This window comes from Acanthochromis polyacanthus, chromosome 11 (genome assembly GCF_021347895.1).
Source record: "Acanthochromis polyacanthus isolate Apoly-LR-REF ecotype Palm Island chromosome 11, KAUST_Apoly_ChrSc, whole genome shotgun sequence".
In the NCBI taxonomy this organism is placed as follows: Eukaryota; Metazoa; Chordata; class Actinopteri; family Pomacentridae; genus Acanthochromis; species Acanthochromis polyacanthus.
In genome coordinates this window covers 36,233,847-36,445,598 of record NC_067123.1, presented here as the reverse complement: position 1 = coordinate 36,445,598, position 211,752 = coordinate 36,233,847, and the positions used below count along the sequence as shown (strand labels likewise).

General features: G+C 39.2%; 11 protein-coding genes across 12 annotated transcripts; 4 read left to right on the top strand and 7 right to left on the bottom strand.

The window, feature by feature from the left end:
- Positions 1 to 20,095: 20,095 nt before the first annotated feature.
- LOC110960105 (brevican core protein-like) lies at positions 20,096 to 44,394 on the bottom strand. Its single transcript, XM_022207190.2, has 14 exons — positions 44,192 to 44,394; positions 35,096 to 35,166; positions 34,568 to 34,945; positions 33,465 to 33,639; positions 33,255 to 33,382; positions 32,015 to 32,308; positions 30,377 to 31,147; positions 28,110 to 29,594; positions 24,529 to 24,636; positions 24,038 to 24,196; positions 23,873 to 23,955; positions 22,220 to 22,364; positions 21,041 to 21,223; positions 20,096 to 20,853 (listed from the first exon to the last, which is right to left on the bottom strand). Exons 1-14 carry the CDS (start codon positions 44,209 to 44,211, stop codon positions 20,732 to 20,734), a joined length of 4,122 nt encoding a protein of 1,373 aa, XP_022062882.1. The 5' UTR covers positions 44,212 to 44,394; the 3' UTR covers positions 20,096 to 20,731.
- Positions 44,395 to 54,366: 9,972 nt separating this feature from the next.
- mrpl24 (mitochondrial ribosomal protein L24) lies at positions 54,367 to 60,515 on the bottom strand. The gene is made up of 6 exons (XM_022207189.2): positions 60,393 to 60,515; positions 59,984 to 60,170; positions 57,595 to 57,690; positions 56,573 to 56,676; positions 55,234 to 55,364; positions 54,367 to 54,782 (listed from the first exon to the last, which is right to left on the bottom strand). The coding sequence occupies exons 2-6, from the start codon at positions 60,164 to 60,166 to the stop codon at positions 54,646 to 54,648; spliced, it is 651 nt and encodes a 216-aa protein (XP_022062881.1). The 5' UTR covers positions 60,167 to 60,170; positions 60,393 to 60,515; the 3' UTR covers positions 54,367 to 54,645.
- A 2,621-nt stretch (positions 60,516 to 63,136) lies between these two features.
- On the bottom strand, positions 63,137 to 79,278 carry LOC110960103 (hepatoma-derived growth factor). The gene is made up of 6 exons (XM_022207188.2): positions 78,771 to 79,278; positions 76,610 to 76,686; positions 76,346 to 76,484; positions 75,176 to 75,334; positions 74,890 to 75,078; positions 63,137 to 65,700 (listed from the first exon to the last, which is right to left on the bottom strand). Exons 1-6 carry the CDS (start codon positions 78,855 to 78,857, stop codon positions 65,680 to 65,682), a joined length of 672 nt encoding a protein of 223 aa, XP_022062880.1. The 5' UTR covers positions 78,858 to 79,278; the 3' UTR covers positions 63,137 to 65,679.
- A 2,976-nt stretch (positions 79,279 to 82,254) lies between these two features.
- On the top strand, positions 82,255 to 88,966 carry prcc (proline rich mitotic checkpoint control factor). Its single transcript, XM_022207187.2, has 7 exons — positions 82,255 to 83,053; positions 83,144 to 83,188; positions 83,662 to 84,147; positions 84,855 to 84,947; positions 85,097 to 85,243; positions 85,743 to 85,808; positions 87,425 to 88,966. The coding sequence occupies exons 1-7, from the start codon at positions 82,769 to 82,771 to the stop codon at positions 87,509 to 87,511; spliced, it is 1,209 nt and encodes a 402-aa protein (XP_022062879.2). The 5' UTR covers positions 82,255 to 82,768; the 3' UTR covers positions 87,512 to 88,966.
- Positions 88,967 to 90,338: 1,372 nt separating this feature from the next.
- Positions 90,339 to 94,548, bottom strand: mrpl9 (mitochondrial ribosomal protein L9). The gene is made up of 7 exons (XM_022207185.2): positions 94,262 to 94,548; positions 92,226 to 92,385; positions 92,024 to 92,148; positions 91,878 to 91,931; positions 91,625 to 91,726; positions 91,416 to 91,499; positions 90,339 to 90,760 (listed from the first exon to the last, which is right to left on the bottom strand). Exons 1-7 carry the CDS (start codon positions 94,340 to 94,342, stop codon positions 90,503 to 90,505), a joined length of 864 nt encoding a protein of 287 aa, XP_022062877.2. The 5' UTR covers positions 94,343 to 94,548; the 3' UTR covers positions 90,339 to 90,502.
- Positions 94,549 to 94,952: 404 nt separating this feature from the next.
- On the bottom strand, positions 94,953 to 99,947 carry LOC127536131 (transmembrane protein 272-like). The gene is made up of 5 exons (XM_051955652.1): positions 98,564 to 99,947; positions 98,438 to 98,480; positions 98,289 to 98,339; positions 97,987 to 98,178; positions 94,953 to 96,447 (listed from the first exon to the last, which is right to left on the bottom strand). Exons 2-5 carry the CDS (start codon positions 98,478 to 98,480, stop codon positions 96,191 to 96,193), a joined length of 543 nt encoding a protein of 180 aa, XP_051811612.1. The 5' UTR covers positions 98,564 to 99,947; the 3' UTR covers positions 94,953 to 96,190.
- A 117-nt stretch (positions 99,948 to 100,064) lies between these two features.
- Positions 100,065 to 106,088, bottom strand: si:dkey-266f7.9 (uncharacterized protein LOC100006223 homolog). Of its 2 annotated transcripts, XM_022207184.2 has the most exons (5): positions 105,948 to 106,088; positions 103,108 to 103,148; positions 102,737 to 102,817; positions 101,480 to 102,050; positions 100,065 to 100,601 (listed from the first exon to the last, which is right to left on the bottom strand). In XM_022207184.2, exons 3-5 carry the CDS (start codon positions 102,799 to 102,801, stop codon positions 100,224 to 100,226), a joined length of 1,014 nt encoding a protein of 337 aa, XP_022062876.1. In that variant the 5' UTR covers positions 102,802 to 102,817; positions 103,108 to 103,148; positions 105,948 to 106,088; the 3' UTR covers positions 100,065 to 100,223. The 2 variants fall into 2 exon arrangements, with proteins under 2 accessions (XP_022062876.1, XP_022062875.1); XM_022207183.2 differs by lacking the exon at positions 105,948 to 106,088 and having other exon boundaries at positions 103,108 to 103,261.
- A 1,388-nt stretch (positions 106,089 to 107,476) lies between these two features.
- On the top strand, positions 107,477 to 109,794 carry rpz2 (rapunzel 2). The gene is made up of 2 exons (XM_022207182.2): positions 107,477 to 107,618; positions 108,772 to 109,794. Exon 2 carries the CDS (start codon positions 108,818 to 108,820, stop codon positions 109,502 to 109,504), a length of 687 nt encoding a protein of 228 aa, XP_022062874.1. The 5' UTR covers positions 107,477 to 107,618; positions 108,772 to 108,817; the 3' UTR covers positions 109,505 to 109,794.
- A 2,500-nt stretch (positions 109,795 to 112,294) lies between these two features.
- Positions 112,295 to 120,694, top strand: krit1 (KRIT1 ankyrin repeat containing). The gene is made up of 17 exons (XM_022207180.2): positions 112,295 to 112,535; positions 113,968 to 114,137; positions 114,473 to 114,629; positions 114,761 to 114,853; positions 114,947 to 115,076; positions 115,178 to 115,421; positions 116,058 to 116,173; positions 116,315 to 116,458; positions 116,582 to 116,738; positions 117,389 to 117,496; positions 118,501 to 118,657; positions 118,879 to 119,030; positions 119,161 to 119,327; positions 119,514 to 119,601; positions 119,703 to 119,909; positions 120,069 to 120,185; positions 120,366 to 120,694. Exons 2-17 carry the CDS (start codon positions 114,036 to 114,038, stop codon positions 120,453 to 120,455), a joined length of 2,229 nt encoding a protein of 742 aa, XP_022062872.1. The 5' UTR covers positions 112,295 to 112,535; positions 113,968 to 114,035; the 3' UTR covers positions 120,456 to 120,694.
- Positions 120,695 to 121,650: 956 nt separating this feature from the next.
- LOC110960096 (lanosterol 14-alpha demethylase) lies at positions 121,651 to 127,649 on the top strand. Its single transcript, XM_022207179.2, has 10 exons — positions 121,651 to 121,931; positions 122,011 to 122,109; positions 122,901 to 123,077; positions 123,177 to 123,303; positions 124,168 to 124,342; positions 124,748 to 124,867; positions 125,053 to 125,248; positions 126,218 to 126,313; positions 126,569 to 126,737; positions 126,815 to 127,649. The coding sequence occupies exons 1-10, from the start codon at positions 121,776 to 121,778 to the stop codon at positions 127,003 to 127,005; spliced, it is 1,506 nt and encodes a 501-aa protein (XP_022062871.1). The 5' UTR covers positions 121,651 to 121,775; the 3' UTR covers positions 127,006 to 127,649.
- A 1,564-nt stretch (positions 127,650 to 129,213) lies between these two features.
- On the bottom strand, positions 129,214 to 210,425 carry akap9 (A kinase (PRKA) anchor protein 9). Its single transcript, XM_051956080.1, has 53 exons — positions 210,353 to 210,425; positions 204,110 to 204,154; positions 200,833 to 200,982; positions 199,444 to 199,599; positions 199,039 to 199,236; positions 196,028 to 198,913; positions 194,595 to 194,666; positions 191,615 to 191,762; positions 191,367 to 191,437; positions 191,176 to 191,275; positions 190,967 to 191,064; positions 190,386 to 190,491; positions 189,044 to 189,275; positions 185,316 to 185,379; positions 184,169 to 184,477; positions 183,460 to 183,738; positions 179,723 to 179,859; positions 178,760 to 178,929; positions 175,423 to 175,655; positions 167,463 to 167,625; positions 164,277 to 164,371; positions 163,048 to 163,165; positions 161,614 to 161,652; positions 160,435 to 160,667; positions 158,629 to 158,748; positions 154,264 to 154,440; positions 153,670 to 153,774; positions 152,329 to 152,481; positions 151,769 to 151,855; positions 150,297 to 151,322; positions 148,657 to 148,791; positions 148,529 to 148,573; positions 148,289 to 148,429; positions 147,126 to 147,170; positions 146,186 to 147,022; positions 145,821 to 145,878; positions 145,227 to 145,348; positions 144,573 to 144,761; positions 144,257 to 144,424; positions 143,738 to 143,843; positions 143,371 to 143,566; positions 141,436 to 141,586; positions 140,981 to 141,325; positions 139,143 to 139,430; positions 138,800 to 139,032; positions 135,463 to 135,568; positions 135,018 to 135,212; positions 134,519 to 134,719; positions 134,116 to 134,348; positions 132,460 to 132,554; positions 132,224 to 132,380; positions 131,153 to 131,283; positions 129,214 to 129,745 (listed from the first exon to the last, which is right to left on the bottom strand). The coding sequence occupies exons 3-53, from the start codon at positions 200,938 to 200,940 to the stop codon at positions 129,702 to 129,704; spliced, it is 11,904 nt and encodes a 3,967-aa protein (XP_051812040.1). The 5' UTR covers positions 200,941 to 200,982; positions 204,110 to 204,154; positions 210,353 to 210,425; the 3' UTR covers positions 129,214 to 129,701.
- Between the last annotated feature and the right edge of the window lie 1,327 nt (positions 210,426 to 211,752).

The following is a 211,752-nucleotide window of genomic DNA, read 5'->3' as shown; positions in this document are numbered from 1 at the left end:
TCTGAGTTTATAACTAAAGCATCATGGAATAATCTATGACGTCGTAGAAAAATGTAAAGTCTGAAACATAAAGAAAGAGGGGGATGGTTAATCATCTCACAAACTGAAGCTAAAATAACTTGGACTGAATGGGCTGGTTGATAATACAGTTCATTTATGGTCTTTAAAGTTTAGATAGTTAGTCATCTTACAGTATCCTGTTGCTTAGATTAATAAATATGAGCAAAGTTTCACTAAACTAAAGGACAAAAACACTTCAGTGTAAAACATTAGGCAGAATTTCTAATGTGAAAAACACAAGCTTAAGAATGAGCTGCAAGACCAATTGTAAAGAGTGCCGTCTCTTATAGGAGCCTAATCACAGAGACATCAAGATCAAGGCCAATTCTAGTTTGATTTCAGGTAATTTTCAACAAGACAAACATATAATAGCATCTACCATCTCACTGTGTTTGCAGAGAATTCACGCAGATTAAGATTTAAGCATAAATAGGAACATTTAGGTGTCAAAATCTTTTCAGAGGGCAAAAATCTCACTACTGTTGCAAGCACAAGTGATAAACATTAGAGTTTGCACATTTCTGGCTTCATGAAACAACATTTAACGCAGCTTTTAAGACGCTGCTGGTTGGTCATCTGACTGTATTCTGCTGCCTGAACTAATAAATATGAGCGATGCTGCACCAAACCACAGGGCAAAAGCACCTTAAAACAACCTTAAAAATCATCTGCAAGACCTATTAAGTTGTCTCTTACAAGAGCCAAATTACAGAGAGGCCAAGATCAAAGGCAACTCTAGTTTGATTTGACATCATTTTCAACACGATAAACATCTAACGCCTCACTGTGCTTGCAGAGAATTCACACAGATGAAGATTAAAATCAAAAGTGTAACATTTAAGGCAACCAAATCCTTTATAAGAGTGCAGAAGTCTCACTCCTGGTGGAAGCATAAGTGGTAAACATGAGAACAAACAGTGCAGACGCCGCCTTTGAACGCACCATAAGGTAGGCCCCGAGCCGCACATCGGCCTCCAGACGGCAGGAAAGTTACGGGAACCGTCTGATTACGGCGGAATCAATAACAAAACAAAAGCTCCTGTCTGGGAGGAAAATCGTGGGAAGTGCCGCCGTGGGCCTGATTAGCATTCTGTATTGCGAGTCTCCCCCCCTATAGGCCGTCTCCCGGAGCCCCCCGACCCAGAAGTGAAGAATGGCTGAGCGGGAGGGTGAAGGAGGGGGGAGGCAGGCATGGAAGAGAAGGCTGAGGAGGGCCAGACGGGGGATGTGGAAAGTCAAGGAAGACAGCTTCACAAAGACGGGCATGGTGCTGAGGGGGAGGCGGAGGGGGGAGGCAGGGCGAGGGGCTCGAGGCTGCAGCCGTGAAATCAGGCAGCGTGAGGCGACTGGGTTCAAGTTCAACGGCAGAAAAGCTCGTCTGAGCGTTCACGGTGATGAAACGTCTGCAGAGGAATCCTGTCTGTCTGAACACAAACTAACCTGAGAGGAAACAAGTTAAAATCAGAGGTTTTTTTCCCCAAACATACAGTCATCTTTAACCGTTTAAACACTAAGAACAAGTACAATTTATACGGTTTTATAGGGGAAAAAATCACTTGAGAGAAGAAACACAAAGAATTCTGTCCACTAATGGATGATCAGAAGCAGAGCTGCAACTGTTTGTTTTTATTGCCGATTAATATGTTGATTGTTTTCTCAATTATTGGACTGATTGTTTGTTAATAAAATGTCCGAAAATGGTGAAAAACATCAGTCAGTGTTTTCCAAAAGCCCAAGATGACACTCTCAAATGTCTTCTTTTATCCTCAACCCAAAACAAAAACAGTTTACTGTATAAGTGGAAAGGACCTGGAAAATATTGAAATTTCAAAAGCTGGAATCTGATATTTTTGGGGTTTTGTATTTGTAAAAAATTACACTAAAAGACTTTTTCTTTTTAATCATTGAACCACTGGAGCTTTGATCAGAAGTAGTGATGCTGATTTTGACCCTAAAATACATGTAGGAGTAAAAAGTACAACAATAAAACGGAAATACTCAAGTGTCTAAGAGATTGCAGTCAAATAAAATGTCTAATTAACAGCTCCGAGTTACTTTCCATCACTGAATATTGGAACATGTCGACGCAAGAGGAACAAAACGGTGTAGATTTACAGCTTGAACATCCTAAACTTGAACTTTTACCGCTGCAGCTCCAATCGGAAGTGGCAGAGAAAAGGCATTTGGATTCTTCAGACGTCCAGTAGCTGAAAGGTTGAAGCCACATGACAGCAACAGCTTGATTCAGGACTAATGTCTCTCTTTGCATCCCGTTTCTCTCTTTGTTTTTTTTGTGTCTGTGCCAAAGTCACTGGCGCTCGTATCCAAAAAAATGAGCGGCCCTGATGAGAAAATCCCGTCCTGGTTATGAAGCAAAGAAACGTGTTTCTCAGTAGAGAAAATTATGTTTAAACAAAAACAGTTTAATTGCAGAAAATTTGTTAAAACTGGCGTTCGCTGGTATTTTTAATTTTTTTGTTAAGCGTCAAATATGACTATAGATAGACAGCATATTAAATTGCAGTTACATTTGTTACTAAAATACATATGTTGTTAGATATAAAGACATATTTGTTGGCTTTTTAATCTTACTGGAAACAGACTGAATCATCGTCATCATCGGCATAGGTTCCAGATTTCTTTATATTTATCCTACGATTATAAATGCTCATCTACAGCAGGGGTGTCAAACATGCGGCCCGCGGACCAAAACCAGTCCTCCAGAGGGTCCAGTCCGGCCCTCAGAATGTAACATTAACTGCAATTTGTAAACTTGCACAACTTTAAATTTAAAATAATTTCTAGACCTTGATAAGTTGCTTTGATCACAAAGTAAAATACTAGATTGCTTAGTATTCTTTTGTCATTTTGTGTCTCATTTTTGGAACATTTTGACTTGTTTTTGCTGTTTTGCTGTCTGATTTTTACCGTTTGTCTGGGGGTTTTGTCGTTTTGTTTCTCGTTTTTGTCGTTTTGTGTTTCCTTTTTGTCTTGTGTCTTTTTAAATCTCATTCTTGTCATTTTGTGTCTTGCTTTATTCATTGTTTTGTGCTTAGTTTTTGTCATATTGTTTTATGTTTTTAGTCATTTTTTTGTCTCATTTATCCATCTTTGTAACTTTTTGGTCAAATTTTTTGTCATCCTGTTTCTTGCTTTTCTCGTTTGTGTCTCATTTTTGTAATATTTTGTCTTGTTTTTAATGTTTTGTCTGACGTTTACTATTTGTCTCATGTTTTTAGTGTTTTGTTTCTAATTTTTGTCATATTGTTTCACATTTCTGTCATATTTTGTCTCATTTGTCCATTTTTTTTGTCGCTTTGTTACTTTTTTGTCAGTTTTTTTGCCACTTTTTTGTTTTTTTCGTGTCATTTGTCTAAATCGTTTGTCATTTTGTTTCTCACTTTTGTCATTTGTGTATCATTTTTGTAATATTTTGTCTTGTTTTTGTTGTTGTTTTGTCTTTTTTAAAAGTAAAATACTTCATCATTCAGTTCCGGATACCTGTTACTAAATGTTGTGTTCCTTTCTAATGTGTAAATGATTAACTGATGCATTTACTGGTCACTAGAGATCGAACTGGGCTGAACGTGGCCCCTGATGAGTTTGTCACCGCTGATCTGCATAAATAGAGCAGCGTACCGGATGCTATTTATCAAGATAACACAATGAAAAGCACCCACAAGGAATAAATCAAGGTTCTCGGCCTGTTTGAGGTCAGAAATTAAGTGTGACATCGAGAGACGTGACCTCGGGGCAGACGGACAATATTCACTTCCTCTCTGATGAGTGTTTGCATTTGTGTGTGTGTGTGTGTGTGTGTGTGGGAGGAGGTCGCTCTGTGTGACCCTCGTTGATGGCCTTTTAAACCCACAAGTTGTTTGACCTCTGACCCTCTGATTGTTGCTCTGCTTCCTCGCAGGCCGCTGGGATTTCTCATAAAGACACCTGTGAAACCCCGCTGCTTGTTTTTTTTCACGCCGACACACCCCGATGCTTTAATACCATTATTTCTTGCCCGAGATGGACGTCGAGTGGCGGAAGAAGTGCTCGGATCCTTCAGCTAAAGCAGCACGACGACTGAATGCTCGCCTCCAATTAAAATTCCTGCATTCAGAATCATATTTAAGGTAAAGTTCAGGCGCATAATCAGCTTAAGGTATTAAAAATGATTTAAATCGGCAAGTGAAAGCATTCAGGAAGGTCTTGTGAAACTGGAAAAGCATGACTTTTCATAGTTTGTCAATTTTCCATGTACTATTTGAAGATTTTTTGTTAGAACTGGCCATACACAGAAACAATCACAACCTCCAGTTCTTCACATGCATTCATTGTGCAATTATTATACATTTTGAAATGGTTAGTAGGCAAACATTACCTACTTGATGGCAAACTTTCTTGCACTTTGGCTGACTGATAGGCAACAGGGGGGCATCTTTACCCATTTTAACTCATTTTCTAACATGTTTCAAGCCTGTGGATCACTAAAATTACACATCATAGCCATTTGGGCCACGAGTGTGAGCAACAGTCATGAGACAAAAACTCAGGGACTTCTCAGCTGATCTGTGTTTACACAGAGCAGGCATGAGATGTGAGATTTTTCTTGATATCTATGGCATTCTAACTGTCCTATACTGCAAAAGAAGACACTTTTAAGTCCTCTTTACTTCTAGTCATGGTTGTGCTCTTTCCATAGAGGTACAGATATCATGATATAGACGATTATTGTGTGTTTTCGAAAGCAATTTTAATCTTAAAACTGCCAGCAACTACTATATTGACTCTCCCAAATGTTTAAGAGTAAGAAGTACAATATTTCAGCGGAAATATTCAAGTTAAGTGCGACTACATCAAGATAATGCTGTAGGAAGAGCTTTTAATTGGTTTCTATCACTAAATATGAAAACATGTGGATGCAAAATGAGCAAAAGATTGCAAATTTATTGTTTTCACGTCAAAGTCTTCACAACTTTTTGCATTTTTTAACGCATCTGAGACAATAAAGCGTCTTGGACTGAAGAGTTTCTCAAAAAGTTATGAAATGTAAGTGTGAAACGAGCTGGCCCGTTCATTGCTAAACTCGGTGGTGGAGGGTCAGAGCTGGATAAAAGGTTGTTGACCTGCTGGTTTGCTGAGTTTAACCTCTTGGCCTCCCTTTTTGATGAGAGCTCAGAGGTCGGGACTCAGTCAGGAGGGGTCGAGGGGAAAACGGCCAGACAGGAGGGCGAAGTGTGTCGTCCTTTCCCGGCGGACCGTGGAAATCCACTAAAAACACACGTGTGCAGCGAGTTTCTAAACATATGCACAGACTGGTGCAAAAAATAGCGCAGAAGCTTGAAAAGGAATCTCTTGACTTTCCCTTTTTGTCACAGATCTTGCCTGGGAATGCTCAGTCCAACATCTCCCCACAAATGAACATTGTCTGAAAATTTCTTCCCCGCCTAAAAGTCATTCACTCGCCGGCTTCCCACAAAAACCGTCTAGTGGGTGCTGTTGAATGTTTCTGTGAATTATCCCTCGACTCTCACGCGCCATTGACGGAGGGGCGACGGGCTCGATGGGGAAACAATATCTCATAGATTGCGATAAAAAAGCGATCCATCCGGACGAAGACACAGGCACAAAACACGGCTAGAAATCAGCCATGAGTATGTCATGGCACGCTGGAGGGTCTGACTGCTTAATTAGACGTATAAAAAGGCTGGGTCAGACAGAGCAGACAGCCAAAGAAAGCCAGGCGAGATGAGGCCCTTCAGATCGTCTGCGTCACACTGTGGGTGTGTGCGTGTCTGGGTGGCACTGTGAGAAAGTGTGCAGCGTGTCGTTTACACGTCTGACTCTTTTGCGGTGCAGGTCTGATGCAGGAATGCGTCCGTCTGGCACATCTGTGCGAGCGACGGCGTGTTTTCACTGAATCACACTGACGAAGGCGCACTGCAGCTAAACGGTAATTCCTTAAGAGGAGCCTGTAATGTACTTGAAGACAGACATCTGTTTACGTGCAGCATTTAGAGGCACAAATGATGACAAAGTGCACACATGCATGCCGAGTTCTGTGCTAAACAACATGAATCACACAGCAGAGGGGTTGGAAAGACGAAGAGGCATGACGGAGCAACAGAACGGGAAAGAAAGTGCATACTTGTGCTGCATCAGGTTGTGTTTTTCTTACACACATTCCTCCATTCTGTTACATTTGCCCATTTTTGAGGTACAATTGTGAGTATTGCACAAGTGTAAAGGGTGGCTTCTCTCTGCGTTGTGAATTCAGTCGACACATACAGCAAGGCCGAAAATATTGGCACTCCTGGAATTTTTCCAGAAAATAGACCATTTCTCCCAGAAATTGTTGCAGTTACAAATGTTTTTGGTATACACGTGTTTATTTCCTTCATGTGCATTAGAAAAAACACAAAAAAGCAGAAGAAAAAAGCCAAAATTGACATAATTTTACACAAAACCCCAAAAATGGGCTGGTTGGCACTCTTTTAAAACTGTGGGTAAATCATTTTTTTTCTTCAAGAATGTGATGTCTGTTTAAACTCACTTGTGGAAATCTAGAAATCACACCTGAAGGCAGGTAGAATGTATAAAAGTTGACTCAGCCTTTGTGTTTTGTGTCACACCAAGCAAGACAAAGAAGAGCGGAGAAGTGTCTGAGGACTTCAGGAGCAAAAATGTGGAAAAACATGAACAACCTCAAATGTATAACACCATCTCCAGAGATCTTGAAGTTCCTTTGTTCACTGTGTGTAGTTTAATCACGTAACAAAAGGGGAGCACAAGGCGGGAAACATTCAGTGGACAGTGTAAGATCTAGCACATACCTTTACAGTAGACAAAAAAAACACACAAAATCGTCCGCCTTACAAACTTGGGCTCCTACAGAAATCAAACAATGCACATATCAGAATCAGAAATGTGAGCACTCAAGTCCAATTTCCCATTTACTTTCTAAGGTGTAAACTTCAAAAACCCTCTGATCCTTGAAAACTGCAGCTCTTTCGAAATAAATACAATAACCTTCCAAGCCCCCCCAAGGCCATCCAGCAGTTTTAAACGGCATTTTGTCACCAATATTACACAATTTATTAGAGCTATAATCTGTAAAACAGAAAAATGAAGTGATAGTTGATTCCTAAACTTATTTCTGTCAGAAAACTTCACTAACAGTGAGCTTAAAATTGACACATTTGATCAAAATCTCTTTGTTCTACGTCAGTCATTGAAAATATTCTATCCAGTTTTTCTCAAAAACAAACTTTGTCCAAACCTCAGTGCAACTGTGAAGACATTACTGGGCTGAACTGCAGGATGCGTTTACACAGAGCAGAGAGGAAAGATATGAGGACGCAAACTAAAATCTACGGAGTAAAATATCCACAGCTTTTAGAGTCTCTATTCTGTAAAATGAAGAATAAAAGACATTCAACTTTGGTTGTTTTGTTTTCTATGACTTATGCCATTTTAACTGCATCATGCTTTAACTTCCCTCTACTTCTAGCCATGATTCTACTTCCCATAGAGGTGCAGGACTTTATATTGGGGTGAAAAACGGGCTGACGGTGGGTAAAATCGTGACCGGATGCCCTGAAACAGCTCTGGGGTGCAGAGGGTGCCAACAGAGGAAACATGAAGCCATTCAGTCTCTCTGAAAGCAGCACCAACAGCACCAGCATTTGGAAACAAAGTGGGAGAAGCTGAAAAGTTTTCTTTTGCCATTTCAAATGAGAAGCTGAATATATCTGAGATTGACTTTGGTCATTCATAAACACATGAACATCACAGCTTCCATCCAGAGTAAAACATGAAGTGATATAAGAGCCAGACAGCTGGTTTGTTATCAGCTTGTAGCATGGGAACGCGTACAGATTCTGGCCACCATAGGGTGAAAAATGAAGCACCTTGAAAAATTTAATGTTATATACCATTTTAAAGGGTGCTGTCTGGGGTATTATCCAGTGAAGTTTCAGAGCTTATATGGCATGTTTCTAAATCAGGTCCAATATGCAAAACAAAAAAATGTGACGTACACAAAAATGTGACGTACACAAAAATGTGACGTATTGGGACTGAGACATAAGAGGCATTTGTTGAAACTAAAGTTACTACTTGTAGTGCTGAAGACAATACCTTTTCGTGAGTACCAATCAATAGAACACACTAACTCATGACATGATTCCAAGCTGGTTCTGTGACATCTGGAAAGCTACAGAGCGTGACGTACTATGTCTGTGTATCATTAATGGACCTGGTATCAGATATATTAGAAGAAATAGTTGACTATTTATTGACTAAATCTAACTAGCTACCCCTACTAGTAAAATACCATAAACAGCTGGCCTGTATCATTGGTAAGCCATCCCTTGGCTTCATTTTAAACCCTATAGTGGCCAGAATCTGTACGCGATCCCGTGCTACAAGCCTATCCTCATTTTATATTTCAAACTTTGTCATATCTATACTTCTGTGGATCAGTGTAAATTGTCAAAAGGGACTTTTTACTGCTTATCAAATCTCTGCTCTCTTTCCCCACATTTCCAGTCTCTCTGTACTGCTCCTACAGGCAAAATGCCAACAAAATAATACGTAAAAAAAACCTGAATATGAGCTGTTGAATGAAACATCTAGAAGAGTTTCCCAAGATCACCGTCATCCCCAACAAGCTGATATGACATGTTCTGCTCAGATGGATCTCCTACACGCTTCAGTTTCATTTTTTATTTATAGTAAAATATAATCTATAGAAGCTCTTAGCATCCACATGTCATCATAACTGTATACAAGTTTGCTATATTTGGAAGGAAAGTAAAAGAAAATAAGGAGGAGTGAAAAGGAAGAACGAGAATAGAAAGAGATACTGAAGAAATAAAACAGTGTGTCTGCTGTAAAAATGAATTAGCTTACTCAAAAAAAAACTTTTTTAGACACCCTCTGAGGACATTTCAGTTACTTGTTTCTGTCATTCTGTCAGTATACACCCCCCTGTCAAAAGTTTTGAGACACTTTCTCATTCAAATAAATTAGAACCCGTCTCAAAACTTTTGACAGGGGGTGTATGCTAGTTTATCACGGGTTGGATATCTTGTCTGAACAGGATTCCATTGAACTATGAGGGTACACAATTTCAACAACAAAAAAAGCAATATTTTTTTTGTGTTTAGTATTGCTCTTTAATTAAACAGATGTATTACCAGTGAGATTACCTCCTTAATCTGTGGAATAATCACTACAATTATTGATGACTTCAGCTCTACCTGCTGCTTGACATCAAACCTCACATCGACTGATATTAAATCCAGTAAATATTCGTCCTCCAGTGTTTAAATCTCCCTCTCCACTGTGTCTGTGTGCGTCTCTTCAGCCCAGTGTGGCCTCCAATACATTTAAACTATGTTAAGTGTATAGACGGCACAAAGAATGCGCCTCAATAAGTCATTAATGGCCAAAACAAGTCAGAACCACTTATAATAATCACTTATTCTTACTCACTCAGGGTTCCTTGTGAGCAGACATGTCCCAGTCAGTCTGGACAGGAGTCTGTGGGTGAGAACCGAGCGGGAGTCCTCCATCCCAGCTGCAGCTATTTGTTGTCTGCAACGCATAGAGGAGAGGTCAGAGGTCAAATAAGTTCACAGGAACTGAGGCCTTTCACATGTTAATGCCCCCGGAGCAGCACAAGAAAAACACCGTGGTGATTAGAACGTTGTCAGGACACTGTTTATTTAAACGCGTCACAATCGCACGTTTGACGGACACGTCTGCTCCAACCGGTGGATGTTTAAAATCAGAGACGTCCTTCAAAATGACAAGAAAATATGGACGAGAGCAAACACGAATGAGGCAGGAAACAAAAGCATGATGGAGCAGCTGCTTTCAAAATGTCATAAGAAGCCACGGAGGGAAACTTTGGGTCATGATTTCTGAGTGTTTTTGTAATAAATCATTTTTACTGCAGTGGGGGAAAGTAAATCAACAACTATTATAGCTTTTTCTCAGAATATATAGTTGTCAGAGAAGAATACTGCATTTTTACTCCATTCATCTGAATTTTACGATAAGACAAAACTTTTTTTCTACTCTAGAAGAAAATTCTTGTGTGATAGCGCTCAGAAAAGAAACAAATGACATAACATGAAAAAACACAGTGTCTAAAAGTAGAAAGCAATAAGATGTGAGCAGGATACATTACTGAAATAAAATAAGTAAGCGAAAATTAGGCTGGAAAAAAAAAATGTCAACATATGTTTAAACCCCTTTTTAAAATATTGTTATACATTAAACCTACCAACAGCAGGTGAAATTGTTAAATTTGGCTCCACTTCAACCTGATAAAACTTAAAAATGAACACATCAGCTCAAAAAATACACTAAAACACCACTGATGAGGATTTAATTCTGTTAAACAGTCAAAATACAGATGACTCATTCTATATTCTACGACGTGAAGCATGACTTTTCATATTTTGCTTTCAATTTTGCACATAATATTTCAAGATTTTTTCATACACCAGTACTTTAACCTGACGAAACAGTAAAATGCAGCTTAAAAATTAACATATCAGCATGAAAAAGACACTAAAAATATCATTGATGATGATTTAATTGTGTTAAACAGTCAAAAGATCAGATGGCTCATTCTGTAGTCTGTGACATGCGGCGTGACTTTTGAGATTTTCTTTCAATTTTGCACGTAATTCGGAGGCTTATTATCAATATAACTTTATAAAATCTTAGAAAATACTGCTATACATGAAACCACCCAACAGTAGATAAAATAATTACATTTTGCTTCACATTAAAATGATAACAATCATAAAATGTAGCTCAAAAATGAACAGATTAGTGGAAAAATACACTAAAGATATCACTGATGATGATTTAATTGTGTGAAACAGTCAAAATACAGATCACTCATTCTATATTCTATGACATGACGCATGACTTTTGAGATTTTCTTTCAATTTTGAACACAATAAAGAGCTTTAATATCAACATAACTTAAAATACTACCCTGCAGTTAATAAAATAGTTACATTTGGCTTCATTTCAACCTGACAAAACAATAAAATGCAACTTAATAACAATAATAAACATTAAAGATATCAGTCACCATCATTTAATTCTGCTAAAGAGTAAAAACACAGATGACTGGTTCTACATTCTGTGGTATGAAGCATGAGTTCTGATATTTTGCATCAATTTTGCACATAATATTTCAAGATTTTTTTCCATATACCAGCACTTCAACCTGAAAAAAATAGTAAAATGCAGCCGAAAAATGAACGTATCATTATGAAAAATACACTAAAATATCACTGACGATCATTTAATTGTGTTAAACAGTCAAAATACAGTTGACTCAGTCTATGTGCTATGACATGAAGCATGATTTTGGATATTTTGATTCAATTTTGCACAGAATATTTCAAGATTATTTCATAAACCAGTATTTTTATATTGCACAAACACCTTCCAGCACTTGCAAAACACCAGCAATCGAGTCCTCATATGCATATTACGTATTTTTTAGAATATTTATGACACAAACCCAGAATTTTCTTGTAGTTTGATCTGAAAAGCAACAAAATCAACTGAAATTTGCAACTTGTGAGCTTTTTAAAAGCTGTTTTAATGTGTTTCCCTGATTTTTTTTGAAGACTCAAGTTATAAAACATAAGACCAGAGTCTTGCAAGGTGTCGTCGGGTCTCTGGGGATTTAAGATGTGATCAGAACAGCCCAAGTTTGATGAATCTTTGCTGCACATCTCATTCTATTATCCCTTTCCTCTACATAGTAAATGCAAAATTATCCTCAAAATACTACAATCAAAACATTCATGTTTCACTATAACATCACATAAATGAACATTTTGTTTTTGCAAGAAGACTAAAGGTTGAGTTTAACACACTTATTTAAAAAAACACCTTATAGAGGAACGAGTGTTCAGTGTGAGAAAACACAGAAACATGCATCATCATTAACTATCCCCTCTCCCCAACAACATTTTCCCACATTGCTCAATCACATGAACGGACACAGGCTGAATAATGAGAACAAGTGATTCCCATGCAGTCATTGCGGAGGTGCAGCCTCAGCTCAGAGCGCCCCCAGCTGGAGCCCTGCAGCACTGCAACAAGTCAAAGGCACAAAACACGACCCAAATGACTGCACGTTCCTCAACACAAGGCTGATTTTACTCTAATTATTTACAGATTTTAACATGGAAATGGTTGAAGGTATTATGTGTGTATTTGCAGACTTAAAAGAAATTAAAACTGTGAGTTTATTTTTACACTCTAATCCAAAAATACAGAAAGTGTGGGTTTGGACTTCATGGCAAACTGGTATCCAAGTAATCAAAATCTGTCTGCAAGCATTTAAGAGTTTGCCTAATGATAGCTACACAAGTAAAGATAAGAAACTCTCGGTAAAAAAAAAAAAATCCTGAGAGCTCGTGAAATAAAAATAAAGAGACTTTAGTGTCATTGTGCAGAAGTACAATGAAATGTGTCTGGAAGAACACAACAATTAGCAGCAGTGCAAATAAGAATAAAAACAGATAAAAAAATACTATAAAAAAATAAAAAGATTAAAAATACTATACACAAAATAAAGTGGTCAAGTGTTGAGGGAGAGAAATAATCAAAATCTATCTTTATCTTTAATTATCACACCATTTATCAAACATGTTAATACGACGTGATCCAAAAACAGCTCATCCAAACCACGATGAGGGTTTAGTTTTTGAGGAGATACAAGCTCAAAAGACACTAGAAAGGACAGAATTTTAATAAATGAACAGTATCACACAAGCAGTTCAAGTTTATACCAAGAAACCATCAATGCAGCAGCTAATCTCCCAACAAACCAAGTGTACATCCACGTCACTTCCATCACATGAGACTGAATGATCCCAGAGAACCTCCAAAGAACGTTACACCCACATAGATTGCCTCCCATGCAGCCTCCATATTGCACCTCGGCGGGTTCTAACCGATTTGTCGGAGTGTTTTCACACGGCTGCCTGTCAATCAGTCCTCCCACCCCCAGCGCAAATTGGTGCAGTGTGAAAACAGTCACTCCCCGTGCCCTGTGGCTCTAATTGGCTCGGATTTAAGAAGCCATTATATCAGTGGAGCTGATGTGAAAGCTGCCCGACTGCGGGCGGATCTCACTTTGCATCGTGCTGAGAAGGCAATACAGCTGCTTCCAGCTGCTGCAGCTTCACCACACGCTCACTTTCACAGAAGATGCTCAGCTCGCATCACTACTGACTGTATGAAGCTGCTTCTGAGAAAGGAACTGGAGTGTCATCACAAGTAAATAACTACAGATTTAATGCTTGTACTGTCTGACTGGAATGAAATTTAATCTTTGCAAATTAACTATGAATATTGTTGAGAACTGGGCTGGGTTGTGCTAGTTCATTCTGACAGAACAAGACAATAAATATTAGATTTACAGTAAAGATTGTATTAAAAAAAATGTCTGTTTTACTAACATTTCATTAGAACAAAAGAAAATGCAGCAAAGACTTTCCTCCTTTTCTGTTCTAAATGTTACTTTTTATGGAGAAACACATGAACTTAGTCTTAATCTTGTTTCAGGTGATATAATGCTGAATTTCTGGAGATAATTTCATCCTGAATGGTGCATTTAAAGTAGTGTTGCAGCCACTGATTGTTTTAAGTAATTAATCTGAATAATCTGTTGATTGTTTTTGCAAATTTTAGTTTTTTGGCCTTCAATGGTGAAAAATGAGCAAAACCCAAAGATATTCAGTTTAATGTCATAACGGAGGAAAGAAAGCAGAAATATTCACACTTAAGAAGCTGGAATTTCTTTTTTTAGACAAACTAATTATTCAACTATTGAAACAGTTGCATCTTACTATTATATTTAAAGTTAATCATTGCAGCTCTGATTTAAAACAGAACTGAGTGTTTTCTCAAAGTATGCTGGTTACTGTCTAATGAGCAGATCCTGATTAAACATGAAATTAATCAGGATTCGTAGAAAAAAAAATCACATTCACTATTTCATCAGAACTCACATAAAAACTTGCAAAACCAAAGTCATGTTCTGAACAAAAGCAGGATTTTGCCATTTTGCTGTTTTATGAGAGACATTTTGAAATATATAACATCCAGATTGGATCTCTGGAAAACATGAAAAGAATAAAGTCTGTAAGAAAACTGTGGAGATGATTTCTAACAGTCAAATTACATTCAGGAAGACCGACAGAAAACGCATCCTCCTCTGTGTTTCTGCTACTTCCTCTCCTACATCTTGCATTATTAAGAAAAGAGGACGAAAGGAGACCAAAATCATTTGTCCAAATTGGAATTCAGGAGTGAGCGAAGCCACAAAGGTTGTTTGTATCCCAGCAGCGGTGACGGTGGGGTGAAGGGTTGTGGGTAAAGCTCGCTGCCGAGGTTCCCAGCCAGCTTGGCACGCCTTTTCAACTTCTCCTCACCCCTTTGGCTTTTCATTACGCGGACGAACACAATTTGAAGTATTGAACTGATCGTCTAATTATTACCGATATGTTTCAGCGTGAATCATCTTCCGGCAGCAACGTTATCGCACCTCGATTCTAAACTGCACAATCTGAAAAAAATGCTCCCAAAGAGTAAATCTGGAGAATAAAGTGGACTATTTTGCTAATGTGTATTTGTGTAAGTACATCAGAGCAAAAAGATTAGCTGAATTAATGTTTATTTGGTATTGATTAGGGCGAAACAGAGGAGAATTCTGATTAGTCAATGGCCAGAAATCATTCTATGAAGAAAAAAAGACACGGTTTGCTGAGTTTAGCTTCTCAAATGTGCAGATTTTCAAAGCTTTAAATCATTGTAAGATCATTTATACGCTGCAGAAGCTCAAAAAAAAGCAAAGTAAGAAACAAGACAAGACAAAAGTAGAATGAAATGTGATATTAAGATAAAAATACAGATATCATAGACTACCTTGTACGTGTAGAGCTAACTTCATAACCAAAATGCACGACAGAAATGAAATGGTTGATCAAGAAGTGCAGCTTGAAGACATAATTCTGTGTTTTATTTGACTTTTTTGTTGCTGTTTGTTTTAGTTTTTACACTAAATGGATTCAATCATTCTTTTAAATGAATAGTAGAGAGATAATGATAATCTCCAGCTCTTCTTTTAGACAAAACTTAGATTTTACAGACTTGCACAGAACTCTACAAATCCTAAAAATAGCCCATAAAGTTTTCCTGTGTAAAAACAGCTGAACAACAGAGCTCCAGTAATTACTCCTCACCCCTTTTCACTCCCTACAAGTCGCTCTTCTCCCTGCAGTTTTCCCCCAGCAGGCATTCCTGGGTGTCAAGCACCCCACACTTGGTGTTTGAGGAGGTGGGCCCTCAATTAGCGAGCCACGCGTCCAGCGGAAGAAAGAGGAACTCACCGAGGAGTCCCTAAAGCCTGGCCTCTGCTCGCTCTGCTCCGACCCCCCGACCCCGAGGTCATAGGTCACAATACGCTCCTATCTGGGGCTGTGTTATCGGCTCCTTGACAAAGAGGACGGACATTGACCTCCTGCATTCAGGCCGAGCCGGTTGAGCCCATTTAAGGCCTGAGAACCGCGGAGCAAACCCGCCTGAACATCCACCCAGCGATATGAATTCATCCTTCTAATAATATGGATCTGCTATAACATAAGGAGGGAGGGTGGTGCTGGTATGTGGCACAGCAGGGAGCTGCCTGGAGCAGCTATAAACCTGTATGTTTAGCCAGTGAGCAGCACTAATGTGGAGCTGCTCTGAGGTGAATGCCTTGCTCAGGGGCAGCAGCAACTCACCTTCATAGGAAACTGTACAAACTCCAGTCAAATACTAAATATTAACAATGAAAATGCTCAAATCTGAAGCTTTTTGCTTGTTTAATGCTGATCCTAGACTTACTATTTGGATCAATATATAATTGTGGGACTTTTTGTATCATAGTTGACATTTTTGCTGTTTTCAGGCCTAAAACCAACATGGCCGCCTATAACCAAACACCACATGGCATTTTTACACAAAGATTCTTCTAAATATTATATAAACAATTGAGTAAAATTGAAAGTTATTTCTAAAGATATTGTAGTAAACCTGCTGACATGCCATAAATCCACACTACTTTATATTAAATAACTCAGAAAGCCTTGGAGTCTGGCCAGTCTCTTCTTCAGGAGGAAATGACATCATGTGGAGCAGGTCATGTGATCTGGAATTAACACACTTCCTTGAGAGGTGTTTTTGTGATGGGAAACTTCTTGGACACAGATACATTTTGTTATTTTTAATCTAAAATTTGATATATTGCCAAAATAGAAATATCTGTCATGAGTATCTCAACTGAATGAAAAGAACACAATCAGAACTATTTCTGAATAAGCTCATTTTATTATTGTTTAGCTAATTAGAAGGTGGTTGTAATTAAATTGGGACAGTTATTTAGTTGGCATTTTCAAGATTTCCAGTCATTTTTTATTAATAAGTGACTCTTTTCATAATAAATAATGATGGAATTTGTAAAGACGTGATCAGATTGAACAAAAGCTTTTTATATTTTTTTACTTTTAATAAAAATGCTAGATATATCTCATTAACTGATTCCAGCGCTGAACTAAACCAGTGCGACACTTCAAACTTCCATCTCACTACAGTTCAGAAGTAATTATTGCACTTTTTACTCACTTTGGTCCTATTCTGTATTATTAGATTGAATTTGCAAATAAATTATTATTGTTAATGTTATTGATCCCTGGGGGAAACGTAAAGGCTCCCAGCAGCCTCATCCTTCCCAGCTGGAACATTAACAGAACTTGTATTAACAGCTGTAAACCCATCACATTCTCAAACAGGCAGTTCTGCACAATGATTACTTTTGTGACATTTTTAAGTAGATTTTGTTGTGAATACTTTTGTTTTTTTAAAGCAGGACTTTTAATTGTAACAAATAATTTCTACTAAGTGCTGTTGCTGCTTTTGCTTTTAAATAAAAATCACCTTTCTTCCTCTGCTGCTCTAAATATACAGAAGTAGTCCAGTGTTAATATGTTGACTCGTTAAACACGTCTTAATTTTGCTTGTTTGCAACCTCAAAACCCCCCCACAGGAACAGATTAAACAGGTGGCTTTTGCTTTCTTTTAAATAATCTAATAACGAAAGATTAAATAATTTTAGAAATGGTTGATTATTTTTTCTCCTGATCATCTAAAATGATGGATTCATTTGCTGAAGCATCATTATAGCCAAATTTAGACTTGAACTTGTATTGACTGACAGTTTCCAGCTTTTTTTAAAGATTGATTTTACAGCTATGAATTAAAAACAGCTGATTAAGACTGATAACAAGCTTTATATTCTACCTATTATAATGCATAGCCATCTGACATGGAGACTGTGGGAATAGATCTTCTTGTTAATACACCTTCACGTGCAGCCAGCAGTAAGAAATATAAGTCAAAGAAGGATCCAAACTACAGATATTCATCCTAAAAACATTTTCCCCAGAAACTGAATGTCTGCAGCATCTCACTGAGGGCGAATTCTTGTGGCAGCTGTGTTTTCTTTCAGCCTTTCTGCTATTAATATGTCAGCGATCACACGCTGACATGGTGTGAAATCAAACACTTTAGGGTTCCCATTCTGCCATCAGTTTAATAGAGACTCAACCAATCGCAGCACACTGATGCCATCTGGTGGCTGAACAAGTGGGAGTGTGCTGCTATCATGAGAAAAAACTGAATGTAAACTTGACAAGACAAGACAAGATGCACTTTACTGTGTCCAAATGCAAGCTTGCATTGGGCAGTAACGTAAATATTAGCATCTCCATATAATAATATTACTTACAGCATCTTAATAGAATATGAAGTCCACTGCATCACACAAAATCAGACATATGCACAGAGTCAGTAATTTCTTTAAATCACTTCTGAAAACCCACTTTTACAGACTTGCTTTGATATGAAGTTTACTTTTAGTTTTAGTGTTCTTTTCGTATTGTGTCCTGTTTATTTTAGATGTTCTCTCTTGCTTTATTTCACTTTTAGCTGCCTGGTTCTTTGGTGTGATGTCATCTCTCTAATTTTTTAATTCTCAGATTTTTTTATTTTTAATTTCCAACTTTACCCCTCAATCTTATTCATTCATTTTCAAAATTGCCTAGTTCCTTTGTTTGTTATGATTGCTAATCCAGCTAATTATTCATTTAATTTATTATCATTTTTCTTGATTATTTTTAATTGACTGCTCTGACTTGTCTACTATATCCTATGAACTGCTTCTCTTTCAAAAATAAGGACATTTCTAATGGACCCTAAACTTTTGTACAATAGCGTGCATGAATTGAAGCTGCTCTTTATTATTTAAAGCTGCTCTATATTAAAGTTGCTCTTTATTATTTAAAGTTGCTCTACATTAGCTAAAGTTGATATTATTAGCTAAAGTTGCTCTACATTAGTAAAGTTGCGTTATACTAAAGTTACTCAACAATAGTTAAAGTTGCTCTAAATGCTTTACGGTTGGCGTACACTACCGTTCAAAAGTTTGAGGTCATCCAGACAATTTCATGTTTTCCATGAAAACTCCCACTTTTATCCATGTGCTAACATACCCATTAGCTAACACAATGTAGCATTAGAACACAGAAGTGATGGTTGCTGGAAATGTTCCTCTGTACCCCTATGGAGATATTCCATTAAACATTTCCAACTAGAATAGTCATTTACCACATGAACAATGTCTACACTGGATTTCTGATTTAGTAGGATGATGGTTTGTTTTTGGAAAATAACTTCTAAATTCAGCTGGAAACTAAAACAAGTCGTTTCCTTTGATGGCCCATGCTGTACCAGCCAGGAATATGATAAATATAACTGATTGAATAGTGAAACAGTTTATTTGTACTGCGCACCCAGCTGTCCACGACAACAGCACCCACTGTCAACATTTTAGCACTTTTAAAAGCAGCCAGTGAACTTTTACGCACACAACACGCAGACATTTTCACGGTTGTTTTATATCTACAAACATGAATCTACTTACTTTCTGTGTCTCTAATCTTTTCCCTCGAGTTTTCTCCATAGATCTTGTATTATTAGGCTGTAGTTTCCAAACGAGTGACGAAACCGTGACGCAGCATTTGCGGGTCTTTTAAATGGATCCGGGCGCAAACGAGGGTTGGTCAGCTGATCTGAAAGGTGTTCTGGCCAATGACGTATAGATAGAGCTCTATATATACGTCATTGGTTCTGGCTGCTGTTTAAGATCAACTTCCGGTTTCTGTGACTGTCACACTCTGTGTCAATAATTATCGTTCAACGCAGCAAGAAATAAAGAAATAAAAGCCTTTAAACAACAAAGCTGAATAATTAGTTCACTGTATGTCTGACTACTGCTACAGACACAAGGTTGTAGATTGTGTGGTGTTTTTTTCAAAATAAGAGCTTTACTAATTCATTTTGAGATAATCATGACAGATATTTATTTTTTGGCAATATATCCAATTTTATATGGAAAAAAAACAAATTGTATCTGTGTCAGAGAAATCACTTTCAACTAAGTCTCCCATTACAAAAACGCCTCTCAAGGAAGTGTGTTAATTCCAGATCACATGACCATTTTGTTTCTTTTTTGGTTATTTTCAAACCATTTTGGCCAGACTCCAAGGCTTTCTGAGTTATTTAATATAAAGTAGTGTGTGAGTCGAGTGTAGATTTATGGCATGTCAACACGTTTACTACAATATCTTTATAAATAATTTTCAATTTCAATTTTACTCAGTTGTGTATATAATATTTAGAAGAATCTTTGTTTAAAAATGCCATGTGGTGTTTGGTTTTAGGTGGCTATGTTGATTTTAGGCCTGAAAACAGCAAAAATGTCAACTGGTACATGAAAAAGCAACCAACCAGTATTTTTCTGGTGACACACAGACAGTAAAAATGCTTCCAGAGTGCTGTGGATTATATTTTTTCCCACTAACTCTCAAGAAATAAAGGCCACACACAGTGCTAAGGGTAAAACAAGAGAATGATTTATTCTTTGCTCTGTTCTACAAAACTTTATTACAACATAAAGCTGACGAACAAAACTGTGTCTGCCAGAAAACAAAGGTTCCTCTCAGAAAAATGCGGACAGCAATCACAGGAGTGAAAACTAACACATGTACAGTACCGACTGACGGTTTAAGGTTGACTTTGGAGTTGTGGGATTCTTTGACAAAACATGTCACAATAAAAACAGACATTTCTACTGGATACTTTGAGAGTGTCTTGAAGACTTTAGCACCATTTTGTTAAAAGGTTCTTGATGTAACAAAAACCACAAAGAGAACTGTTATTAATGTAGATTTAGAGTTCACACATTTCTTTTTGTAATCAGCTACATTTTATCACTCACTGCATTAAAACCAAAAAACAGTAGAAAATATTAAAAAACGACAAGAAGTAGGAATGTTTGACTCCCCGTGTGTGCACTCAGTCTCATTCTGGTTGACTGATAGGAAGCTTCAGTTTGTGTCTTTATGCTTCTGTGGTTGATTTTGTCCTGTTTGAGCGTTCATTGGTAAAAGCACTGGATTTATTTTTACACCGTGTTTTGTTACAGTAAGAGTTGAAGAAAACAAGACAAGACAAGCATGGCCGGCTTTTAAAACTTGATGTCCCAGTACTGTGGCGTTTCTTTAGTGGCCTCAAAGTCGTCTTCAGCTGCTGCAAAGTTGTCATCGGTCGGCGACGTCACTTCGGGGTGCTGCGTTGGGCCTCCAGCCTCTGAATGGAGGAAAATAAATTGGATTTTGATCAGGTAAAATGCTTTCTACAGCAGAATTTGTGTCTTTATATACATCTTCTCCCAATCTAATAATCAGCTCATATCAGAGACAAAGTGCAATAAGGTTATTGACATTTAAAAGTACATTTGATGAAGGTTTTTATGGAATACAGATTTTTTTCTTACCAGGGAAGCACAGGATCTGGGGCCTCTCCCAAATGCCTCCAGAGAGACACCTGATCAGAGGGTTTAGTCTTTGCTGGAAACCATCTGCACAGTGATAACGCACGATGGCATTGGTCTCATATCTCTGTCGAGCTTTTCCGAATATGGAGGCGTTTCGGATCTTTGGTGGTGGACCACAAGAGGCTGTAGGAAGAGTTAAGATAAGATAAGATAAGATAACTTAAGGCAAGATTAGACAAGACAACACAAGACAAGATGACACAAGATGAGACAAGATGACACAAGACAAGACAAGATGACGCAAGACAAGACAAGATAACACAAGACAACACAAGACAAGACAAGACAACACAAGACAACACAAGACGACAAGATGACACAAGACAAGATAAGATAAGATAAGATAACACAAGACAAGACAACACAAGACAAGATAAGATAAGATAAGATAACACAAGACAAGACAAGACAAGACAAGACGACAAGATGACACAAGACAAGACAAGACAAGACGACACAAGACAAGACAAGACAAGACAAGACAAGACAAGACAAGACAAGACAAGACAAGACAAGACAAGACAAGACAAGATAAGATAACACAAGACAAGACAAGACAACACAAGACAAGATAAGATAAGATAACACAAGACAAGATAACTTAAGGCAAGAAAAGATAAATGCCTTTAATTTTCCCACAATGGGAATTTTTTAGTGTAAGACCATCAAAGTTGATACTGCAAAATAATATAGAAGCATTGGTAGAAAAAATCAATAAACAAGAAATAAACATTAGTACTGTTGATATTGCACAGATTCCTTTGAATGAGGATTATTCTATATGTAGAAAAACACTAACATTACATAAAATCTTCTATGAGTAGAAAATATTAAAATCAAAATTCTGATGTGTTGCATAGATTCCATGAATATTGCACAGATTCTTCTATATCTATCTATGAGTATGTTAAATGTAAAAAGTAAAGTATTCATGACACACAGGTTGAAATGCATTAATTTTAAGGGAGTAGTACAGTTAAAGTCTGAAGTAAGACACTTGAGCATAAATAATTAAACTTTTGATATGTGATGATTAAAACAGCCACATGACACAGGTAAACCCAGACTGTAATAAAGAACTCTCCATAATGTGCGTTCACTCTCATTGCTGTTACTCACTGGTGCCCTTCTTGCAGGTGTATGCAAGGTGATAGTTGCAGGGAACGTCGCTCCAGCGGCCGTCATCGTGCCAAACCATCACCACACAGTCTTCTCCAGAGAGGAAGTAGCTGTCTGGCTGCCCTCTGTACCAGTTCTCATATAGCTGCAAACATGGAGGCAAAATATATGTTCTGTGTAGATTAAAGTGCAATCAAGGAAATGATAATGAAAACGGACTCTCGGGGATTCTTTTTAGGTTGGCTACAACTCTGTAATGTTTGTTGTTGCTGCTGTCTTTGATTAAATATCATTTGAAATAGCACAAAAAGTACCAAAACATGATATTGTATGTAACCTGGTGTAGGTTCTCTGAAGGTTAACAAACTGCTATCAAACACTATCAGAACCATTACCAAAATCTAGTGAATTAAGTAAAAGTGCAAGAATAAAATGTCAAATTCACTCTCCGTCCAAAAAAATGTTGCACACTCTGTTTTGTTTGACCACCTTTAGCTTTGAGAATGGCACTCATTCATTGTGGCATCATTAGAGAAGCTTCTGCAAAGTCACAGCATTTATTTCTGTCAAGAGTTGCATTAATTTTCTATCAAGATCTTGCATTGATGATTGGAGAGTCAGACCAAAGTCTTCTCCAGAACATCCCAAAGATTCTCAGTGGGGCTGAGTTCTGGACTCTGTGGAGGACAATCCATCTCATGCTCCCTGATCCACTCATTCTCAATCTGAGCCCCATGAATCCTGGCATTGTGGTCTTGGCACATGCCCATGGCCATTCAGTATCTTCAGGTAGTCAGCTGACCTCATTCTTTGGGAACATAATGTTGATGAACCTGACCAACCCCAGAACATAACCTTAACCCCCACAGGCTGGTAGACACTAGACATGATGAGTTCATCACTTCATCTGTCTCTCTTCTTACCCTGATGCCTCCATCACTTTGGAACAGGGTAAATCTGGACTCATCAGACCACATGACCTTCTTCCATTGCTCCAGAATCTAATCTTTATGCCACATAGCAAACTGAAGCCTTTTTTTCTGATTAGCCTCACCGATCAGTGGTTTTCTTAGAGCTACAGATGTTTAGTCCCAATCCTTTGAGTTCCCTTTGAATTGTGAGAATGTTCTTAGCCATACATACACATAGCCGTGAGTTCTACTGGTGATTTCCTACGATCATCTAGGAGTTTGTTCCTCTAAGATGATAGTTCTACACTATCCTTCAGGTTTAAATCATACATTGGACGGTTCTTAACCTGATTTTAGTAGCTTCAGAAATCTCCTTAGTTGTTTTCTTTGCTTGATGCAGACCAATAATTTGACTCTTTTGAGACACATTAACATCCTTTCCATGACCAGAGGATATGTCTTCCAACATTTAAGAAATGAGAAGCTCCTCACTGCATCAGCTGGAGTTAAAGAAGTTGTTGCAGCTGAAACGTATTCATCATTACAGTAATTATCCAATGGAAGGCTCTTAACTATTTACTTAGTTAAACCCAGATGGCGACTCCTTTTTTAGACAGGCAGTGTATTTCACTATGTTCCTGCAATGTTCCATGATAAACCAGGTTTGACATGATTCTTTTACAGTAAGCAGGGTTTGTTTTCTGTCCATCTGTGCACTAGTTGTGCTTTAAACATTCCCCACCAGTGGATTGCCATCAGACCACCGGAAATCATCCTCAATGGTTTTATCATTCAGACCCGTCCACTGGTATTCTTTGTAGTTGCCTGGAAGAGAGGATCATAAAATTCAGACCCCAGGAAAGAACAATTGGAAAACAAAAAATCTTGCATTCAAGTGTAAACCTACTGTTGATGTAACTCTGTTCTTCGGGGGTCATGATGGACACCAGATGAGCTCCCATCATGCGACAGTGCTGCTCTGCAACCTCCCAGCTCAGACGCTGGCCGAAGTGTCGATAGCAGAAACCGTGAAACTTGTCCCAGCCTGGTTCACATCGCTCCAGGTCTGGAAACACCACAGAGGATGAGGTAGAACAAACAAACAGTCTTCAGATGTTTCTGCAAGTTTTTATGCTGCATAAACTCACTGTTAGTTCATTTGTTTTCTGGGAGTTGATTAAAGCAAAACACACAGTCTTTAAAATGTCAGAATTTCATATCTAAACAAGTTGCATTTACCAGCTCATTTGAAACATTAGAGTGAGGGAAGAAGGAATTTTCCGTCCACAGACTGCAACCTTAAAGGAACCGCTGTCGTGTTTTATGAATCATCTATCTGCTTCCTGTCTTGTTTCACAGACATAAAAGAAGCACAATAAAAAAAAGCAGCGAGCTCACCCCTCTGACAGAAATCTCCTCCATATGTTGGCAAACAAAGACATTTAATCTGCCCTCCTCGGTCGGTACATGTGCCTCCATTCAGACAGGGGTCGTCCTCACAGGCGTCTAAAACACAACAGAAAGTCGCTTCACATTATTCTGCAGCTGAAACCTCACATGAATAAAATTAGTGCATGAAAGGATTTTTAAAATAATGATAAATGTTAAAATCATCTGTGTGAACCACACAGTGAAACCTCTATTTAAAAAAAAACAAAACAAAACAGAACAGTAGGATCCATTTCAACCACCAGAGGGCAGCAGAGGAGAATCTTCACTGTGTCAAATGAGAACAAACTCCTCAGATTCTCTTCTGTCCTCCACTTCTTCTTCTTCCTCTTCTTCTTTGTAGTCACAACATGAGGTTCTGACTGTTTGAAAAAGGCCCACAAGTCTGTCTAGATCATGTTTGTCGGATTTCCAAAGGTGTTCCAGCATTATAATGAATTTGTTTTGCTACTTAGAAATGTAATAACAATGATGATCAATGATCTGCCGTTCTTTGTCAAAGAAATTGTTCACTTTGGAGATCACTTACTATCTTAGACTGTATAAAAACAAAATGAGAGCAACCACTGCAAAGCTTGAAGCTGAGAATCTGACATTTAACCACCTTAATTTTGTTTTATTGAAACAATCGAAGGGATCTGACTGAGGACAAAATGCATGCTGATAACGCAGTGGTTGTCAATCACAATGAAGCCTTTTCCTAAACCGCCCCCTGCTTTATTTTACTCTAAAAGGAACCATGATTTACAAAATTAACATCATGCTTTATTGAAGAAGACATGCTACAAATTTTGATCATATTTTACTGAGGTAAAAAAAAAATCAAGTGAGAAAATAGGTTCATTTTCTCCTAGACTTCTATGCAATTTGACCTCTTTATACAACTAGAGGAGTCGCCCCCTGCTGACTGTTAGTAAAAATACAGTTTTAAGCCACTTTTTAGACATGTAGGCTGCTTTTTATATACAGTGTATGGCTATTACACTATGTCAGGCATGTTGATAAAGTCTGCAGATGTTGATTTGTTCCTAAAATCATCTGTAAGTAACAAACAGATACCCGTGTCTATTTATTTCTTCCTTCAAAAGCTTTTAAAAAGCTCAAACATGACCATATTTTACTGACTGACTGTGGTTGCTGCTGGTTATCATCAAATCAGTATATTCTTAATGTATATTCTTAATGTAATTTCCCATAAAATGTTTACTGAAATGTGTGAGATTGCTCTATCTGTACGTTTCTCTGAATGATTCACTGCACAAGCAAAACATCTCTTTGCTTCACTGTAACACGATAGTTTCGTTGTTTAAAGTCCTGTGGGAGAAACAGTGGTTTGAGTTTCATTTTAATTTTCTAAATTTGTAAAAAAGAAGGTAAAATGAAGGCATGTGCGCCTGAGCTGAAATTAAACATTTTACGAGTGGATTTGGTTTATTTGCTTCCTTTGACACCCTATAAACAAGAACTATGTGTTGTCTGTCATTAAACCATCATCGACACGCTGGAAAACCTCAGTGTGTGTGTACGAAAGGTAACAACTGTTTAACATGAGTCAAATGAGAATCAGATGCACTCAGAGTAAAACCATCATTCAGTTTTGCTGAAGAATACACAATTGACATATGGAAACCCACTAAAAAAGTAAACCTTGTGCTGTGATCCATGTTGGCGTCTCTACAGTAATCAAAGATTCGTTTCATTTGCAGTTCAGCAGAAATCCTGTTTTGATTCTGATCCCTGACTGTGAGGACGTTTCCCTTCCCTTGATAAGTATACAGTAATAAATAGGTTATAATGTGAGGTTAAAATTGTGTTCTTCTGCCTTCTGTTCTATAAACTGCTATGGGCAAATCACCATTATTCAGAAATAGGTCCATAAATATAGATCATTGCCAAATTAAGGCTTAGTGAAGGAGCTGAAATGAGGAAATTAAAAACAAGAATGGGTTCCGCATGCTCTGACCTGTCCTTTTACTTATATTTTGAGGCAAACTTTTTGTATGTTTGAGGAATGTTTTTGTATGTTTGAGGAAGTGCAGATTAAAAATGCATATTGCAGTTTTCATCATCATCATATATGCCACACTCCATAACAATTAAAAAACACATTTGAAAGTGTTTGGATTATTTTTAGGTTGTTAGTAGGTTTAAGTTTCATGATATCCAGGATGCTTTTTGGGAAAATATTTTTTTTCCTACATCAAATAAAATCAGTATCCTAAGATTCAAAATGTTCAGCTGATCATTCAATGATGTTCAGTAATTGTGTAGAATATATGTGAAATTCTCTTGCATTTTTTTCATACTTAGGTCAAAAAAAGCAGCAGTGTGTTTTCTTTCCTTTTTTCACACAACAATGCCAAATTATGGAAGCCAATTTCTACAAATAAATAACATAAATAAAATGAAAAGTTGTTTGCATAAAAGGTAATTAAGAATCTAAATAAAGTACTAAGACATAATTAACTGTGAGGATTTTGTAAATGTTTTTTGTTTTTGTTTTCTTTTTTGGCAGAAATGGGCTTCCATACAATGCATCTGTGTCCTCAGCTGAACTATGAAAATGCAGAAACTAAAGCGCAGGTTCACAAAAAAAAATGCAAAAAACACATTCATCAACTAATGGTGAGACCAGAAACAAATATAGATTAGTTGCTTTTATCGGTATTAGACCTAAAAACACAATACAAATCTTAAACAATCATGGTTGTGATCCATGAACAACAGACCGTGAGTATGAAACATTAATGGACATTTCAAAACATGTTGCTAAATGCTACCAACCACAACAAATTAATGCGGAACATAATTTGTGCTTGTACACACAATAATAATAATCTGTGCTTCTGGTGCTACGCTAACTAAAATAGCAAGAAAAGTCCAAAGAAGAACCGAGTGAAGAAAACAATTAACATTTAAAGGTAAAGCATTACTGCAGTTGCATTGGCCAGTGCTGTTACATTCAACATAATCGCTGTTACATTCCAGAGAAAGATCAGGTCCCTTATCGAGTTACTTCCAGATTCTGTGAGCTTTGACAGTTAGCAGGAAGAAAGCTATTTAGAGAGACTAATTTGTGCTTGTTTTTACTGCAGGGATGAATTATTTAAAAATCAAATCTAATGATCAACATACTGAGATAAGCTTCACCGAGGCTGCAACTCTCACGGGAAATCGTTCATTCATTCATTCATTCAAACATACCAGTATATTACAGTACTTCACAGAAGTCAATCTTTGGATGAGGAAGGAAAAAACGTCATGCACAACAAGCCCGAACTGTGGACAAATGTCGAATGGGAGCTGTCCCAGTGTGAGTATCTCGGAGGGTAGAGTGAGGAGTGTTTAAAGGTGAAGCGGGAGAAGTCAGACAACAGGTGGGAAGTCATTTGGAAAAGCAGGAGGGGTGTTTTACAGAAAAAAATGGAGCAAAGGCAGGTTTGGGCAGAGGACAGACCAGGGATTTTAGTGCGTCATTGCGTCGAGTAGGAAGAGGACGGTTAGGCTGATGAGAGAGGCTTTAACATTACCTGAAGCTTTCCCCGCACCGCCCACAGCTGCCCTCTCATTGGGCAAGATAAGCAGAGTGGGCGGCTGGGTGAGACTCATCTCAACATCCAGCAGACCGTGATCCACCGGTGGGATCTCGTGGCGGACTCTGGGTGTGGTGGTGGCCGGGCTCCAGGTACGTCTGGACCAGTGCGTGGTGGTGGATGTGGTGGTGGTGGTCATCTTTACGGTGGCGGCAGTTGATCTGGTTCTCGGGGACGGATCTGAAGCTGCTGTGGAGGACGTTTCACGGCTGTACTCGAGCTCATTCAGAGATTCTTGGGGTCCAGTTGTGGTGGACAGCAGAGCCCACAGAGATGTTTGAGAGTTTAGAGGTGAGAGGGTGAAGGCCTCAAGAGCTGGAGGAACATTTGCTTCTTCCTCAAGAGTTGCGGAAACGTTGGCTTCTTCCTCAAGGCTTGGGACAATGTTGTCTTCTTCCTTAAGAGTTGGAGGAACATTATTTTCTTCCTCAAGGGTTGGAGGAATATTTTCTTCTTCCTCAAGTGTTGGGACAACATTATCTTCTTCCTCAAGGGTTGGAGGAACATCATCTTCTTCCTCAAGGGTTGGAGGAACATTTTCTTCTTCCTCAAGTGTTGGGACAACATTATCTTCTTCCTGAAGAGTTGGAGGAACATTATCTTCTTCCCCAAGTGTTGGGGCCACATTATTTTCCTTTTCGAGGTTTGGCTGAACACTACCTTCTTCCTCCTCCAGTTTTGGTGCAACATTGGTTTTGTCTTCAGTGGTTGGGGCAACATGAACTTCTTCCTCAACTGTTTCAACAACATCAAGTTCTCCTTCAAGGGAAACTGATGGGGCAGCAGCTTCCTCTTCAAGCGTTGAGGACACATTTGCCTCTTCTTCAAGGACAAGAAACGAACCATTCAAGGAACCATTGGCTTCCCATTCGATAGTTGGGGAAACTTTAATCTCTTCTTCCACATTTGGGGCAAATTTAATATCTTCTCGAAGGGTGCTAGTAACTGTACCAGGTTCATGTCCACTTGCCTCTTCGTAAACGCTGGTCACAGTATCCAAATACACTCTGTAATCTGCCGTATGATATCCTGACGTGGTGGAAGGAGAACGAGAGGCGTTCAAGACCTCTGGAGACTCAGTTGTAGCTAAACTCACGCCAGAAACCAGCTGGTCTGTGGATGTTGTTGTGTCCAGCTGTTTTTCCTCGCTTTCCAAGGTGAACGTGTCTTCAGCTTCTAAGCTTGTGCTTCCCTCCTGTCTAGAAATGGACTCCCACAGCTGGGATGCCGTGGAAAAGACATCAATGCCCAAGTTGTCAGAATGGTGAGGCCCAGTTGAGAGGGTTGGATCTGGAGATGTGGTCCGAGGTTCAGAAGAAACGCTGCTAGCTGAGGCAGAAGGAGACGGGTGAGTGGTGAAGCTGGAGGTGGAAGAATCTGTTGTGGACATGACGCTGACTGCTGCCACATCAAGGTCGCTCTCTGGAAAAGAGCATATAGCTTTTTAAAGTGTAAAGTTATTTAATGGCGGTAGAGGATGGTATTTAACTCTAATCTCCTTTTAACCTTGTAACCCCAAAACATGACTTTTAACCCTCCTGTTGTCCTCATTTACTGGCACCAAAAAATATTGTTTCCTTGTCTGAAAAAAAATCGAAAAATTCAGCAAAAAAAAAAATCCCCAAATTTCTGAAAATTTGCAAAACCCTCAGGAAGAAAATTCCAACAATTCCTTAAAAGTTTCTCTTAAAAATTATATTGTAAAAAATCCCCCAAATTTGGCAAGGAAATTCTTGTAAATATTTTCAAAAATTAGTAAAAATTTTACCAAAAAAAATCCTAAAAATATCTGAATTGATTACATACATATCAGTAAAACTTCTAATATTTTCTTTAATAACATTCACATAAAAATCAACCAAAATCCAGCGAATTTCGCTGGATTTTGGTAGCTTTTTTGTGAATGTTATTAAGAAACGTTTTTAACATTTCTTTTTTTCCACCAAAAAATGTTCAAAGATTTCCCAAAAAAGTTGAAAATGTGGACATCAGAAGTTTCACTGTGAAAATATATATATTTCCCACATTTTCAAACTTTAAAATGGGTCAATTTTGAGCTGCAAGACAAAACAAGGGTTAACTGCTCTGACTTGTCTCCTATATCATGTTTGATTGTCTATAATTGTCAAAGCACTTTGTGAACGCTGTTCTTGAGGCTGCTATATGAATAAAGTTATTATTATTATTATGAGGGCTTGACATACCTTGAAGCATATCTCCAGATCCATCCATGTGGGCCCACAGTGAGGTGACTGCCTCGATGGTAGATTTGATAGTTTGGGTTGGTTCTTCCTCTTCTTTTGACGCCTGAGTTGTGAGCGTTATCTGCACATCTTCTTCTTCTGCTGCCTCCTCCAGCTTCACCTGCACCACGGGGTCAGAGGTCACCTCCCAGAAACTCTCCTCCTGAGTGTGGTTGCTCTCCGTCTCACTGTAATTGGCTCGCGATGCATTAAAATTAAACTCGGCTTCTTGTATTTCTTCCAGCTCCTCTGCTTGCAGCGTTTTCTCATCTTCGCTGGCGTCTTGGACCGTCTGGTTCTGCGTCTGAGGTTCTGCTGTGGTTCCTTCAAGCTCTAACTGGTGGAAGGTGAAGCTGGAGTTCTGGTGGGAATCCATCACGTCTGTGCTGCTGACTGTGCTGTTCATCAGAGTTGAGTCGTGGCTCGGTTCTGTAGGAGATAAAGTTCCACCGAATGGCTGAAGGACGTCCAGCATTGACGTGGTGTTGATGGGAGACTCTGTCGTGTCTGATGTGACCGTTGGATGAGTGTCGACGAGGTTTTCTTCAGTAGGCGATGGAACAGAGAAAAAGGGCAAAGATTCGAGCACACTCTGGGCCTCTCGCTCCACGTGTTCTGTTTGTTGGTTCATTTGAAGCTCTTGATCTTTCTCCAGCAGAATAACAACATTTTGTCCGACATCTTCTGTGGCCATGTAGTCCATCGGAGAGTCGGTGGAAGCATTTCTGTTTTCTGTAGACGGCAGGCAAGTCGTTAAAAATACAATTTAAGAAAAGGTAAAGTAGTTATATAAAGTAATATGTGGAAGTTAATTTTACATTGTAGAAATCTGACAAGAAAAAGTGATTTTTTAGGGATAAATTCATGTCAAAAAAGCCATTATAAAGCTCTGATTTAATGCTGAAAAGCAATAAAAACTGAAAACTTTCAAGGGAGGTAAAAACTTCTTATAGGCGCTGAATGAAAGCAATATTTTCTTTTTCACTTCAAATATCTCTTCCCTCTGTACCATTGTTAGAATTTTTCTTTTAACACTGCCAGTACCTGATGTGTGCAGCATCAGATGTCTTGTATGCATAATATGTTGTGTTTTTCTTTTTCCTCTTTAGAATTTTTCCCTTCTCTTTTTAAATAATGTTTTTATAGTTAGTTTAGAAGCATTTTTGTATTGTTGTATTTATTTATTTTTTATACACCTACACTACCAGTCGAAAGTTTGGACACACCTTCTCATTTAATAGTTTTTTTTTCTTTATTTTCACGAGTATTTATGTTGTAGATTCGCACTGAAGGCATCAAAACTATGAACTATGAACACATGTGGAATTATGTAGGAAACAAAAAAGTGTAATCAGAACAAAGAGCAGCAATTTTGCAGAATCTAAAATATAAAACACGCTTTGACTTATTTCACACTTTCTATGACTTGATGCACTTTTTTGCACTTGAATAGGTTTGCATCCAATTTTCTCGTAAATGTACAATGACAAATAAAAATATTCTGTTCTGTTCTGTTCTTGCTTTCACAACCATTGCATTTTTGACATTTAACTGCAGTCTTGTGTTATATGAACACATTTTTTAGAACTAAATTCTCACCTTTGAAACAGTAAACGTCATGCAGGCTGGTCGGTTCTGGGAAACCCGTCTGGTTGCTGAAGCGGTAGATGGTTTTCACGCCTGCCTGGACCCCTCCACAGCGCTCTCTAGGGGTTATTATGGGGTAGCGCACGCTGCCGTCAGACAGCCATCCGGGGCTGCATCGGTCCAGTCCTTCACTCCAGGCCAAGTACAGCTGAGCTGTCGTAGCCAGTTCTGCTCCTGCTGCTCTGCAGTACGACTGAGCTTCACTGAACGAGATCTGCTGAGGGATGAAGTCGTGGAACACCTCCCCTGCAAATAAAACACATCATTATCAACAGGGCCGGCCCTAGGACTTTGGTGGCCCTAAGCAAGATTTTTTTTGTGGCCCCAAAACATGCACAGGGCAACTACCAAATCACATGCACAGCTTGTAATTGGGTTAAAACACACATGCACATGATTAACAGCATTAACAGATTTATGTTTTATTGGAATAAAGACAGGGACAAAGTGCGAATCACACACTTATTGTGGTGTGGCCCCCTCTAGTGGATGTGGCTATAAACAACGGCATAGAGTGTTTATGCCAGCGGCCGGCCCTGATTATCAAACCTTTCTGTGTGTACAATATACTGGATATGTCTGAGCTGCATGATTAGGTTTATCATGATTATAAGTAGCTTTAGTGGAGTGATTCATACAGTCAGTCATCTGTTACATGAAATTGTGGTACATAGGACAATGATACCGCAACATGCTGAGGTAAATAGAAAAACTATCAAGGGTTACTCCATCTCAAATCATCAGAGGCATTCTGCTTAGCATCTCTGATTTGCTAGAAACCTTTTTTTTTATCATAAATTAATGTATATCAATGTAAAAGTTGTAGCACCATTTTTTTGTCAGTGCGTATCAATGATGGGACTTTTCATGACTGCTTCAATTTTTAAAAAAATATTTCAACTCACTCCTAATAATAAATAAGAATATTTAAACTATTTGTCCTGTTTTGCAGATTCTGAATAAATGAAGTGAGAAATAGCTAAAAAGAAAAAGGAAATTTCAGGCAAATCGACCCGTTTTAAAGTTTTAAAATGTAGGAAAAATATCATAACACAGTGAAACTTCTGATGTCCACATTTTCAGAATTTTTGGGACATTTTTGAACATTTTTGGTGGAAAAAAGGAAATGTTTCTTTCAGAACATTCACAAAAAAAATCAACCCAAATTCAGCGAAATTCGCCGGATCCATACCATCAATTTGTTCCACATAACAGTAAACGTCAAACAGATCATCCGGATCCATCGTCCCGTAGTTTCTCACTCCTGGCTGCCCGTCCATGTCTCCATAGCAACCTTCACGGGGCACCTGGATTGGATACCTGCAAAGACAAAAAGCAATCAGCATTCAGCAATCAGTGACCTTTTTAACTATTTGTGCAGTTTGAGCAGGTGATGAGATACCTGACGGACTGATCTGCCAGCCAGCCGGCGTCACACTGTTCGTATCCGTCGTAATAAGACGCCAGCAGCTGGTCAGGAGTCGCGATTTGAGCCCCGATGGCTACACAAGCTCTCCGGGCCTGATGGAAGGAGAAGGCGTACCGACCCAGAGCGTCTCTGTAGTGGAACACGACACCTAAAAACACATATACGCATGTTCACATACCCACAAATAATAATAGCATGAGAATAGCAATACCTTTATTGCAATGTAAAGTCCAAACACAGTGAAAGAGTGCAACAAAACCAGATTAAGTAAAGAAAAAGACAAGCAGAATAAAAGAAAAATCGAGGGAAAACCATAAACACAATGCTAAAAATAATAATAATAGTAGTAATAGTAAATTAGTAAAATAAATGCATGAATAAGTAAGTAAATAACAGAGAAGAGAATAAAATAAACAATGAAATAATTTTTTAAAAACTATTAAATGACAAAAATAAAAAATAAAAAATGAAAATAGTGACTGCAGAGAATTAACAAGAATTAACAGTTAACACTCTGAATAGACAGTAAAAATATATGAATTTCTGTTCTTTCAAAGCTTTGATTTATAACATTCTTAAAGAAAATGCTAAAGAAAATGTAAGAAGTTTTACCGATATATATGTAATCACTTTTGATATTTTAAGGATTTTTTTTGAAGATTTTTACTCTTTTTAAAAAAATATTTACAAGAATTTCTTGCCAAATTTGGGGGATTTAAAAAAACTTTTCAGGGAAGCTTTTAAGGAATTATTGGAAATTTCTTCCTGAAGGTTTTTGCAAATTTTCAGAAATTTGGGGAATTTTTTGGCTGAATTTTGGGATTTTTTTTCAGACAAGGAAACAACATTTTTTGGTGCCCGTAAATGAGGACAACAGGAGGGTTAAATGCAACCAGATACAAGGAAAATAATTGTATGTTTTCAGTGTGTTTCAGACACTTTTTCTTGCTGCTTACTGCAAAAAAAGAGAATATTTACAACCTAAACAAATGTCCTCTACCACCCAAAAATCCCCTAAGTGTTGCATTTAATCTTCACCAGGCTTTAATGATGATTCATGTCTTTCACTTCGCTACCTTTGACTTTGAGCTGTGCGAGGTCGCTGGCGTCCTCCAGGCCCTGCTGCACCTCGCAGCGATAGTGACCCGAGTCGCTGGAGCGCAGATCTCCCAGCCACAGCGACAGGTCGTCGGGGATCGACGTGTAGTTGAGCAGCGCCGCTCGGTCTCGGTACAGCTCGTTGACCTTCACCCTCTGACCTCGAGCCACCAGGATCTGCGTCTCCACCCCACCGGACACCACCGTCCACTTAACCCGAGGGACCACGGGAGGGGACGAGGAGGACGAGGCGCTGGAGGACAGAGACACCAGGCAGGGGATGGAGATGGAGCTGCCCAGTGGGGCGGAAACCACACCTGAGTGGGGGATGTTCACCTGGAGCTGCCGCACCTCATCTGCAAAAAAACAAAACAAAAAGGCACAGACTGTGAAGAACGGAGCAGAAATATGCTGAGAAAGTGAGTCCTGCCCTTAGTTTTAAAAGCACCTTTGCTTGTATTTAATGGCATAAAAGAGGAAGAGATAAGAGGGAAAACAAAACCTACCATATGAAGATGGAGTTTGGGTGGGAAAAGCCAGAGTGAGACTGAAAAGAAGTGGAAGAATGTGGACATGTCTGTGGAGATAAAAAGCAAACACAGTCAAAAATAACTCTCGTGTCCTTGTTATTTGTCATTCTGTGCAAAAAATTATATTAAAAGTCTGCAATGCCAATACTTGTAGTGCATGTACTGGGATAGGATAACCACTGGCATTAATATGCTCCAATGTTTAAAAGTTTGGGGTCATCCAGATAATTCCATATTTTCCACAAAAATTCACACTTTTATCCATGTGCTAACATAACTGCACAAGGGTTTTCTAATCATCAGTTAGCCTTTCAACACCATTAGCTAACACAATGTAGCATTAGAACACAGGAGTGATGGTTGCTGGAAATGTTCCTCTGTACCCCTATGGAGATATTCCATTAAAACTTACCAGCTAGAATAGTCTTTTACCACATTAACAATGTCTACACTGGATTTCTGATTCATTTAATGTTATCTTCATAGGAAAAAAACTATTTTATTTCAAAAATAAAGACATTTCTAAGTGACCCCAAACTTCTGAATGTTAGTGTGCATGAATTAAAGTTGCTCTATATCATTTAAAGTAGCTCAGAAATTAGCTAAAGTTGCTCTAAAAGAGTTAAAGTTGATCTATATTCGTTAAAGTTGCTCTGCTAAGTTCATTTAATGTTATCTTCACTGAAAAAAATGCTTTTCTTTCAAAAATAAGAACATTTCTAAGTGACTCCAAACTTCTGAACGGTACTGTGGATGTTCTTAAGGTTTACACTCACTGATAAATTGGGTGTAAAAAGTTTTATTAGTGCATTTCACAAGAATAATCCTCAGTGATGAATCGAAAAATAAACTGTAAATCAGTCAAATTTGCAACAAGTCTAATTTCCTACTTGAAAAGTGAAGAAAAACAACTTAGTATGCTGCTAAAGCCTCCAAAACAACCACAGAGTTGAATCAACACCTTGCTAAAATGGAACATTACACCCAACATGAAGCTGCAATTTACTTCAGGGATGTTGCCATTGGACTACATTAGTCTGTAGCTACGTGTAGTACCTAATAAACTGGCAGCAGAGTGCAACCATTACATTTAGAAATAACCCGTTGTAGGCTGCCAGCTCTGCCAGAAACATTCTTTGGTTTTAGACATAACTTTGGAGCAAAGAATCTCGGTGTAAAACACACACGTCCCACAAGATCACCAAAAAAAAGGCAACTCAGAGCTCAACCACGCAGCATAAAAGACCAACTTCTCTGGTTTTCAAAGGGAAGCTGAGAGCACAGGCTGCCGACCACAAGCCATTCATCACCTCCGGGAGCTAATGACACGGCGTCTCAGCCCGGCGGCCTCCTGCCAGCTCCCCGTCACCAGCCTGGGCCTGTTATTAACCCAGCAGCCATGGCAGAACGTCCACGCTGACCTCACACAACCTCCGACCAAGCGGCAAATGTTCAGTCATCATTAAAACGCTGCTTTCTGGTTTCCAATGACTGTTCAGGGTTGATACAGTTTTGAAAAGACTTTAAGTTTCAGAAATGAGGCACGATTTTTACCCTCGTGTCGTCCTGCGGGTCAAATTGACCCGTTTTAAAATTTGAAAATGTGAAAAAAAATGTAATTTCCACATTTTCAACATTTTTAGAAGATATTTGAACTTTTTTTGTTAAAAAAAAATCTTTAAAAAAAGTTTTTTAAAATATATATTTTCACCGTGACTTTTGATGTCCACATTTTCAACGTTTTTGGAAATTTTTCGAACATTTTTTGGTGGAAAAAAGAACTGTTAAAAATGTTTCTTTAAGAACATTCACCAAAAAATTAAATCAACCAAAATCCAGCAAAATTCACTGGATTTTGGTTGATTTTTTTGTGAATGTTCTTTAATAAAATATTAGAAGTTTTATTCATATATATGTAATTATTTTAGATATTTTTAGGATTTTTTGGAAGATTTTTACTCATTTTTTGAAAATATTTACAATTTTTTATCATTTTTTAAAAATTATTTCTTGCCAAATTTGGGGATTTTTTTTAAAAAAATAAAACTTTTAAGGGAAACTTTGAAGGAATTTTCGTCCTGAAGATTTTGCAAATTTTAAAAAATTTGGGGAATTTTTTTGCTGAATTTTTGTATTTTTTTTCAGATAAGAGAACAATGCTTTTGGTGCAGTAAATGTGGACAACAGGAGGGTTAAAGGGTTTCTGTCTTTTTTCATGAAATTTAATCAACATCCTTCCAAGTGCAACACTATTTAGAGTACTACTTTCACTTTTCATGAAGTTAAATATTCAGATTTTATATGCAATCTTTATCCATGAAGTTGGCAGAACAAGCTGAAACTGATTCTAAATACATTTCCTTTTAAGAAAAAATCGATTTTTTTCACTTTCCAGTTGCCATCTGCAAAGTTTTCGTGTCTCAAAATCCAACATATGTGCACGATCAGGCATCAACCAAACTGCACTTACAGCAGTTTTTAATTACACTTCGCACAGAGAAACAACAAAAGCGCTTTTCCCAGAAATACAATACTCATTTTAGTTGTTTTCTGAAGTGTCCTGTTATAATTTCTACCAGCTGTGAGAAGCTCCAGTTTCTTTTTCTGTCTGTTGTGAGAATAGCTGTGTTATTTTTAAATTCTTCCCAGATAACATGAAGTATGGATGTGGGACACTGAGAATGAAAATGAGAGAGCAGCTGAATGTGACCGAGGAGCATCTGATGGGCTTCACTTTAACCCTCCTGTTGTCCTCATTTATGGGCACCAAAAAATACTGTTTCATTGTCTGAAAAAATTCCAAAAAATCAAAAAAAAATCCCCAAATTTCTGAAAATTTGCAAAATCTTCAGGACGAAAATTCCAATAATTCCTTGAAATTTCCCTTAAAAGTTTTATGTAAAAAAAAATCCCCCAAATTTGGCAAGAAAATTCCTAGAAATATTTTCAAAAAAATAGTAAAAATATTCCCAAAAAAATCCTAAAAATATCTAAAGTGATTACATATATATCAGTAAAACTTTTAATATTTTCTTTAAGAAGATTCACATAAAAAATCAATCAAAATCTACCAAAATTCGCTGGATTTTGGTAGATTTTTTTTGTGAATGTTCTTAAGAAACATTCTTAACATTTCTTTTTTTCCACAAAAAAATGTTCAAAGATTTCCCAAAAATGTTGACAATGTGGACGTCAGAAGTTTCACTGTGAAAATATTTGTTTTTTCCCCACATTTTAAACTTTAAACCGAGTCAATTTGACCAACAGGACGACATGAAGGTTAAACTAAATCCAGACAAAGAAGTCTCAGATTGTTTGACTGATGCTGAAGCCACCAAACACAACAAAGCTCTTGATGGGCAAAAAAGTTGAAAAGAGCCTCTGAAGAAATCCACAGCAAAGAACAGAAGAGGGAGTCTGTCTGTGTGTCGTTTATATCAGGACAAGTTTGCTTAGTTTTAGTCCCATTTTGAACCTCAGAGCCAAACACTTCCCAGCAAATGATAACAGGAGCTGAAAAAACGGAGCAAGACGAGAGCCAGAAGTTTACCAAGAGCTAATAAAGTCGACCTTCTCTGCATCTGTATATCAAACAGGCCATTCGTACGGAGTCGGCACAAACACAGCTCACTAACTTGTGTCAAATCAAATGGCCCTTCTTTGATAGCAGAATAACTGCTGTCTGTTTCCTCGCCAGCTGGGCGGACTCCACAGAACTGGTATCACTATTAGTATTCTTGACAAGAAAACCTTCTCACAAAAAGCGAGCAGTGGGCCAAGAGGACAGCTGCACACTGTGCTTTCACTTCAGACCGACTCCCTCACAAAAGGCTTCAGGGAAAATTAAAGGACGCGGCGCTGGCACGCTTGCTCGCTTGCTCGCTTTTTTCTCCTTTCTTTCTGTCTTTTCAAGGATGGAAAAGGAAGTTTTAAACCACTAAGAATCGCACTGGAGCAGGCTTTTGTACAAAAGGAACGGCCACATTAGGACCCGGAGCACTGATTCAGACGCTACACTGGAAAAAAATGCCCCTCTCAAAACAAGAAAAAAAAACATATTTTAAGGAGCTTTTACTTCGAAATAAATGAAAATATCTGCCAATAGAACAGGTTAAAATGGCTTGGTAAGATTTCTTAAAATAACATATGATATTTAGAATCTTGAGGTCTTTATAATTAGCTGGGAAAACTTATTTAAGCTATATTTTACCAGGATTGTCAAGCTTTGGTGTCTAAACCCTCCTGTTGTCCTCATTTAGAGCGTCAAAAATATTGTTTCCTTGCCTGAAAAAAATGCAAAAAAATCAGCAACAAATTCCCCAGATTTATAAAAGTTTGCAAAAGCTTTAGGAAGAAAATTAATTTAAATTTTCCCTTCAAAGTTTTATTTACAAAAAAATCACAAATTTGGCAAGAAATGAAAATTTAAAAAATGGAAAAAATCTAAAAAATTGTAAATATTTTCAAAAAATGAATATAAATCTTCCAGAAAAAAAATCCTAAAAATATCTAAAGTGATTACATATATATCAGAAAAAGTTGTAATATTTTCTTTAAGAACATTCGGGAAAAAAATCAACCAAAATTAAGCAAAATTCACTGGATTTTGGTTGTTTTTTTTGTGAATGTTCTTAAAAAAACACTTTTAACATTTCTTTTTTTTTCCACTAAAAAATGTTCAAAAATGTTCAAAGATTTCCCAAAAATGTTGAAAATTTGGAAAATATATATTTCTTTCTCACATTTTCAAACTTTAAAACGGGTCAATTTGACCCGCAGGACGACACAAGGGTTAAATTTATTTCGCTTTTTCTTGTAAAATGCAACTCAAAACAAGATATTTAAGATGCACTGTCTTAAAACAAGTCCCTCCATCTTGCTGAAATGTCACTTATTAAGTGAATTTATCTTAAATCGAGTGTGATGAGACATTTTAATTAAAAACGAGACAAATAGACTTGGTAAGATTTTGAGTTTTTGCAGTGTAACTGCTGCGACAGTGTGCCTAAATATCGTTCTGTGCATTCACACTGATGACAGAGCTGGTCGTTTTGTCCTGTCTTTAGATCGCATTTCCAACTGACGCCTTTGGATCTTCGCCGTCACCAGGCGCTCTGCAGTTCTGTTCATTTTAATGAGAGCAACAATGAAGACAAGTCAAGCTGAAATCAATGCCACCCACTGCATTTAGAGGTCTGCAGCCAATGCATTATCCACAAGCAGGACTAATCCAGTCCCTTCCTCCTGCTGCACCCAAGTACAGAGAGCAGATGAATTAACCCTCCTGCTGTCTTCACTTACAGGCACCAAAAAAATATTGTTCCTTGTCTGAAAAAAAAAAGCAAAAATTCAGCAAAAAAAATTTCCCCAAATTTCTAAAAATTTACAAAAACTTTCAGGAAGAAAATTCCAATAATTCCTTTAAAAAATCCCTTTTTAAAAAAAAATCCCTCCAATTTGGCAAGAAAATTCTTGTAAATATTTTCAAAAAAATGAGTAAAAATCTTCCCAAAAAATCCTAAAAATATCTAAAGTGATTCCATATATTTCAGTAAAACTTCTAATATTTTCTTTAAGAACATTCACCAATAAATCGACCAAAATCCGGTGAATTCCGCTGGATTTTGGTTGATTTTTTGGTGAATGTTCTCAAGATATATTTTTAACATTTCTTCTTTTCCACCAAAAAATGTTCAGAAATTTCCCAAAAATGTTGAAAATGTGGACATCACAAGTTTCATAGGGAAAAAGTAATTTTTTTTCACATTTTCAAACTTTAAAACGGGTCAATTTGAGCCACAGGACAACAGGAGGGTTAAGAAAACTTGAAAAATCAGCTCTGTCGATGAAAAAATATTTAAAATAAATGTTAGAAAAGGATGCTGGCTGTCTGAGCTGCTGCTGCTTCTCCTGGGTGTCCTCTGCAGCGCTCTGCACTAAGGTCAATAAAGGCAAACCAACAAACCAGAAAATGACTCCTGGTCCCAGTTCAGCCGGGTCAGACCTGCTGGTGTGACTGATGCGCTGTAAGCTATGAAGAGCGCTGAGCTGGAAACAGCTTTAGGAAGGGGTGAGTCACAGATAAAATACAACAGAGATGTCCTAAAATGCACAATAATTCAGTTTTTACAGGGCATGAATCAGCTCCAGTGGAAGGAATGTTTCTGTCCTTTCATCTCCATTTTTTTTTAACCTTTCAGGTTTATACTGATGTAGTTGCAAACAAGCTATGCAACAGGAATTAGGTGAAATTCAAAGTGCCAAATGAAAGAGATTGCTGAAGAAGGCACATGATAGATTTGCTTATTTTGCACTCCTGTTCAAGTGTGTCTGTGAGGGTAAAGGTCAGATCTCAGGTCAGCGACTGGATGTTCATTTTGGACTGATTAAAGGTGTGTAAAGAGGACAGAAGCTCATTGGCTCCAACAAGAATCAGTTCCTCCTTGTAGTCACCTCCAAAACAAATCCTCCAAATCCATCTACGCTGATGACATTCGCCTGATAACCAAGCACCAGAAACAGAAGAAAGCAGGAAAAAGAATCACAAATCGACCCGAGTTCAGTCTTTGTATAATTTAGAGAGCGTGAGAGGATGGTTTCCTCAGAGGGAGGTGACTGAACCTGGCCTTGTCTGACCCAAGTCTGGCACCTCTGCCTCCCTGCAGCATCAACTGTAACACCTCCACACATCTGAGGAGCTGCACTTACTCAGCACCATCCACAGACATCTCCAACAAACCAACTGTCGGTCTCCTTCTTTGGAGGAGTCACCCACCAGATGATCCACCACCCAGCGAGTCTGGGAAAGTTTAAAACAAACAGCTGATCTCAGAGCTGACTCAGCAAATCCAGGGTCAAACCAAAGCCTTTCATACACAAGAGGAGCTTTTTTAACTGTCCTCATTAGATCATGAGACCTCAGGTTCAGGTGGGTTCACATTGTTGACTATGTGCTTCATATAAAGGGAAATAAATGGTCTGATCAGAGCTCATTTTCTAGGATTTTAAACTTTATATCTACAGTGTAAGATTAGTTTCAGCACCAAAGTTTAGGACAGAGAAAGAAAATGACTGACCACTTTCTATGAGGTTAAAGAGGGTAAAATAAAATGATCAACAGCACAAATCATCTTCAGCTACAATGACTTCTTATTATGCAGTAATATCACCGAAGTGCAGCATCTTTCTGCATACACCCTCAGAGACAGAAGCGTCTTTGTGCTGCCCTGCTTCATATCTAATCATCGGGCTGAATTGTGGCATCGTGGGTTTGATTCATTATTCATCGGAATATTTGAATGTGGGCAAAGATTCAGAGGTTTGGAGCTGAGCTAGATATTTATCCACTCATTCAGCTTAATGTTCCTGATCGTTATATAACAACAGCTAGTCACTGCAGGTTTAGTTAAAACTATCTGTTGGCAGTGTCTACCATGTCAGATATTTAATATTAACATCACAACCTGAACGATGCTGGACTTTTGCAAATGCCAGTATCCATTTTTAAAGACAAAAGACATATACCGATTCCAGTTTTCTTCATATATACACGGGTTGGAGTAAAAATAATATGGTGAAATGATGCTGTTATTGCGTATTAATTTTCCAACAAAATGTTTGACAAACTTGTTAGTAGCTAACAATGAGAGCACCATTTGACCCCGCACCACCAGCTGCTCTATTACATGTGCTGCAGACAGTGCTGGGAATGTTGTAAACAATGGAAAAACTGCTGGACAAACTATGTAAAGGTGCCACTTTAACTCTCCTGTTGTCCTCATTTACGGACACTAAAAAAATTTGTTTCTTTGTCTAAATTTTTTTTTTTAAATTCAGCAAAAAAATTCCCCAAATTTCTGAAAATGCGCAAAAACTTCAGGAAGAAAATTCCAATAATTGCTTAAAAGTTTCCTTTCAAAGTTTTATTTTTAAAAAACCTTCCAAATTTGGGAAGAAAATTTTTGCAAATATTTTCAAAAAATGAGCACAAATCTTCCAAAAAAATTTTTTTTAAATTTAAGTGATTACATATATATCAGTAAAACTTCTAATTTACTATTTAGGAACATTCACAAAAAAATCCAGCCAAAATTCACCCACAAATTTTCAAAGATTTCCAAAAAAATGTTGAAAATATGAAAATATAATTTTTTCAATCAATCAGTCAATTTTGACTTGGAGGACAACACGAGAGTTAAACACTCCAAACATCTTCTTCTGAATAAAGGTTTTCTATCTGGCGAGCAGATACTGATATATCTGTAACAGGCCAATTTTGGCTCAAAATATCGGCCAACTGATATATCAGTCATATTCTAAGTGCTGCTACTACTAGGGCTGCCTGTATGACCTTAATTTCTCTGAATTTGTCACATTTTGTTAACCATTTTCTGTCAGGAATTACAAGACACCCACACCAGTGCTTTTACTTCTTTGCTTCACTGGTTTGTATCAGACCAAAGAGCCTCCAAAGCATCAAACACAGGAAAGGATTCTTTAAAAGTCTCCTTTACGCTGCAGTTGCCCTTTGTCCATCTACCTGTCCATTACAGAAGTCCACCTAAACCCTGAGGTGAACCACAGAAAGTGAAAATAAAATATGCACTTAAGACAAAAAAAAAGCAGCCTCTGTGTCTGCAGGGCAAATGAAAGCCTAAAAATAACTTCACTAAAATACTTTTGCATTGGTCTGGATCACACAAGAGTCTCAGAAATCTATTTTAAATAGCTGTCCTCTTGAACTTCACCTCATATTCTTAGAAATATCCATGCATGCCTGAGTGCGAAATCATTACAGGACTCTAGAACCATTCCAGAAACACATCAGCTGCTTTAACACAGAGGAGGTTACGCAGTACAAGAAAAGAAATGAAAAAAGTTCAACTCCCGCGATGACATTTTATGGGAGGCAATAATAACCAGTGCCCTCTGTAGAGCTGCAGCTAGTACACGCAATTAGCAGTTAAAGATTGTAATTTTCGGAAATGGCACCGCAATTTAACGTGACATTCAAAAGAACTCTGAAAGCAGCATCAACTGCGTATCTTAAACGCAGCACCAGCAGCAGCTTACCGGGACCTTCTGAGCAGCATTTCCAGCTGATGCAGGATGGACACACTTCTTGGCTGGAACTCTGTTTTCCGTCAGCTTCCTCTCGGCTTCTTGCTGCAGTGCGTCTCTCCTGTCCTATCCTGTCCGGCTCTGGATGCTCTGCGCGGCCAGGTGAAAAGGGAGGAAGCTGCCGACCGGAGACTCGGAGGAGAAAGGAGGGAGTTGGGAGAAAGTGACGCCAGATATGAAACCCTGAACTGCCCACTTTTTCACCCAACAATCGGGGATGGAGATGACGCATGCCTGTCAAAGAGGAGGGAGAGGAGGCTGGGAGGGATGACAGCTAAAGTAACCGATGTAATAGGCTGTGAAGTGCAGCTTGTGTGTTTTTTTTCTTCTTCTTTTACTGCAGGGACAAATAGACTGAGGATGAACCAGGCTGAGTTGAGTCAGCAGCAGGAGTCCAGAGCTGCTGCTGCAGGTTCTGATATTGCAGCACTCACTTAAGCTTGAAGAACGATAAGAAAGCTGCTTCTTGTGCCACTTTCTATCCTTTTAAATCATCCTGAGCAAGTTTGCATGTATCATCCTGCAGAGAAACAGGCCACAGCAGCTGCTCTGGCGTTTAAAACTTCAATCTGCTGGGTGTGTTTGATACCAACATTTGATTAGAGAGCATTAAAGTAAACGCAGGATGTCACAGTTTATGAATCCATTAACTGCAGCTTGTCCACGAGAAACCCACAAAAGGACTTTTACTGGCATGAAGCACCCTTCAAAGCAGCACAGAAATAGAAATATAAGTGATTCATTTTAAATCTATTGTTAGTTACAGGTTTGGGCTCTTGGTGAGTAACCTCAAGATGTTAATAAAACTGCTGGTGAAAAGCAATAAAGCCTGTATTAGTGGTTCTGCCCAAAGTCGGATTAATCTGCATTGAAATGGAAATAAACAGTTTTTCCCTTATATCAGACCTCCTAATGCATCATCCTGGCATCTTCAGGGAAACAAATTAAAGTCTCACCAACAACTCACAACTGTGAATGTTTATTTTTTCCATGGAGAGAATCCCTTCCTGTCTTAAAATGCTGTGGGTCAATATATACATACATTTTTATTAAAAGTAAAAAATTGAATGTTTTTACATTCATTAAGATCATATCTTTATAAATTCCATAACTATTTATTATGGAAACAATCATTTATTAATAAAAAATGACTGGATACCACTAAAATGCCAACTAAATAACCATCACAATTTAATAACAACCACCTTCTAATTAGCTAAACAATAATAACATGAGCTTATTCAAAAATAGTTTTGATTGTGTTCTTTTAATTCAGTTCAGATAATCATGACAGGTATTTCTTTTTTGCCAGTATATCAAATTTTATATGGGAAATACCAAATTGTATCTGAGACTAAGTTCCCCATCACAAAAACACCTCTCAATGAAGTGTGTTAATTCCAGATCACATGACCTGCTCCACATGATGTCATTTCCTCCTGAAGAAAAGACTGGAAAACTCCAAGGCTTTCTGAGTTATTTAACATAAAGTAGTGTGTGAGTCAAGTGTGGATTTATGGCATGTCAACAGATTTACTACAATATCTTTAGAAATAACTGTCAATTTGAATTTTACTCAATTGTATATATAACATTTTAGAGAAATCTTTCTGTAAAAATACCATGTGGTGTTTGGTTTATGGCGGCCATGTTGATTTTAGGCCTGAAAACAGCAAAAATGTCAACTATGTTACAAAAAGTTATATATATATATATATATATACATATAAAATTACATATTGACCCTTGTAGACCTAACTTTAACTGCCTTCTTGAAAAGGTGCAGATTTATGAAATACCTTCGTCTGTTTCCAGCCACTCCTCCACACTCACTGCAGCTCAGCACACCAGCTCACCTAAGACTCAAACACTCTAAAACTACTCTAAGTTACACAATGACAAGTTATCCTAAGCAACAGTCTTTTTTTTTAAAATTCCCATTAACTGGCAGAAACACTGTAAATCTGGCTGCTCTGAACAGCGTTAATGGACTCAGCACTGACTCATCTCTTCTCATGGCCAAGCTGAACCTGCAGACTTTATGAGCTACATACATTATTGTGCATTTCCAGGGATCATCCTGAATGTCCACCACATACTTCCCATGTGTTCATCCTGTATGTAACAGACACCCACCAGATGATCGGATCCGAGTCGGTGTGCAGCTCTGCAGACAGTCAATGGTGCTTTGTAGCGGTCCTGCTCCAGTCGCTGCTGAACACCTGAGGAATCTCACACCCACATGACAGCAGAACTGTCTGGGAAGGAAATGTCAAAGCTCCGAGATCAGAGGTGGGCTTCTAGCCACGACTGACTGTCACAGCGACCCGGTTTGACTCGAGTCCAGGCAGAAACAGGCATCATTATTCTGCTGCAGGTTTGTAGAGCAAAGTGAAGAAGAAAGTCGGTCCTCAAGCAGAAACCTCCCGCTTCTCAAGAGTCTACTCCTGGACAGCTTTATTCACAGATTGAGATGAGTTTACAGAGACCATGACCTCTGACCTCCGTCTGTGGAGTCGGACTAAGAAGAGAAGAATCACGCCAATGAGGATAACAAGACAAGGAAAGCTCTAAATGAAGGTTCCAGTGAGTGTGAGTTGATGTTCCCAGCTGCTGTCTTTAAGGCCAAAAAAGCAAAACGCTGTAAAATTTTCAAAAGGATGTAACACAATGTTCCCTTTATTAAAACACAGTCTGGCTCATTTCAACAGACACAGAAACAATTTCCTGCTTCAACCAGTAGCTGATGCTGGCAAATTAAATGTTAACTTGCCAGGATAAACTACTGCAGAACAGTATACAGTTAGCTGTGTGTCAGCTGGCTGACTTTGTGGCTCTGCTTTCTGTTTCACAACATTTTAGCTCTGTCAAGTCACCTATTATGTCTTAAAACAGAATGTTGGGAAACGGACAGTGCTGATTCAGCATCTTGTGTGTGCAGCGTGTTTGTTAGGACATTGATGGATTATGACAGGGGACACAGACCACTGGACACAGACATGCAAAAGACCTCCATAGTCTTACAGGAGCAAGAGAATCAGATTTGTGCATTTATTTGTGTTCATTTTGCATCTCTTGTTAAATGACTCAAACGTCTTTGACGTCATTTTGACACCCCTGCGATTGCAAACCACTTTTTCTGTCTCTTCTGAGTCATTGTCCACCTCATTCTTGTTTGTTTGCTTCTTTTTCCAGTCACTTTGATCACCTCACAGTTTTTAATTTCTAATTTTGGTTCATTTTTGGGGCTGCACAGTGGGGGAGTGGTTAGCACTTTCGCCTTGCAGCAAGAAGATCCCCGGTTCGAATCCCGGGGTGGGCCTGGGATCTTTCTGCATGGAGTTTGCATGTTCTCCCTGTGCATGCGTGGGTTTTCTCCGGGTACTCCGGCTTCCTCCCACAGTCCAAAAATATGCTGAGGTGAATTGGTTACTACAAATTGTCCGTAGGTGTGAATGTGAGTATGATTGTTTGTCTGTATATGTAGCCCTGTGACAGACTGGCGACCTGTCCAGGGTGTCCCCTGCCTTCGCCCGAGTCAGCTGGGATAGGCTCCCGCGACCCTAGTGAGGATAAAGCGTGTATAGAGAATGGATGGATGGTTCATTTGTGGCTCTTCGAAGAAAGTTCTGTATCTCTTGTTCTGTCATTTGATTAACTTTTCTATGTGCCTCCATCACATTTCAGAGGGAAATGTACTCGTTACACCACTAAAAGATACGTTTCACATAAAGATATTAAACACAAATATATTACTTTAAAAAAAAATTACATTCAGGTGAAAATTATCTTTCCCTATTGCATGTGAAATATTTACAATTTTCTCCAGCTAGACTCCTGTCAACATTTAAATTCTCCAATGCATCATTACTCACAGTACACTATTGCAGTACTGGGAGGAGTCATAATTGTTGTTTTACGTAGGTAGGGGATGTAATTATTTCTTCCACCACTGATGTCATGGATGCATCCTTTCCAAAGTACTTATTAATAATAATGTTACTAACTGTGTTGGATTCAATCCACTCCAAGTGATGCAAAAAGGGGTTTGGTACAACTTTCCTGATTATAGAGGATTCATAAAGAGCTGATGAGGTAATGAAGGATTTAGTGAAGCTCTAATATAGCACTTTTATGCATATTGTTATTTCCAAAAAAAACAGAATAATCTTCTTAAAAACACTTAGACTGACTCTCTGGGCAGAAGTGAGATGCTCACCTGCACAATAATATTCAGTAACATGTCAAAAAGTTCTGTTGTAATGACTTTTTAGCCTTTTACTGTAAGCAAAACATAAACAAAAAACCTGCAAATCACGTGCGAATGAAAGCATTCATGTAAAAAAATGAAAGGTGAGCTGTGTTTTACTGCACTTTCTAGCTCCTCATCGTAACACACAGAAGTCATACCCAAGAATCTTCTGGGATCTGACAAAATTAGACCAAACATAGTTAGACATGCATGCAAGCCATGCCTCAGACCTGCATACAAGCTAACGTTACATTTTCCAGCAGCCTTCAAACAACCAGCCTATAATTAGACACTATCATTACATTGTAGCTGAGCTCAGATCAGCCAGTGAGTCAAGAGCAGCACTCACATTTAGTCTTAAAGTGTCCTCAGATGTTCTGGACATGTTTGGAAAATCATGTTTTATGTGCAAAAATCTGCACAGCAAATTTGCAAGCACTTCATCGTGAATGGGAAAAGATGCTAGCATGTATTTACAACAAATTATGGCACTTTTAACCTGCTAGATTAGCAAACTTTAACGGTTCTGCTGGTGGATTTGGCTCCGACGCATGCAGTCTGCACAACCAGGTGGGAATCATTAGTTTACGTGGCCGGGCAGCAAATGTGACTCAGCTAAAATGCAGAGCGCAGCCTGCAGTTTATTTTTATGTATCCTTAATTCGACCAGTCATGTCGGTGGTTTCATTTAACTGGGTTTCCAGAATCGCTGTCAAATTACCACAAAGTAGAAATTACAAGATCTTAAAGCTCATTCACCCCCCAGCACAAGCAGAGACTCCCATAAATTAGTGCTTTAGTGTGTGTTAATGGAAAAAAAAAAAGAGAAATAAAGCAACACAAAGGTTCCACTTCACCAACATTACACTTCACCTTGCTGCAATCCCAGGCTGGACTCTGTACAACACTCATGCAGTGACAGGAAAGACGACCAGCCTTTGAATCATTTTTCCTCCCATAAAGGCAAAAACCTCAAAAACCCTGTTTCCGCTGACTGGCTGTTTTTATTCCCTCTTGGACGGAGAGCTTCAGCGGCAATCTGGTTCAGGAGGGACGAGTCTGGGAAAAGAGCTGCACTCACCAGCCAAACCAACGAGTTGCCATGCTTTCTGCATGATGTTACTGCGCTGACCAGAAATTAGGGTGTGGAGAGCCACTGCGAAATTTGATGCAATTATACTATCTGTGACACATCGTTGTTTTCGTGTCAGTCCTTGGCAGCGAGGCTAGTTGCTTCACCAGCTGGAGATCTGGCAACAAGCTAACTCAGTCTTTCAGTAAATCAATAAGTGTGGTTAACCGTCGAGGAAAAAGAGACTTCATACGCTTCATGGGCCGCCTCCTTTGTATAGGAGGGATAAATGTACAGCTGAGGATGGACTTTTTATTTGACTGCATTTCTCTTATGTTGGAAAATGTGGATATTTGGGTCAGTATATAATTGTGGGACTTTTTGTATCATAGTTGACATTTTTGCAGTTTTCAGGCCTAAAATCAACATGGCCGCCTATAACCAAACACCACATGGCATTTTTACAGAAAGATTGTTCTAAATATTATATATACACAAGTGAGTAAAATTGAAATTGAAAGTTATTTATAAATATATTGCAGGAAACCTGTTGACACAAATCCACACTTGACTCACACACTACTTTACATTAAATAACTCAGAAAGCCTTGGAGTCTTCCAGTCTTTTCTTCAGGAGGAAATGACATCATGTGGAGCAGGTCATGTGATCTGGAATTAACACACTTCCTTGAGAGGTGTTTTTGTAATGGGGAACTTCTTGGACACAGATACAATTTGCTATTTTGTGTTATTAAATAACACAAATGACCACAGAAAAACCCAAAATGACTCAGTGAGACACAAAATTATCATATAAACCACAAAACACCCAAAATTACCACCAACAGGTTGAAAACGGCCACAAAGGGCTGCAAAATGACCACAAAAAGACCTGAAATACCCACAGAACTGTCTGAAAATGACAAAAAAACTGAACAAAATGAGCACAAAACAACCAAAAAAAGATACAACATGACCACAAAAACAACCAAAATGACACAAAATGACTCAGTGAGACAGATAATTATCATATAAAGGCACAAAACGGCAAGAGACAGGCAAAAAGAACTTTTTTAAAAAAAAAACCCACAAAAACACCTAAAATGACCACAAAACGGACTGAAAATAAACAAAAAGAACCAAAATGAGCAGGTCATGTGATCTGGAATTAACACACTTCCTTGAGAGGTGTTTTTGTAACGGGGAACTTAGTGGAAAGTGATTTCTCTGACACAGATGGAATTTGTTATTTTCCATATAAAATTTGATATATTGGCAAAAAACAAATATCTGTCTTGATTATCTCAACTTAATAAAAAGAACATAATCAAAACTATTTTTAAATAAGCTCATTTTATTATTGTTTATCTAATTAGAAGGTGGTTGTTGTTAAAATCAGTTATTTAGTTGACATTTTAGTGATATCCAGTCATTTCCAAGATATGCTTTTTTTTAAAAATCATTGATATTCCACTTTAAATTCCATCAGGGTCAGGATTTAACTTGAGTGAAAGCTGAGGGTTTAACTGAGGCTTCACTTTTGGTTGTGTGGGGAGGCCTGACTTTAATTTAATAGGCGGGTTGGGGGTAAAGCTACCATGGTGGGGTGTGTTTAGTCTGCAGCGATGTTTAGGTGGGTGGTAAAGTGACGCCTACATGAATCCTCGGACTCAAGTTTTACAAGCAGAGCATTGCATTGCAGCATTATCAGTGTTATTTACTGGTTTTAATGCAGCAACTTTCTGTTTTTATCTCCTTATGTGATAGTCTAAATGCTTTATCACACTCTGAGGATACAATTCTAGTTGAAAAATGTGTGCATCAAACAGTCCAGTTTTAATAGATCTATTCTAAAAGACTTCTGTGTATTTACAGTATATAACTATTTAATTTTTCAAAGTACTAGAAAATATACAGAACAGAGTGTGAAAACATCCCTTTCTGTCCTGAATTTAAATTGATTGTGTATGTTAGTCACTTTTTAACTCAAACAGCCATGCAGTGTTTCTGATTTCTACCACACTTCAGACATTACAGGCTAATGAAACACGTTTAAACTTACCGTCCTCTCAGCTGAACACCACTGCAGGTAGCAGAGTGTCGGGTTGCTTTGTGAGCTGTAAGGGAGGAAAATGTTGGTAAAAACCGACGTGCTATCCCACTTCAACAGCTGCTACAAAAACGTCCTGTATTATTTCACTGGACTGTTTTAAAGGAGGACATTTGATTAATTTCAGCAGGAAAAACCGATAATATTTATGCTGGCTTTGGAGCATTAAGGCGTCTCGGTAACTGAGGACAGTGAGCCAATGCACGTTACCTATCATCTTTTTTGCATCATACGGCTCAAATTTCATCAGATTAAGATCAGTTTTTTGTTGATTTCTCCTTTCAAAATGCTTTTTTATATCTTGAAATTAATTTCCAGCTTAATATTTACATATACAAGTGTATATGGAAGAAGAAAATGGGTTCAAAAGTAAATATTAGGCTAACTTTGGGAGCAGTAATAAGCTTTGTAGGGTAGCTATATGGAAGTTGTACATTAAGGTACTTGTGAGTCTAACATCTGACACATTTCCCCGATTAGATTTACTGCAAAAAGATGATTAAAAAAAATTCTACTGTAAGTGAAAAAAACTTCTTCATTTACAGTGATTTTTCCTGCAGCCTGTAAAAGATCCGTCATTTCCTCTAGTGGGTCATAAATTCTCAAATGAGGTCATATTCCAAACCTGAAAACTGTCACATAACCCAGGTGAGACATGCAGTGCCAGTGTACAGAGAGTCAAATGAGGTGAGTCAGGACTTTGTTGAAACTAACCAGTCTCTGTGTAGTCTCCTCCCCGGCCATTTCTTTCCCCACATGGTTTCCCAGATGCGTTGGAAAGACGGGCTCATTTGTCTGAAGGCTTTCAGTTTTGGAGCGCTGCATGTCTGGGATCCTGTAAAATAATACCACTATTTTCAGCCCTGTGAACCATCCAAACAGGCCGCCACCGTTGCCATTAATAATCCGCCCAGTACCAAGAATAATGCTGCTTTTCCAATCATGCAGACTGAACCAGCAGTTACTACTGTTCTCCTCATGCTGGCACCAACACGAGCTTACTCAACGTTGTCATCTCAGCCGAAATGCCGCCCAAGTCTCTGATACTTATGTGCTTAAGGTTTTAATTCTTGTTCAGGGAATATTTCTCAAATACGAGTGTGGCAACAAAATTAGACTTTTTTTTCTTTCCAGATTATATAAGTTGAAGCTTTTGTTAATGTAAAATTGTCTCAATTGATTTTGTGGCCATTTGAGGGCAACAAGCTCTAAGCAACACAACCATGAGAACATCTTATAAGTTGCTGTGATGAAAAAGTTAGAAAACTGTTCACTTTCACATCCAGTAGGCTCAGAGAAACATTAGCATTCATTCTGAGCCATGTTTTAATTTATTTACCTTTACTTAACCAGGAAATCCCATTGAGATTAGAGATATTTTTTACAAGAGAGACCCGGCCAAGGCAGCAGCCATACAAAATTTAAAAATTAAGATAAAGAAAGATAAACAATAAAACAAAGAAACAGACTGACAGCTATGCAGGGACAGTGACCTCTTAACCCTTTGATGCACAACATGGGTCAAAAGTGACCTGTATTCAATGGAAAACGGGTATCTCTTGACCCATGTTGTGCATTAAACAGTTTAGAGAAACACTGATATTTCTCCTTTACTGTATTCTTTATATATATATATATATATATATATTTGGCTGTTTTTTTTGACAGGTTAAGTTGAGAGGCAGACAGGAAAGTAGGGAGAAGGGCTGTGAGCTGGAATCGAACCCGGGCCGCTGTGTCGGGGTCTATAGCCCTGTTTATGGGTCGCCCGCTCAACCAGCTGAACTGTCTGGGCGCCCTTTATGATATTCTTGAACTCACTGATGGATATGAATTTCTCTGGTTTAAGAGTTTTTTGAACATTATTTCATGACCGTGATGCATGATGGGAGAACGCTGTTTTGCCAAAGTCTGTTAGAGTTCGGGGAACATTTAAAAGCGACCACTTGGAGGTGCACAGATGGTAACGAGCAGGACTGAAAGTGAGAAGGGTGCAGAGGTATTCTGGGAGCTTGCACAGCAGAGATTTAAAGATGAACATACTCCAGTTTTGTTGTCTGCAAATGCTTAGTGATGTCCAGCCAAGCAATTCATAAAGAATATGAGCGGTGTGAGAGAGATTTTGCACTGGAAATGAAACGCAGTGAAGCATGAGACACTGAATTATGTCTCTTTAAGGTGGAGGAGGCTGCATGGCTGAAAGGCCTGAAAACAGCAAAAATGTCAACTATGTTACAAAAAGTCCTCCAATTATATATCGACCCACATAATAGTCTGGCTGACCCTCACGATCATTCTGCTATTCAGGAAAAAAAACAAACACTCTCTTGCTTCTCGTATAAGGAGGTGCTAAACCCAGGATAAAGCAATAGAGCCCCCTCAAAACAGTGATGATGATGGAACATTTGCACACGAGACGACAAGTACAGTCGTTTCACCAGATAATCCACCAAAAATAAAATGAAAAAATAGCAGCGCTGCCTCACTGCATGATCTAAATCCTCTGCAAAACTTTACATTTTCAGAGTGGTAGGTTACCAGTCTGTCGTTTCATGGAGTGGATTTTGAAAACGTAGATAGCGGAAGGAGAAAAGATAGTCGTCTGAAATGAGCAGCAACAGGGAGATTTATACCTGAATCCTACATGTGGAGAGTCAGATCAGTTCTTAACCAACTGAAACAGAGACTAAAAACCCAGTTCAACATTTATTCATAATATTACAAAGAAACAAACTGATAACTTTATAAACACAGAATGATTCAGGAAACTGTTACATTGAAGGTCTGATTTCACATCCTCATAGTGTTTACAGATACTTTCCTTGTTGCTAAAGTCCATATGCCTTCCTCTTGTCATCCTCACAGTTCTTCGACCTTCAGCTCGACTCCCACCAGAACAGGCCATGTTCAGAGTCCATGTGAGAGCTGGACAGCAGCTCAACAGGGAGCCTGAATGTCTCTGGGTTCTCCTTTCAGTACCAGTAGGACCTCTGGTGCCTCCTGTTCTCCTGGATGCCTAGTTTCTCCATGACCTCCTCCTCCAGGGTTTTCAGAGATGGTACATAGGTCTTTTCTAGAGCGTCTTCAGGACTGGTATCTTTAGGGCCATCTGTAAAGGAAAACAGCGTTCAGGACAAGTTTTGGTCAAAATGTCAGCATTTGCATCAAAAATATTGATAGATTTGAAACAAATGTTGAATAAGCAGAAGATTTTAGAAGTAAAAATGACTAAAAACTTTGTTGGACATGTTCTGTAGTTTTTAGTGAAAAGAACTTGAGTCGATACAGAATGTAAGGGACAGGAATCACGTCACTGGAGGGTTGTTCATTTTGGCAAAAGTTTGCACTCCTCGCGTGTCTCCTACTTTGGAAAGAAATATTTCATCCACTGTGAAACAATCAAACTGCATCACAGAGACCTATTTTTGGTATCCAAGTCTGCAAAGGCAGGAAAAATATACAACAGCTGCTTTTAATGTGCTGACTGTTAGCGACACCTGGAATAAAGCGGTTACTGAAAACAATCTCCCTCCAGTCAAAACACACACACTTACTCTTACCTTTCCACTGCTGAGGCACGATGCCGTCTCGTCGCTCTACAACAGGTTTAGGGATGATTCGACCCGTCCTCGTCGACACACGAACCCTCTCACCCTCCTCTGTGAACTTCCACTCTATGTCAGTGGGTTTCCTGAGAGGCAGGTCAGTATTATTTAATTGGTCTGTTTAAGAGATCTGCTTCATTTGTCACAAAATCCTTCAGCATTAGATTGCAGGGATGCCACTTACTACAGCACACAAGCATTACAGATAAAAATGGACAAAATATTACTACGAAAAATACTATTTAGCTGAATCATTGAAGATCAAATCAAAACTGAAACTGAAAAACACGACCGTTCCAAAGTTTGGTGTCACTTAGAAATGTCTTTATTTTTGAAAGAAAATCATTTTTTTTCCAATGAAGATGACATTAAAAATAACCAGAAATCTAGTGCAGACATTGTTAAAGTGGTAAATGACTGTTCTAACTGGACATTTTTAATGGAATATGTCCACAGGGGTACAGAGGAACATTTCCAGCAACCATCACTCCTGTGTTCTAATGCTACATTGTGTTAGCTAATGGTGCTGAAATGCTCATTGATGATTAGAAAACACTTGTGCAGCTATGTTAGCACATGGATAAAAGTGTGAGTTTTCATGGAAAACATGAAATTGTCTGGGTGACCCCAAATTTTTGAACAACAGTGTATATATTTATTAGGCCCTCTTAGCATAAGAACACTTGGAGTTACAACTTTTGCACAAAACCCCAACATTTAACCCTCCTGTCGTCCTGCGGGTCAAAATTGACCCGTTTTAAAGTTTGATGTGGGGGAAAAAAACATCTTGTGATGTCCACATTTTCAACATTTTTTGAAAATTTTTGAAAATTTTTTGGTGGAAAAAAGAAATGTTAAAAATGTTTAAAAACATTCACAAAAAAAATCATTTGTGAATGTTCTTAAAGAAAATATTAGAAGTTTTACTGATATATGTGTAAACACTTTAGATATTTTTACGATTTTTTGGAAGTTTTTTACTACTTTTTGAAAATATTTACAAAAATCTTCTTGCCAAATTTGGGGGATTTAAGAAATTATTGGAATTTTCTTCCTGAAGGTTTTGCAAATCTTCCGAAAGTTGTGGAATTATTTTTAGCTGATTTTTGGAATTTTTTCAGACGAGGAAACAATATTTTTTGGTGCTCGTAAACTAAGACAACAGGAGGGTTAACACAAATACAGGACTATCTAATTAAAAGCACAACTCATTTGATGATTTTAATGTCCTGACATGGTTGTGCAAGGGCAAAGTCACAGTTTAAATCCAATATTGTGCATTAGCTTACTGTACCTGTCTGAGGGGTCAATGAGGGCGATATCCTGGAGAAGAATTGGAGCCTCACTGGCAATGTAGGTCCCACGGTAACCTGGAGTTTTTCCAACATACCTGTGGTGCTAAGACAAAAACAAGAGCTCACAGTTTACCAACTTAAAAGGCACAACAACCGAGGCGACTTGATGGTAAAGTAGTTAGGACGCAGAGCACATGGACGCTGTCGAGCAGTATCTCCATTACATTACTGCATGTCGGTCTCCTGCTCCCTCTTCAATATTTACTGTGTCTTTACTGCTACTCTTCAAATAATGACGCTAAACAGGACCAGAAACCAAACTGATTATGGCTAAAAGCTTTATTTGGTGCACTTTGTTGGCAGTTGGACCTTCAACACCCTGATCCCAGACATCTGGCTCCATCTGGTGGAGCTAAAGAGCAAAGACAGGGCATTTTACACAGCTACAAAATCATCAAAATGGATCTGCTGACTTGAAATGAAAAAGGTCAATATATGATTGCAGGACTTTTTGTAACATAGTAGACAGGTATCATAGTTGACATTTTTGCTGTTTTCAGGCCTTAAATCAACATGACAGTCTATAAACAAACACCACATGGCATTTTGATATGGCTGTTGACATCCCATAAATCCACACACTACTTTAAATTAAATAACTCAGAAAGCCTTTAGTTGACATTTCAGTGATATCCAGTCATTTTTTTATATTAATACATGATTGTTTCCATAATAAATAATTAGGGAATTTGTAGACATGATCATAATGAACACAAAAAGATTAGTTATTGTACTTTTAATGAAAATGTTTGCGATATATCCCATTGAATTCAAAGTTCCTCAGTTATATATTGACCCAGAAGACAGGCAATGTCATCTATCTGAAGAGTTTAGGTGAAATGGTTTATAATCCTCTTTTATTAGATAATGTGATAAAAAATAATAGGAGATGTACAGAACTAACTATTCAATTAGGAAACACTTCTATTCAGTTGTCTCTGAGCAACAAATGACTTCTTACTGTGTTCAGTCCCTCCAGGATAACCCAGTTTCTGTGTCTGAAGACTTGCATCACTTTTCCCTGCTTCCCTTTGTCCTTCCCAGCAAGAATCTCAACCTGAAAAACAGATTCAACACAGACAGTTAACTCTAAATTTATTAAACCAGGTTTGGGCAAAATTCCACAGATACAGTCACTGAATTGTCTTGTAGCAGCCCTTGAACAAAAACAAATGTATATGAACTTCCACCATAGAATAGTTGTGGAAACACCAGAATGTTACAAACATCCGCTGTATCACCTGTTACAGTTGAATAAGCATTTAAAACATACTTATACAAGAATAATTCAGTGTTAGCTGGATCAGTTACTCCCAGTGCTGATGTATTTAACCCTCGTCTTGTCCTGTGGGTCAAAATTGAACCGTTTTAACCCTTTAAGCTTCAGTCAATTCCAGCCGTTTTCAGTACAAAAAAATCGTTAATATTCTATTTTTAAATAAAAAAAATTACGAAAAATACAGGGAATATTGGACGGGCATCGCGAGGTGCATTTCCTTGAAAATGACCGATTCGGGGATTTTATACCGACTTCAGGACATGTTTTGGATAAAATAGTTTACTGGCTTGTGTCATCTGGATGTAAAAGGTTGGATTATGGCCGTTTTTTGTGGAATCTTTTTTTTTGTGTGTAATAATAAACCTGGAAATGTGAGTCGCGCTGTGTGCGTTGAAGCCGTGTATAGAGAACGGATGGACGAATATTCGTTTTTGTCAGACAAATGTGTTTATATTACCCGCTGTGGTAATCGCATCTGAAAGTGGTTTATACCGGCGGATTCATGAGAATCTAAGCTTTCCATCGGCGTATAGTGTTTGTATAATCGTGTTTGCAGCCGTGGGACATTCTTGAAATTCCTATGCAAATTAGTAGGTGTACCGCCGGCGGTACACTGAAGCTTAAGGGGTTAAAGTTTGAAAATGTGGAACAAAAATAAATTTCACATTGAAACTTGTGATGTCCACATTTTCAACATGTTTGGGAAATCTTTGAACATTTTTTTGAGGAAAAAAAAAGAAATGTTAAAAATGTTTCTTATGAACATTCACAAAAAAAATTCAACCAAAATCTAGAGAAATTTTTGGTTGATTTTTTGTGAATGTTCTTTCAGTTGCTCTGATGGTATGTGAATGTGTCAGTGTCGTGTCTGAATGCACTTCTTGGCTACTTTCTTATAAAAGCCATGCTGCTAATTTCCACTAAGTGAGACGTCGCATCACTTTTGACATAGCAGAAATCTTATATTAACATTGTATTCTGACTTGTGTAAAACGATTTGAGGAAGAGCTTTTCCACATTTCAACACAAATATTACTTCATAAACATCACACAGAAGGCAGAAAACATATTTCGCTAAATCATAAAGCACATTTTTCCTTCACTTTGCTCAACAATTTCACATCTTTCACGAACTGAAATATCCACACACAAAAACACCCTGTGATGAAAACAGACTGCAACAGGCCAGATTGACGAGACTCACCAATACTGAATGCAGTTTGGGTTTTTAATAATGTTAAAAGGAGCAGTTCAGTTAGTTACTGCTTGTGGGAGTCTTTAAAATATATTTTGACATACTTGCAGCATCAGACAGCAGCAGGATCCAGATAAGCTTCTCCAAAGCAGGAGAGCTGCTGGCATTTACGCACATGGAAAAACAGCATTGGTAATTTAAATTAATCACTAACAATCACAAATGATCCCTGACATCAGGATCTAACAGTAAGTTTTCTTCACTTCAGACAGGTGAACTGTCATAGAGTCACAATTTATGAGAAGCAGTTAAATCATTTGTAACATAGCGGAGTGAAGTTCAGTCTTCTGTTTATTAGTGCATCATTATGCTTGGTGTCATTTGATCTACTGTCAAATCTCACATCAATAACAATTATCAATCTGCTGTGGGTATGTTTGAATGAAGCTGTGACAAACAGTAATGTAAAAGTAACCAACGTCTGAATCACCATCACTTTAACAGATGAAGCCAGCAATGTTATGCATCCCATGTGTGAAATCATCCTATTAAACTATTACAGAACGGCAGGCTATCTCAAAATGACACTAAAATATTCTGTTGGCTTCTACATTAATATATGGTATTCCAATAAGTTTGACTTGATTTGACTTTCTAAGGCAATATAATATGAAGAAAAGAAAATTAAAAGTCAGAACATTACTGCGGTGAATCTTACAAGAGACTTACTGTTTGACCCATGAGCAAAACCTTTTACTTGATAAAATCCCTCAATCTCTCTGTAAAAATGTCTGCATGCTGTGTTATTTAAATGACCAGCATGAAAACAGGTGAACTATTTAGAGGCTGCTTGTGGAGAGTTGAAAACTGTCTCACCAGGTCTCCTCTGAGCACAGACCAGTCCTCCGCCTCTAACGGCTCCACAAACACCTTTCTCCTCTTCTTCCCCGGAGGATTCAGCCTCTTAGCAGCCGCCGTCCACGGCCTGTTTGTGCCGTAACGGTAGTCTTTGGGCACAATGACCCTGGCTGCCATGGACAGGAGGGCGGTCAGCCTCATCGTGCTGCGGGGAACAGAAGAACCAAAGCTAGTCAGTTTCTGGTACAGCAGAAACACAAGCTAGGCTAACGCTAGCTTACGGAGACCGTTAGCTTAGCGCCGTTAAACAGCTCTATATAAATACACAGAAACCTCACATTAAACTGCTACTTATGTTTTCAATAAAACTTTTAAAGGCGTGAGTATTAAATAAAACTGAGTCAGAGACGTGCAGAAAAGCGCTTACCCTCTGTTGATGTCAATGTCACATGTAGCAGCGGCGCTTACATCAACACTAACACACAGGCAGCGCCACCTGCCGGACAGGAGGGCCACACCCGGGTCCACGCATGCGCAGTGGCCAAATCCAGTCCAGATCGGAGATTGATTTATGAGCGGAATGCAGACTGCTGAGGGCAAGACGTCCTTCGCTCCACTGCGGATTTATATTTCTCTGTATTCGTACTGCTATATGCTTGATAGGGACTCTACATTATCACTGATATCACTTGTTTTATTTGACATACACTGCACAGACAAAATAAGATCCCTTCAAGGAGAAATTTTGAATATTTATTTGAGTATGTGAGGGTCTCAACCTTGACATTTAATGTGTATTTTCTGTAATATTGGAGGATCCAGCCTACAATATTTAACTTATTCGGGCAAATTTACATAACATATAACACTGAAGTAGATTTTTTATTGCTAGTATTTTTATTTTACTGTTTAATTTTACTAATTTGTGCTGTCTTGATGTTTTGTACATCATTTTCCTGCTGTCTGTCTGACACCATGTACAGCACTTATTTTAAGCGTGCTATATAACATTTATTTAATTTGATTTGCAATGAAATACTGCCTCTTGTTAGGTGAATTAGCAACATTAATTTGTTGGTAAATGCTGTGGGTCGGAGGCTATAATAATGGTGACTAGACTAATACGGACATTTAGCATTTTTTTGTCTGTTTTCATCTTGTTTTAACTTTATCCTAATAGCTATATTGCCTTCAAAGCACTTTGTAAACCCTTGTTTTATTGTCATTCTTATTATTATTATAAACTGTCAGTCAGAAGACATTTATTATGCAAAACTCTTAATTCAAACAGCTGCCTTGCTAAATTAAATTTGATTTTTAAACACAAAATGCAGTTATTATAGTCCATATTGAGGGCAAAACACTGAAGCACTTGCTCAGTACTCAAATTACAACCACCTCTTATTGAGGTGACCTCAATAAGAAACAAATTCTATTTACCTCACCACAAAATTTGAAGAGGGAGAAAAGAAATGATGCAAATTGGATTTTAATGTTATTTATTATACAGATGTGAAAATAATATTTTAAACATAAGTAATTTATTGCAACCTTTGCATTTATTACCATTTATTTGTTATTTTTATTTTCACAGTTTAACTATTTGTGACGATAAATATAATAAATCTCTTGTTACTTTGGAAGAAGAAAATGGAAGGCTACTATTTTAATGTTAAGTTGCAGTTATGTTGTGATGCCTCAGCTGCGTTTCCCAGCCATACTGCTGTATCTCTGTAATTACTAAACTCATTTGCACCGACCACAACAGTTCATCTGTAAAATCTAGAATAGCTCAATGCTGAAACAGGCCCTCGGTTCATTTGGACACCACCCATGTAGGCAGATAAAGTCCATTATTACAAGTCTTACTGTAACGCTACTGTGACGAGGCTCAGGGATATTTATAGAACTCATAAACCACAAGACAAGAGACTACAGTTTCTGGAAACCTGCAGTCGAACATGTAAGCACAAAGAAGCAGACAATCTTTTAAATCACAATTAGAAAACCCAGATTAGAGTTTCAACTCAGTGCCTCATGGATACTAAGAAAGGAGAAGCGAGGATGGATTTAAAACATCGTCTTTACCCCCAAACATTATAGTTAAAAACTCAACCAAACCTCATTACAAATGCAAATCTGTCAGGACACGTTACATAACACCAAAACTAGTTCAGCTATCACAGCCTCTGGGGCCAAGATGTGCTGCAGGGCTCTCTAGAGAGCAAATTATTTATGACAACTGCACACAGACACACAAAAAGGTTCTATTGTTGCTTTATAGGTTTGTATCCCAGAGAAAATGAATGGAAACAGTAAATCAGGTTTGGATGGTTTGAGAAGTTACAGCTGATGGAAACAAAAGATGATCATTTTAAAATGCTTTTAACCTTGAAACCAGAAAAAAGTTGGTTTTAAATTAAGTAAAATAGGAAAGAACAAAGACCACAACAGGGAATTATTTTGTATTTACTAGTTTCTACCACTTGAATTCACTAACAAACTCTCAGACGTCTGATCAGCTGAACTGGTTGGATTTAGTTCAGACACAAACACCAACATTATTCTGGACTGCTTCTGGTTTTCAGGTTTGTTTTCCTCCTTCAGCTTTACACATGAATAAAGTTACAGACATCTGGAACAAGAGTTCAACATGTAGGGAGGAGTTTTACTGCTTTTACCTCCTTTTCTTCTGCATTTTGACTTTACTACACTTGGCATGAACATATGTCATGTTCTCTGTAGCCCTGCTTCAGTCCAACGCTCAGCTCACTGTTTGCTCTGTAGAAGAGAGACATTTACATCCACTGAGGAGAAACTTCATCAGCACCTCTGGGAAGTCACATCTTCAACACACTCTCCTTATAGCTCCTGTTATGCTGACATCTGCTGCACAAACACAACAACTACACTGGACATAAAGAGAAGCAGTTGGCTGAGGATTTTAAATGAGTTACTGAGTCATCCTGCTGCACATTCACTACAAAGACGTGTTTGTTACTAGATTTGTTTCACTGTTGAAACTTAAATTATCACAATAGCTCAGCTGTCTGCCGGTAGAAAAGCATTTAGGTTCATATTAAGGCTCCGTAATGAAACTGACTGAAGGAAACACAGAAACTAGCCACTTGGAACAACATTTAGCTAAAAGGCAGCACATATGTGGAGTCATTACACAAGTATTGATGTATTTTTAATTAGTAAATACAGTCGTAATGATAGCGGCACCTGGTGGATGGACAGGAAGTGACATATGACTAGTCTGTACATACTCCAATCTGCTTCAAACTTTACATGTGTGATCAGACTCTGGCCCTGATGACTTCCACAGACCAATATACAGTCATAATGATAGCGCCACCTGGTGGATGGACAGGACGTGCTGCATAAATGGCCTGTAAAGGCTCCCATTTGCGTGAAACTTTACAAATGTGAGTCTGGCCCTCAACACATCCATTGGTCGAAATACACTCTGTTGCAGCGCCACCTGGTGGACATGCTTCGATTTGCTGACCATAACGGACGCATTCAACGCTGTTTGCAACTTTTTCCTGTTTTTGGTGACTTTTATCATTTTGATCAGAAAGTAAAATACTGTATCTTTCATCTCCAGATACCCGTTTCAAAAAAGTGACTAAATGTTTAGTGCCTTTGTAGGTAGTCTGTGATCTGTAAGTTGTAATGTGTAAATGACAAACTGAAGCATAATATTGTTGAAATGACTTATTTTTTGAACAAATTTAAGTTTGCTCATAATGTTTTGTAAAAAGACAGTTCATTAAATCTGAACATTTTCAGAAAGTACTTTTCTGCACTAAAATAAAAGGGAAAATTTTGAGTTATTATATATTATAGGGTATCATGCTCTGATTTTGCTGGTCTGGCCCACTGGAGATCAAATTCGGCTGAATGTGTCCCCTGAACTAAGATGAGTTTGACATCGCTGGTTTAAAGAAAATAAGCAGGAATTATTGGATGTAAACAGGACACACACATTTTTTTGTAATCAACATGTTTATTAAATGGACTGGCAACTACAATAGTAAACTAAGCAGCAGATTAAGATGAATGACAGCTTCTGAAAATAACAGAGAAAGCTAAACCAAAAATTACACTAATGCCAAATTAAACCCTTGGAACTAACTGCAGATCTGAAGTGGCGTTGGGAGCTTTGACCATTTTATACTTTGAAATCGGCGGCGCGGTGAAGGGAAGGTGGCCGTCTCAGACACAACATTCAGAATTATTTTTTTGTACATAACGTGATGAACTGCAGGCTAAACGTCGCAAAAATACCTGAAAGAACACCAAAGCGATGACAATGACATTCAAGTAACATGGTGAAAAGGCTTGAACACTTGGATCGAGTTTCGCACCAAAATTATCCATAGTGGAAAATGACAACATCATAATTTTTTTTTGAATATGTCCGAACAGATGGTTGAATAAAACACGTCTTTAAAACATCACAAATTTGTTTCACATTCAAAATAATAAGACCACTGAAGTAAAAACAGACTCATATTCCAGTTAAGAGGGTGGGAAACCATAAAGTCAGAAACAAGAGTTAAACACATCTGTCTGTTCTTTGAGTCGATCACGTTGGCATGAACAATTTACTGAGTGCAATCAAATGCACTTGGCCGTTACATCTCCAGCATCAAGCAATAGGAGCTAAATATGACGTAACTGAGAATTAATGGTTTCAAAAGTCTTCCAAATAATTTCCTCAGAAAAAGGTGGCCACAAATAACTTTTCCCCTGCAGCGATCACCACTGCTCCACTTCGACTTTTAACGTTTCAAGATCGAGCTCAGACACAGCAACATTCAGGAATGTCTTTCAACAATGCACATCATGAGATAAACAAGCTACAGAGGGGTTTACTTTAAGAGGAAGTAACAGCTTAAATCCTACAATAGTTCTTCTCAGATGGGGTTTACATATTCGGTACGTTCAAAAGCTAAGTCGTCCACGTATGGGATCGTGTGAAATGAATCACATGATTTGGTCACCTGCAATGAAGCTTATACACACCTAAACCTGCGTTGCATAAAACTGTCAGAGTGAACTAGACGATGATTAATGGGGCAGAAAAAGAGAACTCTGAAAGTGCAACTCATCATGTATCCAACAGCTGAATAAATGATTTAAATGAGGCTGAGAAGCTAGGTGATACAAATGGAAGTGAAACAGTTATTTTATGAACTAAAGCTGAGCGCGTGGGTGAAAATCGGTTCTTTTTCCTGTACAATATCTACGTCTTAAAATCATCCAATGGGAGTATTTGTCTAATAAATTTATCTTTTATCGTGATTTAAATCTTCTTCTTTCGTATTTATGATATATTCAGTGTTTATTCCCTCTGAACTGAAAAATGTTTTGACACCGAGCATTCAGTCTTTGTAATTATGTAATTGCACTTAGAAATAAAAAATATATACACACCAAAATCCCATTTATAAATGAGCCTTAAAGTGCTCAGTTCAATTGTTTGAAATCAGATTAGCAAACTTTTTTGTCTCTGGGATATATGATATTCCAGAAATGGCAAATGAGGATTTGTTTGTCTCTCGATACAAACACTTAGGTTTCTTTTAAAATTCTCCTATTAATTAAACAGCTGAAATCTGGCATCCAGCAGGTAATCATGTCAATGCTTGAATTCCAGAGAGAAGCGTCAAAGGTTCTTGGTTTTCTTCTGTGAGTTGATGTTAAGCGCTGTCTGTTGCAGGCTGCAGGGAGAACACAGAAGAGCAGTGACAGGAATTACATCACCCAGTAGCTCTGACATTCTACAGCGAACATGCACATTCAGTATGGTTTTCATTTGGTGTCATTTGAATACATGTATTTAACATTACTGCTAACCACAGCTTTTTTTCTAGTTGTTACTTCTGTGCAGCCACTGGTTCGTTTGGTGGCAAGTTTCAACGCTTATCTGTGAAACATCAGCTATCAAACATGGATGTTAAATGCATGAAATGATGGAAAGTAAATCATGTTTGAGACATCTATCTATCTAATCAGGGTACCATATTTATTTTTTACTTATACTGTGTATCTTGATAGCTAAGAGCATTTCCTCTTTCAGTGGCAGAAGTATCGCACAAATATTAAGCAAACTGTCAAAAATGAACACTGTTTAAGAACGTCATCCTTCACATTGTGATTTTATTGGCACCCCAGATTCCTCCTCCTTTGACCCACAGAAAACCTACCCAGGAATTGGTCTGATCCTTAGACCCTGTGAGTGTTTACAACCCCACCTTCATTTCAAATCTGGACCAGATGCAGCACCTAACCTTTGATCTAAAACTGCACCGTTTAAAGCCTACGGATTAACTTACTATGCACAATGCAAGAACACAAAAATATAGAAAGGCACATTCAAAAACATTCAATTTCAAAACAATGTTCTTGTTTTTTTGTTTGAAGCCACAGCATGGTTATGGCTAAATTCCATCAGTTCGCAGCTCAAAACGCAGCACAACCAGACCGGCATGCAACACGATGAGTTTGACGTAGACAATGAATGGGATGTGGATCTAGTGGTCATGTATCTTTAGACAGCAAATGTTTTAAATGCATTCTTTGCAGCAACAGAACCCCAGCAGGCCTGCCTTACTGCACAGCCCACATCTCTGTCAAAATTTGCCGTTTTCAACATGCAGGTTGCTGTTCAGAGGCTGTTTGAAAACACTAACATGCTAACAGCTTCAGGGGAGGAAAATGGAGCCTGAAAGACAGAAGCACATTCTACATCCTGTGAGTCACACTTCATGTTTACTCTGTTAACATTATTATACTAGCAGCAGCTTTATTCATGTTTAATTATTAAATGTGTCTCTTCTTCATCCAAGTGTAATCCCACTGTATTATACAGAAGTTTCTGGTGGCCATATAGTGAAAATAATCATAATATTCTCTTGATGTCTGTCCTGAAAGCTTTCAAAAGCCAGACAGGACAATGTGTGAGTGTGTAAATAAGAGACAAGCTGCACAGATGTGGGATTTAAGGTCTGCTTTGATCGAAGGATGAGGATTCTCTGTTAGTATCTCGGGGGACTTTCCCAGCAGGACTAGTTTAAAAGTGTTTCATGTCCTCAGAAAGTATTATAGTAAAAGCAGAACTTTGTAATTGCGTTCACAAAGTTTTTCTATTGTCTGTGTTCACACAAGCACATGAAGACAACTAAAGCAAACTAACTGTTCACTTTGAAAATAAAGTTTCTGCTATTTGGTTTTTCCTAGTTTACTGGAATGAACAGTGGATGGTGGCTGCATGGAAGGAAATGGTAAGATACAACGTAAAGTCTGTGCAATGTGGAGCTGTTGAACCATTAGAGTGTTTCAAGCCCAAAATGTATGGGTCAGCATATTATTGTGGAACTTTTTGTATCATAGTCGACATTTTTGCAGTTTTCAGGCCTAAAATCAACATGGCCGCCTAGAACCAAACACCACATGGCATTTTTACACTAAGATTCTTCTAAATATTATATATACAACTGAGTAAAATTAAAAGTTATTTATAAAGATATTGTAGTAAACCTGCTGACATGCCATAAATCCACAATTGACTCACACACTACTTTATATTAAATAACTCAGAAAGCCTTGGAGTCTTCCAGTCTTTTCTTCAGGAGGAAATGACATCATGTGGAGCAGGTCATGTGATCTGGAATTTTTTTTTTTTTTTTTTCTTTTCTCCGTTTATTTGTAATCATTTACAAACATTAAGGCATAACATTACATTCATAACCAATCAAAATATGCTACTTTGAGTAGAAGCCAACATCAATCAATGATACAATGAAAAATAATACAAAAAAAAAAAAAAAAAAAATTCTTAAGGGTCAGTTTAGAGGTCAGTTAAATTGTAATGCTCTATTTGATTTAATAGCTCTATTGCAGTTTTCAATTTCATGTATTTCAAGGATTTATAATATTCTTTAAACTCATTTATAAAACATTTAAATACGGGAGGGGATTTGAAATATTTAGACTTATGTATATGATGTTTTGCCAATATGAGGATTACATTTATCAACAAGTTATCTAATTTACTTTCCAGAATCATTCCATATAAAATATCAGCCTGAGAGGATAGTTTAACAGTTACCTTCTTATTCTCCAACCATTCTTGGATCTGAGACCAAAAAACCTTAACCAAGACACACTCATAAAAAATGTGACTTGTAGTTTCCATTTCTGTTTTACAAAAGACACATTCATTACTATCAAATTGAAATCTAAGTCTTAAAAATTCACTTGATGGATATATGTTATTGATCAGTTTAAAATGAATTTCTTTAGATTTTGGTAACAAGGGGTATTTTAAATAATCTGTTCTTAATTTCTTGACTTTAATCAATTCAAATTCTCTAAAATCTTGGATTCTACAATATTGTTTGGGATATAAATCATTAGTAAGTATTTTTCTAATAAAACTATTGTTACAATTTCTATCCAAAAAGTTTATCTCTTCTATAAAAAATTAGGCAATCTAGGTACTGAATTGGAATGAATAACTACTTCTTTGGCTTGTGATAGGAATGGTTTAGGAATAGCATTTACAAGATTGAAAAATTGTTTTGGATGACAGCAAAAGTTCCATTTCACCCCAAAGTCATTGTATGAGAGAATATTTCCATTTGAGTCCAGCAAGTCCATAATACACCAAATATTTCTGTCCATCCACTCTTTGTAAAATAGAGATTTGTTCCTTCGAAGAATGTATCTGTTGTTCCAAAGCGGTGTAGTATGGGGGGTAAAGTTATGTTTGTATAACATCTTCCAGTATAGGAGAACCTGCTGATGAAATCTTGACAACTTGATGTTTAGTTTTTTAACATCATAATCGCATTTTAACAAAAACTGTAACCCTCCACAATAAGCAAAAATATTATTTGGAAATGTATTCCAAAAACATCTGGATTCTTTAAAAAGGACTTCAACCAGTTATTTTTAATTGTACCATTCATACACTCATAATCAATAGCTTTTAGGCCACCATGTTCATATTCCTGGAGCAGAACAGCTTTTTTCAAGTAATGGGTTTTGTTGTTCCAAATAAAGTTGAAATTTAGTTGATTTACAGCTTTAATAAAAGATGGTTCTAATGCTAGTGAGTATGTGGGGTGCAGAATTCTAGACATTCCATCAACCTTTGAGAGCAAAATACGTCCAAAAATGGTAAGATCTCTTTGCATCCAAAGGTTATAAATACTTTTACATTTGTTCAATTTATTCTCCAAATTTTCTAAATGTCTTTCTTTTGAATCTTTAGTTATATGTATGCCTAAATATTCGACATGTCGTTTTATATTGAAATTATGTATGGAGGTATCGGGAATACTTTTCACTGGTAAAAGTTCACACTTATCTAAATTAAGAAATAAACCTGAAGCTTTGGAAAATTGCTCCACTGCATTTAAAGCTGTGAGAATTTGACTATGGTCTTTAAGAAAAAGAGTTGTATCGTCAGCATACTGACTAATAAGCAGTTCTCGATCAAAAACTTTGATCCCTTTCAGAGTTTGTATATTTTTTAGGTGAATAGCTAGCATTTCTGCAGCTAAAATGAATAACCCAGGACTACAAGGACAGCCCTGAATTATACCCTTATTTACACACGTGGACAAAATTGTTGGTACCCCTCAGTTAAAGAAGGAAAAACCCACAATTCTCACTGAAATCACTTGAAACTCACAAAAGTAACAATAAATAAAAATTTATTGAAAATTAAATAATCAAAATCAGCCATCACTTTTGAATTGTTGATTAACATAATTATTTAAAAAAACAAACTAATGAAATAGGGCTGGACAAAAATGATGGTACCCATAACTTAATATTTTGTTGCACAACCTTTTGAGGCAATCACTGCAATTAAACGATTTCTGTATTTGTCAATGAGCGTTCTGCAGCTGTCAACAGGTATTTTGGCCCACTCCTCATGAGCAAACAGCTCCAGCTGTCTCAGGTTTGATGGGGGTCTTCTCCAAATGGCATGTTTCAGCTCCTTCCACATATGTTCAATGGGATTCAGATCTGGGCTCATAGAAGGCCACTTTAGAATAGTTCAACGCTTTTCTCTCAGCCATTCTTGGGTGTTTTTGGCTGTGTGTTTTGGATCGTTGTCCTGTTGGAAGACCCATGACCTGTGACTGAGACCAAGCTTTCTGACACGAGGCAGCACATTTCTCTCCAGAATGCCTTGATAGTCTTCAGATTTCATCGTACCTTGCACACTTTCAAGACACCCTGTGCCAGATGCAGCAAAGCAGCCCCAAAACATTACTGAGCCTCCTCCATGTTTCACCGTAGGGACAGTGTTCTTTTATTCGTATGCTTGGTTTTTGAGTCTATGAACATAGAGTTGATGTGCCTTACCAAAAAGCTCCAGTTTGGTCTCATCTGTCCAAAGGACATTCTCCCAGAAGCTTTGTGGCTTGTCAACATGCATTTTTGCAAATTCCAGTCTGGCTTTTTTATGAGTTTTTTTCAGCAGTGGTGTCCTCCTTGGTCATCTCCCATGAAGTCCACTTTGGCTCAAACAACGACGAATGGTGCGATCTGACACTGATGTACCTTGGCCTTGGAGTTCACCTTTAATTTCTTTGGAGGTTGCTCTGGGCTCTTTGGATACAATTCCAACGATCCGTCTCTTCAATTTGTCATCAATTTTCCTCTTGCGGCCACGTCCAGGGAGGTTGGCTACTGTCCCGTGGGTCTTGAACTTCTGAATAATATGAGCCACTGTTGTCACAGGAACTTCAAGCTGTTTAGAGATGGTCTTATAGCCTTTACCTTTAAGATGTTTGTCTATCATTTTTTTTCGGATGTCCTGGGACAATTCTCTCCTTCGCTTTCTGTTGTCCATGTTCAGTGTGGTACACACCTTTTCACCAAACAGCAGGGTGACTACTTGTCTCCCTTTAAATAGGCAGACTGACTGATTATGAGTTTGGAAACACCTGTGATGTCAATTAAATGACACACCTGAGTTAATCATGTCACTCTGGTCAAATAGTTTTCAATCTTTTATAGAGGTACCATCATTTTTGTCCAGGCCTGTTTCATTAGTTTGTTTTTTTAAATAATTATGTTAATCAACAATTCAAAAGTAATGGCTGTTTTTGATTATTCAATTTTCAATAAATTTTTATTTATTGTTACTTTTGTGAGTTTCAAGTGATTTCAGTGAGAATTGTGGGTTTTTCCTTCTTTAACTGAGGGGTACCAACAATTTTGTCCACGTGTGTAAGTTAAAACGATTTGTAGTACCAAGGGTCAATGCCACTGAACTATTCCTTTCTTTGTAAAATATTTGCATTGTTTTAATAAACTTTATTCCATAACCAAAAAGCTTTAAAGATTGTGTTAAGAAGGGATGCTCTAAATTATCGAATGCTTTTTTAAAGTCCAAAAAAACATTAAACTATTGTCTGTAATTAACTCATCATAGTCTAGTAGATCAAGTACTAGGCGAATATTATCATGTATAGAACGGTTTTTCATAAAACCTGTTTGAGTTGTGTCAATAATCTCAGGAAGAGTACGCTTTAATCTTGCTGCATATATATGAGATAAAATTTTATAGTCATTATTTAGGAGTGTAATAGGTCTGAGATTATCGACACGTCTCCTGTCTTTTCCGGGTTTTGGAATAAGAACAATAACTCCTTGCTTCATTGTTGGTGGGAGGTTTCTTTTTCAATTGCTTCTCTAAACACATCAAGCAGAAACTCCCGTAGTTCAGACCAAAAATGTTTATAAAAATTTGAAGTCAGGCCATCACAACCTGGTGATTTATTGAGTTTTAAACTACTAACTGCTTTGTCTAATTCATCTAAAGATATGTTTGAGTCACAAAGTTCAATTGAATCATTTTTGAGTTTGGGAACATTATGGTTTTTATTACATTCAAGAAATCTTCGCAATCTGTTGGTGAGAAGCAAGAATTATATAAGTTAGAATAAAACGAGTATATTTCTTTTGCTATTAACTTAGAATCAAAGCATTCATTACCATTTATTATTAAGGAGTTTATTACATTTTTTTCTTGTCTACTTTTTTCTAATTTAAAGAAATATGAGGAGTTCTTTTCTGCTTCTTCCATCCATTTAGATTTAGATCTTATAAAAGCACCTTTAGCTTTCACTTGGTACAGATTGTCTAGTTGATTTTGTAATTCCAAAATGCTTTGTTTTTGTTCATTTGATGAATTTAAATTGTTACACAAATCATTTATTTGAGTTGCAAGTTCTTTTTCTTTGATATTACTTTTTTGAGCGATATCTTTACTATATCTAATTGAGTATTGTCTTATTTTGTATTTTAAAAATTCCCATTTTCCACAGAATGTTTCAAGGTTTTTATCATTTATAGTTTCCCTAATCAATGCACATACTGTTTTACAAAAATCCTCCTTTAACAGTAGAAACGAGTTAAATTTCCAATAACCCTTATTTCTTTTTAGAGATGTTGGAGGTTTGATTTCCATTGTGATAATAGAGTGATCTGTCAAGGGAGCTGTATCCATTGAGACATTTGCTATGATATGGCACAAGTTATTGTTGACCAACCATAAATCAATTCTTGATTTGGAACCACCATTAGGTTTAAACCATGAAAACTGTTGTGTGTCTCCATATTTTTCCCTCCATATATCAGTTAGATTTAATTCATTGCAAAAAGTTTGAATTAATGCATTATAATAATTTTGGTTGTATTTACTTGGCCATCGATCTAACCATTCATCTGGCACACAATTAAAATCACCCCCTGTAATTATAGCTTCAGTGGGGTAAAGTCTTTTTTGCTCTAATATAACATCAGTTACTTTAGTAAACAGATCTTTGTTTTGAGAAGGAGTATTATATCCATAAATATTTGCAATAATTACAAATGTGCTGTCAATCTCCATAACTATTATAATAAAATGTCCGTGTTCATCTTTTTTAATAGACTTTACTGAGCCTATGTAATTATTTAACAATATTGCAACTCCAGCTGACTTTGAAGTACCATGAGAATAGTAAATTTTATCCCCCCATTGGTTATTCCAAAATTTCTCATCTGCAGATGTCGAGTGTGTTTCTTGAAAAAAGATTATTTGAGCTTTCTGACCTTTAGAAAATAGGAAAATAGCTTTTCTCTTGACCCTATCTTGTAAACCTCTTGTATTCAAAGAAGAAAATAAAAGACTGCTTTTCAAAAGCACCATGTACAAATAAAATAAATAAAATAAGTTAAAAAAAAAAAAAAATTATTATTATTATTTTTTTTTCCTTTTCTTTTCCTTCCCCTTTTTCCCTTTTCCTTTCTTTCTCTTTCCTTCTTTCCTTTTTCTCCTGTAAACGTGTATTAGCTCAATACCACACTAATACGAATAACAAAGGCTTTTAACAGCCAGCAGAACAACAAACTTTCAGAACAATAAGTCAATCTTCAAGTTTTACCCGAGTGTAACATAGTTCAGTATCGTCGTTTTCATGGAGGAGCGGTGATCCTTCTTCCTTCCACATATGCGTAGGGACCCTTGAATCCTGCTTTCTTCCCTTCACCTCGTGCTTTGGCGACGATTGGCCATAACGCATCTCGAGCCAGCTTGTCTTCTTTGGTTAGATCTTCCACGAAGTGTATCTTCAAGTCCTCACACACCTTGTGCTTGTTTGAAGCCCTCCATATTTCATCCCGGTAGACACGCTTGGTAAACTGCATGATGACTTGACGTGGCTTATGGTCAAGTCTTCTCCCAAGCCTATGGACCGTATCCACAGCCTCATCCATCTTCGGCGCCAGTTGTGGTGAAATGCGGCTCAACAGGTTGATAACATCCTGCCTGGTGTTTTCACCCTCTTTTTCTTTGAGCCCGTTCACTCGCAAATTCCATCTTCTTTTATATCTTTCAGATTCTCTGACTCTTTCACGCAGCTCGTCATTTTCTCGGGTTAACTCCGCCACATTACTTTTCATCTCCTTCACCGTCTTTTTGCACTCTTCTAACTCCGCCATAATGAAAGTAATGCTCTCACTGTGGTCATCAACAACATTCTTTATTTCACCAAGCCTATTGTCTTGCTTATCAAACCGTTCAATGAGAGAATTGAGAGAGGCTTGGATGGCAATCAGAATGGTAGTATTAGAAGGTTCTGGAGCAAAGTCCATCTCACCGGTTTTCATTTTCTTCATGTCGTTCTTGTTTGGAGTTGTTGGCAGGCGTTTGGCGCTGGTCTCTTTTGATGCTTTTTTAGGTGATTTAGAAGTCATCACGTCACCAAAAATAACATCCACACAACCGTGTTAAAAGTCCAAGGTTGTTTTGATGGGTAAATCCTTACAACTCAGAGAAAAAGTGAAAGTTTGTGTCTGCCGACCACAGGGCTTCTGCACTACGGCGCCATCTTGCCTCTCCCCCCCGAAACCGAACAATCATGTGATCTGGAATTAACACACTTCCTGAAGAGGTGTTTTTGTAATGGGGAACTTAGTGGAAAGAGATTTCTCAGATACAGATACAATTAGTTATTTTTTCCATATGAAATTTGATATATTGGCAAAAAAGAAATATCTGTCATGATTATATAAACTTAATAAAAAGAACACAATCAAAACTATTTTTAATCAGCTCATTTTATTACTTTATTATTGTTTAGCTAATTAGAAGGTGGTTGTTATAAATTGGGACGGTTATTCAGATGACATTTTAGTGATATTCAGCCATTTTTTATTAATAAGGGATTGTTTCCATCATAAATAATTCTGGAATTTGTAAATACACGATCAATATGAACATGAAAACACAGTTTATATATATATCCCATGGACTTCAAAAGTTCCGCAATTATATATCGACCCGTATCCTCATAATTTAATATTTCCCACTTAACCAAACAAGACAGTGAGCATCTCACCTTGTCTGCTGTTAGCTGGCTGCCTTCTGGAGCCTTTTCCTGGGCCTCTGGTTTGGACTCGCTCAGTGAAGAGGGAGCAGTCGCCTTGGGTCCAGCCACATCGTTGAGCTTGGCCTCTGCATTGGACTTGTTGCTTTCTACTTTAGAGTCGCCTTCCGCCTCTGCATCCTTTGGCCGCTTGGGAGATTCCTATCAAACGTTTGATGAAGTGACGGAGAGACAAACAGCTGAAGAGAATGCACTACGAGGCTCTCTACTTGGACAAACTGGGCGGTTGACAGCTCACCTCCGTGGACTCCTCTGCTTTTCGTTTAGTTCCTCCCCTCTCATTCTTCTCATCGATGACCAGAGCCCCTTCATCCTCGTCGCTGCTGCCCTCAGCGTCTGCTTTCTCTGAACTGCCTGTATCCCCTGCTCCTTCTGATGCGTTGTCCTTCTTTGATGACTAAAGGCAGACATTTACATATAACTGTCAATATCTCAAGATTTCTCAATCAGTGAAACAGTCTAAAAGCATCATCAGAACTGGAAACAATGCATTTTTTAATCCCCATCAAGCAGAAATTCACTCATAAAATCAGCTCCATAGTGCTACCACAAATCAAAAACGTCTTTAAGTGTTGCACTGGCGTCAAGTTTACAGGTAATGTCAGCTTCTTTCAACAAAAAAAACTAATTGAGGTAATCTCCCCGTTAAAGCAGACTCTTGAGTCTTCCCTGTTTACTTTCGCCAAGAGCTCGCTGATGGGAAAATTGTTGTGTTTCTCTGATATATTGTGAGGCTTTCATCATATTCAGGGTTTCTGCAGAAATCAGTCAGTCAAATTTAACGCTATTTAATCTTGCACTGTAAAAATTTTAATGCCACGGCCGTGAAGTTACACGGGTTTGGTTTTTTGTAAAAGATGATTTTGATATGAAAACTGTCTCTACATTTCACTATTTCTGAATCCAGAAACCACCCCTGACCACCAACAGGCTGTGGTCATTCTCTGAATTCAACATTTTCTAGTTATTTTTGCTGGAATTTGCATTTCTCAGCTCTCCTCCACCTGGTCCAGCCTGCCGGTACCCAACAGGCCGGAACAATTATCACAATGCTTCGGCATGTCTAGCAGATGCACGCATCTGAAGAATCGTAGTCTATAATTAATTATATATTATTATTGTCAAATATTTGTCTTGAAAATTGCAGAAGGAAGTTTTAATGCCACTGAGAATTAAATTTAATGATTTTCAATGCCATTTAAGGCCTTAATTTTCACAAAATCAATTTATTGCCTTGCAGAAAGCCTGTTACTGTGTAAAGAGCCCTGAGGTGATTTTTAATTTCCTACTAAATAATAACATTGAATTAAATCTAACTAAATGTCTTTTCACACAAGGGACCTCTAACAACATGATCAGGAGAAAAACTCATGCTTACATCTAACCTGTACCCTAAAAACCGACTTACCTCGTAGGCTTCATGCGTAACAGTGGGGTTGTTCTCGATCTCCCAGAGTCCCTCAGCAAAGCCTTTCCTCTTGTTTGCTTTTCCAAACTTCTCCTTGCATTCATCGTACGGGAACAAATCCTTGGGCCCCAAGAATGCCCTGCAGTGGGCAAACACTACTCAGTTATTTGTCTAAATGCCTTTTGGTCGGTTTTGACAAGGGACACAAGTATTATTTAGACTTCATGTAAAATAAGACTTACATCTTTAACACAAAATACTCACGTCTCATGTGTCCCAAAAAAGAACACTTGATACTTGTTAGAGGGCGACTTCACGGCTCCTTCAGGCAACTCGTCAATCTGTGAATTCAGAAAACAGCTGGTTTTTTAATTAAAAAAGGCACTGAAACTCTTTAGATAGTAAAGTGATAATATAAAATAGGCAAAAGTAGATTAACACTGCAATAAAGTGCAATTCATTTGTGCATATGTTCTTAAATTGTGTGTTATTAGTATCCTTGTGTGTGTCTTTTCTTATTTATATATTGCATATAGTGCATATGTCTGATGTCTTTCATTTATAGATGTGTTCTGATTTTTCTTACTGTCATTTTGCTGCTGTAACGTTGCAAATTTCCTCTTGTGGGACTAATAAAGAATATTCTATAAACACAGGGATGCATACGTTACTTTTCTGCATTACGATGAGTAAAAACAAAGATAGATCTAAAATAAATTAAAGCTAATTGTTTGCTTATTCATCAGCAATGCCGCTTGACATTTCTGAGCTACAGTCCTCATGGATTCGTTTAGTTATCAGTTACCTTTTCCAATAGTCAATAATAGCCTATAAATAAAAAAATAAAAAAAGAAAACAGTGAGGTAAGGACTCACAGGAATATTATAAATTTGCTTGTTCTGTTTGAACAGTTGGAAAAAAAACATTTATATAATAACAAAAGAGAGAAAAGCAGCAAATCCTTGACTGCCAGATGATTTTCTGTAAATTAATGATTTCATGGTTTCAACAGTAAAGGTTTTAATGTGAATTTAGGTTTATAGGACTGCAACACAATAGAGCATTCTTCATTGCTAATTGAGAGGTTTTTCAAATGAATGGCTCCGCTGGATGAAGCGCTACCAGCTACTGTAAATTCCCCTCTAATTTAATCTCCTAATGAGCCCAATGTAAGCAGAGGTCACCGTTTCTCATCCTTGCTGTGCACCGTTTGGCCTCAGGGCTCTGCCAATATTTGCGAGTTTTAAATAAAGACCGTAGCGCAGGAAAGCCCTGGTATGATGGGCGATCAAGGCGTCCGTTTTTGCCTCAGCCAGATGGGCCTTTTGGCATTCCCAGATAGGACCACTGTGTCAGGATAGGTGGGGCTGGGCCTGCAGCCTGTTGACATGAGGCACGGCTGATAAGACTGACCACAGAAAAAAAGGGAGGGAAAAAGAACCGATCAATAGTGACACTAACTTGTCTATTTTGGGTCAAAGTGCAGAGCCAGTGGTATTTTCATTGAGATGCACAAACTGTGAATGGAAGTTTGAATGGACATCAAAGGACAAGCTGTGCAATCCAGTGTTTCCTTTGCAACTGTGCAGGCCAGATGTGCACATTTTTGAGCTATTTTTGCTGCTCTTTTCTCTAGTTTTACATGTAGTTATAGCACATAAAAAGTGCCAGGCGTTTAAAGGAGAGCATGGAGTGACTTTGAAGTTAATTCACATGTTCTCCTGCTGAATTATTTGGAAACATTGACGACCAAAAGTGAGACTACTGACAGACATTACGTTATAGTCTTATATCACTGCTGGTCATGAGCTGGAAGCAGAAAACAGAGTCACCTCTTCGCAACAAGTGTGTTTACAAAGTACCACAGCATATGGCTACACAAGCAGCCATTAGTCTGCAATGCAACAGTTTAAAATACAAAAAAGGGACAGAAACTTATTAAGCTAATTGCTGTTTTTAACGTTATTTCTCGTCTGTGAGCTCTGACAGCTGAAGCGGACCGCCGAGTAGTATTTAAGCTACGACATGACCGTTAATTTATAGCCATCTTTTTTTAACGGTTACGAAAAGTGTAAAGTTGACATTAGCCCAACAAGGCCCCTAGAGAGACACGAAAGCGACACGTTAAAAGGCAAAACGGGCAGCTAGCGACTGTATTTTTGATTCATTTTAGCCCAAAACGGCGAAGTGGATTCATCTTCCTACATGATGAATCACCTGAAAGAAATTTGCAACCGTCTACAGTTGGCTAGCCGTGTGTGTGCGCGCGCGCGCGTGTGTGTGTGTGTGGATGCTGGGCAACGCTAGCTAACAGCTAGGCTAGGCTAACTAGTGTTAGGCCTCGCAGGTAAACAAGTGACAGGAGCGGGCAGCCGAAACCACAAACCTGAAGGTGGAAACCACACATGAATCGGCGGGTTCTTACCCTGGCAGGCCAGTGCGGATACCCCTTCATCTTAGCGAACACCAGATCCCCGGGTTTGTATTCCTTTTGCCTGTTGGACCTCGGCATGTCTCCCGGTAGAAACGGCTCCTTGCGTGCGTTAATTAAAACACGGTGGTTTTATTTAAAATCCGTCACCTCCTGCGAGCGAACGAGCCAAGTGTCCGTTTGTCATCCAAATCAAGCCAGGCGCGGAAAAAAACTGGAGCAGAAAGACGCGGCAGAGGCGACTTTTCTTTTTTTTTGGATTCAGTGGCAGCGCGCTTCAACCACGACAGGGTATAAATATGCGGCTCTGCTTAGCGGTGTAGTTTCTGCGGCTAAACGCGGCAGATAGACTGTTTGGTATCAAGGCTGTCCCACAATCCACTGGCTCGTCCCTCCGACTATTTGGGTTTGAAATTGAAACCCGCTTTCCTCTTCGCAGACGCGCCCCCAGCCAGCACCTGGAGCAGCACGGTGAGCGCCCCTGCCGACCGAAACAACACAACCCTCACATGGAAGACACGTTCAAAGACATGTCTGGATTTCAATTGATTTTATGTAAAATAAATAAATAAAAATATTCTATATTATTACTAAATTACAGATTTTATTTATTTATTTGCCTATTTATTTATATATGTCTTTATATATTCATTTTATTAGTAATTTTCACTTACTTTTTTGATTTAGATTATTTTGTCTATTTTATCTATTATCACTACTCATTTGCTATAATAAATTTATTCTTACTTTTAAGTCTGTTTTAAATGCTTTTTTACTCGAGTTTTTATTATTGTTCATGTAAGAAACATTAAAAGACATGCTCTTCAGTCTGGATTTTAATTGATTTTATGCAAAAAATAAACCGTATATGTAAAAATTATATACATATGTGTGTGTATATATTTTTTGTCTATTTATTTTATTATTCCTTCTTTTTTAAGTTCCATTTGCTTTTATAAATTTACGCTTACTTTTTAGACTGTTTTATTTTTTTTACTTCACTTTTTAATATTGTCTTTTTTGCTTTAATGAATTTTACCTTGTTTATTTAGTATTTTCTATATATATTTTATCACTTCATTTTTCAATATTATTTGATTCATTTATATGGATTTTCACTTACTTTTTATATATTTTTTGTCTATTTTATCTGTTGTCACTTCTTTTTTAGTTTCACTTGCACTTATAAATTTAGATTCACTTTTTTGGTCTGTTTTAATTGTTTTAAATAAATCTGTTAAAAGTTTTTAATTTTTCACTTCAGTTTTTTAATATTGTCCTGTTTTGCTTTAATAAATTTTCGTTTACCTTTAGGTCTATGTTATCTATATTTTATCACTTCATTTTAAAATATTGTTTTATACAGCTTTTTATTTAATTGATTTTAAATTATAAAAATATGTTATTAAAAAAAGACAGATTTTATTAATAGAAGTATTAATATTGCACATATTATTGTCTTTACTGCACATATATGATCTGTAATCTTTCACGGCTCACGTTTATGTCACACATCTGTAATTTTGGGCTTAGTGGACAAACTGGTCATACTGTGAATAAGTGATTTCAACACACCAGCGGCTCATACGACAGCACAGTTTAAGGAAACAGCCCAGATTTACTGACAATATGCATACAGTATTCAAAATCTATAGGCATTTCCCAATAAACAAACCACAACCTCAAAGCTTTTGCAATCTAGGTGGCAAAGAGAAAGTGATGTACAGACTAGAGCAGATCATTCGACAAAGGTGAAGCAACTAAAAAGCTCTGTAATCTCGAGCTCAAAGCCACAAATTAGTTGCAAAAAGAGTAAATAGAATATTATTATGTGACAATGAGCTACTTCCACATGTAGACAGGCCCATGAAGAAGTATTTCGGTTTTACTGGACATATTATTACTGCTCAAACAGTCTAAATCCCATTTTTAGTCATTCCACATTGGTCAGAAATATGTAGAAAACTAGACTTTAAACCAACTCATGACTGTTCATTGGTTGTTAATTGTTCCAGTTTATCCCGAACCAGTCAAGTTCTTCCACACCAGCACAACACTGTTTCTTAATGGACCTCAAGAAAGGATCCTCATCAATCTATTCCCACACATATAGTCCAAAATACTGCTGTATCCTTAAACAAAAGAAGATTTTTTCCTTAACTGAACAGGCTTGCTATTGGTATTCTAATTCACTGAGGTGCTGCAGGGCATCAATGAAATGTGGGCTCTGATTCAGCCAAAATTCAAGTACAAATGCAGCTGTCACTTCATGGCCCAGTTGACAATCTAACAGACAGTGGAGGCAACTAAGAGAAATCAATCTGTTATGGGCACTTTTGCTTTTTCCTGCAAGCTAATCAAGGTAGTGAATTGAATTATATGGTCACTGTGTTGTTTCTATTGAGCTGATCTTCTGCAGAAATTGATTTTAAGTGAGACATACCACACAAAGCTACACATTTCTCTCTAAAAGCCTGATTTTCTGATTTTTTTAATACATTCCTTAAATGACAGCCGTTAGAACACACACACTAGTTTATTTTTACTACAGAGGCATTGATTTAAACCCTGAACAGATGGGATGTTAATTTCTCTCTACGAACACAGCAATAACAAACCGCCAGATGCTGAAATCATACCAGAGAAATGATAAGTTCTGTTTTAAGAAAAAGACATTAACTGAGTCATGATGTTGTTTTTTTTTTTTTAAAACTGAATTTTAAATTTGAAACAGATCACATGTAAATTTTAATCCTTTGCTACTTTTGGGTGGAGTACCAACATGGTCGTAGCCAGAATTTCTAAAAATACTGAGGCCAGGAGTTCCCCTAACACTCTCTTCAACACACACACACACACACACACACACACACACACACACACACACACACACACACACACTAACAAAAACAAAGGAAAAAATATGAAATCACTTCAAATTTTCACATTTCAGATTTTCTGTTTGTGGATCAATTATCGTTTTTTGGAATTCCATTTTTAAACTTTTTCCACACTGGCAGTAAAATAGAAATATATTAGATGAATGCATTAAAGATTATTTTGTCAAAAAGTAGATTAATTTAAACACAATGATGTAGAAAATACTGCAATGATTCCGCTTATAAATAGACTCACAATGTGTAAAATGTTATTTATAGAATAATCATTAGAATTTCCCATAATATGGCTTAAACATTCCTTAACAAATCAGAAAACATCACCACTAAGTTCTTGAATAGCAGCTACAGTCGGTGCTGCCGGTGCTTAACTCCAGTAATAAACATCTTATAACTGGAGTTACACAGCTATTATTGTACAGTAGAGTTTATACTAAGGTTTAATGCACCAAGAAGCTGGATGCCAACCGCCGTAAAACAAGAAGATACTAAGGTTTATTCCCACTCTGTCCAGTAGAGGCGGTGCTGCACTGCAGCGTTTCAACTACTGATAAAGTACACAAGAAGAAGAAATTGCTGCGCAGAAAGGTGCGCAGTGGTCGTTTCTTCCAACACCAATGATGGAGGCGAATGTTTTGATGGAGTCTTGGGACTAATGAGCTCAGCTTGCTGGCGTAGCTACACACTCTACTACTGCATTGTGGTTTAAAACAACAGCAGCTGCACCTACCGACGCCGTTTTATGCGCAGTAATAGTTTAATTGAACTCGTTTAAGGAGGAAATGCTCAGTTAGCTAACACCGTTTGCTGCGGTGGCCTAGCTAACAGTAGCTAGCTCTGTGAAGTTGGACTCTTTTCAGTCACTCAGCGAACTGTGAGGCCTACTTGTGACCCGCCGTATTTTTATTTTATTTTTTAAAATCACTTTACAGCTTCGCCTGGAATTACTTTGTTTTCACTGTGTCTGTGGTGATCAAAGATTACCTTAAGTCAGCTCGTCGGATAGCTAGTGGGAGTGAGATCTCATCAGGGTGAAGTGGGTCTCCATGTCCACGAGTCTCTACAGCTTGCTAATCATTAATAACATCAGCAAACATGTCTTTGGTCGCCTATGGCAGCAGTGATGACAGTGACTCGGAGGAAACTAAACCGTCGGCAGGACTCTTCTCTGTCCTGCCAGCTCCCAAAAAATCAGGATCAGCTGGTGGGAACGATGGACCAAGTAGGGAGAGAAAATCAAACTATTCAGCAGGAGAAAGCACATCAGTGGATGACTTAGATCCTCCTCCAGCTAAGGGAGGCTTATTCTCCAGTTTGCCTAAACCGAGGAAACGAACAGAGCCGGTCAGAATCACTGTACCACAGATCCAGAGACAGGATGTGAGTACTGAGTCCCTTCAGCCTCATACACGGTGTAACAACTGTGTTACTAAATGATATGTTAATAATCTATGAATTTCTTGTCCACAGTCAGACTCGGATGATGATGAACCAGCAAAGAAGAGACAACCCCAGGTAAGGAAGTGTCTCACTGGGTTGTGATTGCTTTCATGGCACCAATAATGTTGTTCTAATCCCAGTTTCAGTCCATATTGTTAATACAACTGTCTTTTTTTTGAAGAATTTCCTCCCCAGTGAGACTTACAAATGGCAGAAAAATATGCCTCATCTGTCCATCTAAGATAATTCAACTGTCATGATCACATTATGGAAGTATTTGTGATGTATATTTATGACAAAACACTGGAGTAACTAAATTCCACAGTGTTCCACATGTAAACATTGCCGTGTTTGGTATGCATGCCAGCCTCAATGTAGCTTTTCCACCTCCCCCTTTAGAGTTTCTCAGCGTGTCCAGTCCTTTAAAAGAACATAAAAATAAAGAACCCATGACAGAAAAGATATCATTTCATTTCATTTGCAAAAGTAGCTGCCTTTCCTTGATGTCAGACTTTTCCCTCTATACCCACATCTCCTTTCTACATCAGGGTGCGGGTTCAGGCCTGTCCTCCCTACTGCCACAACCCAAGAACCTGACGGTGAAGGAGAAAGACAGACCTCTGATTCCTCATGCACTCACCAAACGACAAGAACCTAAAGGGCCTAAACCTGGAACTCCTGCTCAGGGTCTGCTTGGTTCTAGTGCGTCTCCCTCTGCCATCAAAGCTGCAGCAAAGTCAGCAGCCCTACAGCTGGCTCGGCAAATAGCTACAGACGACCAGGACAACGAGGACGACATAACCCCACAGAACTACTTTTCCCTGGGCGAGAGCTCCCAGCCTCTCCCTGCTGTTGTCCCCAGCTTGGACACGGAGCCTGGAGCCCCCTCAGAGCCTCTTCCTGTCACAGCTGCAGACGAGCCGGGACAGTCAGACGCCCCTCTCGACTTTGGGGGGAACCATGAGGCAGCAGGATGGGGAGGTCAATATCGGCAATATCAACAACCCATAGCAGACCCAGAGGCTTTCCCTCAGGTAGTAATGACTTTATATTTCATATGCATGTCAGATTAAACGGAATGTGTTCAAATTTGCTGAAGTCAATTTATTAAATTGAGTATAATTTCATGGCTGCTACTCAATGTCACCCTGACACCCTGTATGTTAATCATTAGCCTCATGTGTGAATTCAACAGTTAACCCTCCTGTTGTCTTCATTTACAGGCACCAAAAAATATTGTTTCCTTGTCTGAATAAATTCCAAAAATTCTGCAAAAAAAATTCCTCAGATTTCTGAAAATTTGCAAAAACCTTCAGGAACAAAATTCCAATAATTCCTTAAATGTTTCCCTTAAAAGCTTTGTTTTTAAAGAAATGACAAGAAAATTCTTATACATATTTTCAAAAAATGAGTAAAAAATCTTGATTTTTTTTTTTTTTTTTGTGAATGTTCTTAAAGAAACATTTTTGGAACATTTCTTTTTTTCCCCACCAGAAAATCTTCAAAAATTTCCCCAAAAATGTTGAAAATTAAGTTTTCACTGTGAAAATATATATTTTTTCCACATTTCCAAACTTTAAAACCGGTCAGTTTGACCCGCAGGACAACACAAGTGTTACAGAAAAACCAGAGCTGTCACTGCACATGTCAGAAATGTGATAATTTTGACAAAATGGATGTAAACCAACATTAATGAACTCAAACATAGAATGACATCCCAGCCATTGTTTTCTGTGAACAGGGATACTATAATGAGCCATACTACCAAGATCCCAACCCTGGATCCACGGAAGCTGAGGAGCCCGGTCACTCCGCCATGTTTGATGATGAAGCGGTAAGATGCTTCATTTTGCTCTTTCCTTGACACTTTTTAAGTGGGTTAAATATCGCTAGTTTTGCACCTTGTCTTTGTCTGGTCATCATTCTTTTGTTTCTCTACTTAATAAAGTAAGTCTGTTCTTTAACTGCCCTCCTGTCTTGTAGTTCATGCGGCTGCAGGGGAAGAGAAACCGAGGCAAAGAGGAGGTGAAGTTTCTGGAGATCAAAGGGGACGATCAGCTGAGTGGGAACCAGCAGTGGATGACCAAGAGCATGTCGGAGGAAAAACAGAACCGCCAGTCCTTTAGCAAGGTGACCTGAGCAGCTTTCTGTCACCGTGATGGCTGCATGTTTTACATAAAAGGCCCTAAATAGACAGGGTTGGGTGTGAGAGTATTTGCAGCTTGGTTTTCTGAGCTTAAGAGGGGTTTATGTGTTAGATTTCACAACAGGAAGATCATGTATTTTTTCTGTGGTATGGATTTACACTCAGTTCAGACTGGGAACACCTAAAGCCCTCCAGCTGTAAAATATTATATGACCTATAATTGGAACATTTAAGAGGGAAGCTCTGACTATTGAGGTGTCTGTTAAAGAAAAAATAAATGTACTCGATACTTGCTGTGTTGTTACAGAAATGATGTAAGGAGAGTCAGACAACAAGTAAAACCAGGGTGTGCTGTGACTTTGTAGAAATGAATCATGCAGTACTCTTTCAGAGGAAATGACTTATTTCTGTTTCCTAATTATAAGCAGGAAAACTTTGTAATGTAGCTCAACATGACCTCTGCTTTTCTTGACCTGTGTGCAGAAAAAAGGAGAGCAACCTACAGGACAACAGCGACGCAAACACCAGATAACGTATCTCATTCATCAGGTGAGTGAAGCTAAAGCTCAGACTACACTTTCAGCATTTGTATGATGTAAATTTCATCATGCTGTGATCGCCTCACGGATGTTTATCCAGACCTTTAAAGGATCATGTCTTATATTTGATATTGGGTTTCTGGTGTGGCAATATTCACCTATAAATGAGATGATTTAGTCATTTCCAGGTGTTTTCTTCTGCTGGGGGAAGTTTAAGGAGTAGGAATTCAGAGTTCAATCAAATGTTGTGGCTGTAACTGAACACAAACATAATAACTTGGAAAAAAAGAGCGTGCGATTGAAGACTGACCCGAAGCTCCCCTGACATGAAAGTACACTTTCTGTGTGTTTAGTGGTTGATATAAATGTATAGAACTTGGGGGTGTACAGTAAAAACATATGAAGACATTCACGTCTGCCCCTCTTCAAGCCCCTCCACATCTTAATAGCCTCCAAACTTTACAAGCTTTTACTGAGCTGCTACATTCCAGCTAAGGAACCAATCGTGGTCTAGCTTAAACTTGGTATAATCCTGCCCTTCTGACTGCCTGTCTATTCAGAATGAGCAGCTGCCTTATAGTCCACCAGTTTATTTACGGTCTAAAGTTGCGTCTGCTAGCTCTAAAATGCAACCAAATGCTCTGCTGGTGGCTGCACGAGTGAACAGAAGTGTCTTCCTGCACTCCCAGCATCTGAGGAACTGAAGACTCAGTGTTTTTTTTTTTAATGCAATCCAAATGACCCGCAACAACTGGAAAATCCTCAGTGTTAATGCATTGTGTGGTGAATCTGGCTCATGTTACAATTAGCTTTGAGTTTCAGAATTTGCAGAATTTCTCGAGCTCATTGACATTCACAAATGGTGGAAACTTAAGGACTGTGCAGGCTACTTTGTTTTGTTCAGTGCAAACTAAACTTGCTCAGTGTTTACATTTGTTTGCTTCTCTCCTGCTATCTGTGCTCACATGTACGAGATTTTAATACGATTGAATTACCAATAAAAGTGTTATCAGCTACGTATTTTCTGTTTCTGTTGTCAGACAATGAAACTAATTTGAAATAGAGACTGAAAAGCAGCCCATTACGACCACATATGAGACATTATTAATTTGCTGATAAGGGGCACAACTCTGGACCTGTGAGGTTCATAAATGATTTGTACTCTTACTGTAATGTACTCTTACTACGGCAAGTTTATACATTCCTTGTTTGCACAGAGCTAACCTCAAGCTTTGTGTCGACTACAAAGTACAAAAGATTTAGCAAAAAAGCTCCTGTAAACTTTGCCGGTACTTTCCTGTTTGGATTTCGGTGCAATCGGCTAATCAGTGAATCATTTGGAGTGTTTTTCTTGGATCACACCGCAAGTTTTATTTATACAACCCGCTGATGGTCTGATCAGCTCGCTGGGAGGGGATTTAGTCACATTGTTCGTACACTTGACTGCATATTCAGGCCTTTGGCTTCTCTATAAATAGAGATTTTCCCCTGAAATCTCTCCTAGTCTAAAGCCCCCATAGTTAGACCTGCATAGCATTCACTGATCCGGTGTGGTGAGCAGATTGGATCTATTGTTTTTCTTTAAAAAACTGGTTCAATTTACCAAGAATTTTGCTCTGTTTCCAGGCGAAGGAACGTGAGCTAGAGCTGAAGAACAGCTGGGCAGACAACAAGCTAACCCGCCGGCAGACCCAGGCCAAATACGGTTTCTAGATGTCACAACTGTGGACTTACTGGTGGCAAACGGAAACAACACGTCAGAAGTTAGAGTAGAACATCCCAGATTTACCTACACAAAGGGAAAATTCGGAACAAAAAGTATCCAAATCTAAATCCAGATTCTTCTTCCTGTATTTGTGTTGAATATTCAGTAGTTCCTTTTGCTCCTTTGTTAAAACGTCACTCTGAAATCTTAAATCCAGTCAGCCCTGATTCTCTCCTGTCATTTACAGCGAACATAGGCACAGTACCTTCATTGCAATGTACCAGTATTTTTAAGGATAATCAGTGGCAGAAAAGATGTACCGTGACCCTGAAGTGGCCATTATAAATGTTCTTCCTTTGAATGTGTATGCTTCCTTTTCATGGTGTACTCTGAGGTTTGTTTTGTGGTTAAAAACATGAATCTACAAAAAGGTCTGGTTCTCTGGGAATTATTCAGTGAGAAATGAGCCGAAGCATAAGAAAGCCGTTACATATTTATATGTTGATAGAATAAGAATGTTGCAGTAGCTCCATAGAGAGAAAAAGGTTTTTCCATGTCTTGGTTTGTCTATTTTCACTTCTTCCAGCTGGAAACTGAATTGCCAGAGAACCAAACATGAACTTTATTTTCAGCTGGTTCTTTAGCTGCATTAAAGATCAGAAATGTGTCTGATTTTTCACATTAAATAGGAACTTTACCTTAGTTTTACCTCATAAATAACCGAATGATTACCTGTTAGACAGAAAGCTCATTTCAAGTTGATATTTTATGCTCTGAGAGTGCTAGAGTTTTACTGTTTTCTCTTGAATGCTCCACTTTGATTTCAGTATGTCTGATTTATTCTCGACTGTTTTGGCTGCACAAGGCGTTATTAGGAGAAAAAAGCAATGAAGTGTGTCTAAAGGTCAGACAAGATGCTGCCGTTTTCTCCAGCTTTGAAGAATAGAACTTTTCTATAGGTACCGAGGCACTGACGTTTATTTTACCTCCATCTTTTCTCTCTTTTAAGTAGACCACACTCTATCAATGTTCTACTAGTTCTCAACATGTAGCAACATGAACTCATGAGCCAGTTTGAACCGTAACTCCTCCAAATGTGAACTGCTGCAGGTGGTGGTGGGTCGCTGCACCTGCCTCAAAGATTTATCTGTTTGGTAGAAACAGCGTTTAGACTTTAGTTAACCTGCAGAGCTTCTGAGAAGGTGTGTTTACCAGAAGTAACTCGCTCCACTTTGTGTTTGAGAATAAAGCTTAAACTCATTAAAATCTTCAGCAGGCGTCATGTCAAAACTAGCAAAACACACACCTGTGTTTGCAGGTTTTTATTGGCTCTCACATTCCAAATTCGGCCACTAGCGGTATTTATTGGCCTTGCTCAAAGCGCCCCTCTTTGTTTACCTTCTGTTTTGTGTGTTGTGCAGTTGAAACTGATGAATAAATTTGTTGCCTCTCCTCACTCCAAACCTTTGAATGTCTACTGACAGTTATTATGACCCAAAAAACATGGTGTTATGCGACAATCACCGTACGTTTGTCTGTCTGTCTGTTAGCAACATTACTCAAAAATGAACAAACAGATTTGGATGAAAATTTCAGGGAAGGTCAGAAAAGACACAAGGACCAAGATTTTGGCAGTAATGCGGTTTATAGTCTGGACCACGGATTTGCTAAAGATTTCGGTATCATTGAGAGATGGCGACACTGTAACTATGACAACAAGTGAACAGTAAGTCAGCTGCTTGCCAACGATCACATGATTGTGATCCTACTACAAATCCACCTCTGAGGACTTATCCGTCAGAAATGATACGACTGAGCAGCCTTGGCGGAGTACTGCGCTCTGAGTGCTTTTCTTGTTATTGCTAGTTTTACTCTTGTAGAGGTTTATGTCTTGTGAAGATTTGCATTAACTTACACCGAGTCCCGTTAGCAAAAAACTACTTTCACATGCAATGTTCCCGGTTAGCCCAGCTACACAATCCACCAAATCCACTCCGGACATGTCGTGATAAAAGGAAAAAATATAAACTCTCCGGTTTATTTTGTTCCCAAAAATATAATTCGACAGGCAGGAAAAGTGTGGCTGGCTAATACACTTACTGTACCTTTTTGTGAACGCAGGTAAGAAAACTATGCTTCTCTCACTATCGAGCACAGACTGACACTGCCGTAAAACGAAGGGTAAACAAAACATCTGCGTCTGCGCTTGAGACGTTAAAGGGCAGCTACACCTTTTTATCAATATGTATGCACATCTTAGGTCATCATATTAAAATGAAACTCAAATTATATTTAATTATATGTTCAATAAGCTTCTCCCTTTTAGCCACTACAACTCTGATTAAGAAAACAACACACTCACGTGTCACCCCTTCATTCCATTTCCCACAATTCTTTTATTTGTTACTGTCTGTCAGACCTCTAGATTCAACCACCTTTTGTTCTTTGTTGTCTACTTACCCTCTGTTACTGATTAGCAACCATATGCAAATTAACCACTATTCACCCTCTGACATCCCTATAAATTGTGTCCTCTTGCAAATGTTCTGGGTCAGTTTACCATCACAGACTCATGCTCCGTGTTGGGAAGCCCACTGTATGCCGGAATACCAGTAAACACCCCACTACAGCAAACTTCGAAGGACTAAGAGTAAAATTTCTGCAACAACTCTAATGCAGGTATTTCATACAGTAAACTAATCAGGTTTTGTATTGTAAGCTACATGGAAGCCGACCATAGTTCCCTTCAACACAACACTGTTTCTTCCCATCACCATAAAACCGTAGATAACCTTTGATTTTCCACATCATTGAGCCGAAATTGAATAAAAAATGTATTCTTGCGTATTACATTTTAATGATGCACTCACAACCAACATTACAGGGATTCAGTTGTTACATTTGTCCTCCATAAAACTCACAATCTTTGTGATGTTTGTACGTGTATTACAGGCAACAATATCCTCTGTGGTTCTACAAATACGCTCATTTAAAGTCCTTTACTTGGTTTTCGGGTCTTCACTCGGTGTTGCTGGTGGTTCTTGTGTCGTTCCTACAGTTTCCTCAGCAGCAGTCTCTTTAGCAGCTTCACTCTCTGCTGCTGCTTCAGCCTTTAAAATAACGCCCTCCTCATCAGCAGCTTCTGTAACATCTGTCTGCCGCTGCCTTTGTTCTTTCAACATTTTCTGATGGCTCGCAGAGAAGTCTTCATACGGCACCAGCGATATGGGGACACGAACTGTGTCCATTCCATTAACCTGGAAGAAAAGAGTGAGCGAGAGTCACGACGTTCTGTAGAACATCAGTTCAGCTGCACCTCGTTATCATTCTGCTGGAGGCGGAAAAAACACACTGAAATCACACAAAGACAAGCAAACGAGCTCTACTTGATGCAAAAGTTTGATCAGAAATTGAAGTATGTGATGCACCCACTTATACCTTCCTGTTGTCCTCATTGACAGGCGACAAAAAATATTGTTTCCTTGTCTGAAAAAAATAATAATTCTACAAAAAAATTCCCCAAATTTCTGAAAATTTGCAAAACCTTCAGGAGGAAAATTCCAATAATTACTTAGAATTTTTATTAAAAAAAATACTAATTTGGCAAGACAATTCTTGTAAATATTTTTCAAAAAAAGAGTAAACATCTTCCAAAAAAATCCTAAAATATTTAGTGATTACATATATATCAGTAAAACTTCTATTTTCTTTAAGAACATTCACAAAAAAATGTTCTTAAAGAAACATTTTTAACATTTCTTTTTTTCCATCAAATGTTTAAAGATTTCCCAAAAATGTTGAAAATGTGGACATCAGAAGTTTCACTGTGAAAATATTTTTTTTTCTCCACATTTTCAAACTAAACGGGTCAATTTTGACCCGCAGGACGACACGAGGAAAAGAACTTCTTACCGTAATTTCACACCAGTATTCACCCACTTCCTTCACCGACTCAAATGGAAGCTTCAGTGCATGAGGCGGCACGACCACGCCCAGCTAAGGAAGGTTTAATTAAAAACAACAAACAATTTATGTTCAGCAGAATCACTTCATGACAGTATGATTCTAATCAATTAGAAACAGAAAAGTGAGGTTGAAAACAGACGTAAAACCAGCCGTACCTTCTTGACCAACTGTCTGCAGACGATTTCTTTGTTAACCTGGAATTCTTCAGAGGGCATTTGATGAATCTTCAGCTTGGAGCGTTTGAGGAAATCCACCGTCTGCAGAAACAGCAGGAAAGCTTTGCTCAAAATCTGACGGCTCTTCTGTTGCTGCTTCCCAACTTTTTAATTCTGACTCAAGCGAATGATCTAAACAGGGAGGAGAATCCCGAAAACTTTTTTTTTATATCTTCTGCAGATTAAAACTCACCATTTGCCCGGTGCGGGTTTGGACTCTGTCCTCTAGTTTGCCATCATGGAAAAGCTGCACATTAAAACAAAAAGTTGACAATGATGAATACACGATGCTGTCTGATATGTGGAGAATAAATGATGGATTTTACATTCAGTACACACCCTCAACTCCTCAGCAAACAACGCTTTGTTCTCCGGTGATGGATAGACTGCGAGGCCTTCAGGCAGCAGCTTGTTTCTGCCGACAGACTTCCTCACGAACACGGTGTCTCCTCGCCCGCCGAGCTCTGTCATAAGAAACATTTTAGTACATTTTCCTTCCTGGGACAACTGTGAAATCATCCAGGGCTCTGGAGATACTCACTGGGAACATTCTGAGTCAGGATGAGCTCCATCCTCTCCTTTGGAGCGTTTTTGGTGTCTTCGACCAGCTTGTAGATTTTGTGCCTTCGAGCGTAAAGCCTCGGAGGGCTGCCGACTTTGGACAAAGGCACCTGCCACCATCGCTCCACCACAACTGTGTTCTGTGGAAACAATCAAGCGACCGGAGATGATTTCACAAAGTCTTAAGTCTGCTGTCAAACAAAGATGCATACAGTCATCCAAAAAATGATTAGACCACCCTTGTTTTCTTCAATTTCTTGTTCATTTCAGTGCCTGGTACAACTAAAGGTATATTACCTGAAGAAAACGATGAACACGACAAAAAATTCAGCTGATTCCATCATACTTTATGTCCTATCTGACATGCTTCAGCTTCATTGTATTCACAGAGTATATAACAAGCCATTTCATGTCATCAGCAGCACAGCACATGTAAAGGTCTAGAGTGGTTTCCTGCTAATATTCAAGCCGTAGCACAACTCACAAGTTGTCAGCTCTCACATAATGCCAAAAACTAAAGAATTGTGTGAAGCCACAAAAGCAGCCATCTTGGTACTGCTGGAAATTGGTTTGAGTGAGAGACAGGTAGCCAAAAAAACTGAAGATCTCCAAGACAGCCGTTCATCACACCAAGAAAAAACAAGCCCAACATGGTTCTACCAAACTGCTAGCTGGTGGCAACAGGAAACGTCTTTCTACCACCAGATGACCGTCACTCATCCGTTCCTGTGTCAGGAATCATCCTCGGACCTCCAGAGATCTGAAAAATGAGTGAACACTCCGGAGAAATGTGATTTGTTGGACAAGGACAGTTGGAAAGCGACTTGTTGAAGCTGGTTTGAAGTCACACAGGGCAGGAAGAAGCCCTTCATCAAGGAAAGGCAGAGGAAAGCCCGGTTACTGTTTGCTGGGATCACAAGGATTGGACTGTTGATGATTGTTCTAAGGTTCTCTTCAGTGATGAATCCAATGTTCAGTTGATGTCCACTCCAGCCAACTTACTGCTTAGGAGGAAGCCTGGAGAAGCTACAAACCAGACTGTCTGCTCCTACAGTACAACATGGGGGTGGATCAGTGACCATCTGGGGTTGTTTCAGTTTGGGTGGAACAGGGCAAATGAACCAGGTCATGTACAGGACTACTCTTGAAAACGGTCTTCTTCCATCAGTTGGAAAACTCTTTCCTGCCTCCAATGACTGGATTTTCCAACAAGATAATGCCCCTTGCCACACGGAAAGGTCAGTTAAAGCCTGGATGGAGAACCAGAACACTGGAACCATGCCTTGGCTGCTCAATCACCAGATCTAAATCCAGTTGAAAACCTGTGGAAAATCATCAGACGCAAAATGGAGAACCACAAGCCCCAAAACAAAGCAAATTTGTTTGAATTTGTGCAACAGGAATGGGCTGCTGTGACGGCAGAACAATGTCAGAAGCTGGTGGAGAGCATGCCAACACACATGGCTGCAGTCATGAACAATGGTTCTGAATCAGTACTAACTCCTGTGTGGATCATGAGACTGAAACAGACAGAAAAGAAATCATGGGATCCTAAAAGCTGTTTGTGGTTTTGGTTATCAAGAAAACCATAGAAAATGTCTGATATCAGCTGTTAAATGAAACTCTTATGAGCAATTTTTGTTGTTATATTTGTCGAAACAAATGTACCTTTAGTTGTACCAGGCATTAAAATGAACAAGAAACTGAAGAAAACAAGGCTGATCTAATCATTTTATCCATGACTGTATTTACACTTGTCAAATCAGAAGCTAACTTTAGCCACGTGTAAAAAACAAACACATTTAAATCAACACGTCTATAAATCACTTTAAACAGGACTGATGTATTTTCCTGCATCACTTTAATATCGGTTTTAAGTCACAGCATTAACTCCGAGTACTTTTTAATGACATTTGTTGGAGAGGACTGTAACACTGCGGTGTGTGAAGCCGAAAGCTTCAAACTGAGACACACAGATCATCGGTGTTTAGTTGAGATTGTTGCAGAGACACTGACCTGAGCAGGACTCAGAGAGAAGCTCCTGACAGAAGACAGGCTGAGCAGGTCCTGAAGGACACGGCGGCCGGAGCTCCACATGTTCCTCCAAAAAATATCAGCTTCGACTCTTAAACTCACTGAAAAACTCTCCAGAGGACCGAAGCTACGTTTGTTTCAGCGCCGACAACATCAATTCATCCTCCAAATCTCCTGTCAATTCGCCGTAACCGCTAGAAGAGACAGCATGGATGCTAGCTAAAGGCTAACCTGCTGTGGTCGCTTGTTGTGTGACGTAGAAGGACCCCGTCGGTCGCATAGTAGACCCGAAAAAAGCCCGAATTAAAACATTCATATTCGAAATTTTCTAACGTCATCTTCATCATCAGAAATATTTATGGTTCTAAAGTGGTGAACAATCAAAAGAAATCAGACATTTTTAACGCATAAACATGAATATAAATTACACAACCTATATTTGTCTTTTTGTTATTTTAGTTGTTGTATGCAAGCTGCTGTTAAAGTATCTATCTATACTGAATTAGTTTTAAAAAAGTGACCAGCACAGAAATACTTTACATATATAGCGTGTATGAACATAAATTGTAACTTGTAACAGATTGAACAAATATCTAATTTCACCACTGATTTTTAAATCAAAGGTTTCCCCAGGGGTTAGATGTAAATGTCCACTCCATAAAAAGCACAATACTAATGATAATACTCATCTTTATTTATAGAGCATTTCTAAATGTAAGTTACCAGGTGCTTCACGGAACAGCAAATTAAACAGATGTGTCATAAAAAAAAATTAAATGTAAAAGTTAAAAACACAACTTGGTATATATATAAAATGCAATACAGTGTTAGAAAAGGCAAACATATTGTTCAAAAAAAGTCCTTTCAAAGACTCCCAGAAAAAGGTATCGTATAAGAAATTACTTAAAAAAAATCTAACATTTACAAATGCAAAATTTTGCAAGGCATGTAAGATTTACGTGATGAAATTTAGTCTCTCCCTCACTACCTGGGTCAAGAAGGTATGTAGAAGAGTTCAATACTAGGTCGCCACTGGAACATCATTTTATTTGGCTAAAAATGGTGAAAGTTTTATTATTGTGTCAGCTCAAAGCATGTGATCTGAGGGATGTGATGGTTTTAGCAGCTCATAGATGTGGCTATTTTGACCTGTGAAGAACAACTGAGGTTGGATTCAGGTGTTGCTTTTACATAAAATAAACTTATTTAACTGCTTTAAAACACACTTGACAAGTTTTAAGAGAAGTAAGTTACCAAGTATTAAACATTTACAGGAGGACTGCATAAAAAAAGCCAAAAATTCTGTAAAAAAAATCCCAAATTTCTAAAAATGGGCAAAACCTTCAGGAAGAAAATGTCAATAATTCCTTAAAAGTTTTATTTAAAAAAATCTCTCCCATTTTTGGCAAGAAAATTCTTGTAAATGTCTTCAAAAATGAGTAAAATTTTTTCCAAAAAAATCCTTAAAAAAATCTACAATGAAAATATGTATATCAGTAAAACTTCTAATATTTTCTTTAAGAAGATTCACAAAAAAATCCAGTGAAATTTGCTGGATTTTGGTTGATTTTTTTGTGAATGTTCTTATGAAACATTTTTAACATTTCTTTTTTTTCCACCAAAAAATGTTCAAAAATTTCCCAAAAATGTTGAAAATGTGGCCATCAGAAGTTTCACTGTGAAAATATTCTTTTTCCCCCACATTTTCAATCTTTCAACTTGACCCGCAGGACAACACAAGTGTTAAATAATGTACTTCTACACTTTGTGTATGACTTTAATATACTGTACATGAGAAGCAACATAAAGCAACCTTAGGTGCAGAATCTGCATCATATTCCTCTGAAAATTTAAATCCAGCTTCCATATAAAATCCTTAAACATTTCAAAAACCATGAAGCAGGACTGAAATCACACATCACCAGCAGTGGTTTCGTTGACATCACTTGTGGCACCGTAGAAACTACTGCGGGCAAAGTAGCGTCTTGCACCCATCGTCTTACAGCAGATCACCAGAGCGAAGCAACAACCGCAGACGAACATGAGAGTCGTAGCGACCCACAGGATCGTAGTGACGATGAAGGCAAACTGGTAGGTGATCTGGTGGCAGTAGCGATCTGTTCCAGGAGAGTAGTCTGGAGGATACACAGAATAAACCCAGGTGGTACCTGCAGGGTGAACACACACACACACACACACCAGGCTTAGAAAATAATGTTTCTATTCAGTTCAGAGGTGAAGCTACACAGTGAACCTGAGAGCTTTTCACTATGACTGGGTCAATATATGATTGAGGGACTTTTGAAGTCCATGGGAAACATCTTGGGAAAAAAAAAAAAAGTTTTTTAAGTTGATTGTGATCATGTCTTTACAAATTCCAGAATTTTTTTTATTATAAAAAATAATAAAACAAGCTTATTCTAAAATTCAATTATATATTGACCTTACTAAAGTGGGTCAAACTTTACATTTTCTACCAATGTTAGAACAGCTATTTGATTTCAGTCTATGATGTTTGACTGCATGTGACTTGATCAGACTTGATTAATGCTGATAAATCAGCCCATCTGCTGAATTCTGATTGGTTGTGTGGGATTAAGTGATCAAATTTTTTCTTAAATGAGCCCCATTCACTTCAAACCAATGAGACAAGCACAAAGAGTATAAAAGAAAACAAAAACGTTCTCATGGTAAATAAATAAAATCAACAGTGTCAGAGTCTAATCAGTGACTGCAGCACAACAAAGTTATGAGGACATCTATATTCAGGTGCTTAACCCTCTAAACCTCTTATAAAATCTGCTAGTTGTTGAGCTTCTGTCACATTTGTACTCACTGTGGGTGAATTCTTAAACCACAAAATTGAAAGTTCATTATTTATGTTACAAAAATTGAGAAACCTGTTAACATGTCCAACATTTTGCCCACAGCTGTTAACACTGTAAAAAATAGTGGCTCAACATACAACAGATAATTTAATCTTTACATTAGTAAATTTATTTGTTTGTATGTTGTCTTCTAGTTCAGTTAAGTTCAATATTGTGTTTTTAAACAGGATCCAGTTGATTTTTTAAAAAGAGGCATGTAGAATGAAGTGATTTTGATGAAAAATAATGATTTTAGGCTTAAATTTAGTTAATTTTCCAAAGGAACAGCCCATCACACATAAAAAAGTTCAAAATCGACAATTCTTTGTTTTTTACAGTTTCTGGCTCGAATAAATGATTGAATTTCTTTGCTTTTTATTAAGGTTAACATGACTTTTAAACCTTCTGCAAGGTTTTGAGGTTCAGAGGGTAATTTAAAAACTGTTTTCAGATGCTGTTAATTGTTATATATATTTAAAAAAAAAACACGGCTAGGGGAAAAGACACTAAAATCAAGAAAAAAAAAAAACTGGCCTAAACACAAACAAAAACACCACCAGATGATATTAAAAGCAACTCTGATTCAACTGGGGGAGAAAATATTTTAATCTAAGTAAAAACAGCAATATTTTAATTTTAAAATACTTAACTGCAGGATGTAACTTAAGCAAAAGCATGCAAATATTTGTATAAAATCAACTTAAACTAAAAATTTAAAAACTGACTATTTATTTTTACAGTCTGAGCAAGATGCTGAGAGTATTTGAATAAATATACTTTCCGTCACTGCTTGATTTTATTAAAAAATACAGAGCGTAGTGGCATGTTTTCTTCTCCTACCTGCTATGAACCAGACAAAAGTGAAGAGGTGCAGGAAGGTCATGCAGGCCGAGGTGAGGATGCAGCCGGCTCCGTCCTGGTAGCTTCCTCTGCTGTAGGTCACAGACAGAGACAGGATGCTGGTTGCTCCCAGAACTATCAGGTAAATGGGGATGTTGGGCTGCACATGACAGCGGCCCAGATGAGTGGCGCCTGTGATGCAGCAGAACAGCCATAAAAGACAGCATCCAAAACATACCCAATGCTGTATTCACAATACATTAAGACAGAAAAGTGATGTCGTGGTAGAAGAGTGAACCCACCCAGTACAATGGCTGCTATCATCACCATCCACCACATAATGTTCACCACGACTACGAGAAACAAAGAGGCACAGGGTGAAGCATTGGTTTGATGCTAAAATAAGCAGAATAACGTGAAAGCAAGTCGAGAAAGTGACGGAGAGTCTAACCAACTGTTGAAATCAGCACAGGACCTCGAGGCTTGGATTCCATCTGTAGAGACGAGTTAATATCTACAGTAAGAATTAAAGTCATACAACAAGAGGAGAAGCTGCAGCAAAAGGGATCCACTGTACCTTTCCAGCTGTGAAATCTTTTCTTCTTCGAGTTGGTGTTAAAGTGACGGCTTCGTTAACATCCTCTGCTGTTGTAGCAGGATGTTGTGACACTCTGTTACAAACATTTCAGCAACTATTTTGCAACACTGTGTTTAACTAAGAGGAAATAATGATACAATCAGTCAGTGTTATCTGATATAAGAAAATTGCATGCCAACAATGTCATAAGCCACAAACTAGTTGCATGGCGTCCTTCAATTTCGCTACAATGTGGGATTTTGCAACTCATCAGATGTGATCGATGCGTCTTAATACGGAGCAGAACTTAAACAATGTAATCCAGCGCATGACAAACGAAGCGATGCACTTGTGATTACATACAGGAAATAACTGCATTATCAGCTCTGTGCACTCTACTCACACTTTCTGTCCGCTAATATTATGACAGATTATTAACAGACTGTTGCAACACAGCACATAAAGATCTTCACTAGAGGAAAACCAAATCCAGAAATCAAGTGTGACTGGTGAAAGCTGAAGGAAGAATCACAATTGCTGGTTGAATACAAGTGAGTTTAAACAGATGTAAGAGTTTTAAGGGTTGAGTTTGGATTCCTGTGAAGATTTGAAGTCGTCTTTGCTTGGAAACCTCTAAACCTTAAGTAGTTTGTGTGGATTTGTCCCAAAAGATGTAATGTAAAGTTCTGCACCTTTAGGGAACAGAATAATTTTGGCTAAAAGTGAACTCAAAATTGTCATCTATGTAATATGACATCATTATAATGCCGTCCATCCATCCATCCATCCATCCATGCATCTAGATATCAATCCATCCATTAATCCATTAATCCGTCAATGCATATATCCATCCATCCATATAGCCATCCAAATCCTACATATCCATCAACAAATACATGACATTACATGTATACACATTTATATGTATTGTATATGTATTTTTCCAACAATTTGCTCACATCTTGCTACTCTGTAACACTCCTTTTGAGCCATGCTGCTTTTATTTTTTATTCTATTGATCAGAAGGTATATTTTTTTCCCTCTCACTCTCTTGTCATCTCTGTTCTACACACCTACATTCCAGCTGAAAACCTTCTGAACTTTTAAGTCGCTCATTTCCTCTCGGTTGCTGAGGACCAACCTGCGCTCAAACGATAGTTGCAGTGGGTTTGTGATGCAAAGAGTGAAGCTACTTGTTCCCTAGCAGACAGCTGGCCACCACCTCACACACCAACAAGCCACAGCAGGATGTTAACACAACTCGATGCCATGCCTCTCTGCAGCAGCACTGCCACCCTGTGACAACGAAATACGACTGCTTACATCAAGTCCTGAGTTAAATGTGTTCAAAGAGACAAAAAAAAACCCTGACAGTGACGCCTGCAAACCTCAGTATCAGCTCAGGTGTTGGTGGTGTTTGTTAGCCCAAATGGAGCGGTGCTTTGCTGTTACTCACTGCTGATTTACATTCACGTGTCAAAACAGAAATCATAACACTTCACAAGTTTCCACAGTAGTTTATTACTGCACAAAACCTCATATGCTGTTGTTTGATTTATTTTCATGTGACCGTTTTGTTTCCGTATCTTGTAAATGACACATTGAGAAGTGTCATGTTCTTTTTAGCGAAGTTAAATCTGAGCTAAAACCCCATTCTAACTCAGACATTAGCAGTGAAATGTTTGATCATTTTCTTTTTAAGTGAAGTATATTTAAAACCTGCCTTGCTAGGAATGTGAATAGGTGCCTCTCTTCTCTTTCTGACCTGCGTTAGTTGGAAGTCAATGATCATTTGAATGAGTGGAGCAGCAGGGAAGTCCATGCAGATGATTCCAAAGCGCAGGTTCTGGCCCGTCTTGGCCTTCAGGTAGTTGTACAGCTGTGGCATGATGCACTGAGCGACGGCTCTGGGATGTGCAAACACACCAGCTCCACTGCTGAAGGTGAGAAAAATCTGCGCTTTGTTTCCTGTAGGTGCAGCCTCCAAGTGATTATAGACACTCTGCCATTTACTTTCCACGTACATAAGTGTCGGTACCTGCAAGAAACAGCAAAGGCTTTGCTATCACAAGGTGTCCTACGGATTACATGAGAGGGTAAATCCACTGTTAAATAGTTTCTACCTGTATTTTTTAAAAGAGTTCATTGTTATTTTACAGATTTTCCCTGTTTTGTTTTGACTTTATTAATCCACAGAGGGAAATTCTGTCACAACAACTGGATATTCAACAAGGGGGTAAACAGCAAGACAACAAATATTAGGGTCAGGTATAAAGTGAAGGTTACATAAAATAAAATAAGAATATAGAAAAAAACTACATATACAAGAAAATCCAAGAGTGATATGAATTTACAGATAACAGCTAGAAAAATCACAGAAAATCTGTTATTTTACTTGTTAACCCTAAAAACAGGCCAAAACTATAAATAGCATCCACATTAAAAGTGTGTTCTGTAAAATTACACTATTCTGCTGTATTTAAATCAGCTAAAAACTTAATTACTTTAAAAATGTGCTTTTATTTTCATGGTTGTTTCCAGTTTTTGAATGCTATAATATTCAACCCCTTTTTAACGTTGGTCTTGGCACCTTTGCAGCCAGATTTTCACTTTGTTTTTACAGTGTAGGACAACCCATTTAAAATACATCATCAGTTATAGTGAAAACACAGTCACTATTCTTGGATATAATATAGTGAGGAGAATTTTAAATTCTACACAGGTTATATTACACATATGTTTCTAAGAGGCAGGCTTGACTTAAACTCAAATTAATGCACTGTATATTTGGTGACTGGTTCTTGTGTACTTGGACATTTAAGGAGAACAGAACGATGGAACCGACAACGTCTACCTTTAGTGATTTGACTGTAATACCGTTTGCCTGCTGGTGTGCTTGTGTTTGACTTTCCGTACCTGCCAGTCGTCAGCTATGTCCATTGAACCATAGCGCATCCCCAGGTCTGGCCCAGAAAACTCTTGCATGATGATGAGTTTTCCTCGGGCCTCCCCCATGGTCGGCACGAGTCGACTGTGCCACAGCAGGTCCCAGTGAGCGTAGCGGTGGATGTAGTCGACCACGGCACCGTAGATGTCACCCGTCTCGCTGAACTCCTCCCTCAAACGCATCAGCACCGTCTCACTCGGGTACTCTTGAAGGAAATCGACCACACCCTCCAGGACATGCCCAAAGTGCGCCCGCTGGTAGGACACCCCGTGGTGGATGGTGAGGTTCCCCCTGACGTGACGCACACGGATGTCTAGGAAGCGAACCCCGGCACGGAGCTGGGAGGCCAGGCTCCAGGTCTGGCACTCGGCATACACGCCTCCAAACACAGCCATGGTGTTGTGGGTCCCCGGCATGGTGACCTCAGACAGCGGCTGGTCATCAGGGATGCTGGCCATCCAGGACGGGTTGAGGAACTCTGGGTTTGGTGTGTCGTCATAATCAGGTCTCTGAACGGCACCGTAAGTCAAACCTACGACTCTTAAAACCAGACAGATTTACGATGTGGTTTAAAAACATGCCAGGTTTTCATTTTGTCTTTTCTCAGACGGTTGCATATTTTGGTACAGCCCTTTAAGAATAGAACTGTTGTCAGTGGTGATAGAAATACATTCATTTTTCTAGGTTTAACCAAATGAAGAAGAAACAGTCCGTGAAAAATCCTTGCACAAGAGTAAAAATACTAAAACACTACTGCAAGTAATATTAAATAAAATGTAGATTCCAGAGGTGATTTGTGTGATGGCTGTGAGAGCTCAATGCACTGCCATGTAAGAAAATGTGAGCAAATAGAAACTGGGAAAACATTTTCACTAACATGACCACACATGAAGTGCACATAGAAAAAAAAAAAGTAAAATGAGACAACACAAACAAACGTAGAAATGCACCGTAAGTACAAAGAACTTTAGTTTTTGTATAACTTTGTACATCTGTACTGTCTTTGTGCTGACATGTTTGTAGAAATTTCTAGATATTTGCATTAATTACCTTTAAAATGCATTTTACAGATAGTTGTTCAAACTTATGGTGGCTGACAGACTTTGTTTATTCTCTGATTCATTGTGTGTACATATTGATCTCAACTCTCCGTACAGTATATCGATGCACTGACAGTGTGCTAAATTAAGTGTTGTCAATATGCGGCATGTTTTCAACACACTCACCCCAGCAGGACCGTCAGCTCTGCCAACAATCTGTACATTTTTACTGGACCTTGTCTGATCCTCATGTCTGATTTTCCAGCCCTGAAAACAGAGAATGATTTAGAGACAACAAAAATAAATTAAATATTTAAAACAGTTTGCCTGCATGTTGCTAAAGAGGAAAAACACACTCCCTTCATGAAAGTACAAAAAATATAAAAACTAAAGCAACAGTGAAAACTATTTGATTGGCCTGAGGTTGACCTCAGTTCACCCCTACGGACCAATTCAATGGCCGGCTTAAACCCTTCTAATCCCAAAACTGAACCAAACCGTTCACTGCTGCTGTGTCAAACCTGCTGATGTGCCTCTCTGTTCGCTCCACTTCATACCTGAAACCAGAGGGTGCTTGTCCTCAGTCCTGTCCGGGTGCCTGGGGACGACCGACAGAAAGAGACGAGTGGAGGTGTCAGAGACAAAATGACACCGGCCAGCGTGTAGACCTGCGATGCTATTGTGGGAAATACTATAGAGCAGAAGCTGGGCTCTACGCTGCAGGGAGGGAGGGAGGGAGGGAGGGAAAGTAGGGGTGTGAATGATGAGGATGGGGGGGTTAGCGGGGTTTTTGCCTCCGATCACGATACGGAAATTCATCAAAAAATCCAAAACAGACCAAAAATAATGAATGAAAGGTTCTTTTTAAGTCCACATTCATGATTTCCTCTTTAATATCCATTTCAAAACAATTTTTAGACAGTGATTAGAATGTAAAAGTCACATAAGATCTGCAGAATGACTATCCGTACTCACATAAGCAATCGCAGCATTAATTTCTGGCACACAACAAGTGCAGCTGAGGATTTTCACACAGCAATTCTTATCGTTCCAACAAAGTTACATGTACAGTGCCTTTCAAAAGCATTCACCACCCTTGATAGTTCTCTCTTTTTGTTGCTTTTAAACATTGAATAACTGTTTAATTTAGTCTTTTTTTGACCAGAATATACGAGCCAGTACTCCTGCCTAGAACTGCACCATAAAGACAAAGAGCTCTTCAATTTTGAATTTGTATTACTTTGTTGTATCAAACTATGAAGTCATGGTCTGTTAACCTTTTGCAGTACCTTGTAGCAGAAAATCTGAAGGATTTATTAGATCAAACAAAGTTCATTTGTGGGTGTTGGATGGACAAACTGAAGGATGATATAAAACCAACCGTACCTGTTTGAACAGCATCTGCTATGTTTTAAATTTTTCTGTTCAATTATTGGTAGAACTGAAATTACCGACACACTTTCAGGTCAGCCACCATTGACCAAAGACAAAATAAAATTTTTTTACACAAACATCCCACAGAATATTTCTCAGCACAGCTTCCTCCTCTCAGAGGACGCAGGGTGAGGCAGCGCTCAATCCTGAGCTGGAAGCGTTTAGCCAAAGTGTGCGTGTGCGTATAACACTTGGAAAAATCTGCAGATGTTTTCCCGCTTTGTCTCCTATCACTACACGGGGAGTCAAATATTACACAACAGCCTTGTCCTTGACTTGCTGAATAATATTTGGTTAGCTGTTAACACAGACTGTACACCCAGAGTGTGTAAAATAGAAATTCCTGCAATTTTTAGTAAATATTCAGGCCAGGTGAAACCCAGGTAATGATACTGCTTTTCTTATGAACACAGACCAGTGACACCATTCACTATATTCATAAATGTAACAAACCAATGAAAGAATCCGTTTCTCCAAAAAACACTGCGTGGTGTCAGTGAAGGCATCGACGGTACAACAAGTCGCATTCAAACATTTTAGCTGCTGTTTGAACATAATTACTGTTGTGAAAATACATTATTACATAAAATAACTCTGTAGGCATATCATTCACAAAAGGTAAAGGCAAACAAGATCCAAAACTACCAGGGACATTACAATAGTAGCTGTTAGAGAGGGTCCAAACAGTCCAGTTGGTAAAACTACAGGAACTTGTAGCATCTCAAATGACTGAGACATGCTTATTATAATCCGGCTCTAACTAATTACACAGCTAAGAAGAGCCATTTACAGCTATTGCAGTTTAATTGTGATGGAAACTGGTAGAAAGGACAAATCAGATTTGAAAACATCGATGCAAAACTGCCCAATAGCAAGTCAAATGTATTTAAGATATCTATTACTCTACTAAAGAATTATCTTCATAAGCGCCATACTACATTATTACTCAGGATGAATTCATGTGGATGCAGCATTTTAATGATGTGTTTTGGTGGAGAAAAAGCTAGTTTGCAGTACTCCTCTGCAATGTAGTCTTCAAAAGTGCATACCATTTTATATGCTGGTTTAAAATCCCTGTGGAATTGCATAAAACTCTGTATGTTTTGGTGCAAAGTTTTCCATTTTTATTCACAAGTTTATGGACATGACCTCCCTCCAGACCCAGAGACAGGCATTCTGGGCTGGTCCAAACAACTTGAGGCTTTCAGTCACTGGAAGGTTCTGTCAATTCAGTATGGAATGGTCATAGCTTAGAGGATTCTCAAAGCATGGAACAAGGAGATGTCTCCTAGTTTTGAAGCTTGGCTCACAGAGTTTTCGAGTACACTGCATTTAGAGAAGATTCGATTTGAGATTGCTGGGAAACCAGATAGATTCCATCAGATATGGCAACCTTTTCTTGATCACATTACACAATGCGGAGGACCCTCATGACACTTCAGTTATTTTGATTATCTTTGTCTATTTATCTCCATATTATTTTAAAATGTGATTATAGTTATAGATGTCCACAAAAATGTGTCTGAGTACTGATGTGTTTTTTTTTTTGTTATTGCTGTTGTTTTTCCTTTCTACCTTTTTGTTTGTCTGTTTTTTTCTTTTCCTAACCTGCTTTGTGGGAGAGGGGTGGAAGAAATGGGTATCTGATCGGGTTTGTTCTGTATATTTGACAATAAACAAAGTATTTAATAAAATCCCTGTGGAAATGCTTGTTTTTATTCTTAAGATGAATATCAGACGCTACCAAGTTGAAGAAGACATCCCAGTATCAGCATCAACAACCAAGACTGATGTCATAATGACATATTGGAAAGAACGTCCAATTCTGGGTTTTCCATGTACTTAAGAAAAAGAGGGTAAGGGGAATTTTTATCCAGCTCATCTGTGCAACTAAATACTTAAGTGAAGCTGTTAAAATGGTATGATGTATAAAAAAAATACTCTATTGTGTGATTTACCTTACCTTGCCTTTCTACAGCCATGGTCAACAGAGCTGGTACCGAGGCTGAGAGGAGAGATTAACCAGGACTGTGGAAGGCATTCGGATGTAGTTCCAGGAAGAAGTGGACCCACAGGGAGAAAGTCCTGCAGTTTAATAGAAAATAAAATAAATATCAATGCTGTCAACTGTTAAATGAATCATCCAACAAATCATACAATATATAGCTTGTCACAAAAATTATGCTTGCACTCATTTGGGCTCTTAAATGATCGCTTCATCATTATTTTAGTGGTCTGATTTTGGGCATTTCAGCATTTTTATGCCAAAAGACTTGCAACTCAATCAAGCATTGAATATTATTCATGGTATTAGAATCATGAAAACAAAATCTCGCTCAATTAAAGAACCTCTCCTTATGTCTTCTATTAAGCGAAGATCTCAAGTGACAAGGTGGAAAGGATTGTGTCTTTAACACATCACACATAACTGCAAACAGAATCACTCTCTCCAGAAAAACTTGTTCTTCATTCTTCAGAAATTCCCCCCATCAAAGATTATCTCATTGACTGATTTTTTGTATACCTTAAGCACTTCCTTCCTTCCCACCTGTACAGACAGGCATTTCAATAGCACTATTTCTTTCCCAGTGCTATGTTATTGTTCTTTACCCATGTCTTACTGCCTTCCTTCAACGTTGTATTGTCATTTTCAAATGCTTTATATATTTTAACACTCTACAAAACACCTTGTACCTCCAGTTTTGAAAGGCGGTATGGAAAGAAAGTGTATCATTGTCATTGTTTATCGTTAATTCTGTGTCATTATTCGCTTAATTCTTCATATACTGTTGCTACTATTAACAGCAAACATCCTGACTGTCACAGCAAGCGAATCACACATTACTGACAGCATTAGGGTTTCTGTTATACTCAGTCTCAACAAGATGTGACAGTTTCACAGTGAACCAGCAAACAAACTGTGAACCCTAGGAATTGAAGCAGCTAAAAGAAATTCAGCCATCATGAATTTTAATATTTACGTGGAAAAGCCTTCTGATGTCCTCTGTATTCTGATCTAACACACTGATGGTAGCTTTTTCCATACATTAACTCAATTTTTCAGGAAATCTAAAGAGAATTGTGCTGCTAAAGTATCTCTTGGCAGACAAAACCATCTTCTTGGTGACAATAAGAACAAAAAGAGCTAAATAATCATGTCTGTTATGATTTGAGTGAACTGGCACTTTCTGTGCTAATGTTTTGTAGCTGTATCTTAAAGAACACTTCTTTTGAATGATGGCACATTACCGACTTTCACTGAAAATAAAAGTACATTCTTTCCAGCATTATCACCGATACTGAACAGATGTTATTTGCTTCCTTGTCATAAAGTGTATTATTGTTGTTGTTGTAGTATCTGGACACCCAAACTGGTTAGGAAGGTGTGCAAACCTAACATTAATGAAGAGATGCCCACTGTTGGTATTGCAGCCTGTGGTTGGAGCGTCAGCCGCAGTGCATCTGAGAGAACTCCCCTCATCCAATCAGAACGGAGCAGGCATGAGTCACTTCCTCATGTTTACTCCCTTATTTGGGAGGAAGGGGCTGTCCTTGTTTGACTAGGGTGGAAAATGGTGGAAAGGAGAGTCAGACGGCTGCAGTAGACAGAGGGATACCGACAGTTTTATCTCTGGTGAGTAAACATCTGTTTCATCTGTGCTCTAATCTGTGCTCTACAGGATGTTTTAAGTCTGTGTGGAAGTCTGGTCAGCTGGGGCGAGGAAATTATACCAGCGTGAGCAGCTGATTCATGTTTGAGTGACTGGGAATAAGGAAATGAAAGAGACGAGCATGAAAACAAACAGCAGCACATCCCGAGTTTAGGTTAAAGACGGCAGATAAAATAGCCTGCGGAGGTTATTTTGGCTGCTAAACTGCTGTGATACACTACAGGTCATGACTTGTAGCCATTTCTTTGTTTCCAGTCTTTCTTGCGTTACTACAAATCAGGACACACCTACTGTTGTCCCAGAGTTATTTTTCCAGAAGGACAACATTATGAAGGATGATTAATGCCACAAGTATGAGAAAGATGCACGACAATGGGATTTACGTCTGTGGTATCACAAATTACGAGCTGATTGCTGCATATGTAATCTGTGATACTGCACTTAAATGCTTTGTTATAATTAATATATACTAATAATACTTCATAAAACAAAACACATAAAATAAAGATTTAAGTCATTTTTCTAGATTCTTTAAGCCTAATCACAATAATTCAGTTTGTTTCATTTTAAATTAATCTTTTCTTTACAGGAAGTAGTTGATAAGTTATCAGCTGATTGACAAAAAACTTGATTAGGCGACTTTTTGGATGGTGGTATTTGCTGGTCTTTGTGTTCTGTCATATTAAATGAAATGTTTTTAGACTACTGGTCAAACAAAAACAATTTTACAATGTCAACATGAGCTTTTCTTAATATATACTCTTAAGCTATGGTGCTATCAAACTAATTGAATAAGACTGAAAGTGGAAAGTCTGTGCCTTCATCCCAGCATGTTGCTAGTAACATTACAGTAAGACGACACCTGTTGGTATCACCTTACACAGTGTGGAGCAGCAGCTGGTAACACGTGGTGCGTATGCGCAGCACTTCGTCTTCAGTTTGATCTTCAGGGTAACGCTAGCTGAGGCAACATCGTGCACTCTCTGTGAGCAAGCTCTGACCTAAAGCTCACGTTTACTGTATTCAGAAATGTTGTGGTCAAACGCTGAAAGTACCGAGTTGAATATGAATTCAGTTTACAGCATGTTAATGTGCTTTTTTCCTCCATTTCTCCAGCCTACATACTCACCTTGTGTGGACCTTTAGTAGAAAAGTAGCAGTGATGGCTGATGCAGCACAGATCAAGAAAACTGCAGCCAAAGTGTTGTGCTGCGTGGAGAAAGTGTCATCTTTCGCTTCCTCCATCGACCCCATCTTTGGCATTGTCTCATCCCTGGTTGGGGTGGCTCGCAAGGGCCTGGTGGACGAGGAGGGTCACGCTCTGGACAAAGACTTCCAAGCGATCCGCACTCAACTGGAGGACATCTCTCAAAAGAACCAGCACTGCCTGAGGAAGATCCGCATTGATGAGGTGAATGAAACTTACGGCAAGTACGAGGAGTACATCAAGCACCAGTACAATGCCTTCAACAGCATGGTGGCGCAGATGAAGAAGGATCCAGACAACACCCAGCAGCACATGGAGACCTTTGAGAAGATTTATGAGAGGGACAAGTCTGACTTGAGCCTGGACGTGTACTACCGTGGTGTGATGGGGACAAACACGATGTTTGCGAGATCTCTGCTGAAGGTGTACCTGGACCACTGCGACGGCGACCGGGAAATCATGGAGCGGCGCTGTTCACACATCACCCACCTCTTCCACATGGGCCTCATCGCCCTCATGGCCTACACAGCTGTTACAGAGGATGACGAAGACGAAGTGCGTGACAAGTGGGCCGGGAGGGTGGAGGACATCCAGACGAAGATGCAAGAGGTGCTCAGTCAGTGCAAAGACAAATCGTCCTGAACATGGACAGAGAGAGAATGTCCTCTGGGTTCGCTGGAAAAAAAAAACAGAGAACTATCGATCAATCTCAAAAGACAAATTATGTTATAATATAAAAATATGTATAAGACCAAAGCCATGTTTTGATTTATGTAATTGAGCTGTGTCTGATGTTCATATGGCAGCATTTTAGTCACTGTTTTGACAGCGTACATTATTTTCAAAGAGACCACTATAACTTCCAGCTGCTTTGTGTCACATGCCAATAAATGCTGAAGTTTTGTACAATCTGCAGTAAAATATATAAGTTATCATTTTGTCAAGTTCATTTAATTTGTACGAAAACCAACAATTGACATATGAAGTCATACACTTTGCAGATATTTGCTCTTCTAAGATAGAAGTTGACAGCAAATGTTAAACATCAGTGAAGTAAAACAAAAAGAAAATATTAGTGAGCTGAAAAAACATTCCTGTGGTGCATACATGGCAATATAATAATCCTTAGTTCAAAAATCTATTTTTTGAGTTTTTGAAGCCCTGCTTCAGTAACCAGCTTCTCTGTAATTAAAGAATGGAAAGAACCAACAATGAATCCATAAAAGTTATATATTTAGTAACACATCTCTTCAAATTGAATTCATACTTAAAATCCATACAAAACATAAAAAGTTCCTTGAATGGAGTATGGAGTTAAATCTAAAATAAAACTTAAAGTTCATTCATATTACTAGATAAACAATGAGCTTGAGTTCATAAAACACGGTTGCCTCGATAGAAATATGTCTGTCAACTAATAATATTCTTTGGTTTCTCTGTGGTGTATAATGATTCTTTATAAGCATATTCAGACGATTCTCTTATGCAAGTGGTTCAACGAGGGGGAAAAAAAACCTAAATTAAAAAAGGTTTGGCAGACTAATACCTCTAACCTTCAAATGTAAAGTAAAAAAAAAAAAAAAAGTGAAGCATTTCTGTTGCAGGAAGTCTGAGGGTAAACAGACAAAACATCAGACTACCAGTTAGAGGTCATACAAGACAATGAATTACTGAACTGAAAGAATAATGTCACCAAAAAAGACAAACAATTTCATTTGGAACCACTTGAAGATTGACGTTAACGCCAAAACCAAACACTGTTCAAAGCCACATAACGCATAGTGCTAATAAAGACATTATTAAGTAGGCGATTAGTGCTGAATTAACCAGTCTATTGAACAGTTTTTCAGTCAAAAATATACTGAACAAAAATAGAAATGCAGGATATATTATGTCATTAAATTCTTTTTGGTCATCAACCAAGAATCACTCTTCCTTAATGAATCACAAATCTACAGCAGAGTTAATGAGGTTGACGATGCTGCTCGTCTAATGTTGTCCCACTCTTCCTGAAGGGTGTGGCAGCATTTGGGGGACAGAATCATGTTGTTGAAGTTGTCCATCCAGAGCATCATGTGGTGTATTGTTTGTTGTACCATGGAATGATTTCTTAGCCAACAAACAGTGGCGTTGTGGCCATTCCAGTGTCTGGCTGTAGCTCTAACTGACGTTCCAGCAATCAGAATGCAAACAGCCCATTCCCGTTTATTCCTGTGATTCATGTCATCTGAATAAAGCTACATTTTAAGGTAGCCTTTTCTATTCACTAGTCAAAGGAGTGTCTGTGTATTGGTCACACTTTCTGATCATTGTCCTTTACAGCCACACCTGAGTAAGGTGTGAATGAACTCAATGATTGAGAATTGTCACAGCTGAATTTTTTGGGCATAACTGGTAGAATTTAACCTTTTCAAACCATAAAAAATAGTGTTTTTATGTTTTCTCTCAGCCAGAAAACAAGACCATGTGCATGTTACATTTATATTTTTGTTCAGTGTAACTGTCAGATTGATAACACAAATAATGATTAATTCAAGCACTAAAGTTGATAGCCCTGGCGACCTGTCCGGGGTTTCCCATGCCTTCGCCCTAAATCAACTGAAATGGATTACAGGTCCCCTGCTACCCTGATGAAGGTAAAGCGGTGTATAGACAATGGTTGGATGGACCAAAGCTGATATATAATATAGTATTTAAGACTGAAATGCAACGCTTTGAACAGTGACACGTGTAAAGAAGTATGCTTATTTGCTTTGTGGCAAAGAATTACATAAAAGATTAATCAAGTCTAGCATTTATCCATTAATGATAAGTAAAGCTACAGCCAGCAGCTAGTTAGCTTAGCATAGCATGGGGAACCAGGAAAAACAGCTGGCCTGGCTCTATCCAAAGGTAGCAAAAACCGTTGAACAGAACGTTTGAAACTCAACAGTTAACACATTCTAGATTTTTTGTTTAATTCGCATAAAACGAAGGGCGAAGTTGACAAATAGAAAGCTTTGTGCTTCTTTCTTGGCTTTGAGCAGTGCTAGATTTCTTTGGTTGCCTGGCAACTTCGTTAGGCTAACTAGCTGTAACTTTGTGTTTAACTCTTTTAAAAATATAAACAATTCTCGCGAGAATACATTAAAAAAATTCCAAAAGAGAATTATTTACTCCTATCGATGTAAATGTCCCAATAATTGTTGTTATAGATACGGTTTTTAAAATATTCCCCAAATACTCTGATTTTGAGCAATGCTGCAGAACAAAATGGCTTCTAATTTTATGGTAAAACTTGCTAAATTTCAATTTAGCAAGCAAAGTGGTTGTTAATATCGTGTTTAAACGTGCTAAATTATAATTCAGAAAACAGTTAAAGCCACATAAATGAGCTGCTTCAACCTGTGAGTGAGTGGGACGATACTTCATCCCGCCGCACCGAGTCCTCTCCACCACCAGAGTCCTCTGTTGTCCAACAGGAGCTGCTGCAATGAAACGTGATTCCTCTGTTTGTCTTTGCAGCCCTGCCCCGAGTTAAAGGCCTACTACTACTTTAACACAAATATCTGCCGTGGGAGCTAACCCGGAGCATCCTCTTGACTCCGGATCGTCATTTTAACCCCGTACAGACCATCGGAAAGCCGAGAGAAGCTGCGTATGGTGGGTTTGAGTCGTTGCCACGTCGCTTTCGGTAAGTTTCAGCTGCCCAACGAGCGGAAAAGCGCCGCTGATGAGTGTAGCATCCGAGCTACTACTGCTTATTCAGGGCAAAAAAGTTGACCATGTTTGTTGTGGACGAAAAAATACATTAACAAGGGACAGTTCCGGAAGCGCAATGTGGTGTGTAAAATACGGCATATATGACAGTTTGTTTAGTTACTGTTTTAAAACAGTGGAGTCTGGTTTCCGGGGCGTGACCTTCCTTTGAACTCAACAAGTTGATTTCTGAACTGTATTATTAATATCTATCACTGTGTGCTGTTTTAACCCTATTTTATTTAATGTGCTTGCAACAAAACAGTGGATAAAAGTTGAAGTTTGTGCCATGTAGCAGAAAAGCGCTGCAAAATGCTTCATTATGATGCGTTCACAAGCCTCAGTAATGTGTCATTACTAGGTGTGAATATAAAATTTCACAACACTGAAGATCACAGTTGCTTGCATTTGCTTAGAGCATTTTACTTGAGAAAATATAACTATGATGCATTTAATTTGTTTCTTTGCTGGTTCTTAACAGTGGCATGAAAGTTAAGTGACTAAAAACTACTTTTGTGTGCATCAGATCCACATCTTCTGTCAGACAGCAGGAACACTGAGTTCTAGTTTCGATGAGCCAAAATGTTGTGTAAAGGTTTGGAAGATACTGCAAGTATTTTGTAAATAGATAAAGGTAAATTAGCTGGGTCAAAATATAATTTAGGGACTTTTGAAGTCCATGGGATATCTCTCGCATACCTTTTTATTAAAAGTAAAAAAGCTAATGTTTTATGTTCGTTATGATCATGTCATAATTGTTTATTATGGAAGCAATCACTTAATAAAAAATTACTGAATATCTAAAATGTCTACTAAACCATCAGAAGTTAATAACAACCACCTTCTAATTAGTTAAATAATAAAATGAGCTTATTCCAAAAAGATTTGGATTATGTTCTTTCTATTAAGAGATAGTCATGACATTTCTTTTCTGGCTAATCTGTGTCCGAGAAATCACTTTCAACTACGTTACCCATTACAAAAACACCTCTCAAGGAAGTGTGTTAATTATAAATCTCATGTCATTTCCTCCTGAAGAAAAGACTGGCAAGACTCCAAGGCTTTCTGAGTTATTTAATATAAAGTGGTTTGTGAGTCAAGTGTGGATTTATGGCATGTCAACAGGTTTACTACAATATCTAACTTATAACTTTCAATTTTATTCAATACATTACATTTTAGAAGAATCTTTCTGTAAAAATACCATGTGGCGTTTGGTTATAGGCGGCCATGTTGATTTTAGGCCTGAAAACAGCAAAATGTCAACTATGATGCAAAAAGACCCAGCTACAAGTCAGTCTTTCAACATAAAACCACTTTTACCATCAGTAGTGTTCATGTTTCATTCACCGACTCTTCTGTTTCAGGCATGCCTCTCCACAGCATCTGGCCCCCGTGTAGGATACTTTCTCAGGTCTGAGAAAAAGGCGACGCCATGGGTAACGAGGACAGCCTTGAAGATGTGTTTGTCGCTGTCATTCGTCCAAAGAGTCAAGTCAGCCTGAGCTCAAAGGAATACAGAGCCAAAGCCTATGAGGTAAAACAAGAAACAAAAACTAACTGCAACAAAGCAATATGGAACTACAAGTCATAAAAACTGAGGAAATACAAACGCCCAAAACATACAAATGTCACTGCAAAAACAGTATATGTGTTAGTGTTAACAGTATCTTTGTTAATTTGGGGTTTTCGTGGCTGTATGCCAGAACTGATTCTTGAGCAGCCACTAAGGTCAACTGCCAGCTGAGATGAACTGAATTGCAATTTTATGGTTTCATGATCTTTATTAAAATGAGAAAAGATACTTCTAACCAGATCAACCAACCACCTTACACACTGTCTGTTTCCATGTTTCCTTGGGTGCCTGTAAAGATCCTGCTGAAAGAAGTGCCTTTGGAAGGGAAGGAGAAGAAAAGAAAGAAAGTCCTTCTGGCAACAAAGATCAAGACAGGAGGAGACAAATCCAAATCCATATTGGATTATGTTGACGAAACGATCAGACCGATCTCCAATAACCAAGGCTTCATAGGTGAGGCTTTTGTGCACAAGTAGCATGTGACTATGAGTTGTAAGCTGTGTGACTGATATACGAGATTGCTTTGTTTGAATCGTTGTTCGAGGCTCAGCAGCTGCTGATCTAAACACAGTTTTGGTTTGTAGGAAAGCGTGTGGTGCATATGAAGAAATTCACTATTGAAGGAGACAATGAAGGAAAAGAAGCTTCACTTTTTGTTGTGCCAGTCAGTGTTAAAGGTGAGCAAAAAAAAAATCTTTTCTGGGACTGACTCCACAGATTTTACAAGTTTAAGCAGCACATGCTATAAATTAATGAGTCTCTCTGAACAGACAACAGCAAGCCCGTCCACAGTCCTGGGTGCCCCAACTTTTACTGCTTCCAGGACATCATGAGAGTCTGCAGTGAGACCAGCACTCACTTCTGCTCCATCACCTCCAAAATGCTCCTGGCCTTAGACAAGTGAGGTCTCATCTGTAATCAACACAGTCTTCTCTTTCCCCAACAGTGGGACGACGTTTTGGGTAAAATGGGCTTCATCTTTGCCTCTTTCACCTCCACAGATGGTTAGCAGAGCAGCACACTGTGCCTCACGCCATCCCCGCTCTGTTCAGGCCGGCACCTGTGGAGCGGGTGAAGACCAACGTCAGCAATCCGGCCTACGGCAGCGAAGGAAAACTGAGTGATGAGGGGTTGCACATGGGCTACACCGCTCTGGAGATCAAGAGCAAGATGATGTCTCTGGAGAAAGCTGACATGTGCATCCTGAATCCACTCTACGGCTCTGATCTGCAGTACACCAACCGGGTAGAGACCTCATCTTAAGACCTTCTATATGAAGAAGCATTTGTGTAAAAACCTCCTCAGCTGGATTTTTTTTTTGCACCAGAAGAGACTTGAAAGACTAGAAGATGAATAGACATATTTAACAAATGCAAAAATTCATATTAATAACTACAGAAACTTCTGTTATTCTCAGTAATACAGTCTTTCTGCCATGTTTCCGTGTAAAACATGAGGCTGCTTCCCGGTACAGTCTTTGGCTCCTGACGTGTGGCTTAAGCTCCTTCATATTATTACCCATAGAATGACGAAACAGCCGGTCTATAAGCCTCTCTCCAAACTGTTCTTTTTAACTCCAGCTTATCTCCCTCTAAATCGCTTCTGTAGAAATTCCTCTAGAATGTCTCACCCCAACAGTTTTGTTGAGAGCTCAGCGACATTGAGGGGAAACAATAGTTTAATAGCCGGCTCCATTGCTCCGCAGGTAGAACTCCACTGAGCAATGATCTTTTCCCACTTCATTTCATCTTCTCACTCCTCCAAGAGAACCAAAAAAAGTAGAATGAAAAACACTTAAATCACCAGAGATTGTAGGGAAAAAAACAAAACAAAAAACAAACATTTGGCCTCAAAATTACTTTCCTTCTGTTTTATTTGCAGGTTGACAAAGTTATCATCAACCCATACTTTGGGCTTGGAGCACCGGACTACTCCAAGATCCAGATCCCCAAGAGAGAGAAATGGCAACACGGTCCCAACTGTGTGGCAGAAGACAAGTGAGGGTTTATTCTTCTGTGAACCACACTCTGACTGTCCATTTCTTTTACCCTTTGTGCCTTGCTTCTTCCCATCGTCTTTCCCTTTACACCCCATAAAACTGCCTTGAAAGTGCTCAACACAAACTCCTGTCTCCATAGAGAGCACCAGTGGGTGGACGACTTCCCTCTCCATCGCAGTGCCTGTGAAGGAGACACCGAGCTGCTCTCCAAGCTCCTGGACAATGGTTTCTCAGTGAAGCAGCTGGACAGCGATCACTGGGCTCCCATCCACTACGCCTGCTGGTGAGTCTTACACTCCCATCACAGCCGCAGAAACTCTGAAGTGTCCAGAAGTTCTCATTCTCTTGGACTTTGGTTTGTCTTGTTTGCGAGGGTTAAGTTTGACACGTGTGTGGTTTCATCCAGGCACGGTAAAGTCGAGGCGACGAAGCTGTTGCTGGAGAAAGGCAACTGTAATCCAAACCTGCTGAACGGCCAGCTCAGTTCCCCTCTGCACTTTGCAGCCAGAGGAGGCCACGCAGAGATCGTGCAACTCCTGCTGCAGCATCCAGAAATTGACCGGGTACGAAATAATCACTCTCTCAACACTCAGGTTTTTTCCTGTTTTTCTACAGGTACATTGTGACAATTAAGCTGACATTAATTGAAATTTAACACAATAAATTGTTGCTGAAGCCACACTAGTTTCCACTGGGAATAATGCATTTCCTTATAAATTCATGAAACCAAACAGCATATTTTTTACTTTGTAAAGAGTGTCTTGAAAAGCACTATATAATTATTGTATTTATTGTAGAAAAGTAGAAAAGCTGGCAAACACAGCAACGTGGTTTCCTATTAATGTTTTATTTAATTTTGCTGAAGGTTTTAGTTAATCCTCCTGCTGTCCTCATTTACAGGCACCGAAAGATATAGTTTCCTTGTCTGGAAAAAAAGACAAAAATTCAGCAAAAAAGTTCCCACAGCTTTTGAAAATTTGCAAAACTTTTAGCCTGACAATCATTTGCGTTTTTGATTTGAAGTCTTTGTCGTCTGATGTTACAGGACAGATATTGCGGATCCCTGCATATTACTGTAAAATTGGCTTATTTGTTAGTGGTTTTACACTGCTAATTTAGACAGCAAAACTGCATATCATGATTCACATTAAAAAAAGTCGTGATGCTGTTAAAGTGGTAGATAATAATCAGTATTTTTCTCTTTCAATGACAGCACATAGAAGACCAGCAGAAGAGATCACCACTGCAAGTATGTGAGGAGAACAAACAGAATGAGTGGGAGGAGACGGTGAAACTTCTGCAGCAAGCCAACAGCAAACCAGTGAGTCACATAGTTACTGTGTTTGTTGTCACCGACTGTAATAGAAACCAACTTGTGGTTGAAGTGAACTGACTTAGAGAACAGACCGACTTCACAGCGACATTTATCATCACGGGCCACACCAAGGAGGGGAATCATGCTCGCCACTGAGCAGAGCTTTGTTTTTACACGCTGACAGCCCTTTCAGGAAGCTGTTTACTACCAAGACAAAGCTTGACTCTATATTTCAACACACTTCATGTCTATATGTGCATTTATTTGCTGATTCAGCAGGAGATTAAGCTGCTGTTGTATCCCAGCTGTGCATGTCTATTTCTAAAGAATATAATCTTAGAATGTAATGCTGTCATTACATCCATTCAGTAACGCTGGTTTTTAACCCTTGTGTCGTCTTGCAGGTCAAAATTGACCTGTTTTAAAGTTGAAAAATGTGGGGGGGGAAATAGATTTTCATAGTGAAACTTCTGATGTTCACATTTTCAACGTTTTAAGGAAATCTTTGAACATTTTTTGGTGGAAAAAAAAGAAATGTTAAAAATGTTTCTTTAGAACATTCACATAAAAATCTTTTTTAATGTGAATGTTCTTAAAGAAAATATTGGAAGTCTTATTGATAAATCTGTAATCATTTTAGATTTTTTGGAAGATTTTTACTCATTTTCTGAAAATATTTACAAGAATTTTCTTGCCAAATTTGGGGTATTTTTTTTTAAATAAAACTTTTAAGGAATTATTACAATTTTCTTCCTGAAGGTTTTGCAAATTTTCATAAATCTGGATTTATGAAATTTTTGGATTTTTTCAGACAAGGAATCAATATTTTTTGGTGCCTGTAAATGAAAAAATAGGAGGGTTAAACCGAATAGATATTGCTGTTACAGATACAGCTGCTGGTCACTAGATGGTGCTGTTTCCTCAAGTATAGTCAGAGGATAATAGTAAGGTACAAAGAGTCTTTTCTCTGTTTAGTGTATGATATATATTTGTGCTGATGTGTTCCACAGTATGAGAAGGTGCGTATCTACCGCATGGATGGCTCCTATCGCTCTGTAGAGCTAAAACACGGCAACAACACGACTGTGCAGCAGATCATGGAGGGCATGCGTCTTTCTCAGGACACCCAGCAGTATTTTACCATCTGGATCTGCTCAGAGAACCTCCGTGAGTTCACGTTAAACTCTCAAAAACGTCCGACCAAAGACCTGCTGTTACAGAACAGTGTTGTTTTTGATTCAGTGATTTTAATGCAGAAAGACAAGCACAGCACAGATGCATCCTTTAACCTCAAAAATTCTCAATGCCAAGTGTCCAATTTACTTTGTACTCGGTGTGTTTTCGTTGCAAGATTGCAGTAAGATTTGTGCATGTGTTTTGTGTGTCAGACCTGCAGCTGAAGCCGTACCACAAGCCCCTGCAGCATCTCCGCATTTGGACGGAGATAGTGACGGACCTGACGGTGCTGGATCCTCAAAGGGAGACGCCTCAGCTCTTCCTCCGCAGGGACGTCCGACTGCCTCTGGAAATTGAGAAAAAGGTAGCTCACTTTTACAAGAAGCTTTCTGTTCACAACCTGCATGTCAGAAAACAGTTTGACTAGAAATGTCGGAGGCTGTGACTGACTTTGATGAGGCATCCTCACTCTGCTGTTCGCTGATCTGTCCCAGGTGGAGGATCCACTTGCAATCCTGATCCTGTTCGACGAAGCCCGTCACTCCCTCCTGAAGGGCTTCTTTCCTGCTCCAGACAGCAAGCTGATCACACTGGCCAGCCTCCTCCTGCAAATCATCTATGGCAACTATGAGAGCAAGAAGCATAAGCAAGGGTTCCTCAAGTAAAGACTGCTTTCATATCATATCCATGCTTAAATATTACTGATTCTATACAGTCTGGTATGCCAGGCTTGCTTGAAATTAGGGAATTGCGCAAATGACGTTGAAAAGCCATTCCTGCTAGATGTTATTGCACTACAGAAATGTTTGAATCCTGCTTCTGTTAAATGAAAATGTTTTATTCACAGTGAGGAAAACCTAAAATCAATAGTGCCGATCTCTAAGGTGAAAAGCAAAGCGTACCACTGGACCAACAGGATTCTTCATGAATATAAAGTAAACTTGTGTTTATTACACCTTTTTTTTATTTTTATATACAATCCCGTTGCTTCCTGAGGTGGCTCAGGTCCGTCTGTCCCTCCTTTTCTCCCCTACAGGCCCTGAGCACTAGTGAAGGGGTGAGTAAAGAGATGCATCACCTTCAGCGACTCTTCCTGCAAAACTGCTGGGACATCCCGACCTACGGAGCAGCTTTCTTCACCGGCCAGGTCTACACCAAGGCCAGCGCTAGTAACCACAAAGTCATCCGTGTCTACGTCGGGGTCAACACAAAGGGGCTGCACCTCATGAACATGGAGACCAAAGTATGCTGCCATCCTGCTCTTCATTTAAACTTGTGCCAAATGTTTCCCATTTGATGTGTAATTATGAAGCTACAGGTCTAACTTTGTGTGTTAATTGAGCACCTGGTTCCTTTTTTGTGGATGCTTCTTATGATAACGTATCAAATGTGTCTCTTGCAGGTCCTTCTCATCAGTTTAGAGTATGGCACATTCATGTGGCAGCTTGGACATGCTGATCAGTACTTCCAAATACACAGCGGTGACAACAAAATGAACTTCATTGTGCACACAAAACAGGTAATTTCTCCAGGATGTGGTAGAATTTAAGAGGTTTAAGTTTATATGTAAAGTGAAATTATCAAATCAAGTCACAAATGAACCAGGAATTGATTTACAAACACTGAATTTTGAAATGCTGCCATGTTAAACCGAATATTGGAGCATTCATAGTCTCTTGTATTTATTATTTCTTCACAGGCTGGCCTTATTGTGAAACTTCTAATGAAACTGAGTGGACAGATGACTCCAAATGACAAAGGCACAACAGACAAATATGCATACGGCTAAAAAGTGTCGAAGAAACCACAGCTGCCAAAGATCCCAGACTCTTCGGACTGACCATCACCCGACTGCAATAACTCTGGATGGAGAGTTGGCCTCTCCACAAACGCCTCATTTTTGTTTAACAGCCTTAGTGATATCTGTCACGACTTTACATTGTGCATTTTGATGAGTCACACATTTTGGCTGCATGTAAATATGTTTATTATTTAATGTTTGTTTTAATAAAAGGACTGATGTATGAAGGAGGATGTGCCGTAAATATGTTTGAACCACTTGGTCTTTTAAAAACACACGGATTCAAAGTGTTATTTTAGAGTGATTCATTTAACAGAGGGAAAATTCTAACATGACCTGTTGAGGCAAATAGTGGAACACAGGGATGATGGGGATAAATGCTATGTGTATATAGTAATTACCTAATAAACTGCTTTAAGACTAAATTTTAAGTGACATACAGGATGCAAGCAATATGCCAAAAAAAAAAACAATAGTGCAATTATTTTTACTGATATTGTGATTGCAAGGTGTGTGACAACTTCAGAAGAAGAATATTTTATGAATTGTCAAAATAACAGTGTGATTTTTGCTGCAGTTTGTATGAAACATGCATGTTCCCTCATGTTTGAGAATATGGTGGATGTTGATTGGATAATGGACATGCTAATATGGCCATTTTTATATTTCAATTAATGATTAATCTTTACAACCATACAGCAAACTGGCCAATGCTAGAAACAGAAAATGGAGTCTGTTAGTGGAATTAAATAGTTCAAAAAACAAAAAAAGGATGCTTTAGAAATAGTGGCTTTGCAGTGGCGTTATAAAGAAAATATTGTGCATATACTTTGTGTACAGTGTATAATATGGAACATACTCTGAGGTTTAAAAGCTTATTGATGAGTTAAAGATAAATTTCCAGCCCAACTAATGTAGCCTTCTTTATATTTAGAACTTCACTTAGTCCATACAACACTTTTTAATAAATGGGTTCAAATAAAACAATTTGAGAGAGTAAAAATCTTATCGAAAGTTGTCAAATCGATGTTTCACCGGTGGCCATGTTCGTCCCGCTGCGGTGACATCATATAGCAAGACATCGGTTCAGGTACCGATAGCCAATCACAGCGGCCATTCTTTGACTGACACGCGGCCGGCAACCAATCAGAAGCCAGCGTTGGTCAGGCGGGGGCAGGACCAGAGTTGGCAGATAGAGGTGTTGGGGAAATATTACCACCGGACAGCGAGCATGCGCTTCATAGCTACTGGACGCGGAGCGGCTGCACTTTACTTTCACATCTGAGGGGTTATTTTTAGGTGGCTAAAATGCAATTTTATCAGATCGGCAGTAAGCTGCTGGGGGACACGGTGGGGAGGATGAACGACAACCTGACCTCAGTGGTGCTGGCAGCTTCAGTCATCACACTAACTCTGGCTTATATCTCTAAACTGCTGCTCAAACAGACACCTGACAAGGACAAGGTGGGTTTAATCAAGACGAATATGCACTTTCTGTTTAAATGCATCATTATTCATGTCTTCGTGCTTCTCTTCCCTCCAGAAATATCCTCCTTGCATTCCCTCCAGCATCCCCTTCCTTGGACATGCTGTTGCATTTGGAAAAAGCCCCATTGAATTTCTTGAAAATGCCTATGATAAAGTAAGTATTAGAAAAGCATATTGCGTTTGTTTGAACATAAAAGTCTTTTTTGTCTCTTCATAGCAGAAATTGCAAAAATGCTACTAGATCCTGCCTCTCAAATATGAATATTTGCTGTTTTGTGATTAAAAATATGAATATTGCAACATAAATGAGCAGCAGCGAAAAAGGAATAATGCAACAAATGTAGGGATGTCCGTAGGAAAGTAAAAAATACACAATTATTCTAAAGTACTGATCAAATTATACAGATTCCCACATATGCACATCAAATTTGATATTGAAGTTGTTTAATGATGTGCAGAATATTACCAGATCCTCATTGTCAAATATAATTTGCTATTTTTCCCCTCAGTCTTGTTTGATATTAAACATCTTAAAATTCTAACTTAAGTATGCAGACCAGGGGTGTCAAACATGTGGGTTTTTTTTTTGTCTCACTTGTGTAGTTTGACTATTTGTCGTTTTCTTTTGCTATTTTTGCCTCATTTCTGTCATGTGTGTCATTTTCTTGTTTTGTTCACTTTTTTGTCACTTGGTAAGTTTAATGAGATTTTGTCTAACTTTATTTCTCGATTTTGTCGTTTTGTGCCTTATTTTGTCATTTTGTCTTTTTAGTTCGTCTCATGTTTTTGTCATTTTGTTTCTTTTGTCTCGTTTGTGCAATTTTCGTCTTTTTTTCCCCACATTTTCTGTCTCTATTATGCTCTGATTTTACTGCTCTGGCCCACATGAGATCAAACTGGGCTGAATATGGCCCCCATTGAACGGACTCTCTGCTGCTCCTTCAGTACGGCCCGGTGTTCAGCTTCACCATGGTGGGTAAAACCTTCACCTACCTGCTGGGCAGCGAAGCAGCGACCCTGATGTTCAACAGCAAGAACGAAGACCTGAACGCAGAGGACGTCTACTCCAGACTGACCACTCCGGTGTTTGGAAAAGGAGTCGCCTACGATGTGCCCAACCCTGTGAGCGCCACATTTATCAATAAACGAGGTGCATTTGAAGGAAAGTGTCTACAGAAAGCAGCTGTAATACATTTTAAATTGAATTTTAATCTGCTGCAGATCTTCCTGGAACAAAAGAAGATGTTGAAGACTGGACTGAACATCGCCCGTTTTAAGGAGCATGTGAAGATCATCGAGGCGGAGACGGTCGAGTATTTTCAGAGATGGGGAGACAGCGGAGAGAGAAGTAAGAGGCTTCACTGATCACATGATTAAAACGTGAATATTAGAAAATGAGTCAGCTTCAGTTTTTAAAGTTTTGTAGAGTTGCAATCTTAATTTACAATCCATTGTGCAGCCTCACATTTAATGTACGGAGGCCCATTTCTGCCATTAAATGAATAAACAGATTAGTTAAGAGTGACTTTAAAAACCTAAACCACTCATTCACCACCCAAATTATGTCATACTTTTACATAAATTGATGAAATGAGAGCTTCTGTAGTGTGGATTTTTTTTGTTAAAAAGTGACACACTAAGCCAGCATTTGTGTCTTTTTAAATTAATCTCAAGTTATCAATTCAGACAAAAAGATCAAATGTACTTTTTTTTTTTTTTTTTTTTTGCTTCATTGTTTTTGATAAACTAAAACTGAGTACTCACAACAGGAAACAGCTAGATGGAAGGGGCAGGAAAGCAGGCAACACAAGAACAAGGCAGGGGGGAAATGAGTCCAGGTGGGGAACCAAACAGGGGCCGAGTTAAGTCCACAAAGCTGTGGTGGTCAGGAAATGATGCAGAATACAGAGGTCTATGGTCCAGCGGTCAGTGAGACTGAGCTGGGTTTGTACTGTGGACAGGTGAGCTGAATGAGCTGATCACTCTCATAGCTGCAATCAGAGGAGTGAAGGCAGGTGAGTGAGAGACAGAAAGACACAGAGACCAACAGATGAAGACAGGGAGAGAGAGAGAGAGAGTGAGAAAATGAGAGACGGAAACAGGAAGGAAGGAGAAGAACGGGGATCATAACATGTTTTATACAAAGTTTTCAACGTATAGAACAAATGTGTGTCTGTTTGGTTCTTACTAAATGCTCTGTTTCCTCCGTCAGACCTGTTTGAGGCTCTGTCTGAGCTGATCATCCTGACAGCCAGCAGCTGCCTCCACGGGAAGGAGATCCGCAGCATGCTGGATGAACGAGTGGCGCAGCTCTACGCCGACCTGGACGGAGGATTCAGCCACGCTGCCTGGCTGCTGCCCGGCTGGCTGCCTCTGCCCAGCTTCAGGTGGGTCCAATGCACTGATATCTGGCTCAATGTATGATTGTGGGACTTTTTTTTTAATCATAGTTGACATTTTTGCTGTTTTCAGGCATAAAATCAACATGGCTGCCTATAACCAAAGACCACATGGCATTTTTACACAAATATTCTTCTAAACATTATACAGAGTCGGCCATAAGTTCCCATATATGCACATATTTAGTGCTGCATTTGCCACAATATGAAGATGACACTACATTTAATTTGGCAAAACCCTTATGAAGAAGCATAAGAGAACAAGAAAATGATACTTCCAGACAAAGTACAAAAAATGTGCTGGTATCTGACTCAACTTCTCCATAGGACCATATAAAAGCTGCTTAATATTGGGTGAAAACATTGTACTCTTTTTTTTTTTTTTGTCCTTAGGAAACGGGACAAAGCTCACATGGAGATCAAGAACATTTTCTACAAGGTGATTGAGAAACGCAGGAGGTCTGGAGAGAAAGTGGACGACATCCTGCAGACGCTCATCGACGCCACCTACAAGTAAGAAGCTTCGGAAATCTCCATAAATATGAACCGACACGACGTCCAGGAACAGCAACTGTGTTTAGCTTTAGGAAACTTTAACTGAGCTGAGTGATGCCGCGCCATGTTTTTAGCTGACGGTGTAATTGGAGTTTAGATCAGAGAAAATATTTAAAAAAAGCGTGTTTTCTGCTGCTCCTCAGAGACGGACGCCCACTGAACGACGATGAGATCGCTGGGATGCTGATCGGCCTCCTCCTGGCCGGTCAGCACACCTCCTCCACCACCAGCGCCTGGATGGGCTTCTTCCTGGCCAAAGACAAAGCTCTGCAGGAACGCTGCTTCTCCGAACAGAAGGCCGTGTGTGGAGAAGATCTGCCTCCACTTGACTTTGATCAGGTAGGAATCGGTCATTTTGTAGCACAATTGACTTATTGCTATGATTTTAATGATTTTTAACACTGTCAGGAGGATCAGCTATTCAGTAAATTAGTATTAAATGGTGCGATGAGCTTGTACGGAACTTTAACCCTCATGTCGTTTTGCCAATTTTCAGAAATTTGGGGATTTTTTTTTTTTCAGACAAGAAAACAATATTTTTTGGTGCCCATAAATGAGGACAACAGGAGGGTTAAGATCTTAGGCTGTCCTACCAGAGATGTTAGAGGACAAAACGAGGCGACAGTAGATCTCCCCACTCGCAGTTTTTCTTTTAAAGCAGCGTCATATGGTGTTTATTATGATCTCTGCCAGACAAATAATGGTACATATTCATTTATAATTCAACTCATAAATAACATAATGTGACCAAACTGTATGGAAGTCACACATTTTACCCTGAATTCAGGTCAGGTGAAAGTCTAAATCCATCCATCCTCACTAGGGTCGCTGGAGTCTATCCCAGCTGACTCGGGCGAGGCCAGGGGACACCCCGGACAGGTCACCAGTCTGTCACAGGGCTACATATACAGACAAACAATCACACTCACATTCACACCTACGGGCAATTTAGAGTCATCAATTCACCTCAGCATATTTTTGGACTGTGGGAGGAAGCCGGAGTACCCGGAGAAAACCCACGCATGCACAGGGAGAACATGCAAACTCCATGCAGAAAGATCCCAGGCCCACCCCAGGATTTGAACCGGGGATCTTCTTGCTGCAAGGCGAAAGTGCTAACCACTCCTCCACTGTGCAGCCTGAAAGTCTAAATGAAGACACCATATTGATGTTGATCTTATCACAATATACAGGCAGGATAAACGATATGCAAGATGCTCTAAATTTGGCGTGAAGTGACACTTTCGGGCTATTTTGATGTGATTGCAAAGACTTAATTAGTTTCTATCACTGTCCTGCCATCTTCAGCTGAAGGATCTCAGCTTGTTGGAGCGCTGCTTGAAGGAAACCCTGCGGCTCCGTCCTCCAATCATGACCATGATGAGGATGGCTCGCTCTCCTCAGGTAGGAACACCCGAACAGATGCGACATTCTCTTCAATCTTATTGTGGAAGTTGCTCGCCTTTACAGTGGTCCGTCGACGAAAATCCGCAAGAAAATTATTGATATTTGGATCGATCCACCCACCTCTAGTGATAAAAGTGAACTGCGGTATAACGAGGGTCGACTGTTTTCTTACAGTTTTTTCTCTGTAATTGTTTTCCGTATATTCAGAACACTTTTGTGCCAGCGTCTGTGTTTTCTGGTTTGGTTTCTCAGACCGCTGCTGGGTACACCATCCCTGTGGGCCACCAGGTCTGCGTCTCCCCGACCGTCAACCACCGTCTGCACGACACCTGGGTGGAGAGGACGGAGTTCAACCCCGACCGCTACCTCAGCGACAACCCTGCTGCCGGGGAGAAGTTTGCCTATGTGCCGTTTGGAGCCGGTAAGAACGTTGATTTGTCTCCCTGCTAACCAGTCAGTCATAAATCAGACTGCATTAAAGCGTCGTCTCTCTTCCAGGTCGTCATCGCTGCATCGGGGAAAACTTCGCCTACGTCCAGATCAAAACCATCTGGTCCACTTTGCTGCGTTTGTACGACTTCGACCTGGCGGACGGATATTTCCCCACGATCAACTACACCACGATGATCCACACCCCTCACAGCCCCGTCATCAGATACAAGAGGAGGAAGCAGCAAGTGGAGAAATAACACTTCATGGGACTTGTGCTGAGGAATGTTTAGATGAATGCACTTTTTAAACGTCAAACCTGTGCTTTTACGTCTCCTTTATTTAGTGTGGAGTCCAGCTGTCACTCTGAATGTCAGTAGAATAACTCACTTTTAGATATTTGTGCTTCCAGAGTGAACAAACACGATGTGTGACTCCGACTTGATGCTCATATTCACAATGTGAATTTTTAGAAAAATGAAAGTGGAGACATAATCGAGTGCCTTTGACTGAATTAAGCGTCTGGTTTCAGGACAATTTTACATCCACAGTTAGTTTCTTTTTTTTAATGCTGAAGGTGACAGACAGTTCCACAAACCGTTCATCTCACCATCAGATCTGTTTGGAGCTTTCCATTCAGTCACATGGTCTTCCTTCTTTGGCCAGCTGTAATTAAATGTAAATGTTGAAATTGTCTTTTTTTCTGAGCTTTGTTAAGACTACCTGAGTATAAAGGCTTTAAAGTTGAGCTAAGTGTTCAGGAAACAGTTCTGTGTTAACTGGAAGATCATGCAGTTCAGTCAAAAGCTCCAGAACAGCGACCAAATAGACCTGCAAAGGGAAAACGAACACTCACGAATAAAGGTGCTTTAAAAACAATGAATAAATAGAATCACCAACATGAGCTGTATGCTGTAGAAAAACAATGAGCCTTTTTTGTTCCACCTATAAGATCCCACTGGGTGACAGGATCTCGGCTTTTTCCTCGTCTGTATTGTCAGCTGATGCTCCGATAAATCTTTTTCAGCTTTGTCACTGTTGCATCGTTTCGATAAGCTTCTGCAATGTCACAGTATTTAGGTCTTATTAGGATTAGTATTTCTGTCCAGAGATGTATTCATTTTTCACCCAGAGCTTATATTGATGATGAAAGCGTCAGACCGCTGCACCAAGTCTTCTCCAGAACATCCCAAAGATTCTCAGTAGGGCTGAGGTCTAGACTCTGGAGGACAATCCGTCTCATGCTCTCTGATCCACTCATTCTCAATGTGAGCCCCATGAGTCCTGGCATCTTAGAACACGTCCATGAAGTCAGGAAAGAAAAACTCCATTAATGGAAAGACCTGGCCATTCAGTATCTTCAGGGGATGACCTCCTTAACCCTCCTGTTGTCTTCGTTTACGGCACCAAAAAATATTGTTTCCTTGTCTGAAAAAAATCAAACAATTCTGCAAAAAAAAAAAAAAAATTTCTGAAAATTTGCAAAACCTTCAGGAAGAAAATTCCAATAATTCCTTAAAAGTTTGAATTTAAAACAATCCTCCAAATTTGGGAAGAAAATTCTTGCAAATATTTTTTAAAATGAGTAAAACCCTTCCAAAAAAATCCTAAATAGACGTAAAGTGATTACAGGTACATCAGTAAAACTTTTAGTATTTTCTTACACAGAACATTTATTTTTTCCACCAAAAAATGTTGAAAAATTTCCCAAAAATGTTGAACATGTGGACATCAGAAGTTCCAATGTGAAAATACTTCTTTCCCCCACTTTTTCAAACTTTAAAACGGGTCAATTTGACCCGCAGGACGACACGAGGGTTAAACAGTTTTCATTTTGATGGTTTGGTCAATATTTGTGCAATAATTCTGTCACTGAAATAGGAAATGCTCTTTTACATGGATTTCTATTCTAGGTTAATTTTTTAAAACTGAATACAATCATTTGCATTTTTCCCCTTATGGTTGTTGCTAGACAATAACCACAAGTAAAGAAAAGTCACTTGAAAAACATCCCATCATTAACATTTTCTTTTGTCATTAACCACGCCCGACGGGTACGTCGGTGGGGTTATTGCATTCGGTGCGGTATCCGACTGGGTGAGTATGCATGTATGTATGTATGTGGCTATGGCCAGTCCGATATCTCTGCAACCGCTGAAGTCAGGATAATCAAACTTGGCACTGAAGATCAGTCTAAGGTCCCCTGCTCAGTTGTGGAGTTACAGGTCAGCAGATCAAGTAGGGAGGGAGATACGTACGATGATCAAAATTGATGCATATTGCATCAGTTGTATAGGGAGGACAGGGTTTTCGCCAGCAGAGGGCGTGGTTCTGCCCTCTACTGAGGGCTCCTCTAGTTTAGTTTGCCTTCAGGTATTTTTTCCTGTTTTCTGTTAATGGTGATGTTTCAAAGAAAATGAACTGTAAAACAACAAAAAAAAAACTACAGCCAATGAAAAATACACGTCTTTCATATAATGTAGTCCTCTTTATTTCAGTTTTTGACAAAATACCCAGAAAATTCAAAGCTCCTACGCTTTACAAAAATACGTTCTCTACAAATGTCCTCTGTAGTCTGTCCGGCCTAAACAAAACACAGTGTAGTGTAGGATATCCAGTAGCAGCCTCCTTAACAGTAAACCCAAACATTCTCTACAGAACGCTCCACCCATACAACACAAACATATAAATTAATCACAAAGTCTTAAATTAGCATTAGACAAATATACACGATTGTAGATCATCCACAACAAAGAGGCAGATTAAATTACAAACATAGCTGTTTTTCAAGTGCTGGCGACAAAAAGCCTGATACAATGTCGTACACTAATAAAAAAATGTGTTTTGGTCCACATGGAAAGATACAGTCCACACCAGTATGATAGAAAACAGCAGAGCGCTCAGCACGAGAAAAGGCAACTGAGTTTCTTCAAGCCAAAGTTTAACTTGTCAGCATCTATCTTCTCAAGCCAAAGTGCAATTGAGCATATGAAGAAGCACCTGCAGGGAGGAGGAAAAACAGTTTGGTCAGTCTGACAGAACACTGCCCAGTTAAAGCTACAACAAACACTGTACACATGCTGCTACTAAACAACAGATCTGTGTGGTTGTGTGTAGAAGAGATGATGCGTTCAGGTGCAGATGTGTTTATGTGCCGCTACACAGCTTCGAGATGAAACACGTCTGATGCACTGACATGTTCCACAAAACCACAAAATAAGCTTAAAGCAGAATCTCCAGCAGCCATCATTAAGGTGAAACTCTGCAGGTAAAACCTTTGTTAACCCTCCCGGTGTCCCCATTTATGGGCACCAAAAAATATTGTTTTCTCATCTGAAAAAAAAAAAAAAAATCTTTTGAAAATTTGCAAAACCTTCAGGAAGAAAATTCCAGTAATTCCTTAAAAGTTTCCCTTAAAAATTTTATTTAAAAAAAATCCCCCAACTTTAGCAAGAAAATTCTTGTGAATATTTTAGAAAAAATGAGTAAAAATATCTAAAGTGATTCCATATATATCAGAAAAACTTCTAATATTTTCTTGAGGAACATTCACAAAAAAATCATCCAAAATCCAGCAAGTTTCGCTGGATTTTGGTTGATTTTTTTGTGAATGTTCTTAAGAAACATTTTTAACATTTCTTTTTTTTCCAACAAAAAATTTTCAAAATTTTCCCAAAAAAGGTTTATTTAAGAAACAAAATCCCCCAAATTTGGAAAGAAAATTCTTGTTAATATTTTCAAAAAATGAGTAAAACTCTTTAAAAAAAATCCGAAAAATATCTAAAGTGATTCCATATAGTAAAACTTTTAATATTTTCTTTTAGAACGTTCACAAAAAATCAACTAAAATCAACCGAAATTCCCTGGATTTTCGTTGATTTTTTGTGAATGTTCTTAAGAAACATTTTCTTTTTTTTCCCCACCAAAAAATGTTGAAAATGTGGACATCAGAAGTTTCACTGTGAAAATATACTTTTTCTCCACATTTTCAAACTAAAACAGGTCAATTTGAAATGCAGGACAACACGAGGGTTAATTCAAGCTCTGGCTGATTTTGAGATCTTGGGATATTTTGCCTCCATATCACGCCTTCTTTCGCACCAAAATCGCATTCAGGTGTTAATTGCACCACATTTTGACTCACTGTGTCTGTAGATCTCAATAATAAAACAAGTCTTTGGAACTGCTTTGTCAAAGTGAGTCTGAGTCAGAAATCTCTACTTCAGCAGCAGTTACATGTGAAAAACTTTCCAGTGTTTGTTTCATTTTTTGTTGTTTTGTATCTCATTTAGGTAATGTTTTGTCTTGTTTTTTTGGTCTTTTTGTCTTACACATCCACACATATATGTCCAGCTAGCTGTAACCTTGTCTCTGCTCTCTGTGAATCATCTGAAGCGTGTGTGCTACCTGATGTGACGCTGCCCAGCCTCCTCTGCAGGGCCTCCAGTCTGGAGATGTAGTCGGTGAGCGCTCGGTCGGGGTCGTAGCTCTGCAGGTGGGAACAGGTGAGAGGTCCGTGGTCTCCGGCCAGATGATACCTGCTCAACAAACGCACACAGGAACCACTTCAAAATGACAGCATGATGGAGCATTAAAGAAACTGATTTACAAAAGTAACATTTACACTGATTGGTTTTATTTCAATACATTAAAGGCAACATAAGCAACGAATTATAGAAATGTAAAACGAGATATGATCAGGATGATTTAAATATGTTTTGTTAACATGTCAATGAGTTTGTGTGTTAAAAAAAATCTGCACATAATAAAGAGCTTATGACAGAGGTGACTGTCAAAGTCACATTTAAATTTGCTTATAAGAAAATAGTAATAAAACGTGCATATTAGTGCTCCTAGGTGATGAAATGGCAGAATAACTGACTAAAAGAAAGGCGTTTCAATGAATCGACAACTTGTGAACCCATATTCAACACGGCTTGCTTCTCAAATAAAAAGATTTCCAGTTTCATTTGATTATTACCACCACACTCTGACTTTTAATCGATCAGAAATTTTATTCCTATTATTTTATTCCTATTATTTTATTCCTATTATTTCTGCTAGATAGAAAGTACAGAAACAAGCAACGTGGGAAAAGAAAAGATGCCTTCCTAGGGAACAATTTTTAAAATAATTTACTTTATTGAAACTCTAGAATGAAATGTTACTAGCATCCTAGTCTTGCTCTGCCAGCATATTCTGGAGAACAAAACGGTCTGCTGTAGGGGAAAAACACTGTGGCTCATTTAATTTAATCATAGTTGTTGTGAGCAGATGAGGCTTCAGTGTTCCCTTAAACCAGTGACGGTGGAACAGCTGCATGTCAGGAGGCGAACACTGTGATTTAAATGTGATCTAAATGTCCGTGTGGCATTTTGAAAGCAGTAACATGTAGAAAGAGGACGGACAGGAGAGGTCCGGCTGACATGAGGTTTAGAGCCGCTTCCTGCATCCAGTGAGTCGGACAGAAGGCCGTACCTGTGATGTGTGGAGGAGGCGGCCGATCGGGGGGATTCACGTCCACTTCTGCCTCTGCTGCTGGAGATTCCTCCTCCTCCTCCTCCTGCACCTCCTCTTTCTCTGTACATCTCCACACTGCCTGGATGAAGATACGGCGAGTCCCTCACCTCTGAACCTGAGAGAGATTAAGAGAATGAGAACTGTTTCAAGCTGGAAACAGGATAAAGCCAAAAGGCGAGAAGTGCTTTGTTTACCTAAAGTCTGTCCTGTTCCGTTCTTGTTGATGCTGCAGGAGGTTGTGGAGCTCATCCCTGTCGCCCTGTGCCATCGCTTCACGAGGAAACGCATTCTGGATGAACAAAAACAACCAGCTTTATAATCAAATCAAATCAACTTTATTTATATGGCACTTTTCATACAGTACAGTAACACAAAGTGGCTCACAGAGGATAAAAACATAACACAATACAAAACACTATGAAAAACCCGAAACCTCCCACCCCCCACAAATATACACACAGATACACAATCACATATACATTCACACACATACGTAGACATGCGAATAGACACACACACACACACACACACACACACACACACACACACACACACACACACACACACACACACACACACACACACACACACACACACACACACACACACACACACACACACACACACACACACACACACACACACACACACACACACACACACACACACACACACACACACACACACACACACACACACACACACACACACACACACACACACACACACACACACACACACACACACACACACACACACACACACACACCATCTGTTGGTAAGGAGACATGGCTGGGCACCGAAATCCGAAGTGAGGAAGAAATAAACTAAATTGTGCTAATTTTAGTGTTGTCAAACAATTAAAACTGTAAATCAGATTAATCACAGGGGCTGCTGTGGATTAATCATCATTAAATATCATTCATTTTTAATCTATATTAATCACATTTCACTTTTGGTATTAAGTGAGTCCTCAAAGCACATGTGCTGTAAAACTAATCAAAATATTTCTATTTTTTTCACTACATGCATCTCATCGGTGTGTTTTCTTTGTCACAGCACGGTGTTGTGTTACATTTCATCACAACACAAAGAACACGCTCAACCAAACCAGACTGAAGTTCACTTCTGATTCATAGTTAAGGGAAAAGTTACGGGAAACTTGAACTTTTAAGCATTTTTCTGATTTAAAGATGAGAGAGATGCTTTAGATTAGCCCTCAATAAACCCACCTTCAAATGTGCAAAACTTAGATTCTATTTGTGAAAATGCAAAATAAGTATTTACATTTAGCATCCAGCTCTAACGTGTTCGGTCCACGTGGAAAAAAAGCACTGCAATCTTCCTTCTTCTTTTGTTTTTACTGGTAAATTTTTTAAAAATCACAGGGTACAAACTGTGCTTTAAAGAATTTTAATTCTCTGTAGGACATTCCAGTCTAGATTTGAGCAGTTCGTATTAGCCCCGTCAAAAGCTTCAAATGTTTAATCAGATTAATCACAGGGTTGCTGTGGATTCATTTAGATGAATCACAATTTAACAGCATTCATTTTTAATCTAAATTAATTGCGTTTCATTTTGCATCTATATATATAGCACTGACAGTTCCCATTGAGACGGTTTAGCGTTTTCCATTCTGAGTTGCTTGGTTCTGTCAGATTAACGGCCCATTTGCACAACGGGAAGTCTACTTGGACAATCTGCCCAAAATGTGTTGCCAGAGATGTTTCAGGGATTTTTATTCACTCTGCACTGCAGATGCGTTAATTGCATTAAAAGTTTTAATCAGATCAGTCATTATGATGGATTAATCCACGCTAATACGTTAATTTTGACGTCCAGCTGCCTACCTGGAGAGGGCGATAGAGACTCGCACAGCAGAGCGGAAGCGCATCAAACCCCGGCGGCGCTGGCTGAGGGACTCCAGGCTAGAGAGCGATGGCCGGCTGCCCATCCTGGACAACAGCGTCAGCGTGGCTTCTTCACACTCCTGGAAACCGCCCAGCAGTAACAGCAAATACTTCTTCTGGTAGATCAAAGCTTTGCGGAAGCTTTCTGACCTCAGGTATTTCCCATACATCCTCTGGAGGCGAAGACAGAAAGGAAGGAAAAGAAAGAAATGAGCTTTTCAACTTTATACTCAAGCATTTGTTCATGTTTTAATAGTTTTCAGTGCTGATTTAACACACGAGTGCCTCAAAGAAACTCATCACAAACAGGTTTAAAGGTTCTCATCAGCTGTTATCTGCTGACCTTCAGTGCAGCATTGTCGGCCTCAGGCCCGGTGATCTCTCTCAGAGTGTCGGACCGGATCTCTGTCCTGAGTCGGGCCACCTGGGACTGAGCCAGATGTAAAGCTTTCTCCAGACGGAACTTCTCCCGAGTCCAAGCTTCCCGCTCCTGAGAGAACATCATACCTGCCGAGTCCATCTTTGATGTTCCTCTCCTGCTGGACTGCAAGAAGAAACCAAACACTCTTTAGTCAAAGTCTGCTACATGAAATGACAAAAATAATTCATGCTCAAGCCTGTTTGATCATAAACATTTATTTCAAATAGAATGTAAAGGCAGAAAAATGCAGGAGTCACTTTCTGTTTCGTATTCAAGTCTATTATATGGAATTAATAATGTGGGAGACAAATATTCTGGCCCCAGTAAAAGAAGATTTTTACACCAGAAGCACAGCAGCATTACTGTAACCTCCAGATCTAAGAACACAGTTTCTATCCATGTTTTTCTGCGATGTACTCACGCTGTCACCAGATCCAAGTCCAGCCTGCCGGTAGCGTCGCAGTTCCTCCTCCAAGCGGAGCGTGTGGTTCCTCAGATCGTTCTTCTCTTCGGTCAGACGGCTGACGAAACCTGTCAGCTCGGCGTTCTGCCTCAGCAGCCGCTCCGTCAGGGTGTTGGAGGAGCTGGAGGAGCCTCCTGCCAGCAGGGACACGCTCTGAAGGAGGAAAACACATGGATGAGCAGTCACAAGCATGTGCAGAGCTCAACAGATGTTGTTTACAAAACACCGACATGAGCGGCAGATTCTGGTTCACTGAGGTTTCTTTCTTTTCGCTGAAATTTGTGTCTCACATATAGTTTGCCAGGAATTTGATTGGACATTTTTCTTCCCTACGTCCTCGATTAAACACAAACACAACAAAATCAGATATAGATGATGTGGTAGTGTGAGAACATCTGCTGACCTCAGGGACAGAGGGTAGACCTGGGGATTGCTGCAGCATAGTGATGACCTCATCAACACCAGACTGGATCCAGGACAGCTCCTCACTGTCGACCTCTGCAGTCGGCCTGCACAGAACAAATGTACAAATTCATGATGAGGACATTCTAATCAGGCTCTTGTAGACTGTTTTACATTTCATGTGCTCTGCTGTAAACACAAGTAAAAATTTCAGCAATCTGGTGCTATAGAATTTGAATTTACTTCAACTATCTGAATCCCAAAACGTTTATGGGTGTTTTTTGCTCCTGTCACATGTTTACACCTTGTGAGCTCATTTATTTTTACATTTTTGGAAACAGCTCACACATGGCCACCATAAAAAAGAATCTAAATTATTTCTTTGATGAATTATTTTACAAAAACCTGGAAATAACACATATTCTTTTCCAAGTGTGCATGCATGTTACCTGTTCCAGTGACTCTACATATAATAATATTTCTCCAATTAGGTTGTACATTTTTTTCCATACATTTTCCATACACTGTGTAAACACAATCTGTACTTCAGCCAAAAAGACTAAAACATCTTCATCACGTGTCAGTTTGTCACAGCTACACACGTGGACAAAATTGTTGGTACCCCTCAGTTAAAGAAGGAAAAACCCACAATTCTCACTGAAATCACTTGAAACTCACAAAACTAACAATAAATAAAAATTTATTGAAAATTAAATAATCAAAATCAGCCATTACTTTTGAATTGTTGATTAACATAATTATTTAAAAAAACAAACTAATGAAATAGGGCTGGACAAAAATGATGGTACCCATAACTTAATATTTTGTTGCACAACCTTTTGAGGCAATCACTGCAATTAAACGATTTCTGTATTTGTCAATGAGCGTTCTGCAGCTGTCAACAGGTATTTTGGCCCACTCCTCATGAGCAAACAGCTCCAGTTGTCTCAGGTTTGATGGGTGTCTTCTCCAAATGGCATGTTTCAGCTCCTTCCACATATGTTCAATGGGATTCAGATCTGGGCTCATAGAAGGCCACTTTAGAATAGTCCAACGCTTTTCTCTCAGCCATTCTTGGGTGTTTTTGGCTGTGTGTTTTGGATGGTTGTCCTGTTGGAAGACCCATGACCTGCGACTGAGACCAAGCTTTCTGACACTAGGCAGCACATTTCTCTCCAGAATGCCTTGATAGTCTTCAGATTTCATCGTACCTTGCACACTTTCAAGACACCCTGTGCCAGATGCAGCAAAGCAGCCCCAAAACATTACTGAGCCTCCTCCATGTTTCACCGTAGGGACAGTGTTCTTTTCTTCGTATGCTTGGTTTTTGAGTCTATGAACATAGAGTTGATGTGCCTTACCAAAAAGCTCCAGTTTGGTCTCATCTGTCCAAAGGACATTCTCCCAGAAGCTTTGTGGCTTGTCAACATGCATTTTTGCAAATTCCAGTCTGGCTTTTTTATGAGTTTTTTTCAGCAGTGGTGTCCTCCTTGGTCGTCTCCCATGAAGTCCACTTTGGCTCAAACAACGACGAATGGTGCGATCTGACACTGATGTACCTTGGCCTTGGAGTTCACCTTTAATTTCTTTGGAGGTTGCTCTGGGCTCTTTGGATACAATTCCAACGATCCGTCTCTTCAATTTGTCATCAATTTTCCTCTTGCGGCCACGTCCAGGGAGGTTGGCTACTGTCCCGTGGGTCTTGAACTTCTGAATAATATGAGCCACTGTTGTCACAGGAACTTCAAGCTGTTTAGAGATGGCCTTATAGCCTTTACCTTTAAGATGTTTGTCTATCATTTTTTTTCGGATGTCCTGGGACAATTCTCTCCTTCGCTTTCTGTTGTCCATGTTCAGTGTGGTACACACCTTTTCACCAAACAGCAGGGTGACTACTTGTCTCCCTTTAAATAGGCAGACTGACTGATTATGAGTTTGGAAACACCTGTGATGTCAATTAAATGACACACCTGAGTTAATCATGTCACTCTGGTCAAATAGTTTTCAATCTTTTATAGAGGTACCATCATTTTTGTCCAGGCCTGTTTCATTAGTTTGTTTTTTTTAAATAATTATGTTAATCAACAATTCAAAAGTAATGGCTGTTTTTGATTATTTAATTTTCAATAAATTTGTATTTATTGTTAGTTTTGTGAGTTTCAAGTGATTTCAGTGAGAATTGTGAGTTTTTCCTTCTTTAACTGAGGGGTACCAACAATTTTGTCCACGTGTGTAATTCATCCGTGTTTTCTCAGTTTGTTGAGGAGCGCAGGCTTTTTTGTTTTTTAAAGAATCTGGTGAGCACAAACAGCATATTTTAGGTGAAGTTTTAAATGAGACACGTGGAATAAAATCATCACTTAAAGTGTAGATTTAGGGTTAATATTTCCAACTGAACAGCACGTCACAGATTAGTAGTTAGGGAAGCTTCTGGATGTGATGAATGGTGGAATCCTGTGGTTTTTTTTTAAAGATAACACAGGTCGTTTCTGGTTCAGAGGGTTAAAACAGACACTGACATCTTATCACCTTTAAAACTGACACTGTAAACCTGTTTACACATCCATCAGACACGTTGAGCATTATCATTCATTTACAAAAGTAAGTCCAAAATTCAGAAAATAACTTTTTTATTGACTTCTGCGAGTTTATTTCCATGCGTCATGGTGTAAAAAAAACCTTCAGAAAGTGGGTCGACATGCAATTTACACAGAAACACCTCAGAAAATGTTGGCTATACAAATAGGTATCGACATTTTATGCTATAAAAATTCCAGGTAAATGAGAGGAAGGTGGAGCAGAAAGAAGCTGATGATTTCTGACAGAAGGAGGACTTAAGATGAATGTTTTCTGCTGACATTTGGTCTATAAAACGTCACTCAAGACGTCAACCACATAAAAGCAGCAATATTCCCTCTTCAGAAGCCACAAGTTAAACATTTCCTTGACCTGATTGATGAATATATCATTTCTGGACGTTTTCAGGAAACAGTTCAACAGCATTAATCTGATAAAAGACCGGCAGTCCAGAAGAGAGACTCCAGAATTAGCATATTTCTGAATAAAAACTCTTCCTGTTTCTTCTTAATCAACTTGAAATAGGAAATATCGGGCTCTACAGAGCACTAGTAACACCAACATGGTTTTTAGGACTGAGTTTTTCTTTTAAGAGCAGCTCGTTTAAAAAATGCACGAAGAGTAAACTTGAACACTGTAGCTGCACCAAAACAACAAGCTGAAAGACAGTAAATAACTCTGAAAAATGCATGAAAACATCTGAGTCCAGTCTGTTTATGAGCAAATAACGTAAAAATAATGAGGACAGCTGCTTTGATTACCTGCCAGTGGTGTTGCTGGACATGCTGCGGATCTTTGAGGAAATTAGGTGAAGTTTGCCCACAATCTTGTCGACTGTGCGCCAGGGGCCGTGGTGTAGGCCGCTGGAGAGGCCTGCTGGAGAGACTTCCACCTGAGGAGAAGCGCTGGAGCTCCCTGGGTGAACATTTCCACTCTGCTGCTGGAAAACCCAGTCTTTGGTGAGATCAGTGGACTCACTCTGCCAGATGGCGTCCTGTTGAGATGACAGAACAACAGTTTTAATGCTCTAACATGAAAAAGAAACATTAAAAAGCTACTAAAAAGGCACTCAAAAGTAAATATCGTGTCACTGGTTTCACTCACACTCTGGCCACCAGCCTGCAGAGCTCCACTCACCTCCCTCGGTCCAAACTGGTTCAGCCTCTCCTCCAGTCTCTCCTTCTCTTCCTCCAGGCTCCTCCTCCTGTCCAGCTCGTTCTCCAGCTGCTCCTGGACCTCTGACATTTGCACCTCCAGCCTCTCCAGCTGAGCTCGAGCCTCCAGCAGCGCCTCCTGGTCTCGTCCAGACTTCTGACTCGCCAGAGTTAGCTCCTCCTCCTTTCGTACCACCTCGAGTCTCTGGACCTCCACCTGACTGAGGAGATCCACCACCTGGAGGAGGAAAAATCAGGTCGAGTTAAGACAGAAATAAAGATGCAACATTTAAACACACAGCTGCAACATCACGTATCTGTAAATATCTCATTAACCCTGTAAAACCCACTGTTGAAAAAATACATCAGCTGAATATAAAATTTTTGCTCATTTATTTCTATATTTGGTTTTATACAACTTATATTATTATTATTTTATTTATTATTGTTTTCTAATATATATTTAAATATACATAATTTTTGCACATATATTTATATATTGGGGTTTTATTTACATGCATATCTAAATTTAGTTTTAGCTGTATTATTTATTTTTGCTCATTTGCTTTTTTAAAGATTTGTGTACATATAAATAAATCTTTTTTTTTTGTATATATTTATTTTTGCTTATTTTTTCCTTTATTTGGGTTTGTATATATGCACATCTAAATTTAGTTTTAATTTTATTTATTTATTTTTCTAATTTTCTTTTTTTTAGATTTGTGTACATATAAATAAATAATCTTATTTATTTTTTGTTTTTTTAAATATATTTATTTTTGCTAATTTTTTTCCCTTTATTTGGGTTCATATATATGCACATCTAAATTTAGCTTTAATTTAATTTAATTTATTTTAGCTAATTTTTCTTCTAGAATTGGGTCTTACAGGGTTAAAATAATTCTATGCTGCAAGTACATTTTACTTTTTTTGTGTCATCAATTGAAAGATGACAGACAAACCGGACTTCAAACCATACATCCATCCATCCTCTATACACCGCTTTATCCTCATTAGGGTCGCGGGGGGTGCTGGAGCCTATCCCAGCTGACTCGGGCGAAGGCAGGGGACACCCAGGACAGGTCGCCAGTCTGTCACAGGGCTACATACACAGACGAACAATCACACTCGCATTCACACCTACGGACAATTTAGAGTACTCAATTAACCTCAGCATGTTTTTGGACTGTGGACTTCAAACCAGATTTCTGTAATTAGATTTCATCATTAATGTGAAGCAAACAAATAAGAAAAGACCCTTGACTTTAAAGCAACACATGCATACTCTTGAGCTCTCATCACAGGCTGTATGTCCATATTTTGTTAACATTTCAAGTGTACACAAAAGTTTGGACACACCTTCTCATTCAATGCTTTTTATTTATTTGGATTATTTTATACAGTGTAGATTAATACCGAAGATTAACACTTTTTGTTGACAACATAATATCACATGTATTCTTTTATACTTCGATGTTTATAGTATAAATCTACAATGCACAAACTAATTAAATAAAATATATCGAACAAGAAGGTGTGTCCAAACTTCAACTGGGAGAGTACATTTGTTTGTCCTTCTCATAGTGTCTGCATAGGTTTTAGAATTGGAAAAAAAAAAAGAAAAAGAAAGAAATCAGGGCAACAAATTTAGTACTTCCAAGTTGTGAATCACTGTTTTAGCTCATGAACGTTCCTTTTTGTGAATCATGATTCAGAAGCAGGGAATTAAAATGTGGAATTTGTGTCACAGTTTGGAGTTAGTTCAGTAAAGCTCCACCAACATCCCACCTGTGCATGTTTATCATCCAGCTCCCTCTGCAGTCTTTCCAGGAGACTCCCTTCCTCTCCGGGGCTCCTCCCGTCCTCCTGAACCCGCTCCTCGTTGGACGGACCGCTGTCAGAGGAGACGCTGGTCCTCAGCTCCCTTTCCCTCCCCAGCGCGGTGCTCATCTCCTGGGCTTTGGCTCGCTCTGTCTCCAGCTGGACCTGGAGCTCCTGCAGCCGTCTGTGGAGGCCGAGCCGCTCCTGTTCAGCCTGCTGGGAGAGCTGAGAGGAGGCCTGCCGCTCCTGCACCAGGGTCTGGTTCAGATGGGCTACGTGGTTCTTCTGCTCCTCTATAACCATGTGCAGGTCCTGGTGGGGAAAGGAAAACACGACTTGATCTGAAAATGTCAGGGTCATTGCAAGGAAGAGCGGGAATGTTTTAGCAAGACAACCCAAGCTACGAAGCAAAGCTGTCGTACCTCCAGTTCCTCTCGTTTGCTCTCCTCCGATCTCCCGGTTCGACATTTCTCCTTCTCCATGGTCCACTGCAGATCTCTGATTTTCTTCCTCTCCTCTGTCAGGTGGTCATTTAGTGCATCCACCTCTGCAGCTTTTTGAGATACCTCTGCCCTGTTGACATGTGGAGATCATTTTAATGAGCTGAATTTCAATCATACACTCATTTTAGTGCTGTTGATTGAGATTTATTCAAACTGAGCATTTTTATAAAATGTGTTTCTTCAAACACAAATAAAGTTTCGATCAAGCAACTTAAGGCAACCTGAACTTTACAATGTTTCTGGGCATTTCTGCTCCCGTCACATTTTTACTCACTGTGGATTCATTTTTCACTGCGATATGAAGTCCTAAACCTCTATGGAAACAATAAAACCTTGGATAGAAGTAGGTGGAACTAAAAAGTGTCTATTTATGCACTGTGACAAACTTAGAATAAGCAGTCCCTCCAAGAATTTATTCGACCAATCTCTGTGAATTCTTGCAATTTTGTCCAATCATTGCAACTTTTCCACAATTCTGGCCAGCGTCGAGTGACTTCCACCGATCACAGTAGCCCCCAGCTTAAACGTAACGCACGTACATCACCGAATTCATGTCCTTGTTTATGATCTGAAGGTGCAGACAAGTCCAATTCTAATGTCTGTCATTTACCAACAAAAATGACTGCTGAAGATCGTGAAAAACAATTCCTTGATGTTCTTTATGAAAGCGGAGGTTGCAGTGGGAGGGCCAGTTGTCCCACTACGTAGGATTTATGTCTAACCTGATCACTCAATGTAATAACACTTGTAATTTAAATCTAAGTTCTAGGTCTGAAAATATCTAAGTCTCACCATAGAATCATCAAAGGAATTCCAGGAGCCAAGTCTTCAGATGCCACGAAGAAAAGTGTTTATTCTTGTACAGACACAAGTCAAACACATGAGAGCGATCCCGGGACCCTTCTGACCTCTGGTCAAAACGCTCAATCTTTTATACAGTATGGGCCAGGTTTGGTCACTCCCCTGGCCCTTCCTTCCTTTACCTGTGCCAACTTTCATTTTACACTATTAATACATAGGGTTAATTTTTTTAATGATGTCTGGAACATCCCTAACTCTCCAAAAATAATAAGACTGAGCTGGCAATCCCTCAAAGGGAGAGACCCTCCCTTTAGCACAGTCCCCATGCCGTCTCTGTTTTTTACCTTCGTTATTTTCAGGTACAACCAGGTATAGCCAGGTTCACAAGTGCAATACAGGTCATACTGACAGTACATCAAATTCAAACATCAGGTTCATAAGTGTAGCACAGGTCACTCTGACATCACACAGCTCTAAATTGGTAACAGCGTCAGCACAATTTATTACACAACAAGGTAAACTGTTCTGCATCCGAGCAACATTGTGGTGGAATACAAACGAAGATCATCCATTGACGAACACTTTTCTGCCACGAAAAATACCAGGAGAACGGTTGAAATGAGCGGACCACAGACCAGACAAATCATCGTGACGGAAGCTGCTGCATCTAAGATCTATTATGAGCACTGAAAGAATGAAGGCCAGTTAGATTAATTAATTGACGTGACGAGCCGTGAGCGTCCCCCATCTCCCGCAATTTCATCATAACAAATATGCTGAAAAAAATCGCAACTTACGTGGCAATTTTTTAGAAAAGATACCACAAACTCAGGCATTTTAGGCCACAGCAATCCCGAAAAAAGCCCCCCAAAATCCTAGAGGGACTGAATGGGATAAATCGAATAACAACATTTTCTTTACTTAGTTTGAAATGAATCACTCACACCTAAATTGTCGGAAAAAGATAATATCTGATGCTAGCTTCATATCAGTGTTAAGCGGTGAACTTGCACTGTTGTCTTGCAGGTGTGTTGCATCAGAGTCGTGTCTAACCTGAGAGTGTCCAGCTCTTTGAGGTGCTTGTGCTGGGCTTTGAGCGTCGTCTCCAGCTCTAGTTTAGTCTGGGAGAGTTCACTCTTCAGCTCCTCTACGAGAAATCTGTCCACCTCCACTGCTCCGCCGGCTCCTCCTCCCTCCCTCTGCTCCTTCATGCTACATTCACCGGCGAGCGAGAGGCCGGGCTGGACGCCTAGACGACAAAGAAATGACACATTAATATCATGTTGGATTTAAAGCATCCAGCTGAGCCAGCTGGTATAGAAAATGTGAATTATGCCTCTTATATTTACGGCAACGGGTAAATCTGCAGGTAAAAAACACAATATATGCGTAACAAAGAGTTTTTTTGGAGCTGGTTTACCTTGATGAAGTTGCTCCAGTTGACCACGGAGCTGATGAATCTCAGAGATGAGACTTGACCTTTCTGAAAAGTGGAGTAAACCCATGGCGTCTCTGTGCTGGGCGTCCTGCACCAAAACCACATAAACAACGTCTGTTTGGTTACTGAATGGTTCAAATAATAACAAGAAAACACAAAAGAAACACCTGAAGAGTGTCTTTCTGTCCAGTAAATTAGAGCTTTCTCATCCTTTGGTTGTAAACTAGCATTTGTGCCTCACAAAAAAATACGATATGTCCAAAAATACATGCTCGAGCATTCATGTAGAATTGAAATAATATTAAATAAATCAACACTTTCTATCTTTGCGCTACAGTGCATTTAAAACACTTTCAACTCATTCGGGTAAATACCTTCATTAGGGAGACTCCATTAGGGAGTTGTTCAAATCAAATCAAATCAAATTAAACTTTATTTATATAGCACTTTTTATACAAGAAATCGCAATACAAAGTGCTTTACAGAGTTGTTGATACTGACCTGTTCAGCCAGTCTTTGCTCCAGCTGATTGAGATGAATGATGGCGTCACTGGTGTCGAGCAGGTCCAGCTGGCTGTAGAGGGCGCGTTTCAGAACACTCCGCTCCTTTGCAAACACCTGACGGACTGCATCCAGGAGCTCCCCACGCCAGTCAACACCGCCCGGCGTCTGCAGCGAGTGAGAAAACACATACAGACTTCATCCAGTTGCTTCTGATAAATCATTCCAGGAGATATTCGACATTTTGGTGCTTTCAAATCACAACATTCTGACTGGTTCAGGCCTGACAAACTCTTTGTGACGAGGTTTTCTCTACCTGCGTCTCCCTGTGCGTCTGCATCTGGCTGATGAGGCTTTTCAGAGACTCCACAGTCGCCAGCAGGGCGTCTCTCTCCTTCATCCAGCCCTGGACGTTGAACTGGCCGCTGGGTTCGCCTTCAGAGAGAGGAAGCTCCGACAGAGAGAGGACCTGCATGCCTTCCTGGTGCACCTCACGGAGCAACGTCTGGTTACACAAACACCACACAGAAACACAGTTACTTTGTATTTTTCTAAATGATTAAAGCCATATCCGTACGGGATTAGTATTACCTTGGGACCAATGGTGATTTGTAAGAATTGTGGAGGATGTCTATGATCTTAAACCCATGTGAATGTGTCATATCGGTTATTTGTAAAGTAAAAATTCCACCGCAAATGACCTCCTATATTTCACCGAACACAGACGTCCTGTGATAATACTAATCCCATGTGAATCTGGATCTCAGTGATTGGGGGTATTTTAGTTGTTTTGTTTTTTTAATTCCATGCCTTTTTCTACCTCTTTCCCGGTTGAATTACATATCAATATCCTCCCAAACTTCTCTCTTCTTGCTGGTCTGATTTTGCCGTTTCTACTAATGGTCCATCATACAGTTTGACATAAAACTAACTTTTCTCACATCATTGTATGGTTCGTGAATCGGCGTACCTTGATCCGGTCAGGCAGAGCGTCGTCTGTTTCTCTCCTGGCGCCCTCTGGAGTCGTCCTGAACTCCTGCTGCAAGCTCGGTAGGTCATATCCAGTCCTCTGGCTGTAGTCTGAGCTGCTGTCTGCATGACGACAAAAACTCTCATGAAGCAAAACACCGGCAATGGGGAGCAGAGAGAAAACACAGGTGCTGAACAAGATAAACTAAAGGGTACAAAGGAAAACAGTGTGGGTGAAATCAGAGCAGCTACCATATCAGAACTGCTGTTTACAGCAAGTTATTCCAGTTATTGTTTATTCAAGCAGAACCCTAAAGCACATGATGAAGGTGTGGACAAAGCAAAGTACAGAGTTTGGACAGAGTCAGGCATTAGGTTTCTTTGTTTTGTTTTCAATCTTTCTACTAAGTAAAACCCCTCCTTTACTTTAAATAGATGAGCTGGTAACAATCATCTCATTAAAGGGAATGACGTGAAACCTTTCCTAAAGAAGAAATGAAAGATAATACAGTCTAGATGGACATAGTTAAAGCAGTTAAAGTTAAATATAAGCAGAGGAGCTGTTCACAGCAGTAATGAATGTACTGTATCTTACCGCTGGTGTAGCCATCTTTGAATTGTGACGTAGGACGGTCTTGTCTTGATGCAGGAGCCTAGAAAGAATGAGATGAGATAAAAGTCAAGATTTCTCTGGATTTTGGATTAAAAACAAAGTATTTCATCATGAAAGAGATTTCTGTTCAAGTCTTTTGGATCTACAACCTTCAAGACAAGTTTCATAAACACATGGAGCCAGAAAAATGGTCCCTAAAAAAGCCTTTCAAACATAATTTAACACACAATGAATTCTGAAAACAGTCCATGAAAATAGAACCTCTTGTACATAAGGAGGCTACGAAGCATTTTTGGCAGACATTATTAATACAGTCCAACATGTTTCTTCTTGCTTTCTGGCCTCACCTCAGCTGATCGCAGTTTGTCGATGATGGCCTTCAGGGCTTTACACTCGTCCTCCAGCGCCTGAGTGTCTCTGCGAAGGTTCTCGCTCTCTGAAATGTGCCGAGCCTCCATGTCAAGGATTTCTGCTGCATGCAGCTCCTGCATCTGCACAATCTTCTCCTCGAACTCCCCGATCACTTCCTCCACCTCCTCTTTGGTGGCAGACTTGCTGTCCGCACTGAGATCAGACATTTGCAGAGGTTCGGTCTGTGTGAACGAGTTTGTAACGGCCACTTGCTGCTGCTCTGAGCTGCTGTTTAGCCGCGAGCTGTGAGATTTGGTGGAGGACTGGCTGGAAGGTGCAGAGTTTTTCCTGGAGACAGCTGGTTTATCTTTGGCACTGCTGCCCTTACTGGCCGGCTGTTTGCTTCCTTTCCTTTTGGGCTGTGTAGTTGAGGAGGAAGAAGTGGAGGAAGGAGGCTGAGGAGAAGGAGATGGAGAAGGAGTTGGAGGGCTGGAGTCTGCCGTTTTCATCAAGGCTGTTTGTACCTCCTGCAGCTCCTCTTTAAGCTTAGAAATGGAGAGTTCACGGCTGTGCAGCTCCTCGTGGAGTTTCTCATTGTGCTGCTTGTAGCTGCTGAGCTCTTCTTTGGTGGTGTCCACGCTCTTTCTCACCTCCTCCAGCTCCTCTTTGACTTTAGAACTGGAGACTTTACTGACTCGGAGGTCCTCTTGAAGTTTCTCATTTCGCTCCCGGTAGCTGCTGAGTTCTTCTTTGGTGGAAGCCGCATCGTTTCTGACCTCCTCGAGCTGTTGGATGAGCCCCGTCGTGTCGGCTCTGTCTTCTTCAGCTTTTACCTGCAGGACGATTGGGCACGTGGTCAAATACGATAAAAACAACCAGGTATCACGAAGAATATTGTCATCAACACAAGTATAAGTTAAAATACTTCCGACTTACTTGGAATAGTTCTCCTTTAAGGTGAGCAATGGTCATTTCCCGCTCCTAAAAATAATTCCATACACTTAAACTTACTCGGAAACAAACTTATTAAGCACATGTTGAGTTTTCTTTAGTACAGGTCAAACAAGATTTTTGGGAAATACATTAACCCTTTAAGCTTCAGTCAATTCCAGCCGTTTTCAGTACAAAAAATCGCTAATATTCTATTTTTAAATAAAAAAATTACGAAAAATACGGGGAATATTGGACGCACATCGCGAGGTGCATTTCCTTGAAAACGACCGATTCGTGGATTTTATACCGACTTCAGGACATGTTTTGGACAAAATAGTTTACTGGCTTGTGTTGTCTGGATGTAAAAGGTTGGATTATGGCCGTTTTTTGTGGAATCTTTTTTTCTGTGTGTAATAATGAACCCGGAAATGTGAGTCGCGCTGTGTGCGTTGAAGCCGTGTATAGAGAACGGATGGATGAATATTCGTTGTTTGTCGGACAAATGTGTTTATATTACCCGCTGTGGTAATCGCATCTGAAAGTGGTTTATACCGGCGGATTCATGAGAATCTAAGCTTTCCATCGGCGTATAGTGTTTGTATAATCGTGTTTGCAGCCGTCGGACATTCTTGAAATTCCTATGCAAATTAGTAGGTGTACCGCCGGCTGTACACCTACGACGCACTGAAGCGCAAAGGGTTAATCAATGACAAAGACCGATATCACAAGCAGCCAGTTTGCTGAAAACAGTAGAGAACAGCTCTGTCTGAAGACAAAATCGACCTACTAGCGCCCCTAAAGATTACTAAGTAAAGCTTGTTTGATTAATCCATACAAAATAGAGTAACAATACTTGCTAGGTTGTGATTTAGACATTGTTTGTAAATTTCTGAGCTTCTAAGGTGCTGCAAAGTTGCTTTTGTTACTTTAAAACAGAGCCGGGAAAGCTGTTTTCCTGTTACCGAATCAGCTACTGCAATAAAATAATATCAAATAATCGTTTATCTAGAAATATTAACTTATTCTTTTAAATATCACTTTCATGAGCACAAATCTCCCTGAAACAAAATGATAAATTTAAGGAAACATGTGAAACAAAAGAAACAAAAATGTAAAAAGTACCACACTCGGCACACAAAGTCAGATTTGATTTCCAGCGTCTGTACCTGCAGCAGCTCCTGTAGTTTCTCCAAACTCTCCTTGCAGCTGTTCAGCTCTTCTTTGGTGGCAGCTGCCTCTCTTTGAGCCTCCATCAGTGCTTGTTCCAGCTCAGACACCTTCGTCTCTTCACTGCCGCTAGCTGACACCTAAAGTGAAAAGGTTCAAATGTTGAATCTGATTTGTCTGTAGGCCTGTTTGTTTCACAGGAAATGACTGTTTTATAAGGATCACATTCTTCTTCCTACCTTTTGAAGCTGGTCCTGGAGTCTCACTGTTGTTGCGTTTTTTTCCTGGAGAGAAAATAACGGGTTTGTTAAGTCTCAGCAAACACCAGAAATACCTTCATAAGTAGCTGGAATTCACTTCTACATACCCGGAGGTCCTCCTGAAGTTTGCTGCAGCTCTCCTTGTAGCTGCCGAGCTGCTCTTTGGTGGTCGAGGCCTCTTTTCTGACCTCCTGTAACTCCCGAAGAAGCTCCGCTGCTGTAGGTTGGTCATCAGAGGAGGTCTGATAAGAAGGTGACAAAGATTCAAACTTATCAGAGAAGTACGGAACAACAATTCACAGTCTGAGGGTTTATCACAGTGAATGCATTTAGATTTTTGCAGGTTACCCATTAATCTGAGTGCAAAGAAAATATACAGCACAGAATCCGTCCAGTTAATTATTGTGCTTAACCTTTTTTCCTCATTATCCCAGGGCAACACCGCAGCCACAGGATTCATATTTAATGTCAGTGTTTTGTCTTCCAGTGCACTCAGTGAGTTTTATTATTTCTGTCCAGAGGTCAGTTGTCTTTTCTGTGACAATATTTTTTCCTTCAAGAGCACTGCAAGTTTGCCTGAGCTTCGTACATGTGAAACCAATCAGCCATTCTTGTTTTTTTGTGCATACAAGCTGAAATTAGTTGTTCTTTTGAATGGATAAAATATTCTTACCTCTTCTGTAATCTCAGGAATTTTATCGTTTACTCAAAGCTATCTTTAAATCAATGACTGGGCTTCAAATTGGTATGGTTGTATACCACTGGTTGGTAACATTTCCACATTAATGGCACATGATTTATGCATTCATAAACACAACAAAATATTTTTTGCAGCTGGCTTTCAAAAGGGATTTTATGTTTTAGAGAAATCACCAAAATTACACCATTTATCTGACCGAGAAACTGTAAAAAGAGAGAAACATTGGACTTTCAACTTTGCAATGGTCCTTCAACTAATCTGTGACATACAGTGGCATTAGTAAAATAACAGGTATCCCTTTATTGTAGATGTCTCATTTAAAAAAAAAAAAAAAAAAAAAAAAAAGCATTTCTGGGCACAACCAAGAAGCGACGAGGGAGTCTGCTGTGTCCAACAGCCATGTGACAATCCAGGAACTTTTTCAATGAACTGGGATGAACTGCAGGCCGTGTTCACACAAAGCAGTAAAACTTTAAGTAGTAAAACTCTAAGTAGTAAGTCATCTATGGTATGTAGAGCCACTGTTTGTTCATCCAGGATTAGCTACACTTGTGAGCACTTGGGGGAATGTTACTCAAGTTCATTGTAGGTTTAAAAAAAGAACTTTAAACCGGGAAATTAAATTTTTTTTGTGTGTGATTTATGGCATTATAATGGTGTCATAGTGCACAACAAACATTTCTGAGGTCTCTACTTCTAGTCATGTTTGTGCTGTTTCCATAGAGGTGCTGGACTTTACAGTGCAGAGAAAATTTGTCTACAGCAAGTAAAAATGCGACAGGATCAGAAAATGCCGGGAACTGCTTGGTGTTCAGGAGGGTTAAAGGAACGTTATACACTCCACAAATATGCTTATTTGCTTTTGTAACTGAGGGTTCGAGGAGAAAATCAATACCAATCGCATGTCTGTACAGTAAACATGAAGTTACAGCCACAAGAGACAGTTAGCTTATCTCAACATAAACACAGGAAACAAAGACATCAACATCTATCTACAGGACTATTCATTGGCTGGTACACCAAATATAATATTCTTTTAACTCTCACCTCCAGGGACGACGACGTCTTCTTGTGCGTCTTTGCCTTCATCTGACTGAGCAGATCCATGAGCACAGCCAGCCTCTTCTCGTACTCCACCACCTCCTCCTCAGAGCTGGAGAGCAGCTGCTTCTGGAGCTCCTGGTCTTTCTGAATCCCACTCAGTCCGACCTCCAGCTCCCGAAGCTTCTGCGTCAGACAAACCACCTTCCCCGTGGGGACGTGTTTCGCTTGACCCATGGCACTGAAATCCAGTTTGGGAATACCAAAGTCACCAAAGTTGTAAATGAGGGGCTCAGCACGTCTCTGCAGATCCTGACCCTGCTCCTGTTTTGATTCCACTGACTGCTGCTGGTGCTGGAAGGCCTCCAGCGTTGCCTGGCTGACCAGCGCTGCAGCCACTTTTTCCCTCAGATTTTCCTCCAGCTTAGAGACCTTCTGCTGGAGACCATCTGCAGAGCTTTTAGCTTGCTCCAAAAGCAGGCGACAGCGGCTGATCTCAGAGTCTTTCTCACCAACCAAGTCCTCGAGCTGCTGGATTCGGAGGCCTAACTCTTCCACTCTGGATGTTGCGCTCTGCTCCAGAGCTTGAACTTGGGCCTGCATGACTACAAGTCCTGCAGTTTTCTCTCTCAGAACTTCTTCAAGCTCGCCCTCTGAGCTCTCGAGTTTTTCTGTTTCAGCTAAGGCTTCTGCGCTCTCTTTCAAGCGCAGATACGTCTCCAGCAGCTTACTGTGCTCTGTTTTCAGTGTCTCCAGCTCCTTGGTGGCCTGGTCCATCCTCTGCTTCATTTCATCGTATTCCTCTTTACTCGGCCCCAAGGAGTCGCCCTCTGGCTCATCCTTGGTGTCCTCGTCTTCCTCCGGAGGCTGTTTTTGCTCGATATTGGCCAGTTCCTGTTGAAGTTTGTCAATGACTGCATTCAGTTGGTCGAGCTCTTCTTCGTTGTTCCTCTTCAAGCGCTCCTGTTCGCTCCGCAGGCACTCAACCTGGGACTCCAGGTCTTTTATCAGCTCATCCCTCTCATCCATTTCCTAAAGAGTAAGACGCAGACATTATTACACCATAAAAATATCAGCTTTGATGAGTTCATGGCTCTCCCAAACCTTTTGATTAAACATCTGAGTCCCTGTTGTGCCCGTTTTTATTGCCATTTTCTTCTACAGTTCTCAGAACTTGATCAGATTGTAAGCACCTCGCAGAGACTCAGAGGTTTAATAAGCCACCTCAGATGAGCAAATGATCACCTCACGACAACAAAATGGTGCTGTGGATCTACTTACCGAGACAAAGCAAGCAAACACAACCCAACAACAACAACAAAAAAAAAAGAATCACACAAAAAAATGGAAGCTAAATGGAGTCAGCAAAATAAAAAGCAAACAGGGAACCAGAGACCACACACAATGATGCACTTCCACGGAGCTATGCGTATCCGAAATAGACTGTGGTGCTATTTCGCATACGCATGTAGCGTTACCTTGTTATCAGAGGCTGTTTCCATGTGTTGAAGCTTAGTGATCTGTTCATTAAGAAGTGCTATTTCCCTGTCCTTCTCCTCCATCACCTTCAAAAGTCAGAGATTATAATGCGACGGCTATTAATAAACACGCCTTAATCCACTCGCAGTCAGCCTTGCAGCGGACGACTGAAAATTCACTCATTGAGAAAAGAATAAAAGTGTCGGCAGCAGCAGTGAGTCTCGCTAAAAACGTGCAAAATAATATTGGCAGCATGGAGCAAAAACCTTATTTTAAAAAAAAAGATTGTAAGCAGAAATATGACAATGTTGAATATCTACTCATGAAAACATTTGTCCTGTTTCAAAATCCTGAGAGACATTTTTAGTCACGTTATTAACCTTCAGTTTACATCAAACTTATCTGGTGATGTCACATTTATCAGGTTTATACTTTAAATTTCACAAGTGGAAGCAGAAGTTAAAGCAGGAAAGTGACACATTAAATTAATCAATCAGTAGAACACAAGTGCAAATACAATTTTTAGATACCGTAGATATGTAACTAGTTGTCTATTTACCTGCAGGATACTCTCTCGTGTTTCCAGGTATTGCTGCTGGCTGCTTATCTCCTTCCTCTGGATCTCCAGCTGCATGTGAAGCTGCTGCACCTCCTCGCTCTTGTTCTCCAGCTCCTCCCTGAACTGCTCCAGCTGCTCCTCCAGATTACAGATCTGAGGCAACAAACAAAAGTCACTGTAGAGGAGACAACATGAGACTGAGCAGAATGTAAACAGCGTTGCCTGAGACAAACTCAACTAAAGTTTATTTTTTTCCTGTGACTGAGCAAAAAAAAAAAAAAAAATCAAACCTTGATATAATAAGATACTACAACACGTATGGGTTTTCCTTGCAGCGCTGTTTTGTAGTGTGAATGCTCCTCCTTTGCATGGTGGAGGAATCAATGTGTGATTTGTAAATATGTTGACAAAAATTCTTTCCAGCAGCCGTGTTCTATTTTCACATTGCATTTTTTTCCTGTGCATATAGTGTTACTTTAGGCAAATGAATAAAGTTCTTCAGATTTAACACTTTAAACCTAAAAACCCACCACTATGTTTTAAAGGCATGTTGTCTTTTAAAAAACTGCCAAAATTTGACAATTTATCAGAGCCAGAAACGGTAAAAGCAGTCAGATTTTGAACGTCATAATGGTCCTTGAACGTGTCATCTGTAACCAAACCTAAGCCGAAAATGGTGGCATTTAATCACTTTATCCTATGGGTCTCATTTTAAAAAATTCCAAATATTAACCAACTGCAATAAGTAAAAGCTCTGTAACACCAAAAATTCTGTGCTCTTGGTTGCAACTGAAAAATCATGAATGAATCAGATGTGACCAACAGTTCAGTGACAAAAAAAAAAAAAAAAAAAAAAATCGGGGACTTTTCAGCTGAACTGGTTTGAACGGCAGGCTGTGTTTATTTAGAGCAGAGACAGTCACAGAAGCAATTTTTAAAAATATAAATAGTAAAACAAATACATTATGTATAGTCACCATTTTTCTAATAGTAGAAACATTTTATTTTTATTTTTGGAAAATAAATAACTACGGTAATTAAATTTTCTATTTTTTCCTGCTTAAAGATTTATGGCATTTTTATACTGCAAAAAATATACTTTTGAGTTCTCTTTTCTTCTAGTTTCTTGTACTGTTACCATAGAGGTGCAGGACTTTATACAGCAGTAAAAAATAAATGCCCAGAAACTGCTTGGGGTTTAAAGTAGGTGTATAAAAAAAGAGCAATTTGATTTTCAGTATGTGTTTAATAACATCCATTCAAAGGAAACTGTTACCAATCAGACCTCTAGTAATGCATTTTGATATAAAGTAACAACGCTGCATCTGAGCATCCCTCTACCTCTTTCTCTTTCCGCTCCAGAGCTTCTCTCTCCGTTTGGAGCTGAGCCTCCAGTGTGGAGTGTCTCGCCTCGGTGACGGATGCATGCTGCTTTTTCTGTTCGACCTGCGACACGTGAAAGAAACTATTCAGCTCAGCAGTTATTTACGACGTGCGCAGAAGAGCGTGGAAAAGAAACACCCTCCTCAGATCAAACTGAACCTACACATGCATGCTGTGAACACTGTAACGCAACCTGAACTCAGTTTTCCACCTGAGCAGCAGGACAACTAACAGGAGCTTCTCCCACTCTGCTTTTGTTTGCTCACCACAGCCTTCCATGAACACTGGGGGGCAATCTTGATACCTGCTAGCTGTAGCTCAGTGTCATCACCGAGAGGAGAGTGCCTGGGCGACAGAAGTAGACCCACCCACACATTGTTCTCCCTCTCAGTGAATCCCAACCCTCCTCCCATTCCTCTCCTCATCTCCATGCTCTCTCACACACACACCCACTGCCATGCTCTACAGCTATTGTTCAGGCTGCTTTTTCTCTGCTTCGGTCTCCATCCTCCCGTCTCCCCTCTTCACCCCTCTCCTCCCCCTCTTCCTCACCTTCTCCAGGGACTCAGCGCTGGCCAGCAGGGCCTGCTCCAGCTCGCGGATGCGGCTCTCCAGCTTGTCAATCTCTTCGTCGCGCTCTCCCAACTCACGACGCAGCTGCTCGGAGCTGAGCAGCAGCTCACTGCACCAATCCGCCTTCTCCTTCAGCTGGGAGGTCAGCTGGTCCACCTGGTAGTGAGCAACGAGGGAGAGAGAAAGAGAGAGGGGGGGGGGGGATCGTTTAATGAGATTCGCTCTCAGACATCACTCGCTACAGCAGCATAGCCGGTACATGTACAGCTAGCTGGGAGGTCAGCTGATCCACCTGAGAAAGGAGGGGAGCCGGGAGGGAGATGAGGTGCAGGGACAGAGGGGGAGAGAGAGATTCACTCAGGGGGGGACACAAAACACAAAGCATGATTCAGGAGGACGGCTGGCAGGTAACTGATCCACCTGTGAGATGGGAGAACATCAGCAGATCAACGGGGAGGAGGAAGAGGGGTCCACAGGAGGGAGGCTTGTTTAGGAAGATATTCACAGTCATTATTTAATGTTAGCTAAATGTAGACGGTAAACAGTCCCCTTGCCTGGTGAAATATTAACTGAAAGAAAAACAATCTCCTTCAAAATTCATTTTTCAGAATTACTGCATAAACTGAAGTGAAATCCAGATGAGAGCGTCTTTTCATAGCCTCCCTTCATCAAATATTAGTATAACTACAGTGCAGGATGGACTCTTCAGCACAGAATAATCTCGTCCCCTTTTTTACAAAAATGTCCCATGTGGTACATTTGTGGTTGGATTTTTTCAAGTCCAATATTTTCATTCAGTAAAAACAAGAAAGCTGCTTGTTTTTCTGCACAAATAGATTAAAGAAATATTTAAGCTGCTTTGTGAATTGCAAAAACTGCAAGCAAGCTGGGCGATGAATGTCAAAATTATATCTTCTTATCATTTAAATGTTGTACTTTTTACTTGGCATGTTGAAATAAGGGAGTAATGTTCAGTGGAAACAAAAAAAGTCTTAATTCAACCATCTGAACCCCAAAAGAGTGTCAGCGATTTGTCATTATTTTTAGCTAAAATTTGGGATGTTTGAATTGAAATTTTATCAGGGAAAACAACCTAAATTGAAGCTTAATGTTGTAATATTTCATTACAAATGTCTTATTTTACATGTCTCATGTAAATAAAAAAAAAAACACCAAAAAAAAATATTTACACTTACAACACTGTGCAAAAAAATAATAATTCTGAGTTATTCAATATACCTGAGAAGTCATGACTGACTCAGCTGTGACCGACAGTCGCGTGATAACAATTCAGGAACTGCGGCTGTATTTCCACACAGCAGGAAAGCAAGTTAAAACTGTACATAAGTAGTGAAATATCTATAGTATGTACAGCTTCCAATTCAGGTAACATCTGAGAGCACTTAGAAAAATGCTCTAAATGTTGATTACAGAATTTTAACATTTTTTAAAAAGATAATCAAACAAATTAAAGGTTTACTTTTACTTTTTTAAGAATATGGCGCTATGACTTAATTTTACTGCAGAAAAGACATTTATGAGTTCTCTACTTTTTACAGTTGTTGTGCCGTTTCCGCAAAGACTTTAAGTTACTTCACAGCGATCCATTACAAACTCAACTGTTTTGAATTTAGGCCGACATTTTGGCCTGAAAAACAAGAGGAAGGAGCAGAGGGAGGTTTCGGACACAGACGAGTGAAAAGTGGAAAAAGAGGGGCATAAGAGAGATGGGCAGGCCATTAATAGCTACAGGGATGGGCAGGCTCGCTAAAATGCACTAATTTCTGTCTGGGGGAGACTTAGTTCTACACGTAGCTAGAAGCAATACCTTAAAGGTTACTCCATCCACCTGCAATAGCCATGGGAGAGAGAAGGCAGAGCCATAACGGATCACAGGGTGGAGAGTTCAAGGGCAAGAGGGAAGCAGAGGCAGAAAAAGCACTTAGTGATAAGAAAGCTGCAGGAGTCTGTGGAAATTATAGAAACGGTAGAGGTTATCTTTGGGGTGATTTTTCTGTCGGGTCAAAGCAGAAGGGCAGCTGAGGTATTAAACTACATGGAATAAAGCACAGAACTAATAGCACAAATCCAGCTGCAGTCACCAATTTATCACATTTAATCAAACAAAGTAATTATTAAGGAGCAGAAGCCAAACAAGGAGGTATCATTTGATGATATAGGAAAAGAGAGAGAACATTGTGAGCAAAGTCAGACTCATCGTCCCCTGAATGAATAACTGACTCGTCTTGTCAAATTATTTTCCACCAAGCAGCTGAAACACACTGAGGGCTCAAATCTCAGAGCTGATTCTTTTCTGAGGCTGATTGTGTTGCTGTGTATCATCTAAAGGAGTTTTGTAAATATTTGACTGCTCAATTCCTTCACTAGAAGCAAGTTGCTCTCACAAAGAACAGGATGCAATGTTTTCCCAGCAAATTAGTCTGAAGCGCGTGATAGCTGGGCTAATTGGTTTGAGGACATTATTAACACTTCAAATGCTCTGCAAATTCCCCCGATGATTACAATTAAAGTTCTCCTTGCCCGGAGTAAAGCGGATGACTGGATGACAGTTGACAATAAATGACAAAATTCTGAAGGGACCAAACAGCAGCCAGTGACACCACAGGCAATGAGAGCATGTAGCGATGAATCTAAGTTGTGATAAATGAAAATGAGGCACAAAAATGAACATTTTTCTACTATTTTGTGCTTTTACAAAGGCAGGTTAAGTTTTATATCCATTCTTATCAAATACTTGTCATTATGAAATGAAATCAGTAATTCAGGACAGGTACAAATGTCCAAAAGTTTTTCCAGAAAACTGGCACTGTATCTGTGGAAAATAATCAGGATCATACAAACAACAACCACTGAGGATTACATTATGTCATACTGCAGGTGTAATGTGAGTTTATCTGTGCTCACACAACTATCAAAGCAAGCTGAGGGATTTGTTTTTGGCCACTAACTTGAAAAAGTTCAGCAGATAGTTGTCAACTTTGTCTGTCTACAGTTTCGTGCTGAGAGAAGAAGAAAGACGCGAGCGATGTGACTATCAGTAAAGCCAAAGCACTAAAACAGCCTGTAGAAGTGAGGGGAAATACAGAGTTGGGCGACAGCTTTCTGAGGAATTCATCTCTATGTATGATTAGTTTCACATTTGGTCCACTGCTAATAAACAAACAAAAAGTCCGTGACTGCTACTAATATAAAAAACATAATAATTTTACATTTCTGGATATAAACTATTAGAATTTAGCCTAGAAACTAAATGGTGCAGAGCAAATCAGTCATGAGATGAATATTTATGTCAAGAATCAATTTCACGTCATGTAACTAACCCATGATGTCAAAACTAAGGGTCAGTTCCACAAAATAACATTTATCATCAACCCCATAGAACTGTCCACTTGTTGTTTATTTTATTTTTTTATGATTCCTGTAAAGTTTAATGGTATGCAGCAGAACATTATGTCAAATCATAGACTGTATATAAAGATGGACGTAGCATCTGGCTCCAGAATTGAAGCCCACCCGGAAGTGTCAAAAACGTGCAATATCACGCCGTCCGCGAGGGCTGGCTCCAAAAAGCTTTTTCTCCATAGACCCCAATTCATTTTTGGAAAAAATAAAATTTGATAGACTGATTTTCTACAGCTCAGGATTTTTTTCCCGTTAGTTTTCATGGTCAAAATGAGAGATCAGGTGGCCGATCTTAAAATTAATCAATACTGAATTTTAAATAAATCGTTCAAGTTGGTGGAGCCAGGGGGCGTGGCTATACTTGATAGACAGCAACAGAAGCCTCTGCGGTAAAATGTGGGCGGGATAAGAGAGTCCTCAGCCAATCCTGCCCCTAGTTGCTCTCCGGTCCAGCCTGTTTGATGACGCTTTTTACGTCACTGGCTCCAAAAAATCCAAAACGGCGACCAGGAAGTAGCAAAATCCGGGCTTCATTTTCTCGGCGTTGAAACCAACGGGTGACATTACGGTTAGTTTACGCCTGTGTCAAATTCCTCACATGGGTAAATCTTCTTTTAATTAATACAAGAAAGTGTTAGAATAAACTGACTGAAGTTTTACAGAGACATCTACTTGACAATCCAGGAAGTGAAACCTCTTATTACACAACTTACAGAGAACTAAAGAACTCCTTTCACCTGCGCATCACTCCCTCTGTTTGGTGTCATTTTCAGGGCAGCACATGTAATTCTACCGCCTCTATTGTTCTGCTGTGTGACTCGGAGGCCCAGACTTGTAGCCACAACAGTGTTATGTTCAGAAAATAAGCATCTCTCTTACAGCCTGCTCCTCTGGCAGAGGAACGAGCGTTTCTCCTGTTACCTCTTGGTTTCTCTGCTCAGAGCCGCTCTGGAGCTTCTGTGGACTCTTCAGCTGCTGCTCCAGTTTCTGGATCTCCTGCTGGAAGAAATCCCTCTCGTGTTCTCGATCCACCGCTTGTTCCTGAAGCAAAGACACATAAATAATGAAGAATATTTGTTGCGTCAGTGCGGGTTTACAATTTGGTGGATCGATTCAAGTGTTCATGTTCCTTTACAGTTTATTATCTTGTCAATAATGCACTTGCAGAAGAAAAAAAGAAAGGTGAAGGTCCAAGTTTAACTGACAGTAAACAATATGTCTGGAGATTATAAAGTAACTTGTTAAAAATGCACCATAAAGTCCCTCAGAATCTAGCAGGAGATTTAGTGTGAAGTCACATGGATTTTACTTGACTAGGTATGAGGCGAACAGTTAAATGCTGTGCTGTTCTTTCTGCTTACTTCTATAAAAAATATTTCACGTTAATGTGAATAAATGCCAACAGTGACACACTGAAGTTCCGGCAGCTTTTCTCCTGATTGTTATTAAACTGCAGAACGACTGAGCTGCTGAATAAACCCAGTTTCCAATAAAACCCCAGATTTAGATGACCTCAAAATGAAACAACCTGAGGATGTTTATGGGAGCTTGTTCACCTAGTAAAAATGTTTTCTGTTAAACAGATAGAAAAACATGCTGCAGCGCTGGCTGTCAAATGAGAAACACAAAGGAAATCAGGACTTTTACAACATCCTGCAGAACAATGTGTTTTTGTCAGTGGTCCAAAATCGGCCAAACAAGGTAATCAGAAAATGACATGCTTACAAAAATGCCATTTTTATATCTGTATAACCAACATTAGCAGCACAGAACAAAAACAAAAATGCTTTCAGTCAACATTTAGACAATTACAGGTCAACTCCTGGCCAAGTGGCCCAATTATGGTGACGGGAACACAACTCATTAGACCAGGAGCCAAAGAAAAGGAGGGCAAATAAACAGAGGCTCTGCAAAAATATCATAGCATGAGTCTGACTGTCAGACTGTCCAGCTCAAACTAGAACATCTTAGTAGCATTTCAGCAGCCTTTAGATTTACCCTGCTTCAAGCAACTCACATGAAATTAGCCGAGTCTTTATCTGCCAGCATTAAAATTAATCCCACTGTCAGGTGTCAAAAAATGTACACTACATCTGCAAAAATGCAAATCATCAGTTTTCTTGTCTTTGGAATAAAAATGTGCTGGTAAATGACAAGACGTGCCATCTGTGAGCAGTTACTCATGAAGAAATTACGGTGCGGACTGAACAGATTTGATTTATATCTGCTGCTGTAACTTTTAATCAGATGTTGGCGACGTGTTTCAGCAGGAAACAGGAAGATCTACAAAAAGAATGAAATTGAGAGCTATCGAGTTATTTTCACTCTCAGCTGGCTGGCAGATCACTTTTTTGATTCATTTTTTGGTCTAAAAACATCCAATAATAGTAAATGTGGCAATTTTCAAGAGCCCAAAGTGACATCTTAGAAATGCTTGTTTTGTTTCAAAAAAAAAAAAGTCTAAAACCTATATATATTCAGTGTAATATCACAGACAAAGAAAAACAGCAAATATTCTTCTTTAAGAAACAAATTATTTGGGGCATTTTGTCATTTGGATTAACTGGTAAACAAAACTGTTGCACCCTGACTGACTTCAGGCAACTCATAATGAAAGGAAATCAGGATTTTGTAGAGGAACTCGCAGTATACTGAATTCTAACTATTTCAGCAAGCTGAATCAGACAAAACTATGCAGCTACACGATGCCAGAGGTGTTGTTCTTACATCGAGGAACCTCCTGTTCTTCTCCAGCTGTTTCTCCAGGGCTTGGATCTGCTGCCGGAGGTCTCCGCTCTCTGTGGTGTGAACCTGCTCCAGCTCGATCACCCTGTTGACCTGCTCCTCCAGCTCCACCTCCAGCAGCTTCAACTGCTTCAGGAGGTCGGCGTTCTCCTTCTCCGCCTGCCGCTGGACCTCCACCTTCTCCTTCATCAGCTTCTCCGTCTCCTCCAGCAGGTCTACGGGACACGACGCAGGGAGGAGGGGAGGTTAGAGGTTCATGCTCGCTGAGTAAAGGTGGATAACTTTAGTTATTTAGTCATTCTGATTTGATTTTGCCAATAAACGGGATGCTGAGATGGAAGTGAAGAGTCTGAAGTCTGTGAGTCTTGTGATGAAAGCAAATTTTGCTTTTGCTGTAATGATCATCAATCTTTTGCAACGATATGGATTTACTGTAACAACTAAATGTTATAATTTTGGATTTTATGGTCACTTTTACAAATATCCATCACAGCTGAGTAAATGACCAAAATCAGACTCTTCCAGCATCTCAGCCAACTTCCCAACATAAACCCCAACACGATTCCAAATCACGTCGTCTCTTTGCCCTTCTGCTGCCACCAGTCAACAACCCATACCGCTTCACCCAGGATCAAACCTCGCAGGATCAGTGCAAAAGTAACAGGCTGAGAAAGTGCAAATGACAGATCAAACACATGGACAGTCCAGACGGTGCAATATTCATGCCCAAAAAGCATTAACAGGCAGGGGAGAGGAGTTCCCAAACAGTCAATCATCTCACTCAAAGAAACAGACACCTTTAAAAAGAAAAGCATATAGCAGTCAAAAATATGCGTGAATTAAGAGCGTAGATGATTGGCAATTAGGAAACAATGGCTACATATAAATGTCTGAAGATTACTTTCATTTCATCATGCTAAAATGAGCGCTAACATTGACTCCAAGACATTAAAAATGATAAACCAGGACGAAATCAATCAAAATAAAAAGCCGAAGCGAAGGTTAGTGATTGGACTGAGTGAGTTTGTGAGGCCATAGCAAGCAAGCTCCAAGCTTTGTCGGTGAGTCGCTGGATTAGGGTTAAAGAGATACACTGAGGACTCAGCTACACAGTTAGAGGAACATATAGAGATGACTGAGCCATGCTCAAAGTGGACACACCTGCTTCAGGTGCTGCAACCATTGCAGCTTCAACTAGGCCTACGGGAGAACGAGAAAGCACAGGAATTTAACATGCTCTTGTTTTTGTCATGAACAGGAAAATTCTCAGATATAGAATAGAAATAGGCGTAGACAGGATGGCAGTGCTCTTCTGTCTGTTTCACAGTAGCAGGTTAAAGCTGTAGAAAGGATGCTGTGAAAGGAAAGATTCCTGAGAGAGTCCCCGATTACCTTCCTACATACAGCACACTCACCTTTTTTGTGAGAGAATGAATTCATAGGATAGCTTTCTGACAATACAATGCAAAATTAGCTGATACAGTTATCAAGTTTCATGTTTCTGGAGTCTTCTTGGCAAATGTATGACTGAAAACAGTTGTTTAACCCTTTGAACGCTAAAAGGCATATTATCTTCAGGAAAGCACCAAAATACATAATCTATCAGTGCCAAAAATTAAAAAAAACAAACAGCATCATGAGATTATCAGCTTTCCTACAGTCCTTGAAGCACTCATTTGTAAGATGTAATTGTGTGGGAAAACCTATCCACATCAAAATCATTTTATTCCATAGGTCTCATTTAAAGTATGACAAAAAATAAAAGCGTTCACTTGTATCAGATTTCGTTAAAAAAAAATGCATTCCTCGACACAACTATGAAGCTGTTAATGACTCTTTTGTTACCGCCAGTTGCATGACAAAAAATAATACATAGGTGACAATAACAGAAACAAATTAAAAATTTCAATAGTTCTTTTATGATTTCTGATATTACAACTTTGCTAGACAGGTACAGGGTTTTATATTGCAGTGGAAAAATTAGCTCACAATGTATAAAAATGTGACGGCAACAACAAAAATTAAAAATTGCTTATAAACTGCTCTGAGTTCAGAGGGTTAAGGAAAGGCCTATGGAGCAGTCTCAGTTTTGTTACACTGAAAAAACATTCTACAAATAAACAATTTATGGATTTTTTTCCTTCACTGACACTGATGTCAAACTGTGGCTATAAAAAAATTTCAGCATTTTCACTGAACTTCAGCAGCACAGTGAGTCTGTCAGCTGAAGAGGTTTCTGAAAACCAGATGCAAATCTTGGCATTGCATGTGGTCAGTATAATGGAAAAAGAACACTGAAACCGACTCTGGGTTAATGGTTTACAATACCTCAAGCTTTCCCCTGCAGTTCAAGGAACAATAACCGTCTCAGTGTAGGAAACTTCTGACCTTGTCTTCATACATTCATACAAAACAAACTGAAAAGTGAAAGTAGCAGAAAACTGCTGGACTCATACAAAAGCGGTAGTTTGAATTCGTCACTCCACTTAAAATTCAAGCCTTGTTGAGTAAATAGATATCTTAATTTCTTCTCCACCTCTGGGTAGCTCATTTTAAAAACCATATTTCTTCCTTCTTCATTTAGGGAATACGTACGAAGCTCACGGGGCCCGGCGTTCTCCCTCATGGCGTCTTGTTGCCGTGACAGCAGCTCGCGCTCTTCCTGCATCTGAAGCCTTTCCTGCTCCAACTCGTGCAGCCGACTACTTGTTACCTGCAAGGAAAAACAAACAATCCATAGTCTCCAATTCGCAGCGAATCTGAGGAAAATATCTCAATATTTTTTTGAGCCCTAAGCACAATCGGTCCTCAATAGTTCCTAAAACGGCTCAGTGTTGTTTCTATTATTTGAGGATTATTTCCAGCTGTAGAATTGAGTGCTTCCATCAGCACTCAATACCAGCGTGTGTGTTGGATGAACTCAGAACGAACTACAGAGCCATTGTTCATGGTAATGAAGGAACATGTCATTCATTTAAGAGTTTTTTTTATGATGTTTGGACAACAATTGAGCCCTGTGGAGCAAAAAAACAAGCATGCAAACTTAATCCCTTTACCAGGATTTGTTGACAATAAGAAAATAAGTGCAGCTTATCAGTCGCTGGAGATGACTTTAAGAAGGTGACTATCAGTCCTGTGGTTGATATGTGAGATCTGGGTCTTTTTCTCATTTAACCCTCCTGTTGTCCTCATTTAGGGCACTAAAAATTTTTTTCCCTTGTCTGAAAAATCTCCCAAATTTCTGAAAATGTGCAAAACCTTCAGGAAGAAAATTCCAATAATTCCTTAAAAGTTTGCCTTAAAGGTTTTATTTAAAAAAAAATACCCCAAATTTGGCAAGAACATTCTTGTAAATATCAGCAAAACTTCTAATAATTTCTTTAAGAACATTCACATAAAAATCAACCAAAATCCAGCGAAATTCGCTGGATTTTGGTTGATTTTTATGTGAATGTTCTTAAACATTTTTAACATTTCTTTTTTTTCCCCACCAAGAAATGTTCAAAAATTTCCCAAAAATGTTGAAAATGTGGACATCAGAAGTTTCACTATGAAAATATATTTTTTTTCCCCACATTTTCAAACTTCAAACTTTTGACCTGCAGGACAACGAGGGTTAAAGCAAATTGGGAAAGGTCGGGAAAGTGGGTACGAGAGACCTATTACCTGCATAAATATTACATGAATGTGTCACCGGAGCAGATCAATACTACTTGGCCTTATATTGATTTCAGTGTCATGTGTACACTTGAAACTCTACCTTTTACGTTGCCGAGTCATTTGCAGTCTCACAAAATAAAATCTCTGCAGCTGGAAGGCCTCACCTGCAGCTCTTGCTCGAGGCTCAGCAGGAGCTCTTCCTTCTGACGCAACTGCTCCTCCAGCGCAGCCCGTTCACCCGTGTATCCATCGATCAGACCTGAATGAGAAGAAATAAAGGTAAGTTAGACACTGCACCGAAATACAACTCGCTCATGTTCACGTTTGGATTTCGTTCCCATTCCTGGAATACCTCCAAAGAGATGCATTTCCTTGTCGTTTTATTTCAGCCACACACGCACACATAAGGCAGCTGTCCAGATGACTGAACGCTCACCAGCAGGATAAGAAATCCAAGGTTACCATCAACACATTGTACGTGCACGCCGAGGCACACGAACACGCATAGAAATGTCGAGATGAACACCAGTGAGAACGTCTGACCCGTTTTGCTTGACATGTGGTACGAGACCGAGCTGTAAACGCAATGAAACGCTCCATCATTACTCTCCTGCTCCGTCAGGTCAGTAAGCATTACGCACCAGGATGGCACCAAATTCACAGATACAGGAGAGGAGATATGCACACACGAAGACTGGTGAGGAAATGTTCATTCATTTTCTGTGACTGCAACTTTGGTCTCGTGAGAGCAGATCCAAGGTGAAGATCTTTTCTGACTTGACTGAGCTCTGTGTTATCTAAAAGTGACACTGAAGCAGAAGGTAAATGTCAGCTGTGTTGTCAGAAGATTGTTTTATTTCAGGCGTCTCAACAGGAACCAATGATCTGTGCAAAGTTTGCCTAAGGAGGGATGTCTCCATGTCAGTCAGCTATCAGATGGATATGATTACCGGATGAAAAACACACAACTGCAGAAGCTTCTTGAAATTAATTCCAATTCATCTTCACAATATTACAACCATCTAACTTAGCTTTTTCCCCTCCTGATTCACACATAATAAAAGCGTACCCTGTTTGTGTTTTCAATGACATATAATCGGATCTTTTTTAAAAGGCTGAGCCAGTCCAGTGTACTAATTCAAAACCAGTTTGAAAAAGGCCACACCCTGAGCTTTTAGCTACGCGTTTCATCCACACAATAGCTGGAGAATTATCTCTTTCAGCTCACTGGTATTTGCACAAGTTCTACGTCTGAGAGACACAGGCTTGACATTTTAAACACTCCTTTCACTACATTTAATGAAGAACATTAGACCAGAGAGCAACAGTTGCGCTCTCGTACATGAAACAACAAGTTCAGTTGGAGGCAGCATTTATTTTCTATTATAGCTGCAGTCATTCGTGTCAAAACTAGAATTATTTGGCAGGTATTTTGGTACAGGATTATTTTTAGTAACCAACTGTTATGTGTGTGTGGAATGTGAGGATTAGTTGCTTTTCTTTCTGTTTCTGAGGAGTCTAATGTTTTTTTTCCTGTTAACCACAAAGAGACCAGTTGGTATGAAAGGCATGTTATTGACAAAATTGCATGATTCATTAGAGCTGAAGAGCGATAAAAATACAGTGAATAATGGGATTTCAACTTTTTAACCTCCATTAAACTGCTCATTTGTGTTAAGTTTCATCTGAAAACTTAAACAAATTTAGGTTTAAACTGTGATATTTTATCAAAATCGCTTTATTCTACATATTTCATTTAAAAATTTGCCAAAAATAAATTCTTTGCCCTGTTTGCTGTGGCCAACAGTCCACTGACAAAAATTCAGGGATGTTTCAGTCAAACTGCAGGGCAGATCGGACACAAGAATGGAAGGAAATTACAATTGTAAGTAGTAAAATATCTAGTATGGAGAGCCACCTTTTTTGCAGTATTGGTAATACTTGTGCACTTGGGAAAAAATGTACATGTTCATTTACTTTTTTCCCATTTTTGCAAAATAAATAATCAAAGAACTTCTACTTTCATTTGTCTTTTTCTGTTTTTTGACATCATAACTTTGGTACACGACACAAATTACATTTTAAGTTTTCTGTATTTTCCGTCATGCTTGTGCTGTTTCCAGAGACGCAGGACTTTATATTGCAGCGAAAAATGAGCCCACAGTGAGCTAAAATGTTACAGGAAGGAAAAAATGCCCAAGAAAGTGCCTGAGATTCAGAGGGTTTTTGCATAAATAATCAAATTGATCATCTCAGGACTGAAAGTGGAGAATGCTATATAACCCCTAAAGGGAAATTTATGATTTGTAACACTAGACTAATAAACACTCTGCAGCATAACATTTCTGCTCCAAATTCTACTTTTACAAAGCTTCAATATGTTACGATTTTATTTTTTCTTTATTATCGAGGTCAGAATTAGTGGTGCAGGTGGTATACTGGACTGCATTATGTTTAAACATGTTCCTAATATTTTGTATATTTGATAACCTATAAAAGCACAAACCTATTTTACAATGGCAAATATTTGCTACTCTGTAGGATTACTGGAAACAAATGCTGCAAGAGGATCCCGTCGAGTAAAACAAAACGTAAGATTAGAAATGGCAACAAACTCACCGCTGTTCTGTGTGTCCACAAAGCCAATAAGAAGGGAACGATTCTTGTACTGTACAAATGCCTAACAGTGTGTGAGGAATCTAAAAGACAGAGCGGCGGACTGGGTTTGGTGTCTGTGAGAGGCTGCAGCAGCTGATCCTCATGGACCAGCTGTCTCTGACATGGATGCGACACCAAGAGTCGTCACGGCACTTAAACCGTCCTGAAGAGGCTACATTTCCTCTTGATATCCTGTAGCTAGGTTCACAACTTACAGATTTCATTTCCTGCTCTCACATTTACCCTCAGCTCCATTCACACACCCTCATAATTCAGTTTCCAAGCAGGCACAATGTTCAGACTAAAACCAGTGATAGACTCGTTGGCATTTGTCGACTTCTCACCACAGATGGTCTTCTTTACTCTCCATTTCAAACAGCTGATCCCCTCTCTCCCTGTAACACCCCCTCCCTCAAACACATGCATTTTCACTTCACACAACTTCCCCCCTTCACTTTCCGTAATTAATTTAATCAGATCATCAATTAAAGCCCATAAAGAAATTGTGAGTGCTGCAATTTCTCCTATAAAGAAGCTGCTATGAAGGAAAAATCAGCCTGCTTGGCCCACATAAAAATTGATCAACATTTAAATCAAACTAAGATTGGCTCATTTCCTTCTCTTCCTGTCTCGTAATAGTAAATACAAACTAGTGTCTAGATTGGTTTTCCCGCACCGAAACCAAACCTCACCCTCAGCGCGGTGAAGCTCCAGAGCCAGCTGCTCCCGAGTCCGAGCCTCCTCCGACAGCCTCTCCTGCAGCTCCTCCTGCTTCTGCAGCAGCTCATTTATCTCCTGGTTGTGTCGGAAGGACTCCCGCATCAGCTCGGTCTGGGTCATCCGGGCATGTTCCAGCTGCGAAGGCGAGAGGAAAGAAACGGTGTCACCCATGAAGGAGAGTTCGGAGGGAATGCATCCCTGCATGAAATAATCTTGGAGGTGTCGTTGCTAAAAATGAACCGTTGGCCCTAAGGGATTTCACACATGAATTATGAGTTTGCTCGTCAGTTCAATCTGTGGAAACAGTTGTGTAATGTCACTGAGGATGGTGATGTCATTGAGGTTATCTCTGCTTGGGGAGGACACTGGAGATTTGCAACAGAAAGAGTCACAAGATAGTTTTGGAGGTGTGGGATTTGAATAAAGCTTGCATTCTGGTTGCAGGAAGGATCAAAAAAAAAAAAAAGACACAATGAATTTGATTGGAAAAGAGTAGGATGTGACACTTTTGGAGAGTCATACTTGTCACCTAAAGGCAACATATCCTGTCTTGTGTTGCATACATTTTGACTGTTCCTTTTTTATTACACCTGCATCTATCAAGTTTCTCAGTTGAATAGAGCTGACACACTAACTGACCGGATTCCAACTAGACAAAGACGATCTCTGTGTGTCCTGTAAAAGACTGCAGGTATGACACTTATCATCAGGTGTAAGGCATCGCAGCTTTATTTGTGTGTCACACTTCATTCACTGGGCAATTCAAAGTGCTTTACAACATAATAAAACATAGTTAGGAGGAGTACAGCTCCACCCCTTGTTCAAATATATGACAGAAAGAAGTGGAATTTATCAAACATTTTTTCTGAACTTTGGAAATTGAACTTGGTGATAAATCCTGCACTGACTGTACTTCTAGCCAAATTATACTGGAACTACACGGTCCTATTACATTGTTGCTTCTATCTGTATGTGTTTTCTTTTACAAGTTGTGTTATTGGGTTCTTGAAGGTTCTATTTAATATGTAGAAGTATAGAAAAGACAAAAACTTTGAGACAGACATGCAGCAAATAATTCAGTGTGTCCATATCCTACGTATTTTAATAACTCAGCTATCGCAATGATTTGGTTGTTTAATGCATACACAACAGTTTTTTAAATATCCATTTGATCATTTAAATGTGATATTGTATGCAGTTTTCATATTGCGATACATAGTGAAAGCATATAAGATTTACACACACATATATATATATCTTTGTGCGTTTTTTCATATTCAACTTGGCACTGTAAAGTTACGTACCTTATTTGAAATCTTTTTTATTACAATACATTACAAAAGGTGTTGGGATACAATATCCCAAAGGAATTCAAGGTTCTGTACTTGGGGAACATCACAGAAAGTGTACAGAAGGAGGACCATTATTTGTCCAAGATTCTACTGACTGCAGCTCGAAAGGCCATTACTAGACTTTGGCTCAAACCTAATACCCCAGATCAACATCAATGGACAAAGTTAATTCAGAATATCTTTTACATGGAAAAATTAACCTACACAATAAGGTTAAAGGAATCGGCATTTCAGAAAAAATGGGAAAAATTGAATATATTTCTATCTTTAGATAAAGCTTAACCTCTTGTGTTGTTTTTTTTTTTTTGTCTGTTTTTTTTTTTTCATACAGCTGTAAACTGTTTGGTTAGTTTGACAAACTGTATTATCGCTGAAATGTAATGCAATTTTAATTTTAAGCTGACATTGCATTCTTAAAGAGTCTGTACAATCATTGACTTTGATATACAAGATTTAAAGAACTGCAACCGGGATTTTTTTTATTGACTTTTTTGTTTTTATAAAGGCTAGTACCCTCCTCCAATGCCTCCATGTTTATTGTTCATTGTTCAGTATTTGTTTTATATACTCGTCTTAAAATATCAATAAAAAAAAGTAAATTTTTTTTTTTATTATTATTATATTTTATTTTAAATTTTGTATGTATTGTTAAAATGCTGTTTTTAGTGTGTGTTTTGTTGCAACACTGTAATTTCTCTTCAACTACTAGTAAAGCTGTCCATCGAGCATCCGTCTATGTATCTATATAACTAAACTGCAATAGCCATCCCATTTGGAAAATAATTCATGTCTGCTTAATAAATGAGGTCAGTTTTAGCTAAATATTCATTTATTTGGTTTGAAAGATTTGCAGGAGAAAAATAAATGGCTGTATGAAGCATTTTTTTAACAAATTACTTGACAGCAGTGTTCATGATCTCTGAGGGTAATGTTTTTTATTATAAGGCACTGGAACTGCCCAGAAAAGGGCTATTAGAATTAAAGTCCCTAACAAATTGCAGTTATGTCCAAAAGTAAGAGAAATGCAGTAAGATAACATCGTGGTTGTATCATGGCCTCCTGATCAGGTGACAGACGACATCATTTCCTTGTGTGGAACTGCTACGAAACCATCATAACGCGATAAAACCGTTCACACTCACTTCAGTTACCTTCCATAGATTACCCTATCTACCTGAGCAAAGGTCCTACTGGAACATTAAGGGAACATGGGAAATGGTAACCCTGTCACAAAGAAGTCATACGATCTTTCACCTACTGATTCAAACGCGCTGTGTGTCTACGTGGAATGACATTTAGCTTACATCACATACGCATGTGTAGACCTGAACAGAGCTGTCAAATGAACCTATTAAACATTCATGTTTCCACAACGAAGCAAGAGGCTGTTTAAAATTGCACAAACTCTCAACGTATGTGTAATTTGAACAAGCTGTGGGTTACCAGCCGTGAACTTACTGTATAAGGAGGAGTGGGCAGGGAGATTTTGGAGATGACCTTAAGAAGGTGGCCATCACTCCTGTGGTTGATATGTGAGATCTGTGTCTGCACCACCACCGCGTTTTTCTCACTTAAAGTGCTGCAAATTGGGAAAGGTCGGGGCAGGGGTACGCGAGATTCCACCTCGTACACGTCCTGGTCCTCCCCCACACAGTGTTCTGCATGGTCGAGTTCCAGTAAGAGCGGTAGGAATCCATGGCAGACGACGGACGGACCTCGTTTTGTTACTCCTTATCTGAAGTCATCTGAAGGGATTTCCATTTGCTGCGATCTGTCAAGTTAAGCTGCACCAACGTAAGCGAGAATAAAGTCCAGGGGGGAATGAAGCAGTGAGCGACGTTGTGGAGAGCTCCAAGCAACAGTTTCTATGTGCTTGCCACGCACACAAGAAGAGTAAACAGGATTCGGAGAGGGTGACATTCATGTCATCTCAATCACATGCTGCTCGGTTTGAGGTAGAACAAGTTCCAGGTAGATACTGAGAGAGAAAAATCATCCAGCCGGCAAGAATTTTTGTAGTCCTGCTGTGAAGTGTCATCCTTGGCAGCAGGTGGACGACATATCAGGGACCGGAAGCTTAAAGGACATTCCTGAACATGACCACAGGAGGTGTGTAAACATTTCTTCCCTCTGTGTCCTCTTTGAAGATCTCCAAGCTTCCCTCTGTGTTCTGGCTGACCTTGTTTCCTCAGAGTGAAACCATATCATGCCGCTTAGTAAAGCTCACTCCCCCACGTCTGCTCCCGCTTGGTCTCCTCTCTCTCTCTCGCTGCTGTCCTCTCTCTCTGGAGATTCATTAACAATACTACGCTGCTGTAGCAACCCCAACCTGCAGGGAAGCCTCCCAGGGGCCCCTTTTAATTGTTTGGTCCGAGCGGCAGTCAGCCGAGGGTGAGCTGACAGCTCTCCGATCTGAAGTCACTCACTCTTTCCTTCTTACTTCCTTCTTGGACTGCTGTCATTCCCTCTCCACGCATGCTCCAGAGCTCGTACCATAATATTACTCACTCTAGATGGATATCTCTGCTGTCAGGCCAGCTCCTGTCACCCTGTTAACCTCGCTACCCACATGCTCTGAAAAAAAAAACGATTAAATCCCAGACTTCCCAAGCAGCTTTCCACATCCAGATCAGGGTATATGCTCCACTTCCTACACAGCAGGACACGGTTTGGCAAAAAGTGGGAGGGACGAAGGCGTGGCTTCGATCCTTTGAGCCGGTGAGCCAGGTAGATTTGCAAAAACATCACACACACTCCCACACACACACAGACAGCACACACCTATTCCACACAAAGTTGTCAAACCAGATTCTCTCCCCATGAAGCCGCAAAAACAAGCAATTAGGGCATTCTGACGTGCTGCCTCCTGGTCCCACCTACAGTTCAACTTCTGTTTGGCATGTCAACCGTCACATTTAAATATTTGCCATGTCTCGGTTACTGAGACGTCTCACCGGTAGATAATGAAGGGAGGGATCAATGAGTGAGCAAACAACTTCCTCGGGCAAATAATTTACAGCAGGACTCCAACAAAGACACTTAACATTCCTGATTGGGCTTGTTGCATCAATCACCGGTCGCTTCACAGGCGAGACATGATGATCCAGCAGCCGTTACAGACAGGACTAATGTACTCTGGATCAATAGTAGCAGGGAAATCATTGAAGAAACCATTAGAGGCTTTGTTGATTACATGTTTATTACGCTATTAATTGTCCGCACTTGGACAAAATGTAAAGTTTGTTGCATGTAATCAGCTCTTCTATGGTTTCAAATAAGAATTATATATTTCTTTGAGTACTTCCTTCAATAATTAATCAATTGTAAAGTTTATATAATATTAGAAAATGTTAAATAAAAAAATGCTATGAAATATTTTTTCCCCCCGAGCAACAATCCAAAATTTGAAGGTATATAAATTAGTATCACATATGCAAAATTTTGCAGTTTAAAATCTGAAACCAGTTTATTTTCTGGCATTAATGCTTCACAGAATACACATATGGTTGTGTAGCTATCAAAATTGTTGCTGGTTTGTCTGTAAATCATTTCATCTCTATTCTTAAGGGCGGTCTATTTGTAAAGCTCATCAGAATTTCTTGAGTTTGTTGAACTGTTGCATACAAGAAAACAAAAATATAAGAAAATGGCAAAAACATGCACATTACAATTTCCCAGAGTCCATGCTGAGTTACTATAATAGCTTGTCCACTCGGAGCAACAGTCCAGAATTCAAAGTTATATAATTTACAATCATAGTAGCAAAAAATAGTGCTGTTTGGAAGAAGGCATTAGGACTTAAAAGCATTATCAAAATGTTTGCTGATTTATCATTACATCACTTGATCTCTACTCTGTTTTTACAGAATTTCCTGGCTTTGTCAAAAGTAATACAACTTAAAAAGCCATTTAAATCCACAACGCTCATAACAAACGACATGCATCTGATTCAGCAGACAACATTAAAGCCCTGTGTGCTCTGCTGGGTGTAGATGGATGCTGAAACAACAGCGATGCTCAGCCTGAAATTTCTTCACAGCTATTTTTAGATTACAAGATAGAAACCATTTCAGCGTAAATAACGCATGAATTTCAGCCAGCGGGAGGATGTGTTGTGCAGTCAGTTACAGTAACACATTCAGTGGCCTACTTACACTGCCCTGTCTCTGTGGCCCGACGCTGGACACAGCAGGCGCTACACGGACGGCCCGAGGGGAGGTGGAGCTGCTCGGCGCAACTGGACCACGATAGGCTGGTCGGCCAGACAAAAGCTCTGTGTAAATAGTACTGCTCGTATCTATAGGCAACCACTGGGAATGAGGCAGCTCTTTTGTGTGTGAATTCTAGACAGGCCAACTTTGTTGCCGGCCACATTCTGCCATCTCATTCCCTTTATGGCTCCATGAACGGGCCTAGAAACCCACAGAGGGGGTTAACAGTGTTGAGTGCGGGCTGTTTAATGTCGTGACAAAGCGTAAATGTGTCAGTGGAGCTTTCTGTTAACCGACAACTTTTAGGAACAAACATGGAAAACTGTTCACAGAGGAGTCTTGTTACGCCTCAGTCTGTGAAGAACCAAATTCACTGACAAACAACTGTAAACTATAAAAACAAATGCTCGTGTTGAAAGGCTTCAAATACTGGAAGCTGACATTGGGGTTGCTTGTAGGAGGATTTTGTTACCTTTGAAAGAACCTTGTGAGTCATTTCTCCTTGTTTCCATCTTGTACATAAAACTAACAGAGTCCAGAGTTTTCATACAAATATGATAACTGACATTGGCATCAATATTCTCATGCAACAAGAACATAATTACCAGAAAATACGAAAATGTTTAAACGTTCTTTGACACTGATATTTTAAGCAGTTTGGCATCATTGTATGATAAAAATGGTTTAAAAACAGAATGTGCCTCACAGTAACTCATGCTTGTCTACTAATCAGACTGAACTGCCATTTCGTTTATAGCGTATTCACATTTTTAATTCAAACTTTGATTACTTTATTGTTGAATATCTTAATAGTTCATCATATATTTTTGGGTCTTAATGTCTGTTTAAATCACTGAATGATCTGAGATGTGATATTGTATGATATGGCAACATGTCAGCAAAAAAAAATAATGAAGTTAAGCATAAAAGGTTACTTTTATAAAGTGCCATATGCATTATATAAATGCATAAAAATTAGGCGAGTTAGCCAATCAGTGGTGTAAAATGGGGATAAAAGTTAACTTCACCAACAACACGACTATGGTAATGTCAGTCTTTTTAAAACATTTAACCACTTGTTGAGTTTTCAAACACTTTCTACTGAGTGAGTTGACGTGTTCAAAGAAAGGATTCGGCATGTTGAGCTATGAGTCAAGATAAGCAAATATTTAACTATAATCAAGATCCATGAATGTGATCATATTTGGTAACTTCCGCATACATGAAAAATGGTGTTGATCCCGCCTCCCAGTGAGGTAGAGAAGCATGTGGTTTCCACCCAGCCAATCAGAGAAGATCACTCTATGTTACAGCCAGGCGTGAACTAAACGTGATGTCACCCGTTGGTTTCAACGCCGAGAAAATGAAGCCCGGATTTTGCTACTTCCTGGTCGCCATTTTGGATTTTTTGGAACCAGTGACGTAAAAAGCGTCATCAAACAGGCTGGACCGGAGAACAACTAGGGGCAGGACCAGTCTATGGGTGGGCCAGACTGAGAGCTGATGACTCGCTTATCCCGCCCACATTTTACCACAGAGGCTTCTGTTGCTATCAATCATTCCAGACAAGACTGTCTATCAAGTATAGCCACGCCCCCTGGCTCCGCCAACTTTAACGATTTATTTAAAATTCAGTATTGATTTATTTTAAGATTGGCCACCTGATCTCTCATTTTGACCATGAAAACTAACGGGAAAAAAATCCTGAGCTGTAGAAAATCAGTCTATCAAATATAATTTTTTCCGGTGATGAATCGGGGTCTATGGAGCAAAAGCTTTTTGAAGCCAACCCTCGCGGACGGCGTGATATTGCAAGTTTTTGACACTTCCGGGTGGGCTTCATTTTTGGAGCCAGATGCTACGTCCATCTTTATATACAGTCTATGGTTACAGCACACTACGTCGTGGCATTTGGCCAATCAGCGGATCACTCTTTCTCTTTTCTCTGAAGTTGGAAAAAGGCAGACTTACGGCTCGGTCCTCTTCCATATTTGTGGTCAAAACTAGTCATTATTAGTTGACGATATTCACACATTTCACAGTTGAATAATTGTGCTAAGTGATGATATCTACATTTCTTGGAATGTTTTCAATGGGTGGTAAAGTGTGGAAAAAAGACTAATGGGCAAGGAACCATACACGGTAACTTCAACGACCTTGAATTTCAACATGAAAATTAAACATTTTGAAAAATGTCACAAAAGCAAAAAGGTTTTATGTCCTCCAATAACACTCTAGGGTTGAAATTTTGAACTTCAAAGTATTCCGATGAGTGCCCTTTAAAAGGTTAAACACATGCAAAAGAAATAGGCAAGCTAGCCAGTCAGTGGGTGGTAAAGTGTGGACAAAAGACAATAATTGGTTTGTACCTGGTTCGTGGTGTCCGTGATCGCCACCAACATCTTCTCCAGAGCCGTCTGAAGTCGGCTGCTGATGCCCATTAAATATTCCTCATTCTCCAGCTGTGGTCCTGCTCCAAGCAGCAGACTGTCTATCATCTGCTGAGAAATCTCCAGACCCTCGTCAGTCTCCAGCTCCCCAGACCAAACACTTGCATCGTCTGCACCGGTCTCACTGCCCTGGAAGCTTTCTGCTGAGCAATCTAGAAAGACACGAGCGACAGAAGGCCGAAATGTTTCACAATTAGTTCAGTGTCAACAAATTTTTTGTTATTTGTTTCGAAAAGGTCTGTAACAGCTTTCTTGTGGTGCTCAACCATCATGTCCTGTGGGTCAAATGGACCAGTTTTAAAGTTTGAAAATGTGGAGAAAAAAAAAACTATTTTCACAGTGAAACTTCTGATGTCCACATTTTAAACATTTTTGGGAAGTTTTTGAACATTTTTTGGTTGGGGGAAAAAAAAAAAACCTTAAAAAAAGTGCTTTTTGTGTGAATCTTCTAAAAGAAAATATAACTTTTACTGATATATCTGTAAAATTATTTTTTGGAAGATTTTTACTAATTTTTTGAAAATATTTACAAGAATTCTCTTGCCAAATTTGGGGGATTTTTTAAAAATAAAATTTTTTAAGGTGAACTTGAAAGGAATTTCCTTCCTGAAGGTTTCGCAAATTTTCAGAAATTTAGGGAATTTTTTTGCTAAATTTTTAATTTTTTTCAGACAAGGAAACTATATTTTTTGGTGCCTGTAAATGAAGACAACAGAAGGGTTAAACCAAGACATGTACGATGTAAAATGCTTCTTGAATACTAAATATTTAGGCTCACATGTTGAGGGACACTGAAGTCAGGCTCAGTAAGGTCGTTAAGATGCTAGATGTGTGTGATTTATATTCCTGACTAAACAGGATGTTAGGAGTGCTGGATATACGGCCAAAATAATAAGGGCGAGGGTGCACACGTCATCTGGTTCAAATGGGAACACTGCACTCACACAAATGCCTTTAAGTTAGTTAAAAAATTATGTAATTCACATTCAGTTGTTTGACTCACTTGCTTATTTTTGTAGTAATATTATGACAGCAGGTGGAGGCAGGGTGGGTCAAAACTGGTGATGCATTCAGGTATTTCAGACAATGCAGAAATCATGACACAGCAGAACTGAGCTGTGGATCTTCTGAAGGATGTGAGGAGGCAAAATGATTCATCAAAGGGACTTGTAATCACAACAAACATAACAAATGTAGAGTGCCACCGGCTCCATGATTAAATAAGAGTAGTGTTATGCAACCCAGTGCAGAAAGGTGGCGTAGTGAGGGAGATATTTTTAAAGAATTCTAGGTTAAGAACCACAGCATTCCTACAGTGTTGTACTTTCTATATGGGCAGTACTGTGATATGACATCAAAGTGACACTGGCTACAGGGGCACCTTTGTATGTGGCGTTTTGTGTGTTTTACTGGAATATTGCTGCTGAACTTCATTTCAAATGTATTTACATAAAAGCACATGATTAGATAAAGGTGCTGTGACCGCTGCACACACAAATTACCACGCAGGCACGTAATTAAACAAACCATGAGCATGTGATAAGACCAGCCATGTGAGTTACCACAGTTTATGACTGAAATCTACATTCTGTAGACTGTGCTGCGCTGTAGGAAGTAGTAAAAAAATAGGTGTTATGATAAATGACTGTCGGTTCACAGCACCTGTCACAAGTTCAGAGTGACGCTACACTTGTGAAGAAAAAATTACTCTCTCTCTCCTCATTGAGTTATTTCCTCACAGTTGTTTGCTGAAGACATCCTAGGATATCATGCAGGTTGCATTTGTCAACTACAGTCACCTTAAATCAAGTTGTAGAACCTAAAGATCGCCTCAAATGATCCTACAGGTTTGACCCCTGTTCCTGTTTGCTTCTCCCAAACTGAGGCTGGAAGCTCATTCAAGCCCTCTCTGTCCCTAATGTGACCCTGAGAAAGGCAAATTCTACAAGACGAAGACACATGAGAGAGACAACTGCTGTAGGAAAAACACAACTTGGTTAAGATTAGATATTGTGCAGTGTGACGTCACAGAGCAGACAAGTTGTCTCCATATTAGGCCGCAGTCTAAATATCCTCCCAACTCAATATATACCCAAGGTTGGAGAGAATCCTCAGAATTAAAGCTGCCGGTGCTCACATCACTGTGTTGCTCGTTGTATCACTTCTCCTGACATCAGTAAACCTTATTCTCAGCATAAACCAGGGGTGTCAAGATCCGTTCCTGGAGGGCCACTATCCTGCATGTTTTAGATGTTTCCCTCTTCCAACACAGCTGATTCAAATGATCAGGCTTGTTATCAGGCTTCTGCTGAGCTTGATGATAAGCTGACCATTTGAATCAGGTGTGTTGGAAGAGGGAAACATCTAAAACATGCAGGATAGTGGCCATCCAGGAACTGAGTTTGACGCCCCTGGCATAAACCATCTGAGTCTCCAGAGTGTCTCTGAATCTGTCTCCTCATTGGTCTCTCGACATCACAGAATTCCCTAACAACACCTAAAAATTCAGCAGAAAAACCTCAACACTTTGGAACATTTATTGCATTTCTTTTTCACTTTGTACTATTGTATCTATAAACTGATCGGCTTGGTGGCCTTCAGATTCCATGGAGTCACCACCTTGACTCATAATCGCTCAGGCTGAAAGCAAATTTGCTATTTTTCTGAGACCTTTTTGTTTTCCACTAGAGAAACTGAGCAACAATCTCCAGGCTACATGCACAACAGAGAGGAGAATAGTCTGTTTATTCGTGCATTCACATTATGTAGCCATGGTTCACTATTGCTACGCTACACTGAACTATGAGCAACAGAGGAGATTTGTTTAAAATGCAGCCACAACTGCTGTGTTACAAGTGACATGAATCCCATGTTAAAGTCAATTTCAAAACCTTAATGCATATTTTTGCTTGTTTCCAAATGTTCTGTTATCCAGATTTAATACTGATTCCAAGCTCCAGGCTACAAAATGTAATAAATTGGATTTGTAATGGTGGTGTGATGATAGCTCTGAACATGCAGGTGCAGCTGCTGTCGTGCAAAACTGCACATAACAGCAATACTTAGCTCTAAAGTGAGGCACTGTCTAATAAATGTATGCATAATTGCATTTCATAGGCTTTGTAGTTCCTTTTCTTGCTTCCTTGCAAAAGATTTCAACCCAAAGTTAAACAGGAAGATGTTTGAACTGAGTGTTATCCACACTATCCTGATGTTACCTGCCTGCAGAATAAGACCTGATGTGGCTCTGTATTACCTTTCTGCTTTGCTGCTCTCTGTGAGGAGGGGTGAGGAGGCTGTACTCCACTGGAAGCGTCACGCAAACTCTGCATGTGGAGACCCATAGTTTCCTCTGCTGCCGCCGTGGTCTTCAAGACGTCAACCAGCACCTGACTCAGCTTCTTGTTGGCTTTACGCAGCAAGTTTCTGAAATCAATAGGAGATGTAGCACTAGCAGGGGCACTTCATTAAAGTATCTGAAGCGTTGTTCACATGCAAATATCAGAAAAGCTTCAAGACAGATATGACAGTTAAGAAACTGAGTCTATTGCACTGCAGAAACTCAACATCCTACCAAGTCTATTTGTCTTAGTTTTGGTCTAAATGTCTCGTCCCACTTGATTTAAGATAAATTCAGTTAATAAATGACATTCCAGCAAGATGGAGGGACTTGTTTTAAGACAAAGCATCTTAAATATCTTGTTGAGTCAAACGATCCTGAAATTATCTTCTAAGTTGTATTTTACAAGAAAACTCAAAACAAGTTGAATACATCTCAAATTAGGAGGTTACATGAAAGCAAAAATCTCTTTTTGAGCGAAAAATTACTTCTTTTTTTTTAGCATGTCTGGCTTATTTTAAGACACGTAAGCTTGACGATCCTGGTAAAATGTAGCTTAAAATAAGTTTTCCCAGTAAATTTTAAGATCTCAATATTTTAAATATTATATCTTATTTCTAGAAATCTTACCAAGCCGTTTTTCGCTTGTTCTTTTGGCAGATTTTCTCACTTATTTCAAAGTAAAAGTTCCTTGAAATAAGTTATTTTTTTCTGGCTTTGAGAGTGGCATTTTTCCAGTGTGTGGCTTCAAATGGAAATCGGTACTAATATATGTCTAATATAAACTGTTTCTCATGAAAGACTAACTGAAAACACACTATAAAGTTTACCTGTAGTTGCTCTGATTAATAAAAAAAGCAGTGTGCATGCAGCGTTTACCTTTCAGTATCTTTGTCAGACAACTCTCCATCATCCTGCAGTGACAATTTGCTTCCACCAGCCTGCGTTGTTCTCGTCCCGCCCAGATCTTCCTCTTCCTCAACTTCTCCTTCGCCATCATCTCCTGTCTTTAAGGCCTGGACGGGCAGCAGAGAGAACACAGACAGCAGCCCCGTCATCTCCGAGTTTCGGCTGAATAAACAAACTCTTGAAAATTCTGTGCAGCGGCGTGGCCGAATGTGCGACCATTAGTAAAAGTGAATTCAAATCAGGCACGGCGAGGCACACGCAGACACACTGCCCTTTTGTGAGCACGCAAACAAACACAGACACACACTTTAGGTCCCTTGGTGCTGCGAGAAACACTACTATCTTTGTGCTGCTATGGCAACAGGTGCACCTGAGGCACACACACACACTGCTTGGGGCGATAGCTCCATCTTCTGGAAGAACAACAGTAATGCAGCTAATGCAGCTTTTCATCCTTTAATCCACAAAATAATCATAAATTTGCAACCTCCACTATAGCAAGAGATGCACACAGACATGCAGACAAACTAGTGGGCCTATGGAAACACAAGCAAGATGACAAAAGAGAAGAACACAGCAGCCCAACAACTGTAACATTATTAAATCGTAATTTAATTTAGACAAGAAGCAGCAGACATCAGTCAAAGCAATCTCCTCATATAAACTGTAGAGCAAAATAGAACATGTAGAAGGAGCCAACTTGCAGCCTTCTTATGTTTTGCAAAAATTATGACTAAAATATAGTATTTTAAACTGGCTTTAAATTTGATTGGATCTGTGGAAATCATTCTGTGGCGCCCACTTTGGGAACCACTGCTCTAACAGACAGTACACCCTGCACAGACTGTACATGAGAGAGGCATTGGTCTGTAAAACAAACACTTTTCAGCACATATTTGGATGAGATCACTTTACAATGTTGCTGGAGTAAGACCAAGTAAGTGCTGTACAGTGTAACGCCAGAAAAATGGGGATGTCTGAAGTTTAAATAAGATTTTGAGACACAAAGTCTGAGAGATTAAATTCCCATGTGATTTGTTGCGGTGTTGATATAAGTTGTATTATACTTCAGACATTATTCTAAACACATCGTTGGCAAAAGAGTTAAAATCATTCAAGTTACTGTCATTTTTTCTAGAAGATCGTATCTACACCTGCATGTGTTTAAATGTGCAATACAAAATGTTTATCTGTAAGTGTATTTATTGTTTATTAATGTGTAAACTTTGGTACAAGGTTCAGATTGTTAAGCGACTCCAGCTGTAAGAACAAACCAAGCCCTTTGCCTTGTCTATAATTTCTGTTCTTATTCAATTAATATTCATAATATGCTTATTCTTCTTCCCTTTTTTCATTTGCTTAATTTTCAGGTGTCCAAGGAGGGTGAGACATGTGAGGTTTCATTTTTGTGAATGTACTTACTGAAAAAAAGACTTAAATTCATGACTCAAACAACGCTCTATAATATTAAATTCAAAAGAACCTTCAAAATAATTTCTGGTAATAGGCTGAAATCTATCACACCTTCTCCAAATTTTTGACCAAGAAACAATCTGTCAAAACAAACTTTTCCTGCTGCAGATCCCACTGCCTTTCTCCTTTTACCCTTCATTGTGTATTTTCAATGGATCACTTTCACAACATACTTCTTGCTGTCATTTCTGCTCTAAACAGAAATCAAGATAATTTCGTGAATTCAGGAGTGAACAACACCATTCATATAAACATTTCAGCTGAGTGTTGTCAAGGAAAGTACAGAGGCATTTTCTCATCATTAAACCTAATCTAAACCAATTACAGAGGCTTAAGAAGCTTTTTTTTTCTTCTAAATTAAACCCACCAAGCGTGTGTTGGAGGAACTCATCTCACAAAGAACACTGAACCTGACAGCCGCTGCTATCACACAGTTAAAGCCTAATCATGCAATAAATGGTTAGTGAAAAGCAAGCGGGCTCTGGGATTAGCTTTTGAAGGCAGCAGGAGCGCTTTGAAAAAAGTAATCCTGAATCAGCAGGAGGAAATCAGGACGACCAAATTAAGCAAATGATGAAACTATGCCTAATCTAGAATCAAAAAGATTATTAGCTGATATAAACCGATAAACAAATACTCTTCCTGCCAAATAAATGAACTGTTGTGACACTAAAAACAATTTTTTTTCTCCAGTAGTGGTTGTGGCTGTGTGTGGTTATTGTAAGAATTCTTCAAAACGTGTTACTGATAAAAGCTATGCTCACAATGTCACGGCATAAAATGTAAAACCGAGGAGCAACAGCACCACTGTGTTTTTATTTCTGCAGTAAAATAATGCTGCTCCATGTTTAATTTCACATTTTTTTACAGAAAGCCCTAAAATGTAACATCTGCCAGATAATATATGTTTATAATAAGATTATAAAATGTATTAGAAATAGAGAATAAAGCTTGTTGATGCTAAAAATGCTGGAAAAAGTAACCCATGAACTCACTGTATGTTCTGTTTTTCAAAGAAATACACAATACATTAAAAATGGAGCGGTTTTAAATGTAAGAAATGTGAATTTATATGAGTTTTGAGACATTTAGGACATGGCTAATCTTATTTGGGACAGTTTTTTAGTGTTTTAAATCATTCTGGACATCTTTTGACACATTTTCTTTTTCTTTTTTTACACTTCTTAGTCATTTAAGACACGGTTGAAGTTATTTGGGATATTTTTTTAGTAATTTTAGACACGTTTTCAAAGAATTTTGGACAAATTTCAAGTAATTTGGGAGATTTTTTGAGTCATGTTGACAAATTTTAGGTAATGTAGGACACGTTTCTTGTTATTTTGGAACATCTTTTTTTAATGTCATTTTGGACAAATTACAATTAATTTTGGATGACAATTTTTGAGTCATTTTGGACAAGTTTCTAATTATTTGGGGCAAACTTCAGTAATTTAGGAGGTCTGACTGACTGTGTATTGTGTCATTATGTGTGTAGTGTAGTTTATAATGTTGTCTGTGCTGTTTTTATCAGTGTTGTTGGATCCTCTGTCTACTTTTACTGAAAAACCCAAACAGGGACGGGAGTTCAAAATTAGCATAATGATATACACGCTATATGCAAGACATCAGATGTTTTTATGTTAATTGCATGGCCCTTGATCAAATAAATAAATAAATAACATAAACAAACACTGGGATGTTGCACTTGTCTGAATTAGTATCACGAGCGTGTGAATGTTTGTATCTTGTGTTTTTTAGCTTCTCAGCTACTTGCAGGTGGAAGAAATGTAAGTATTTAACATGTCCAATTACTGCTTAGTCTTTTGGTTAAATAATATTACAGTTAGTTGAAACAGCTGTGTGTCCATTCACAAATGAGGATCAACGCTAACAAATTTTTAAAAGGTCAACAGATAAGGACACAGATGATCGAAAATACATCATATTATTATTCCTCACTATCTGTAGTCTTTAAGATTAGTTATAGCTCTGCTTGTAGACAAATACCTATTTTAAGTAACAAAAATATTTAATCAGAATAAAGTCACAGTTAGCAAGTCAACCCAGTGACAAACATTCAGAATCTATGATATATATATTCAATTTGACTGATGCAACACCTGCATTGCGACACTGTACATCTAAAAATTAATGACACAGCAGCAATGAACCAGCGGCTGAAAGTCGGGAGGGAAGCAGCGCATTCGGTGTGACGTTCGGTAAGAGACACTGACCTGCTTAGGTGCCGATTCGGTTTTCTGCAGTTCCTCCTTTAACTTTCTGATCTCGGCGTTCCTGTCCTCCAGCTCCCGTTCCAGCCTCTCCCTCTCCACCTCCTCCAGCCAGGCGCCTGAGGTGGGGGAAGCTCTGGGAGTGTGCTCCTCTGCCTCCCTGTCATCCACATCCTCTTCATCGGACTGGGTCTGCATGGAGGTGCTCGTCTGGCTGGCGCGTTTGTTGATTCGAGCCAGCTCGGTCTGCTGTGCAAACTCCACAGACATCTGAACTATGGCCTGTTAAGAAACACGGATCCAAAGATGTTTACTTTTGATTTAAGAGTGCGGATAAAATGTTTGCTTGGACATCTATTTTTATTTGTTTGCCCCCTTTCATTCCTTTCATGCAGTTTTTGTCTAAAGATGAATAATGCACTGCATCTTTATTTGCAAGTATAACTATTTATATTCATTATTTTGATGAATATTTGAATATAAAGGTGACACACATTAACGTTACTAAATTCATCACACAACTCTTAAAGAAACAGAAAATACTCAGTGCTTAGTAAAATTTAAAATTATTTTATCATGTCATTTACTATTGTAAAATAATTGATGAATTATTGATTCACTGACCACTCATTGCAGCTAAACTGCATCTTTTCACATCAGCCCATCAACTGTTGCTGACTAGCCACAACATTTGTGTAAAAATGCCACATACCTTTGCCACTTCCTCCTCCACTCTCCCCTCGAGGCTCTCTGTGGAGCCTCCAGCGCCGTTGATCCCGCTGAGATCCTGTTCTCTCTCTCCTCCGTCTCCCTGACACTCCTCTCTTTTCCCCTCCTGTTCCTTTTCTTCTCTCAGCCTCCTCAGCTCACTGCTGTGCTGCTCCTTGAGAGCGGTGACTTCTTGGACGTACTTGTGGTAGAGAGCTTTCCTCAGCGCCTGCAGCTGTGCTGTCAGACCAGGAGACCCGCCAGACCAGCGCTGCTCTTCACCTCCCGCTGATAATTCCTCCTCACTCGTGTCCTAAGGAGAGTAAAAAAAGCAGAAAAGTTACAAATTTATTCTACTAGTTAGCAGTTGCTGCTGATGTTAAAAGCTGAAAAATATGAACAAAAAAGTTCCTCAAGACTGTTCCTGAAATAAACCGGTCCCACCCACTCCTTGACCACAGCATTTTGTTCACTCTGCCTCAGAGGGACGATAAAGGGATAAAGAGGTGTCTTGCATTAAATAACAGCGACATTTTAACCGGCACACTACTGCTCTGTCTTGTAATGAATTCCTGTCTGTTGCACAGTCTTTCAGGTTCCTTGGTACCACTTGCCAAAAGCTAAACACTTCAGATCAAAACATACATCTCAAATGCAAGATTTTGTCACAGACTCTCTTTGTCAGTCTTCTACTCTCATATCTTCTCTGATCTCTGCACGCGAATCCAAGAGCCTCAGAACATGAACTGTGTGAGTTCTGAGGCTGGTGGGAGTGAGAATGACAAACTAAGAAAGGCTGCAAGTCAGAAAAACGAGTGTGAGAGAATACTTAAATGGAACGCAGTTCATTCACGCAAGACAGAATCCTCCTTTCATGCAGCCACCAAGACTAGAGGACGTCCGCTTGGCTAAAAAACGGTCTTATGTAACGTCCAATCCTTTTAATCGTTAGATATAAGTCCACTCATGATGCTGCTTCTGGAGCTGGGCTGGGGATTTAGGGCACGCTTTAGCCTAAAGGCTGCAACTGCTCTCTCCCATCCGCCTTTACTGTCATAGCATCTTAATGCACGTGCACATTTCTGCTCGCAGTAGGATGTGATGCGTGTGACACAGAAGACTTAGAGGAGAGCAAAATGAAGCAGCCAAACCTTTACTTCCTCTGTGTGCTCCTCCTCCATCCACTCAGAGCTGGACGCTGGAACGCTGGACCGGCTGAAAGATAAAACGTCACTATTAATTGTCGGCAGCCTAGTTTTAAAGATTAAGAATTTAATGAGGATTTAATTTAAAGTTTAAAAGTTAAAGAATGACCATTTCAAAAGGCTAACATATCAGAATGCAAAATGAGGATAATGAAGCAGTTTAATGGGATTACCACAGATATTATTAGCATGCTAGATTACCATAAACAACATTCCCGCCTGCTTTAAGGTAAACTAGTTGGATTTGCACGATTTTTGGTTGCAAGCAAACAAGAGTAAATAATTCTCTGTGATATTCATTTGAGCAGAAATTCCCCTGCATTATTTCCCTGATGATTATTCAGTCTTGATTAAACATGTAATAAGTAAATGACAAAATTACGTATATAAAAGCAAAAGTGCTAAGAAAACACAAAACAAAAATTAAAGAACTAATGAGTATTTCCATAGTTGAATAAAGTTAAGGTTATTTTCCCAATTAAAGGTGGAGTTTAAGATATTGGGGAAAGATTTTACTAATTAGCATTTTTATATATATTTACACACGTGGACAAAATTGTTGGTCCCCCTCAGTTAAAGAAGGAAAAACCCACAATTCTCACTGAAATCACTTGAAACTCACAAAAGTAACAATAAATAAAAATTTATTGAAAATTAAATAATCAAAATCAGCCATCACTTTTGAATTGTTGATTAACATAATTATTTAAAAAAACAAACTAATGAAATAGGCCTGGACAAAAATGATGGTACCCATAACTTAATATTTTGTTGCACAACCTTTTGAGGCAATCACTGCAATTAAACGATTTCTGTATTTGTCAATGAGCATTCTGCAGCTGTCAACAGGTATTTTGGCCCACTCCTCATGAGCAAACAGCTCCAGTTGTCTCAGGTTTGATGGGTGTCTTCTCCAAATGGCATGTTTCAGCTCCTTCCACATATGTTCAATGGGATTCAGATCTGGGCTCATAGAAGGCCACTTTAGAATAGTCCAACGCTTTTCTCTCAGCCATTCTTGGGTGTTTTTGGCTGTGTGTTTTGGATCGTTGTCCTGTTGGAAGACCCATGACCTGCGACTGAGACCAAGCTTTCTGACACTAGGCAGCACATTTCTCTCCAGAATGCCTTGATAGTCTTCAGATTTCATCGTACCTTGCACACTTTCAAGACACCCTGTGCCAGATGCAGCAAAGCAGCCCCAAAACATTACTGAGCCTCCTCCATGTTTCACCGTAGGGACAGTGTTCTTTTCTTCGTATGCTTGGTTTTTGAGTCTATGAACATAGAGTTGATGTGCCTTACCAAAAAGCTCCAGTTTGGTCTCATCTGTCCAAAGGACATTCTCCCAGAAGCTTTGTGGCTTGTCAACATGCATTTTTGCAAATTCCAGTCTTGCTTTTTTTATGAGTTTTTTTCAGCAGTGGTGTCCTCCTTGGTCGTCTCCCATGAAGTCCACTTTGGCTCAAACAACGACGAATGGTGCGATCTGACACTGATGTACCTTGGCCTTGGAGTTCACCTTTAATTTCTTTGGAGGTTGCTCTGGGCTCTTTGGATACAATTCGAACGATCCGTCTCTTCAATTTGTCATCAATTTTCCTCTTGCGGCCACGTCCAGGGAGGTTGGCTACTGTCCCGTGGGTCTTGAACTTCTGAATAATATGAGCCACTGTTGTCACAGGAACTTCAAGCTGTTTAGAGATGGTCTTATAGCCTTTACCTTTAAGATGTTTGTCTATAATTTTTTTTCGGATGTCCTGGGACAATTCTCTCCTTCGCTTTCTGTTGTCCATGTTCAGTGTGGTACACACCTTTTCACCAAACAGCAGGGTGACTACTTGTCTCCCTTTAAATAGGCAGACTGACTGATTATGAGTTTGGAAACACCTGTGATGTCAATTAAATGACACACCTGAGTTAATCATGTCACTCTGGTCAAATAGTTTTCAATCTTTTATAGAGGTACCATCATTTTTGTCCAGGCCTGTTTCATTAGTTTTTTTTTTTAATAATTATGTTAATCAACAATTCAAAAGTAATGGCTGTTTTTGATTATTTAATTTTCAATAAATTTTTATTTATTGTTACTTTTGTGAGTTTCAAGTGATTTCAGTGAGAATTGTGGGTTTTTCCTTCTTTAACTGAGGGGTACCAACAATTTTGTCCACGTGTGTATAGTCCCTCCCCCCCTCTTTTCTACTCCCTCTCATCCTCATTGTTTACTGCATGAGCATGAATGTGCACGAGTTCAAACATGCACGGGACACGCTGGTACAGTTTGTGTAAATTGGTCAAAGCTACTTTGTTTTTCATTTACCACATTTTTTTAAGCGCACATAGAATGAGGAGCTAGCAGAAAATCACCAAATGTCACGAAAGTGTACCGGATTATAATTACATACTCATCTTTAATTGATCATTAATTTGTCTCTAAATAAGAACAATTTCCTATTTTAAGTTCCCACAGAAAAAGGTACTAACCTCAAATTCCAATACTCAAAAACCAAAAATATTCAATTTATTGTCAAATACGACAAAGAAAAGCAGAGAAACATAAAATGATTGGTAAAAAAATTCTGTCAACTGAATATGCAATGAATTGTTTCAGCTTTAGATACAAGAAGGTGAAAGCATTTATCTAATAAAAATAATATTAATATGAGTAAGTCATCAATAAATAAAATATGTGACTGTATTTCACATCTCTGCAAATAATTTCCTTTAACATGGACATAAAAGAAGGTTTTAGGGAATTAATATTAACAAAACCAAACAGTGGAGGGCAGCAGCATCTCAGTCTTAAAGAAAGAGCAGGATTCTCTTCTGTAACCTTGAGAAAAAGCTCACCCATGATAAAAAAAAAAGTTTCCTACTTGTTGTATAAACAGCCGGTATGTCCCAGAAATGAGTGAATTTTCAATATAGCAACAGCTAAAAATAACTTGATTCTGCTCTTTTCTTTTTTTTGACATCAGACAGGATGAATGTGGTCATTTTTGCCATTTTAGTTTGTGAGCCTTAAGTTCATTGCAATGAAAAAAGATCGGTGCATTCATTGCGTTTCTACAATTCAGTGCCTCATCTCCCCCAGGAAGCCATCTATAAAGGCTTAAAAAGCTACTTTTACAGGTTAGTGGGCTAATAAAAGGCATGAACAGCACACAGTGAAACAACCTTGTGAATATTTCATTAGTTGGGGCTTTGTTGTCAACTGAACTGGGTCAGGTAACTTCCACGTGCTGCACAGGATGCGCAGACCGGCTGTCATTACAAGTTATCTTTAGAACGGTCAATCATGTAGCTTGGTCGGCTCAGAGTGCTTTCTAAATATACAAACACTGTGTTAATCAATCATCTGTAAGCATTAAAATGAGTTCCTCTGATTACAAGTAAACTGTATACGTGAGAGAATTATGCAAGCTGAACAACTGAAGGTGAACAAATGAAGTGATGTTGCTCCTTAAAAGAGACAAAACTTGAGATTCGATGATAGATATCGGCCAGATTATTATTTCAGAGATTACTGGGTCTACTGGAGCAATTTTAAAGTCGTATTCTCGTATCTTGTTTAGTCTCAACAGACAGATAAGAGCTGACAATGATCTTAACACGAGTCAAGTCTGGCAATTTGGGTCATTGCCAGAACAAAACAGGTGTTTTTGTTGCGTCACCTGTGGTAGGTCTGAGCGCCCGTGACCTCCTGCAGGCGCTGCTGCAGCATAAATAGCTCGGTGGCGTAGCGTTCCTCTGACTCCGTGGCCTGCTGCTGGTAATGGGCTCGGAGATGCTCCATCTCTTGTTTGTGACTCTCCTCCAGCTGGAGCTGCTTCTCCTGAGCCTCGGCCTTCAGCCTCTGTAAATCTATCGAAGGCACGCTCGATGCACAGGCCAGCTCCTTCAGATCTAACCGATACAGAGGTGAAACGTGAAATTTGATATGCTGAACTGGGCAGCATTTGAGATTAAAATCAATGAGATGAAACTTTAATGTTTGTTCTGGGAAAACAGGCTGCTACGGTGCCAAAAGACTACTTCAAATATGAAATAAATGAGCAGGGAGTAGTTAAAAAACAGACATAAATGCAAATATTTCATAAAAAGACTACTTCAAATATGGAATAAATGAGCAGGGAGTAGTTAAACAGACATAAATGCAAATATTTCATAAAATGTTTCAACAGATTACGAGTTAACAACTATTTGCCCTTTATAAGTGTAGATTTTACAGCATACAGATATCAAGAATCTGCTAAATATTCACTCAAAATGTGTAAAGTTTTGTTAAGAAATGGTGTTTGAATACAAAGCACTGTTACAGTTTGACTTCAAAGTGTGTGGCACATCCAGACAGGTGGTGAATGAAAGGGGAAAAAACAACAATAATGTGTGTTTAGTGAGGTTTTAAGCCAGAACAGCTTCAGTGCTCCTGGGCATTGATTCTCTGAGACTCTCAAACAAATCTTCCAAAAGATACTCGTGTTTGAATGATGGCGCTGGGGAGTGACGTCTAACACATCAGCCCCAAATCTAACGAAGCTGTTTAAGAGGGTTGAGATCTGATGACTGTGTTGGTCAAAGCATATGGATGCAACAGCGTCATTCCAGAAGAGACTAATGACATGAAGGTGATCATTCAGAACTACCCTGTCAAGTGTTCAGGTTTTTCCTTTTCGTTATTCGATCTCAAATGATCAGAGACGCTCTGCCCAACCATCTCTGATTTGTTTGAAACGTTTTATTATAAACACTGGATATTAAAAACAGGACCTGTCTGTAAGCAGCATAAGAATGTTTTTACCAATTTAACAGCAGACTAAATAGGGGGAAAAATAAAATTTCTTAAATCCTTCTTAAAGCCTTCAACTGCATATAATTTCCCTTGGGATTAATAAAGTATCTATCTATCTATCTATCTATCTATCAGAATACACAAAAAAATGAAGACCCTTAAACTTCAGACAAATACATGACATGCATCACACACCATATATTAACCCAGAGATCCAGATTTACCTTTGCTTGGTGAAGGGCTGAAGGTGGCAACTTGCACACGCAGGTCAGAAATTTCCTTCTCACTGCTGCTCTTCAGCTCATCGTATGCCATCTGCAGCTCACTTATCTACAAGACAAGCGTTCTAATGTTAACAGCAATATTGTCTCAGTACAATACATGCTCAACAAACTGCTAGTTTTGAATTTAAACACCAGCTGAACTTCATAAACAGACAGTAAAATGTGTTCCAAGGATTTCATAATATTTTTTGGGTTGTTTTGGTATTAACATAGTTTTAATCAAAAAATGTATCTGAACTTATTCCAGCTCCTCATAGTGTTTAGCACAGCAAGGTGAAGACTTTACAAATTTTGAACAGGAAAAAACAAAAATCCTATGCGCAATTCATTGTGGAAAACAGTGTCTACCTAATAAAGTATTATTACTGTTTGTATCTTGTAATTGTTTTTGAACTATACTCTGTTTTGTCACATTTCCAGTGGGAACATGCATGTGTGCATTCATACTCCAAACCTGTTTGGAATTAGCTCGCAGTGTGAAACTGGAGCTCAGCTTAGGTGTACAGATTTGCAGGTTTTACCTTGTTCCCATCGGCTCTCAGCAGAGCCTGGAGCTGTGAGAGTCGATGATGTTCCTGCTCAATCTTCTCCCTCAGCTGCTGCAGAGCTCCGTACAGCTCTACAATAAGAGAAGCGAGTTACACAGACAGTTAAAGGGTAAGGTAGAGCGCATGTTTTATTTCCAGTGGTGCTCGTTTTATTCTGTACTGTAATTCTTTAAAAAGTGTACCTCTGGCCTCCAGGACAACGGGGGTGGATTCACTAGTTGCTGGTCTTTCCTCTGCATCGACGCTCTCCAAAAACCTTTCACCAAATATGTTCTGAAAAGACTGAAAAAGCAGAACAGAGAAAGTCCAGATTGAATGCTATGGTAATGATAGGCAGTCTAATTCAGAAAACAGCATTTTTTTCAATAATTACCAGAAGGATCTCACTGCATTCTTCTGACACTGCTTGTATCATGTTCTGATACTTGAAGATTTTACGTCCATCTGAGAAAACAAAAGTACAAAATGAATACAGTTAATAGAATATTATGCAAGTGTTCATAACCAAGACAGCACAAAAATCCTGCAGGATACTTTTATTCATGTTCTATCCATCTGCTATGGGATCACTGCTGTGCCACAAATACAGATGGACACAGTGTCATCAAACTATTTCCTCACCGTGGTCGCTGTGGTCTTTCAGGCCCTGCAGCTCCAGCTCCAGAGACTGTGAGCGAGCGTCCGTCTCCTCCTGCAGGAGCTCCAGCTGGGCGGCATGGATCTGAGACAGGCTGAGGCGTTGGGCCTCCATGTGCAGCCTGCAATCACCCTGAACACAGGAAGAAGATATCATGTCCTCAGCATGCAATTATGCACAGGGAAACATGTCTTTCTGTCCAGACATATGAAAAGCATTTTGAAAGTTTTCCACATTTTGTTTTGTTTCGGCTTCTTAAAATACAATTAATTTACTTGTTCATCAATTTACACATAATTCTTGACAATGACAGAGTAAAAACAGGTTTTGGAGCATTCTGTAAATTAAATAAAAATAAGGGACTGAAGTATCTCATTTACGGCATTCAGACCCTCAATCAATGTGAGCCTAATTAAATTCACTGGACATCATTGCAAAAGGGGAACACCTGTCTATACAGCATCTGTCAGACACATAATAGGCAAGTGAAAGCAAAGCCATGAGGTCTAGAGAACAGACTACACATCTGCCCAATAGGGTTGTGTCACGGCACAGATATGTGGAGGGTTGCAAGAAAATTTCTGCAGCACTTTAAGCTCCCAAGATGACAGTAGACATCATCATTCTTCAATGGATGAAGTTTGGAACCACTTAAAGTCTTCTGAGATCTGTCTGTCGAGTTCAAATGGAGTAATCAGGGACAAAGGAGCAAAGAACCCAATAGTCATTATTAATGACATCCAGAGTTCATTGGGGAAGAACTTTACAGAAGGTCAACTGATCAGGAGTTTGTTAAGTAAATGGTCAGACGAAAGCTAAAAGGTAGATTACAGTTCATTATAAGTTTGCAAACAGGCACCTGAATGACTCCATTTGACCAAACAGATCAGTGGGTTTTCGTTTATTCAGACTATGAAAAGGAAATTCCACTGATCCATTTGGTCAAAACTCCCAACAAAATGTGGTGGAAACTAGGCATTGAGCATCTGATTATTACCATTCCTACAGTCACGCATGGTGGTGGCAGCATCATCGTGTTTTTCATTAACACAGACTGGTCAGGATAGAGGAAGGATGGATGTGGAAAATTATAACGCAAAAACCCTTTCAGAGTGCTCATGATCTCAGACTGTGGCAAAGTTTACATTTTAATAGAAAGAAAACACAGGAACAGTCGTGGGAAACAATGAAAGCCCTGGAGTGGTCCAGTCAGAGTCTGGGCCTGAAACTCTAGACAGACCTGAAAGTTGCTGCACAACAACACTCCCCATCCAACCCGGTCGAATGATACTGCCAAGAGGAATGAGAGAAACTTCTAGGAGAAAGGTGTGCCAAACTTATAAATCATTCCCAAGAAAATTTGCCAAAGATACTTCATCCAAGTACTGAGTAAAGGGTGAGAATATTTATGTAAATTAGATATTTCAGTCTTTCACTTTTGTACGTAGAGTTATAAGGAAAAATACGTTTTCTCAGTTTTTATGATGAGCAAAATGTGGGAAACTTGAAATGATCTGCATGCACAGTATACGCTAATGTGATTTTCTACTGGAGTTTTTGTCTTAATATTAGTAAAAGTGCATCCCATATCACTTCTAATTAATCACAAATGAAATTAAGCAGCACGGTACATCCATTTGCTAATTAGAGGAGATGGATGACTCAATAAGATAATTCCAACAATCCTGTTTCCACAACAGATCCGTGGTGCAAGCCATCTGTGTTCAGGACGAGAGGTCTGTTATTATCGCCTCTGTGACGGAGAACAAAAGGCACACAGGGAGGCTTCTTTTTGTAAAAACGCATTATGCATTGACACACATTTGTTAGGGTTACGCAATTATGAAATTCTGTTACCTTTGATGTGAGATGTTTTAAAGTGCACTCTACATTTTAATTAGGCGCTTTGTTATGATACAATCATCCCACTGGCACTACATCTGACAGAGCGGTGGAGAGGCTCCTTTCAAACCTGTGACTACTCAGATGTTGCTGCTTAAAGCATGCAGATGAGAGACGGTCAGCGCCTAACAAGCAGGCGGCAGCTGTGCTATGTTGTGCCACAGCCACACCAAAAAACAGGGTTACTTCTATGATTTAAAAAAAATCAGACAAATTTACAAGAAACATCACCCCTGCTACAGAGGAAAATACCAAAATTCACGCTAAATTTATGGGTAGGAGCAACTCTCACTTGCAGATTTCTTATATAAATGAATGCACAAGCAATTTAAGACAATTAGTGGCAATAGATCTTTTTTCTTAGAAACAAAATTCAACAACAATGCCACACTTGAACCAAAAATAAATCTTTCAATAAATATATTCCATTCAAAATTAATGCTTTGTTTTCAGTGTTGAGTAACCAAGAGGCTTTAGGGGTTTACTAAGGCATATTTTGGCACAACAAGTTTCTCACACTTAACAGCTACCTCAGGGTGTTGTCAAAGATACTCCCCAGCTTGTTTTTTTTTAGCAATTCCCCTCTTTATTTCTCTCACAGTAAAGTGCTCCTCTGAAAATACCCATTTTCTGACTGTTTTAAGCGCTCTGACACAGCTGCTGATGCTGCTAAATTTTGTATGTTCTTTGCTGATTTTCACTGCAGGACTTGAAGCTCTGCAGTGAAAATTCTCCTTTTTGCTCTCAGGTAAAAAAAAAAAGCAAACAAACTGTGGGTGAAACCTGCCTAAGGTGTGTTGACTCGCAAAATGCTAAACTCTCATTTGCTACGCTTGAATATGTAGAGCTATGTATTTTAAAACAAGTCTGAGAATTTGGTGAGCCCTATTTGGGCGAAACCCTAACAAAAAGGTTTAGGAAAAGAATTGGAAAATATTCCCCCACAAAGTTTAATGTATTTCAGCAGTAAGAGCACCTATTTATTGACTTTTACATCACATCGTATGACGTATCAAAGCAACTGAAAAACAAAGGCAGGATGTGAGCTTCAGTGACATTTACATGCTCAGTAGTCTGTCCCTCCTTTCCTTCTCTCTGATACACGACTGGGCCGCCTGTCCCATGTCTGCTCACCTGAATAAGCAAGCAGAAGAAAAACATTGGAGGTTTTTAACACCGTCTCAAACAGTTACTGAGTACAACTGCAGACAGTTAAGACACTGATGGACATAAGATGCACCAATATGGATCACTTCCTGAGAGGGAGCAGAGATAAACTCTAGTAACTACAGATATCAAGTTGTGCAGAAAATTGGTGATCAAAATTTGCAATGAGGTGATAATAGACAATTGCCGATTTTGCTTTATTGCAGCCGTTTCACCTAAAAGGATTCCTTGAAAGTGTTGCTTATTAAGCTGTTGTTGCTCATAGCTTTGTAAAAAGTTGGTTCTCATGTGAAACCATACACAGAACCTCAGTAAAAACGTTCTGTATGTAAAAATGTGAGCATGACAGAACATTAAACGCTTATTTAATAAAATGCAACTTTGCAATGCCACCAGCTATCCAAAGCAAATAACCTTGCATTTTCTGTGCTTGTCGATTCTGTAGCATGCACAGTTTTCCAACCCAGGAGGTGACGATAACAACATGAAACACAGATGTGAAATGGCAGACAAACACTGCACACGATCTTTAGCCTTGTGCATTTGTGACACGGCTTGAAGTGACACCGACACAGAAGTGACTGGGTTAAAATGGCTTCTCACCTCAAACCCTTCACTCCCTGCAGGATGGAAAGAAACTAGAATGTACACATTTCTACATGACAGCAACGATTCAAAGCTATCAGAAGATTACATGATTGTGTGTTTTTTTTTCTATTCTCAGCTGCTTTAAAACCAGCGCTACATTCAGTTTGAACAAGAGCAAAGGAAAGCAGACTATGAATATTGTATAGTGCTGCTTTAGAAACAGAAATGAGCAGAATATTGATGGAACCTTGACACTTCAGCGTTACATGCAGACTGTACTGTGGCGTGTCTCTTTTGCAATATTATTCCCACAGTAACAGCGCTGCACTCAATGGCTTGTGTAAACTTAAAAATGTATGGTGATCTTGTAGCACAACAGTCCGACTCTGCTGCTCACAGCGCTACCTTTGACAGCGAGCCTGCAGACACTGAGGCAATTTGCAATCATGACTGTTACTCACTAGAGAGAAAACATGTCAGTGCTGAATTGCCTCAGTCACATTCTCTTCAGTGTTACAGCCTGATATGGCAACGAGCGCACACGTTCTCGCGTCTTCGATAAAGCTAATTACAATATGAAACATCCCAGCAGTAAGTGTGAATGTGATGCATGCAATCTCAGCTACGCTTTCTTTTCACATGCACAGTTTCTGAAAAGCCCTTTAATCACTCAATCAAACATGCAATTTAATCAGACTTGAAAAGGCAGTGCGGTGCAGCAGAAACATGTGAATTCCTACCTCTTTGTTGATGCAGCCTCTGCCTCCGTCTCCCTGGTACCCGTCAGTGGAGTCCTCCTTACCGGCCCTCTCCTGTGAACATGACATAACCTGGCTCTCCATCTGAGGCTGCATCTCCTCCTCTGCAGCACTTCTAGCTCTCTCTTCTTCCACCAGTGCCTCCTCTACCTCCTCCCCTTGCCTTTCTTCCTTGCTGTCAGAAAGAGCGGTGCCCACTTTGCGCTCCTGCCTCGACCTCTGCCGTCTCTTGCGCCTGCTTGACCCTGAGGCTGTGGACTTGAGCGGGGAGGATCGTCCTTCAACAGGTCCCTCCCCCGAGGACAGCACTGCTGCCGGGGATGGAGTCTGCGAAAGCCTGTGAAGCTCCAGAGTCTGCCGGATGTTGTCTCTCTCTTCTTCAGCCGCTCTTAAGAAGGACTGAAGAGCCTTTACCTCCTCTCGCAAAGACTGAATCTGAAGGTGATGATCCTCCACAGAACAAACTGCCTCAACAGTCTTCTCTTCATGCTGGAGCTTAGCTTTTCTCTGGGCACCCTTCCCTCTCATCTGCTCCTGCATAATCTCTTGCCTCTTTTCCAGTTCCTTCCCCAGGCTTTCATTCTGGGCGATGACCTTCGTGTTTTCTTGTCTTACTTTCATCAGCTCTTCTTCCAGCTGTCCCGCTTTGCTCTCAGTAAACATCAGTTGCTCTGTAACTTCAGAAAGCCTTCCAGCCAGGCTTTCCTTCTCACTCAAAGTAACATTGAGCTTCTCCATAAGCTCAGTAGAATCCTTTTCTATCAAAGCTTCACCGTCTGTACTTGTGTCCTCCACTTCGATATGTCTGCCGCCCTCCTCCAGGTCTCGGATCTGTGACTGCAAACTGGCAATTTTCACCTCAAACTCAAGCGTCTCCTTCAGCGTCCTCTCTTCTAACTGCGTCTTCGCCTCAATGAGACACGTGTACTCTTCCTTCAGCTCATGATAATTCACCTCAAAATTCTTTTCAGCAAAAGAGAAAGTATTCCTCTGCTTTTCAATTTCCTCACGAAGCTCAGCTACTTGTTGCTGTATTTTATTTCTCTCTGCTGTGAGTGTTTCAATCTTTATATTTTTCGAGTCCAACTCTTCTTTCAAAATGTTATTAGACTCGATTAGTGTCTCCTTTGCCAGTTCATGCTCTGTCAGTGTGCTCTCCCAACATTGTTCTTTGTCTTTTGTCTGGTTTTCAAGTACCTCTATTTTTTTCAGTAATGTCTGATTTTCGTTCTCCATTCTAACTCGCTCATCTCCTCCCTTTCTAAGTTCTTCAAGCTCTATTTGAAGCTCTTGGAGCTGCTGGACAAGCTCATCTGCTTTGGAGGTGTGCAAAGCCAGCTTCAGATCCTCTTTAAGCCCAAGAATTTGGTGCAAAAGTTCATCTCGCTCACTGGCAAAACTTGCCTTCTCTTTTTTCAACAAATGAAGTTCCTCTTCGTAACCAATGCGCAGTTCATCCAGCACTTTCTCGTGTTTGATAGCAGCCTCATTGAGAAGGTTTTCTGCGTTCATGAAGCTCTCTCTTTGCAGTTCTTCCCTAAGCAGCGTGAGTTCTTCCTCGTGGCTGAACAGAAGCTGAGTCCTCAGTCGCTCCAGCTCTGCTTCCTGTGACTCTGCCATACGATCCAGCACAGCATCCTTCTCCCTCTCCAGCATCTCCAGCTTGATCTTATAATTGGTTATTTCTGATTCGTGTTTTGCTTCCACTTCTTGCGCAGCTTCCTGAGCAGCAGAAAGCTCACTCTTCAGATTGTCAATGGTCTCCTGGAGGCGTTGCAGTTCACCTTGTTGGCTTTCCTGAGAGATAAGACTGTGGGAGACCTGCTCCACTTTAGCTTTAGCTGAACGGAGATCTTGAAGAAGACCTTCAACCTTGGCCTGCAGGTTGACCTTTTCTTGGGCTACTTGGCTCAGCTCATGTCTGGCTTTATCATGCATTGCTTGAGATTGATCTAATGTCTCTTGAAGTTCCCTAATCTTGGCAATGAGAGTTTCCACTTCAGCAGCCTTGCCAGTGGAACTTTGAGAGAGTTGCGTTTTTAGAAGCTCAAGCTCAGCGTGATGCTGCTCATTCATTTGCTGCACTCTTGCTGCATGCTGCAAGTTAAGCTCCTGCTTCATTTGGACTATTTGCTGACCGTACATCTCATCCAGCTCTGCCCTGAGAAGCTCGAGCTTCCTCACAGTCTCTTCCTGCATTTTTTGGATGGTGTCGCTCTCAGACATGCTGCCCTGATGACAACGCTTCTGCAGATCTTCAACTGTGCCCATGAGCTGCATGATTTCATTAGAAGACATTCGCTCTTTCTGCCTCGATGTTGCAAGTTCACCCTTACAGCTTTCTAGCTCAAACTGCTCTTTCTCTAATTGTAATTTACAACTTTCGATTTCACTTTTACAATTTTCTAAGTCAGATTTCGTGCTTTCCAACTCATCCAGGCATCTTTCAAGTTCAGACTCCTTTGTAGCCATTCGCTGTTGGAGGTCACACAGGCGTTTTTCAGAGGTCTCAAGTTCATCCTCGAGCTGCATAAGAGAGCAGTCACGTTCTGAAATGACTCTCCCTTGCTCTGCTATAATGAGGTCTTTCTCATCTGACTGCTGTATAATATTCTCATCTGTAGTCCTTCCCACATGCGCGAGTTCCTCTCTGAGCAGGGTTAATGACCGCTCGTGCTCTGTGATTATTGCAGTTTGCTCGGAAATTATCTGACTTTTCTCTTTCAGTATTTGTGCAAAAGACTCCTCTGCTGTTCTTAAGTCTGTCAACGACTGCTCATGACTAAAAATAATTTTCTCTTGTTCAGCAATCAGCAGGTCCTTTTCATTTATCCTTTGTGTGAAGGATTCTTCTGATCCTCTCCCTGACTACAAAGACAATTAAGCATTGGAAATGCATGTTAAACATTGATAGTTACCTGTACAGCCACACAATTAAAGCAGAATAAATGTCTAAATTTCTGTATAGCAGTGACAATCTACAGTAAACTCACCATCTCCATTTCACTGAGCTTCTGTTGGAGTTGGCTCATGCTCTCCAGCTGTTCACTGCTCCTCTCCTGGTGCCTTCTGACCTCAACATTGACCTCCTCCAGCTGCTGTTGGTACTGAACAATCTGCTGTCTGGCCTGCAGAAGATCAGCTGCAGTGCTGCTGTGGCTGGTATTCCTCAGCGTCTCGCCTGCCTGCAGCTGTCAGTCGAACCAGACAGTGGTCAGGATATGGAAAAATAACACAGAAATGCACCTCCTACTCATTACAGGTACAGTTCACATCCACACACAGATCTTTTGCTAACTGGAAACCTGAATAACAAAGCAGAAGTTAAAAAATATATAATTCTGCAACACTATAAGAGAAGTAGAACAAATTTTGGCAATAAAAAAAAACTTTCCCACCTGCTGGAACTGAATTTGCAGTTTTTGGCTTTGTTCTGTCAGCGCAAGGAATTCTTTCATGATCTCGTCTTTCTCTTCACGAGCCTGCTGAAGGTTAGATGTGAGCTGGGTGATGATGCCATCTCGCTGTTTCAGGGCTGCTTCGAAGTCCTGCAGCTGGAAATGGAAAAATGGAATTAAGCACAATTACCGAAGATAGATCAGAGAAACTTCAGGAGAAAGAGCAGTTTGCAGAAGACAGCATTTAAAAGCAGCAGCAAAGAAAAAGCAGACATCCAAAAATTTATTCCTACAGTTCTAATATCAAACTGTTTAACCATTTGAAGCCCAAAATCCACAGGAAGGTCTGATTTTTTTTCCTTTAATGACAATTAGAACCTGTAAAAACTGAAAGAATTGTTGGATTTTCACTGTTCCGATGTACATAACTCAGAAGTCCTTGCTATTCATCGGCAAAATGCCATTCTGTCAGAAACTATTTAACATTTGAAGCCATTTCAAGTTTGAAATTACATCTCTTCCTGTAAAGTCCGATGAAAATGGTTGGATTTTCAGTTTACGGACGCTCAAAAATTCTTGACCTAATCTCATCTTAAAATCATGACAGTTCATTAAAGACTTTATTCTACGTGTCTCATTTTAAAATTTGTTAAAAAATAAACTACTTGCAGTAAACAGATTCGGTTAAAAGTGAAAAAGTCTGCACTCTTCGGTGCAACTGTGAAGCCCTCAGTGACTTAGCTGCAAGCAACAATCACGTGACAAAAATTCAGGGACTTTTCGGCTGAACTGTAGGTTGTGTTTACGGCGCACAGACAAGTATGGAAACAAATTTTAAAAACGAGCAGTAATATATCACGTAAAGTCAAATTTTTTCCAGTATTGGTTCAATTCACTTTTTTCTAGTTTTGTAAAATAAATCCTCAAAGAGATTAAATGTTTTTTTTGTTGGTTTTTTTGTAATTTATGCCATTATACCTTTGTCATATCGCACACAAAGCATTAACGAGTTCACTCAACTGCTAGCCATGGTTGTACTGTTTCCAAAGAGGTGCTTACATTGCAGTGAAAAATGAGTCCACAGTGAGGAAAAAAATGTCCACATATAACAACATCGTGTGCAATATGTCTGCCACTCAGTAGTTAAAGTCATTAAATTGCAGACAAAAATCTAATTTCTTACAGATAAAATCAAATAACATTCATCCTCTAGCATAATGAAAAGCAAAAATAATTTTAATAAAGTCTAATTTTGTAGCTTCTTTGCAAATGTATTCAAAAAAACTGAATAATCTCCATTGTATTGTCGCAATATACTGGCATAGAAGAAGAGCGTGAAATGTAAACACTTGTAAAGCGGGACCTATGATCCGGTGATAAGACATTTACCTGCTGTACACCTTCTGTACCAAAGGCAGACCTGATTTCCTCCAGCTCTCGACTCAGCTCCTCGACAGCCTGGGTCTTAGCCGCCAAAGCGTCCTCCATGTCCTGCATCGTACCTCCCTTCGTCACCTGTTGGAGGGACTCCACTTCCTCCTGAGCAGGAAAACACCAGTAAGCGCTAGCATGGCATTTACAGGATTTAGTTAATGGACAGAAGACGAAGTTTCAGGAATGAGCTCAGCACTTAGTGACTACCAAAGAGCAACAGTGTTTAATTAGAAGAGCCAAGAGCCACATGAAAGAAAGAGCAGTAAACGGGTTAATGTTATCTACTGTTCCTGTTTTTAAATAGATAATCGTTTTGAAAATGTCAAGATACAGTCTTTCACAGGTAGGTAACTGCTGTATACAACACCAGCTTTCCAGGTAAGTCTTTGAAATGCAAAGTGGAATTACAGCGTGAGTTAACAGGGCCTACAAGCTAAATAATTTCCAGTTTATAACATAAAAATCATTCAAACTGTCCAAAAAAAAAAAAAAAAAAGCAAATTTGTAGAGTGTAAGTTACTTCTCAGACATTTCAGTCCTTTTTCTTTGCTTTCAAAGTAATTAATATGAAACTAGAGGGACAAAATGAACATTTGATATTTCATTCTTGCAAATTCACTTATCTAGCCTAGCCGCGCTAGACAACCCATGGCAACGAATTTAATTCTCTGCCAGGGTGGGTCTAGTTACCCTCCATAAGGCTCGAGGTTGGATGCTCCTAAAACTGGCCGGACCAATCACCATGAAGTGTAGAGTCAGAACTAAGTGACGACAGAGGCGCGACGATTCTGACAGAAACAACCGGAAACAACTAGCCTAGCCGCGCTAGACAACCCACGGCAACGAATTTAATTCTCTGCCAGGGTCAACAACAGAAACGACAACAGTCGTTGAGCTCCATTAGCACCGACTCTGAATAATCTTTCTGTTAACATGTCTGTAATATACTTGAGCTTCACCCATTGACTGTATAAATAAGGCTTCACCGAACTCCCGCATCCTCTGATTTCCGGCGCTCTAGGAGCCTATTCGTTGTGTTGATTGGTTGTATACCTACCCAATTGCTGCAGAGTGATTTGATAGACAACCTTTTAACCCGCCTCCCTCCCTGTCGAGCGTGCCTAGACCCTTGCGTCTTCAGAGCATGGGTCTAGCGCGGCTAGGCTAGCACTTATCTGCACTTCATCTGAATTTACCATTTTTTAACCTTCCCTTTAACTCTGTACTGTTATAATTCAGAGAAGCACCTTACCTAACTCGATGGTCAAGAGCTGCGGAATCATATTTTTACATTTCTTTTTTTTCATTAGCATTTACTAAAGTTTTACTGAATGCTGTTATTCAAGAAATGATCATCAGGTGTTGTGGGGGATGCTGAATAACTAAAAAGACATTTGAATCTTCACAATGAGCCTGTAAATCATCAAAGAACCAGCAACATTCAAGCAGTAGTTTCATTTCACATGAGCAAAACGTTATTAAATACTTTGACAAAATTAATTGCAGCGCTCTAACTTATGTAGATATCTTTATTCTACTATATTATCATTGGTCTTGGATTCATACTGATCCTTCTATGTCATTTTTGCTGCCTTTCAACTACATTTCTGGTTTTGCTCTCCATCTATCCCAGCTGCATTGATCAATACCTCCCTGGTCTGTTCAAATACCACCTCTGTTCATCTAAAAAGAACAGCTCTTTGTGTAGCACCTCCTGTTCTCGCTCCTCCAAGCATTCACTGTCCTCTCACAATCCACCCTCCCGCATTTCATTCTGTTCCAGCCCGAAGAGATTATTTACGCTTTTGAAATGTCACAAAATCCTCAGTTCATCCTAAACTCCCGAGCCATTTGTGCTTTTAAAGCATTCATTTGTAAGATATGAGACTTTTCTTCCCTGCAGCATGGTTTTAAAACACCTCACAGATACGCAGCTACACAGTAGAGTAAGTACAGCATAAAACAGGCGTGGTTAGTGGGTTACAGGAAATTTCGCAGGACACGTTAAGCAAACAGAGACTAATGTCCAGCAGCCAGTGGGTTTGTTAGCGCAGCCAAAGCAGAGCCAAAAGAGCTGCTTGATTGGATTACTGTACCCAGATAAAATCCTTCGAAGACATCATTAGGTTCACTGTCATCTCATCGTGGCACCCATTTACCTGTCAATTCACAATGTGCTTCGTCAAACATTACGACCTGGGAAGTGCAACTGAGAAGCCCACATGATTAGAGATTTCAGCTTCAGGCAGATTAAAGGAATTTGGATGTAAGGTATGATTTACAGTCTATAAATCTAGTTTCAAATGTTGGATTTAGTAGGATAATTTTCCATTTCCTAATTTAATTCAAATTTAAAACTCAGACAGCAAAGTTTTAAATTGAATAGCATGTAGCGTCTGGTAACAAAGTGCAGAAAATCAAAAAGCATTTTCAAATGATGCTGATTTTCACTGTAAGTGACATTTAATTTCATTTATTATCTCAGAAAGCATCCAGCAGCCAGTGAGGACAAAATTTAATAAAAGGTTGTGTAATTGATAGACAGCTGGATGGACAGATACTTTATTGATCATCTGTAGGGAATTATTTTGGCATAGCAGCCTCAATCACAGTCATGAACCCACATGGAACCTTTCTGGCAAAACAAGTCCTGAGACGCACTGAAGACTGAGAGGGGAGCAATAAAATATTTGTAATGTGCAAAATATACAGTATAGAAAATATGCAGAAAGTATCATATAAAATATATCCAGTGTGCAAAAATGGCTTTCATATTTAAAATCTCAATAGAATATGAAAGAGAGGCATATTTCTAATCATTTGGAACATAGAATTTATCTACAAAAGGCTCTTTCACCACATGGTAATGTGATAAATTTTCATGTGGTCTGACTCAGCAGAACACATTCACCAAGACATGAAAATCGATGTGTTCCACCTTTCTTTTCTTTCTTCTGTGTGGTCTCTTGTATAATTTTCAAATAAAACCAAAGGAGTATGCAGTCAATCTTCCTAATGTAATGAAAACTTTAACAAAAAGTGGATTTGTCAATTAGCCACACATACAATCTCTTTTAATCCACAAACAAAAATCTACAAACACCTGCTTATTATGTGCATTTTGATTGCCCAAAACAGTAGGTAAGTGACAGATATCAGACACTACAATGCTCATGTTGCAACAGTCAAATCATCATAAAACTGGTTTATATTTTGGGAAATATTGTCTCACCTCTGAGGAATAATCTTCAGCAGTGGTGGACACCTCGCTCTCCGGCTGCAAATGAAAAACATAAAATAAACGTCATCAATATAACACGTGGAGAACCAATAGGATATATGCAAGCCACATAAAAAGAAAGGATTTCAGTCAGCAGAAAAGACAAATTAAGAAAATGATGTACAAACGTTGCTAGAGTTCATTTAAACACAATCACGATTATTAGAATTTATCATCATCAGTAATTTTAACTCCTACAGTCTTTCCATCTTTAATACAGTAGAACATTCACAGAGCAAAATGTTGAGTCTTAAAAAGAATTAAAAACAATGTGCGTCATGTGTCCTATTTCACAGTGGGTCTAGCCTACTTCTGCCATAGAGCTCTTTTCTCACTGCCACAGGGTAATGGCAGCCATTATCCAAGTCTGTTTCTAGGTTAAATCCGGGGTCATACATTGAAACTGCATGAGGCTTACAGAAGACCACAAATTACAAGTTTATTTTGATTGATTGCAGAACTTGAGCATAAACCCAGAATGGTAAAAGCTGCAGGCACAACAGAGAATAACATGTGACTTGACTAGGGACAGCCAGGAAATATTTGGCTCCACTTTAGTGGCTTCATTGTCTTTGTTTTTAATTAGCCAAGAGCATTCATAAAAATGGCAGACATCACACACACTAGATTAGATCAATTAAAGTGAGCACGGCATAAAAAAAATCTATTTTTTGTATTGTTTTGTGTTAACATATAAGTATGGAAAAAGACAATATCCTTGTTTGATTTCCTTCTACATACAATCATGGAAAAATTATTAGACCACCCTTGTTTTTAGGGCTGGACCCGGATATCCCGAATATCCGAATATTCGTTCGCTACGGCACTATCCGGATATTAATTTTGGTATCCGAATATTCGCCACCCCCCACCCCCCGTCGGACGTTACGGGGCGAATATTCGGAGGCCAGAAACCACTATTCGGGCCAGCCCTACTTGTTTTCTTCAATTTCTTGTTCATTTTAATGCCTGGTAGAACTAAAGGTACATTTGTTTGGACAAAGAATGAAAAAACAAAAATAGCTCATAAGAGTTTAATTGAAGAGCTGATATCTAGACGTGTTCTTAATAATAACCAAAATCCGAGTTCTTCCATCAGTAGCTAGGACATTGTACTGTCAAAAACAGCTTCCAGGCATTCCTTGTTTTCTTTTCTGTCTGTTTTAGTCACATGATCCACACAGGAGTTAGTATTTCATTTGTGCTCCTACATATTTAAGTAAGACTGAACATAGTAATGAAACGGGGTACAACATGTGATCTTTAATGGCAATTCTGTTGTGGCTAAAATGAAAAGTTTGGCTGTTCTCTGGTTCATGTGATCTCTGCAGCTAGCGGCTATAATGTTTGTGACACTAATTATGAAAGCATTACACAACAATGAGCAGAGTGTGTTTGCGTAGTTTAACTGGGACCAACAGAGCTAGAATCTAGGCTGATCCTGTGATCTGCACTTTTATCAGATCAAGATTTTAAATGCATCAAATTCAAGTTCATGTATGGACCTACAGTACTTAGTACAAGCTGGAACTGTTAATTCATTGTTTGAGATACATGTCGAAATATTGTGCTGCTAAAGTTGTTTCAGGTTGTAGGTAGAAGTTGAGTTAATTAATTAGATTGGGCATTAGCTAAGCTGTAGTTATTTTAACCTTAAATTAATTCCAAATGTTGAAGGAAAAAACAAATAAGAACTGATTAGATATTTGAGAGGATTCTGATTCCCTTCATCGGGCAAGTGATCATATTTGGTAACGTCTGCACACATTAAATATGGCGTTCCATCCGCCTCTCATTCAGGTGGAGAAGTATGTGGTTTTCATCCAGCCAATCAGGGAAGATCACTCTGCATTACATCACACTACATCGTGGCATTTGACCAATCAGCAGAGGCTTAGAACATATCAAACTGTCTTTTCTCCAAAGTTGGAAAAAGACAGACTTGGGGCTCTGTCCGCTTCCATATTTGCAGAGGAAACGTCAAAACTAGCCAAGGTTAGTTGACGAAACTCACACATTTTACGGTTGAGTAGTTGTGCTAAGTGATGATGTATATATTTCACGGAATGATTTTTTTTTTTACGACTAACGGGCAAGGAACCATATATGGTGACTTCCTCCAATTTCAACATGAAGAATGTCTCAACAAATTAAAAAAAAAAAGGTCCTCTAATAACACTCTAGGGTTGAACTTTTGAATTTCAAAGTATTTAAATGAGTGTCCTTTAAAGGGGTAAGTTGGATTCATTGCAAGATTTGAGTCTCACTTACAGCATTGGTTATTGGAAGAGAACACTCTAGAGCAGCCAACAAAAAGAGAGCCCAACACAAAGTTTACTTGTTTAGAGGCATCAGTGACTCAGCACACTTGTATTTTTCTCTTTCAGATGCCCGTGAAAGTCTTGAGAATGGAAAACATCGATGATGTTGTGTTTCCACAGCAACACCTCCAGCTCAGAGCGCAGCACCCCTCAGGCCAAGGCCCCACGACCACTTCATCCACGATAAGCATCGAAAGTATTGTCAGAGAAATAGAAATGATTTCTCTTTACGTGGATAAATAATTTACTGACACTAAATAATTCACACTGTCCACCTTGAATGGTTCAGCCTCTTGAACATTCACATGTTTCATGTGTATGTGCTGCACAACAACTCCCATGCAGGCAGCAGCACATTACAGTTTGTCCCACAGTCCTTTGTAACAGAGAGCATGTAGGTCGCTCCCAAGGTAAAAGAAAACTCGATGTGCAAGAAACATTGAGGCATTCAGTCAATCTTAAGGTCTGCAGAAAAGTGTAGCAAGGCCACGGGATTTGGTCGCACAGACCGACACGTCTCAATCTGTTTAAAGGCAATTGTCTGTTTCCATGGCAACCGGGTAGTTTTGTGGGAACGTACCGCACCGAATGTACAGCGGGTTCAGGAAAAGAGTGGCTGCACAGGGCAGTTAAAAAAAAGCGAGAGAACTTGAACAATGAAAACGAGGTATAAGAGCCCTCAGGTCTGCATATTTTAAAAATTGTTTTAGATCATCTGATTTTCTGCACAACAGCGTGCAAGGCTGAATATTTATTTATCCGAATTGAATGTACAAGGTTCAGCTTCTCTATTTATCTTAAAATCTAGCACTTCAGTGCAGATTGAAAGGTCATGTATGTTTACAAAACACCAAATAAAATTTCAAACATTCTACAAAGGTAAAACATTTCCAAATTTTGCAAATATCACGAAGCGATATTTCAAGTGCTGCAGAAATATTTGTGAAAATGAAATGAATGCATAGAATGTATCACCGCTGAACTGTATTATAAGTTGGAAAGAGCATGCCTGACAAAGTCTGTGAGTGTTGCATTATGCAAAGGAAGACCTGAGGAAGTAAAAGTTTGGCCAAATTCCCTCTGAAGAGTTTGAAGAAGTTATGGAAAACTCCAATTCCTCTACAAAAACTTCAACAGAATGCATAATGTGCAAAATAGAAATGGCTATCACAGTCACACTGCACCTATATTTAAGACTGCTAAATGTATTTATCAGGCATGTAATAGATCAAAAGATAAACTGTTCTGTTAGACCAAGAAATGTAACACCTGGTTTGGTTTACATCAGCAGACATGAAACAACAAACGTCACCAGAGAGACACAAAAGGTTGAGAAAGTTAGTCAGTTATCCCTTTAAGCTTCAGTCAATTCCAGCCATTTTCAGTACAAAAAATCGCTAATATTCTATTTGTAAATAAAAATATGACGAGAAGTACAGGGAATATTGGACGCGCATCGCGAGGTGCATTTCCTTGAAAACGACCGATTCGTGGATTTTATACCGACTTCAGGCCATGTTTTGGACAAAATATTTTACTGGCTTGTGTCGTCTGGATGTCCAAGGTTGGATTATGGCCGTTTTTTGTGGAATATTTTCATCTGTGTGTAATAATGAACCCGGAAATGTGAGTCGCGCTGTGTGCGTTGAAGCCGTGTATAGAGAACGGATGGATGGTTACTCGTTGTTTGTCGGACAAATGTGTTTATATTACCGCTGTAGTAATCACATCTGAAAGTGGTTTATACCGGCGGATTCATGAGAATCTAAGCTTTCCATCGGCGTATAGTGTTTGTAAAATCGCGTTTGCAGCCTTCGGACATTCTTTAAATTCCTATGCAAATTAGTAGGTGTACCGCCGGCGGGACACTGAAGCTTACTTTATCCACAAGAGAGCCCTGACAAGTTAATTATTCAACTGTAAATAGCCCCCCTAAGGGCCTACCTCCATCATGGTTCTTTAATTTAAGGGGTATTTGCCAGAATGGTCGCTTATGTTACATGTTTATGTAAAAAATGAATTGTTTCTTACAAGTTAAATGCCTAAAGATGATCACTAATGTTACTCAGATGCATGTTGATAAAAAGGTGCGTTAAAGATATGACAAGTCAAGGTTTAGCCTTTATCAAGCGCCACACGTATTTTAAAAGATGTGTTTTGGTCCAGTTTTGAGAATCTATAAAGCAAAGCAAGTCTCTTCATTGATGAAACACTTATTCTCTTTTTAATTCTACGAGACAAATTCCTTTTTTTAATGCATTCCTTACTGCTCAGATTCCTTCATTACTGCTCTGGGCTCCCAGTAGGAGTGGTTGTCATGACAGCTACAGTGGGCTCATTAAGCTCCAGGAAATAACAGGCAAATCATCTTTATTACGCAGATCTATTACTGTAAATCCTCCATGAATACACTGCGAGTGCATGCTAACTATAAAAATTTATATTCATTAAACGGGCCTGTGGCATCATTTGTATGCACAGGAGGAGAAGAAAGACTGGACATGTGTAAAATGAGACGCAGCATCACAAAGAGAACTGGGAAATGATGAAATGTAAAAAGTTCAACATAACCTCATAGCTGAATAGCTGCAATCAGAGAGAGATTCAGCAAAAAGTAGAATAGATTTAGTGCAATTTTGTTTCTTCAATCACTGAAATCATCATTTGTCATCAGAGTATACATGTAGATGGACTAACAGTGAAAAATGAAAGGTTCTAGTTTTTTTTTTTCAGCCAAAGCATTTTCTGTTTCAAAGCATTCAGAACTGTAGCGCCCTTAATAATTCAGAACAGAGAATCTCAGAGCAACTAATTAATATTTTCTGTGTGTAATCAAAGAATTAGCAGAAATAAACCTGCAAGTGGAGTAAAAATTAAATTTTCATTTCATGAAATAAAATAACGATGCCTTTGACGCACTTAAGCAAATACATCAAAACCAGTGTGATCTTAATGTATGAGTATTTGAGATTGCACTCATTTGTTTTCTCTGTGGCTAAATGAATTATAACCTTTCAAATGTAATTTTGCTTAATTAAATTAGATTGTAAAGCCACTGTTTAAACCAGGGTTGTGGCTGAATAGTCATAAAAAATTATGTTTTGTCTTTTCTTTCACACTTTTCTTTGCCTTTAAGGGAAAACATCATGAGGTCAAGGAAAGATATGAAAGAGAATTTATTAGGACAAAGGAAAAGACAACTGCAGTGACATTCGACAGCACTTACACTGGGCTACATAATTATGCAACACTTTCAATATTCCTTCATTATCTCCCTTTTTATAAAAGATACACTTGTGTTTCCTGTGTTGAAGGACATAAGAAGGAAAGCATTAAATCTCCTTTCCTTGGCTTTAGAGAATTTGACCTGCACTTACATGGCTGCCACTTAGATATTTCTGAGTCTTTCACACATTGGCAGACACTACATACACACAAAAAAGACAACGCAACTACAACCTGTACTTGATTTGTGACTTGAGACTTGACTCTTCACATCGGCTTAAAGACACTAAGACATGAAGAAATCCTTCCTGAATAAAATCTGTTGCAGCAGATTAACAAATATGCTCACAGCTATTAGTGCCCTGACAGTGTTTTAGAAGCAGCTGCTACTGTTGCTAAATATGTCAACATAATCTGCTCTGAAACTGAATATATCTGATATATAAAATAAACTCCTTTGATCCAACTTAGAAACCGCCCAAGCCTGAACCTCTTAACTCTGGTTTATCAAATAAATCAAGATTCTTTACAAAATTACAATGATTTTCAAATATAATTTCCAAAGGAATGTGGCTACTTTACAAATACTGCAATTGCACTGAAAGGCCGCTACAGGTAAATTTGTCGCTGTGTGGAATTGTGAGTTTACCTCTATGTTGTAGGTCTGGTCGTGCCTCACGGTCTCTCCGCTCCTCAACGTTTTGGTGAAGGTAAACTCCGTTTTGGGAGGGTCTTTATTTCCCTCTTGCGCTCCATATCGTCCTCACCCGGGACGTCCTCTCCTCCGACAGACTGATCCGGCTCGACCTCCACCCTTCCCTGTGAATCCCCTCCGAGTCCTCAGCTGGCTTCTTTTTCTTCTTCTTCTTTTTTGCTTCTTCTGGGAATCCGCGTGGGCTTTCCTCTGTCGGTACTCAGCCAGCTAGAGAGAGACAAGGGAAATAGATAAATAAAGATAGACATTACACTCGCTTCAAATTGGTCCTTGAACAGTTAAACCATTAGTAAAAACTTTAACAGCCACCTTTAGGTATTTCAGTCTGCAAACATACGGCTCTGATCCATATTTTCAGCCATCGGGCACAGCTTAATTTACTGACTTAATGCAAAGTAAAATAAATCGATGAACCTACTCTGAGTCGACACAGTTTGGTGAAACTCAAGCGAAACATAGTTTGGCTCAAATAGGCGTCTGCTCCAAGTGAACGTCCCTCCCTGTGTCCATATGACTGGACACATGCCTCTTGCTGTGACAGGTGCTAATCCTGACTAAAGGGATTGCATTTTGTAACTATGTCAATGATCCTTCCAAACAGCCAATAACAAGTTTCTCACAATTTGCAAAACGTTGTTCTTTGCTTTCTTGAAAGTTTTTTTCTTTCTGAAATTGTTATATGTTCGTGGTTGAAATAATGGATTAAAAGTTCTCTGTGAGCGCAAAAAGCAAGCTCCACTTTGATCGGTTTAAATAAGACGAAGTGTTTGTGTGCTAATTCAGGTTTGATGTCTGGGACTGGAGTTCGTAAGAAGTCTTTTTTTAATCTTTCCATTGTGTGTGCTCATGCCTATCTCAGTTGTGTTGAAAAAGCTTCATCACATTTTTCAGACGTCAACACAAAAAAACCCAAAAATCAATCTTATAATCACATAAACTCCACATTAAGAAGCTGTAACCCGTGAATTTTTAGTATTTGAGCTTAAAATATGACTTGAAATTTATCAGTTGAAGATAGTGGATTATTAAAATATTTGGGGAGTAGATTTCTTTAAACTAAACACAATTTCTGATCTTTGGTTTCTCACTCTGCTTCACACATTAACTTTTCTCCTCCCTCTCTATCGCACCTACAAACAGGAATATTTTCCATTTAGCCTGCACAGTGAGCACTACTGTTATTCATCATATATGAACAAGCGGCGACAGCAAACAAGTGGCAGAGTCAGCTGAGCAGGCGGACAGCTGGAGCTACAGGTGTCACAGCAGCACCAGGTGCTTCAGGACTACCACAGATACTGGATAGACACATAGACAAGCTGTTGCCATGGATA

What these genes read in the sequence shown, in the direction of transcription:
- LOC110960105 (XM_022207190.2), bottom strand. Translation starts at nt 44,211, where the DNA reads ATGCTGCTCAGAAGGTCCCG. An exon ending in CGCACAGCTCAAAGTCAAAG is followed by an intron (nt 33,640 to 34,567) that starts GTAGCGAAGTGA and finishes ATGTGTTTTTAG; the next exon opens with GTGTCGTGTTCCACTACAGA. An exon ending in AGAACAGAGTTACATCAACA is followed by an intron (nt 23,956 to 24,037) that starts GTAGGTTTACAC and finishes CCTCTCTTCCAG; the next exon opens with GCAACTACAAAGAATACCAG.
- mrpl24 (XM_022207189.2), bottom strand. Translation starts at nt 60,166, where the DNA reads ATGAGGCTGACCGCCCTCCTGTCCATGGCAGCCAGGGTCATTGTGCCC. An exon ending in CTGTGCTCAGAGGAGACCTG is followed by an intron (nt 57,691 to 59,983) that starts GTGAGACAGTTT and finishes TCTGTTTTTCAG; the next exon opens with GTTGAGATTCTTGCTGGGAA. An exon ending in CTCATTGACCCCTCAGACAG is followed by an intron (nt 55,365 to 56,572) that starts GTACAGTAAGCT and finishes CCTGCCTCTCAG; the next exon opens with GAAACCCACTGACATAGAGT.
- LOC110960103 (XM_022207188.2), bottom strand. Translation starts at nt 78,857, where the DNA reads ATGCCGAGGTCCAACAGGCAAAAGGAATACAAACCCGGGGATCTGGTG. An exon ending in TTTTTTGGGACACATGAGAC is followed by an intron (nt 76,485 to 76,609) that starts GTGAGTATTTTG and finishes TGCCCACTGCAG; the next exon opens with GGCATTCTTGGGGCCCAAGG. An exon ending in TTACGCATGAAGCCTACGAG is followed by an intron (nt 75,335 to 76,345) that starts GTAAGTCGGTTT and finishes GTCTGCCTTTAG; the next exon opens with TCATCAAAGAAGGACAACGC.
- prcc (XM_022207187.2), top strand. Translation starts at nt 82,769, where the DNA reads ATGTCTTTGGTCGCCTATGGCAGCAGTGATGACAGTGACTCGGAGGAA. An exon ending in ACCCAGAGGCTTTCCCTCAG is followed by an intron (nt 84,148 to 84,854) that starts GTAGTAATGACT and finishes TTCTGTGAACAG; the next exon opens with GGATACTATAATGAGCCATA. An exon ending in CCATGTTTGATGATGAAGCG is followed by an intron (nt 84,948 to 85,096) that starts GTAAGATGCTTC and finishes CCTGTCTTGTAG; the next exon opens with TTCATGCGGCTGCAGGGGAA.
- mrpl9 (XM_022207185.2), bottom strand. Translation starts at nt 94,342, where the DNA reads ATGTGGAGCTCCGGCCGCCGTGTCCTTCAGGACCTGCTCAGCCTGTCT. An exon ending in TCTCTCTGAGTCCTGCTCAG is followed by an intron (nt 92,386 to 94,261) that starts GTCAGTGTCTCT and finishes TTGTTTCCACAG; the next exon opens with AACACAGTTGTGGTGGAGCG. An exon ending in GCAGACAGTTGGTCAAGAAG is followed by an intron (nt 91,500 to 91,624) that starts GTACGGCTGGTT and finishes AACCTTCCTTAG; the next exon opens with CTGGGCGTGGTCGTGCCGCC.
- LOC127536131 (XM_051955652.1), bottom strand. Translation starts at nt 98,480, where the DNA reads ATGGAATCCAAGCCTCGAGGTCCTGTGCTGATTTCAACAGTTG. An exon ending in TGTGCTGATTTCAACAGTTG is followed by an intron (nt 98,340 to 98,437) that starts GTTAGACTCTCC and finishes TGTTTCTCGTAG; the next exon opens with TCGTGGTGAACATTATGTGG. An exon ending in GATAGCAGCCATTGTACTGG is followed by an intron (nt 98,179 to 98,288) that starts GTGGGTTCACTC and finishes GCTGCATCACAG; the next exon opens with GCGCCACTCATCTGGGCCGC.
- si:dkey-266f7.9 (XM_022207184.2), bottom strand. Translation starts at nt 102,801, where the DNA reads ATGAGGATCAGACAAGGTCCAGTAAAAATGTACAGATTGTTGGCAGAG. An exon ending in GAGCTGACGGTCCTGCTGGG is followed by an intron (nt 102,051 to 102,736) that starts GTGAGTGTGTTG and finishes TCTGGTTTTAAG; the next exon opens with AGTCGTAGGTTTGACTTACG. An exon ending in ACATAGCTGACGACTGGCAG is followed by an intron (nt 100,602 to 101,479) that starts GTACGGAAAGTC and finishes TGTTTCTTGCAG; the next exon opens with GTACCGACACTTATGTACGT.
- rpz2 (XM_022207182.2), top strand. Translation starts at nt 108,818, where the DNA reads ATGGCTGATGCAGCACAGATCAAGAAAACTGCAGCCAAAGTGTTGTGC.
- krit1 (XM_022207180.2), top strand. Translation starts at nt 114,036, where the DNA reads ATGGGTAACGAGGACAGCCTTGAAGATGTGTTTGTCGCTGTCATTCGT. An exon ending in ATGCTCCTGGCCTTAGACAA is followed by an intron (nt 115,077 to 115,177) that starts GTGAGGTCTCAT and finishes TCACCTCCACAG; the next exon opens with ATGGTTAGCAGAGCAGCACA. An exon ending in GGATTCTTCATGAATATAAA is followed by an intron (nt 119,602 to 119,702) that starts GTAAACTTGTGT and finishes TCTCCCCTACAG; the next exon opens with GCCCTGAGCACTAGTGAAGG.
- LOC110960096 (XM_022207179.2), top strand. Translation starts at nt 121,776, where the DNA reads ATGCAATTTTATCAGATCGGCAGTAAGCTGCTGGGGGACACGGTGGGG. An exon ending in AGACACCTGACAAGGACAAG is followed by an intron (nt 121,932 to 122,010) that starts GTGGGTTTAATC and finishes TCTTCCCTCCAG; the next exon opens with AAATATCCTCCTTGCATTCC. An exon ending in TTGAAAATGCCTATGATAAA is followed by an intron (nt 122,110 to 122,900) that starts GTAAGTATTAGA and finishes CTGCTCCTTCAG; the next exon opens with TACGGCCCGGTGTTCAGCTT.
- akap9 (XM_051956080.1), bottom strand. Translation starts at nt 200,940, where the DNA reads ATGCAGGACATGGAGGACGCTTTGGCGGCTAAGACCCAGGCTGTCGAG. An exon ending in TGGAGGAGGAAGTGGCAAAG is followed by an intron (nt 183,739 to 184,168) that starts GTATGTGGCATT and finishes GTTTCTTAACAG; the next exon opens with GCCATAGTTCAGATGTCTGT. An exon ending in CCGAATCGGCACCTAAGCAG is followed by an intron (nt 179,860 to 183,459) that starts GTCAGTGTCTCT and finishes CTGCCCGTCCAG; the next exon opens with GCCTTAAAGACAGGAGATGA.